Raw genomic sequence first — 288,358 nt, 5'->3', positions numbered from 1 at the left:
CTCACCTGAGTCCTTTCATCTTCTTCGGTTTTATTGAAGTATAGCAGACACACAATAAAGCACACACATTTTAAGTGAATGAGCGAATTTTCACATATGTAACATTCCCATCACCCCAGAAGCCTCCCCATGCCTCTTCCTGGTCCATCTCCCTCCCCAGAGGTAACCAGAGCTCTGAAGTCTATCACCATAGACCAGCTTTGCTGTTCTTGAACTTCATATAAATGGCATCGTACGGTATGGGTGTCTGTTTTCTTTTGCTGCACATTACATCTGTGAGATTCATTCATGTTGCATATAAGCAGTTTATTCTTTTATGTTGCCATGCCCTAGTCCATGTACGAGTATACTGACTTATCCATTTGAGCAGTTTCCAGTATTACACTGTTATGAATGAAGCTGCTATGGACATTCTTGTACATGTGTTTTGGTGGACATAGGCACTCACTTCCCTTGGTGAAAGACCTGGGAATGGAACTGCCGGGTGATAGGAGAGGCATGTCTACCTCTGGAAAGTTTGTCAAGTGATTTTCTAAAGTGACTGTACCAGTTCATGCTTCTCTCAGTCACATATGAGAGTTCTACTTGACCCACATCCTTGTCGACTCTTGGTATTATCAGTCTTGTTCATTTTAGCCATCCTACTGGGTGGGTAGTAATATCTCACTGTGGTTTTAATTTGCCTTTTTCATCTAGTACTACTTCTCATCTAGGACTGATCTAGGTGCCCAAAATGTGGTCATCTCTCTGCTTCGCCCCAGACGCAGAGATTTGAAGCTTCCCCTTCGGGCATTTATACACAGAGACAGCCCGGGAGACAGGAGACAAATAAGGACTGCAATTAGCAAGCCTCTACCACGGAAGCTTAAGAGAAATGCCAGCCACACGACTCCAACACATCCCTGGCCCAGCAGCCACTCTGTCCAAGAGCCTCTCCTTGAGGTGGAACTTCCAGATGTTTCTCCAGATCAAACTCTAGCCAAGTGCATGTCTCACCCAGAGGAGCTAAGGAAGCCAAAATACCCACTGAGCTTGGAAAAGGGAGGCTGTGAAGATGGAATGGAACAGAAAACAAGGCCCAGAGCATACAGTATGCAGATCTATGTAAATCAAATATAAAAGCCAGAATGCAAACCTTCAAGCAATAATGCTCTCCAGCTGTCATACATGACAATCTCCATTCCAGAGACCACTGGGGCACTGGGGAACCAGCAGGCAGCATAGTTCGGCAAGGAGGGTATGGTTTTCCTCTTTCCTTTAATCTGGGAGCATGAGTTCACTGGGTCCCTGGGGATCCATAAAATATGGAAGTCTGTTGTTTTGTTAACCGGTTGTCCATTTTTATTCAAGTAAATGAAGCACAGCGTCTTCCGGTGGGTCTTCAGCTTCAGAGTCAAATGTCACCTTCCATGGCGTTTGCTGCCGACATAGGAAGGGCAGCGGTGGCTGTCGTGAGAATCTGCCTGAGCTGGTACAGTGAGTATTTGACTCAATCAGCAGCCTGACTTGAGTCTCTATGGCTACTTATCTGATGAGCTCGAGCAAGTCACTTCCTCTCTGTGAGCCTCGATTTTCCCATCTGCTGCAGGAGCAGATTGGACTAGGGTCACTTCTAAGATCTCTTTCAAGGTCTAGAGCTGTCTGAGCCTGTGATCCTCCGTGAGGACCCTTCAATCTAATTGTCAATCAGCGTGAGTCACCCGCCAAACACAAACGAACCCATTCCCATGTAGAGCAATTAGAGTGAGGCCATTTCTGCCACACATCCAAGATGATAGAAAGCCCGACCCAGATTCCGCGCTGTATAATTGAGCATTAAGACACAACAAGGGCTCCGTGGCGGCATAATAATGCATGCCTGGCTGATTTATTAAGCATCCGACTTAGAAGTGCATTGTCCCGGAATGCCTGGTACTTTAGGCAGCGCTCCATGAAAAACACTTGTGGTGCGGGCAGTTGTGTTCAGATCCTGTTACATCCCACAACTTCCAACTTCCCCATCCCTCCGCTGCAGCCTTCACCTCCCTTTCCAGCCTGTTCAGAAGCTTGGCGGCCCCTGTCTGGATCACACCTCACTGTACAGCCAGTTCTGCGCAGTCTGTGGCGCCCCCTGTCAGCACCGGGATTTTGTCAGACGCAACAGCTTTGCGGCGTCAGGCTCCACGCTAAGCAAAGGGAGTTAAGGGCACCGTAACTCCAGAACTAGCCATGATGCCAGGCAGAAGACGAGCACCGAGAGAGAAACAAAGGCATGTCCCTTTGACCTGCCCCCTTGCCCGGCCTAATTTCCTGCAGAGCACTTATCTTTCCACCTGCCACATTTATATTTATTTTCACTACATTCACTGTCTTCCCCAGCTAGACTTAAAGTCCAGGAATAGAAGGCTTTTGTCTGTTTTGTTATCTACAGACTCCCAGCACCTAGGGTGTTGCCTGGCACTAAGGAGGCACTCGGTAATATTTGCCAAAGAAATCATTTATTGGTTCAATAAATAAATACACAGGTGGTAGCAAGAGCTATTGAGGAAAATAAAGCAGAGTAAAAAGTGTGAGGTGCTAAGAAAATGAGAAGGTTGCTATTTCAGACACAGTGGCCAGGGAGGGCTCTCTGGCAATGACATGGAAGCAGAAACCTGAAGGAAATGAGAAAAGGAGGCACTCAGATACACAAGGGAAGAATGTTCTGGGTAGAATAGCCAGGGCAAAGCCCCAAAGAGAGCTTGGAGTATTTGTAGATAGCAGTGGGGCTGAAGCAGGGGACAAGACAAGATCGTAAGAGCCGAGAGGTACCAGAGGTCAGTCGCCTGGAGCAGAGGTCACCATAAAAGGGGCCAACCTATTGCCTGTTTCTGGGAACAAAGTTTTGTGGGGACATAGCCACACACGTTCATTTACATACTGTCGGTGGTTGCTTTCATGCTCACAGAGTTGAGTAACGGCCACGGAGACCAATGGCCCACAAAGCCAAAACTATTTATTATCTGTCCCTTTGCAGAGGAAGCATGCTGGCCCCTGCCCTTGATCATTAGAGGGCACTGTAAGGACTTTGGCTTTTCTCTGAGGAGAATGACAAGCCATTAGGGGACTTGGAGCAGAAGAGTGACATGATCAAACTTCCAATTTAAAAAGGATCAGGGTGGCTGCTGAGTAAAGAGTAAATTGTAGGGGCGGAAGCAGGGAAATCAATTAGAAGGTGAGAAATAAAGAGGGTTTGGGCTGGAAACGTAATCAGATTAGAAAATGCACGAAGTCTAGCGTTCTCACAGCAGAGGGTGAGTAGGGTGTGTTCTGCTTTGGTCCATTTTGGCCCTCAACATCTGGGTTTATGTAGGGGTGTTGGGGAGTCGTCAGGAAAAAGAGGCAATTTTTTCCAAGGCAGGAGAGGAACCACAGCAATGATGCTAAAGGTTGCAATGAGCTAATACCCTTTCCCAGTGATCTCCTGTTGGCTGTACATTCTGAGCTTGGGCTGGAGTCCAGGCAAGACCCTGGTTCACTTCCTGATGGTAGAAGCTGCCTGTACTGGGACTATTCTCTTATGGGCTGTGCCTGGCTTACCTCACTAAGGCGAACCTCAAATGGTTTGGGGGGGGATGGGGGTTATAGGTGAGAAGGGCCCAGCCAGATGACTGACAGTCCTTAGAGCCACAGCTGTTGACCAAAGACTCAGGAAGTCAACTGCTAGAAAAGGTGTGATGCCAGCAAGAGATGCTCAAAAAGAAGATGTGAGGGTCTTACAATCAAATCAGCCCACCAACCACCAAGACTTGGACTAGGGTTTCACTTCCCACCATCTCCCTCTGCACACCAAACACACAGGCTGCCCTTTAAATGAAGAATGTTCTTTTAATTAGCCTTCTACCACACATGGGAGTCTGCGAGTGCATCAGTGAGATTATGCGGAAGACCAAGAGGTCTTTCTCAGTGAGAAAAAGAATAAGAGGGGTGTGGGAGTCTTGACAGGGCTTGAACTTCTAACTATAACATTAGCTGTGTGACCTAAGGCAAGTTACTTAACCCCTCTGTGCAATACAGGGTAAAGAAGGCAGAGCTGTTATGAGGATTGCAGATAACATATAAGAAACCTCTGATCCATATCAGCAACTGTTATTGACAAGAAAGAATTACGTGATGGAAAAAGTAAGCTTTGTTCACCAGCTGTGTCATCCTGAGGAAGATAAATAACCCATCTGAGCTTCATAGTTTCCTTATCTATGAAATGAAGAGAGCACCACCTATATCACAGGAGTCAGGACGAAATTCACTCAGAGCAAATAGCAGCTATAAGGCACTTAGAAGACTTTTGGCCTAGTGTGCACAGTCCAGGCAGCCCAGATACCTCTGTTCTTTCTGAAACATCCTGAAGCTCTGAAGTCAAGACCTTCAACAAAAGTGGAGGAGGGAAACTGATAAAGCAACCTAGAGACCTCAGATCCACAGCAGGCTGAGGCCAAAGATGAGCAAAGACCAAGGAGCCAAGACTGGTGGAGAGGTAAGGGTGCCCACCCAGCACAGGGTGGCCATGCCCTGGTGAATCAAGGTCAACCCAGGACTTGATTGGCTCCAATGGGCTTAGGTCCTGGATTGGTTCTTCTTTCCCCTGCAAAATCCGGGGTTTGGGGAAAGGTGGAGTACAAGGATTCTCTGGGGTGGGAGGGCGAAGGGAAGATTCTCATTCCTTGTTCGCCCCTCCTACCTCAGGCCTCCTCACAACACTGACAGGTAAGTATTGGCAAGCTCCGGGCGCTTCAAGGAACAACATAACACTAAGTGTTTGTGAATGGGAAAGTATTATGGAATCTGAAGAAGAGAAAGCACCTGTGAGGTCAGCTGGGATTCTAGTAAAACAGTGTTCTAGTAGAACAGCTTACCCTCTCTGAGTCTGTTTCTTCATCTGTAAAATGGGGATAAATAATCTCCATTGGCCTCACAGGTTTCACTTGTGAGTTTAGTTCAGGCTTGAGAATAAGGAATTAATTAATCAAGACCTTCTCCGTCCAGTGCATCACAGGTCCCATCTCAGAGACAGGAAAAGAGAGAGGGAGTGGGAAGAGGAGTATCATTACATAGCCTCCCCCAGCTTCCATTTGGCCATGGAATCAGTGCAGCAACCCAGGCCCCTGACCGCCAGCTCTAGTATTGGATCTTGTGGCCCCTCTGTCACAGGGAACTTACTCAAGTGATGGACTATCACCAGATGGTCCCCAACTAGGTCAACCTGTAGCCCTCTGGGGCATGTTCCAGTGCCACCTGAAAGAGTGGTCTGGCTGGACCTAATGGGTGCTCTAAGGAGATGTGGGAGGAGACTGCATACGGCTCACGAAGGACATGGGGGTGAAGAGCAAGCTCAGGCTTCCTGACTCTGCCCTCACCACCAACTCCCTGCCAAGCTCTGAACCCCAGATGGGCCTAAAATTACCCCAGAGTCTGCTGAGCCCTCCAGTCCTTTCAGGCTGCCCCAAGGGCACTCACCATAGTGCTTATGGAGCACCTAACAGGGGCTCCATAAATGTCTGCTTGTTAAATGAGTCAATGAACGAAGGAGTGAAGAAAGAAATGTTGAAGTTCCAAATCTTTATGGTTAATTCCTACAGCTCAGCTAATGCCCTTGTCATGAACATGACGCTTTGCCATCCAAGCTTTAGACTATACGGCCAAAGGGATAGACGTCACCTGGGATCAACCCAACCTGTTCTCGTCTCCGTAAAGTGATAACGGCAATGGCTTCTCAGTTTACTTCACAGGGTAATCGAGAGAGTCCAAAGAGGACTGGCATACACATGCTGTACAGGTGCAAGGAAGTACATAAGAAGCTGAGCATCACAACGATCCGAAATTCTAAGAAGCTTCCATGGGCCCATTTAAGGTCAAAGGAGAGGACACTGCTTGCTGGAGTGGAGGAGAAGAAGCTGTGATTCTCACGCCAGCAAGGTCTTGAATAGTGCACAGCCTGTTCGATGCATTCCTCGCCAGAGCCCCCATCCCTGCTAAGCCTGGGAGGATAGTATAATAGACGTAGCAGTGACAGCAGCAGAAAGAGTAGCTCACGTTTAATGAAGACTTACTATGTGTATAGCTCCATGCTGAATGCCTCTCATCATCCTCATTATGTCTCCAAAACATCTCTTTCAGCTGGGAACAGTCATTATAATATTGTTCAGTAAATATTTCCTTCCCACCTCCTCCATAGCAGGAATATATATCCCACTCTGCGGATGTGATACTTGGCCATGTAACTTGCTTTGACCAATGGAGTGACAGCAAAAGCGACAGTGCCTAAGTTACAAGCCGAAGGAGGATCACAGGTTTCTGCTCACCAGCCTAGAAGCCTCTAAACTCCACCATGAGAAGAACATGCTCCTGGCAACCACTGTCCTCCCGCCTGGGCTCAGAATAACCTGCATGAAGCAGATTACAACCGGGTCAGAGGCTCACGCTTCTGGAAAAGCACTGCCCTAGTCGACCGACAGTATGTGAGTGAGAAATTATTGTTGGCTGCCACTGAGATTTTTGTGGTCATTTCCTATGCAGCAATAATAGTTACCCTGAATAATTAATTTTATAGATGGCGAAGCCAAGGCTCAGAGAAGCTGAGTAACTTACCTGAGGTCAGCCAGCATATAAATGGCAGAACTAGGGCAGAACCCGGATCTTTCAGATGAACTGAGACCAGGTTCTGGATTAGTAGACTGTCCTGCCTCCTACTTGCTATCTGAGGAGGTGCATTTTGTGTCAAGCTATATGACGAGAACAGCCAGAGCAATGAAAAGTAAACAAGAAGTCTCTGGGCCTACTTAGATATCGAGAGTGAGCAAATCCAGAGAGGTCTGCCCTGCTCTCCTCATGTGGAGGTCTGTCCCTCTGCAGCCCGGGGGTGCTGCCCACAATAGCTGTCTTTCTCTAGGTCAGGGCCCATGGCCATGAGGTGATTCCCCTCAGAGGCCCCCCAAAGCCCGGGGCAAGCACAGATCTCCCCACCATGGTAGTAATACAACTAGACCTCCCCCCCACCCCAGCTAACACTCTGAGCCCCACGTCCAGCAGAATAATTTCAAGAGACTCCAGTAGACTCCCAGTCTTCAGATTACAGTGGTAAAGAATGACTAGAATATTCTAAAACAAAATTTTTAAAAGTATGTCAGGAAAAGAGATGATCCAATACAACTACATTTCTGGTTTTTGCGAGTATTTTTGTCCTTACTCAGAATGACTTCTTCTGAGTCTACAAAATGACATTTTCAATTCATAAAAATATGTCCTTCCCCTTCCCCCAATCCACTTAGAAGTATACCGTGCTCTCCTAATGGGCACTAGGATATCATTACCCCAGTCAGAGCTTCCTTTTTCTCTCAAGAATGGAAAATTAGTGGAAATGAACAAAGCAGTTGTTCATTAAATGCAATTCCCCAAAAGGCCCTGGAAACCCAGGGAATCCCTCTGACAAGTTACCCAGAACACCAATAAAGCCCTAAGCCATAGAGTGAACTGAGAACATAAGAGGCTCAGTTCTCACACACACGCAGCGAATGCCAGGGCTCTGCTCTGCCAGGCTTCCCTCCCTGGCTCCTATTTCCTTTTGGCTCCAGAAAACTCTTCAACCTAAGACATAGAAACACACTGGGCTCTTAGAAATCCACTCTATCACCCGAGGATCAAGTGTGGCTGCACATAACAGAAAACCCACTTAACAGTGATGCGGATAAATGGGGATTCTTTTTCCCCATGAAAGAAGAACACCAGAAGTAGACATTTCCTGGCATTGGTTTGGTAGCTAAGTGCATCAGGGGCAAAGTCTCTGCAATTCTCTTGGCTTCTTCCGAATGGTAACAAAATGGCTACTCCAGCTTGATATATTTCATGGGCTGGAAGGGAGAAAATGGGGCCGGAAGGAGGGAAGAACAATGCCTATATTAAGAAAACAAAGTTTTCCCAGAAATACCCCTCAGACTTCTCCTTACATGTCATCAGCAGGAACTGCGTCACATGGCCACTTTGCTGCAGGGAAACTAGGAAATCTGGCTTTGTGGATGACCACACTGGGGGCCCCAACAAATCAGCACTTGAGGAAGAGGGGGTGAAAAGTGATTCTGAGGCAGCTGGGAATCGCTGACAAACTCACCAGCAGAATTTTCAGGGCTGACCTCAGACTTGGTTGTGCCATCCAGAGCCAGTCTGAGGGACAGCTTCAAATTCACCTAATAATCAAGATCTCTTTTTCCTTCTTCGACTCAGAGGCATTATTCCCCAAATACTAAAGAGGTAGGGGGGAGAGAAGACAATTAATGCAAAGCAGCACTTCTGATTTGAACATCCAGACTCTGCTATTGATGGGGAGATCAGAAGGAAAGGCAGCCTTGGGATTTTCCTTTTAAGATGACATTTGTTTTTAATAGCAAATGACTTTCATGTCCGGAGTAAGCCACTAATAGAATTAACGAAATGAAAGCAACAAAAAATAAAAGTCTAAGCATATGACCCTAGCATCTGTCAGAAAAAGGTAATCAGACAAATTGGGGTCCCCATGTGACAGATTTTTCTGGATTATCTGAAGGAGGTTTTCAGAAGCCAAGGGAATTGCCTGGTGCAGCTGCCTTACACCCCCCATTAATACTTCGATGCAGCAGGATAAGGATTTCAAAATGTAAATGACTGTAAATGGATAATGACTAACGCACCCAAGAAAAGGACGTGCTACTCTGAGCCCTGAAGGAGCAGAAGGTAGTAAGTAATTCGCTGGGCGGCAACGTCACTTTCTCCTGTGCAGGAAACCCAGCATTTGGAGCACAATAGAATTAGAAGAAGAAAGGAGGGAATGTCAGCTCTGAGGGTATCTGTCTTCACTCTTAGAAGATGATTTCGCAGACAGAAGATATAGATGTTTGTCACGCCCCAAATAAGATGAACTTACAGAGAATTCTTTGGTGAATGTTAACTTCCCCACGAAGACCACATTTCTACATTTTTACCAACCCTGAAGAAGATCCGCCCTGGTAGACTTGCTCTGCTGCGTCAGGTCTGAGCCAGAGCAGCCCAAAAGGGAACGGGGTGGCCTTGGTGCCTCCTTTGTTGATGGAAAGAAATGTGAGACCGGGCTGTACTTCTGTTATCTACACACACTCAGCTCCTGGTTAGCCATGCAGCTCTTTCTGTTCAGTGGCTTCTTTTTAGGGGATGGATGAGGTTGTTTTTAAATCCCTATCAGCTTCTCTACTACGCATCTTATTTAGGTATAACGTAGGTGGAATATTACTGCCGACAGAAGTAAACGAGCAAGATGCCTGGTTTCCTAGGGCTACCATAACAAAGTCCCACAAATTGGTGGCTTGAAACAACAGAAACTTATTCTTTCACAGTTGCAAAGGTTAGAGGTTGGAAATCAATGCTGGCCCATATTCTCTTTGAAGGCTCAAGGGAAGAATCCTTTCTTGCCTCTTCCTAGTTTCTGGTGGTTCCCAGTAATCCTTCGCATTCCTTGATTTGTGGCAGCATAATCCTAATCTCTGCCTCTATCATCATATGGCTATCTTCCCTCTGGGTGTCTCTATGTGAAAATCTCTCTCTCCTTCAAGGACACTCTTCATTGGATTTAGGGCCTGCTCTAACCTAGTATGGCCTCATCTTAACCTGACTACATGAGCAAAGATTGTTTCCAGATGAGGTTACATTCACTGGTACTGAGAGTTAAGATTTCAATATATCTTTGGGGCTGAAGGGGATACAATTCAATCCAGAGCACAGATAATCCAAAAAATAATTTTTTAATGACTTTTTTCAATTAACTTGAATTGTTAACTTGAATTCTGCTACTTTCATGAGAGGATACAGACAAACTGATGATATAATGTCTCCCTAAAACCTTACTCATCATTTTTTTTTTTAAATGGTTAAACACACCAACCTTGAAGAAGGCAGCAAATTGCTCTGGAAATAGCACACATGAGACCTGAACTCTAGATCACCTCTGTCACTAGCTAACTATGAAGTCTGAGTAAAGTCATGTCACCTCTCTGGACCTTCAGCTGTTAAACCTAAAAGGTGAAACTTAGACTGAATCAGAGTTTCCTGAAGTGTGGGATGTACATCGTTAGTTGTAGACCAGATGGCTGAACTCAAATTCAACACTGAAAAATCTGTACTGGAAAATTTTGTGCTATCAGTTGCATGGCCCAAATCTTACGTTGGGATCTAAGTTCATTTTTTGCTCAATAACAAACCACCCTGAAATGCTTGAGTGGCACAAGACAACAATCATTCATGAGTGTTCTCACACCTATGGGTCCACCGGCTCTGCTGATCTGGGCCAGGATCAGCTGACCCAGGCTGAGCCCACTACTGCGGTTGGAGCCAGCAGATTGACTAGGGTTGGCTGATCACACACCCAGTCATTAGCCCAGTCATTAGTCGGGTGTTGGCTGTGGTGATGGGGTGACTGGGTCATGTGACTCTCACCATCCATCAGGCCAGCCTGGGCTTGTTCATGTGCTGGTCAAAAGTTCCAAGAATAGTAAGAGAGGGAAAGCCCCAGCATGCAAGTACTTTTCAAGTCACTGGTAGAATGACATTTGCTATTGTTTGAAGGCCAAAGCAAATGACATGGCCAAAACCAGACTCGGTGTGGGAGGGGACTATGCAAGGGTGTAGATACAAGGCACAAATTTTAAGAATGTCTCTTGTTTAAGCCATCCAGTGCATGACATTTTGTTTTAGAAGCCCAAGCTGACTAATACAGATGTATTTATTAGACCCTTTGTACTTGACACTTTGGGAAACCATCACTTAGTTCTGGGAAAATGACATCATCTAAAGGATTTCCAGAAGTTCACTTGACAATAGCCTTTGGGTTCCATCTGCAAATCAATTTTGTTACATTATATGTCTTAGTGTTTTTATACCATTTGATCACCCACTTTAACCTTTGAATTGCTTCTAAATGATTTTTGGCAATTGGGAATAAAGCACAAAGGTTGGTCACCACTGGACCTCGGACTCTGAACAACCCCCCCATAAAAGGAATTATAGCAAAGTTTAAGTCATAATATTGGCAATAGCTTAGGAGTAACATATAGGTTCTCAGCGTGATCATTTGAAGGACATGGCATTCATTTGGATCATTTCCCTATGTTCCCTCAAAACAAATCCAGGTCACGCCATGTCCATTCACAAACATATGCAACAAATCAGATCTACAAGGTCACCTATACAAATGCCCACACATAAATTCTATCCCAAAGATAGTATCTTTTGTTTCCCAAATGTTCTAAAGTTCAACTAAGAGATAAGACACTTAACCCCAACCCAGAGAGCAAAAAAGAAACCTATTCCTGGACCCAGAATGCTAATTCTCAGAACAGAAAGCACATCTATCATAGTCCAGGTAGACACCTCCCAGTAATGCACTCCATACACAGGTACCCGCACATGGAGAATTTTTAAGATAACTTTAAAATATATATCCTATATATACTTCAATTCATAAATCATACATACAACCTCTGTTCCCAATGTACAGATTCCTTAATAATATTAGTTTCTCCCTTCCATGTATTATGTGGAGTTGCACTTGGAGAAGAAAATGTCAATTCAATAGTACCAAAGAATAGTACCCTTTCTAAATATAAGAGAAAACAATGACAACAGAAGTCTAGCCAACCACCAGCCATTGTAGCTTAGACCTATGACAATAAAATAGTAACTATTTAAGCATGCAGTCCTAGACAAATAAAAGATGGGAAAATAAAGTCAGAGGTGCCTTTGATTTCAAGTCAACAAAGTGCCCGGATAACCCCAAATCCACAGAATGAGACCCAACACAATCAAATAGAAATCACTTTTAGGTCTGGGATTTAATTTTACCCTATACACACGCCAATAAGTTAGCTGGTTACTTTTTCATGGGTACCGGCAGAAGATATGAGACTCCTGGTCAGAGACAAAAGACTTTATTATTTATGGCACAGCAAGAAGCATGAGCATCAGCATGTGTGCCAGACCCCCTTGCCCCAAAGCCCCATTGGAGTAATGCTCTTAGGCCAGACAGATGTTGCGCATGCAATGGGTTTGTAACACAGATGAGGAACACTGCGCTTAGGGCCCATGCTGTTTTCTGGTAAGCAGTAAGCAAACCTGTTCATTATCCCAAAGCGAGACATTACTGCACCCCTGAGTTCTGTTCATAGTAAACATAACCCTGAGAAACAGCCCAGGTGAAGAACAGTCAAAGCTTTGCATTCTTGGCATGTCCACCAAAAAAGTACAGAGCCCATGGCAGATTGCTTCTCTCAACAATAAGGAGTTCTTGATTGTTAAGTGAGAAGTGAGCTGGCTGTGTGCAGTAAGAACAAGCCTATAGCAGGTGTAGTCATCCTGAGACATAGTGGAGTTTCTACCCACCTTAATGAAGAATCTAAACCCAGCTGAGCATATGTGTGTTCATTTATACTTCTCTCAGATGTGTTTCTGAAAACTCATGAGCAAACCATATTTGTAAATCAAGTCATCTTTTCAATATTCTGGAAGAAACCCCCATAAATGAATCCTTTTACAATGGAAATATACATCCCTTAGTTCATCTGTTCATAAATTTGCGGGGTTATAAATACCGGATTTTCTTAAAGTAAGCCATACCCATACTGGAACAACCCTGCCATTTGTAATAAGTTGTGGTGAATTATAAAAAGCAGATCTTTCAAGCGTGTCTGATTTGACCACACCCATATAAACAGTCATTGACAAAATAGATTCCATCCCAATTTTAAAACCACATCTGTTTTCTTCTTTAAAACTTCCCCATAAGTATTTTTATACGCCTCAATTCCTGGGTCACGCCAGAGGCTGCTGCTTTGGGTGGATAATCTTATTTGCTGGGATTCCAAGCTGGGCTACTCAAGCAACCTCCATTAACACAATCCTTCTAATGCTCCACTCAGGCTCAAATTAGCAGGGTTGTAGTGAAAGACCTCCAGATCTGGATTTTTCTTTTTAGTCTCTCTTCTTACATATTATTGACAGAGACTTCTTCCCCCTAGTTCCCCTCCTCTCACCAAGAATATGTTGCTCCCTCATTGATAGGAATTTGGAAATTCAACTACTACTGCTCAGAGCAATGTGGCAAATCTACAGGACTTTTCAGGAAGAAAAATGTCTACTTTTCCCTTTACTAGATTACATTTCAGAAATGTATGAACTGCAGTCAGCAGCAGTGAAGTCAGGTCCAAGTGACATAAAATATGATTTCTCTGCCACACAAGAAAACACTACTAAGAAAGAATTTGTAGTACCGGCCAATGCTTCTTAATAGTTCTCTAGGAATCCACACGACAGAGCTGCGCACATGGATGGTACCCAAGAAAAAATGTTGCTGAAATTAAGAACATACCCTATTTGGTATAATCTAATGCCAAGTCTTATACTGGCATAGCACTTTCTGACATAAAATATTTCACATGCGTGCTTTCATTAGATGCTCGCCACTATCCTCTGAGGAAGGATAGACAAAACACTTGGGTCAAAAATAAGTCAAAAAACTGATTTTCTTTCATGGTACCTAAACTGACCCTTAGTCCTTTGTTCTTTCTAATACCTCTGGCTCCCTACTTGGGCACTGGAAGGTGGCAAGCATTTGTTGTTACCCCCTATGTCTGGAGATGGAACCAAAGTGACCAATATATAGGACACACTGTCCTCTCTACGGGAGATACACAGATGATCATTCAAGTGGCTAGCACCAAAGCAGAAGAAAGTCAAAGTTGCAGGCACATCCTGCCTGACAGGACTCAAGACACGTTGGCTAACAGGAACCTGCCCCATTGCTCATTGCCTCACCCAGTAGGGTTCTAGAGCCACCATGCCTACAATTTTGCTTTAAGTTTCAATCTAGTATTTTCTTTCAACATCCTAACTTGTTGGCTTTTATGACATTTTGATAAACAAAACTCTGGGGGAGGCTTCCCAAACTCTACTAGATGCCTGAAAACTATAACTTCCATAAAGAGGTACAGATTTTGAGCTATGGTTATTGAGGTCACAATGGCTTCCAGTTTATAGGAAAAGGTGGGAGGAATGGGGGCAGGACCAGGTGATTCTGGGAACACAATGTGATGTTATATAGAAAGAGTGGGCTTAGGCATTAAATAGAATTGTTTAAGTAACTATGGGTAATTTACTGAGCATCTCCGAACCTCAGTTTTGTCATCTGAAAAGCTGACCTAGTAATATTTACCTCAGATGACTGTCAGGAGTATCAATAGCGATTGATGCACTTAATATATAATAGGATTTGTTGTTGTTGTTGTTGTTATGGTTTTGGTGTGCGTGTCATCCTCGAGGGAATAAACTATATCTTACTCATTGCTGCATCTTCAACATTTAGCGCCGTGTACAGAGCATGGATAGCTCTTTACATTAAGTGCCGTGTAAGATTTGGTCAAGTGAACATGGTGGGCAGTGTGGGGTGAGGGTAAACTCAGTCTCCTGAAAGACCCAGCAAAACATGAGGACCCCAAGCTCAAAGCTGCTCTCCTGACTCTAGTAGAGGGATCAGCAAACCCTTCCTGTAAAAGGCCAGATAATAAATATGTTAAGCTTTATAGGCCATCCGGGCTCGGTCACAACTACCCGACTCTGCCGTTGCAGAACGAAGGCAGTCACAGACAATAAGCACAGGAATGAACGTGGCTGCTTTCCAATAAGGCTCTGACCACAGGCACTAAATTCTGAATTTAATATCATTTTCACATGTCACAAAATATTATCCTACTTTTAATTTTTTAACCAATAAAAAATATAAAAACCACTCTTAGTTCACAGGTTGTACAGAATCAGGTGGCAGGCTGGGTCACCATGGGCTATGTTGGCTGACTCCCGTGCTAGTGAACTGACCCAAGGATATTGTGAATGCACACTCACCCTCCCTAGCTGAATCCTCAAAAAGCCCCCATCTTTGCTCCCTCTAATAGTTTCCTGTGGCTCCTGCGACAAATTATCACAAACTTAGTGACTTAAAACAACACAACTTGTCCTCTTGAAGATCTGGTAGTCAAAAGTCATAGGAGGCTAAAAATCAAGGTGTCCGCAGGTATGGTTACTTCTGGCAGATCTGGGTGAAAATCCTTTCCTTGCTTCTTCCCACCTTCAGAGGTGGCTGGCATTTGCGGCCACATCACTCCAACTTTGCTTCCACTTCACATATCCTTCTCTCACTGAGCCTTCTGCCTCCCTCTTCTCAAGACCCTTGCAATTACATTGGGCCCACTGGATAATCCAAGATCATCTCTCCATCTCAAAATCCATACCTAATCATATCTGCAAAGTCCCTTCTGCCATGCAAGGTAACATAGTCACAGGTTCTTGGAATCAGGATGCAGACATCTCGCAGGGCTCCCACTCAGCCTACCACAATCTTGTTCAGGCTCCCCAGTGTCAATGCATAAAAGAGAAGATGCCACCACTCAGCACACAGACCTTGTGTCCACACAAACAGTGCGATTTCCCTTCCCTCCTCCCCACCCAGGACAAGGAGAAAACTGGGGTCAATATTTTTTCAACTTCTCCCCTCTAACTTCATCCTATGAATCATGCCCATTAAATTAGACACTGCCCCAGTAAGAAATGTAAATGAAAATAATTCCTATATCTTAGAAAACCCTCTCAATACTGGCCCTGTTTTCCTCTGAGTTATTTTTAAAGTTACACAAATTTTTCTCAAAGGCATACCAGAGACTTGCTTTCAGCTTCTTATCTATGCATAGCACAGACAATTGCATTATACCTAAGAGAATTAATGTGATTTAATTATATTATATTTGGTGGTAGTTTAATATCAAACTTCTTCTGTACAAGAAATTATTTCTTGGTGAAGTTAAGCTCACTTATTATGCTCATTCTTTATTCATTAAACTCATTAAGATCAGTGGGAATTGCTTATAAATAACTATACTGTTGATTTGAAACATCGCAGATAAGTGAGGATATTCTAAGAGTGTGAGCACACAAGGCTTCTTAGTTATTTTCTTGGGAATTCATGTATTGGGAATCTATGTGTAGCATACTTTCCCAAGAATAGATGGCACATCATTTAAAAGTTCTCTTTTCTCTTGCAAGAGGAAGATGGACAATAAATGAACAACTGTCTTTCTTAAGAAGCTCTTAAAAGGACCTAAAGCCAAAGCCACCATATATGATTATACAGGTTGTTTACTGCACAAAGGGATCCACCAAAGAAGGAAGTGGGGCTGAAGTCTGGCCCATGCTCTGCTACCAAACCACACATCCTGGCACAGGGTTATCAGAACAGGGAGGGAACCTTTTCTTACTTCACACAAAGTGACTGTATGCCCACAAACCTATGCAGACCCACTTAAGAGGGGGTGCCTTTTTCTACTTGGCAAAGACACCTCATAGACCAGTAGAGACCTTGGCTGAAATCCACTTGGGTTAGCTTAATCAAGAAAGGGATATTTATTGTAAGGTTACAGGTATATTTCTTGTGACCCAAGAGCAAGAGGTACAGTAGCTATTATGTGGGATTAGAACAAAAAAACAGAAAGCTGTCAGAAGAGAGAGGCAATAACTAAATAAATCAATATCTACTAGCACACGTAGCCCTCACAACAACCTTGCTAGAGCAGAATAATTAATCTCATTCTATAGATGCAGCCTCTTGCCAAAGGTCACCCAGCCAGTAAGTGACAGAACTTTCAAATCTAGGCACATCTGTCCGCAATGTCCTTGTGCTGTCCGCCACTTCACACAGTCTCTCTCACCCTCAGCGTGTGGTTGGTGTTCTTACAGCTACTCGCTGATAGCTCCTCCTCTCTTGCTTTCAAGCACACAGGAGAAATGCACTCCCCCCTGAAGTTAAATGTGCACGTGGGATTTGCTTTGGCCAATGAAATATAAGAAGTGACATGTGTCACTTCCAGTTGGAAGCCTGAGAGAGCCAGTGTGTGATTTGCCTTCCCCTCTCCCCACCAAGATGACCATAGACATTTTAGGTGAAGATGTCTCTGTCAGCCTGCGTCCGTGAGAAAGGACAATGTGGAACAGAGTCTTCAGCCAATCTGCAATGAACTTATAACTCAAGTGAAAATTAAGCTTTGACTCATTTAGCCACTAAGATTTGGGCTTATTTGTTATTGGAGCACAACCTCGTCTATCCTGCCTGGCACAGCTGTAAAGGCTGTAAATTTCCTCCACCCAGGGAACCACACAAGTTCTTTCCTTTTCCTACTTGCCCAAAACCCTGCCATCTTTCACAGGTCAGCTAAAATCTCACCCACCGAAAAAGCTTTCCTTAACTCCTCCAGCTAACATTAATCCTTACTCTTTATAATCGGTATTATACTCACTATCAGCATCATATATACTAGAATCCAGCTACATTGCACATAACACATTATGTCTCATGTATGCTGTTGTAACCTCTTTTTCCTTTAGGACAATGTCTTAACTCTCCAACTAAATGATCAGTCTTTTGTGGGCAGAAATCATGTTATACATTTCTGCATGCCCCCCATGGTGTGGCCAGAACCCTGGCGAGTAGAGCATAGAAACCCAAAAAATAGTTATGACATTACACTGTCCCAAAAGAAGTACATTGAGGAGGGTGGGGGAGGACAAGACAAAGAGAGCAGCAGGTCTAACCATTTCTTCCTCTGTGTTCCTACAGATTTGAACAGTAGAACATTCCTCCATATGGAGGGAGGAAAGAGTTAAATTTTAGTAGACTGTATCCCAAGACAGCTAACATCTTTGGAGGTTATATTTCTCATTAATATAAAAGAGTTAATTAAACATCTTAGAAATTCTATTCACGCCAAATCTTCTTTTAGGGTTAAGTCATGCATGATCCATTTATATTCAGGCATTAGCCCTGACAGCGTCTTGTTCTGTTGGACCACCTTATGCACCTGCCCTAAGGATTCACAGGGGCTTTAGGAAGCTGTTCTCGTAGTGGAACATTTTACCGAGAAGATGACCTACACTGCAAAATACTTTATATAACCAAAGGCAGGGCATAAATATTTTATAGCGTAGAGTCCATGAAAACACATCTTCATTTCTGTAATGCGCCATCTCAGAATATACCACTGGGGGAACAGGACTTGCCTGAAAGATTCAACAACTCCAATTTGCCATAGCTCATTAGGGTGCCCTAGAGAACAAGCACAACAAATAATTCTAGATCCCTTCTGCTCATGGGCTAGTTAATGTGGACTGACCACACAACAGCAAACCTTGTCACCTCATGAAAAAGTCGCCTTGTGTGTACAAAGTGCATTTAACAGGGAATCAGACAATGTCGGCTGGAAGGAGCCCTCGAGACATTTTTTTTCTACAGGTGGGGAAAGAAGGTTCAGAGCAATGACGTGAGTTGGATTTAGACTCAAACTTAATCCTTCACTGTTCCTGTCATAACCACAAAACAAAAACCCCTGGGTAAAGTGAACACAGAGAGCACATCCACTGATTAGACCTACATTGCCAGCTTTGAAGTAAAGTATCATGTCACCATTCGGGCTTTTCAGTAAGTGGTGCTGTGTGTGCATATCTGTGAGTAACTTCAAATTTCTTATTAATAATATGTTTCCATAAATACCAAACCTCACTGGAATCCCTCCACTGGCACTCATAAGTTAAAATCTCCCACCACTAATTCTTCAATAAGAAAATTATTTCCTGGTAAGTGATGAATTAGAGGCTGCTGCAGCTTAAATTCAGCTTTCACATTATTTTTTCCTCCTTTGCTGATCGCCCACTTTTTCAAAATTGGTTATACCCACCCAGATCTCTTGAGCCAAGACATCAGTACACTGTGTAATTAAATTCTGCAATAAATAGCAAGGCCTTGATGCAGAAGTGACCTTTTTGATTCAGAAAGTCCTTCAAAATTTCAACAGGACAAACAGAAAATTCTTAGTGTTGAGTTGCTCACAGGGCCAACAATAGCTTTGTAATCCCTTTGTCAGCCCAAGCATACAAGGAAAGGATTCACTTTTTTTACTTACTATCAGAGGTTTCTTTTATGCTTCTTCACCAAGCACTGCAGATTTGAGGAAATCACTGTATAACCCTGTTTTTAAATGTTCCTTTCAAATGTGGTTTGAATTGTTCAGAGAGAAGAGAAAAGGGTGGCCCCTTTAGAGGCAAGCCTAGGCAGAAGCCCATTAAAAGGAAAGCTGAAATCACGGAGCATCTCAGCAATACTATTGCGGGCTTTGGAAGGAGGAGTGATCTGGTGATAAACAAGTAGCTGCCCGAGAAAGCCTAATTTAGAAAAAATAAGTCAAGCATTCAGCTGAAAATACTGTTGAGCCAGTAATCACCCACCCGGTGCAGCCTCTCCTAACTTCCCCCTGAAAGACTTAAATGGCACGGGGAAACGCCAAAATTCCCAGCAGTCAAAACTAACCTAAAGGCCAATCTAATTTCAGAATCCAGAAAGAAACTCCAGTATGTATTAAACTAGACTAAACCAGACACCCAGACTTCTCTTCGTCCCATATGCAGAATTCATCTCCATGAAACAAGAGTCTTCAGAGATTAGAGGAAAGGGTCTGCCTGAAAACGTATAGGATTATACTTCCTACTTTATTTTGTCCCCATGATGGAAATCAAGGGTGTGTATCAACCAGAAAACCGTGTAGGTGCTGCTCTGTCACGGAGTCACATTGTGGCCTTCCTACAGCTTTCTATATTCTCCTCAAAAACACTGACTTTCTATATCCCCTTCAAAAACAGCGACTTTCTCATCCTCATAGTAACACCTAAGAAGTATCCGTGGAGCGTTGCATCCTGGGAAGTGTAGTCTCCACAGGTAACATAGTCCTTTATGGGAGGGGAGGGCAGAGACAAAAGGATCCTCTGTGGAGCATTCTGGGAATTGTAGTTTTCTTTGTGCCCTCCATTGTTTAAAAATACCAGTGAACCTGGCAGTGAACTGAGAATCTCTGGAGCTGAGTACCCTGCTAGATGGATTCGCGCTCAGAGTTGTGCCCTTCAGCTTCCCTTTACTCTGAAGAAGTGAAAAGCGTTAACCATCTGCCAGATGAACAAAGAAAAGGGCCAAAAGCAGGTAAATCAACTAACATCATGTGGCAAACTGAGCTGATATAGATCTTGCCTCATTCCAGGAGGAAAGGCAATAAATATCATAGGGTCTATGGGGAAATACAGCCAGACAAGAGAAAGGGATAACATCTTGAAAACTAAGAGATAGAATGTACTTCTGAAAATATTTTTTCCCAGGGAGATAGAAGAAAAAAAAAATGAAATTCGAAAGGATACAAGACAAAGCCTCTATTAAGAAAGACAACGTGCCAAGAAGACAGCAGAATGGTATGAAGAGAAAGACAAACAAGATAAAGAAAAACGGCAAGAAATCAAAGACAATAATATATTCACAGTGACAGTGATTAAGAGCAGAAACAATAAAATAAATGAAGTCAAGTTGGTGAATCATGGGGTTAACTTGAGATGCTTTCCCAGAATGCAATGGACAGAGATGGAAAGAATGAGTTAATATGAAAGAAAAAATAGAAACGGGAAAATTAAGAATGAAAAGTAAAGATAGGGCTGGTGTTTCTGAAGAAAACGCTGAAGTAAAACAAAAGCAATAATAAAAGATAAAGGGACTTTCTACTCACAGGTTCTGTCCCCGTGCTTTAATAAAACATTTTTTGCCCTGGAAAAAAAAAAAGATAAAGGGAAACTGTCTTAGGCTAAAGAAATATAAATATGCTGTATTCCATTTGAAAGGATTCATCATGAACCAGGTTAAAAAAAAAATCAGTGAAAAACTTTCACCTAAATTAATTTGTGCAATTTTTTAAAAGTATGAGTAAAGAAAACATCTTCCAAAAATTCAAATAGGAAACAATAAGTTAACTCTGAAAGAAAAAACAACTGAGTCAGTCTCAGACATCTCTTCTGTAACACTAATTGCCAAAAATAATTAAGTGGGATCTGCAGAAAACCCATTTGTCTTTTATGTACAAATACAACATAAAATTATTCTCAGATATGCAAAATCTGAATCTATATATAATGCATCAAACTTTCCTTTTAAAAAGTCACCATGTAATTCAATCAACAAAGTGATTAAACAAAATTAAGATTTCAGGAATGAAGAGGTCAAGATATAAAAGAACTGGTGATACACACTAAAACAAGCTAACTAGAGACAAATCTAAAATAATTGTAAACTGGCTAAAAGCCAAATACAAATGTCAAAATTTATTCTTGAATGCAAAATTATCTAATGTTTAAAAATGCATTTAATTACTGGGATTTAAAACCCTGATCATATAAACAAAGTTGGAGAAAAAAGGGAAGAGAATGTGAAACTGTGCTAACGCTCAAATCTTATTTAGGAGTAATTCAAAGATACTGGTTTGGCTGGATTTTTACAATTAGAGAAATATGGGTGAAAAAATGTTCCTGAAGAACTTAAAATTAAATCACTAATAGAAAGTGAAAGGGGGGGGAGGGTGCCTGGGTGGCTCAGTCAGTAAAGCATCTGCCTTCGGCTAGTTCATGATCCTGGGATCCAGCCCTGCATCTGGCTTCCTACTCAGCAAGGGCCTGCTTCTCTCTCTCCCACTCCCCCTGCTTGTGCTCTCTCTTTCTCCCTCTCAAATAAACAAAACATTTTTTTTAAAGTGAAAGAGGATACATTCTTGGGAAAGATAAAATAATGCACTTAGTATGCAGCAATAACTGAAAGCAATCAAAATACTTATCCATTGGCTGTTAAGTAAATTATTATTATAGAACTATAGAAGGGAATAAAATGTAGCCATTAAAAGTCACATTATATAATATTTTGTCTTAGAAAAAAATGCAGAAAATATTGGAAGTAGAGGATAAATTTCAACAAGCTTGTGCCCTGTGATCCCAATTTTGAAAACATAATATTTTATACATTATGTATTTTGGAGCATTAAAAAATACAGGCATTAAAAAAAAGGACCAGAAAGTTACACACCATCAGGTTAACAGTGATTATCTCTGGGTCGATAATAAGATTTTTATTTTCTTCCATTTGCTTTTCCATATATGCGTAGAGTTTATACCAAAAGACACCTAAATATAAACACCATAAATATAAATCAAGCTCAGGCTACATCAGGGGTCAGCGATTTTTTTTCTGTAAAGGGCCAAATAGTAATAATTGAGGCTTTGCAGGTCATACCATCTCTGTCACAACAACTCAACTCTGACATTGTACTCCAAAAGCAGCCAGATGATATGTAAACAAATGAGCATGACTATGTCCCAATAAAACTTTATTTACAAAAACAGGCTGGATTTGGGTCCATAGTTTCCCAATCCCTATGATATAGCAACACTTGACATGGAAGATTTAGAAATTATTTAAGCTCATTATTTTTCTGTATTCTGTAATTGTTTAGGACAAACAAGTCTAGACCAGTACTGTCCAACAGAAGTTTCTGTGATGATGGAAATATTCTAAGTCATTTCATATGGTAGTCACTAGTCACAAAGTCACTAGTCCTTAAGCCTTCAGGATATTTGTACAGTCTCTTCCCCTTGCCAGGCACAATCATCCCAGCCCAGTCTCTGCCTAGGCCAAAACAGCACTTCCTCAGAGACCTTCTCCTGAACGCCCTGCTTAAGAAGGTCAATGCCAGGGGTGCCTGGGTGGCACAGCGGTTAAGCGTCTGCCTTCGGCTCAGGGCGTGATCCCGGCGTTATGGGATCGAGCCCCACATCAGGCTCCTCTGCTGTGAGCCTGCTTCTTCCTTTCCCACTCCCCCTGCTTGTGTTCCCTCTCTCACTGGCTGTCTCTATCTCTGTCAAATAAATAAATAAAATCTTAAAAAAAAAAAAAGGTCAATGCCATCTCATTTCTATTACTCACTAAGTCTTGTTAGTTAGGACTATTATTCACTAACTCTTGAAATTCACTAACTCTTCACTCTTTAAATGTGGCTGGTGCAAATGAGGGACTTGATTTTTCAAATTTTATTTTATTTTAATTAATTTAAACTTAAAGAGCCACACGTGAACCATATTGGACAGGACAGGTCTAGTGCACATGTGATTGGCTGTGTTTTCCATCATCCACAGCTAGGAAGGGTACATCTGTTTACCTTATCTAATTTCTTACCAGACAATATAATCTCAGACTCGCTGCTTCTCAATTCTTATCAGAACTCCTTTGTAAGGGATGAGCATTGTGAGGATTGTCTGAAGGGCACTTATTTCTCTTTGGACTTACTCATATTCACAAATGTTCACTCAGCTCCTACTATGTACAGACACTATCCAGACTCTGGGCAGTGGCGAGCAGAACAGACAAGGTCTTCCCTCAGTTTATTCTACAAATCATTTAAAGATGCTAAAAAATATAATACATTACAAATGAACAAAAATGAGTAAGAAAGCCAAACATACACTGCTTATAGGGAAACAACTTAAATATAAGAATGTAAAAGGTTGAACACGAAAGAATGAACAAGGGGCCCAATGAAGAAAGGGAATGATGGGGTCTGTGAACTGGACCAGTATTGCCTGGTAAGGGCTAGTCAAAGTCAAATACATATTTTTAACACTCTGCAGGCCAAGCAAAACCTGTCTGCAGACAAGAGCCAGCCCACCAGCAGCCAGGTAGTAACCACTCAAGTCACCTTATTTAGAACCCAGAGGAGAAACTTCCATCCTGAAAAGCTGTTTCAGCTGATTGACAGAAACATATTTTTATCCTAAGGAAATGGAATTTTTTCTTAAATATAATTTACATGATAATTAAGTATAAAAAATGCAAATATTTAAAAAGAATAGTTTGATGAGTTTTACAGATGGATATCCCCACGTAACCACCACCCCAAGTGGGATTCAGACCAGGAGTTGGCAAACTCTGGCCTGTGGGCCACATCTGGCTTGGTGCCTGTTCTTGAATGGCCAACAAGCGAAGAATGGTTTTTATATTTTCATGTGATTGAAAAAAATTTTTTTGAAAGAATAATATTTCTTGACATGCAAAATACATATGAAATTCAAATTTCAGTGTCCACAAATAAAATTTTATTGGAACACAGCCATGTCGTTCATTTACATAACATCTATGGCTGCTTTTGTGCTACAGTGGCAGAGCTGAAGAGCTGTAACCCAGACCAGATGATGGGAAAGCCTAAAATATTTACTATCTGACCCTTAGCAGAAAAAGTTTGCTGACCCCTGATGTAGAACATTACTGTCACACCAGAAAATTCTCTCAGGCCCCCGTGCAGTACATTCTCCACACTCTCTACTCATTCCGGGCAGCAACTGATCTGATTTCTATCACTATAGATTAAATTTACCTGTTCTAGAACTTCATACAAATGAAATCATATGAAATACTTTTTTTTCCTTTTGTCTGGCTTCTATCTCTAAATACAATGTCTGTAAAACATAGCCACATGGCAATCGTCTGCAGTTTGTTCATTTTTATTGCTGTGTAGTATTCCGTCGTGTGAATCTATACCACACTAGGTTTACCTGCTCACCCACCGACACCAGTTCTGAGCGTTCATGAATACAGTTGCTACCGTTCACGTACAAGTCTTTTGCGTGCAAGTCAGGTACAAGTCTTTTCGCTGAACACTTAGTGATATTAGCGGGTTGTAAGATACATGTATGTTTAACCTCATCAAAAACTGCCAAACTTTATGACTCTCTTCCCAGCAATATATCTGAGTTCCCACTGTATTATATCCCTACTAGCAGTTTTTAATTTAAACCAACCTAGTGAGTATAACTTGATATCTTAATGTGGTTTTGATTAGCATTTCCCTGGTGACTGATGACATGGAGTATCTTTCAATATGCTTATTAGCCACTGATGCATTTTCTTTTGTGAAATATCTGGACTTGTCGAACATTAACAACTATTCCTATTTTTCAGTTTGCTTTGGCTACTCGGAAGCTTAGAGCTCAAGGAGAGGCCAAAATATAACAACTACACAAAACATCCTGACATTTTGGGGGTTCTAACCTCGATCTTGGTTTCATCATCCGTTGTCCCCCTTATATCCTCTCTCTCCCATTTTCTTCACCTACTTCATTTTGATCCTGTGTTTCTCAATTTCTTTAGCATGACTCAAATCCTATTTTGGAATGAGGCAGGTGACAGACAAAAAGAAGAAGTATGAAACTGGTTGTCTTGCCTCTTCTCTACCAAGAACTATGCTGGGCACTGGGAATACAGAGAGAAATATGTCCTCATCCTCCAGGAACTCATGGGAAAATAAACCAGTAACTAGAAGACAAGGCAACAAGTGTAGCAAGAGAGGGCTGCCCTGAAGGACAGTGGGCAACGTGGGAGGTAAGGGAATATATCTTGCAGATAGATCTTGATTCAGTGTGGACTGAAGAATGAGTCAGTATGGCTCAGAAGGAAAGAGGAGCCCTAGGGATGTGGTGGGGGTGTGTATGCAAGAAAGAGTATTTTAAAACTAAGGAATATTTCATGCAAGATTTCATGATGCATTCTGAGAACTCAAAGGATTTAGCACCGCAAGTAATAAGGCAGGTCAGAGAAGTGAAGGGCAGTCATTTCACACCTTCTAAAGTCTCAATGACCAAAGCAAGTCACATGGCCAAACCCAAAGTCAAGGGCAGGGAAACATCACTCATCTTTGGTAGTCAGCACCTACAAAGTCACATGGTAAAGGATGTAGCCATTGAGAGTGTGAAGAATTGGGGCAATCGATGCAATCCACCACAGCAGCATTCCATAGAAGAAGTGATAAGCGCCTAAAGGGAAAATCTGGACAAACAGTTGGATCAGATGGAATGGATTTCTGAACTACATTTGGGTATGAACAGCAGCCTGGGTGCTGTGCTTTCATACCTCTGAAATACTTCAGGGAAATACAGAACAGCACAGAAGATTTAGACCGCCCAGAAATCCATCTCTGAACAGCTACAACTCAGGTACCACCAACCACAGAGCAACAGTTAAGTGAACTGGAGCCTCATCTAACAACCTGAAATGTACCAAAAACGGCAGCTATCACACTATTCTCTATATTAGATGTTTGCATTTAGAACTAAAACAGAGGTTCTGTCTTAAAAATCCATGTCAGCAGTGATTCCATTGCCCAATTATCACTAAGTGTGTGATTATAACCACTGGCTAATTAAACTATAATGGCACTAATGCAATTGCATTGTTAAAAAATATTCCTGAGGACCGGGCTCACCCCAGTACTAGTTAACTGCTATGCTAATGTCTTGGCACATGTGACTAATAATGAAATGAGTTATAACTGTGTGTTTGGATCACATTACATTGCTTCAAGTGTATCATAATATTTTATAACTTAATGGAGAATCTGGCTTATAGCAATACAGGAAAAATAAATCTCGGCCAATCATCATCCATTTAAAAAAAAAATCTATATTCAGCAGCCGACAAGATTTTAACCATCAATAACAATTACCCTGAAACCTTTCTGACACAATAGGTAGATATTTAATATCAATAACATAAAATACGCCCTCACTAATGGAGATATATTAAGATATTGATCAGTTATGCAAGAAAGTTTATGCTTATTCCAGTCCCACTAGTTATTATGAGCAGGCTATTGACTACTCCTTGAACCACATCTTTTAGTCCGTTTCCCTTTCGCTACCCAAGAGTACACTTGGCTGGCAGATAATCAGAACAAACAGACATTCCTAGAAAATGTGAACCATATGTGCAACCCGGCGCAGCAGGCTTTTACTGAATGCCTACTAGGTGCACTTTACCGTGTTGCCAAGACCACAGAGCTATAAAGGCACAGCCCCTTTGCTTGAGGTGCTTACAGTCTAGCGGGCGAGAGGGACAGGACCACAGAACACGTAATGGGGAAAGATGCGCTCGGGAGCATGCCGAGAAGCAGCTGAGGTGGGGACTTGGACAAGCAACTAATGACTGTAACATAAGGCAGAGGAAGCAGCAGCAGGGCTGGGAGGAAGAGGGGAGCTGGAAGGCTGCCTTCGAGAGTGGGGCCTTTTCAACATTTTTCTTAAGTTAATACGTAGACATGACATTTGCTAGGACTCAGGGGCGGGGAGGAATATTAAAGGAAGTAATGTGAAAGCAGGACCCAGAGATGTAGACAAAGAAAGACTGGAGGCTGCCCAGCAGGTCCACTACCTGACCACAGGGCAGCTCCTGCCCCAGACCAGCTCCCCACAAGGACCCTAGGGCCTGGCTCCTCCTCCCAAGGCCAAGGAGATAGTTCTTTCAAGACAGTGGGGAGGAACTGGTGGTGAGACGTCAAGAGACTCTGGAAGAGTGGCATTTGGAAACTAAACTTTAAAATGCTGCAAGAAACAAATGTACTTCTTTCCGTGTTTAAATTGCTCGCTCTCTCTCTCTCTCTCTCACCCTCACCCCATTGCCTGCCTCTTAGTTTCCATGCCTCTATCTAGAGGGAATGGTCCTCGTCCCCACCCTAGACCCTGAATCCTTGTTTCCTACATTGGCGGTGAGCATAGTGGTCTTGAGGGGCCTCGGGAACGACCAGAGAGCTAGAGCCCTGGCTTTGCAGCCCCAAGCAACCTATCAAGCAGCTATTCTGGACTCAGTGAATTGCTGTATCCCTTTGGGCATAAGGAAACCAAAGGGTGAGGGTGCCACCCCTCGGCTGGGCTGCTAGGTCTTCCAAGAATGAAGCTCATTAGCAATGCAAAGCAACAGGAAGAGAACATTCTTTCGGCCTTGAAGACAAGCGCCAATTCTCCAAGCGTAGACTGATGTTTTGATTTTTTTTAGAAACATTTTTTAAAAAATAGAAGACTCCCATTTTTTCACGTTCCCTTGAATGGTACAGAGGTAAATGGAGTGAGAGAGAGAAGACACTTTTTAAATAGGATCTGTTTTCTCGTGTGCTGGCTGTATAGAATGCCAATGCCTGTAGGCTATAGGGGAATTCAGGTGAGAGAATTTCTTCCTTCCAAATTAGAAAACAAAAGAACTAGACCTCAAGGCTATTTCTGCCTTGAAACTCTTCCTGAACATGATGTTTCACAATTACAATACAATGATTAACAAAGAATGATTTTCTTTTAACTAGAAGTAGAAATGAAACACAGACACCCTGCCGGTCACTCAAGGTGGCAAAGTTGCTGCAAAGCAACTAACAAAGCATCAGGACTGACTACGGTTTTCTTATCAGAGCCAGCCAACAAGAAGTTTATATACAATGGTTTATACAAAACCTTATTTTCCACCTCCATGTGCAGGGAGGGGACCCTCTGCCTCACTACAGGGGTTAGTAGAGCCTTCCTTACACACAGAAGGTGATGCCAATTAGGAAAAGGTAACCAAATCTTTTAAAGCTCATCAGAGCCCCTTAAGAGACTCTACCTAAAATTGTCATAACTGGAGTTAAATGTTAATGAATCTCCCACCTAAAGTTTCACAAAGCCCTACCAACGCACATCCACAACCTTGGGGTATCAGTCTTCTTCGACTAGTTGGGGAGCTCCTAGAAGTTGGGCATATCCCATTCATCGTTCCATTCTCACCTCCTGCTGCAAACCCTGCCTACTGGTCAGCAACTAATATGTGTTTATTAAATAAATGATGTAGGATTTGACGCCCAGGGAGTTTGTCACTTGCCCAAGATCCCACTGTTGATTAGTAACAAAACCAATCCAAGTCTCCCAGTGCCCAACCACCTGTGTTCCTTCACAATGCCTCGAAAGGGATTAAGTGGATTAATAATGGCTTCCATCTATTGAGGATTTGTGCGTCATGTCCCCCAGCCCAGTACGATGTGTACATTGTTAATTTAATCTTTGTTACAACCCTAGAAGATAGATAGTCCCCATTTTATAAATGCCTAACCAAAGGGCCCACCTGTCTGAAGTCACGATGCAAGGAAATGGCAAAGCTGGCTGGCCTAAGTACCTACACCAGCCGGGCCCCACATCTCATGCTTTCCCCACCCTGGGATCGCCTCCTCCCTAATCAAAAGACACCAAACACATTTGCCAGCATGAATCCTGAATGGCAGGAGACCATGAAATGACGAAATAAGTTGTTGATGCATTTTTGGAAGGTGTAAAAATCTGTTTCCTCTTGGTGAGAATTTTATGAAAAAATCAGAATCAAGTTAAAAGTAAGATGGGAGAAGGAAGAAAAGGGGGGGGGGAGTGTGGAGATGCTGTATGCCTGTTCAAATCCTATTAAGGCACAAACTGAAGTCCTTTAGGGACACAGACAAGGAGAAGTGCACTGGGAAAACCCAAAGGATTCTGGGAGCGGTTTCCTGCTATGTGCCTTCATTCTGTGAGATTAGTTCTTTAAGAGGCTCATAAAAATAAGTAAACAAACTTCCAAAAGGCTGGACCTACATCTTCCTTCAAAAAGCCAACAAGGAGCTCCTGCTAAGAAATTGTCGCAAACATACAAAGAATCATGTTACTACCACAGGAGTCTTTTACCTACAGCCTGGAAATGTGATCTTTTCTGTTCAAATATGGTTGAAATTTGTTGGGGCTGGAAAATAGATTATTCTTTCCTTAAAAGGGCAAACCGACTGCTTTGTGGCTAGCGCAAACAGGTTTTATCTCGGCTGATTTAAACTCTACTTACGTCGGGTTGTACCCAAACAATGTGTCTGCTCGACTCCCTGTATCTTATCTAGACAGCTGGATCATGTGGGCTTTTGTGATTGGAGCACCAGGACGCCCAACACTGGTCTTGAGGTTCAAGAACCACCAGCAAGAAAAAGAACCACAAGCAAATTAGAATCTTACGGACTCCAACATACCGGGACTGTCTGAGCAAAACAAAACTGGGGATGATTCAGCCCAATCTCCTCATGTTGGGGAGGAAACCGAGGCCCAGAGGGAAGTGGTGTGTGGACTTATAAACCATTCAAGGTAAGGGGTTGCTTTATGCCAATGTCTTGATCCCACAAGGTGCCAACCCAGCAGAAGTGCTCTGGTGTTTATTGTTTTTGTGGTCATTTCAAATTGCAATTAGTTGCAAATATTTAAAAATTAGGAGGTTCGGGGGCTCCTGGGGGGCTCAGTCCGTGGAGCATCTGACTCTTGGTTTCAGCTCAGGTCATGATCTCAGGGTCATGAGATCAAGCCCCGTATCTGGCTCCTCGCTCAGCAAGGAGTCTGCTGGAGATTCTCTCTCCCTCATCCTCTGCCCCTCCCCCCATGCTCTCTCTCACTACAATAAATACATAAATCTTTAAAACAATAAAATTAGGAGTTGCAGTACGGTGGTTCTTAAACATAGAATTACCATATGGCCCAGTAATTTCACTTCTGGGTATATACATGTGAAATGGAAAATGTATGTATTCTTCTCTGTCCCTGGGTCCTGGCAGAGAGCTCTTAAAACCATCGTAATTTCCTAAGTGATAAGAGCAATAGGAGCATCTTTTGTTCCAATACGTGGTCTTTGACTCAGTTCCTGACACAGAGCTCCTAAATCCCTTGGAATTTCCGGGGTGATAGGAATGTCTTCAGTTCTAAAGAGGCGACTCTTAGTGGGCTCCTGGATTGCTTCAGGATGGGAGCTGGCCACCTGAAAGCCCATGATTAGAAGCTTGGAACTTTAAGCTCCACAACCCCTACATCCTCTGGGAAGGGGAGAGGGGCTGGAGATTGAGTTAATGATCATTCAAGACTTCTTGATGAAGCCTCCAAGATTTCCAAGACTATGGGATTTAGAGAGCTTCAGGGTCGGTAAGCACATCCACATGCCACCCCAACTCCATGGGGACAGAAGCCCCTGCGCTCAGGATGCCTCTGGACCTTTCCCTATGTATCTTTACATTTGGCTATTCATCTGTATCGTGTTTCCCATCCTTTATAAGGAACCAGTAAATATAAGTGTTTCCCTGAGTTCTGTGAGTTTTTCTAGAAAATGATCAAACCTGGGAGGAGTTCATGAGAACCTCTGATTTATAGCTGGTTGATCAGAAGTACAGGTGACAATGTGAAATTTGCAACTCTGTCTGGGGGGAAGGGGTAGGGCAGTCTTGGGAGACTGAGCCCTTAACCTGCAGGGTCTGTGCTAACTCCAGGTGACGTCAGAAAATTTCCTTGAATTACAGGACACCCAGCTGGTGTCACAGAGAATTGCTTGGTGTAGGGGAAAAAACCCAGACAACTGGTGTCAGAGGTGAAGTGAAGTAATGTGCATGTGGTAGCAGGGTGAGAGTAAAGGAAAACAGTAGTGAGTTTTCCTAGATGATACCCAACAGAATTGAGAGCATGTCACTCATATACACATACACCCATCTTTACAGGACCATCATTCACACTAGCTGAACGGTAGAGGCAACCCAAATGTCCCTCACTAGATGAACAGATAAACAAAATGTGCCCTATACATACAATGGAACATTATTCAGCATTAAAAAGAAAGAGAACTCTGACACATGCTACAACATGAATAAACCTTGAAGACCTTATGCTAAGTGAAATGAGCCAATCGCAAAAGGACAAATTGTGCATGATTCCACTTATATGAGGACCTAAGGGTAGTCAAATTTATAGAGACAAAAAAGTAGAATGATGGTTACCAGGGGCGGGGGTGGAAGGGAAATGGGGAATTAGTGTTTGATGGGTGTGGAGTTTCAGTGTGGAAAGATGAAAACAGCTCTATGGATGGATGGTGGTGATGGCTGTATCACGGCATGAATGTACTTTATGTCACCACACCATACACTTAAAAATGGTTAAGATGGTAAACTTTATCTTATGTGTATTTTACCACAGTAAAAAAAAAAACCAAAAAACGAAAAACAGAAGTGTGCACATAAATATACAGACTTGCGGTGTCTTTTGGAAAATAGAAGATCTAGCAACGCTGGGCCCACATTCCTGCAGGGATCTGAGCAGCAGCGGCACCCATCAGAGGGAGCAGACGCTCCCATCTTACGTGGCCACCTCCTCTCCCACTGCACCCATCTACCTTACCAACTGGGCTTGTGAGGCCACTGGTTCCCAAACTGGGCTGCACATGGGAATCAAATGGAGAACTTTCAAAAAATACCCCATCCCCAAGTTCCGCCCCAGATAACTGAATCAGAATCTCTGAAAGGTAAGGCCAAAGCATTTTTAAGAGCTTCCCAGGTGATTCTAATGTGCATCCAGAACTCCTCAGCACCACCAGCCCAGAATGCTGGTTCCCAGGCTTGGCCGCACATTGGCATCATCTGAAGGGGCCTTAGAAACTACTGGTGTCTCTTCCTGTAGGTTCTGACTTCATTGTTGTGGGATGTGACTGAATATTAGGATTTTTTAAAGTTCTTTCGGTGGTTGACTCTACAGCAAAGATTAAGAACCGCTCTCACAGACATCTGAGTTCATATCCCCATAGAAACACAGCACTTGCTTTACCTTTAACCCTTCACTTCGCCACATTAAATACATAAATAATTCATATATTATTCTATGTTATATATGTATATGTATATATATTGCCTACATAAATACATTTAAAAACATAAACATGTATATATATATACGAGTTCTGTGAGATTAGTAATTAAGGGGCTCTTAAAATAAGCAAAAAAGTCACAGTTCATGTCACACTCCATCATCATGTTACCCTCCATGACTGACTCCAGATTCCCCCCATAAACCAAAGAAAACCATCAGTGAGACCTAGAGAACGGTGCTCACACTAAAGTTTAGTGATGAATGATTTGAGTAGCTGTAGCCTCTTTGGAATTGGAGACAAAAATAACTATTTTTTGAGCACTCATGGCACCTGTGTGTTTTCCTTAACTATCTCATTTACTCTTCCCAGGCACACTGAGGGAGACACTGCCATCCCCATTCCCGATGAGGTAAGCGTGAAGACCTACACAGTGAATACTTTGAAGGGAATACCACTCCTTTGAATTTGTAAGTTCTGGAATTTTTCTTAAAATCAGCCATAATCTTTTACAATCACACCTTGTATGTTCCCAAAATGTTCTGTTAAATAGGATTTTTGTAATGTGCTTCTCATTTTAAAGGCACTAAGGGAATTTGGTATTCGTAGGGAACACTTCAGAGAACCTTTTTGTAAAACAAATAACCCTTTAGTACCATGAACACTAAGCTCTTAATGTAGCTGTTTTGTGAGTTAGGTGTTACAACTGCAGAGCTGGTTTTCTTACAGGATACTGAATCTGTTTCCAATGTATATTCCAAACAGTATGTGTGTAAATCAGAGAATGTTTAAGAAAGTAAGTGTTCTGGGTAGAAGCAATAAGCTTCCAAATTCTGCCCTCCAAAATAATAACAGAAATGTTGATTGATTTGAGAGAGAGAAAGAGAGTGGGGAAGGGGTACAGGGAAAGAATCTCAAGCAGACTTCCCACTGTCAGTCTCACAAACCATGAGATCATAACCTGAGCTGAAACCAAGAGTTGGACGCTTAACCGACTGAGCCACCCAATAATGCTAAAGAAGTCTTAAGTTCCTTTCTTCTCCCAGGTTTCCAGTTGCAAAATTTGTTATGCCTTCCTCTCAAAGGAATGTCTGAATTGAACAGAATTGAAGACCACATCTCTCCATCCTACCTAAATGGTCTTTCTATAATCAACTTTCTGTCATCATGGCAGATGGGCTGTCCGTCTGCTGAGAGGCTGGAGTGATTTGGTAGGCTAACATAACAGCAAGGATGATCCCAAACTCAACTGATTGTCCTGTGCTCCACTGTTAGTATCACAAGAAAACCTATATAGAACTGAAAATGGTCTGGTTGGTTGTACCATAGGCAGAGAAATGGACAGAGGCCCAGAACTTTAGAACAGAATGTTCCTTTAAAAAAAGAACCGAAAAGTAAGTTATCCTACAAGTTAGCAACCTACTACAGCTGTTACAGCCTCAGGCCCTAACAGAGAGAACCTCTCAGGAGCTCCTGGTGAAAGAAGGGGATGGAATACAGAATCAACCCCTGCCACCACGCTAAAACTTAGAAGTTGCATTTTAAAGTATGGGCAGTCTTCATTCAGAGGCTGACTTCAAAATGTTCAGAACTCATAATTTTACAGGTGGTGGTTACATTCCCCAGATAGCCTGCAAGTGTTTATTTAATCCTTAATGCCCTTGAAGAGGAGCACAGATCCAGCTTTATGAAGATCTAGGATGAGGAAGATGACACATGATTCTGGGGCAGAAGGAGGAAGTGAAGAAGGTAGACATAGTGAAGATTTAGGAGGTTCAGGTGGAAAGGGATATGTTGGCCTGCACCAAAATTCTGCAATAATAAACTAGTATATTTGGCATTTCTCTACATTAGTTTCTGAACTGCATTCCTATTTTTTCCCCAAGCTACCGCTCAGACCTACCATCCTCCACACCAAGGTCTAAAATCTCACCTCGATTTGCTTAAATCCCAGCTCCACTGGGAATAGAGGAGAAGTTCATACCAGACTAACTCTTCCATAGATAACAACTACAGGCTCTTGACAAAATATATAAACTAACCATAAGGCCCTCGAGAGAAACCAAAGCAGGGAGAAAAAGGAGGAGTTGCGGGGGGAGTATCTCTTAGAAGAGCCTTGAATGCTTTGATAGTTTTCTGCCTCAGGACCCAGTCACAGTTAAGCCAGGCAGCTAAAACTGGGATTGAAAATTGGTAGTCCACCAGCCTGAAGAATGAGTAGGCAGTTTAGAGTGATCACAGCAGCTGGACAGTGAGGGGGAAATCCTGGAAAGGAGGGAGCCAAAGAGAAGCAGCCCTGAAGTTTGTACATCTATCCAAATCTCTGGCTAATTACTGAATTGCATGTGTGTAGGGCAGGCTCCAAGGAGCCCAGCTAAGGCTAGAAGAACTGAATAGGTATTTCAGATCCTGACTACCTCAGAGGAAAAAGAGTTTGGAGTTTGAGTCCACTGAATGCTACTAACACAAAAAATCAATACTCTTCAGAGGAACATAACAGAATTCAGAGCCTCTATAGCCTATTACTTACAAAATGTATCCAGAACACATGATATAGGAAAATGTGACCTACACTGAGCAGAAAAGGGAGGCAATAGTGATAGACCCCAAGATGACCCAAATATTAGAATTAGTAGATAAAGATTTTAAAGCAACTTTTACAACTATGTTCAGTGATGCCAAGGAAAATGGTTTATAATGAATGAACAAGTAGATCATTTCAGTAAAGAAATAGAAACTATTTTTTTTAGAAAAATATAAATTCTAGTACTGAAAAATGCAACATCTGAAATTAAAAATTCACTGGATGTGTTTAACAGAAGATGGGAGCGAATAGGATAAAGAGCCAGTGAACTTGAAGATAAATGAATAGAAATAATCCAATCTGACGAACAGAGGGGGAAAAGTGTTTGGGGGAAAAAAAGAGCCAATATCAAACAAAACCTAACATACATGTAATTGGAGTTCTAAAAGGAAAGGAGAGAAGAAAATGGGGTAAAAAAAAAAAAACCTTTTTGAAACTATAATGACCAAAAAATTCAGAGATTAGGAGAAAGATTTGCAGATTCAAGAAACCCAGTGAAATTAAGCAGGATAAATACAAAGAAAAATGCACCTAGGCACATTACAGTCAAAGTGCTGATGCCAAATATAAAGAAAATACATTGAGTGCAGGCAGAGAAAAACAGCAACTTACCTACAGGGAAACAATAATATGAATTATTCTTGACTTCTGATCAGAAAAAAATGGATGCCAAAAGATGGTGCAACATCTTTAAAGAACAGAAAAGAGGTGCCTGGGTGGTTCAGACAGTTAAGCATCCATCTCTTGATTTTGGCTCCGGTCATGATCTCAAGGTCTTGAGATCAAGCCCAGAGTCAGGCTCCGTGCTGGGTGTGGAGCCTGCTTGAGATTCTCTCTCTCTCTCTTCCTCCCTCTCCCTCTGCCCCTGTTCCCCTCCCTTTGTCCCCACACTCACACACACACACACACGCTCTTTCTCTCTCTAATGAAATAAACAAAGAGCAGAAAGAGAAAAATATGTCTATTCAGAATCTATACAACAGAAATATTCTGCAAAAATGAAGGAAAAATAAAGATGTTTTCAGATATATGAAAACTAAGAAAATCCATTGCCATCAGGTCTGCACTACAGGAATGTTAAAGGAAATTATTCAAACTGAAAAGAAATGTTGCCAAATTGCAACTTGAATCTTCAGAAAGGAATTAATAGTACCCTAAGTGGTAAATATATGGGCAAAACAATATATTTTCCTCTTAATCTGTTTAAGATACATGACTGAGGCAAAAATTATAGCATTCTATTTATCGTGGGGTTTAGAAAGTATACATGCAATACATATGACAACTACAGCATAAATACTGGAGAGGGAAGGTAAAAGGACAAAAACCTTCAAGGTTCTTATTTTTTTTTTCTCAAAATACTACAATTTTAACTCCATATAAAAAGGCCATGAAAAATTAAGGATGTATATTGTAAACCTTAGCATAGCCACACATACACACACACACACACACACACACACACACACACAAAGTGCAAAATGGTATCCATTCTTATTCAAAAAAATAAAATAAAAGCATAAGTCCAGAGAAAAGAGTGCCACAAAACTGTTCACAGCAGCTTCATTCATAACAGCCAAAACTTGGAAATAGTCCAGGTGTACATTCATGGAGCAATAGCTAAGCAACCTGTGATGTGTTCAGACAATGGATACATACAATACTACTGAGCAACAACAGAAGAGAACTGAGACATGCAGCATGGATGAATCTCAAAAACATTATCTGAGTGAGAAGTTCTACAACAGACTAAATTTAACTGGGAAAAAATGAAACATTAGGATAGGACAAGGTTTGTCTGAGAAAGAGAATGAAGGAACTTTCTGGGGAGATAGTAACATTATGTATCTCCACAGCAGTTTGTATTACACCGATGCATGCGTTGGTCAAAACGCATTGATGGCATCTTAAGATTTGCACATTTCACACTGTGTAAATTTACCTCAAGAAATAAATTGTACCATAAACAAATATTGAACTCTAGTTAATGACATGCATGTTGAAGTATGTCGTAGGAGGTACACGGGTGTCTTTAACTTATCTTGAATACATCCACACACAAAAAAGAGAGAGAGAGAGAAAGAGATGAAATGATGGATGGCTATTGGCTAGAGGGGATGAATAGATGGATAAATGTGTGATAAAGCAAAATGCTAATTTCTGAACATAGGGAGTAATTTGTGGTAGGTGAAATAGTGCTGACCCCAAAAGTGTGCACATTCTAATCCCTCCAAGCTGTGAATATGTTATGGCACCTGACAAAGGAGACTTTGCAGATGTGATTAAGAGTCTTGAGGTGGGGGGCACCTGGGTGGCTCAGTCGATTAAGCATCCGACTCTTGAGTTCAGCTCAGGTCATGATCTCAGGGTCCTGAGATGGAGCCCCACATTGGGCTCTGTGCTCAGTGGGGAGCCTGCTTAAGATTCTCAGGGGCACCTGGGTGGCTCAGTCGTTAAGCATCTGCCTTCAGCTCAGAGCGTGATCCCAGAGTCCTGGGATTGAGCCCCACATCAGGCTCCTCCCCTGGGAGCCTGCTTCTTCCTCTCCCACTCCCCCTGCTTGTGTTCCCTCTCTTGCTGGCTGTCTCTCTCTCTGTCAAATAAATAAATAAAATCTTTAAAAAAAAAAAAAAAAGATTCTCTCTCTCCCTCTACCTCTGCCCCTCCCCCTGATTGCACTCTCTCTCTCTCTCTGTTGCTCAAAATAAATAAATAATCTTTAAAAAAATAAATAAAAAAGAATCTTGAGGTGGGAAGATTATCCTGGATCATCCAGGTGGGCCCCCTGTAATCAGAGAGTCCCTAAAGAAGGAGGCAGGAAGGCCAAGGCAGAAAAGGTGATGTGACCACACAAGCAGAGATCATAGCAATGTGGCCACAGCCAAGCAATATACACATCCCCTAGAAGCAGGAAAAAGCAAGGAATAAATCCTCCTCTAGAACTCAACCCTGCAGACACCTTGGTTTTAGCCTTCTAAGACTCATTTCAGACCTCTGACCCCCAGAACTGTAAAATAATACGTCAATGTTCTTTTAAGTCACTAAGTTTGTGGTCATTTGTTAGAGCAGCAACAGGAGACTCATACATAGATATGTGGCTGTTCACTGCACAATTCTTTCAACTTTTCTGTATATTTGGAAAAGTTTATGATATAATGTTGAAATTAAAAAAAAAAGATTCCCATTAGCAAAGGGTAGGAAGTAGGTAAAAGGCAAAGTAACTAAATTACTTTTACAGTAATATCTGATTGGCTAACAACCTCTCAACCCTCCCAAAGTTATTTGAAGGTTTTAAATAAAACCCGTTTGTCATTAAAATTCATAATCATCGTGATTGTTAAAAGTAGATTAAGTTGTGGGGGAGGGATAAAGTAAAAATTTCCGGAAAATGCTGAAGAAATCAAAGTTTTTATTTAAAGAATCTACCACATGGAGGGGTCACCGTGGCCTGGTAGCTTTCCTGGATGCCGTTCCCTACCATGTTAAGCTTGTTTATTTTTTCCTTTACTTGTGAACCCATGGGTTCTCCAGAATAGTTAAGGCTTGTTGTTATTGTTCATTGTTTTTCTTCTTTAGGAGAATCCAGAAATGGAAGAGAGAAAGTAGGACACAGGTAGAGATAGGTAGCAGTTACTTAACTGGAACAATTTTATATATATATATATATATATATATATACATATATATATATATATGTATATATATATATATATATATATGTATATGTATATGTATATGTATATGTATATGTATGTATGTTGAGTTTTTATGAATCAGAGACCCACTGTGTTCAAGAAAACCAGGCTGTTCTTTACTTGACCCAGATAATAATAATGTTTGCTCCTTTTTAGGGATGTTTGATCACCCAAATCTGGAAGTTAGTCTTCCTTGCATCCTTCTAAAAGTGCAAACTGCTTTTGAAAAGAACAGTATAAATTCATACCAAATAGAAAACAAAAAAGCAGACAAACCTTAAAGTTGATTTTAAAATGTATGGTTTCAAAATGGCAAACAAAAGCTTCAACAAAAATTTTAAACCAAGTTTATAGCTCCAGCCACGGATAAAAATAGAGCAGAGTCATGCACAGAAGAACTCCTAACAGCCTCTACAGAGTTCTGTTCTCAGGAAGGGAAAGATCTGATTTCTCAAAATCTGTTTTTCAAGCAAAATGAATAAAATACCTCAAATATTTTATCATAAGTGCCAAACATGGCAGATGGCACTTGCGTGGAGATTATATAATCACACTGAAAACCAACCATCAAGTTCTAAGAATATATGCACAGTGAAAATACCTGCACTTCATATCCTCTCACAGATCAGAGCAGCTCTCCTGCAGGGAAGGCCCACAGCCTCTGAAGGCCAGAGAGGGAAATGCAACGGGGGGGGGGGGNAGGGGGGGGGGGGGGGGGGGGGGCAGAATTCCATTTCTCTGACTCAAGACTCAAACTTGAATCAAGGGTTCAGTCAGTGCCAGGGCTCTCACATTATCACAAATACCCAAAACTCAGTGATTTGAGCCCAAAATACCCATTGAATTCAAGAAAGATCTACTTTATAGATTCTTGCACATTATTTCCATGAACACCCAAACTTTCAATTCAATTTGATATTTTTTGAGCACCAATTAATATCTTCAGCAATCACTTTATGTTTTGATTAGCGCTCGGCTTTAGTAATGTCTCAATATATGTTTTGGATAAATGAATGTATGAATGCATGAAGTTATGTTTTAAGAAATGGTCTTGGGGCGCCTGGGTGGCACAGCGGTTAAGCGTCTGCCTTCGGCTCAGGGCGTGATCCCGGCGTTGCGGGATCGAGCCCCACATCAGGCTCTTCTGCTGTGAGCCTGCTTCTTCCTCTCCCACTCCCCCTGCTTGTGTTCCCTCTCTCGCTGGCTGTCTCTATCTCTGTCAAATANAAAAAAACAAAAAAAATCTTTAAAAAAAAAAAAAAAAAAAAAAGAAATGGTCTTATTTTCTAATGGAACGTGAGGAAAAGTCTTTTTCCCTCAATAAGACCACAAGCTGCTTCTTTTCTAACAAGGATCCAGCCTTCACTCCATTACACCTAAAAAAGTCGCACATTGAGCCACTTTTTAAAATTAAATCAGCTTTATGGGGCTGTAATCTACATAAAGTAAAATTCACCAATTTTAAGAGTAAAATTAAATGAGTTCTAGCAAATGTTTACAATTATTGTAACCACCACTACTATTACGATCAAGAAAGTTGCCATCATCCAAAAGTTTTTTCCTGCTCCTTGCAGTCAGTTCTATCACCCTACTCCCTGGCCCCCAGGAAACCACTGTCTATCTACTGTTTTATCTTTTCTAGAACCGCATATAAATTGAATCATATAGTAGGTAGTCTTTTCTATCTGGTATCTTTCACTTATCATAATGCACTTGAGTTTTATCCGTGTTGTTGTGTATCAGTACTCCTTCCATTTTTATTTTTCAGTGATATCCCATTGTACGGACGTACCACAATTGATGGGCATTTGGGTTGTTTTCAGTTTGCAGGAGTATGAATAAAGGAGCAATGGATCTGCAAGCATAAGGCATTGTATGGACATGTTTTCTATTCTCCTGGCTAAATTTTTAGGAGTGGAATTGCCAGGTCATACACTAAGGGTATATTTGACTTTATAATAAATTGCCAAACTTTCTTCCAAAGAGGCATTCACACACACACACACACACACACACACACACACACACAGAGGCATCCCCAGTGTATAAGAATTCCAGTGTTCCACATCCTTATCCATACTCAGTACAGTTTTTTTAATTTCTGCCACTCTGGTGAGTATCTCATTGTGAGGTTTTAATTTGTATTTCTTTAGTGGCTAATATCATTGAGCACCTGTTCATGTGTTTGACAGATCAATCCTGATCACTAGGTTTTGTACAGTATATTCCTAACAACAGACTCAGAAGGATCAAATATTTTCTCCCTGGACATAGTCCAGAGTCATAAATCCAGAGGCATGCAGATTCTAGAATGGCTCAAGATAAGACCACACCTAGAAAAGAGAACATACCTCAAAAAGACCCACGCTTTAGAAAAATCTTTCAAAGCTAAAGCTGAATAGCTAAAGGCCAAATTAATTGTCTGCTGTTCCTTCCTTAGGGAAGGGAGGAAAAAAATAAGAAAAACAATCATCTCACAAATGGAAAGATCTGGAAATGATACAGCAGTTTCTTCTCTAACAGACACCCCCACATAGTATATCACTAGCTATCAGATGGCCATATGAGATCTGAAGGCTTCAGAACACTAAATTTGCCTCTCAAAAGAACCAAATGTTAAACTACGCCACACATGTCGTTCGTCTCTTGCAGCATTCAATTTTCTCTTCATCTTATTCTTTTTAGGTGGGATTCAAAACACCCACCAGGGATATATTTTTTTAGAGAAAGAGAACGTTGTTTTGGTAGAAAATGTGTTCAACTCTTAATCATTTGTCAAGGTTTGTTTTTTTTTCTTCTTCACATGAGATGTAACTTTCCATCTACTTAAAGTACAGTAAATTACTCATATTTGGGACATCAAAAAAATGTCACCCCTTTACTTAGGAAAAGAATAAAATCAGTCTACACAATTATCCTCTCCATCACTAACAGTCTTTTAAAAAAGTCTTAGGGAACATATCTGTATAATTCTTCCAAATTCTCTACTAGAAACTGGCATCAACCCTGGGAGTCTCTTCTCCCAAGTTTCAATCTTTGTTCCAATTGTATCCTCAGACATCTGCTCTCCAGCCTTGAAGTTGAAGAATCAAGCTCAGTAAATTGGACTTTTTTTCAAAAGCAGAAAGTCTCTTCAGAAGTAATTTATAAAATAATTTTTGTTATCAGAAAGGGGGAACAAAAGATAAAAGACATGAGGCAAAAATCTATTTACAGCCGAGATTCTGGTTCATTTGCTTTGTCCTTCCTTCTGCAAATTTAAGCTGTACTAGTATCTGGTTGGAGATCGGGATTTGAGTTGGCCAGCCCACATTTTGACCCTGCAGGTACAGACATATGGCCATGATGAAATGAATGAGCCTTTCTAACAGGGACACCAGATAGATCCATCCTCTTCTATAAACCATGGTGGACAGTAATTATATCTGCATCCAACTAGATTTTTGTTCCCATCTTTAGGATATGGAGACTACTCCATTTTCATAAATACTCAATACTTGACTTATTTCTTTGACAAGCATATTTTCCAATGCAAGATATGCCACTTTAAATCCAAATATAAATTTAAATGCCTGAGATTTGGCCAAGAAACAGATTGAGTATCAAATGAGAACATCGTGGTATTTCACACACTTATGTGTTAATTACTCCAACTAGGATTGATTCCCCAAAGATGTGTTACTTGACATCCGTCAATCAGTCCTTTTGTGGAAACTGAAGTTATCTAATCAGTTGCAAAACTCAGAATGATTGATAAACACAGTTATGGCTTGCCCCCTCCTCGATTTTTCTCACGGAAGTCCTTTGCTATCATCCATCTCTATATCCAGCCCCAAGATCATTTAACTCTGAATAGTTGCCCCCAGAGTCACCCCCAATATATTCCAAGACCCCAGCCGCCACACCATTTGTGAGCCAACCTTTACTCCCTTCGTTTCTGCAGTCAGCAGCAGAAGAAAAGCAGTCCAATCCACTTCTGTAGATGGACCCTGTGATGAATGAAAGGCCCAGTCTGCCTGAACCCACTTCACAGTGCAATGAGCAGCAGAAGGAACGAGGGGATCTGAAAACAACACTCCTGCAGTTCCTAGCACCATCTTAAGTAGGGGCATTAATACCACCTTTTTTAAAAAATTCACCATACCTAGTAATTATTTAAACCATGTCATTAATGATGTTTTTCCAATATTTTTTTAAGTAGGTCCAAAGCACTGTTATTCCCTTATAAATCCACCTGTGGGTATAGGATGTGGAGAGGGGACAAACTCCTCTCCACTGTACCTCCATGCACCAAGGCTCATGCCACCCTAGAGAGACTCAGATGCAGAATCCAGGAAGATCCACAACCTGGGGCACTCTAGGGGTGAGGGAGTGCCTTAGAATTCTCCAGCCCACAGGTGCCAAGGGCTGCCTTCCCCCCTTGCCTCCCCCCTCCACCACTAGAACAGGGCCAAGACCATGCCCTTTGAGAGCAGCTCTTACACCAATTTGCTGGCAATAAATACTTGCTGCTGGGGCTGCTGATGAAAACAGCAAACCTTCCAGACTCCGGGGGCTCACACAGCTCAAGCCTTCTCCTGCGTGGCCAGGGTTTGCTCACCTCAGAGCCAGGAGAAAAGATTTCTGGGGTCGCCCACCTCCACTCTCCCTGACTGACAAGTGTGACCATGAAGGAGAAATAATTTAAAGGAGAGAAAGAAAAACAGCTCAGAAAAGGACATTTCCAGTAAGACTGCTCGATTGCAGCCGTCGGCGACATTTACTGTTGCATCGTATAGGAGTCCTTCCCTCTACTTGGCTCTTTCTAAATGCACATGGTTCCCACAGCTTAGAAATGAAGAATGCAGGGGCGCCTGGGTGGCACAGTGGTTAAGCGTCTGCCTTCGGCTCAAGGCGTGATCCCAGGGTCCTGGGATCGAGCCCCACATCAGGCTCCTCCGCTATGAGCCTGCTTCTTCCTCTCCCACTCCCCCTGCTTGTGTTCCCTCTCTCACTGGCTGTCTCTATCTCTGTCGAATAAATAAATAAAATCTTTAAAAAAAAAAAAAAAAAGAAATGAAGAATGCAAAAGGTCATGGAATGTGTAATCCCAAGTCATAGATTCTTAGACCAGAGTGACCCAAAAGGTTCTTTAATCCAACCATTTTGTTTTACAGATGAAAACACTAGGGCCAAGAGAGGATAGGCATAATTTACTCAAGATTATAATCTGGTAATCTAAAATCAATTTAAAGCACCCTCCTCCCTTTATCTTTTAAGATAAAGAACTATGAGTTTCCAAACCAACAATGACGATAATGATGATGATGACGACAATGACTTAAGTTTGTTGTATGCTTACTGTTGCTAGGCAATGTGCTGAATGCCTTTCATGGATTATTTCATTTAGACCTTACAAGGAGACTAGAGGCAGATAGATACCCTTATTATCCCCATCTTAGAGATGAAGAAACTGAAATATGTTTTAGCCACTGGCTAGAGGTCACACAGCAACTGGATGAAAGAGCCCATGCCCTTAGCCATACATTCTATACTCACTGAAATTCAATAGTCCTGTTGTGACCCCAAGCACTTCCTGAATCATCACTACATAAATTACTCTCAGTATTCTCATAGATCGCATTTGGTCATAGAAAATCAGGATAACCCATGTCTCCAAAATATCAGAAAACAGATTACAGCTGCCTTCCCACTAGTAGGCCAGACTGACTGTTTTGGTATTCTCTGTACTCCAGGCAAGCTGGATTGTCTACAGAAAGGCCAAGTCCATTTGACATAACCTTGAGAAAACGAATCTTTGTTTGGTATTTAAAGGACTTCTCAATATACTCTGCATACATTTACATTACTTGCAAACACTTTTTACCCTACCACCTGCAGCAGGCATGAGTATACAGCCTGCCTCTCAAAGCCTAACACCAAAACATTCACCCATCTGACAGCATCCCAGAGCCTGGCCCCCATGTGTCAGTAACACCCAGGGTCCATGAGGATCCCAGAGCAGTTTCACTCACATATCAACTTCACTCCATGCACCTAGAGAAAGAAGGCATAAAGACTTGCTCTTGAAGAAGTATGGTCTGGGATATTCTGAAATAGTATAAAGACGTAGCAGAGGCATTTGAAATGAGCTCCCCATACCAGCCATATTCCCCATCTGGGAGCACAGAAGTGGCTGGATGGAAAGACACTCATAGAGGCAATGTGGGGGTCGTGGTTAAAGAAAGTGGGCTCTGTCCTCGGACCTCAGCTTGAATCTTGGATCTTGCCTTTCCACACACAGAATCTTCAGCAAGTTGTTAACCTCTGAGTCTCAATTTCCCCAACAGTGTAAGGGAAAGAACAATAGCAGCTATCTCATGAAACCAGTGTGAAGATTACATGAGATAATATATTGTAAGTGTCAAGCATGGTGCCTAGCACATGGTAATACAAGTTAACTGTCATTTTTGTTTTATTAACTCCAGTAGAGAGAATTCTCCTCAACTTTATTCTAGGAGAGGAAAGAAGGATGAGATGGGGGTGGCGGGGGGGGGGTTCATAAAAATTTAGGCAGAAACTTCTAATGCCAGTGGATCCCAAAGCCAGGAAAATCTAAGGAATGACTCTAACTCTGGGCACAAAAAGAGAATCTAGCCAATTATACCTACTTTCCAGTACTTTCCAAATGTATAAATACTATATATTTATAGCGCATGTTTAGGTGTTTATGCCTTATATATAATTAGCCATTTTTCTTCAGCATAACCCGTAATTATTTTATCAAATGCACATCTGTTTTAATTAGGCATGTACACACTTTACTATACTGTAAAATGTCAAACACACTGTAAAACAGCTCAGAGTACATTAACACATAAAAACAAAAATTCACTTGACATGTCACAAACAGCTGCAAGAAGCTCATAGACTCAACCAGCTGCTGCTCAACAGCTTCCAGCCAACGGCTGTTTCACTGAGTCCTTCGAAGATTGTGCCCATGCTGGAGCTGCAGTGTCTGTTTTCGGTTCTCTTGCCTCAACTTGATTGTCAGACATGTTTGGGGAAGTATGTGTGGCCTGGCTGGAGCCATACGTGCCAACCAGCCCTCAGCTTGCCAAGCTGGAGAATCATAGTGCAGCTGATAATACCAAGTACCTCAAATCCAGAAGGGGCTTCATCTATCAACTAGTAGACTCCCTCATTGCACAGAAGGCGACTCTGGGAACCAGAGGGAAGTGCTAAGTTAGTGAATGCACTGGGGTCATCTCTGGGTCATTCAATGCCCAATCTGGGGTCTCTTCTATTCCAGTGGTTTCTTAATCTGACTGTGCATCAGAATCATCAGGTGCGCTGGCATAAATGCCAATTCCTAGAGCCCACCCTGACCAAGAAGCTCGTATGGGAGCTCTGAGGTGCAGCCCAGGAATATGTATTTTAACAACATTTCTGGCAATTCCAAAGCTCTTTTGCATGTGGAATACATAATGAACTATCACAACTTAATAATAAAAAGGTATATAACCCAAGACTTGAATGAATAGTCTACGAAGGAAGATATAAAAATGGCCAATTAGCACATGAACAGTGTTCCATTTCATAAGTCATCATGAAAGTACAAATTTAAAACCACAATGAGATCTCATTTCACATGCACTCGAATAGCCAGAAATAAAAACACTAACACCGTCAAACGTTGGCAAGAATGTGGAGCAACTAGAACTTTCACACGTTGCTGGTAGGAGTGGAATATAGTACAGCCATTTTGGAAAGCTATTTGGCAGCTTCTTATAAAGTGAAACATATCTCTGTCCTATGACCCAGCAGTTCCATCCCTAGATATTTTCCCAAGACAAAGAAGACATATGTCCAAAAAAAATGTACAAGCATGTTCACAGTAGCTTTACTCATATATTCTCCAGGAAATAAGTCAAATGGCCATCAGCCGAAGGATGGATAAACAAACTGCAGTGTATTCACACAGTGGAATACGACTCAGCAACAAAAGGAACTACTGATACGTGCAAAATCTCACTGATGTTATACTGAGGGAACGAGGTTGGACACAAAAGCGTATACCTGTAGGATTCCTTTTAGATGAAGTTATAGAATGAGTAAAGCTAGCCTATGGAGATAGTCAGAACAATGCTTGCCTATGGAGGAGGGGTTGCTGACTGAACAGGGTTTTCTGAGGTGACAGAAATGCTTTATACCTTAATAGGGGCACAAGTTACATGGATGTATATATTTAGAAAAATTCATCAAACTGTATACTTAAGATCAATGGTTTTCATCATATATACATTACTCCCCAATTTTAAAAGGGGGGAATAAATAAATAAATAAATAAATAAATAAATAAATAAATAAATAAAAAGTGCTATAGGGATCTATTTTTACTAAATATTGCTGTCTTCCCCTCTCTGATTCATTTTTTTACTCCTCTACCAATATGCTCATCACCTCCCAAATAATCTACTTGTATTCAATTTCTTGTCTCAGGCTCTGCTTCTGGGTAATGCCTTCTTCAGCCACATTCTCTGAATACAATGCAATAAAACGAAAAGTTAATACAGAATATTTAAATAAAACCAAAAAGAAACCTTTCTAAATCCTTGGGAATTAAAAAGAAAAGTGTCTATCCTAAATAATAAGGTCAAGGTAAAAATAAAGCACATCACAGCAGATAATGACATACATCTACATTTACAGGACATGCTGAAGCTGCACTTTTTATAATATGAAGCCTTGAGCATTTGGTATTATTTTTTTAAAAAATAAGATAATGAAGTTTTTTCAACTCAAGAAACTAAAGAAAAAATGACAAACTATATCTCAAGCAAGGAAAGAAGATAATGAAGATAAATAAATACATAAATGAATTTTAAAAAACAGAAAAACAAAATTGATAGATGATAGCAAGAACTGGTTCTTTCAAAATCCAATAAAACAAACAAATCCCTGGATAAGCTAATCAATAAAAACAGAAAGTAAAATCATAAATAAATACATTTGGGAATGAAGGATGATAGATGAATGAATACACAGAAGATTTTAAAATTACAAGTGAAAAATTCACCAGGTTGTGTAAATAGATTAGCAAATCCCAATGAAATGGAAAACTTTTGGCAGGGTGGGGGTAGGTAAAGAACAACAAATTGACTCAAGAAGAACTAAGTTCATTTTTAATTACCCTCCCCCACAAAAATTCTGGAGCCATGTGATTTTATAGGTAAGTTCTTATAAATCCTCGAAGAGCAGAAAATTCTCCTTCTGTGTAAACTGTCCCATTACACACACACACACACACACACACACACACAAACACACCAGATAAAGGACTCTGCCCACTCTATTTCATAAAGTTATAAAGTTATCTCTACCGTGATACCAAACGCGGCCAAAATGGCACATGCACACACATACACATACGCACAAACACAGGTGTACAGAGAAGAGTTAACAAGCCTGACTGCTAATCTTAGCAAGATCTACTTACAAAATTGGACTTTGGCTGGCATCTGGGAACTTGGGATTCAGGAGGGTTCCAATGCCCCTAATTGATAAAAGTGGCTCACTGCACCTCAACTGTTTGTGCAAACGGTATGTTTTATGCTGATCACCAGCTTTCCCTCTGGCAGCCTGAAATTTTGGTATCTGCCTAGCACAGGCTGCCTGTGTGATGAGCGTCCAGTAAAAACCCTGGACACTGAGTCTGTAATGAGCTGCTTCCCTGGTAGACAGCATTTCCCATGAGCTGTGACATTCGTTGCTAGGGGAATTACGTGCCTCTAGTGTGACTCCACCAGAAGGGGACTCCTGGAAGCTTGTGCCTGGTTTTCCCCTCACTGATTTTCCATATTCTTTGACTGTACTGAATTATCGCATGAGTACAACTATCTGCATGTTGAGTTTTGTGTATCCTTCTTGTGAATTACCAAGCCTAGGGATGGTCAACACAATAGGTGATAGCCCCTATGCACAGATATTAAAGTTTTAATTAAGGTACTAATAAACATAAAAATCATAATTTTCCAAAGCCAAGTTTGAGTTTAGTAATATAAGTGTTAAAAATCTAGTAACAGACAGAATTTAGTGATACAGTAGCTTAGATAGGGTAGTAAATTTTAAAGCATATTATCTTACCGAAAGAGGGCTGAAAAGATATTCCATAAAATTTAATATTAAATCCAAAAATTACTTAAAACTAAAAATAGGGTACTTCGAGTTTCCTTTCTCCTGAATATGATGAGGATCACCCTCAAATCTTTACTGTCATCCCACTAAATAGTGAAATACAGTCCCTAAAGCCATCCTCATTTAAAATTGAGACCAAAATAAGAATTCCCACCATAGCTGCTTCAATTAACACCGTATGGAAACTCTTCGTGATACAATAAAATCTGAAACCAAAGTGAGAGGCATTAGTATTTTCAGTAGGAAAAGATACTTGTGTGCCTAGAAAATTCGTGTTTTGCAAATTATCTGAACACCAGAAAAGTATTTTAAGAAGCAATTAGCTTTACTTTGCACCATTTATCAGTGATTAAAAATATAGAACAATAGGGGCACCTGGCTGGCTCAGTCAGTAGAACAGGCGACTCCTGATCTTGAGGTCATGAGTTTAAGCCCCACGTTGGGAGTAGAGATTACTTAAAATTTAAAAAAAAAAAAAATTTAATACAGAACAATAAAATAGCCCATGTACAAAAGCTTCAAAAGCTAAACAGTCTAGAAATGACTTTTAAAAGCAACATGAATGTAAGAAGTAAACTCAAAACTCTCCTGAGTAAAGGTAAAAATCAGGAGTTACTTCTCGGATGAGAATACTGAATGGTATCAGGTTACCAATTCTTGAGTTAATTGATAGTTTTAATATGAGAGACTGAATATACTAATGGACAAGGGCCAAGCATTGTGTAAAAGCAGAACTCGGACCCACAACTGCAGTTACTGGTCCAGGAAACCCACCCCTTATCTAAAATAAACAGCCCATGAAGTCAGACTTGTAGGGAGTCTCTCCTAGAGTCTATTAACTCTAGTAACAATCCAGGAAGTTAAACAATAACTTCTGTAACTATTAGCCCAAAATGACCAAGACTTGATTCATATAACCAACAGCTTCCCTAATTTTTGTCACTGTCACCTAATTTCCCCACTAACAACTTAGGACCAACCAGAAAAAGCCAAATATATACCCCTAACCAATCACATAAGATTCCCCCCTTCCAGTCCACCTACCTCCAGCCTCTCTATGCCAACAGGCTCCCATCAGGGCATACCTGAGACCCTCCCTTCTCTCCACTATAAAGTTTTTCCGCTCCTCTGTCTGCCTTTGAGTCTCTGCCAAAACACAAGTGATGGTGGCTAATTCCCTTGCTACAGAAAACTCTAAATAGACAGCCTTTGTTGTTCTCATTTGGTTGGTCTTGATTTCTGTAATAATACTGATGAAAATTCCAACAAGACTTTTGTTTAACCTTGGCAAAATAATTCTAAACCTCATCTTTCAGGATAAATATCTGAGATTAATCAAGAACATTTCTTAAAAACAAAAGTAATGAGAAGGGACTAGCTCTGCCATATTTTAAAACAATTAATACGTACTTAGCCTTGAGCCCAACACTAATATATGTAAATTTGCAGCCCTTAATAATAGAGTCATCACAAATCAGTAGGAAAACGAAGATCATTTCAGCCCATAAAGCTGTGACAATCAGCTGTTTGGGAAGAAAAGTCCATTTAAAAACATCTCAGGGGGCACCTGGGTGGCTCTCAGTTGGTATCTGATGCTTGGTTTTGGCTCTGATCATGATCTCAGGATCATGAGATCGAGCCCCGCAATGGGGTCCACACTCAGCAAGGAGTCTGCTTGAGATTCTCTCTCTCCCTCTCCCTCCCCCTCTGCCCTTCTGCCTGCATGCATGCTCTCTCTCTCACTCTCAAATAAATAAATTAATTAATAATAAACAAAATCTTTTTTTACAAAAATCCCAGAAATATTTCCAAGAAAATTCTAGAGAGATTTAAAAGGTAAATATAAGAAGTTACAATAATTAAAACAGAACTTTAAGAACATATAAGTGAATAGTATCTAATCTCTAAATGCCTAAAAGGAAGTTTTAAATAGGAAACAATCAGAAAATCTATAATTTATGCATTTATTTATTTTTTATAATAATATTTTTATTATATTATGTTATTGACCATACAGTACATCCCTGGTTTTTGATGTAAAGTTCGATGATTCATTAGTTGCATATGACACCCAGTGCACCATGCAATGCATTTAAAAATAAGCAGGACAAAAAACAAAATATTTACAGTAAATACCACACAAAAATTATAAATATCATATATATATATATATGATGCTATATGTATATATAAAGGGCTTTGGTAAATAGATCAACGGATAAGTGGACAAAGTGCATGGAAAAGTCACAAGCAAAAATAGAATGGCAAGCAAGCAAAGAAAAACAGGCAACAGTTCAAGTAATAAGATGCAGCTTTTTAGCTCTTAAATTAGTCATTTTCTTAAAAATAGGATTACCCGGTGCTGATGAGGTAGAGTGAAAAGGGAGCTCACTTCTGGTGGACTGTAAGTGGTATAATCTTTTTGAAAAGTGTTTTGGCAGGCCACATGAAGAGCTCAAAAAATATTCATATCAGCCGAGCCATTCAGGCTAAGAACAGGAAAAACAGAATCATGCACAAAGATGCTAAATGCAGAACTATTTATAATAACAAAGAAGTTGGAAACAACTGAAATGCTTTAGATTGGGAGATTGGATAAGCAAATTATGGTGCATTCAAAAGGAAATGTTATTCACTTATTTAAAATGTTTATAAAGAGTTTTTGGTAATATGGGGAAATGCTTATGTCAAATATTAAGCCAAAAAGCCCAAAAGTATTCATTTGTTCAGTTCCATATGATCTCAATTATGTCCACAATTTAACAACTAGATATATTGTGTATGCGTGTACATATGTGTGTGTGTGTGTGTGTGCGCGCGCATGCCAAAATGTAGCTTGATAGTCTCAGAATGATGGGACAATGGAAGACTTTTTGATTCTTTCTACTTTTTACCACTTTTTTCAGTTTTCAGTATTAAGGGTTTAGGGGGCAAAATCTTGTTTAAAATTTTCAAAAAGTAGTCCAGGTTTCTCATACCAATATTAGATAATATTCGAAGAGATTTTTTGTTTTTTAGAGAAGGGACTTAGAAAAAGAAACAATGTATGTTGGTGTCTGGGGTAAAGGGTTACCTGATTAATTGCAGGCTCCTAAAGGAGGTCTCTAGAAGGAGATTGAACTCCCCTTTCAGGCCAAGGTGACATAATTACCTTGGAAGAGTCCCCACAACCTTCCAGAAACTGCCTGCTTTTCCAATGGGCCAAAAAAACGGGCTATCAATCCTGGGGGGCACTGAAATCTAAAACAGTTGTGAGAAGCTTTTAAGTTTCATATTTTTTTCTGACTTTTTGAAACCAGTTTCAAGGGGTTCCATCCACGATTTGCAACTATAAAGGCTTTTTCAACCCTCTGGTTTTGCCCACATGCTGTAGAAATCAGTATGAAAGTGATAGTCTCTAATGTGATCTCACCAGGGAAAAAGCCCAAGCAATGCCACATAATTCAGAATTGACAGTTCCAATCAATAACCTTGGCATCTTCCTAAATCTTTTTATAGTTGTTCTTGTCTTGCCCTGGAATACATATTTGGTTCATCATCCGTGGGAAGCATGCGGCATGTTTAATCATACTATAACTGGTCAGAACTGCTCCGCATATATCAAGGGGAAAGCCGTTGTCTCAAATCTTCACATGCCTTATTAGCAAGGAGTCTGATTCTCTTCTGAGACTCCTCTTACCCTTTGATAATCCCAGCTGGCTGAGAACATTCCTCCAAGATGGAGATCCCTATGCAGGTGATCACAGATCTTCCTAGGAACATCACCTAGTGTCTCAGTGCTCAGGTCCTCTGAAGTGGCACCCACGTCGGGCCCCAAGATTTAGCGCTCAGTGCTTTGTTTCGCTAATATGGCCACATCTGGCTACTTACTTGGGCCCAGAAAGCAGGTGAAAGTGGGGGCCAGGATCTGGTAACACGGAGTCCCAGGGCCCTTTCCTCCCCTAGGATTCATGCTCAGAGGTCTGGATTTTGCCTTCTGAACCATAAAAATACAAACAATATAACTCGATGGCATCACCCCCAAACAAAGAAGCCTCTCTTCTGTCTTCTAAAGCGGGTTGCAAAGGGGCGCCTGGGTGGCACAGCGGTTACGCGTCTGCCTTCGGCTCAGGGCGTGATCCCGGCGTTATGGGATCGAGCCCCACATCAGGCTCCTCTGCTGTGAGCCTGCTTCTTCCTCTTCCACTCCCCCTGCTTGTGTTCCCTCTCTCGCTAGCTGTCTCTATCTCTGTCGAATAAATAAATAAAATCTTAAAAAAAAAAAAATTTAAGCGGGTTGCAGGGACCTTCCTCTTAACCCTCTGAGACTTCCCAAGTGACTCCAGGTGCCCAGGTACCACCCGCTCTTCTGAAGGCTCCCTTCATGGTTTTTCGGCAGAGGAGAAGGTAAAATACACAAAGGTACCTGCGCTCCAGTAAAGGCCTTCCGTCTGCATGGGACTTCCCACGCCGGGCCGACTGCCTCTTAACCGCGTTCCACACGTTGGGAAGTTGAAGCTCAAAGACTTGCCTAAGGTCACACGGGTCAGCTTCCCTTTGTAGTTTTCTCTCTTCCTACCTAAGCCCTTGTCCTATTTCCTTCTATCTCTTCTCTCCCCAGTCATCGTCCTCTTCCCTAGCTTCTCATTCATCAGCAATATTCACTGAGAACGAATATGAATCCAAATTTTACGAGGACACAAAGACATTTTTCCACACTCTCAAAAAGCTGGTCATGTAGTTATAGAACAGAGACCGGCAAAAGCCACGAAACAATCAGGCACTCATTTTATTTCTACTTCTCATTTTTGTCTTCACCACAAATCCCACTCTCTCCCTTGTGTCTTCTGCTACTAAAAAAAAAAAAAAAAACAAAAACCCAAAACCTTGACTCTTTTTCTTTTACATTTCATTACTGAATACATCATACAAAGGCTGAAATATAACTACGGTTTATAGACCAATAAAATACGCATCTATGTCCTTTCCATTCTATTTAAGCAATACCAGCATTTCCAGGCAAAGTGGCCTCTTAGCAGGTGAGATCATTTATTTCTGGGGGTGGTTCAGAATGGACAAGCTTTGCAAGGCTGAGCATTCTTTCAATTCGAGAAGAGTTGAAAAAAATAAAACGTGCAGTCAGATGGGTGCCTTCTGTTGGCAGCCCTTTGGTCCGGAGACGAAGTATGGACTGGCAGCCAAGTGCTACAGGGCCTTGAACCTAACATACTACAGAGGGCACAAACATATGACCGTGAGCGGCAGTACACACAACAAACCGTGTGGGGAAGCACTTGGGTAGGGCTGCATGAGCCTCAGAGCAGGAGACTGTCCAAAGCAGGCTGCTGTCCAGATGGGGAGGTGGGCAAGGGAATTCTGGGAGAGAGGCAGCCAGAGACGAGCTTATATGTCTCTGTTGTGTCTAGGGTCAGCAGGATGGCAGGGAGTCTCTCTCCAGAGGGCCCTCACAGCTTGGGTCTTATAACCGCAAGGCTCTACTTTATCAATGACCCTAAATGGCTAAAATTATGCTTGTTTGGACTTTTTTTAAAGATTTTATTTATTCATTTTGAGAGAGAGTGCACACACATGAGCAGGGGGAGGGGCAGAGCAAGAGGGACAGAGAAAATTCCAAGCGGACTCTACACTGAGCAGGGTGGGGAGTTGGGGGGGTGAGTACCCCGACGCGGGGTTCAATCCCACTACCCCAAGATCACAACCTGAGCTGAAATCAAGAGTCAGTCGCTTAACCGACTGAGCCACCCAGAGTGATTTTTTAAATAACTGAATATATAAAAATTTGAGTTTGGTACAAGTAGGCTTTTGAGCTATTGGCTCTCAGTCTGCAGTGAAGAACTAAACAACCTAAGGGCCAATCTACAGGGGTCATCTTTGGCCCACTTCTATAACACATACTTGCCCACTCAGTATGCTAAATGGTTGTCATCTCCCTTGGAAGAGACCCTCCATCACCCTAACCCCTTCACCACCACCACTGTCCAATCTGACTTTCAGCCACTGGGTGATGCTGGGGAAAGAGGGGAAGGCTTCCTGGAGAAGGCACTTGAACAGACCCTGGCTGACAGCTGGCAATGCAGCACACCTGCACATCAGCCCCAAGGATGCCCTGTATATACAGAGAGAAAAGACGGGAATCTTTCCTTCTCTCTGGCCATCAGGGTTTGCTGACCACAGGTAAACTAACAGCCTTGCATGTATCTCTAAGAGTCAAAAATGGACTTTTCCTCTTCTCTTTTTAGACACATACACACCCACACACACACATCTGTATGCAGATTCCTTGTAAACTTTAGACCAAAAAAAAAAAAAAAAGTAAGCCCAACATTTGAAAACTAATATTTAACTGTGAGATCCTTCCCACTTTATTCCAAGATTGAAATACAGAAATAATGGTGAACTTCTTCCAAAACTGTATCTTGAAACAAGGCCTTTACATCTCATGTCATCTGATGCTAATTGGTAAGGAAAAATCATTCAGCCACAAAACAATGGGATGCTTAATAATCAACATTTTTTTAAAAATATCTCTCTTTTGACAGAATCAGATGCAAGGATATTAAAAAAGTAAGAAGTATCAGGTCAGCCAGTAGTCCCAATGATGCAAGATTATTCTTATAATGTACCAAGGACTTATTCATCTAATGGACCCTCCATGGCACCCACTGGAAACAACTGCATGGTTTTACAGGTGATACTCTCAAAAAAAACTTATTCTGATAATAGTGTGAAAGGAGCCAACCCCATGGAAAGGGTAGGCCTCTGGGGTTGAAACCATCTCCCTGCACCCAGTGGACAAGAGAATTAGGCAATTATCTTAATAATTCCATCTCAACTTTCCTCCTTCATCTTATCTCAAGAAAAGCTTCAGAGAGCTCAGACAAACATGGGTTTTGTTGATTTTTGCTTTTGTTTTTTCCATTTACTTAAATATACAGATAAATACATTATCCAGCCCTTTACTTGTGGAAAGGCAAAGGATCAAGGAACATCTTCCTATCTTTACCAGCTACTGGCGCAAAAATACTCTGCAGCCCTATACCCGGGCAACGTGACACATTTTTGTCAGTTTTCTTTTTCCCAGTGGGTGAAATTTAACCAATACTTTGTTAGCGAAGGTCTAGTTGCTCCCCAGAGGAAAATTACAGGAGTGAAGATATAACCTCTGTCATGCCACATTTGAGCTTAAAAGGATAGATTTCTAGGTCTAGCCACCGTTTTGAAATTAGGTTTTAAAAGGAATAGGTTTGTTGCTATGGATTTAAGGGGCAGAAGGGCCAACATTCACTTACAGTTCTCAAAAAATAACAGCGAGCAAGAATGTTTCCATTCTATTACAGCTCAGAAGAAGGATTAAAAAAAAGAGAGAGAGAGAAAGAGAAAAGCTCCCTGTTGGACCAAAGTGGAGCACTGATGGCCGCAAATGCTAACAACATTAACTTTGCATTATTGAGATTCACACACTCACTCACTTCATTAGCAAAGCATCCTCCAGATTAAAACAGACATAACTGGTAGCTTGAAACTAATAGCAAAGGGCTGCCTGGCCATCACTCTGTCAATTTCATCTCCAGGACGATCTCCCCTGACAGCTTCTTCCAGTCTATTTCAACCGGCCGTAAAATGCGCCTTCTCCTTCTTTGCTCCCTTTAAAGCAGAAGGCTGCCAGAGGATTTTGGTGCATTGGGACAGACTTTATTAAACAACTTAATCCATCTCTGCCTGCCTAGCATGGCCTAGGGAATCCTCATTACTCAATAAGCATGTATTGAGTGTTCCAGTGTGCATAATAGTCCTGAGTCAGGTGCTGTGGAGCCTTCAAGGATCTAGTTAGGAAAATGGAGCATACCGCATCCTAGAAGGTTTCCTGACAGTATGAGTTAGTACATGGGGAAAAGGATGTAACATGTGTTGAGGGCCTCCTGGGCACAAACACTGTGCTGAATGCTCTATATACATGATTACTTCAGTTTATCTTATTAATTTGCGGGGCTGCCATAAGAAAGTACCAAGGACCGGTGGCTTAAGCAACAAAAATGTATTTCCTCGCAGCTCTGGAGGCTAGAAGTTCAAAACCAAGGTGTTGGCCGAGTTGGTTTTATTCTGCGGCTTCTCTCCTTGGCTCATAGGTGACCATCTTCTCCCCTGTTTCTTCTGTGCTCACTCATATCTGTGTCTAGATTTCCTGTTCCAATGGGGACAGCAGTCATACTGGATTAGGGTCCACTCTAAAAACCTCAATTTAACTTAATTACCTCTTTAAAGCCCTTGTCTCCAAATACGGTTATAGTCCAACATACTGAGATCAGGATTTAAACTAGGAATTGTTGAGGGGGTGGGGGTACAGTTCAGCCCATAACATAATCCTGCCATGGAGGTGAGCAAATACATCAGATAGGACTCCTTCTGTTTAAAAACAAACCAACAAGCAAGAAAACTGAAAACTGGACTCAAACGATGGGTTAGGATTAAGGATATAATTTTCAGTTATAAATAACAGAGGCTAAATGTAATAGAAGTTTATCTCTCACTTTCAAAATGGTAAGAAATAGTCCAAAACTGGAATGGTACTTTATGACAGTAGGGACCTAGGCATCTTCTACAGTTTTTGTCCCCAAAGTCACCTCGTGGCCCAAATGGCTGCTCAGATTTCAACCATTAAGTCTATATTCCACTTCGTTGATTCCGTTCTCAGAAAAACTGCCCCTTCACAGTTGTAAGATGGCTGCAACATACTCAGAACTTAACTTCCCTAAACTCCAAATCCAGCGGAAAAGAGCAAGAGCCTTTCTTCTAGAAATATCAGCAAAATTTTGCTTGTGTCCGTTGATCTTGATTGGGCCACATGCCCATTGTTGTGGCCAGGGAAACGTGATGTCCTGACTGCCTTGGCTCTGGACACTGAGCCACCACTGGCCTGAGTGTGTGGCTGGTGTGAACTCCAGAGGGAAATTCCATTTAATGCTTTACTACATGAAAGACAAATGGATGCTGGGCAGGATGACCACGAATGTTCACAGGGTATTTTCCACAGTTTTCAGATCAGCACAATAACACTTAGAAAGGCGACATTACTTGGCCAGATGCCCACACAACTGATGGAAGGAGGATTCAGACCCTACCCTGTGACAGCAAAGGGCTTCCACGTTTTACTCTGTTGCCTTAATAGACTCAAAGCCCAGGGATATCACCATGGGCTGGAGCAAGGTGGGAAGTGCTCCAGAAAGAAGCGAGTTCATGAACCGTAGGTAAGACTTCGATGCCAGGGAAACCAAAATACAAGTACCACAGGCAAGGAGATCTTCACAGGGAATCAGGGCCTGAAGGCAACCTATGGAATGGTCGTCCTGGCAAAACACCAGACACACTCAGCCACCACCACTGAGGACCAGCTGGCAAATTCCTCAGATCATTAGTAAATATTCCATGGGACAAAAAAAGAACGTGTTTCAGAGCCAAATGGTCTGGGGAAACCTGTCCCCATCCTCTTGGAAGGTCATAGTAAACAAACAAACAAAAAGCGTCTAAGAAGTCCTGAGTTATTGACCAGAAATTCCCAAACAACTTTTATCTGTTTCTCAAAACTTTTGTTTGTTGGTTGCTTTGTTTTGAACACCTATTACTATCTTTTTCATATTCTGAGAAATAAATGTTCTTTGGAATGTACTTCAGGAAGGAGGAATTGCTGATTTAATCCAAAGCCTGATTTTTCAGAAGAGGAAAGCAAGGGTAAAGGAGGTTAAGGGACATCACCAAGGCTGCCTGACAGGTGACAGGCAGCCCTGAGACTAGGAGCCAGGCACCCTCCCTCGACCCAGTACAACCCGTTTGTGTTAACTTGCATGTGGTTGGTGGTTTTCAAAGTACTATTACGTGAAATTATCTTATGTTGACCATGACGAAGGTAAACCTGACATTGTTCTCATTTAACATTTCGGGTCTCACTGATTGACAGTGATAAGATCATCTAAGTAGATGAGCAGTTCCTGCATTTCCAAGAACTGGTGTGTGTGTGTGTGTGTGTGTGTGTGTGTGTGTGTGTGTGTTTCCATGGGCTCTTGTGTGTACCCCACAGCAGAAGCAAAGGCACTCGAAGTTAAATTACTTACCTGCAGCACTTACCCTACTTTACCTACTTCCTCCTCTAGGACTAGGAATTATTTCTGTGTCCTCCCTTTCTTCTGTAGGTTTTGAGTAGATACATCAATCCATCAATCAAGAAATATTTATTGAGTGTTTACTATGCTCTCAGAATTGTTCTAGATCCTGTGGGGCACACAACTATAAATCAACCTGGTGATTACATATTGAATATTTACTATGTGAGAAGCCCTGCTAAATATTGTGGGAGGTACAAAGTTAAACAAGCTGTTGATCCTTTCCCAAGAAGCTTCCCATCCAGTGAAGGATATAAGGTAAGTGTTCAAATGCAACATGTGATCATAGAAGGAAACTGTTGTTTGTCGGTTGGTTGTTAATGGTGGGGGAGGCATTGGAGCTGGAGTTCAAGCGTCTGATCCCACTGCACTGGCTCCTCTCTGCAGGTGAGGAGTGAAGTTGTAAAAGCTGTTGGGCTCCTGATTTTGCAGCTGAATGCAGGAAAGCCTCTAACAGAGGTTCTTAACCCGGACTGCAAATTGGAATCATCTGGGGGAGATTTTAAAACACAGATGTCTGGGGTCCTATCCCTGACTAGCTGAATCCAAATCTTGGGGCTTAGGGCATTAGGATTCTATTTTCTTTTTAAAGCCTCGCCAGGTGACTTTGGTGGGGTCAGGGCTGAAAGCTGCTGGCCTCAAGTTTTGCAGCAAGCCAGATGGGGGGTGTGGAGACTGAGGCAAGCTGGCATGGATGGGAACAGTGAGGAGTAGCTGGACATGAGCACCATGCTGAAAGAAGAATCCAGAGTCCTGATGAGAGGCTAGTACTTGGAGCAGAGAACAGAGCATCAAAGACGACTTTAAGATACAAGTGATGAAGCCTAGAATGGCTACTGTGGAGAGTGTGTTGGGCAACAAGGGTTAAAAAGAAGTGACCAGAACCCATTAGAGTTGAAAAACATGGATCAAGTCTGCCTGGAGTCTTTCTCTCCCAACCAAGAAGAGCACTCCCAACCAGGACATGAGCATTCATCCTGAACTAGTTTGTAAAGCACTTTAAGGGCCATTATTGTGCGGGGATCCCACAACCACTGCTCGGCAGCATCTTCTAACCACAAGCGAGCGTGCCTTGGGATCTTGAAATAACCACAAGATGGGCTGAAGCTAGTGGGTGTTTACTGGGTACCGGAGCTGCACTAAATCGGGCTATCTTATCCTTACTGAGACACCAAGAAGTTAAGGACCGTGCCAGAGGTGCCACATCTTATGAGCAGAAAGACCAAAACGTTGAGGATCAATCAAATGAATGTTTTCGCCCTTCTCAATTTCCTGTGTAAAAACATATTGTATGTAGAGAGTCCATGGCCCAATTTTTGTTGACTGAAATTTTGCTGAATTTCTNAGAGGGAAATTCCATTTAATGCTTTACTACATGAAAGACAAATGGATGCTGGGCAGGATGACCACGAATGTTCACAGGGTATTTTCCACAGTTTTCAGATCAGCACAATAACACTTAGAAAGGCGACATTACTTGGCCAGATGCCCACACAACTGATGGAAGGAGGATTCAGACCCTACCCTGTGACAGCAAAGGGCTTCCACGTTTTACTCTGTTGCCTTAATAGACTCAAAGCCCAGGGATATCACCATGGGCTGGAGCGAGGTGGGAAGTGCTCCAGAAAGAAGCGAGTTCATGAGCCGTAGGTAAGACTTCGATGCCAGGGAAACCAAAATACAAGTACCACAGGCAAGGAGATCTTCACAGGGAATCAGGGCCTGAAGGCAACCTATGGAATGGTCGTCCTGGCAAAACACCAGACACACTCAGCCACCACCACTGAGGACCAGCTGGCAAATTCCTCAGATCATTAGTAAATATTCCATGGGACAAAAAAAGAACGTGTTTCAGAGCCAAATGGTCTGGGGAAACCTGTCCCCATCCTCTTGGAAGGTCATAGTAAACAAACAAACAAAAAGCGTCTAAGAAGTCCTGAGTTATTGACCAGAAATTCCCAAACAACTTTTATCTGTTTCTCAAAACTTTTGTTTGTTGGTTGCTTTGTTTTGAACACCTATTACTATCTTTTTCATATTCTGAGAAATAAATGTTCTTTGGAATGTACTTCAGGAAGGAGGAATTGCTGATTTAATCCAAAGCCTGATTTTTCAGAAGAGGAAAGCAAGGGTAAAGGAGGTTAAGGGACATCACCAAGGCTGCCTGACAGGTGACAGGCAGCCCTGAGACTAGGAGCCAGGCACCCTCCCTCGACCCAGTACAACCCGTTTGTGTTAACTTGCATGTGGTTGGTGGTTTTCAAAGTACTATTACGTGAAATTATCTTATGTTGACCATGACGAAGGTAAACCTGACATTGTTCTCATTTAACATTTCGGGTCTCACTGATTGACAGTGATAAGATCATCTAAGTAGATGAGCAGTTCCTGCATTTCCAAGAACTGGTGTGTGTGTGTGTGTGTGTGTGTGTGTGTGTGTGTGTGTGTTTCCATGGGCTCTTGTGTGTACCCCACAGCAGAAGCAAAGGCACTTGAAGTTAAATTACTTACCTGCAGCACTTACCCTACTTTACCTACTTCCTCCTCTAGGACTAGGAATTATTTCTGTGTCCTCCCTTTCTTCTGTAGGTTTTGAGTAGATACATCAATCCATCAATCAAGAAATATTTATTGAGTGTTTACTATGCTCTCAGAATTGTTCTAGATCCTGTGGGGCACACAACTATAAATCAACCTGGTGATTACATATTGAATATTTACTATGTGAGAAGCCCTGCTAAATATTGTGGGAGGTACAAAGTTAAACAAGCTGTTGATCCTTTCCCAAGAAGCTTCCCATCCAGTGAAGGATATAAGGTAAGTGTTCAAATGCAACATGTGATCATAGAAGGAAACTGTTGTTTGTCGGTTGGTTGTTAATGGTGGGGGAGGCATTGGAGCTGGAGTTCAAGCGTCTGATCCCACTGCACTGGCTCCTCTCTGCAGGTGAGGAGTGAAGTTGTAAAAGCTGTTGGGCTCCTGATTTTGCAGCTGAATGCAGGAAAGCCTCTAACAGAGGTTCTTAACCCGGACTGCAAATTGGAATCATCTGGGGGAGATTTTAAAACACAGATGTCTGGGGTCCTATCCCTGACTAGCTGAATCCAAATCTTGGGGCTTAGGGCATTAGGATTCTATTTTCTTTTTAAAGCCTCGCCAGGTGACTTTGGTGGGGTCAGGGCTGAAAGCTGCTGGCCTCAAGTTTTGCAGCAAGCCAGATGGGGGGTGTGGAGACTGAGGCAAGCTGGCATGGATGGGAACAGTGAGGAGTAGCTGGACATGAGCACCATGCTGAAAGAAGAATCCAGAGTCCTGATGAGAGGCTAGTACTTGGAGCAGAGAACAGAGCATCAAAGACGACTTTAAGATACAAGTGATGAAGCCTAGAATGGCTACTGTGGAGAGTGTGTTGGGCAACAAGGGTTAAAAAGAAGTGACCAGAACCCATTAGAGTTGAAAAACATGGATCAAGTCTGCCTGGAGTCTTTCTCTCCCAACCAAGAAGAGCACTCCCAACCAGGACATGAGCATTCATCCTGAACTAGTTTGTAAAGCACTTTAAGGGCCATTATTGTGCGGGGATCCCACAACCACTGCTCGGCAGCATCTTCTAACCACAAGCGAGCGTGCCTTGGGATCTTGAAATAACCACAAGATGGGCTGAAGCTAGTGGGTGTTTACTGGGTACCGGAGCTGCACTAAATCGGGCTATCTTATCCTTACTGAGACACCAAGAAGTTAAGGACCGTGCCAGAGGTGCCACATCTTATGAGCAGAAAGACCAAAACGTTGAGGATCAATCAAATGAATGTTTTCGCCCTTCTCAATTTCCTGTGTAAAAACATATTGTATGTAGAGAGTCCATGGCCCAATTTTTGTTGACTGAAATTTTGCTGAATTTCTATTAGTGCCAGCAACTGAATTAAGTAGGATCCAAGATGCAGTCAGAGGGAGTCCCAGAGGATTCAGAACAGGGAAACATATATAACTTCGTTTAACTCTCACACGTCTCTGAGAAGATTGACGTTCAGAGAGGTTCAGGATCTTGCCCAAGCACCAAAGTGAAGTTGAGATTTGAACCCCAGTGTATCTGATCTAAAAACCAGTGCTTTTACATCATAACCCTGTCCTGCCCCTGGTGTGTCTAGGACTAATCTAGGACCCTGACCTGATGCCAGCTGTCATGAATCTCCCTGATGGGGAGGGTCTCTCTATGCCCCACCTCCCCACATGCATACGCCCAGCTCCCCTCACTGTGCTCAGGCCATCTTGAGGCCAGCCAGGGAGGGTCCAGTTTGCCACCAACTGCTTCTGTCAAGCCACCCAGCTGCCAGAAGAAGGGTTTGACGAGAGATATTAAGGAATTGAAGGAACTGACACACCAGGAATTGACAGAGCCAGAATTCGGGCCAGGGATTCTACCTCGTTTTGCCCAGTGTTCAAGGGCAGGGGTCCACAGACTTTTCTATAAAGGGTCAGATGGCAAATACTTTAACCTCNAAGGTGGGAAGTGCTCCAGAAAGAAGCGAGTTCATGAACCGTAGGTAAGACTTCGATGCCAGGGAAACCAAAATACAAGTACCACAGGCAAGGAGATCTTCACAGGGAATCAGGGCCTGAAGGCAACCTATGGAATGGTCGTCCTGGCAAAACACCAGACACACTCAGCCACCACCACTGAGGACCAGCTGGCAAATTCCTCAGATCATTAGTAAATATTCCATGGGACAAAAAAAGAACGTGTTTCAGAGCCAAATGGTCTGGGGAAACCTGTCCCCATCCTCTTGGAAGGTCATAGTAAACAAACAAACAAAAAGCGTCTAAGAAGTCCTGAGTTATTGACCAGAAATTCCCAAACAACTTTTATCTGTTTCTCAAAACTTTTGTTTGTTGGTTGCTTTGTTTTGAACACCTATTACTATCTTTTTCATATTCTGAGAAATAAATGTTCTTTGGAATGTACTTCAGGAAGGAGGAATTGCTGATTTAATCCAAAGCCTGATTTTTCAGAAGAGGAAAGCAAGGGTAAAGGAGGTTAAGGGACATCACCAAGGCTGCCTGACAGGTGACAGGCAGCCCTGAGACTAGGAGCCAGGCACCCTCCCTCGACCCAGTACAACCCGTTTGTGTTAACTTGCATGTGGTTGGTGGTTTTCAAAGTACTATTACGTGAAATTATCTTATGTTGACCATGACGAAGGTAAACCTGACATTGTTCTCATTTAACATTTCGGGTCTCACTGATTGACAGTGATAAGATCATCTAAGTAGATGAGCAGTTCCTGCATTTCCAAGAACTGGTGTGTGTGTGTGTGTGTGTGTGTGTGTGTGTGTGTGTGTGTTTCCATGGGCTCTTGTGTGTACCCCACAGCAGAAGCAAAGGCACTTGAAGTTAAATTACTTACCTGCAGCACTTACCCTACTTTACCTACTTCCTCCTCTAGGACTAGGAATTATTTCTGTGTCCTCCCTTTCTTCTGTAGGTTTTGAGTAGATACATCAATCCATCAATCAAGAAATATTTATTGAGTGTTTACTATGCTCTCAGAATTGTTCTAGATCCTGTGGGGCACACAACTATAAATCAACCTGGTGATTACATATTGAATATTTACTATGTGAGAAGCCCTGCTAAATATTGTGGGAGGTACAAAGTTAAACAAGCTGTTGATCCTTTCCCAAGAAGCTTCCCATCCAGTGAAGGATATAAGGTAAGTGTTCAAATGCAACATGTGATCATAGAAGGAAACTGTTGTTTGTCGGTTGGTTGTTAATGGTGGGGGAGGCATTGGAGCTGGAGTTCAAGCGTCTGATCCCACTGCACTGGCTCCTCTCTGCAGGTGAGGAGTGAAGTTGTAAAAGCTGTTGGGCTCCTGATTTTGCAGCTGAATGCAGGAAAGCCTCTAACAGAGGTTCTTAACCCGGACTGCAAATTGGAATCATCTGGGGGAGATTTTAAAACACAGATGTCTGGGGTCCTATCCCTGACTAGCTGAATCCAAATCTTGGGGCTTAGGGCATTAGGATTCTATTTTCTTTTTAAAGCCTCGCCAGGTGACTTTGGTGGGGTCAGGGCTGAAAGCTGCTGGCCTCAAGTTTTGCAGCAAGCCAGATGGGGGGTGTGGAGACTGAGGCAAGCTGGCATGGATGGGAACAGTGAGGAGTAGCTGGACATGAGCACCATGCTGAAAGAAGAATCCAGAGTCCTGATGAGAGGCTAGTACTTGGAGCAGAGAACAGAGCATCAAAGACGACTTTAAGATACAAGTGATGAAGCCTAGAATGGCTACTGTGGAGAGTGTGTTGGGCAACAAGGGTTAAAAAGAAGTGACCAGAACCCATTAGAGTTGAAAAACATGGATCAAGTCTGCCTGGAGTCTTTCTCTCCCAACCAAGAAGAGCACTCCCAACCAGGACATGAGCATTCATCCTGAACTAGTTTGTAAAGCACTTTAAGGGCCATTATTGTGCGGGGATCCCACAACCACTGCTCGGCAGCATCTTCTAACCACAAGCGAGCGTGCCTTGGGATCTTGAAATAACCACAAGATGGGCTGAAGCTAGTGGGTGTTTACTGGGTACCGGAGCTGCACTAAATCGGGCTATCTTATCCTTACTGAGACACCAAGAAGTTAAGGACCGTGCCAGAGGTGCCACATCTTATGAGCAGAAAGACCAAAACGTTGAGGATCAATCAAATGAATGTTTTCGCCCTTCTCAATTTCCTGTGTAAAAACATATTGTATGTAGAGAGTCCATGGCCCAATTTTTGTTGACTGAAATTTTGCTGAATTTCTATTAGTGCCAGCAACTGAATTAAGTAGGATCCAAGATGCAGTCAGAGGGAGTCCCAGAGGATTCAGAACAGGGAAACATATATAACTTCGTTTAACTCTCACACGTCTCTGAGAAGATTGACGTTCAGAGAGGTTCAGGATCTTGCCCAAGCACCAAAGTGAAGTTGAGATTTGAACCCCAGTGTATCTGATCTAAAAACCAGTGCTTTTACATCATAACCCTGTCCTGCCCCTGGTGTGTCTAGGACTAATCTAGGACCCTGACCTGATGCCAGCTGTCATGAATCTCCCTGATGGGGAGGGTCTCTCTATGCCCCACCTCCCCACATGCATACGCCCAGCTCCCCTCACTGTGCTCAGGCCATCTTGAGGCCAGCCAGGGAGGGTCCAGTTTGCCACCAACTGCTTCTGTCAAGCCACCCAGCTGCCAGAAGAAGGGTTTGACGAGAGATATTAAGGAATTGAAGGAACTGACACACCAGGAATTGACAGAGCCAGAATTCGGGCCAGGGATTCTACCTCGTTTTGCCCAGTGTTCAAGGGCAGGGGTCCACAGACTTTTCTATAAAGGGTCAGATGGCAAATACTTTAACCTTTGTGAGCCATTCAGCCTCCATCATGATTATTCAACTCTGCCACTGTAGTAGAAAAGCCATCATAGACGATAAATAAATGGGCATGACTATGTTCTAATAAAACTTTATTTATAAAAAAAAAAGGCAACAGGCCAGATTTCGCCCCCAAGCTGTAGTTTGCCAAGCCTCACATCATAATGCTCAGTCCTTAAGAAGCCAATCTCTACTACGGCAGCCTTCCTATCCTAGTNCCTCAAAACTTCTGTTTGTTGGTTGCTTTGTTTTGAACACCTATTACTATCTTTCATATTCTGAGAAACAAATGTTCTTTGGAATGTACTTCAGGAAGGAGGAATTGCTGATTTAATCCAAAGCCTGATTTTTCAGAAGAGGAAAGCAAGGGTAAAGGAGGTTAAGGGACATCACCAAGGCTGCCTGACAGGTGACAGGCAGCCCTGAGACTAGGAGCCAGGCACCCTCCCTCGACCCAGTACAACCCGTTTGTGTTAACTTGCATGTGGTTGGTGGTTTTCAAAGTACTATTACGTGAAATTATCTTATGTTGACCATGACGAAGGTAAACCTGACATTGTTCTCATTTAACATTTCGGGTCTCACTGATTGACAGTGATAAGATCATCTAAGTAGATGAGCAGTTCCTGCATTTCCAAGAACTGGTGTGTGTGTGTGTGTGTGTGTGTGTGTGTGTGTGTGTGTGTTTCCATGGGCTCTTGTGTGTACCCCACAGCAGAAGCAAAGGCACTTGAAGTTAAATTACTTACCTGCAGCACTTACCCTACTTTACCTACTTCCTCCTCTAGGACTAGGAATTATTTCTGTGTCCTCCCTTTCTTCTGTAGGTTTTGAGTAGATACATCAATCCATCAATCAAGAAATATTTATTGAGTGTTTACTATGCTCTCAGAATTGTTCTAGATCCTGTGGGGCACACAACTATAAATCAACCTGGTGATTACATATTGAATATTTACTATGTGAGAAGCCCTGCTAAATATTGTGGGAGGTACAAAGTTAAACAAGCTGTTGATCCTTTCCCAAGAAGCTTCCCATCCAGTGAAGGATATAAGGTAAGTGTTCAAATGCAACATGTGATCATAGAAGGAAACTGTTGTTTGTCGGTTGGTTGTTAATGGTGGGGGAGGCATTGGAGCTGGAGTTCAAGCGTCTGATCCCACTGCACTGGCTCCTCTCTGCAGGTGAGGAGTGAAGTTGTAAAAGCTGTTGGGCTCCTGATTTTGCAGCTGAATGCAGGAAAGCCTCTAACAGAGGTTCTTAACCCGGACTGCAAATTGGAATCATCTGGGGGAGATTTTAAAACACAGATGTCTGGGGTCCTATCCCTGACTAGCTGAATCCAAATCTTGGGGCTTAGGGCATTAGGATTCTATTTTCTTTTTAAAGCCTCGCCAGGTGACTTTGGTGGGGTCAGGGCTGAAAGCTGCTGGCCTCAAGTTTTGCAGCAAGCCAGATGGGGGGTGTGGAGACTGAGGCAAGCTGGCATGGATGGGAACAGTGAGGAGTAGCTGGACATGAGCACCATGCTGAAAGAAGAATCCAGAGTCCTGATGAGAGGCTAGTACTTGGAGCAGAGAACAGAGCATCAAAGACGACTTTAAGATACAAGTGATGAAGCCTAGAATGGCTACTGTGGAGAGTGTGTTGGGCAACAAGGGTTAAAAAGAAGTGACCAGAACCCATTAGAGTTGAAAAACATGGATCAAGTCTGCCTGGAGTCTTTCTCTCCCAACCAAGAAGAGCACTCCCAACCAGGACATGAGCATTCATCCTGAACTAGTTTGTAAAGCACTTTAAGGGCCATTATTGTGCGGGGATCCCACAACCACTGCTCGGCAGCATCTTCTAACCACAAGCGAGCGTGCCTTGGGATCTTGAAATAACCACAAGATGGGCTGAAGCTAGTGGGTGTTTACTGGGTACCGGAGCTGCACTAAATCGGGCTATCTTATCCTTACTGAGACACCAAGAAGTTAAGGACCGTGCCAGAGGTGCCACATCTTATGAGCAGAAAGACCAAAACGTTGAGGATCAATCAAATGAATGTTTTCGCCCTTCTCAATTTCCTGTGTAAAAACATATTGTATGTAGAGAGTCCATGGCCCAATTTTTGTTGACTGAAATTTTGCTGAATTTCTATTAGTGCCAGCAACTGAATTAAGTAGGATCCAAGATGCAGTCAGAGGGAGTCCCAGAGGATTCAGAACAGGGAAACATATATAACTTCGTTTAACTCTCACACGTCTCTGAGAAGATTGACGTTCAGAGAGGTTCAGGATCTTGCCCAAGCACCAAAGTGAAGTTGAGATTTGAACCCCAGTGTATCTGATCTAAAAACCAGTGCTTTTACATCATAACCCTGTCCTGCCCCTGGTGTGTCTAGGACTAATCTAGGACCCTGACCTGATGCCAGCTGTCATGAATCTCCCTGATGGGGAGGGTCTCTCTATGCCCCACCTCCCCACATGCATACGCCCAGCTCCCCTCACTGTGCTCAGGCCATCTTGAGGCCAGCCAGGGAGGGTCCAGTTTGCCACCAACTGCTTCTGTCAAGCCACCCAGCTGCCAGAAGAAGGGTTTGACGAGAGATATTAAGGAATTGAAGGAACTGACACACCAGGAATTGACAGAGCCAGAATTCGGGCCAGGGATTCTACCTCGTTTTGCCCAGTGTTCAAGGGCAGGGGTCCACAGACTTTTCNGTAAAAGCTGTTGGGCTCCTGATTTTGCAGCTGAATGCAGGAAAGCCTCTAACAGAGGTTCTTAACCCGGACTGCAAATTGGAATCATCTGGGGGAGATTTTAAAACACAGATGTCTGGGGTCCTATCCCTGACTAGCTGAATCCAAATCTTGGGGCTTAGGGCATTAGGATTCTATTTTCTTTTTAAAGCCTCGCCAGGTGACTTTGGTGGGGTCAGGGCTGAAAGCTGCTGGCCTCAAGTTTTGCAGCAAGCCAGATGGGGGGTGTGGAGACTGAGGCAAGCTGGCATGGATGGGAACAGTGAGGAGTAGCTGGACATGAGCACCATGCTGAAAGAAGAATCCAGAGTCCTGATGAGAGGCTAGTACTTGGAGCAGAGAACAGAGCATCAAAGACGACTTTAAGATACAAGTGATGAAGCCTAGAATGGCTACTGTGGAGAGTGTGTTGGGCAACAAGGGTTAAAAAGAAGTGACCAGAACCCATTAGAGTTGAAAAACATGGATCAAGTCTGCCTGGAGTCTTTCTCTCCCAACCAAGAAGAGCACTCCCAACCAGGACATGAGCATTCATCCTGAACTAGTTTGTAAAGCACTTTAAGGGCCATTATTGTGCGGGGATCCCACAACCACTGCTCGGCAGCATCTTCTAACCACAAGCGAGCGTGCCTTGGGATCTTGAAATAACCACAAGATGGGCTGAAGCTAGTGGGTGTTTACTGGGTACCGGAGCTGCACTAAATCGGGCTATCTTATCCTTACTGAGACACCAAGAAGTTAAGGACCGTGCCAGAGGTGCCACATCTTATGAGCAGAAAGACCAAAACGTTGAGGATCAATCAAATGAATGTTTTCGCCCTTCTCAATTTCCTGTGTAAAAACATATTGTATGTAGAGAGTCCATGGCCCAATTTTTGTTGACTGAAATTTTGCTGAATTTCTATTAGTGCCAGCAACTGAATTAAGTAGGATCCAAGATGCAGTCAGAGGGAGTCCCAGAGGATTCAGAACAGGGAAACATATATAACTTCGTTTAACTCTCACACGTCTCTGAGAAGATTGACGTTCAGAGAGGTTCAGGATCTTGCCCAAGCACCAAAGTGAAGTTGAGATTTGAACCCCAGTGTATCTGATCTAAAAACCAGTGCTTTTACATCATAACCCTGTCCTGCCCCTGGTGTGTCTAGGACTAATCTAGGACCCTGACCTGATGCCAGCTGTCATGAATCTCCCTGATGGGGAGGGTCTCTCTATGCCCCACCTCCCCACATGCATACGCCCAGCTCCCCTCACTGTGCTCAGGCCATCTTGAGGCCAGCCAGGGAGGGTCCAGTTTGCCACCAACTGCTTCTGTCAAGCCACCCAGCTGCCAGAAGAAGGGTTTGACGAGAGATATTAAGGAATTGAAGGAACTGACACACCAGGAATTGACAGAGCCAGAATTCGGGCCAGGGATTCTACCTCGTTTTGCCCAGTGTTCAAGGGCAGGGGTCCACAGACTTTTCTATAAAGGGTCAGATGGCAAATACTTTAACCTTTGTGAGCCATTCAGCCTCCATCATGATTATTCAACTCTGCCACTGTAGTAGAAAAGCCATCATAGACAATAAATAAATGGGCATGACTATGTTCTAATAAAACTTTATTTATAAAAAAAAAAGGCAACAGGCCAGATTTCGCCCCCAAGCTGTAGTTTGCCAAGCCTCACATCATAATGCTCAGTCCTTAAGAAGCCAATCTCTACTACGGCAGCCTTCCTATCCTAGTCCAGTCATTGAAGAGAGGAGTGAGTGAGTGGGGCTTCCCCCCCCCCCGAAAGCCCCTCCCAGAATCTCATAGAGCACAGGATATTTGTCTAGGGAAAGAGGCTTTTATCCTGCCCCAAAGGGGTTTTGAACAGAACAAGGTAGACCTCCCCAGGGAGGCTGCATCTGGTTGTGCAGGACATGCCCTGAGGAGGCTGTAAGGGGCTTAAATCCCTCCTACTTACCGTTCACTGAGCTAAGACCCTGGCTCAGGACGCACCAGCTGGAGAGAAGCAAGCCTTTTGCTAATTGCTCTGCCCAGAGGGGACCCTTCCTGCAAGCTCTCTCCCAGAGGGGGGGGCCTTGTCTACTCTACATGAGGGAACTTGGTGCTAGCAGCTAACTCTGGTAACTCCAGGTCCCACTGCAGGCTGAACTCCCCTTCCCGAAAGCATCCTGCAGCGAAGGCCTCCTGCAGCTGCTCCTGGAACACACTCCACACACTCATGTGGCAGGAAGGGCGCACGAGACAAAAGCAAAGAAACCCCAGCAAGCAACGTGGGGCTCAGGAAACAAAGCTAGGGACCATCCTTTAATGTTTGTGTTCCTGTCAATTTTAAACACTGGGGTAGAGTTTCCAGACTTTGCAGATCATTTAAAAGCTTAAGGGATTATCAAACCAGTCATTTAAAATGACATTTTCACTGCGCAAATATTATTCTATTAAAGAGCGCGCATGGCACAGGCCGCCATCAGCATTGGCAGGGTGACAGAGCCTTCCTGCATTGCAAACCCCACTGTTTCTTCATAAAGCTGTCAAGCCCCCACTTAATGAAACATATATAAACGCAATGATGTTAGCCATGTCACAGCAAGCTAATTCATTTTGGCTTTCTCCCGTTGCGCTGCCCCATTAAGGCTTTTATCAATGTGTCCTCTTAGGATCACCCCAGCAGGTTTGCCATTGGTCCAAGGAGATGAAACCCAAGAAAGTGTTTAATGTTCAAATAGGCCTAACATCTTAAAGAAATAAATAACCAACAGACCCGGTTTGAATGTGATGGTCACATGCACAAGGCAGACAAAAGGGATTTCACAGACTCAAGAGATACTGGAAGATTCATCAACAGCCCTGGTCCCTTCCCAAGGTCCTTTGCCCTGATAGAGCCGCTGGCTTCAGTTCTTGGGAGTAGGTTTCCTTCTTTAATTACTAAATGACTAAAAGAGAATCCACTTGGCATGGCCAGGGCTTAGAAGAAACCTCTGGAAGCTATTTCCAGACTGTTTTTCAAGATGTGTATCTGCCTGGCCATTCTGACTGTGCCATGTTTGATCTTTCTCTGGGTTTGCTCGTGCGGTCTGGGAGGAACGGAGAGAGGCCTTGAGGGGTGGCTCTCCCCTCATAGTCCAGTGAGCCCAAAGATGACTTACATGGAAAATGGGGAAGCCTTCACACACCCCGAAACCTCCAGAGTTCCAACCCTTTTAGACAACAGTGAGAGAAGACAGGCGGCATGATCAACCCCACAAGAATTTGCAAAGTCAGGGGGGACGGTTCACCTGATGGTACTAGGGGTGCACGGACGAAAGCCATCCAAAAAGTCCTCTTTCTTTAAGAGGACAGAACTGCTCAGGAAAACAACCATTTCCAGTGACTTTCTTCTTGCCATAAAATTACTTCCCTAAACACGCGTCCCTGAGGAAAATTCACAAATTGGCCCAAATGACTCGATGTCACTATTTTCAGCTGTGGAGATCTGCTTACATCAATGACAGGCTATAAATACTGAGCCACTTGGGAATAATGTTCACAACAGTTCCACCCAGGACTAGGCTTTGACACTTGAGGCCTAGAAGAAAGAGTTCTTGGGGAAATCTGTAAGCCTGGATGTCTCTGAGGGGAGAGGGCAGAGCCGGCCGGACTCTTCTACCTTTCCCTTTCCAACTACCAGCCCAGATGGGTGCACACGCGCACACAGACACGCGCACACCCCAAGGCTATGTGCCACACGTGCTGTGTATGACACCTGACTCAGGCCTCCTCTCCTAGGGACAGCTAGGGAAATGCCTGTTCAACCTTCTTCTTAGGAGAGCCACTCCTGCCCATTTAAAAAAAGCAGTATTTCCCAGGATGCATCAGTGAAACAAAGGGTCAGATAATTGGGGGGTAAAAAAAATGGACCCCTTTCTAGGTGGTTCAAAACAAATTTGTACATTCAAGGCTCTGGAAAGTCCTGCAGTAAAGATACTTGTCAAATTTTGCTTAACCTGGCATTTGGCGATCTTGACTTGATGAGTGAAACTTTTATTCGACTAATATTCATGATCAAGAAACACAATTTAGAAACTCTGAGAGAACACTAGTTAAACATAAACTACCACAAAGAAAGAAGCCCTGATGACGTCAAGTCTGTAATCCTCAAATAGAATATTTTCAAGTCAGCATGGAAACTTCCAGAAAAGGGGGCAATCTGTGTGTGTGTATAATAATTCTGATTTTTCAAAAACCAGCAACCTGCCCTCCCTCCACTATGCTGTTGACCAAAGCAAATACTCCATGGTGTGTGCAGCTGTGGACAACTGACACAAAGGCATTTGCGTGCAGGCCTTCCAAGCCATAGAGGGGAGAGGGAAATTTGTTGCTGGGGAAAAACCTAACTGTGCACTGCCAACACCAATAGTCTTACTCCACAACAGACTTGGTGCCCGTGCCAAAAATCACTCTCGGTTCCCTTTTTAATTCTGCCCTCCTTTATCCACGAAGACTGGGGGAAAATTATTTTGATTGGAATTGGACAGCCACCTGCAGCGAGATCTTTAGCTGTTATTAGGGTTCTGTTTAAGCCCCTTTACAATAAGCTCATTGAAAAAGACAGTGGACTTTTGAAGTTGTCCAGTACTATCTCTAGTGATTTTCTCAAGTTAACAACCTCCATACCAGCCAATTGTGCTGGCTGGGGAAGGTGATAATCTCCTCCCCAGGGTCATGGTCAGGAATTAAGGGGTCTGGGATGAATTACAGAAGCAGTCTCTGCCAAGAGCTCTCTTCTCCTTGATCTTGCCCCATGCTTCCTCACTGTGTTTTTATTTTAACACGATGCTCAGGTGCTTTTCTACCCTCTCTTTCCTACATTCCTCTGATAATTCAGGCCCTCGTGTCTTTCCCAAGCATCACACCTACTCAGAGTGGTCTCATAGGTGCACAACTTCCAATTTGGAGCAACGCCTCTAAACACTGCTTCCTTAAAATGATTTCTACCCAGTTACCTAATATTTCTTTCTAACAGAGAACACAAACAGCTCCCCTTCGATTTAAAACCTCCAACACTCCAACCTCCAACACCCACTACGCTTGTAATAATAAGCCTTTATATCTGCTTATTCATTTACAAAGAAGCTCCATACACAAAGTCCCCATTTACGTTCACATGGTGCTGTCGCCGTGACTTGGGAACATGCTTTTTGGATGCTTATTATCCAGCGATTGAACAGGGAGCCAATTTGTTTCCATTTTTCTGTATCAGTAACTGAAGGAACTCAACCAAGTCTGAGCTGGTCTCCAAGATGAATGACAAAGAGAGAATTCAAAGTTATCTCTCACAGAGCCAAAGTCCTAAGAACTCAGAAGAGCCCTTATTTCTTTGTAATACTTAGGATGAAACTCCATGGGCAGCCACAGAAAACGGTCTTTGATCCTCCAACTTTGTTCTCCCTTCTCCTCCTGCCACAGCTGAGACCCATTCCAGGTACATCCACCTTGTGCTACTTTTCTTGGGGGGCAAAGGGGGATGGTGGGTTTCCGTTCCTTTGCTTTAATTTTTTTTCTAATCAGTGGGTATTCAACCCTCCACTGTTAACACTTTTCTATCCACAGATGAAAGTAGAAGTTAATATCACAAGAATTGAAACAATGGAAAAACCCAAAGGAAACACTCCTGAAATAAGAAATAAATCCACCAGGATTCAAATCCTGGCTTCACCATTTAAGTGCTGGGTCACCTTGGGCAAGATTACTTAACTTCTCTGAGCCTAATAGCCTTATCTGTAAAATGAAGATAATAATACCTCCTTCAGAGGGTCCTTGTAAGGATCAAAGGAGTGAATAGTTTCTAGCACCAATAAGTACCGGATGGTATTTTATTACTCTTCTGTCTGAATCAGCAGAAAAGTAAGACTAATAATAATACATAAGCAATCTATTATTCTCCTTAGCACAATGAGCACCCAGAAAACTTAAGGGCTACTGATGATGTCCTACAGCCCTCCTTTGTCATGAAAAGTCCCTTCCTTCTCTTACAAAGGCTCACTATTAGAAACCCCATAGAAAGTGAAGGCTCCATTCTGAAAAATGGTAATGATGTGTTGGTAAGTTTGTAAGAGCTATGAAGGAAGTCTGGATTCACTTTGCTCAAACGTTAAAGGCAGGGAAACTCATATTTATTGCATGTCTCTGAAGGGGTTGATCCTTTCTGCAACGAAAAGACGATGGCCCTGCCACACCCATCTCAGGATGACATAGGTAGGCTCAGACCACGAAGAACTTGTCCAAGATTCAGTAGCCTTAAGTGGGAAAGGAGGGATTCGAACCCAAATCTTACTGACTCTAAAATCTATCCTTTCTACCATACTCCCACCAAACATCAGAAATAGGAAACTAAGCAAGGAAAATTGTTGCTTTTATCTATTTGAGAGAAAGCAACTATCAGGTGACCTCAGAGACAGATCTCCTAATATTGCTTTTATGCAAACTCATTGTTCCCTGGTACCCCTATTCTCCCCCAAAACATTAAATTAGAAATCATGACAGATAACAGGATTAAGGGAAGAAGACAATCAAATTGGAGGCTATCCCAGATATACCACATCTACCAAAATTGTACCCTATGATGTTCTAGAAGCTTCTAGAACACGGAAGGAGCCAATGGTTCTCAAGAACCAGGACAGTGATAGTGATGAAGGCCAACCTGAAAAACAGCTGGCACAGGGCCTGAGTTTGGTTTTGAATCTGATGCTTTTTTTTGTTTTGTTAACCATGTAAATTGCAGGGAAGTGAGCCTGCTTCCTACACTTAGGAAAACGCTGGGAAAACCTTCACTCAAATGATTTGCAGGTGTGCAGACCACATCATCATCATCGTAGACTAGCACAGTCCCCAGTGAAGGTTTCTGGAAACCTAACTGAGGCTCCTCAGAGGCCAGGACAGGGCCTGAGAGCTGGACACTGAGAAGAAGTGAGTCCTGAGTTCTGTCCACCTGTCCTCACTCGTGTTGGCTTCCGTCCTGCCTCACAGTGGCTACTCACCAGTGAGCTGGCACAGAGACAGCCTGGACAAGCCAGCATGTGAATGGATCTGTAGCTGGTTTCAGGGGTGTCCCCTGCCAGCCCTGCTCTGCACCCCCACCAGGAGCAGACACTAGAACCTGCACACTTGGCCCCTCACCGCTGAGAGCAGTGGGGGAACCAGTGCCCCCAACCCAGCAGATGTGGCCCTGGGTCTGGGCTCAGGCCCATACTGGCTGGGCAGCTTTATTCCACTCCCCCTTGGCTTCTTCATCTGGGAAGCAGGGTAACAATATCTACCACTGGGGCTGTCATAAGAATTAGATGAGTTAAAAGACATTATACTCAGCACAGCACTTGTCATAGTAGCCATAATAATCACTAACGTTTATTGAGAGCTTACAACCAGCCGAGGCTATGCACTGAGGGCTTTATGTATGTCATCTCATGTAATCCTTAGTGTCTGCATGTGTTAGATTCCACTCTTTTCCCCATGTTTACAGAGAAGGATGTTGAGGGGAAAAGCAGCCGAGTCACTGGCTCGAGGTCACACAGACCGTGTCAGCGGGGAACAGAGTGGGGCAGTCTGGCTCCAGAGTCCATGTTCTCACTAACTAGGATACAAACATGGCTTCCTTTCTGCCAAAGCTCCATCTGCAGACTCTCACTATAGATATCCGCCCCACACATCTTCTTTATACCAGACACCATTCCCAGGACACAAAGATGATTAAGACATGGTTTCTCCCCTAGAGGGAGTTAGAGCTCAGCAAGGGAAGAGTGAAGTGGTCAGGTGGCTTTGAAAAAAATGTGGTATGTGCTATACAGCAACGCAAGGAAGAGGAGCTAAAGGTCCACCCCAGGACCCCGGCACCTTCCTTGGGAAGGACTAACATTTGCGTGCTTACAGCACTTCAAGCTCTTCTGGACATGCATCGCTTCCTTCCCACACAACCCTACGAGGAAGGCACCACTACTAAGGTTCTTTCAATGGGTCAGAAAACTGAGGCCCAGAGATTATCATCGCTTGCTGGGGTCATGCAGTCATCAGATGGTAGAATCAGGATTCCTGACTGACCAGACCCTGTGCATGCAGTGCGCTAACCACCATGGGATACTATCTCCCATAGGTGCAATACACCATCCGTCCCACACACTTTCCTCTCTCCTGACCCTCTTATCAACCAGGAGAAGCTTGGAGGGGAGGAGCTATTATTCGATTTGCTCAGATAAGCCAGGAGGTCAAGCCTGAGGTCCCAGAGCAGGTTTGCTGCTAACACTATAGCCTGGGTCTCCCCTGACAATGTTGTCTCCTGACAGGCAGACAGGTGACCCCTGGCAGGCAGGAGGAGAGCTGGCAGCCTTGTTAAGACACCCATTGGGACACATGGGCAGCCGCTGCTGGCACATTCTCTCCAGGGAACCCGGTTAGGTCCTTGCCAAGTCAGAGGCACAAAGCTTTCCTGTTTGAGCCATTCCACCCTCCTGCTAGAGGGCCTGATGTACAGAAAAGATGTGCTAACCCCTCTCTGCCTTGGACCACTCTCCGGTGGTGTCCCCTTCGCCTCGAGAATGCAGTCATTTGCCAAGGGCCAGGATTGAGCGTTGTGGAAGAGAGAGGCGAGGGAACGGGGGCACAGACCTACTTCTGTCTGGATCTGCTTAATGTCAGGGACGAGCAAGAACCTTCCAAGGGGCCCTCAAGGAATCTGCAGGCTCACTGAGGAAACAATAAAACTCGCAGGCAATAGCTGAAAATCACGCAGTGCCAAAATGAGCGCCAGGCGACCGCAAGCATGTCAAGGGTTCTGAGACAAGAAGGAGCCCCACAGCGACCGCTGCGGAGATGTCATGAACACAGGGATGGAGCCACGCCCAGGAGGGTGTACTGCAGCTCAGAATTTTAAACAGAGCCCCCTCGGAGCTCCTTCAACACTGCTCTTCATCCGATGACAAGGCAACTGTTGTTTCTGCTACAAATCTCTTTGCAACATCGCCCTTCATACCTCTGGTCCCAGATTCCATCTCAGACGCTGCCGGGCGGGGGAGCAAGGCATGCGGGTCCTGCATTGGCCTGGCTCCTCTCACCCAGGGAGCCAGTTGCAGGGCATCTAAGCCCTGGCACGGATTTAGAATCAGGTGCCCTCAGGAGTCAGACAAATCGGGCCTTGCCACACCAGGGCCTGGCACTGTTTTACTCCTGTTTCAAATTAACATAAGCATTTCTCAAGGCACCTCTTGTATTAAACAGAAAAATACAATCAAAAGCCCTCTCCCTTATAGCCAATAAAATGTGAGGCTCCCTCTACCAAACTCAGCCTCCTTCTGCCCCCAGTTTGTGTCATAGATAAAGCATCTGAACAGGGCAGACAAACAGATGCTACTATGGGCCTCCCTCTTGAATACTGAGAGTAGCAAGCGTGGGAAGGAAGGCACATCATCGTTCCCCCTTCAGAGCACGGTGACCTCATTTAGAGCTGTTCTCTGGCGGCCGGAATGGGAGCTTGATTTCTGGCTGGGAAAACCGGCAGCATCTTTTCCTTTGTTCACCTGGCAAAGATGCCGGATACTGGAGCCCTTGGGTTTTGCTGCAAGTCTCATCTACAGTGGTTTGCAGGATGAACATAAAGTGAGTGCTGTCCCCACAGGGCCGAAGGTCACGGTACTGGAGACAAAATTTATAGAGTGTTTCCAACAGCTCCATTGGCTCCAATGAAGGAAAGAATGCCTGTGCCCCTATGCAAATTCTAGTTGTTGTTCTTTTTTCCCCTGAAGAGATCTATGAGATGGTGAGCAGACACTGGACACTATGCCAGGATTGGTACGAATGAATAATTCCTTGCTTGTATTGCTTACAACTTCTTAGACTTTAACTGTTCATCACCCTACATTTTATTTTTATGCTCATGACACTCCGACCCCAGCTAGGTAATTTGGGGGAGAATCATATTCTAAAGAATCTATCTAAATGCTCCCAGGGTTTCCACATATTTCTGCATCACTTTTATCACTGGTAGATGGGACCAACATGTGAGCGATCATCCTTATTCATTATCAGCCTGAAATTCAGACAAGCTGAACAGAACATAGTTGAGTTAAAATATTAGCTGTAAAATAAAGCCACGTGTTTCATTGCACGCCCCCAGGCTGATGTTTGAGAAAAGGTAGCACCTAAGTCTAAGTCCCCAGCAATCTCCTTTCTCAAAAGCACTGAGGATGTCCCCACTTCCAAGACCTGTATCTTGGATTGGTTGCTTAATAGGATTCCTCAGGATCTGGGAGTCACAGGATCAGCGACTGTGCGCTTAGGCATATCACTGTATGCATTCAGACACTAACCTACCCAAATTAAAAGTAACTAAAAATAGAAGAATCCATTTGAGGTCTCCCTCATTACACCTCGCTGATCTGTCTTACCGGTGACTGTACAGGCGACCACGTAAAAATCTTGGAAGAGATGGGACTCGGGAAAACCATGTCTTCCCCCAAAGGCCAGCAGAGAGTCTAAAATACATGCAAAGAAGAACATACCAGCAAAGGGAGCTGGGTTACTTCACTGAGATGTGGGGGAAGGAGCTCCCATTTCCTGTGGTCCTACTGAGCCCCAAGCACCTCCTACACATCTTCTCACACAAAATCCCTACAAAGTGGTACCATTATCACCCCTCCCTATTTTGCAAATGAGCAAAAGAGGTTGAGCCGGGCAGAGCAATTGTGAAGGTCACTCACCAGGAGGCGGCAGGGTCTAAGGTCTGCCTGATACTAAACTAGGTGTTGCCTCAGATCTGACACCTGGCAAAGGGGCAATCACACATGAAAGGGTTTTTGTCAGGTGAGAAATGCAATGCAAATATAAACCTGAGCGGTTCTCTCTCTGTCTGTCTCTGTCTCTCTCTGTGTCTCTCTCTTGCAGTAGCTACTATTTCAGTAGTGTAGCTGACTCAGTTTCAGAGCTTCCCTTTTGATAATCTTCTATTTAACATTAAGTGTTGCTGATAATAAATACTGACTAAACTATACAAGAAGTCAGACATGCCTGCAGGAGCAAGCTTTGTGTTTATAAACAGAAAAAAAAAAAAAAAGGTTGGCCTCAGAGCCTTGTTCAGTAGACCCCTGGTCTCACCGCAAGCATGGCTTGGTGGAAGGACGACACACGACCTGGATGCTAGTCTCTGCCCCACCATTATGAAAAACCTCAAGCTAGGCCAGCAGATCATGAACGTCCTGAGGGCAGGAACCGTCCTGAAATTATCCACCTATCTCCAGGAACTAGAAAGTGCCTGGCATGCAGGGGACTCTCAATACCTACAAGATTCTTGATGACTGGATGGATAAATGAATGAGCAAAGAGATTCTGATTCTACAGGAAGTGTTTACGTAGAACAGGAAACAATGAACGAGGAACCCGATGACCGGTGTTCAAGTTCTGCTTCTGCCACGAACCAGCTGAGTGTCTCCAGAAGTCAATGAACTTGCTCTGAGTCTACATCCTCATCAAACAAATAGGGTAAAAAGGCCTCTGCTGTGTCCACTTCAGGGAGATGCCATAGCAAAGGAAGCAGAATTTACAGATGAACTTGGTTTACAGCTATTCAGATATAAGTTAGGCCACTGTGTTATAAAGAGTCAAGGGACTGTAATGCGTCACAGCCCATGCCGTTGCTTTACAGATGGGAAAGCGGCAGCCCAGAAAGAAGGGTCAGGAGCCGGCCTTTTGCTTGCTGCTCTACCTTGCTGATGACTTCCTGACTTAAGCTCCTGGGCCCTTGCCAGGGATGGCAGATGTTCTTCGGGTTACTTCACTGGGTGGACCATAAGCTTTTCTCAAATGAGATACACTTCAGAAGCAGATTTGGACATAAGATCCCTCCTTACATGCCTGCCTCTGTCTTGTGAATGTATTTGGGGCTGTTGGGCAGAGTTTTCCAGAATATGGGAAATACAGTCCAAGCCCAGCTAATAGTTCTTCTTTTTTTTAAAGATTTATCTACCTGTTTTTGAGAAAGAAAGACAAAGAGAGAGTGGGGGGGGGGGCAGAGGGAGAGAGAGTCCCAAGCAGATTCTGCGCTGAGCACAAAACCCAATGCAGGGCTCGATCCCATAACCCGACGCCACGACTTAAGTCAGAACCAAGCCGGCCGCCTGACCAACTGTGCCACCCAGGTGCCCCCCGGCTGACAGTCCTTCTACTGATGCTTGGGCAGCTCCACAGTTTGGCCCCAGTTTCTCTCTCCAGCCTCAATCTCCACCCCTGTCCAAGGAACGCCTCTGTTTCTGCCAGCTGGTGTCCTCACCGTCCTCTGATATACTTCACACATGCCAAACTCCGTGACTCCAGTCACATCATTCTTCCCTGTCTCCCCCCACTTCTCCATCCAAATGCCATACATCCTTGAGAAAGTGTTCAAGTCCACCACAACCAAGATGTGATCCCTGATTGCCCCAATCCATAGTTCTTTCTCTCCTTCCTCCAGCCAGCTCACACACTGATATCTGTTATGGGTGGAACCATGTCTCCCAAAAAGATATGTTGAAGTCTTAACCTCTGATACCTGTGAATATGACTTTATTTGGGAATAAGGACTCTGCAGAAATAATCAAGTTAAGATGAGAACTTACTGGATGAGGGTGGGCCTTACATCTGATGACAGGTGTCCTTTTATGCAGAGATGTGAAGACACAGGGGAGATACAGGGAAGAAGGCCCTGTGAGGACAGAGGCAGAGACTGGAGTTATACTGTCACAAGCCAAGGAATGCCAAGGATCTGGCAGCTCCCAGAAGCTAGAAAAGGCAAGGAAGGATTCTTCCCTAGAGCCTTCAGTGGGAAGAAGCATGGCCGTGCCGACACCTTAATTTTGGACTTCCAGCCTGCTGAACTGTGGGAGAAAAAATTACGGTTGTTTTAAGCCACCCTGTGTGGTACTTTGTATACCAGTCCTAGGTAACTATCACAGCATCTCAGATTATTCCCTTGGCTTGTACACGCCTGGCTCACCATGTACTACTGGTCACCCTGTCGAAGCATATCATAGGCCTGTAAACTGCCTGAGGATAGGAACTGTCTCTCTAATGCCTCAAGCCTAAGGGCCTGATTGATTTAACCTCAAGCATGGTGACTGTCAACATCGCATCAGGAACAGCGGCTGCATTAGAAAGGGCACTTGCTTTCTACTCTGACTCAAGTTCTAGCAATGTGACAAAGTGGAATTTGGGTGACTACTTTTCAGACAATACAACCCTGCTTTCCAGCTGCAATTCAAAAGCTCCGACTTATTTTTTTCTTTTTTTTTCCTGAGAGAGAGAGAGAGAAAGAGAGCAAGTGGGGGGAGGGGCAGAGAGAGAGGGAGAGAGAGAATCTTAAACATGTTCCATGTGCAGTGTGGAGCACAACATGGGGTTCGATCTCACAACCTTGTGATCATGACCTGAGCAGAAATCAAGAGTCGGACACTTAACTGACTGCGCTGCCCAGGTGCCCCCAAACCTTCAACTTATTGAAACAAGCTTACCTAAACTCTTTTCTTATGCCTTATTGTCACCAAACCCTACACCAAATGCCATCCAAATTTCTGCCCCTGCCTCTCTGACCCTGCCTAGCCCTACCTACCTTACTTTCCATCACCACTACCACCACCACTACACACACACACACACACACACACACAAACACACACACTCAACTCACCTATGGCATAATTAAATTGGATTTGACTCTGTGTTGTGGTCCCTCTCAATCTTCAGAATCAAATCCCATGTGAAGTTAACTCTGAGATTCAACAGCCCAGCTCCAGCATAACTAGACGAGAGCTGACAAGTTAAACAGTCCTGGCCACTTTGCCAGCCACCCCACTCTGTGCATGTGGGTATAAGGTTGGAAAGGAGAAATTGCATTCCCCTCAGCAGGTCTTAATTTGAGCAGCCTCTGATGGTTCAAGCATCTCAACACACTCAATATGTATCTAGTGTCTAAAGATATGCATTTTTCAAGCAATGCCACACTGTAAAGTCAAGACACCTACCATACCTATGCTGGACTCAAAAAGCAATAATAAGATAAAATTTGACTGTAGGTGATTTTCACTTAACCTGGGTAGTGTATGACTCATGGGTATTACTTCCCCTCTTCTCTTCCCTGTTCACCCTCTTCTTCACCTGGATCATCCCTTGTCCTCCCTCTCTGTGAATCCAAATCCTACCCAACCTTCGATGTTCAATTCCAATGTGGTCCCCTCCAATAAACTTTCTTTCATTCCCCAAGTAATCACTCCAGTCTCTCGGCTCCCACTGAAACCTCTCTTTTGGCATATGATTATAATTACCTTATTTCATGGGCATTTGGATCTATCTTTTATCTACTAGTTAATCCTAGACTTGAAGGCTCTAGAGAGCAACGATCAGGTCTTATAATTTCAAAGTTTTGGGAATTAAATGAGAAAATGTAATTAAAGGGTCTACATGATGCCTAGTACATAATACGTGCTCAATAAATGTCAAATCCTTTCCTCCTTACATATCTTTGTATCCCCTAGAGCACTTTGCAAAGTCCCCTGAATCTTGTAGCTGCCTAATAAATGTTAGTTGAACGCATGAATCAGTGCATATAAATTGGTAGTATTTCAACAAAGATCACTGAGTACAATTTGGATATTTTCATTTTCCTCCCTCAACTCCTGAATTTGTGGGCCCATAAAGGTTATTTCTGTTACCTTGGAGCAGAAAGTAGTGTTGGGATGCTGGAGGCACACAGTGGAAGGCCAACGTCACCCAGGTGTCAGGCCAGAAGTAAAAATGTCAGATCGCTGCAATAATCTGAGACCTTAACAGTAGGCCGGACAAAACAGGCAGCATCCTAAGCCTACATTTAAGCCAGTTAATTAATTCAGTCCTTGTAAAGAAACAGCATACAATTAATCCTTAGATTTGTACTCATCTCATGTCTTTGGTATTCTTTTATTAATTTCTAATGTTCTCATGTTCATATGACAAATCTACACCTCATCGTACATAGCACCACTTTGCTCAGCAAGTTTAGCTTGCATAGAGTTAGCACCCTTTGGTACTCTAAGTTATTAGAGGCTGCATGAATTCTAGATGTTTCTGAGAGGAAGTAGCAGAGAACAGATATAAGAAGATTCCTCCTTCATCCCTGTTCCTAACTCCATGAGACCCGTGCATTTCTCCTGAAAGGGAGCATGAAGAATCCCAAAACCCTACGGTCGGCTGGTCACTCCAGAGCCTTGCAGCTAAACCTCTGGATGGAGCAGGCTTACCCTCAGCATTGGGTTACCCTGTTTGCGTTAAGAGAAAGAAAAGCCAGCCCAGAGCCCCGGAACCCCCTGGCAGAGCCCTGATTTCACACACATTTTCCCCAGATTCCTATTGGCTTGGCTGGAAACCACATATTAAAACCCACCAATCTTTCCACTTGAGTCTGATGAAAGCTTCAACAGAAACAGCTGCACTTCACATGTGGTTTAAGTTAATATCTTATCCCGATGGTTTAACTCTAGCTGGCTGGCCTGCTTTTTTAATATTCACAATCCTCTTTTGTTTCACATTAAGAATATGTCTTTCATTACTCGCCAAAGCAGAGGAGCACAATGAAGCTGGTAGCACTTCATTTCTGAAATGTCTGAAATAATTGTTTGTATTTTGTGTTATGCAAGGAACACTCCATGTTAGTTATCTCAGAAGCATATGAAAGTGTTAAACAACCCTAACATGAACATTGCCTGACCTACGGGGAACATTTTCCTATTAAAAAAGTAAAGCCATACACTAATGGCTCAGATTTAGTTTCTAAATCCCAGAGAGTGTTGAATCAAGCAACATGATAAGTTCATTGTTTTGTTTCCTCGGATGGCTCTCCAAAACTTCCCATCCCTTCAACAGATAGGGAAGTTTGATCAATATGTAGCTAATTTCACATGCAAGCACACCACATACATATGCGCAACATGCGTGCGCGCACACACACACACATATTTCATATTCGTACTGGGCACAACTGACTTTCAAGTTCATAGAAATCATGCAACTCTGCTTTCCCTGGAAGAATGTGTATCAAGTGCCAAGGTTTACCCATAGCAGCTCCTCCTCACAGGATGTGACGTAATCCAGGTGCATCTCTGCTCCATGATGTCATTCATTGTGCAATGGTGAGCTTGAGGTGCTGGGAGTATTTCGCAGGCTTCTCTTTGTCCTAGTAGCTGCCTAAAAAGGCTCAAAACTGGAAAGACTTCAACAAGATCTTTTTGTACTCATTAGTCATTAAAGATACGGCTACATTTTTGGAAAGATCTTGAATTTTTTCCATGTTTTATTTCTGTTTCATCCCTGATTTTGAAGAAGAAGACGACTCAAGAAGAAGAAAAAGAACTGCTAACTATTAATGAGTTCTTTAATATGTGCCCGGCCCTGTTCCACATGCAATCTAATTTAAGCCTTATACCAACCAACCCAAAGAGCGAGGTATTTTTATTATCCTTGTTTTATAAGAGAAGCTGAAGCACAGAAATTAAGTAACTTACCAAGATAGCATAGTTAGTAAGTTACTATGGCAAACACTGCTATGTAGATCCCAGTATCTTTTTTCTCATTCTTCTCTAATCATAGAACTGTAGAAATCAGAGATGGATTGATTTCTATTGGCTGGCTATATGACCACCCAAATAAAGATGATGTGGTAATCAAAATTCTAGGACAGTCCCCAGGATGTCCACCCCCTCAGAGACATGCCCTATATAATCCTCTCCTCTTGAGTGTAGGTGGGACCTGTGAATATGATGGAACGGTGACTCCCTTGATTAGGTTACCTTGTGTGACAATAACAAAGGGATTTTACATATGTAACTAAGGTTCTAAATCAGTTGACTTTGAGTCAATGAAAAAAGAGTTTACCTTGAGTGGGACTTTCCTAATCTGATGAGTGCTTTAAAGGAACAGGGCGTTTGCTAAAGCAAGGGATTCAAAGTCAGAAAGATGCTCCTATTGATATTGGAGAAGCATGTTGCAGAGCAGGCCACATGGTAGGGAATAGCAGGTAGCTTCTAGGAGTTGAGAATGGACCCTAGCTGACATCCAGCCAGAAAGTGGGACCTCAGTCCTATAACCACAAGGAAGCAGTGAGCTTGGCAAAGCACCCCCAGCCTCAGTGGAGATCACAGCCCTGGCTGACACTTTGAGTTCAGCCCAATGAGACCCTGAGCAAAGGACTCTGCTAACACATGTCAGCACCCCTGACCCATAGAAACTGTGAAGTCCTAAATTTGTTGTGATAATTTATTATACAGCAATAGAACACGAATACAGACTACAATTCCCAAACTCCTTTGCAGCTGAGTGTTGCCATGTGACTAAGTCCTGGCCAATAACTGAAGTAGTGTGAGCAATTTCCCTTCCGTGCCCCATGCCCTTTCCTTTCCCTCTCCTTTCTGGCTGGAGCATAGATGTTGTGGTGAGCCATCTTAAAGCATAAGGATTAGAGCAACTCCCTGAAAACGGTGGAGCAAAATAATGAGGAGTCTGGATTCCTCAAATTACAGGGTTGCCTTACCAGCCCTGAACTATTTAAACCCATATTGTTATGAGAATGCGAAGTAAACTTCCATTTTACTTGTTGAAGTTGCTGTTATTTTGTCCTGTGTTGTGCAAACTGAAGCCATACCCTACCTAACAGTGACAGAGCTCAAACTGAATCTGGGCATCTGACCCCAAGCCCATTCACCTAACGCTTGCACTATCCTGTCTCCTTGGCAATATATGGCATCACGGTAGGATTAGAATAGAACACCATTAGATAAATGAGATTGCACTGGTTAGGTCAGTCAAACTAGTTAAGCAGACAAGGAAAAGGTCCTCAGACTACCTTGGATGATGGGGATTTACTGCAAGGCTACATGGGAAAATGGGGTGCCAGAGGAAGTTGCTTCATTAACTTTGCCTCCCAGTTTGGAGATATACATCAACTTCGTGGCGACTCAGATCCAACTCAACATCTTTGGGTGGAATCAAGCTCAAGTGACCTGTCAGGTTTCTTGACATTCTCTTTGAAAAAAGACAATTTGATTTGGCCAGATTTCCACCAATCAACTGAGCGCCTTGGCTACGCAGACTCTGCACCTGGCACCTCAGAGTCATCTGACATCCCTTGTGCCAAAGGTAGACATGGCTTCAGTATGTCTGCCCATCCAATCAGCTGTAGCCAGAATAAAAGTTGGTTTCTCTTAGCCCCATGTCCTGAGCCATACATGAGATACAAGAGGAAGTGGTCTGAGATCTGTATCCCACAGAAGTGATGTTTGCTCCCATGTGCCACTCCAGTACTGAGACACAGCTGGTCTCCCATTTCAGGGAGGAAGATCCCAGAAAGGGAAAGAGACTTGCCCTAGTAAAGAGGACAGTTACTTTCCCACTCTCCAGGACTGCATCCCATTGGTCTGCATCCCCCTACCAGACACTACTTGTAGCCATGGATTTTCTGCTTCTGGAAGCCACCCCTCAGGTTGCCTAAATGTAGACCTTTATGGTATCTCCAGGACAACACTTTGTCTTCTGCTTGTTTGCGACAACACTTTTCCAATTCTTGTCACCTCCTGCAGGACACCATTTCAGAACTCAATAGACACATTAAATCATGCAAAATGAAATGAAGAACTGAGGCAATTAACAGGTAAATTCATTTCTGACATGAGTAGCTAGATGACTCATCAAGTCTTCATTTCACGTGTGTTGTTTTGATGTAAATTTGACCCTAGTGTATTTACTTTTTAATAAGTCCAAAATTCAAAACAACCCAACAGAGAAACCCCTCCTGGGATTTCACAGCCTTGGTGATGAAGCTCCCATACTGAAACTCACTTAAATCTCTCTGGAGCTGGCTTAAGTCCTTCTGCGCCATCCTCAGAAAACACCGAACAGCCGGTGTGTGGGGTGGAGGGGGCGGGCATAGTAGGATAATGAAATAGGTACACAGACCTTGATATTAACATTTTCTGATTCTTCAGACTGTCCAGGTGCTCGCTTTTTGAAATTGCACATGGCTTATACTGCTATTCTTGCAGTTTAAGGGAAAAAAGTAAGTAAAAGCATCAAGGAAAGCCAGCAGCATTTAAAGAGATTTCACTTCTACTTGATGCTTGTATCCATTTTCTGGGAACCAGGAGAAGGTATTATATTATACAGGGTCTCTGGAAACACTTAAAGTTCAGCAAGACCTACAACCTCTATCCAAGCAGAGCGGGGAAGGTGTAAAAGCAAAATGCTGACCTTATTTTCTTTCACATCACATTGGGGTAAATGGTTTGCCCCCTCCAGGCCTAGCCTCTACCAGACTCTATGCCTGGGAGGCCAAACCACCTTCACAGCATCAGGGGGTTCCCACATCCTCTGGCTTCTGATGGACATGGACCAATGGGCAGTGTGGTAGTTAACTTCATGTGTCAACTTGGCTGCCCATGGTAACTAGATATTTAGTTAAACAGTATTCTAGATATTTCTGTGAATGAGATATTTCTTTGGATGAGATTAGAATTTAAATCAGGGGACTTTGAGTAAAGCAGTTTACCCTACAGAGGATGGGTGGGCCTCATTCAATCCGATGAAGGCCTAACTAGGACAGAGACTCCCCTCCCCACAGAGAGAAGAAATTCTATCAGCAGACCACCTTTGGACTCAAACTACAACTCTTCCCTGTATCTCTAGCATGCTGGCCTATACCATCAGGATTTGGGGCTTGCCAAATCATGTGAGCCAATCCCTTAAATCATTCTGTGTGTGTGTGTGTGTGTGTGTGTGTGTCTGTGTGTGTCTACATATCCTGTTGGTTCTGTTTCTCTAGAGAACCCTAATACAGGGAGCCATGGTAAAAAAAATCAGAGGCAGGAAGGGGAACAAGTATCTATTCGCAGCTCCTGCCCTGTGGAATCACCACAAAGGTCTTCTTCACTCCTGACAGGCACTGTCACCACATAGCCCTGGCCACCTCTGGGTAAAGTAACCACACCCTCCCTTGCACATCAGGCCTGCAGATGATGACCAAGTCTCTCTTCCTAAGCCCAGGGGGACTGCACTAACCCTTAATGCTTTCTCTATACTCTGCTCACCCCTCCATGAATAACCCTTTTATTAAACTCTCGTCAAATTAATTCTACCATGAGTGTGCTCAGACCTCAACAGACACAAGTGTCACCAGAATGTGGGCGTCATTGCAAAGTTGGTGTGGCATTCAGGGCCTTCCATTGTCTGACCCCCAACTTTCCCTTCCAGTATTTTTCCACCATGTCCATTCACCCCAAAAGACACGAGACCTCACCCACAAAACACTCAACATTTCCACACACTACCTGCTGTTCCTGCCCCAGCAGCTTCACGCTGACACCTCTAGCCAGCCCTGTGGGTGTCAGCAGCCCACATTATGTAGCCCCATCCACTTTACTTGATAAAACAGAAGAGTAACTGGGAAACTCATAAAAGCTGGGAGCCTCTGTCCATTTTGGCTCTGCCTTATTTCATCATAGCCCCCAACTTCCATTCTATAATCTTCTAGCTTCCATCTCACCAACCAGTCAAGTTGTTTCAGTGCGTTGATTGTTGTCTTTTTTCAATTCAAGTCTCCCAAGTCCCTGCTCCCTCCTATAGTCATGTTGGTAGCCAAGTGGTTATGGTATCTAGGTAGGTAAAGAAATCTGTTAGAGCAAGTGACTGCTTCACTTTTTTTCACGCCATTTGCTCAAGAATATTTGAGCACGTGTGGCACTTCTGTTTTGTTTTGTTTTGATATTTTTTAAGACTCTCCAGAGGCTTTGTTTTTTAAAAATAATAATAATAATAACAATAAATGCCATAGGGGAAAGTGAAGAACGATACAGATTTCAGAAAAAATTACACTTACTTCTCTTCTTCTGGATTTTCCTAGATTGTGTTAAAAATAGTAATACATGTTTTTTCAGCCTACCACTGTGTCTACCACAGAAATAATGAAAAGCAATGAAAAACGGAAATGAGCCACATGACAAAATCAGACCCCCTGAGGTTTCGGCTAAAAAAGCAAAATGGAACAAACAGAACCAAGGCTGTAGCAATACCTACAATTAGCATAATCAGCATCAATGAGGTGTCAAAATATCAGAATTAATGAGCCCAGGTCAGCCACCCAGGTAGGGCCACCTAGTCCAAGCACACTAAAAGGGACTCGTGAGGGAGGCCTGTGGTCAGACAAGATATTCTGAAATTCTAAAAGGAGAAGACAGAAAGCAAGGTAATGAGCCACCCAAAAAGGCAAACTGTCCATATATGTGTTCGAATAGTTAACACTAGGTAACTGGATTTTTGAAAACCAACACGTGTTCCTAATCTGGACTAGCCTGAAGAAAGCCTGGAAACTTACCGCAGATGGCAAAAGAAAGGAAAAGGAAGAATCATTCCCTTGCCTCCTCCCACTTGGGCAACCCAGGCTGACACCCCCACTCCACTGGGGTCTGTGGAAGGTGCCACAAAGCCCTGCTCTCAGCAAAGGACTAATTTAAGACATAATAGCTCCTAATGGTATACATCTCACAATCCATACTCTTCACGGCAGAGGAGGCTGACCCTGATCCCTCGTGTCCCGAGTTCCTCCAAGAGGGATCCTACATACTCATGGACATTTTATGTGGCACATCATACTACATCTGGGTTAATTTTAATATGAAAGGACTGCTGTGCATTCCTTACCAGGTTTCTGGGGCAGGTTCTGAACCTTATGTTTATCCTGTGGGCTTCTCCATTTCTTTCTTTTTTTTTTTTAAGAGAGAGAAAGCAGAGGGATGGGGGTCAGAGGGAGAAAGAGACTCTCAACCCTGAGATCATGACCTGAGCTGAAATTCAGAGTCGGACACTTAATGGACTAAGCCACCCGGGGGTCCCTGTCTTCTCCATTTGTGTTGATATCACCGCACATGGCAATTGGACAGAAACAGATTTAAAATATCAACCCTTTGGAAAGTAGTTGAATTTCAGTAGAAGTCTCTCGAAGCTGGGAAAGCTGGAAGAGTTGAAGGAATGCATGTCTAATGGTGGAAAGACAGGCAGTTGGGCTAATACTTTTTGCCCTGTCCACTCCTCTCCACCGCCTGCAGCGATGTGGCCCCTGGGCAAGCCCTGGCCCTAGCCTGTGTTTCTAAACTGAGTATCTATTTCCTTCTTTCAAGCTCAGGAGGAGTAAGCAATGAGTTGCCCTTCTTCATGTATGAGAAGACAGAAGCCCTCCCCTGGATCTTCCCTGAGTTTTTGCGGCCTGACACCGATACAGAAGCCGACAGAGACTGCCTCAAGACATCTCCTTACAACACGAACATCAGCAGCCATCTCCCTTGTATTGGTCTGAAGCTATCTGTCTGCCTCATACCTCAACATGACCAGAACACACAATCAACAAAAGGACTGGAGACCTGGGGGCAGGACTCGTCTCTTAGAAGCATAGACCGGCCCTTGCAGCACAATGACTAGCAGGGCAGCTCTAAAGCCAACTTATTTGCCCATACCCTCGTTCTAGCATCTTCTTCCAATCAGGAGGACATCAAACTACACCCACCCATGCATCGTGCCATTACTTAATTTCCCTATTTGCTCTCTTTAAGATGGCAAAAATAAAAACTTTTAAAAGAGGAAAGTATTGTGGATGAGCCTACAATTCCTAGCTTAACCCTAAAGAGTTGGTTATGCCGTAAATAGATCCCCCAATAAGCAAACAAGCAAATGAATAAATAAATAAACCTCAACTTTTAAAGTTGATTCACAGCAGAGTCTAAGGGAGGCTCTGTACCCCTACTGTCTTCTCTTCCCTGAACTATGGGCAGGAAAGACTCCGGCCCAAGGCCTGGCAGCAGAAATTAAATAAACATGGCCAGTTACCCCAAACAGGAACTCAGTGAATGGTGGCTTTTTTTTTTAAGATTTATTTATTTATTTGAGAGAGAAGGAGCACATGCACACATGAGTAGGGGGAGAGGAAAAGGAGAGAATCTCCAGCAGACTCCCTACTGAGAGTGGAGCCCCACTGGGGTTCAACCCATGCCCATGAGATCATGACCTGAGCTGAAACCAAGAGTCACATGCTTAACTGACTGAGCCACCCAGGCTCCAGATGGTGCCTTTTTAAAAGCTTCATTCCAACCACTAGGGTCATCTCCAGGTGCTGTTACAGGATCGTCCTGAGGCTCTTCCATGGTCAGCCTGTGAAAATGCATCAATCTCAACCAAGCCCTGGGTCTGGTCCCTCTCCAGAAGGGGAGTTCACCAGGATGGCTGCTCCCTGGCCCCTGTGGGTCAGGTCCCAATCCATGTCAACCTTATTCCCCAGCAACGTCTTCACTACTACCACTACAACCTTTGGGGTCTCAGAATCAGCTTTTAAAGAGTTCCATCATCTCTTTGCCTCTGGCGTAAGAGATCCACCTCTAACGTAGGCAAGGCCTATCACAGGGTCCTCAGACAGGAACTCTGGTCCTTCTTCCACATGAGGTGTTGAACACAGTTACTGGCTTAGTTTGGTTTGGGTTTATTTGTTCAAAGGTTTGATGTTAAAAAGTATGTATTTGTTAAATGCAAACACTGAAATGTACTACAATTTTGCTAACTCTGTCTTGGCTTTATTTCATTTTCCAATAGGTCATAATGCCCGTAACTGGAAGTACCCTGACCACTTAATCTTCTAAAGAGCCCTTTTTTTTTTTAACAGAACCACATCTGCCATGATCGAAGCAGCATAGTACCTGGCTGGTAGCAGGTGATCAGTAAATATTCCTGATTCAACTTCTCTCAGATGGCAATCAAGTCCCCATTATTTCTGAGCTCAGGTGCCAACTAGTAGGTTCTTCCTTCATTAATTTGCTCCAACAGTCTCTATCCTAAATGAACTCTCTTCTTCTCAGTGAAAATCTGCTTTCACTCACCCTCCATGCTGATCTCCTGATCAATACACACTACTGGCATTCTCCCACCTTCCGCCATGGTAGTCTTCTCCTCCGACCTCACAAAGCTACCATGGCCAAAAGGCAATTTTTCAAGCACCAGAGGGTGAAAAACATAAAAATCCCACACATCAGAATACAATCCGCATTTAAGTACTGAACACTTTTCAGATATAAGATAAATTCAAGACTATCCTTATACCTAAAGAAGAGGGGGTGCCTACAAATCCACAAATCCTTCCCAACTTACCGAGTGTGATCACTGCCTCCAAAGACGACCATCAGCAACCTCTCCCCCCGCACACCGTCACCAATCAGGAAGTGAAGTCTATACCTCTACTCCTCTCAGTCTGGGCAGCTCTGACCAATTGAACAAAACTAGAGTGACACCTCGCCAGTCCTAGACATAGTCTTTCAAAGGACTGACAGTTTTTGCTTTCCCCCCTCTCAGAGCCCCAAGCCACTGTTTAAAAAGACCAGATCATGCTGCTGGGGAGAGAAAGGTCATAGGGGGACATCGCTAATATGCCAGATGGGTGAGTCAAGAAACCACCTGGGATATCCCAGCTCCGTCCCTTCAAGTCATCCCTTCTGAGGCCCCAGACCTCCTGGAGCAGAGATGAGCTGTCCCTGCTGTGCCCCATCCAAGCTTCTGCCCCACAGACACATGGAAAATAATAAAACTGTGGTCGTTGGAAGTCACCAAGTCTTGAGACGGTTTGTTATGCAGCAACAGATAAGCAGAAAACCAAGAAAGAATCCATGTCAATGAAAGATTTCAATTTTGGAGTTAGGAATTGCATTTGTATGCAAATAACAAAGGCTAGGAAACACTGCTGTAAGCATATTAGGGCTTTATTTTCTCTCATAGAGCAAGGAGGTACAGCCTCCCAGCATCACTTTGGCAGTTCAGAGCCCAGGTCTCTGCAAATCTCTGTTCTTTCCCTCATGCAACCAGGATGTCTGTTCTGGCTCCAGCTACCAGCATTCCAGGCCTCAGGAAGGAAGGGATGGTGCCTTTATTGGAAAAGCAAAACTTTTCTAGAATTCCCCCGCAGGGATCGCTGTTTCTCTCTCATTGGCCAGAGCAATGTTGCATAGCCACCCCAGACAAGGGCGACTGAGAAATGTAGGTGTGTAACTGGCAATGGCCGCCCCAAACAAGACTGGGGTTTGGTTAGTAAGGAAAGAGGAAAGAAGGACATTGGAGAGGCAACAAGCTGTTTGTGCGACAATCAGGAAATCAGTTACATTAGCCAAAGTCCAGAAACATAGCAGGCTTCTGGGTCAAGTCAGTGATGTCATCAAAGACCCAAGAATTTCCCATGTCTCCATTCTGCTACTCATAGCATGGCCTCCACTTTGTGGGAAAGCTGCCAATAGCAATCAGGCTGCCTGCCTCCTGGTTCATATCCAGCAAGAGTCTGGCTTCCGGTCCATCTTTCTTAAGAGCAAGGAAATAGGGGTTACTTTTAAGCATGGACATTAAACTATGCTCAACACACATTGAATACCTTTCCCTATTCCAGAGCCAAAAGGAATCTCATTGCCAACAAAGGCTTTCAGTCACAAGTTTTGGTTAGGCTAAGAGTGAGGGCTCTGTAGTCGTCTGCCTGGGTTTATATCCCTCCTGTCACTTTTCTAACTGTGTGTCCTTGAATAAGTTACTGAGCCTCTCGGAGCCTCAGTATCCTTGTGTGCAGAAATGGGTTAACTAACAGTATCTCCTGGTATAGGTTTAATGTAAGGGATAAATAATAAAATACATGTAAAGTACTTAGCATGGTGCCTAGAAACCAGCAAGCATTAAATAGATGTTGGCGATTATGATTATGCAGAACAGTTTCACACAGGCCCTGTTTGAGTTTTGCAAACACAGAAATAAATTAAATCAGTGAAGCACCAACCCTCCCTTCTCCTTTCTTTGCAGTTTTAATGATATCAACTTTCACACCCCGGAAGACCAAAGATACTTGTTTTTATAAGACCCTCTTCAGAAATGACCTGTCCCATCCCTCATGCCGCTACAGGTAAACTTGAAATTCTAACCACATCTAACATGCAGACTTATCTGAAAAGATATCTGCAAATTTACTACTAAACAATCCATTGAAGGACCCCATAATTAATCCAATTCAGTCATTATCACATCTCTACTAAACATATCATTAAACAGCTGAAACAGTACTTTCAGGGTTGGGTTTTTTTCCACAATTTATTTCAACAAGAATCTAAGTACCTAATAACCAAATCAGATTGTCTATGCAGTGATTTCATTGTAGCACAGTCAGCACTTACAATTACCCCAAAAAAGTAAATCTACAATATTATTTCAGTTTGACTGAATAATACAGACAGAACATAAAACATGTTCTATAATAAAAACCAATTGCTAATGGTTATGAACAATAACAGTTGTCATTAGTACTTAATATACTGGCCACCAGGCATCAAGCTAAGTGCTTAAATGACATTACAGAGAGTTACTATTATTATCCCCATTTTATAGATGAGGAAACTGAAAACCTAAGAAGTTAAGTGACTTCATGTATGATCAGAGCTCCTAAGAAGCAGAATCAGGGTTCAAAAATCCAGGTCTGTTCTGACCGCAGAACACGAGTCCTTAAATAGCAAGCACACCAACCGATGCAATATCACCTCTTCAGAGAAACAGGCAGATCCTGACAGCTCCTATCTCCACTGAATGCACAGTAAGTGCAGAAATCATAAGTCTGAAGTGAAACCAGAATCTGCTTTCACTCTGTCTTCATTCGCTGCATAAACTTTCTGAGCCTCAGTTTCCCCATCTCAAAGTCTGAGGCAAGGAGACAGCAGGTGCAAACATGCTCAAGTGGTCTACTGTCCTGTATGACATGGGCCCTCAGTAAGCCTTGGCTTCACTTTCCCTCATTTCCTTTCCTCTTCCTGTCTAATCTTCATACTGTCCTTTGAGGAAAAGCAATAATCAAGCAAGAGTTATCACTGTCATTTTCACCTTCGTCACATTCTAAAAATACAGAGTACTCGAAATTTTGTTGAATTAATGAACGTTGACCGATAGTTCATATTTATACAAATCGACACATTTCTTCTAAACAATGCCTTATTAAGAACTCTCATTTTAATTATTCAATAATTATATCCAACATCAGACTCAGTCCTGCCTAGCATCTGTGGTACCTCCACTCAGGGTTACATTGTCCCAAAGCCAGGCTCAGTCCCCTTCTGGCCATGCACCTGTGAGACTGGAACCAGGAGGGAATCCTCCTGGGAGGTCAGTGGCTGGGAAGGGCCTGGGAATAAGAATGGGAAATGTAGGGGCGCCTGGGTGGCACGGGGGTTAAGCGTCTGCCTTCAGCTCAGGGCGTGATCCCGGCGTTATGGGATCGAGCCCCACATCAGGCTCCTCCGCTATGAGCCTGCTTCTTCCTCTCCCACTCCCCCTGCTTGTGTTCCCTCTCTCGCTGGCTGTCTCTATCTCTGTCGCATAAATAAATAAAATCTTAAAAAAAAAAAAAAAGAATGGGAAATGTAATCACCCTTCTCAGGAACAAGCCAAGTGGAGTAGACAATTTGCCACTCTGAGCCATCTAGCACCTTTGAACACCTCTTCAGTATCTGAAGAACTCCCCACCTTATGAATTCTCATCTACCATTGTAGAAGTCAGGTACTTCCTGAGTCAGATTATTAGCAAAATGGCCACAATAATCCTCATATGTCCGTTTGCCCTTCCCTTTGCATTCTGACTTTGCTGCTCCTTTCGTCAGGAAACAGGATCTATTTCCCCACCGCTTAAGCCTGGGCATAAGTGATACCTTGGCACTTTGGAACCTATGTCTCAAGAGACCTTGTGACTTCCGTTGTCACCCTCTTGAACTCATGCTGCCATGTGAAGAATTCTAGGCTCATCTCCTTGAGGATGAATGACCACGCAGAAGAAAGAAACACTCAGCCAGCAAAAGTAACCACTAGTAATGCGAGGCCGTGGTAGACCACTGAGGCCCAGCTGAGCTGACAGATGGAACAACCACAGGAGTGACCATAGGTAAGAACAGTAAAAAAAAAAAATAAAGCCATCTAGCTAAACACAGTCCAATCTGCTAGTTATATAATCATGAGCAAATAAAATAGCTGTTTTAAGCCACTAAGTTTTGAGGTAGTTTATTACACAACAATAAATAACTGAAACACTTACTTTCCAACATTCCTTGTAGCTAGAAAGAAAACATGGAATCTAGGGTCCACCATTAAGACACACACACTCACCCCAGGCTTTACTCAGGAGTTAGTGGCTTGAAGAAGCATTCTGTCAAGAGTAGAGGTAACAATGTCTGGCTTCCAAGAGGCAACGGCCAAGCTTCTAGCAGTAATGTTCAATGCCAAGATCAACAGCAACACGTCTGTGGCCCAATGAAGAGGGACTTGAAGCATCATTTCTAGTTATTTGGTCTCCCAGCCTGGTTTTCTGGCTCTCCTAGGGACTCCCTGAGCTTCCTGTCTTAGTTTGAGTTCTCCCAAAAATAGAGCCTAAGGCAAAGACGTGGGTGCAGGTAGCTTACAGGGGAGATCATCCCAGAATCAGGAGTGAACGAGAGGGGAGAGTAAGATAGAGAAGGAGAAAAAGTCAGTAAGTATGAGTAACTGGGGCTCAGTCCTACTGGAGACCCACCGAGGAATTATGCAGAGTGTACTGCAGAATTGTCTCTCTCTCCAAAGGATGAATGTCTGAGGCATCTATCCTCTGGCTTCCAGCCCCCATTGGTTGAGTTTGCACCTGGAGGCACTGACTCCCCCATATATCCAGGCTGCCCTGTGTAAGAGCTGGGCGAATTTCACAGCTTCAGGGGAGGCCCTGAAGAAAAGAGGATAAAGACGAAGCGTACTTGAGGTGGGATGCACTCTGTGTGCGGGGGATCTGACTGATAGAGTTATAACTGAAATCAGAAGTGGACCAAGGAGATGAGACATGAGTCCTGGAAGAATTTGTTATGCTACTTAATCAGCATCCAGCCAGGTGCCGGTAAATGTTTAACAACTGGCTCTCCAGAGGAAAGATGGGGCAGGGGCCTCCGGATTATATTGTTTGCCAGCTTCCCTAGTGCCAATTTCCATGGTGTAAATACTCCTACCGTGTCCGATTTTGTGCTACCAATGTGACATCAACCAGCTCACAAAACTTAACAACTGGCTCTCAGGAACCATTATGAGCTGGGTCCAGCTCACCACCGCTTAAGATCTCTTAAACAATTCTTTTTATGCTTAAGCTAATTTTAATGTTTTCAACTAAAAACCTGAGCAACTAAAATCAATGACAAGAGGGAAGTTTTCACAGGGTGGGAATGGGGGGATGGGCAAAGACCAACAGTCTGGCATCCTTGGTATGACTTTGGGCTCTCTACTCTGACCAAAATGGCACAAAGCCCTCCCCCCCCCCCCCGCTCAGGTCATAATTCCTGATCCTCCAACTAAGCGATGGAGATCGCCCCGGACTGTCACTGCAGTCTGGCCAAGAAATTTGGAGGAAAGGACTGGGTGGACGTTAATAGAAACTCTTTTAAAGATAAACTCTGCTCAATGTCAGGAAATTCTTCTTTTCCAGAAAATCAAATCCCCCATGTAGTAGTTTAACATCTTTCCACCAGTTTTATTCTTAGTGGAGACAAAACAATTATTCCCAACCTTCTGTGGAGTGGTCTTTCACATACTTGAAGGCTTTTCTTCTCCAGAGGAAACAGTCCAAGTTAGGTTGGCCTTTTGTCAGAAATTCAATTTTCATGCTTTAACCTTCTCTGGGGGTTTCTTTCTAACCTTGTCCAAGCTCTACATGGCCTTATTAGCTGTAGAACCCAGGCCCTGAGCCAGGCTTCTTGCTGAGCTTTGACTACAGAGAAAATAAGGAAGAAATGGGCCTCTTAAAGTCCATGCATCCCATGGTTATTTATAGATTCCACATCATCGAGTGCTTTCCAATCCAGCCAACGGCCAAATTGGGGCAAGGGGACAATTGGAGGAATCGAAGCAGTCACCTTTGTGATTGTGATGGCCTCCCCTTTACAGACGGAGCAGAAGGCCTCCTGACCAGAAGTGACAGCCTGGTCATTTTTTACAGCTCCCCAGGAGAAGCCCTTGCCGACACAGTCTGCCCTACCACCACAAGGGTGTGCTCTGGAGCCTACTTCCTCAAGCACCAGGACATTAGAACATTCTTAAAGTTCCAAAACGCAAACCCAGGTAAGAGAATATAGTAAATCTTAGAAGAGAAACTAAACGCAAGAACAAGTCACAAAAATCTAAGGCATTTTTGCCTATCTCACTAATTCTCCCTCACTAATTCATGGATGCCCAAATTCAGACCCAAAGGATGGTCTAAAACAGCACTATCCAACGGAAATATAATACAGGCCACAAACATGAGTCACGGGTGTAATTTTACATTTCCTAGTAAACACAGTTTTGCAAAAGGGGAAGTAATAATTTTAATAACATATTTTATTTAGTCCAATATATGCAAAATACCACCACTGCAACATGTAATCAATATTTTAAAATTCCTAGTGGGATAGTGTACATTCCTTTTTCATACTATGTCTACAAATTCTGGTGTGTATTTATACTTAAAACACACCTCAATTCAGACTAGCCACAGTTCAAGCCTGAGTGGCCACCATATTAGTTAGCTCAGCTTTAAATTATTGATTCCCCAAGTGTGGTCCCCAGACAAGCAGCATCAGCATCACCTGGGAACTTGGTAGAAATGCAAAATTTCAGGTCCAGCCCAGAACTACTGAGTCAGAAACTCGGAGCACAGCCCAGTAGTTTGTGTTTTAACAAGTCCTCCAGGTGAGTCTCATGAGTTTGAGAAACACTGTCCACATGCCTCGAAATCAGAAATGCTTAATCTGCTTTTAATTCATACTATCACTAATGTCTAATGGGGGATATGAGTCTTCAAGAAACTAACTCTCCCCGTTTTCCTGTTGCTAAGGAGCCTAAAATAGCACATTTGGTTCCCATGAGATATATTTTTAATTTTTATTTTTGTGCCAATTAAACAAGTTTTCCATTGGCAATGTCCTATTTTTCAAACGATCCTTCCTTCCTCTTTGTCCTTAGATTTGGTTAACCTTCATCTTCTTGGCTCCTTACAGTGACCCCAAGCACACTCATCTTTTCATATATTTCAACGGTTGCCAGATTTAGCAAATAAAAATACAGGACGTCTAGTTACATATGAATTTCAGATAAACAATGTAGAATCCTTTAGTATAAGTATACCCCAGAAATTGCAACATTTCCCAGAAACTGCAAGAGACATACTTACACTAGAAATTATCCACTGTTAATTTGAAATTCAAATTTAACTGGGCATTTGTATTTCCTCTGGCCAATCTATTCATATCCCCCTACATCCTTCTCACTCCAAAGTCCTCCAGTGACTAGACCACGAAGTCTCCCAGGTCAACGGAGTGGGAGCTACAGAGGAACGGCACTGACTCTGAGAACTGCAGGCCTGTGTCTCACTCCCCAACAAAAAATCATTCTGGATAAAACCAGCTGCCCAAATGTATTCTTTGGCTTTTCAAGGATGGGTCCTCTGGCTTCCAGTGAATGCCAGCTGCCTCTCAGGATCAAGCTCTCATTAAAAAAAAAAAAAAAAAAAAAAATCAAATCAAACAAAGAGTGCACTGTCAGTCAATCAGAGCTGCACAAATGCACCCACTTAGCTCACAGCTCAAAATGGGCCTCCAGATTTGTGCTATTGAAAAGGAAATTGGCCTCACTTGCTTCGAAACAGCCCCAAAGTGGGGAAATTAATACAGAAGACGCCAACTCATAATGGAATCTGGCAAAGCCAGTGGGTTGTGTGGTATCATCCAATTACAGCAAACATAGACACTGCCCAGGGGGAGAAGCAGGTCTGGACACTGAGCAAAATTAGGACCCTATGCTGTCATTACCAGCAGAGGGGAAATTTGTTGGAATGTTTCAAAAAATTAGAAAGTTTGGTAAATGCAAACAGCCCAACAAATGCACGAGATCACGACTTCCCGGAAATAGCTCCAAAAGAAATGTTCTCAATACAAACCAGACTCGGAGCTCCTCCTATTCACAAAGCCCCTAGAAAGCCAGATCTCGGCTTTCTTATCACCTCTTCCCTGAGCCCACCACGATCCAGCTATGAACCCACATCTTTAGTGAATGTGTGTGTGCCTAGAGATGGTGTTCTTTCCCCTCTGCAGCCAGATAGACTCGAGGAGCCCTAGCCACCAGGATGGAGCCAGGAACAACACCCCAAAGGCCTCAAACTCGTCTGGTAAACCAGGATGACACCAAGACCCTGGGTGGGAGTGAACTTGGAAGTATGCATGAAGGAAACAGAGAAGCAAGAGAGGGAGACCAGAGAGAGGAGTGACTCCGAATTCTGCTCAGCCAAGATCAAGCCATTGAACTGAAACCCCAGCTGATGGTGAAAGCAAAGAGATACTGTCCCCCATGTCTGGACCCCACATAGGTTCATAATCAGGTAGCATCATCGTATTTCCCACTGCAATCTCTTCCACCCTGGGGGGAGCATAATAGAGGGCTGCAAATGAATAAAAAGGGCTATGAAACCTGACTGTATCCATTCATGATTTCATCTTGGAGCTATCTTTAAGGTGAACAGGATGATTTTGTGGTGCCTGGCTGGCTCAGTCAGAAGAGCACGTGACTCTTGATCTCAGGGTCATGAGTTCGAACTCCACATTTGGTGTAGAGATTACTTAAATAATCAACTTTTTAAAAAAAAGGTGAACAGTGTGATTTTCAACCTAATATTAACAGAAAAGTGACTGTATGCCTTTGTCTTGTTAAAGATAGGACAGTTCGTTTGATTTTTAAAAGAAAAACACAGTAAAGCCCAAAGAAGAATTAAATACCAAATGAATAAAATGAGAAGTTTATACCATCAAGTCACCTGATTTCCAAAAGCCAACAGAAAATAAAATTAAAATGTAGCATGGATATGGGTCTTGTATAGATGATGTAACAGGAAAGAAGAAAACTGTTATTTTTATAAGCAAAGTGCATTTTGAGCCAGGAAACTGAGGAGGAACACAGAATTTCTCCTTGAGAAAAACCTTTTCTTTTGGTTAGAAGAGCATCAAAATATTTAATTATGGAAGATGGAACTCCTGGAAAAGGTTTAGATAGAAAGAAGGTAGATTGTTCTAGCCAGATAAATAACAGGATTTGGTGAGTTCAGGGGTGGCTGCTTACTTGTGACTGAAGGAAATAATTTGGGGAACATAAAAAGGAGAAGAAAGTTTCACAAGGCGGGGGGCTGACAGAAATGAGGGAGTCTGGGGACCTAAGAAGGAAGGTTAGAGAGAAATTCCCATAAAGGAAAGGGCCAGGAAATTTGGGAGCAGGCGTACACAACATTCAATAACACGTCTGTAGTTCTGCAATGTGATCCCAAACGTTGGATAACATCTGCTGTAGGCAAGAGCTTTGAGTTGAAGGAACTTTGTGAAAAGGTATGGGGAATGTGTGCTATGTTCAAGATGATGTAGGGCAGATAAAACAGATAGAGGAACCAAGACTTGCACGAGAGCAAGAATTTCAGCAGGAACAGGAAATCAGCTGGAGAAGCAACCCCAAAAACATAAGCCCTCAGGGAATTTGCAGAACCACTGGGTAGAGTGCCAGACTTCCAGCAGGACCTCTGATGGAGGTTTGAAATGAGGTTTATTCTATTTTAGATCAAGCTAACCCCAAGAACTAAAGATAACTGGTTTATACCTCCAGATTTAAAACAACTAAATACTGGGAAGGAAGGAAGGAAGGAAGGAAGGAAGGAAGGAAGGAAGGAAGGAANTTGTCCTGAAGGATGTACATAATTTAGACATCATGGATAGAACAAGTGAAACTGGTATTGATGAAGGGAGAAAGTAAAATGTAAAATAAAGCAGGGGAAATAAATACAAATAAACTTTGTTAATCACCATGTACAGAAGCAATATGTCTTCAACAGGTTAAGAAGGGGCTCTCAAGTCAGACTGCCCAGGTTCAATTTCCAGCAATTACACTAGCCCTCTCTGAGCGCTGTCCTCACCTGGAGAAGGAAGAGAATACTACTTTCCTTATAAAATGGTGAGGAATAATTGAAATAACAATGTATGCCTATTACAGTTCCACTTCAGACCAACATTCCCGCTAAGATGAGTCAGAAAAACTGAATAATTCTTTTTTACATTAGGAATAAGACCCCACAGATCTTTGGGGTCTCATCCTGACCCCAGACCCAATGCCTCCCCTGCTCCAGCTCTTCCTTGAGTTCAACCACCAGGAAAGGGCAAAAAAATAAATCAGTGCATTCCCTACCTTCCCTATGTGAAACTCTGGCACAGCTTTAACCTCCAAAAAAATACTCCTTTCCATAATTTCACTGCAGGGAGAAATATGTGCGCAGTTCATCTCTAGATGTCATGGTTGTTCTTATTTTTTCTTTATAAGAACTCTAATTTGCTTGAAACCTGTTTATTTATACCCAGAGAGTACTTTTGAGTAATAATAGCCCTGGCAGGTATCACTTGCTTAATGCATAACTTAATGGTGTTTCACCATAAATAAATAAATAAATAAATAAATAAATAAATAAATAAATAAATAAATAAAGTTAGTTAAGGTCAAGGAAGGAAGGAAGGCAAAAAGAAAGGTGGGGAAGGGGGTTGGGAGAGGTGAAGGGAGAAAGAGGAAGTATGAAAGAGAAGCAAGAGAAAAAGTAAAAGGAGAAGCAGGGCAAAGAGAAAAAAATGAACCCTTGGGCAAAAGCCGAAGGGCCGGTGCCACCCACCTGCCCAGGACAAGAGATAAGGACACACCCACCCAGGGACATGGTACAGAAGACACCAGGTACATCAACATAACTTTGGGATTTGGTCAGAATTCTTGTGAACACCCAGATCCTCAAACAACCCATATTTCTTTGCCAATATAACAAATACACGTTGAATATTTAGTATTAACAGTGCCACTCCAAAGGAAAACCCAGGGTTTTCTGAACTTGTTTTCACATTCAGTGTTTTTTGTTTTCAACCAGGGATACAAAACCGAGGTTCTGGCAGATTTCATTCATCCTCACAATGACCCTTGGAGAAATATGAAACTCATGTAATTGTTCACATTTTCTGGTCTCACACTGAAACTTGCATGGAAAATAAGAGGGCTGTCCAATAAACATGATCCCAATGTAGAGTGTATCACTGTAACCACAAGATAACCCTGTTTATCATAGTGTGTGGTTAGAGGGAAAATTTGTTTGTGTGTGTGTGTGAGTGTGTGTGTGTCTTAAAAAACTGAATGATTCTACATAAACCTTCTGATCTGTTCCCTACCGATTTCTTCCAGAGCTCTAAGTGGAATATCAAGGTGCTTCACTGGATAAATGACTTTCTGATCTTTACAGCTAAAGTGATCTGGTTTCGTCTAGGGAAAAGTAGGAATTTTGCAGTGACAGTGCTCCAACCCTGAAACCTGGGGACCTGAAGCTAAGAATTTGAAGCTCAGAGCCTACAGTGAGGAGTGAAGTCACAGCTGGTTCCCTCGAGGCTTGATAAGATCAAGGGAAGAGGTGTAAAGCGGGGAAGTCCCATTCCCAGTGCCACTCTTTTCAACAGGCAAGGTCTAATTAAGGAGATTTCCCACCTCTTCATCTGTTTTTCATGAGTTTTGTGCCTACTGCTATTAACTTCTTCTAAAAACCCGTGGCCTTTATTGTTCCTCACGAAAACAGAGAATATGCAAGATGGAGGACAAAGGGGTTATCTTGTTAGAGGATAAGCTCCTTGTGGAAGAAACATATTCCATGGTCTAGGTGACCACTTAGGAATGCTTGCTTAACAATGTGTTTTGTTCCCGGTTCTTAATCTATGGAGACGAACATGATCAAGTATTTGTCTTAAAGCACTCTTCCGGACATCTGGGGAGACGCTAAAACCTAAGACATAGTATCCCTCCTCAAAGACCGTAAAGTCAAGTTGGGAAGGCAAGAAATAAAGATAGGAAAAGTTAATTAAACAACAACACAGGTTAATTAATAAGACAACAACAAAGGACAAGTCATGAAGCAATGCATTTTTAATTTCCGTATGAATTGCACAGCGAATAAATACCTCAAGAGTACATAGAGATTACTTCAAGCTGTGGTGGAAATGAAAACTTTCATGAAGGAGGCCGGACTCAAGCTGGGCCTTAAAATTTGCATCAGATTTGGATAATAACAGAGCTTATGAGGTGTACATGCTGTGTGATTCAAATACAGTGGCTCATTTAATAGTCCCCCAAAACAGGATAGGGTTGATATCCTTGTCCCCATTTTGCAGAAAAGGAAAGTAAGGCTCCCTAAGGTTATATAACGTCACCCAGCCCAATTCAAACCCAAGTCTCGCTCTGAAACCCACATTTCCAGAACACGTTGCTTGGCTATTTGATACCTTGAAAAGATTTAAGCAAAACTCAGAGATGGAAATGCATAATGGCCAGGGTGCACTGAATATACTGGTCTAACACAGGTGAGAAGTCAGTTAGAAGCCTCGAGATCGAGATTCCTGGAAAACAGAGTGACAGAGCTGAACAGGTAGGCTAAGTAAGATTTACCTACACTCACCAAATTGTAAACAGTGGTTATTATTGTGGAAGCAAATTATGAAGGACTGAACTGTTTAACTCAGAATATTTCTACTTCTTGTGCTCTATGTGATTCTGCAATACTAAATTCCTTTTAAGAAAACTGCCAGACCTCCGGAACTTTTCATTCTGAACCTAGGATAATCTACATATGATTTTGCATAAGTTTGCATATCAAGTTCAAGAACTCCTCCTCCCCTTGGCTACATGATGTTAATTAATTGACTACTGCAACCTCCAGCAGTTTCCCCTTCCCTGCCTCCTCTGCTTGCTGCCCACCAAGGTGCAAGTGTTTCACTCCAGGGAGAATCCAGGGCCATTCTGGCAGAAAGCAGTTGGCGCAGCTGCTTATCAGCCCCAGCTCCAAGGCCCTGGAAGAGAGAACCTGCCCCACCTTGTCGGGAAGAATGACAGGGAGCACTTGCCCTTGTGATCCCTGCCTGCCCTCCCTGCAGCTCAGAGGCAGAGAGGAGGTGTCCAGAAGCCCTTGGTCTTTAAATAACAACCTGGGAGAGGAAGAGGTTGGGGGAGAAGAGTTAGCCTTGGATTACCTGCAGAGAAGAAAGGAGAGCTAAAGACAGAAAAGAAAATAAGAAAATCACAGCCAGATGGGGCCTTTGGTGAGATTTCAACTTTTTCCTCCTCTTTTGTCTTCAGACGGTAGAAAATTATGGAACTCAGAGTCCCACAATATCATGATAAATGGATAACACCCCTTATCTGAAAGGAGACTATAAGCCCCCCTCACTACAGTTCAGAAGAATAGTCACCAAGGCCTTCAAGACAGCCACAGTCTCCTTCTGAATGCCTTGGCTGAAGTCTCTCTTACGATGTATAGGAAACACCACCCAATTCCCTCCTCTTACCTGCTGCAGAGGAGAAAAACTAATTTCCCTCTACCCTTCTAGGTTCTTGGCTGAGACACCCCCCCCCCGCCCCCGCCATCTAAATTAGAAAGATTAATAGGAGAAAAACAAATAGAAGTCTGATACCCAGGGAAACAGTAACTCCCTAAAATGGCCCAAGCTACCACATTAAATACCATCTCCAGCTAAAAACAAAAGAGGGGGGCAGGTTGGGGAGCCAGTTATAGGCAGTTATCAGGCAAAGCACAGTCAACAAGGGTAGGGTTGTTATTTATGTCATTCATTGCCTTTCCAGTTGATTAGAGTTTTTAGAGATTTGGTCATCCTCCTCTTCCAGGTACAGCAAGGGAAATGGTAAATGTAAATGTATGTGTCTTTAAAAAAAAAAAAAAAGGTTATTTATTTTAGAGATGGGGAGGGGCAGAGGGAAAGGGGAAAATCTCAAGCACACTCTCCACTGAGCCCAGAGCCTGACACAGGGCTCGATCCCACAGCCCATGAGATCACAACCTTAGCCAAACCAAGAGTCAGTCACCCAACCAACTGAGCCAACAAGGTGCCCCAAATGTAAATGTCTTATAATAAATTTCCCTCATAAATGTAAGTGTCTCTTATAAAAGGGTAACTTCTCCCCTTTTCAGAGCTTCTCCTGTGTCTGCTGTTTCTTAAAAATAACCAACTCCAGATAATCCTTATGCCAAAGAGACATATTTGGGGTAGCATGTTCTGCTCCACTTCACTGCCCACCACCTTGATCCAACCATCTGCACAACCCAGTGTGGCAGTCAGGTCCCTTCATGCCTGTTTTTCAGAATCAGCAAAATCCCAGATTCTCAGTTCCTGGAAAGCCAGGCACGAGTCCCCCTCTAAACCCTTTTAGCACCTAAAATGCCTCCCCACTCAGCTTTTCTTTGGAGATGTGAGAATGACTTCAATCAAAGTGTTATCTCTCCTTGAGCTCAGAAAATGGAATGCTCAGAAGAGTGAAATAATTTTAGCAAATAGTGAATTTTAGCCAATGGGGGGGTGGCAATGCAGGGGACAGAAGGACCTTCTTTTTGCCCCCAAAATCATATCACACTTGTGAGTCACCATAAGGCTGATCTTGAAGGCAAGCCAGCTTTAATTATTTTAAGATATTCTCAAAGAAAAAAAAAATGTTTGCTCGAAAATCTACAGCCCTGAGTCATAAAGGATTAGTAGAAGAATGATTGAAACTAGTATTTCTGAGGAATCAGATTTAAGTACTTGTCTTTTGACAAGTCTGTGTCAGTGAGTAATGTTTGGTTTTGGGTCCCTCCCCTTAGAATTAAACTATATGCATGGTGTCAGGCAAAGAGCCAACAGTATGACCATTGTTTTTAAAATACTGAAGAACTTGCAAAGCCAGAAGAGAACAACTATAAAAATACAGTTTCTTCTTAAAAATAAATAATAAGCACAATCATTTGCATAAACCATTACCATTTATTGCCTAATTAATATACAACAAAACAATAATCATGCATATTGCCAGGTTAACTTTTAACATTATTTATTACAACCCTGAAATGTTTATGTAAATGTATTCGTAGCCTTTCTCTCCCATTCCACAAAAGCATATTCTAACCTCCCTGACTCAATTTCTTCTCCTCTCTTTTTGAGAAGGGCTCTGCCATCACCAGGTTTGCTCTGTGGCACTTTTGTGAAGCAGAATTGGGGGCAGGGAGACAGACAGAAAGGGGCAGAAAGAACAAACACACCACCAAGTCTAGACCTGAGGGGAGTGAGTTCTCAGAAAGTTTAGAGGGAATGTGAGAGCATTAACCAAATAGAAAAGGCAAAAGCAAATTCTCAAATTATTACTGGGGACTTTGCACCCAAGTCACGATGTCTGAAAAATTGCAAAAACCAGAGATATTACAAAATTGCCTTTTGGTTCCTGGGCTATTTCTTTGACTGTAACTTTGAGAGTGCACCCCATGTGGTCACAGCTTCAATAGGGTTGCATGGGCTAATCTTTCTTAGCTTGTACTTAAAAAGAAACTGGAAGGGAAATTGCTCTATAGCTGCAAACTCTACCCCTCACCTCCACCTCCATCAACCAAAAGCCTTACCATGCTAGTATGTTCTTCCTTATGTAGACATTGAGTTGAGTATCGTGTTTGCACATAGGACTTGTTAAAGCTGTCTCATTAGCGCAAACAAGTTAATGGCAATAGATCAATGCTCCCAGGGTGATTTGGGTTTTCAGCTTCCCTCCCAAAGCGGCTAGGAAGATTAAGTGAAATAACGCAGAGTGCTTATAGACTGCAAAAAACCATACTAACGTGACATCTCTGCAAGTGATCCTGGACAGCAAACTCTGCAAAAGATGCAGAGGTTTGAAGCAACAATCATAATTGCTGAATTGATCGTTCAAATTCCTATCAGAACTTCAAGAAAATGAAAGCAAATATATTCTGCCTAGATAAACGCCTGCGGTCCCATTTCTTTCCAATATGAGAGGAAGCCTGACTTAAGCCCCATCCTACATATCAAAAGTTTTTTAGTTGATCCCCAGTGGTCTTAGATGGTCACCCCTCATTCAGATTTTCTGTTCCTAGTGATCTCTCAAATTGTCACATGTCGCCTTCTGTGGTCACTCTCTTTCTGTCCTGTTCCAAGCTGAATATGAGTGCAGCCCTTTTCCTGTTAACTCTCCAAAGCCCCAGCCACACTAAAGTTGTTGCATATTGCAGATAGACTTTTTACTAAAAGTCAGGAATTCCAGAAGGAATTCTATCACAACACGACAAACAACTTAAAACCAGAACTCCTGGGCCATTTCCACCGGCATCTCCCTGGCCAGACAACTGTCTCCTGCAGCATCCCCTCCCCATCCAGTGGCTTCTGTCTACATCACTCCCTCCTCCCATCCACTTTTCTGTGCCCTCTCCCCTTTATTATATAGTCATTCTGACCTCCCTCTGCCTCACCCTTTTCCAAATCAACCTCTGGAGGAGGAGGGAAGGCTTCATCCTTCACACCAAAAAGGCCATTAAGGTACTTTAGCTAGACAAAGAGTCATCTTCCCTAATGTGAAATGTGCAACTGGTCTAATACGGCAAACCGAATACACCTGCAGTCAGTTCTTGTTCTCAACAGAGATTTTCTTTCTTCCTGCTCTATGTGCACGCACTGATGGAGAGGGAGGGGCTTCAGGAGATTTTCTTGAATTATCCAGACTATGCCTCTCCCTTAGTGCTTGATTTTTACATGGCTAGAGAAAGCCAGAGCGTGCTTCAGTTTTCCTGCTGTTTTTCATGTCTGTGTAATGAGGGAACAGCTGATCCCTGTTTTTAAAAAATCCAGCAAAGTAGCCAATAGCTTAAATGTGCAAATCAAAGTTATTACACTGGCCCAAATTGGGCCACTGGCCAATCAAATGGCTCTGCAGAGGCATATTCATACTCGTGTTAGATCCTCAGCTGAGAAAACAGCTGGAGGAGCGTAAATGAGCATCAGCCACAAAACTCCAGCTGAACTGTTTCTTGCCAATTCATGCGAAAGACTTATGGTCCTTGCTTTGGATTTTTTAGTGATTACAGAGAATCTTGGTGTGGGGGAAGAGTGACAGCAGATCTGAGTTCAAATCTGCACACTGCCTCTTCCTAGCATTGATATTTTGGATACTTCATCTGGAAACTACCTTAAATCATTTCTGGAGCAAAATTAAGATGGATGGATGGATGGATGGATGGATGGATGGATGGATGGATGGATGGGGCATTCATCTGAAAGGGACACAATAATGTCCACCCAGCCTATTTTTCAGGGGTTACTGAATACTTTGCTACTATTGTGGACTTTTTTTTCTTCTTCTACAGCCAGAAGAGACACTAACGTTAATTTTTTCTGGAAATGCAGATATCAATGAATTTCTAAGGGGCCACTACTAAAGGAAGTTCTGTAGTTACAGAGGACACACCTTCGGAGCAAGGCAAGGGACAATAAACAAGCTCGCTCCCCGATTCCCCTGCTAGTTCCCACCCCTTCCACTCTCCCCTCCCATACTCCACATTTGCCATCTATCATTTCCCACCCTGTCCTTTTTTATCCTAAAGCAGTACTTGTTAGAGGCTGTGTGACCACTCCAGCTATTTCCTTTGAGGATGATAACGCTGCAGCAGAAGCTTCATTATTATGCTAATCGAGCTTGGTCTGAGCTGCTTTCATAACTGCCACATTAAAGCAGCCCATGAAGGAGAGGCCTCCAGAGCCATTTGCAAGGCGCTGGGTGAATATTAATGAAGGATGCATCCAGAGGAGTTGTTTTTGAACCCCAGCCATCAGGTAAAGGGGCCCAGCTTTCACCGCCATAAATAAATAAATAAAGAAGCAACCAAACAAACAAGCAGACCATAAAACACGAATGAGAGAGAGCAAAGCTTCAGAGGAAAGAAAAGAGAAGGAGACTATGGCACCGCACGAACGCCGTCCTACATGGTGCGCACTGCTCCTTCAAGGCGAGCATAATTATCCGTATTTTAGAGATGAAGAAACTAATCTTCATAATTATAAAAAGACTTATCCTGGACCCTCCAGGTCCTCGGTGACAAGGCTTTGCCCCCCTTCCACATGGAAGCCAGCCAGTGACAAAACTGGGAAGCCAAGTTAGGTCAAACTGCTGAAGGTAAAAAATGAGAAGGTGATAAATCCAAATCAGGTTGGATGCCTTCAAGATTTGAACCCCAGGAAAAGAAGTGCACGGCTGCACATCCTGATGAAAAGATATTACCAACAACCCCTCTGCTTACCTCGGCTACTTTTCAGCGGCATCTTTTGGAAAAGGAAAGAAGGGATAAGACTGTAAGTCCCAGGGGCACTTCTGGACGGCTGGGTGAACATGGGAGAGGAAAGGCCCCTGTACCGGCAGCATCAGGCTTTGGGAGAGGCGTCTCCCTTCCCTCCCGGCTGTACACCAGGAAGCTGGGCTAGAGAGGAAGTCTGTGCTGCTCCCCTCCCTATACTCCAGCGTCCTGCCACAGAAGCCAACCTCCATGACTCATACATGCTGCAGGGTTTCCACTCCTCTCTACTCCTAGCCCAAAGAAGAAGAAATCCTGAAGGCAGCATCGGGGCCGCTACTCTCATGAAGCAGCCATGACCACACGTTCTACATCTTTCTCACTGAGAAGTCGGTAGCCCCTAAGTCTTACAGGCAAATGGAAACACTCCTCATTTATACTAGGTGCTCAGCTTAAATCTTCCAACTAGAGAAATAATGACTCCTATGTTGTAGGCTACCCAACACTATTCCCAACCTCCTTCTTCCTGGCTGGCAGATACCTGCAGATTCTCCAGATGTTTTCAGCAACCCTTTCCTTTTCTCCCCTTTGTCTTTGTTCAAGGGCACTCCACTCCCATCCAGGGGTAAAGGTTAAATGCTGATTCGTTTAAGGCAGTCATGTTGATCCTGTTCACGCACCAGTAATAGATTTAGACCCAGGCACAGGATGTAACCCTGGCCCATAAGACATAAGAACAACACTCTCATAGGTCATTGGGGAGGTTTCCAGTGTTCTAAAAAAGGGACACAAGCCAGAGACTTTGCCCTCTTCCTGCATTTGAATGTGGCAGTGCTTTGAGCTGTGGCAGCCATAGAGAAACCAAGCATATCCATAAAGCCAAGAGAATCAGGGAGAGACCAACATCCCTGAGCTGGCAAATCTATGAACTCTGGAACCACCTACGGCTGGTCTTCTTGTTACATAAGATAGTGAAATTTCTCTTACTGTTTAGGTCATTTTTATTTGGATGTCCTTATACTTGCAAACAAAAATTGTCCTACCACTGGAACAGAATCCCAACTTTGTTTGGATAACCTGTATCCCTACATAAACTATGTGATTAGCTCATCTAATGGTGGTAGTCATATTTCCTTACCAGGGATTGGTTTAGGGTGCAAATGTGACCCAAATCTGCCAATCAAGTTGAGGAAAGGTCTTCTGGGAGCTTCCAAGGAAAGGAAGTTTTTCTTGCTTTAGGAAAAAAAGACACAAGAAAAAGATTTCTCTTATCCTGCTTGATATCCTGCTGCTTGGATGGCCCATTCATGGAGCTATAGCAGTCATCTTGCAACCATGAGAGACACTGGTCCGAGGACAAGTCAATGTGTTGAGAGTGGTGAATCCTTACTTTTAAAAGAATTTCAAGCTGGGCTCTCTATTATGGGGCCGTGCCATGAAGAGCTTTAGCTCTGCAGTTTAAGGACAGATTACTTATGGTTGTCTAGCCAGTCACTTGCCTTACAAATGCTCTCTCGAGTGGAGAGGAAGGGATGGTATAGCAGCTAGCTAAAAGGAATTTGTAGACACTCCTATCCTGCCCCATATAGGCCACAGGAGTAGTGAGTTAGGGATGTATCATTAATATTTATGGCAATTACAGATCACTGTGGTGCTTGTGAGTTTTTATTTTATTATGACTTCCGTTTTCTTTTTAATTTAATCATCACTAAATTTTTTATAAGGAAGAAGGAAGGCAAGGATAGATTAAGAAAGCCTGTAAAAGGCATTACAGCTTTAAAAGATGGATTTTATTACTCACATGCTTGAAAAATGTTTTCATGAATATCAAGGTCCCTCATACCCTCCCCCACCAAAAAAAAGAAAGAAAGAAAGAAAAGAAAAGGAAAGGAGAAAAAGGAGATGGTTGCGGTGCTATTTGCTTTGCTTGTCTGCAAAATGGTTTGGATTCTTTGAAAACCTGGGTGGGCTCATTACCGTATATCTGGCATATGATCACCATCTAAGGTGTGTGTCAGGGCAGAATGTGACTGAGAACCATTGCTCTGGCCTGTGATCACTGACTTTGCATGCTTCTCATTGGGGTCTATCAAACGCTTCTGGCCAAGCAGTCAAAGATGAAGTTGGGGAATTATCATTTTAATTTACAAAAGCTGCCACTGGACATCAACAAATACAATCATGCCAAATAGATACAAGCAGCTCAGCAAAAAAAAAAATTTATATATATGTATGTATTTTGTGATCCCTTATCCTATTTTCCAAGTTGAGAGAAATATTGCCTGCACAAATCAGTAGTCGGTTGGACTAGACTGACTGACGTGGTTTAGGCTAGTAGAAGCCTGCATGGTCAATGCCAGGTCAAAAGGGGACTCTCATGGAGAAAAAAAAAAAGATACATATGACCAATGACTTAGAAGACAAGAGTACATTCATTTGAGAGACGGTATAGTGAATGCAAAGAGCATTTGTCTAGGACCAAAAGATCTGAGTTGCAGCTCTGATTTTATCAATAAGTAAATGTACATCTTTGGCACGCCATTTTGCCTCTCTGGATCTCACTGCCCAGTCTTACATCCACCAAAAAGATACGCCCAAGTCCTATTCCTCGGTGCCTGTAAATGTGACCTTATTTGGAAATAGGGTCTTGCAGGTATAATTAACGATCTCAGGATGAGATCATCCTGGATTTAGGAAGGACTCCAAATTCAGTGACTGGTGTCCTTCTAAGAGAAAGCAGGAAATTGAGATGTTGACACAGAGACACAGAGAAGGAGGCCATGTAAGGACAAACAAAGACCAGAGGGACGCCTCCACAAGCTGAGGAACCCAAGGACTGCCAGCAGCCTCCAGAAACGAGGGAGACACAGAACAGATTTTCCTTCAGAGCCTCCAGAAGGGACCAACACTGCCAACACCTTGATTTTGGACTTGCAGCCTCAGAACAGCGAGTGAACAAATGTCTGTTGTGTTAAGCCCCCCAGCGCGTGGCACTGTGTTACGGCAGCCCTAGAAACGACTACGGACTGTCCAGTTCAGAGATCACACCTGAGAGCATCGGTTTGATTACCAGCAGATCGTTCCCTTCTGTAATTTACGGTAAAGGTGCAGGGAAATTAAAGTTACGTTTAAAAATGAAGACATCTGAATCCTTTGTTTTGGGGTCCGTGGGAAGAATGGTGCTCAGATTTTCAAATTATTTTTCTTTTCTTCCCCCATCTAGACAAGGCACTAGAACACTCAAGAAAGGACTATTTTTAAAATATTCTCAGCTTGTCAAAAATAAAAGCAACACAAATCTAACTAAGTGGAAGATGTATGATTCGACCAGGACAATCACATTTACATTGTGATTAGATTCGAATAAAACTCCATCTTGTCAGGACATGAAGAATGAAAAAAGCAAAGGGGTGTTTATTTCAGCAAGAGTGTTCTATGTTAAAAGTTTCTCCTAAAACATAAAGTTTGTAACTCAGGAATGAATCTTGTATTCAAGTTGATGCTTAGCTGGAGACAAATATGCCACGGCATCCATTCACTTACTCATTCAACAAGCATACATGGCACCTTCATCGTGCACCAGGAGCTGAGCTTGGAGCTGACAATACAGTGGAAAACAGAGAAGACAAGACCCTGGCCTGATGGAGGACCAGGAGATGGGAGGAAGTAAGAGGAGACAGAAAATAAGAAAGAGCACAAAGGTATAATTACAAATTGTTATCAGTTCTATAAAGAGTGCAGGGTCAGACAGGTGATCTGAGACATGGGAGGGCCTCTCCATAGATACAGTGCATAAGCCTATAATATTTAAATTCTGAAGACAGAAAGGAGCTAGCAAGGCAAAGCGTGAGGCAGAGGGGAGTGTTCTAGGCAGAGCAAACCACATGTAAACATCCAACATGAAAGAAGCCAGTGTGTCCGAGGGACTGAAAGGTGGCCAGTGTGGAGGGAGGGTAAGATTGGGAGAAAGAGAAGTATCAGATGACCTGGGAGAAACAGGCAGTGGTCATATCTCACAGGGCCTCGAGGGACATGATAATATTACTGGGTTTATCAAATGTGCAATAGGAAACTGCTAGAATGTTTTTAGCAATTTGTGTTCACAAGAACAGGAATAAATGCAGGGAGACCATTAGGAGGTTCTGGCTGTAATCTGGGACAGAAATGGCAGGGCTTGGATGACATGGTGACAGTGCAGGTGGAAAGTAGTGGATGGATTGAGAGACATCTCCACTAAGAGGCAGCTAGGAATGGTCTCCTTCAATCCCACTGGCCTTCATTTGTAGAGACCTTGGACTATCCTCTGGGTGAAATCGTCAAAGAGAGAGGCCCAAGCATTAGCCCTTGACATGCTTGTAATCCAGAGAGCCAGAGAGCAAAAGAAATGTTCACACAAGTCAACACTTGGAATATGAACTTGGACCTATTTGGGAATCTCATGGGAAATCTCAATTTACTGCCTTTGTATTTTTTTTTAAGATTTTATTTATTTATTGGTCAGAGAGAGAGCACAAGCAGGGCGAGTGGCAGGCAGAGGGAGAAGCAGGCTCCCCACTGAGCAAGGAGCCCGACGTGGGACTCAACCCCAGGACCCTGGGATCATGACCTGAGCCGAAGGCAGATGCTTAACCGACTGAGCCACCCAGATGCCCCTACTGCCTTTGTATTTTGAGATTATTGCTCCATTTCAGCAACTGGGGTTCAAGAACTGCTAAAGAAGCCAAGTCAAACTTAATCAGCATTCAGAGAACTAGGGTGGTGGTGCTGTCCTGCCAGGACATTCCAAGAAGGACCATCAGATATGAGAGTGTGGAAAACCAGGGCATGTCAGAGGAGCTCTAGCAGAAATGGGGTGCTTGGCCTGCAAATGAGAAGGCTCAGGGGGACACTTCCACAAAGAAGAGTCCAGCTGTTCCATGTAGCCACCAAGCACCCAGCCGGGTACACTGTTAGAAGCTGCAAGAGGCAACAGAACGGAGGAACTTCCAAACTGTCAGAGCAGCCAGTGCGCTGGGCTGCCTTGTGGGAAGTTCCTCATCTCTAGGGCTGTTGAGGCAGACAGGAGAAGACTGCCTACCAGGAATTTTGGAGAAGGATTCATATATCTGGTATGGGCTGGGTGGTCCCCAAGGGCCTATTAATCTTCCTTTTAGCAGCTGTTCGTGTGTATGATCACAGGCAACCATAGGTTGGAAAAAGATCCATCCCTCCGAAACATTCTCCAGCCTTTTGAAAGAAGACGGTCCAAGACCAAATTCTTTCTTTCCTCTCCTGAGCATTGCACCAGCTGATACTACAGCCCCCATAATAAACAAAATTTCTGCCGAGGAACTCGGCAATCTCTCCCTCTCTCAATCATTCCTTTCAACCGCTTCCCCACCCAGCAGAATCAGGGCTCTCACTAGCGGCCGCAGAGCTGCCTCGCTAACCTTGCCATGTGAGGAACCACATCAAAAATTGTCATGTTACAATGTCTTTCCCCAAATGATGCTAAGTTGGGCCGCGCTCCTGGTGCACATGTGAGGCATCATTAAATCTCATGACAGGATGTGAGTGAAACATCAGGGGCCTTTGGGGATCAAAGAAGTGCAACACAGTTGAAAAGCAGCTCTTTAATAGGAGGGTAGGAGCAGGAAGTCTCCCTTTGTTCAACAGCAGTTCTAATGACTTCTCTCTGCTTTCCTCATAAAGGCTGCCTAATTATGTCACATATGTCTGCACCTCACATTCGAGGCCCCCTCGGTGTCTGGGTCCCCTACTGTCAACCTCGCAGCCCTGGAGGTCATAAAAGCCAGGGGGAGACTGCTGTTGGAGAGCTGGTTTTTCTGGCTTCCGACAGACAAACAAACGCTCATTATATTTTAGCAGTGAAACCGGGGAATGAAGACGAACAGTTCTCCCTCCAATGAATCCCGGCTTGTTTCATCTTCTTTCAATCCTGCAGAACCATCACACAAGTGTTTAGGACGAAAGGTGGCATCTCATTTTCAAACAGAGAGCTAAAGAGATCCACACTGGATCTCAGCAGTGGGTAGACCATGTAGCCAATTTGTCAGCTCAGCCTGTATTAAGACTACAACTAATTGGACCCCTGGCAGTCTCTCAGATGCCACGGCGGTCCCTGAAGACTGCCTAAATGGCCAGACCAGCCTCACCAGATCCTGAAAGTCCTCTCCCTGCAAAGTCTCTGCAAATACCCAGTATCTAGAGCCCCCACTTTGATACTTTAGACACCTCATCGCCCAATGGTTGGTCTATTCTTACGTGCATCTCTCTCTCCAACTTGGATGAAAGCCACTTAGGAGGGTTTGTTTGGTTTGGTTTGGATACACCTCTATAGGCCCGAATAGGGGGTAAGGTAAATAGCAGGTGATGGATGGATGGATGGATGGATGGATGGATGGATGAAAAAAGACACTACCATGTTTCATACCATTAAATACCATTTTAAGATGTGAATCCACAACTTCCTAAGTGGGTTATAGAACCGCGCTGATCACATCTGTAATATCTGAACCTCAATTCAGAAGAGCCCTTGCCTTAAGCTTAATTCTGTCACAAGAAGCTTTTCTCCCCAGTCCCGTACACTGCAGTGACTCATGAATATTCCAGTATCATAAATCCGAACTCTGGCCTTTGGAAAAGACACATGAAAACCTCCCTGGTAGAATTTTTTTAACTCTTTCATAACCTATTTCTGTGGCCCGTTGCCACCCACATAACTGCCATGCAGGGCTCACCCACCTGGTGTCAGGGGCAGTGCTCCTGAGGGACAGTAAAGTATGACGGACGCCCCCCTTTGAGTTGGATGAGTCCGAGTTTAAGACCTGACTCCGCTGCTTTCTAGCCATGGGGCTCTGCATGGAACACATGACGACCTCTCTGAGCCTCAGCTTCCTGTAAATTCACCTGCACTCTTGTCGGAAAGGTTTAAGGCGATAACGGCCATACAGGCCTGGCACGCAGCAATCTGCTCACTGAGCAGTCACTATTCTTACCATGCCCTGGTAGAAGCGCTTGTTCTTCAGGACTCATGGTAACTAAACCGGGTGCCCACCTACAAAAGACACAACGATCGCACAAATACATCACACTGAAAAATATCTACATATGATGCAAACCAGCTAGCAAGCACCAGGTTTCCATGAAAACGCCCAAGAAGTGTCCAGACGCAAAATCCCATCAGGGTTTGACCCCTGCTGTAAAACGGTTCTGATTTACAGCACCTTCATCAGGAAAACAAAACACAGTCATGAACGCTGATCATTCCTCCTTGGTAACAAGGCAACCACTCTGCTCTGAGAAGCAGGAAGAGATGCTATAACTCGCCGCTGAAGGTGGTTACTGCTCCTCCTCTGCCTCAGTTTTCTTACCTGTGAAATGGGACTATGGACACCTTGCTTAGTTGTATAATTCAGAACTGGCACAACTGCTGATACAAAGAAGGCATTCAACTAATGTTTGTTGAACTATTGGTAATCTCAGGCACTAAAGGCATTTTTGCTGGTATTATATAGAATTTTAAGTCTTAAGTTTGATTCAACACTTGAAAAGATTTAAACTGCAGCTTCTGGGGCTCCTGGGCGGCTCAGTTGGTTAAGCGACTGCCTTGGGCTCAGGTCATGATCCCAGGGTTCTGGGATTGAGCCCCATATTGGGCTCCCTGTTCAGCAGGGAGCCAGCTTCTCCCTCTGCCCCTCCCCCCACTCAGGTTCTTTCTCCCTCTCTCTCTCTCTCTGTCTCAAATAAATAAAATCTTTAAAAAAATTTTTTTTAAACCCTGCAGCTTTTTTACAGTAGAGTTGTAAGTAGATTAGTTGAGTGAAGGGTGTAAAAATGAAGAGGCAAGAGTATAGAAACATCTGACGTTCGAATTTGCTTCTAAGAAGAAACTCTTTTTGGATTTTGCTTGTTGTGCTTGACAGGTTACTGCTGTTAGGGCAATCACAAAAGCTCCCCGCTATGTGGTCCATTTGGGAACAATAAAAGAAATACAAGGGCCAGAACCAGCTCCAAGAAGAACATTTTTAGTTTCTTCTTTGAAGCCAACATTACATTGTTGGCACTGGAACTAAAGGCTGTCTCAATCTGGAGCTATGTTTTATCTCGAGATGCAAATTCGTCATGCAAACACACATATAGCTCCTTCACGTTGGTGCAACTCTGAGCTGCACCATCACGGCGCTCTAGGAGACCCATCTTGCTGCTGACTCCAGCAGGAAAGAGAGAAAAGTCTCCTTCTGGAGCCCTGCCTGCCTCCTCAGTCACCCATGAGGGAGTTTGGTGTCGCTTGGGTAACCTGATCCAGTTCTGGCATCCGGCTATGCCAGTATCACCAAGTCAGTGCTGAACTCTACAGGCATAAATCCAATTTCTCTCCCAATGCAAGAAATCCTTTCACTGTCACTCTGACTGGTGGTCCTACAGTCCCCAAATGAACTTCTCTGTTGATGGGGAGCTCACTCCTTTGCAACCAAGACCATTCAATGTTGAACACCTCCAACTATGGAAATGTTTCTCATAGTGAGCTGAAATCTGCCACCATATAATTCCTACTTATTGCTCTTCGTTCTGCTCATTGGAATGTTAAAAGTAAAATAAATTAATATCTGAGAGGATCAAATGATACTGAGCTTACCATGAACACAAAAATTTTTCATTTTGAGTATTAAAAAAAGTTGTAAAATCCATATGGCTTTCCCCTTCCTTCTTTCTGCTTTAAAAAAAATATTTATCAGCTTCCTCCCTTCTTTCCTCTCTCCCTACCTCCCACCTTCCCTCCCTTCCTCCTTCCTTTTTACCTTCCTTCATCAAAAATGCCATTAGGCAGGCCCAAATGAGACAGGAGACCTGGGGGAGGCAGGCCCAAGCAATGCCAGAGTTCACAAACAAAATGGGGGTCACAGGATCTGGAGATTAACCACATAGGGTGGGAAAAATAAGAGGAGCCTGGTTTCTCACAAGCAAATATAGAAAGGGCAAAAACTAGAATATTCTCTGTGATGTTGGACTTTAATTAGAAGCACTGATATGAACTCACGGTTTTTAATACAGATGTACATTCGTGTGTGTCATATACTGGGAAAGGAGCTCTGTTCATGGATGGAGCCTGAGAGCTGTGCCAGCCCACTCGCCATGAGCACACCTCTGGCCCAAGTCTTGGTATGCAAATACTATTCTCCACTATAAGGAGCCAGAGCTTCTTGGAGACATGGCTGATTCTAGGGCAAGGGAAGGGAGAGTAGATGTGCTGCCAGAAAGTAAGGAAGGGCTTTAAAAATGATGGAAATTTTTCAAAACAATATAGGAGCCAGTCTGAATGGGTCCCTACTGGCCAAATCTGCAAAAATTAGAGCATCAGAATAAACAGTGATAGTAACAGATTGTAGCCATTGAATAAAATCGGAACCCATAAATCCACAGAGATAGGAAATTGTAATGAATAAGTGAATGGGAAGAAGAAAAGCTTTTCCTTGGATTAGAAAGGCAGCCACCAAATGAAGATGCAGTCACAGTATTTGAAATTCACCATTTGGGGGGCACCTGGGTGGCTCAGTTGTTAAGCATCTGCCTTCAGCCCAGGGCGTGATCCCGAGGTCCAGGGAACGAGCCCCGCATCGGGCTCCCTGCTCGGCTGGGAGCCTGCTTCTTCCTGTCCCACTCCCCCTGCTTATGTTCCCTCTCTCGCTAGCTGTCTCTATCAAATAAATAAATAAAATCTTAAAAAAAAAAAGAAGAAGAAGAAGAAAGAAAGAAAGAAAAAAGAAATTCACCATTTGGCAAACACCATAGCAACAATTAATTCAGGCAAGAAGCATCAAGAGACGCTACAGCCGGTGGGCGAAGACGGAGTGAGGAATGGATTCTACACGGTGTCAAAGTCCCTCCCCACAAAACATTCATGAAAGAGGAAAAGGGAGAAAGGATCTGTTTAGGTGGAGAAAACTGCAGACACCACCCTAAGCAAGGGATCAAAGTTAACGCCACCACTTACAGGACCAACAGACATCACACACCGACCGCTGGAGAGGTTTCCATGAACGACCACAGCATTTATGATACTCTGGCTAAAAACACAGAGCCTGAGACGAAACAACGTACAAACACAAACCAAGAGACATTCTACAAAATAACAAGCCTGTACACCTCAAAATTTTCCAAGTCATGCAAATCAAAGGAAAAGAAGGAATGGCCCCAGGTTGAAAGAGCTGAGAAGGACAAGACAACCAAGCACTACGTGTGATCCTGGATTGGAGCCAGTACTCTAACTGATGTTACCGAGACAGAGCAAAACCTGAGCGTGGTCAGAGTAAAAGGTACACAGGGAGTCTATGTACTGTTTTTATAAAGCTTTGTAAGTTGGACACGGTTTTAAAATAAAATATATATTTTTAATTCATGCAGACAGGAATCCAGAGCTTTTTGAAGTTTCCTCCTTAAGAAAAGCCTCTCTCCTGATGATACCTAAAATTCCATCGATATGGCTTCTACCTAGAAATGCCCCTTTCTTACTGAGACTTAAAACTTTGAACTTTGTTAAAATGCAAATATCCCTGGGAGAAGTAATATTTTAAGCCAACGCTCATTTTCAAGGGTGTTTCCCCAAGCCTCTTGCAGTATATTAGGTCTATGAGACCCTTGTTAGTTGCTATTAAGGAAAAGGAGGGGGGTTTTGTTAAAGAAATTTAGAAAACACAAAGATTCTTTACTGCAGGACTCCTCAGAGCCTTTAAGAAGTTGATGTGTGTTTTATTTAAATTGGCCTGAGAGGGAAAGGTGCATTTGGAATTATCTGATCATTGCACCATCAGTTCCAGAAAACATATTTTAGAAAATGCTGGCTGGCAGATTCCAATCAGCAGGCAATAAAGCATTGAGTTCAGCCTCTGGTGTGAGATGGGCTGGGTTCGAATCCTGCTGCCCACTTAGTAACTATATGGCCTTAGGCAAGTCAAGTAAATTCCCATGTAAAATGGTGGTAATAAGCGTTCTACCTCAGTGTTGGCATAACTAGCCATGATAGTAAAGACAGCATGTAGCACGGTGCTTGGCACTTATAGGACTCAGTACATGTTTGCATTGCGTGTTACTGTTACTCCTGTTATTATTGTTCTCTCTTGGGAGTCTATCTGGACTGCAACAGAGCCTGAGGGTGTTAGGAGTGAGTTGGACAGTTAGGTGGCCAGGGTCCCCAACAAGAAAATATGGAGTCAGGACAGCTAAGAGAAAACACCACTGACATCCTGTTTTGCAGCTAAGAAAGGACCGCACGAACATTCTGCTTTGCAGTCTTTGCAGAAATGACTTCTGCAAAACATCCTAAAAGAAGGCAATTAACCACAAAGCGTTTGTCACTATCACGGGCAAGGGGCCGTTAAGACATAAACCTCAGGATGTCAGCGAAAAAAGACCATCAGCACATTGACATTAACCTAATAGGTAGACAGACACATGATCAAAACCCTGATTGGCAGGACTCAGCACACCCTTATTGCTTAAGACAGTTCCACAAAAGAGCTCATAACAACCCCTAAACTTAGAAACTCCAGGGGCAACCTTCTCGGGCCCCCCTCCCTCTCTGGGAGCTTTACACTATTACTCAATAAACTTTGCTTTGCTGCCCAATGCTCTACGTCTGGTCTACCTCTTCATTCTGCGAAGCGGTGTGACCAAGAACCGCGGGCACTAAAGGCAGAGAATTCCTGCAACAAGGAGGTGGAGACATTACAGAATGCCACCAAGGTCAGGAGAAAAGGAAATGGGGCAGCAAGAACTAAGAAGCTGAAGGTACTGAACACAACCACCCTCACAGCCCACCTTTGACAGTATTGGTAAAGCTTCCCCCCTGCCTATGCAGCCATCTAGATTCCCCCAAGAGCCTTAGTGTGCCCTGGGAGTCAAAGACCCAGACAGGCCAGACTGCCCCATCCTTCACCCCCACCAGGATACCCATCTTCCCCAGGGAAGAGCAAGAAAACATGGTTCCCCTTTGCAAATAATCTTTGCCACTGTCCTCTCTGTAAGTGTATTCAACGGGTCCACCGGGTTAGCAGCCCACCGCCTGCCCCTGGCCCCTTGGCCATTCTCTCCTGTTGCAGCAGAAAGGAAGAGAGGTTGGGAGGCTGGCTGCCTGCCAAATGGGGTGTCCAAGCCATACCCCCATGCCCCAGAGTCACCGCTGAGTTGCTGACCCATGGGGCTGTCAGCTCGCCACAGACAGGCTTCACCAGCGCTTCAGAAAATGAAAAGCTTTATTAAACTTTCAAGTCCAGAACAGATGTGTCCAGACATAAATATTCAAAAGATCCCATCTGTTAGGTAAATCGTCTTTCGATGTAGTAACGGAGGGACCGTACGTTCATGAGACCCCATAGCTCTGAGAGCCCAGGAGTGTCGGAAATCCTGCCAGCAGATGCTCCTGGAATCAAAATAAAAGAAGCCCGAGTAACAAAGAAAAGTCAAGGCAAGACTGGGCAGTGGGGAATTTCACGGCCTTCCCTATCAAGGGCCCTGCCGGGTCAGGAGTCCCCGGAGAGATGAGGCCAATGATGGACCCCTCCCCCAAGGAGTGCTGGGCCGGTGGTGGTCAAGGAAAAATAACCAGGGGACAATCACACACACCCACAAGCCAGATCTGGCTGGAAATGTGGAGGTTCTCCGGGCAACGGCTGCCGTGTGCTGCTTCTGCCCCAGTCAGTCCGTGCCTCGGGCAAGACACAACTACGTGCACCCGGACTTCCACGTTTGGAAAACTGGATTACTAAGCACCGGCTTCAGGCCACAGTCTACATTAAAGAAAGCATCGTGGAATGGAAAGAATAATAACAAAAATAATAATAAGTTGCTTACATTTCAATAGCTTTACTCGGTGTCTGGCTCTCAACTACTCTCAACACCGGAATGTTCCCTGATTCATTTCAACTTCCTAGCAACCCTCTGAGGTAGATACCAATGTTATTCCCATTTTACAGATGAGGGAACTGAGGCACAAAGAGAGTGAGTGACTGGCTCAAGGGGCCATGGATGCTAAGTGCGGGGCCAGGACTCACACCCAGGCAGACCATGTCACCACAGGCTGAGCGCAGGACCACCAGGCTGCAATGAGAGGAAACCACGAGGCAGAAGTGCTCCCTGCCAGGAAGAGGTTCACACTCTCATGTAGAAAAGTGAAAGGCACATCGGAAGACTGAAGGAAACATATCCTCTACTGCTTAGGAATCCCGCTCCAGAGGGTGCTCCAGTAATGGGGCCACTGGGGAGAGAGGTACTGACCCCCACCTCCCAGGTCTGGAACCCCAAAGCCCGGGATGTCAGCTCCCAGATCAGTCTGCCTGCTATGTCCTTCTTCCCTAAGCGAAACAGCCAGGCTGATCTACTCCCTTCGTCCTGACCACACTGTGCATTGCCCTCTGTCCACATTGTTCACCACCCACCTGCAGCCCCAATCCCCTCCTCCTCCTTGGCCATGGTCTCCCCACAGGCCCCCAAAGGCTCCACAGTCTCCCCACAGGCTCCTACAGGCTCCAGCCCTCAATGTAGCCACCCAGGAAGCCCCCGCCCTCCCCTGGAGTCCTGCAGCACCTATCACATGCCCCATGATTTACATGTTTTCAGTTTTGTGTAGTTACATATTCAAGTGCCAAAGTGGGCTCAGTTCCACAAACACACACACACACACCCTATACTCAAGCAACACTGAGCCTTTCACCCTCCTCTTGTTATCATCACAATTTCTGTCTGGGTCAGAGCAGACTTTTCATTGTAAAATAGAGAATTCCAACCAAAGCCAGTTTAAGCCAAAAAAAAAAAAATCAAAAAAAGGGAATGTATTGGTTCCAGTAACTGAGATGTCGGGGCGTGCTGAAAGCCTCTGCATAAACAGGAACAGGTGGGTCCAAACGCTCAAACAGCGTCCATTTCCTCCCTGCTGGCCCCACTCTCAGGTGCTCAGGATGCCTCAGCAAGATGCCCATCCCTGGCTTCAAGCTTACACGCCACCAGCCCAGTAGTCCCAGCAGAGAGACAGGTCCTCCTTACAGTTCCAACTGGCTGGGGTCAGGCACCAGGCACCATCTCTGAACGAGTCACTATGCAGCAGGATTCAGTGGTCTCACTGGCCCAGCCTAGGCTATTTGCCCACGTCTGGGTCCCACAGGAGGGGCAGAGGGAACAGCCACGCCAATATGGACTGACAGCAGGAGAGGTGTCATCAAGGGGAATTCTGAGTGCTGTTACCAGAAAGAAGAGAATGAACACCAAAGCGGGCAGACACCACATCAACAACCACCACCAAAACTGATATTCACTAAAGAGACCCATTCATTAAGCGTTTACTCTGTGCCGAGGATCGAATGAACAAGACCTACAAGTGAAGATTATATAACATATTTCAAGCACTTCGCCCAGGCTGAGTGCATACTAAATGCTTAGCAAACAGCAGTAAAATATAGGTGACAAGGTGGGTTCTGTTATTATCTGTAATTCACAGAAGGGGCAACTTGGCTGAAAGAGATGAAGCCATTTGTCTCAGGCCACATAGTTTTGAAGGGCCAGAGATGCCAGTTTTCAAAGCCTCCTAAAACCGATCACCCCTCCCTCCCTACTCTTCCCGGCAAACCAGTCGAGAGCTAGCTCACGTAGTCAAGCGCTCCTTCCCTGCATGTTGTCCATCCCTCTACTATAGCCACCTAAAGCTCCGTATTACAACACTTTATTTTCTCCATTGTAAGACGTGTGTTGTTTGCACATTTCAAAGTTTCCAAAATTAAAGCTCAACACACATTGTGTATAACTAAAGGGGTAGCAGTACTTTTATACCTAAAATCTCTTTTTAAATTATAATTGCGCCTTACAATCAATCAGAGACTCAAGGAAATATCTATTATTTCTCTATAGGTCTACACTAGACTGTGAGTTCCTCAGGCAGAAGCTTCCTCATTTCGTGTCCTAAATACTTCGCACAAAGTCTTTCCTGTCTGTGTTGATTAACCCAAGTAGTGCTGTTCAAGGAAAGATATCTCTAACTTTCATTCATTCAATAAGTATTTATTGAGCACCTACTATGTGGCAGGCATGGCATAGGAGGTGGGGCTACAATGTCAGGCAAGCCTGGTGGGGCCCTGCTCACACATCTCTGTGATGTCAGTAGGAACAGACAGGAATCTGAGGGACAAGGGCAGAGTCATGCCCCAAAGCTAACAATTTATGTACATTGTGTCAGGCCAGCGCGAAGATGAGAAGCCAGGAGGTTGCAGGAGATGAGGGCAGTTAAACGTGTGAGTTTGCAAAGGTCTTAAAACACATGCTGGGGAGTTTAGATTAAAGGTGGGAAGCAAATGGGAGCTCCTGCCGATTTCTGAATGGGCAAGTGACAAAATCAAAATAGCACTCGGAGAAAATTAGCCTAGCAGTTGGGTATAGAATGCGCTGGGAGGCATGGGACTGCAGGTGGGAAGGGCTCACTAGGAAGGGGCTGCTGCCAAAATCAGCGTGTGAGACCATCAGAGCCTGCGTGCCAAGAGAGGCTTGGCTGTGCCAATGGATTGAGAAGGTCAGATCCCAGAGATAGAACTGCCAGCCCATTCTGAGAGGGACAGCACAAAAGAGAAAGCAATCGAAGGTGAAAGTGTGAAGGCTTGGGTGGCCAAGATACCCCAATGCCTGTGGGCGGAGGACAAAGCAAGATGATAGGAGGCCAGGTTTTTGATGCCCTTGGGAGACCCAGTCAAAGAGACAGGGTGAAGGTCAGGGCTGAAGAGGAAGAGAGAAGATGAACCACATCCACTAAGGCATGGGTGCCACGTGTGGGTGCACCTGTCCAGAAACCAGGGGAAACTCTTCCCCTCTCTGGGCCTCAAAAGGCAGCTCCGTCTCCCCTTCCTGGCCCGAGAGAGTGAGAGAGAGAGAGAGAGAGAGACCAGAGTAAACTCACTACTTGGCTATTTGTCTTAATTTAAGTCAACAATTATGCAGAAGACCCAGGCTCTGAAGGGCTAATTGACATGACCTTGAGTTACCGCAGGATTCGTTAAGCAGTAAAACGAAAGGCGAAAGGCACAGAGCCCAGGGCCACAGAGAGCCCGGGCTCAGCCTCCAAATCTTCAGGGAAGCTCATTGTCCCCCTACGGCCACAAGCTCATTAAAAGCCCTGATGCTTACTCCAACTTCTTGCTGGGGGAGCGGGGTAAACTACAGTGGTAATTTGGAATGTGGTGATTCTTAGCCTTCCAGATGTTAATGGACCCTAGGACTAATGAGCAAATGAACAGAAAGTTCCTAAAAGGCCTGGCGCACAGTGAGTGCTGGACAAATGCCGTATCCTGAAGATTCATTTGGCTCTTAGGGGCCTGGGAGAGATAGGAGGGAAACACAGACTCTGATACCTGCTCTGAAAGAGATTCGTGAAATCAAGAGACCTCGCCTTAAATTGCTACAAACTCTCCTTCAACCTGATTTCTAATACAGGAACAAAGACCCACATCTCCGCTCCTGTACCTTTGGAATGGTGACTGTCTGTTTCCTGGTAAATGCTGAGTTCGGTCCAGTTACTGATGAGAATCGACACCTTCCCAGAGTTATTTACATTTCCAGCTTCCTGGCATCTGAGATCAGACAGATTCAACCGCCCTTTCTTCTCTGATGGTTCAGCCGGGGGCAAAGCCCACAGGCGCATCTCCTGCCCACACATCCTCTCGGAGCTAGGAGACCAACCAGAAATGGCTTCTTAAGGAGAGAGGCACCGAACTCCCAGGAGTTGGTGGTAGGGATGTGAAATGGTACAACCGTATGGCATAGAGACATAGAATTACCACAGGATCCAACAATTTTGATTCTATGTATAAACTCAGAATAATAAGAAGTAGGACTCCAACACATATTTGTACTTCCGTGTTCCCAGGAGAACTATTCACAACTGCCAAAAGGTAGAAACCACCCAAAGGTCCATCAATGGAGGAATGGATGAACAAAACACGCTTTACACATACAACATGTATTTCTTAAAAAGGAATGGAATTTTGACACATGCTACAGTACGGATGAACCTTGAAGATGTAATGCTAAGTGAAATAAGCCAGACGTAAATGGACGAACAGTGTATGACTCTGCTTCTATGCAGTGCCTCCACAGTCAATCGCACGGACATAGAAATGAGAGTGGTGGTTGTCAGGGGCTGGGGGAGGGGGACATGGGGAGTTATTGTTTAATGGGTGTGGAGTTCAGTTTGGGAAGATAAAAAAGTTCTGGAGATGGATGGTAGCTATAGCCATACAGCAATGCGAACGCACTTAATGCCACCCAAAAGGTACACGTAAAAATGATTAAAACAGCAAATTTTATGTTATGTGTATTTTATCAAGTAAAAAAAAAAGACATTCGAAAACTATAAAAAGAGTAGGGGCACTTAACGCTGCCTTGTCCTCTATTTCAGGTTTGCGAGGCAATTTCAGAGCCACTGCAAACCTCCGGGGTCCCCTGCTCCAACCTGGACCAAGTCCATCAGTCACCTTGTGAGCTCTCTTCCCCAGAGTGGCTGCCCAGCCTCTGAATGCACGCGTCCAAGCCAGGACGCTCACTCCGCCTGTCAAATGGCTTGGCTCTCGTCGGTGACAGCTCTGGGTGGCCGTTCGCTTTTCTTTCCCACACTGGCCAGCCTTCCCTTAATCAGATTCCTGGGAGGAAACTAATTAGTCCAACCCCCCTCTGCTGTTTTCCCACAAAAAATAAAGACTCCAGCCGTTTTATATGGGATGTGACTAGACCAGCGGGCACCTGTTTTTCTTTACATTGTCTTAAAACAGGGAAGCACGCCGATCTTACATTTTAGCCAGACTGCGAAAGCTGTCAGAAGGCGAGGTGCAGGAATTTGCCTCTGGCTTGTGGATCAGTGGCACCGTGGATTCCAGTCTGTGAAACAGCCGTGACGAGAAACTTAAATGGCTTGCAGGGAATACCCACAGAGTTAGCAGAGCACTCCTGAAACACAAGCCTACCTGTGGCAACCAAACGACAGCACCAGGAAGCCAGCCAAGAGAAAAATGAAAGCATGTGACCACAGAAAGGCTCTGAGAGTCTAAAGCTGCTTTGATCAGACATTTAAGGAGAAAAACAACAGAGGGGAGAGGTACCCACCAGGGCACCCTCTCCCCCAGGATGCTGACAAGGACACTAACCAACTCTCCTGTCCTAGGGCAGCAGAAGCCAGCAGGCTGGACTCACACCCCTCCCCTTTCGGGACAGGCCCACAGCTCCAGCACCCTCCCAATACCTGATCTGTGGTCAGGACACTAGGGTCACTTTCATGTTTCTCGAACTTGAAAGGTCATGGCACTTTGCAGAATTATTTGTTTTGGGGTCAGGAGAGACAATCTGGCTTTGCTGTAAGTAAAACCCTAGTACCCCTGGCCATCTACTTTGGTTCCTACTTGACCGCCTCAATCAAGCAAATGTGAGCAATCAGAAGATTCATATAGGCTGGAAGTGGAAGAGACCCCCCCAGGGCAACTACTCCCACCCCATTGTTTTGTAGGTGCTGCCCAGAGAAGGGGTGCCCCAGCCCAGTCAGTAAGGAGCAGAGCAGGACTAAGCCTGAAGCCTGACCAGGCAGATTACCCCCCAACCCTGGGCCACAGAACTTATCTACAAACACTCCGAATGGCTCTATAAAGTCTTTCACATCTGTTAGTTCTTTAAGGATAAAGACTGAGGATTAACCTTGTTCCCTACTCCCGGACATGTCCAGCCCAGCACTGAATGGGTGGTCGGAGCTCAGTAAATTCTTTCTGAATGACAGAATCCCCGGACAGGCCCAGGAAGGATGTGAGGCCAGGATTAGTGTTCCCACTTACAGAGAGGAGGGTGAAGCTCACAGAAGTCCCCCCAGCATCAGCCAGGAGAGGAGGGGTCAGGAGAGCCTCCCTTCGTTCCCCTGCCATGACACAAAAGCCGATAATGTCATGTCTCCTGTACATGCCACCTAGCCTCATGTGCTCTCATTAACCCCAGGCACCGTCTCTAGAGCCAGGCTCAAATCCCTCGCCACCCTACCGTAACACCCAAAACCCCCCATCCACGCATGCCCTCTCCCCATGGAACAATCCACATCTCAGGTGCAACAGCTTGCCCGGCAATATTATCTGACCCTTTCCCCCTAATTCATGAAGCAAGGCCGAGTTCCTCATCTCTCCCTTTGTGTCCCCTCCTCCTCCCATCCTCCCAAGCTTTGCTGGTGCCTGTTGCAACGAGAAATGACATGTCGTCATGTTTATAGGTGGCAAAAGAGAAGCAGTACGTTGATCCGATACACAGTTGTCCAGAAGGCCACCGTCTACTGACTGCTCTGACATGAAACCACCTTTCTCAGCCACAATCTCGTTCCCAAAAAGGATCAGCAAATGGCCAGCCTGGTGGCTACACGCGGCCCCAGCACAGAGGCAAACCCAGAAGTCTAATTCTTTGAGGAGCTGGGCTTTAACGAGGCAGATTTTCCATTTCATCTTTACTTACACTTTCGTCCTGAAACATGTGTGTCTCTGTAGTACTGATCTCTTTCTTCTCCAAAGGTCTATGGACCTCAGAGGAGAGATTTCACTGTTTCCCTTCTCCTGTCTGCCCAGCTATGCGTCAGCCCCCCGCCTCCCCGATTTTGTCTTTAACACCCTCTCTGGTCCCTATAAAAGGGTGGAACCTTTTTACTTCTAAGAGTCACCACCGCCACAGACCTGATCAAGGACCACACAGAACAATCCCGTTTGGCTGACTTGATTGCTTAGCTGGTTTTGGAGAAAAGAGAAAATTTTCAACTTGCTCTGTTTTAAAATTATGAATAGGGGATGTGAAACTTTATTTTCAGTAAATCGAGCCTGCCTCTAGCAATCCTGTAAGATGTGGAGGTATACATTTTGTTTTCTAATTTGACATCATTTCTCTACTTAACCCCTCCATTACAATTTCTTCAGCAATTTACATGATTCTGTGACATGTGCTTGGGTGAGATAGCTCCATTTTTTTAAGTCAGGATGTAAAAAAAATACATAAATAAATTCAATTCAGGGGTGCCTGGGTGGCTCAGTTGGTTGAGTGTCTGACTCTAGATTTCAGCTCTGGTCATGACCTCAGGGTCATGGGACCAAGCCCCACACTGGGCTCCGCCCTCAGCAGAGAAGCAGGGAGTCTGCTTGTCCCTCTCCCTCTGCTCCCCCCACCCTGACTCACTCTCGTTCTCTAAATAAATAAATAAATAAAATCTTCAAGCAAATTAATTAATTTACTTAAATTCATGTCACAAAAAAATAAGAAAATGCTACAATTTTGTAACATATATACATATACATGTACATGTTACATACATACATATATGTGTTACATATTCACGTGTATATATGTGTTACAAAATGTAGCAATTTTGTAAGGCAAAAGCAAGCAGAGGAGGGAACAGGAAGAGAGGAGGAAAGATAGAAAATAAAGAGTAAGTCAAGGAGCAAAGGAGGAAGGAAAAGGAGAGAAAGGTTGGGATGATGGGAATAAGTCTCAGTAGCCTGTGCCTCCCTGATAGCTAGCATGGGAATCCATGCGTGCGCGCGCGCGCACACACACACACACACACACGCACGCACCCACCCACCCACTGGGTAGAATTCTCCTCTCACCAACTGGTCCTCTGGACCTAACAACAAGAACTGCTACTAATTACTGAAGGCCCGCTGAGTGACAGGTGCTATGCATTTATTATTTACAGTCTTCGAAACAGCTATGAAGTAGGAATTTTACACTTGAAGAAAGGAGTCTCAAAGCAGTGACATCATTGCTAAGGTTGTATTGTAACAGACGTGGGCTGTTTCTGTTAGTTCAACATCCATATGCTTTTGCTCCTCATTGACAAGAAAGTCTCAGTTTCCCTCTGGGAAACGTTCTCTTGGCCAACAGTGTACTCTGTCCCCCACCCACCCAACCCAACACAACCACCACCACCACCACCAAGACTGATTCAGCGGCAAACACAGGACCCCATCCAGGCCAATGAGATTCAACTCTGAGAATCTGATTCAAAACATTCAGTAAAAGGATTTCTTTGCATTGGGGTAGAAAATAAAGCCATGTAGGAACAAGAGGAGGTAAGGATGTTAAGACAGAGAAAGAAACCAAGAGGCAATTCTTTACAAGTCCCTTGAGCTCTTGCAACTGTGACCACACTTCCAGTTTTGGAAGCCAGTAAGTACCTCATCCCCTCCACCACCACCACCTGCTTTTTATTTTTGTCAAGCTAAATCAAATTCTGCCACTTGCAACCCAAGGAGTCTTGACTAGCATTCTTTGTGTAGGAGCAACTGACTCAGACCAGACCCATCTGACCCCAAAGTCTGTGCCCCCCTCTCCCACTGCACCGCTCCCCTGGAGCACGGCAGGTCTGGCAAGATGGGTGTCTTAACCCATTCCCTCACTAGGGAAATCTGAGCTCCTGGCTGCTGCCTCCCCCCAATCCAACATCCACCATGCCCACTTACGCCCTGGAATATGCAGTATCCGAGCAAAATGAAGTCATCCAGCAAGGGCTGGACTGTGTGGCGGACACATTAGTAGAGTTAGAGCAAGCTCAGAGTTCAAGGTTCCCCATCCCTGGCAAAGAGACTTCTAAGGAAGGGAAATACTGACAGGAGTCCGCCCTGACACTACGGCAGAGTTTACGGGACACAAATCTAAATCTAGGATCTTGGACACAGTGGGAGCTTATAAATCACCTGGCCCACCATCACCCAGAACCAGAACTTTCTCCCAATATCCCTGAGTGCTGATTCTCCAGACTTCGTCTGAATTATCCCCGCGACAGGAGAATCCCTGCCTAACGGAGTAATCCATTTCATTGCTGAATAGCTCTGCTCATTAGCAACTTCTTTCTCAAATGATGAAAATAAAAATGATTAATGTGTGAGTGTTCCTCCTCCTTCACTATTTTTAAGGAGAATTCCGTCTTTGCAATCTCAGTTTCTGGGACGATGGGGAGAAAAAGGACAGAACTGGAAATGCGAAAATGGGATATATGTATCAGAAATTGGCATGGAAACAATCAAGGCAGAAGGAAAGGGGGAAGAGGAAGAAAATACGGGACTTGCTAAAGCGGAGTGATAGGAAAATGCTTGGTTTAGAATCGGAGTGAAGGAGAGAGTTTGGTGGGGTGGGGAATGGAAGATGTGGAATATACCAGAGATGGGAAAAGTTTAACGAGTCTTGCTGTACATTAAAAATATATTTACTTCCCTCGACATTCTTCCCAGAGATACCAGTAAAGTTTTAATTTAACTTAATTGCTTTTGGTTGTTGGATGGTGTTCCTTAGAGTGCAATTCTCTGCCAAGGCTAGCCCACATGAGGCCCAGTTTGGGGTGGAATTACAATTATATTAATTTCAAATCTACTTCCTTATAAATCCCACCCAGGTTATAAGGGAAGAGATGCAGGGATGAGGGCATAGAACCAACTACAGACATGGGGTACAAGATGGAGACTTGATTATAAAAGAGATAAAAGTGAAGTTACTACAAGAGAGCCTGTGGTCAGAAGGCAAGTAGGTAGAAGAATGACCAATTTGACAATGAATTACCTAAGTAAATTTTCCAAGAACGCCATTGGTGGTAGCAACCACACATGTAAGTCAAGTTTGGAGAGAGGCAAGCCACAAAGTTGGGGACCCATGCAGGTCATCATAGCAGGGGTCTGTCAGAGTCCTTCACTGAGAACAACAGAAGCTCCTCTTCCAAACACCAAGGAGTACAGGATGATCAGCAGCCCAGAAGTGAACTTTGACCAACAAAAAATGGGAGGAAGAAGGGGGCTAACTATTAAACTCCCCAACCATAATCTCTTCTGGGGACAACTATGAGGTATGGTTTCTCCTTCAAGTATAGTTTTTCTTTCCAGTCCTTCTACAAAGTCCCACATGCCAAGCAAATACACCTGCTGAGTGACCTGCTATGTTTCATTGAGGTTCCCTGGGAAATGATGACCAGTGTCATCATATATTGCATCCCAGTGTTTCACATGCATCCTTGCCTCACTTCCACTTTTTCCTCATAGCCCTAAGCTTGCACCTCCCAAATAAAATGTTAGCACTTTAACCCTTGCTTCAGGCTCTGCTTTTTAGAGACTGTTAGAAAACTCTAGAGAACTCTAAGCTAAGACTTCCATTATCTTGACTCCCAGCTTTATGCTTTTCTACCACCTTCCAATATCAAACGTGGCCCTCTCCCCTCCAAATACATAAATGTGTGTGTGTGTGTGTGTGTGTGTGTGTGTGTGTGTGTGTGTGTGTTTTCTCCCTGATCCTGAAACCCAGTGCTACCCAGTGCTTTAACCTAGTTCTTGACTGCCTCCAAGGAAAGTTGATCTAATTCCCCTTGGGGTCTCATCCTCCTCCCACAGAAGCCACATTAGTAAATCTTAAGTGGGAGTTATGAAGTCCTCTTTCTTGACTTGTTTGACACTATGATTCCTTGTCCTTGAACTCCATGGATATCTACATTAAGGTAGTCAACTCCAAGCCCTACTCTCCATCTCCTTTCACTCAACCCAGTTTCTCCTACTCACTCCCTTATCAAGTAATTTCTGCATTACAGACTTAAAGCTTCCTCTGATGCCATTTTCTTTTATTTTCCTAAGCCTTCTAAGCCCGTCTGCCCAGCTTTTCAAACATCTCTTAAAATTCCCGCTCTCTAAAAATATATTTCTTAAAAAAGAACAGGTGGTGTCTGGTTATCTCCACCACTCAATTCCAGAATTAATAGGCTATGACGCTCACCCTGTACGAATAACCCATACCCAGTAGATCTGGTGGTCCTACAGCTCCCCAGAGATACTTGTTAGAGCACTTACAACAAGAACTATAATTGCTTACGTATCTGCCTTCCCAAGGAAACCGTGGGCATCTTGATTGTAAGGGGCAGGTCTTATGTATTTTTGTACTTCTAATATACATTAATACTCCTTGAACGATTGGTGAGTAGATGAATAAATGGATAGATACATTTACTTATATGGGTTAACTGCTGTTGCACCAAGTTCCAAGAAATCCATTTGGATTTGTTGGTACTCTGGAATACTTTGATATCAAATACTACTTAAAAGATTCCAGTTAGGAAAAAAAATTTTATGACCCAATGGAAAAATAGGAAAAGACAGAGCCGCAACAAAATATAAACAGACGTGACCAATAAGCATGAAAAGATACTCAACCTCACTAGTAACCAGAGAAGTGTAAATTAAAACAATAAGCATCATTGGTGAATACAAATGAAATCGGCATAGATTTTTGAAAGGGCAATTGGACAGTATTTATCAATATCTCTTTGTTTTGTTGAGACGATTCCAATTCTCAGGACCTACGCTATTGAAAGGCCAAGAAAGGTATATGTATAAAGGTGATGACTACAGCACTGTTTGTAATGATGAAAAAACATAGGTGATTTTAAATCTTTGTTAAATAGGGGAACAGTTAACAAAATTGTGGATATTTATATTGTAAAATATTAAATAAGAGTTTAAAAGGATATGGTAGAGTTATGTATTCATAGAAAGTCTGCTGACACAGAGAGATGACTTACATGTGTATATAGGAAAGGGAGGGGGACAGGACCATAAGGGGAGATGGCTGAATGGGAACTCGAACTTTTCATTCTATGTGCTCCCATGTTCCTGGAAGTGTTCACGCTGAGCATATGTTCATGTACTACTTTTGCGAGTTAAAAAGATGGCTGGTGTTATGCAGACATCACTCCTGTGTCAATCCTTAGAACCACTGAATGTGTGAACTGCAAGAAAACTTAGCATCTTCTACTCCGGGAGTTTGTAAATTGCTTTCCCTAGGGCTCCATGGGTTTACCCAAATGTGGCAGAAGCCACACTTAAATCCATTGCACATTAACTTGTGCTTGGAGAAGCTCATGTTCATGCAGTCCTCACACCAAACCTTCTCTGTTTAACCAAAAACCTTCTGAGACTGCAAGGTTCACTATCAAAAACAATTACATGTCCAACTACTTATGCATATGAAACTTGACGTTCTCATTGAGGCACATCCAATACAATATGCAGAATTCAATGTGATACTTAAGCCTCAGTGGCAAATGCCACCCATAATCCTGATTTCAAATGTTTATATTCTTCAGAAGAGCCCCATTGTTCTCAGTAACTGAATTTATAATAGGCAAACCTACAAAAGAAATCCATGCTAATAAAATACTATTTCTTTATTTTATGTTGAGGTCTATAAATGATTTTATTTTTTATATTTCCTGAAGGGAAAAAAAAAAGTTTGAAAATCACAGCTCTAATCCAACCTGCTCGTTTTTCAGATGAGGAAACTGAGCAGAAGTAAAGGTGAGTGACTGGCCAAGAACCCTCAGTTCACTGCTCAGAGCTGGGCCGCCCAACCCTGAGCCACAGCTTGAGGCTCAGCTCTTTTCACACATGCTGTCTAATCTAATGTCACAGCAACCCAGTGGAGTAGTGATTGTGACACTCTCAGTGGGATAAGCAAGGCTCTGACATATCAAATAACTTTCTCTAAATCACACAGCCAACAGGTGGCACGGCTCAGCCTCCAAAGAGAGACCCCTTCTGTCTACATGGCTGGATCAGATCACTACAGAGGGTGGGGAGGTGGGGTGCTTTGTCTCTAGTCTAGATCATAAGCAACTTGTGCCAGGCACACTCCCTAACATTGCCATCTCCACAAAGCTGCTGATAGAACATAAGAGCATATGAGAAAAGATGCTCACTAATTAAGCCTTCCAATCCACAAAGATCTACTTGTCATTTGCTCTGTGCCTAAGCAGTTCTCAAGGTAATGGACATTTTTGAAAAGAAGCCACCACCACCATTAGGAAAATGTACTCAAGTGCTGTCCCAGGCAGGGTTCCTGGTTGTATAAAATATAAACTAATTTTGTTTAACTTCAATGGAATCTCACATTGCAGGAATTGCTAGTAAGACCAGAGAGTGAAGCTCTGAAAACAAGAACTCACTGAAGGCCAAACAGGCAGAATGACATCCAAAATCATGCCACAGCAAAGACCGGGCCACAGATGCCACACAACACCCAACCCACCCTTATGTGTGGCCCACCAAGCTGGCCAGGCCCAGGGTACAGAAGCACACTGCTTATTCTCAACAAAAGACACCCTTTGCTGATATTGCTGCTCCTGAAGGAATCAGTTCTACCCTGGACTCTGCTTCATTATAACTCCCTTCAGATTCAAGGTCTTAAACACAAGCATCTGATTGACCCAGTGCAGGTTACAAGCCCAGGTGTAGGCATCCGATTGGCTCAGTTGAGGTCATGTGGAAATTTCCACCCCCCACTCTGGCTTCCATTGCGGGAACTAACTAGGGCATGCCTCCCTTTGTGTATTAGTTATCTATTGCTGTGTAACAAATCATCTCAAAACTTAGCAGCTGAAAACAAGAAACATGTTATCTTCCACAGTTTCTGAGAGTCAGGAATCTAGAAGCACTTGGGTAGTTAGGGCTCAGCGTCTCTCGTGAAATTGCAGATAAGATACCGGCCAGGGCTATGGTCTGAAAGCTTGATCAAGGCTAAAGGATGCACTTCCAAAGTGGTTCACTCACATGGCCAGCTAGTTATAGGCAGGAGGCTTCAGTTCCTCACCACAAATTCTCCATCAAGCTGTTTGAGTGTGCTTGTAACATGACAGCTGGCTTCCCCCCCAGAGCAAGGGATCCAAGAAAGAGCAAAGCAGAATCCACCATGTGTTTCATGACCTAGCCTCATGATCATATGCAGTCACTTCTACAGTATGCTACTGACCACACAGACCAACCCTAACATAATGTGGGAGGGGATGACACGACGGCATGAAGATGGGAGACAGGAATCATTGCTGGCTGTATTCAAGGCTGGCTAGCATATTTGGGTTTTGCAAAAACAAGGAAAGATGTTAAGAGACTGGGTAGCCCATGATAGTTAAGGTCCATTGCAAGTACCTCCCAGGCACAAAGCCCATCTTCTAGGTTGTTGGCACTGTGGTGAAAGAAAATACTAACAACATACAAGATAATGTTATCTCAGTTTAATATAAATAAGTGTCAAATTGTATCTGCTCTGGGTGACATAATACACTACTTTGAATTAGGTCATAAGAAAATGGAGGTGGGATGGCCTTGAAGACAACTTTATAATTCTACTTGGACTTAGTCCTAGGCATAACCATTTGCACATTCAAAGCTGAGATCCAATAGAAAAATAAATATTTCCATTTTGAGTGTGTTCCTAGGTGTTCTTTGTTCCCCGGGCAGCAATAATCCCAGTAATTGGGGTTATCCATGACCTGCCCAGGGGTTCCAAATCTTCAGAATCAAGCTCATTAGAGCTCTGTTTTCATGATGGACTTTTCTATATCTGATTGCAAATTAGAGGAAACAAATATCTTGACAAGCTGGCCGGGCCCAGGGTACAGAAGCATAAAGCATATTCTCCTTCCTTTTTCCAAATCACTTGTTTCTCAAGCATGAAAATACCCAGCCGAGCCTCTCTTGGACTTGACCCATTAGCTTGACTTGCATCCATTTTATCCCTTCCCTCCACTCTTAAATTTGCATTCCAGTACTTTCTTTATATTCCCTTTATTCAAGATGAGATTGCCTCCATGTACTCCCAGAGAAGAAAATACTAAATGGGGCTGGGGGGACTTCTTATCTGTTTTGTTTTCCTGTTCCAGACAACGAACATCATTCTCAGAATTCTGAGACAAGTGCCTAAGAGAGAATGGAGTCGGTTTTAAAAATCAGGGCATCTTGGGTCCCTGGTGACCTAGAGCCCACTACATTCCTAGACTACTCGAAGCAAGAAACAAAACATATCTTTAAGTTTCTCGGCAAACTAATGTGCATGTGACAAGAGCTGTAATCAATAAGTAACTTGATAAAGTGGATAAAAATTGACCCAGGAGAGGAGTGTAACATCCTATTAAAGCAAATTCAGCCCAGACCACTTTCAATCAGGCATACCACACTGCAAAACTCAGAGACCGAAGTCTCTGTGGGAGAAACCAGATCAATATTTTAAGCCCAGGCTCCTTAACTTTATACTAACAACAAACCAGGGAAAAAAAATTATTCCCTCTAAATTTAAAGACAGAAAAAAGGATGGGGAAAGCAGGGGAGGGGCAAGAAATATGTAGGTTGTAAGTTACACACAACTCCCAAGGAATAAATCTGTCTTTCCTGAACTAGACAAACACTTAAATCCACCAGCCCGGCCGCAAATGATTCTTCATGAATACTGAAAGAGGAGAGGGAAATATTCAGGTCACAAATTCATCTGATTGAAAATCAGGAACTAAGTGAAGCCTGCAAAAGTTTGATTTCTTTTTCATTAATTTTGGGGGAAGAAAGAAAATACTCTGAGATGCTGGGGCACACAGGAAAGGGAAGCATCACAGCCTGCAATTTTTTTTCCCAAATTGCATGAATACCGTCATATAAATATTTTCATTTGTGCGGGAAGGGTGAGTCTGTGTAAAAGAGTTCTCATGAATAAGTACCAGGCATTCAAAGCAGACCTCCATTGGAATTCCAGAAGCATTTCTGCCGCCCTACCTGAGCACCAGCCTCTTCTTACCTGGCCACAATAGCCAATCAAGAAACCAATTCTCAAAATTACAGTCTGCTGAGAGAGGAATATCAGAAGCTGAGGTTTGCAGCGCTTTGATTGGATTCTAACTCATGGGGGCCATCAAGCGTCTACTCACATAAGGTCCAAACAAAGAGATGAAAAGTGAAAAACAATGCCAGTAGGGCCAAGGTAAATTATTTTATAGCCATTACTCCCCCACCTAATCAAAACTGCTTCTAATTGTTCCCTTTGCAACTTAATGTACTGTGGGTACTTGAGAACCTACTATGTGTTAAGCACTGCAAGGTATACAGAAGGAAAAAAGTGCCTAAAACAGGTCCCTCCCTCAGGTTGCTCCAGACTGCCCAGCATTTGGGGGAAGAGGAGGTAGCTGGTAAAAGATGGCAAATGGAGTCAGCTGGCAAGTGGGGGCTGCCATTCGCACCAGAGGTGTTTGTAAAAGTGGCTGAATGGAAGCAACAAGGGCTTCTGAATCAAGCAATGAGGGTCCAGGAGTGCCTGGGAGGCTCAGTCGATTAACCACGTGACTCTTGGTTTCAGCTCAGGTCATGAGCCCAGGATGGTGAGATCAAGCCAGCTCTACACTGGGTATGGAAACTGCTTGGGATTCTCTCTCTCCCTCCGCCCCTTCCCACCTCTCTCTCAAAAAAAGGGGGGTGGCACGTCCTGGCTGTGTCACTGAATTTGAGCAAGGAACTTAATTTATTCGGGCCTCAGTGTCCCTCTCTGCAAAATGGAGAGAAAATGCCTGCATTGTTTGGTTTCATAGAAGATTAAACGAGAGAACATACATTACCCCTAGGAAAGTATTTAAAACTAAGTAGGTAATTGAGTAAACATCACTTACTTCCCCTGGAGGCAGCAAGGAAGATGAACTGCCAGCCCGCGCTGGCCCTGTCAGCTCACCTGCTCACTGCTGCAGAGCTGAGTAGGAAAAGAATCTGAGTGGGGAGAAATTGGAACCAACCCTGGGAAAGATGATTGAGGCATTCTGAAAATTGAAGTGGTAATGTGAACGGTTTTCAAAGCCATTCCTCCTCTCTTGTAACTGAACTAGACAGTCTGCTGACCCTTGGAGGAGGGGAGTTGTCTCTGGAAGGAGACCCTGGAGCACCGAGATTCAGTGAGCAAAGAATTGAGCTGGACACCTGCATGGATACGGGGGCAGTCAAGACAATGCCCTGGCTGCCAACAAGCCTACAAGTGAAAGAAAAAAAAAAAGACAGAAATGGATTAAAAGTTGGATGTCAATTACCGTGTCTGCCATGGCCACTCCCCATCTAAGGGACACCCCCACCCCATCCCCACCCACACTCTTCGTACTATGTGATTCCCTCCATCTGTAGCCATGGGAGATGCAACCAACAGTAGTTGAACAAGGGAGCCAATTGATAGGTTTGTCAGGCATATATGATATGGCCCAGATATAAGAACAGACTCTGAGCCCATCTGATACTCGCTCAAAAATGTTAACTCCTTAGCAGTGGGAACTAAAGCTGAAGAGTTATAACCTAGAGAATAGCAATGAGATGGACCATGGGTCTATCCCAGGGTCAAGTTGGGAAGTTGTAAGAAGTATGAACGAGAAGTCAAGGGGGGAAAAAATTAGGCAGCTCTGGTTCTGTCAACCCACCTATCAAGGTCCTGGCAGGGAAAGGACCATCCATTCAAATTGAGTGATCTGAGAAATGTTGGATAAAGAGATTATGTTCCAGGCTAGGGGCAGGGTTTAGGGAATTAACAAGGGGTAATGCAGAACCTGAGGGCTGCCCACCCTGAGGCCTGATGTCATCACACCAGGAGAGGGGAGCTGAGTGGAGGTGACTGCCCTGGGCAGAGGTTGTGGCCAGCCCAGAAGGAAAGGAGCCAGGGAATGTCTTCAGCTTCAACTCCACCCACTCCTACCCTGTTCTCCTGTGCTGCCTCTGTAAGCCCAACCAAACGTGAGCCAGTGGATCTCCCATTCAGGTGTAGAGGGAAAGTGTCCTCCTTGCAGCACACTTTGCCTCCAGTGCTGTCAAAACAAGTTGTGTCATGTTGTGGCTGGTCCCGATGAGCTGGAATTGTTCACCCACTGTGCCTCTTGAGTGACTCCAGAAGTCCAGCCCCTCAGTGGACCTTACTGCTGGCTCCTTCCTCACCAAGGAACCATGGGACCTGTTTGAATGAATTGGGCTCAGACCAATGGAGAGTACTAATCTTGATCTTTCACTGGCATGACCATTCTGACACCCTCTTGCTAAGTCTTCCAAAAACCACCCTTACTTTTCTGAGAGCAACTCAGTGGATTTATTCACTGGTGTGTGTTCATTTGCCTGGTAGGTTCACACTCAGTTTGTTTTAGCTCTAATGGTCATTGTTTTACATGGTTCAGCCTCCCAGGGCATAGAACAGGGTTGGGAGGGATGAAAGGCCGATCTGGAGGGGTAGACATAGCTATTCAAAGTAGATGTTGGGCGGAAAGGTCAGCAGAAAAAGAAACTGAAAAAGTAGACAAGCAGGGAGGAGCAGAGTCCCTGAAATGATGGGACATACTTCCATGGCCAAGTTCATAAGCCCTTACGTTCCCCAAAGCCACCTTTGGGGCTTTAGGTCCAATCTCCAACAGCACTTTTCCTAAGGCTGGCTCTTTGGCTCTGTCTGGATTCCCATGCAATTGTTCCCTTAAGTACCGAGATATCAATTAACACTGGCCATCCTATATCTCCTGACTTTCCTATCCAGGAGCTATTCTCCTCACCTGCTGTCTTTCTCCAACTCCTTCCGGGGACCCAGCGGGCTACCATTTAAGGGGTTAAATGTAGGTCCTTCAACAGTTAGGATGCCCCCACAGAAGTCATCAAGGAGGTGGGGTGGAGCAGCCCCCTACCCCTTTACACTGTCTGCAGTCTCCCAGAAACTTCCATACCAGGCTGAACAGGTATTTCAGAAGTTTTTATTGAAGAGTTAGGACAAATCCCAAAAGGGAATGATAACATAGCAGAGGACCCGCTAAAGGTCTTAATAACTTAATCTTTCCCCAATGTCATCCAAATAGAAATGCAGTGTGGTTTCTTCTCAGCTCCACCTTGGGAGCCAAACGCGAGAGGAAAGAAGCCTACTTCTCTTTTACTGATTGCCCCTTGGTTCCTATAATAGATCAGTCTGGAAAGGTCAAGATTATATGTTGTTGTCCTCCTGCCAGGGAGAGGGATGGGGAGCAGAGAGTGTGTAGTCAGCCTCCTCTGATTACACTTGTAAAAAGGTCCAGAATGTGTGGGTGACCCAAGAGAAGTTTGGCTCTTACAACCAAAAACCAGGGAGAGATCAGTCTGGGCTAGTGGGGTCCAGCCAAAGACCGCACTAAATATGTCCTCCTAAATCAGCATCAGCCTCCAGGCACCAAGGCCGGAGGGGTAAGGGGGGTGGTCAGTAACACAGTACAGTCAACTCAGGACTGAGGGCGAGGAGGAGTTAATTTAAGTAGACACATGCACTATTTAATCTGCAATTGGAAATTTCTACAGCCAAAACATGTGGAAAGCAGCTCTGTGAGCAATATTTTACAGTTTTCATCAAAGAAACTCTGCTGCCTGCCTCTCTTGGGCTCATTTCCCAGGAGAGGAGAAAGGAAAAGCATTCAGGGATGCCCTCTGTGTCCTTGACTCGGGTGTGTGTGTGTGTGTGTGTGTGTGTGTGTGCACGCGTGCACGTGTGTTTTTTTGGGGGGGGTGGTGGAGGAGTGAGAATCCCTCCAAAGAAGACAGCGCCAAGAGAGGATGCATCCAAACCATGCTGGAGAAGGAAGGGAGAGCTGGCAGTGGGGTGAGCTGTACAACCTGCTCCTTGGGGGACTTCTCCAAGATGCTATAACCCCACTATGAGCAGTAACATCACCTACTCAAAGCCAACATCATTTAAGATGGCCACTGGGTGGGTCTCACACATCGACAAAGCAGGGAGGCCTCTAGAGGCCTAAAAAAGGATCCAGTTGCTCCCCTAAATTTCACCTCCTCCACTGACTTCCATCATGCCCCCAAATCCCCACTGGGAGAGTCACCTCTGTCCACAGAGGCTCGTCTGCTCCAAGGCGAATATCGCTTCTACAAGTCTGTATGGGTGATTCTCAAACTTCGGCATGAATCTGCTAGAGGGCCTGTGGAATCGTGAGGTGCTGGGCCCCAACCGCACAGTTTCTGACTCCACAGATCTGGAGTGGTGCCTGGGAATTCGCCTTTCTACGAGCTCCTGGGAGATGCTGCCACTGCTGGTCCAGAGACCACTTGCTGGGAACCACCGGCCCGCGCCGAGAGACACCGCTGGTTTCACTGAACCCGCTTCTGTTATTTGGCAAGAAGCAGATACGGAAGAAGGGACAGGATGCAGGAGCTGTGACATTTGGCAGTGGGAGGCAGGAACGGTGTCCTGGGGGGCAGTGCAGCACCCATCAGTGAGCCCCCTCCCACTGGACGACCAGCCTGTGCCGGCAAATCCTGGGGGGCTGGAAGAAGGTGGTGGGAGATCAGATGGGATGGGAGGGGGCCTTCGCTTCTTTCCTTTGGGGGGGCCACGGCCAGGCCCCTGCGAAGCAGGAGGGCAAGCTACAGTTGCCACCTGAAGTCTCCACCTTGGCAGGAGTGGAGCAGCCCCACGGTGGGGCTCGAGGGCCCCTGGCTCCTTTCATGTTTACTGTTCACGTCCAAAGCTGCTTCTCCACATTCAGCCCTGTTTACCCGAACACTGCAAATGAGGGGCCCTGCATGTGACTTTGAGACATCTGTTTTCTCTTTGCATGTTCTCATTCTGATTCCTCTCTCCCCCCGCCCCTTGTCTTTCTCTATCACAATGCAGTTTCCCAGAAATAGAATTCTGACAAGCTCCAGGAAAATCCGAAGGGTCCACTTGGTTTAAACTACAATTGAAAATCTTCCTCCTTCCACTCTGAAGAGGAGAGCACGTGTTTTTCGGAATTGTAGACAAAAGGGCCACCCCCTCCCCCCAGCCACACAGTTCTGCAGGATTGTTTCGGGACTGCAATTAGAAAGAGCTCTTTGGATTTTAAAAATGGATTTCTAAATAATACATGTGGTATTTTATTTATTTATTTTTTGCAGAGAGAATAGCTTTCAAAGGTCCAGCTAGCTACCCCTTTGCATATTAAGGAATGCCTTTTATCTATCAAAAGTATTCTGTGGATCAGGCCAGAAGCAAGGACAGAAACCTAAAAGATCGGGAATAATCAGCTGACCAACGAAAGATATTAATCATGGTTTGATACCTCTACAAAGGCAGCGTTGCTCTAAGTAATGATGCTAAAATGTCTAATGCAAAAGTCTGTGGCCTAATGGAGTAGTGGAATGGCCTGGAACAGACATGGCCAAAGATATCCCCGCTTTAGACAGCGGCTTCTGGGATGCAGTTTTGTCTGAGACAGTTCTTTAAGGAGAATAAGCTGAAACTGAAGTCCACACTCCCCGGCCCCCATCCCCACACCCCGCCGAGCTCCTCTGTGACCCGATGGCCCACTTGGCCCTACTTAAGCATCCTCAGGGATTTCCCTTGACAGCTCTGCCGCCCCCCCCACCCCCGACCCACCAGGTTAGTCTTGATCATAGCAGTGTGAGCACACACGCACGCACACGCACATACACACACACACACACACACACCAGCTATCTTTCCCCATCCTCGCTAAGCTGCAGGCATCATGAGATGTGTTCAAATAACAAAATCACTGTTCTGTGTATTTCTTGGCATTTACAGCAACACCTTGTCAGGTTTCCCCAAACCCATAAATACTCCGTCACAAAGGTCCCCCTTTATAGCCCAGTGTGGAGGAACTCAGCCATCTGCTTTCGGCTTTCAACCGTTTTCACTTATCTTCCACTTTGTTTTATGGGAAGGGATTAGGCCTGGATTTCCGTAGGTGCCGGGGTTTCATTCCACTGACTGTCAGTTCTCCCATCTCCGGCCACATGTGTCGGCTGATAAGCGGAGCTCAGACACTCATCCTGCCTAACCAGTAGGTCCTTGTCTAGGACCCTGAACCTCCTCAGTGTCGCCCATATTATGAAGCACACTTTCACCCTCCTGGGGATAAGCTAAAAGAAAGAAAAAAAGAAAAAGAAAGAGAAAAGGAAAAAACCCTGCCCTGGAATGATGTAGTCTAATGTGGCAGTTCAAGAAAGCACAACAGCTGCAGACTCCATCAGCATGAAAGGACACTCCACCCATGGAAGGTTCTTGGGTTCTGAGCGAACACGGTAGCTGCACATGCTTTCGGAAAGACAAGGAGATTCTGAAACAGACTGGAATCGTGTCTTTGAAGGAGGAGGAGGAGGAGTTCAAATCTACCACGTGGGTGCAAGGCAGGTGTGCTTGTGGGAAGGGAGAGTTCTACAAGGGCCTACATAGTGGTTCTCGAAGTGTGGAACCCGGAGCAGTGTCAGCAAACAAATGCTCAGCCCCACCCTAGACCTGAGCACCAGAAACTGCATTTCCTACACTCTCCTGGTGAATGGGACGCACATCAGATTTGGAGAAGCACTGGCTTAGTGGTCAGCATGAGGGTGGCGCACGTTGGCCCTGTGTAGGCAGCCTGCGTGGCGTAACAGGGCAGAGGCCTGCCTGGTTCTAGACCAGCTGGCCATCTGTGTCGACTCACTACTGCTTGGGACAGCTGTAGAAGATCCCTGGTTTTCCGGATTCCAGATGGAATCATCTCCAGATTCCAGACAGAATCTTCTAGAAAATCATCAGGCCCCACCCCCCACCAACCCCAAGATTCTGATATAATGAGTATAAAGGGCAGGCTGGGCATCAGGATTTTTAAAAGTTTCCCCAGGTGATTACGGTATGAAGCTAAGGTTGAAAACCAGAGCACTTGATGGCCCTTAAGGTCTTGCTAGCTCTAAAACCCAATTATTTGGCCAATTCCACGGCTCTAGATAAGTACTAGAAGTTAAAAAAAAAATTAAATTAAAACAAATTTAAACCTAAAGCGAGGATACGCCCCAGTCTTGATTTGTTTTACTATATCCCTGATTTAAGTAGGTTTAAAAATAATAATTATTGAAAGCTCTAATTTGTTTCCAGTTAATTGAAGCCTTACTCTAATATATTTCTTTTAGTGTATTTCTTACTTCATATGGGAAGTTTTATGGCATGAACTCTGTTTCTCAAAAGATCTCCACTCTTAAATTTTATTTAAGCATGTGGATAACTTGCCTATCTATTTTTTTTTTGTTTTGAAGTTAAGGTATAAATGTATAGTGAGTTCTGTCCTCTAATACCAACCTAGGATCTTTTTCAAAACCACATGTTCACTGAAGTTAGAGGAAGATATTTAAAAATAAAGATGAACTGTTTTCAGTCTCCCTTCTGAACCACTGCATCGCATTTCATCCCTTCCTATGTGGATTTCTTGCTGTTTTATTTGGGGAAAGATGCTGTGGTTTGGGTTTCCACGGACTGACCTATTTAGCTTTCCCACTTTGGTTAAGTTTGGCTAGGTGAATCAATTTATATAGTCTCCTCTGAATTGTCACCCTTAGTGACAAGCGAAAAATTAAAATTTGCAAGCCATTAGCTGTTAAGATGGTACACGAGATTTTAAGATTTGTTAGGAGGAAGAAAGGAAAGAAAAACTCAACTGGTCAGATAAGGAGTTCTTTTTTTTTTTTTTTTAAAGTTCTATAAATACGTGGTGTATTTTTAAGAGGGTTTTAATAAATTCAATAGGAGAGAATGCATCTTAGCCTTAGGCAAAACTGAAAACTTGTCTGTGGAGCCATCAGGAACCAGTAGCCCCTCCCAGTTTCTCTCTCAGACACCCCCGGTTTTAGGGGGCTGCTCTCTCTGAATACTTGCTTCATCCTTCTCTGTCCAAGGACCAGATTTTTCTTATTCTCCACACTCATGACCCACAAGAGAGGATGTGATGGCACAGCACAAGTTGTGTCCACACCCATTTCAGTCTGTGGCCAACAATGGGTAGAAGGATATTCACTACAAACATGGCTGCCATCACTCGCCATATTGGAGAACAGGAATTAAAGCTCAGAGAAAGGGGAACACCAGGAACTGGGCAGATTCCCCAAAAGGAGTTTTCAACCATTACCCCCTTATTTGAATAATAGAGTTTCATCTGCATGTTCTCTGAGCCCCACCATTATTGCTTCAAGTTGGGCTTTTGTCAGGACTCTGGGAGACATCACCCCCCACCCAATCTTTCCCACACTTCACTGAGCAGTGATGGAAGCAACAGATGACCCTGTGATCTATATCATCTCAAGCGTGACTCACGTGACAGAGACTCATGGCTATCCCCAATACCTATTCCTTCTGCTCCTGTAAAATTAGAACTCGTGGTTAGGCAGATGGCCAGCCAGAATAAAGATTACACTTCTTAGTCTCCCTTACATCTAGGTATGACCATTTCACTAAGTTTTGGCCAAAAGATTCTGAGCAAAAATGATTAAATGCAACTTTTAAGCCATGCTCATAGAGGGAAGGGGCTTTCTCTCTCCTCTTCCTTCTTCCCCCACCCTGCTGCTGAGAAGAACATGGCGGCCAGATACCTTGGATCGTGAAGATCAAGGAACGCTGGCAGAGCAACAACACAGAATGAGCCCGGGACCCTGATGATGGCAGACAGCAGGGCCACAATATCAGCTGACCATTTACACGACAGATACAAACAGGTCTACCTGGTTTTAACCACTTTTATTTTTTATGTCTGTCGCACACAGCAGAAACTACATCCTAACTGCTACTGCTTGTACAGTTGAAAACTTCCAGGACTTCAGTGTGATAATGTAATTTAGAAATTATCCAGCCCAACCCTTCGTCGTATAAATGAGGAAGGATTTAGTGACTAAGAAGAGAGAGTGAATGCCTCATTGCACATCTGGGACTCGACTTTGGTCTTGGGACCCCTTCCGAGCCCCCTTCCAGCCACAGAACTTTCTATCTGACTACAATGATCTTCTCCACTAAGAAGGTAGTGAATATTCAACCACATAGGATCAAATTTGGCTTTTAAAAACCTTTCCTACATACAAGATGATGTGTATATGAAACAACATTAATTCCCCTTTTATACAAGGAACAAAGAGTTCTGTTCTGGGTCTGCCCACTTTTATTTCTTTACAGCTCATACTTTGAATCCTCACTGTATCTACACTCCTTCAAAGCCAGATCTAGCATAAGGTGGGTGCCCTGGGACATACGGGAATCTGGGTGGGTGCCCTGGGACATACGCTGAATCTCCCTAGGCCTCCCATTCCTCCCTTGAAAAATAAAATTAGACAAATCCGTTCACCTCTGAAATTTTAAAGTTCTGTTAAGGTTGTGTAGGCTCTCCAGTCTGATCATGACAAAAATGTCATTTCCTTAGAAACAATTTCCCACTTCCAAAGGACAAAACTAAGCTTTCGAACACAAAGGCTTCAAGCACCACGCGTCCCATGCTCCCCCCCGCCCACGCCTCAAGAAGACCCTGCTGGGTGTGCAGGAGTTGGCATGTGGTAGGGGAAGTGCCATGACCAACTGTTCACAATCAGCTCTCGTGCTAACCCGTTATTTGCCCTTTCCCTTTTGTGGAATGGACGGAGACAGCTGGATTCCCCGTGCCCCAGAGCGCATCTTGGAAACTGGGATCTACAGGAGCAAAGGCAGACAGGGAAGATCAATGGTGACATTCCTCTTGCACTTAACTTCACTGAGCCCTTCTTGGTGTTTATGAGCCAGGAACCTGGGTTTGAACTCCCATCTTCACCCATTTTGTGGGGAAGGAAAGCACATATAGAACCCCCAAACACCCACAATCTGCTCATACCTGCCCCCGGGACCCAACACTTGCTTTTAGAAAGAAAAAACTAAAAACATGGGGAGATAAAATCGGAAGAAAGTAGAAAAGGTCCCAAAAAGTTGTTTGCCTCAACTAAGTGAGGAAAGAGCAAAGAGTAGAGAAGGAAAATCAAACCAGAACACAACAGTATATATATAGTTCTCTACTTCTTGCCTTTAAAATACTAATTTAAGGGGTGCCTGGGTGGCTCAGTCACTTGGGTGTCTGCCTTCGACTCAGGCCATGATCACAGAGTCCCAGGATGGAGTCCCACATCGGGGTCCCTGCTCAGCGGGGAATCTGCTTCTTCCTCTGCCCCTCACCCCGCTCGTGCTCTTTCTCTCTCACTCTTTCTCTCAAATAAGTAAATAAAATCTTTAAATAAATAAAATAATAATTTAAAATTACGCCATTATTAATCCAAAATTAAATTTTGCCTCTCTTTTACTTCGTTGCTGCTCACACTTTAGCTCCTCGCTGGAGTGTCATGTCACTCACTCCAAAGTAAGACGGAGCCTCCACGACCCCCCTGCAAGGGGGTGAAGCTCAAGCACCAGTAGTCTAGGACAGATGCTGACCACACCTCCCCCAGGGAGAATCTATGGAGCCTTTCAAGGGGTTTCCTAAGCCCTCAGTGGGAACTGGAGGACAGGAGGAACAACTCGTGAGGCTTGCAGGAGTGTTCTTTCTCTGGCTCTGGTGCAGAAGCAGCACCCGGATTAAGCCACATCAGATCCTTACCATAGAGAGCTACCCGGGAGCTCGTAATGTCCTGTGTACTTCTGGCCTCAGAATATTTCACCCTTCCCCATTTGTCTCCTAGGCCCTAGGGAAACATGAATATTTGTCTGCTGGACGCAGAGGATGAGCCTAAGGGCCAAGATGCTACCCAAAGCCCAAGCCCAAGGCTCTCCTTGGAGTCACAAGACACCAGGCTCTGCCAAAGGGAAAAGAGAAGGGCCTTTCAGGCCAAACATCTCCAAGTTGAAGATGAGGGTCTCCAAGGCAGGCTGATTTCTCCTACCTGTCTTGAGCATGACCCCCTTTCTCCTCCTAAATGACAGTTTGGCTGGTTGTGCTCCAAGAGGCTGAAGCGAGCAGAGAATCAAGCCTGGGGCACTAACCACACGTTATCTCATTTAACTCTCACAACCTCTTGAGAGCTTTGCATGATCCTCATTCCCCACTTTGCAGATTCAGAGAGAGTAAGTGAATTGTCCAAGGTCATAGGATCAGTCAGTGGTGAAGTCAAGCTTCCAACCCAGACCTGAGCTCGGCACTAAATCATAAGGCCTGCTGGAGCATATGTCCACTGGTGAAGCCGCTCTGTGGGCCCAGGCACCGGTGGGGACCGCCATCCCCTGCTTCCTGAAGGAAGGGCCCATGACAATGTCCCCTCAGAGGACAGCTGCCACTGCCTGTTACCTTCCACTTAGGAGTTGCTTTCCTTCCAAAATTTTTGCTGCCCTGTGGTTCACATTCTGGGAAATTCATAATCAGGATAATAAATTTTCTTTCTAGGTCCTGTGTTTGAACGCTCTCGGTTTTAAAGAACACGGGTTCCCGTTCTAGGAACTACTGATTGTTTCTATCACTGGGTTTTTCTACGTATTTCTGAAAAGCTTTAAAAATCCAAAGTGGAACCGAAGACATTGTCTTTTTCTTTTGCCACACAGAGTTTCTCTAAAATGAGCCATCATTTCTACGCCACGTAGGTACTTGGGCTTTCCCTTAAAAAAATAAATGCAAGACCTCCTTTCCAAAGGGCAGCTCAAGTTCGAAACATGGGCCAGGGAGATTTTTATGTTCGCACTCTGGATCAAGACTTCGGTCTACTGAGCCAGTCCGAGCCTGCATTTACACTAGCAGGTGGGGGCGGGTGCAGCCCCCCACCCCACAGCTTCTGCTCCAAACCCCGGCCCCCACTCCACCAGCTGACACCAACTACAAATAACCGTGAATTATAATCTTTCTGACATAAGAAACTGTCTTTAAGGGGCGCCTGGGTGGCACAGCGGTTAAGCGTCTGCCTTCGGCTCAGGGCGTGATCCCGGCCTTGTGGGATCGAGCCCCACATCAGGCTCCTCTGCTATGAGCCTGCTTCTTCCTCTCCCACTCCCNCCACAGCTTCTGCTCCAAACCCCGGCCCCCACTCCACCAGCTGACACCAACTGCAAATAACCGTGAATTATAATCTTTCTGACATAAGAAACTGTCTTTAAGAAAAACAATTACTCTTTAGCCACTTGAGATAGCCACTTCAAATTTCAAAAGTTAATGGGTTAAAGAATGCTAAGGAGGCAAAAACAATCAGCAGACAATGGTAATTAAACCAGAATCAAATTACTAATTAAGAATAGACCCAGGAAAACAAAACTTGCTTCAGCCAAATTGAAATCTAGATGAGTTACAAGTTGAACTCACGGCATTTGGCCTTTCGACGTCAGTCATGATAGAATTTCAGGAAAAGAGCCTGCTGAAGACAAGCAGCTCCCAGGATGCCGTCCCCTGCAGCCAGATGCTCACCCCTCCATCAGGGCAATACTGTAAACTGCGTGGAGAACGGATTCAAACAGCCTCCACTTCCATAAATTCAACCCTGCCAGTATTTGCGAACACTGAATTCTGAAAATCATGTTATAAATAAAAATTTTGCAATGAAACACGAGAGACTATGGACTATGAGAAGCAAACTGAAGACTTCAGAGGGGAGGGGGTGGGGGAAGGGGATAGACTGGTGATGGGTAGTAAGGAGGGCACGTATTGCATGGTGCACTGGGTGCTATACGCAAATAATGAAGCATCGAACTTTGCATCGGAATCCGGGGATGTACTGTATGGTGACTAACATAATATAATAATAAAATAAATAAATAAATAAAGATTTTGCAAGCCGCGACCTCTCCCTTAAACTCGGCCATGGACCATAAAAAAAATTATGAAGTTACATCTCTCCAAAACGGGCCTCGTCTCCGGGGCCACCGGAGCCTCAGCACATGAACCCTGAAGGCCCAGGCAGCCTCTCCCTCGACTGGGGAGATACCTCCACATCTTGTAATTCCTGAAGCTTTGCCCCTACAGTGAAAACTTAGAGGCCTGCCTCACCTTCCCAACGATGCTGCTTGAAGTCCCAATGTAGAAGTCATCCGAGAACCGGATGATACCATAAAAACAAGCGCATATCACTTTGTTATGCCATATATCTAATTCTCTCATTTGATTCCACAAACTCGGTTTGTAAAGTTGGAAACAGGTTCAGAGAGATTACCTCCAGCATTACAGGGCTAGCGCACACAGAAGCAGAACTCACTCTGGGGCCTTCTGGCTCTGAGTCTGTACTCTTACCACTAAACGATGCTCTGGTCTCATCACAGAAACCTCAGAATGTTGTGTCCTGGGTTAAGTAAGAGAGCTGAAATAGGGCAGCTCTGCTAACATATGTTCAGTGCTGTGGGCATAAGTTTAAGGTAAGTTTCTTGCTATCCCAGAATTGGACCAGTCAAGGCCTGGATCCTTGAGTCAAGGAAATATGAAAATATAATATTTTTACATTTACGAGAAAAAGCCCTCGAACATGTATTGGGACACGGATGTGGCCTCCATAACATCCTTGCTTTTGTGCCTTCTAAAAATCAGCACACCATTCCTGAAGATCTCTTACACATCTATTTACAAGTAGCTAGGAATGCAAATCAGGTGGCAATCTCAGATCCAGCTGTTGCTTCTGCAGCTCACAAAAATCTCTACCAACCCCCCAGGGTGCTGAATTACTACCTCCATCCTCTTCGTTTAACCTCAAACTGGGTCACCTTCTAATCAAGAAAAATTAATGACTAGCAACATATTTTTCTCTTCCTCTTAATTAGAGTAATTCTACCCTGGCAGTAACTCTCAGACTGAAACGATGCTAATGACAAAGTTTTAATTCAGAGAAAAGCGACAAGCCATCAAAAGTAACCAGCCCAGGCTATGCCTGGTTAAGGGCTAGTCAAGAGACCAGGACCGCACCCCATTTACCGTGAAGCGAATGAGGCTTCAGCTACGGGGACCCTCACATAGCCGCCCCCCACCCATCAAGGCCCGGAGCTGTAGTGCACATGGTCACACGTGTTTGTAAAATTTTCAGAAGTAAGACATTTTAACCACAATTGGTTAAGATTCATCTCTTTCCACTCTAAGTTTCCCGCAGCCATACCCGCCTCGGAGTAGGCGGTACTAGAGTGACTGCTGGCATTGTTGGAATCCAGACAAGGGGCAGCGTGGAATTCACTTAGTTTGGGTTTAGAGCCCCGCTTGTCTGTAGCTCGCAGTCATTTCTGTGTATGGGCAGGTTAGCGCCGGCCGTCCTGGTATAGAGAAGGCTTTCATGAATACTGCTCCTACCCATGGGGCCCGCTCACCGGAGCCACAGAGGGGAGGACCAGAGATCACACTGCACTCCATCGCCATGTCGGACAGGGCACTTTAACCCCTCAGACCCTCAGTGCCTCACCTGTAAAATGAACATATAACATTGCCTATCTCAAAGACTGACATGATTTATTCCAATCGATTATTATCAGGATGCCTGATGGCTCAGATGGTTAGGCATCTGCCTTTGGCTCAGGTCATGATGTCCGGGTCCTGGGCTCGGACCCCAAGTCTGGCTCCCAGCTCAGTGAGGAGTCTGCTTTTCCCTCTCCCTTTGCCCCTCCCCCCTACCCATGCGCTCTCTGTCTCTAATGAATAAATTTTTTTAAATCTCAATCAATCTATCAATCAATAAAATTCTTATTAACACTAGCATTACTCTGTATCAGGCACGGTGTTAGGTACTTAACAGACATTACCTCAGTTAAGCCCGGGCTTAGAAAAATTAGGCAATTTATTTAAGGTCACACAGCTGGTAAACTGAGGAACCAAGACATGAATATGAGCGGTCTTTGAATCACCATGCTACACAGGGGCTCAGCCTAGATGCTCTGTGTTAGCATTAGTGCCTAAAATTTACGGGAATGTGGGCCAAGCCAAGGCCGGGCACTCACAGGAGAGTGATGGCAGCCAAGGTCGTGCCCGGGGTGGGGGTTATACAGGACAGACAGAAGGTCTAGGCTATAGTCCAAGGAATAGGATAGGGGTCATAACCTGTACGGAAACATCAGCAAAAACAACTACCATGTGCCAACCTGCATGCTAGGCATATCCCGTGTATTTAAATTAGGATCCTTTCACATATATTAAAACAGCACAAAAAAAAAGTTCGAAAATAAAATAATAATATTCAATGCTGGCAACATTTTGCCCACTTGCTACATTCATTTATTCATGTCAGGTGTGTAAATTGTTACACCCCTGGAAAGCAATTTAACAAGATATATCAGAAACCGTGAAGATATTCATACCTTTTGACACATTAATCCCACTGCTGGAAATGTCTCCTAAAGAGATCTTTGAAAGAAAGCAAAAGATCTATTTACAAGATCCTCACTATGATGATATTTCTGATCCTGAAACTCTGCAAGCCTCTGAAATGACCAGAGGGGAAGTGATAGGTAAGTGATAGCACTCCACCTTGATGAGCCTGTTAAAACGATTCACGGGGTCTAAGCAGAACACGGACAAGCACACCACACGTGCAAAAGGACGTCACAGCAATTATGCTATTTTTGCAACTATAGATCTGTACAGACAATGGCAGGAAGCAAAATCAAACAATTACCTTAGGGTGAGGTATTGTGGGACATCTCATTCTCCTTGCAGCTTGGAATGTTCTTCTGGTGGTGGTAAAGCTGGAGAAAAGCAGAGCCACCAAAGGCCCGCACAGGAGGCAGCAGGGGTCACGGGGCTAGAGGACAGAGCCAATCGAGGACGATGGACAGCAAAGAGCTCAGCCTTGGTCCACCAGCCAACTCTGGCCACTCCACCCTCCCCATCAGCAGCACCCAAATTACTCTGAGTCTCAGTTTCCTTCATTGTGCTATTGTACTTCAAGGTACAATTACCTTTTGGTGGACAATCTCACAGGGTTATAAACAGATAATGCTGTTTCACTTCATTTAAGAACATCATTCTGGCAAGTGTCCAAAGACATCAGAGAGTTGGGGTACCTGGGGGCTCAGTCAGTTAAGCATCTGACTTGATTTCTGCTCAGGTTATGATCTCAGGGTCATGAGATCGAGCCCCATGTCAGGCTCTAAGCTCAGCCAGAGTCTGCTGGAGATTCTCTCCCTCTGCCCTTCTCCCCATGCATGTGCTCTTTCTCTCTTTCTCTCTCTATCCCTCAAATAAATAAATAAATCTTAAAAAAAAGAAGAAGAAGACACCCAAGAGGCAATGGTACAGCTCCAGCCTTCCATTCCAGATCTTGGGGTGGAACAAATTTACTAGCTAGCATCTAAGTCTCTAGCTCTAAGTGCTCGCATGTGATGGTCTGGCTGTCTCACGAGTGCTGCAAAGCACAGGCTCGAGTTAAGTCACTGATTGTGGGGGTTATCTTCCTGCTCTTGCTGTCTCCAGCGTTATCTTCCCTGGCATCCTGGACATCCACCCACTTCAGGGCCAAGAGAACAAAGTCCTCAATTCCCCCTCTTGAGCCACCATCAAAAGGAGCAAACACCATTCTCCTACCCGTGACTTGCACCATGGCAGGTGTGGGAACTACCTGGAGCCAGCTCTGAAGCCATGCAGGAACACCATCACTGGGAGCTGAACCCTGCGAACCCAGAGCCTCATCTCTTCTCGGTATGGCCCCTCACTGTCCCCAAAGCCAGAGGTGGAGTGAAGGCTTTGAGCAGAATGGCCTTCCCTAGTAGTTGCCTGGTAGATTCCAGCCCTGTTTAAGGCCCAGCTCAGACAGAGCCTAGAGGACTGCTTTTCACCCCTGCCACTCTTAACATCTGGAGCCACATAAATGTTCCTTATAACAGGCTGTCCTGTGCATTGTACGACGGTTAGCAGCATCCCTCTACCCGTTAAATGCTAGTAGTATCCCCAACATCCAATTTTGTTCATCAAAGATGTCTCCAGACATTGCCAAATACCCCCCAGCGGACAAATCACACACTGCCTCCTCCACCCACTGGAGAGAGATTTCCTTTCCCATCTATTCATTTATTCATTCTATCCATTTATATCCATAAATATATTATATATTTATTTATATTTCTATAAATAACATGTACAAGGATGTATTACATGGCATGTATTACATATATGTGTGATATACATACATATGAAATACATATGAATATCTCCCTTTCACCCTTATTATTTCATCCTGTTTCATCCTTTCTCTACCTGTCTCTCTCCTGGGGCAGATCTTATTTTCTCCAAGGCAAGGCTGTATCCTGAGCAGTGTTACATCCCCAGCATCTCACACAGAGCTTGGCACAGTGCAGGTGCGTAACAAGTCCAGTGAGTTCAGTGATGGCTTACTGGCTCCCAGGACATTTCAGAGACAAATGGAGATGACCCTGACCTAGAGTTGTAACACTTCATTCCCTCCCAAAGTGGGGTGGAAATCTGGATGGTATGTGCCTATATTGGTGAGGGGGAAAAAAGCTAGACTTTATTCTTTTGCTGACAGAGACGTTCAAGAAAGTTTAGAGTTGTGTTGGGGATTACTTTCAATAAGTTTCTAGTTTGAGATCTTGCTAAACCATACCCATGGGGTCTAAACTGCATATTCCAAGAGAAAAGACAAGAAGGAATACTCCCAAAGCCTCAAGGCATTGATTTACACTTGGTGAAACTCTCCCTAAATCTCATCTGACTTTACTTACCATAAGATGTCCCGTGACTCCCCAATGGATAGACTAACAAGCGAAAACGTGCTTACCCTGAGCCGTGAGGGATTTGGATGAGCCACGGGTTAGAGGCCACTGTAATCAAGGACAGGAGGCACCGGAGCTTAGAGTCAGGTTCCAAAAAGATGGATGCTGTGTTGTCTCCAATGCTCTAGAGAAGAAGAAAAAAAAAAAAAAGAAAGAAAAAGGAAAACAGGAGACAAGTGGATTTACTTTCTGTTGGATAAGCAATACCCTTCCCTCCAGCAAAATCTATGTAAATAACCTTGATTTAGAACACCTCTGAAAGAAACTGACCTTCTAAAAGATAAATGGAGCCTTTGAGGAATTTTAAGGCTTTAAATGAGCTTGGAGAGTCTGTAGGAAACATCTCCGCCCTGCCCTCTCTAGATTAATGAGTGTACGTGCGCGCGTGCCTGCCTACGTGCGTGCCTGCGTGCGTGCCTACGTGGTGCGTACGTGCGTGCGTGTGTGTGCGTGCGCATATGCGCACGTGGACTCTACCTCTTTTCTTTGGTGGTCGTTCGGTTTGCCCTGCCTTCGTGCTTGGGACTCAAGGAAGAGGAGGGGGTGATTTCAGTGGGACCAGAGCCAATGGTGGAATTCAAGAGCTCTATTTCCGCAGGTGTCCTCTGTACACTTAGGGGCCCTACACCGCATCCCACCAAGCTCTGGGGCAGCTGAGGAGCCCAGGCCCCACCCCCTCCCACTCGGCCTGGCAAAACAACGTCCTGCACAGACCTGTTAGCCCCAGAGCTTCTTGGCTCCTTTCTCCAGTGGAGCTAAAAACAGCGTTCAAGTGAGGAGTGGGGGTAGGCAGGGCGTGGGGCCTGAGCTGCATCCAAGGACTCCCAGGAGACTCGGTAAAGTTAAACCTGCCTGTAAAGATGAGAGCAGGGCTGGTCAGTAAAGGCCCTCAGCTCCCAAACAAATACCTTCCCTCAGTCCACTGAGCCCAGAAATCCCCCGTGAGAGCTAAGGCTGAGAGTGAATACACCAGGGGAAGTAATAAATCACCCTCCAAACATTCACTGTAAAGTACAAACCACTCCTCTCTGAGGTCATCTGTCCCCTTCCCCCACTCCTTGACCTCCCTTCTTCAGTAATGGTATCTTCTTATCCTTATGGCTGGAGGTTAAATGCCTTCCCGGCAGAAAGGCCTTCCATGTCACTCTGCCCTAAGTAAGTCCCTCCTGGGAATCATGATCATGGCTCCCTGTGCAGGTCCTTCTTAACTGCTCCCCACCATGCCAGGGTTATGTCTGTGGTGTAAGTATCTATCTCCCCCACTCAACTCTAAACTCGCTAAAGAAGAAGGTCATGCCCATCTTGCTCACCTGAGCTATGCCCATTCCGCATTCCCAGCAGTGCCTGGGACATAGCAAGCTCTTTATGAATACTGTGAAATTCGCTCATTCATTCATTAACCAATAAAGATTCTTCTCCAGAGACGGTATTGATCAGGAGGTAGAAGGAGGAAAGACCATATGGGCTGCCAAGCCAGGGGTGCTGGGCTTAGTCTTCCTGGCTTTATACCACAACAGGTATGCCACAACAACCAAGCATGCCCACAGACCAAACATGTGATTCCTACTTACAATATAGTCTGTGGCCAATACAAAAGTATGGCCCTCTTAATATGGTGTGACGTTGTACCCAGAGCTATAACAAATCCCAGGTAACATGGTTTGCTAAAGACAGCTGTTGCAACCAAATAATAAGACTAGAATTTCAGAGGAAATTCTATTAATTCTAGAAAATATGGATGAGAGCCCAGGTATCTAGGAAAGACCAGTCTCAGGGCTTCTGCTGACTCGTAGGATCTCCACCTGAATGGGATCTTAACCAAAAGTGTCACCTGAGCACCTCTCTCATGCTGGAGCTTAACCTGATATCAGCTCATATCTTTTGGGGAGACTTCTATCCTCTAAGTTCAAGGCTATAAAATGTAATTTGCACATGATACATAGAAGTGTACGTGCTTTTTTTTTTTAAGATTTATTTATTTGAGAGAGAGAGAATGAGTGCACGTGCATGAGAGAGAGAGAGTGGAGGGGAGGGACAGAGGGAGAGAATCTTCAAACAGACTCTGCACTGAGCTCAGAGTTCAATACGAGGCTCGATCTCATGACCCTAAGGTCATGACCTGAGCCAAAACCAAGAGTCGGAGGCTTAACTGACTGAGCCATCCAGGTGTCCTTATGAGTGAACATTCTTAATGTCAAACCTCTGTTAGACTAACCCAGACTCCACTGAGCATGGAAAGAAGGGAAGAAGACATGAAAGATTAAAGGGAAAAGACACCAATATGTTCTTGAAAGTGTCAGAGACAATCTTGACCAAATTTGCCTGTTGCCTGGGATGGGACCTGCACCCCCAGCTGCCTTGGGGGGGCTAAGGAACAACAGAATAACAGAACTCTGCATTCCCATCCCCATTTCACTGCTCCATGGTCCTATGTCTTGCCTTTGGTCCCTGCTTTGGACTAATATGCAAGAAGACTGGTCTGAAACATGGGTAAAACCACAGTATAACCTGGAAATTGAAGAACAGAGCTTAATACATCAATCTGAGACAACCCCTAAGTCATAACTCAGGGACCTAACTAAGGCCAAGTACTAGATCTGCAGGGACCCTTCCCCTTGGAAGATGTGTTAAATCAGCCAGATGTTGAGAGGCTATCTAGGGTAGCAGCCAGGTAGTACATAGTCATAACCACGTCTCCAGTGGGAGAACGATTCTAAATAAATCTTAAAGCATGTGAAGTTTGAGCCCATCAAATACTAAAGCTCCACAGCTTTCATTAATTTCCTGAAATATACTTGCTTATGCAAAATCAAACATAAATTCTGTTTGGGTGATAATCTCTTTGAATCCCTAAATCCCACTTTTGATTTTCAATCTCAGACAAGTGAAAGAAGAAAACCAAATTCCTCGGCTTTGAACCCCAAACATCTTGGCAGCTTTGGGCCCCTGAAGACTTCAGGTGGGATCCTCACTTGCCTTCCTCCAAATCTCCAAGTTCCATGGAAGGTTTCTGGATGAGAAACTAAATACAGCACAAACTCCAGTGAGTACGACTCAGTGGGGTCTTGGCCAAGAATTTTTAAAAACAGTCACGTCAGACTCTATTCAAGAATTTAAGGATTTTTCTTTCCTTTCCTTTTTTTTCTTTAATGTAGCATTGGTATGCAACCTTCTTTGGGTAGATCTAACCAATTGCAAATAACCAAAAGGTATTTTATTTATTTTTTTTTAAGATTATTTATTTATTTGACAGAGAGCATGAGCGGGGGTGGTGAGGGCGCAGAGGGAGAGAATCCCAAGCAGATTCTGTGCAGAGCACTGAGCCTGATGCTGGGCTTGACCCCACAACCCTGAGATCATGACCTGAGCCAAAATCAAGAGTCAGATACTCAACCAACTGAGCCACCCAGGTGCCCCAAATGGCATTTTAAATCTTATTAACGGAGCTTCTTTTCTTACTGACAATATAAGAAAGTAATGGCCTCTAAATTTAACCCATTAACGAACCTTTCCAGCTTCAAATATATATGAAATGTCACAAAGAATTTAGATAAGAAAACATCTAGCACAAACACAGAGGGACCAGTGAGGCAACTTTGAAGAGTTTCATTGGAAATTTATCTTCTCTCCACTCAGACCTCAACACAAAATACCTTTGACAAAGTAAAGCAACATATTACTATTAACTGAGGTTTTGGCCCTAAACTCCCAAGTTGTAGGGGGCACTATTTTCCTAAACTAACTAGACTTAACTAACTTTCAATCAAAACAACATAAGGCTGATTCTCTCTATCCCCCCTAAAAATCTTCAACCAAGACTCAGATTTTATCCTCTGCATGACAAATACCCCAAAACTTAATGGTTAAAAACAGTCATTTTGGGGGCACCCGGGCGGCTCAGTCAGTTAAGCAACTTGATTTTGGCTCAAGTCATGATCTCAGGGTTGGGGATCAAGCCCCACATCGGTCTCCACACCCAGCATGAAGATTTTCCCTCTTCCTCTCCCCCTGACCCTCCTGCCCCCCAAAACAACAACAACAATCATTGGCTTTGGTTCATGATTTGGTCCATCCTGAATTGGAGAAGGGATCAACGGGGTCTCACTCAGGACTCCTTATGCGGTGGCAGGTGGCAGTCAGGACCAGCCGCCCTGGTGCTCATCCCCGTGTCAGACTTCCAGCTTCCCCTGCCACATACTCTCTAGTCCCTCGCTGTCCTGTCACACTTACTGCTGTGTGTATGGTGAGAGGAAGGATAGGGACCATATACCCGCGGCTCTGCAGCCAGTGGAAGAAGCACAAAGTGCTGACGGAGTGCAGAGGGGCAGATGCCTCAGGCTGAGGAGGTAAAGAAAGGGTCCCCATGAAGATAGCCTCTGGATGGGCACAGGGGGCCCCTCTGATCTGAGTTAGTGAAGAAGAGAGAGGAGGAGTCATTCCTGGCAAAAGGAACAACAGGGTAAAGGCACAAAAGGGCAGATATAACCAAGTGATGGACTAGAGGTGCCTCTGGCTAGAACCCAGGTTAGCACAGGGAAAAGGGGACATCAGGCAAGAAAGAGAAGTGAGGCAAGCCACCAGCTTCTGTGCACAAGCGCCCTCTCCTGAGGTGGCTGTGTCTGACCAGGTCCCTCCAAGGTGTCCTGTGACCCTCCCCAGCCTCCACCCCTGCCACAGCTGCAGAGGACGTCCCCCTGGGCCCCTGCAACCACTCGGAGCCCTGGGAGCACCCAGGAGTGACAGCGGGAGCCAAAGCCTGCCTGCTGAAGAGTCAGGTCACCCAACAGGTTGGAACATCACCTAGAATCTCACCCCTGCTCAGCTTCCTCTCCTCCCCGTCCTGTTCCCCCACTCCCCTACTTGACTCCTCCGGGGGAATTTCCATAGTCATTATAGTCACCTCCCATGAACACACGTGAAGGAACCCAACCTGAGACATGAGGGGACCGCCAATGACCATTCCTGGTTTGATTCTAACCTAATCAGGCCTAAGTAACCTCCAACAAAATAACAAAAGCTTGACCCCTATGTATCCCTCCGACCTCCACCCCCACCACATAAAAAATATATTTTTTTTAATTTTAAAAGCCAGACTTAGACTAACCACGTTGCAGCATAGAACTCCCAGAAGTGTTGGCCCCATTCCCATTACGGCACGGTGAAGGACCACCGTCAGCATCCTCTTCACTCTGGAGACTCAAAGAACCTCCCAGCCACAGACAAGAGGCATCGGTCACCCCATTTTGTCTTAAGCAGGGGTAACAGTCAAAATATTTAACAACAGCTTGGCACAGGCACCAACCCATCAGAACAGATGGCAGATGTAAAGAATCGGCATCCCTTGCTTCTCTAATTCTTCTTGGCCATAAAGAAGACGGCTCTCGATAACCCAAAGATGACATTTTGAACTTCTTTATCACTTCCCCAGTGCCGGGTCTGTCATCTACTATCTGGGAGTCCTCAGACAAACTGTTTCAGCTCTTGAGCCTTTGTTTTTTCTTCTATAAAACAGAATAATAATGGTGCCCTTAATAGAGTGGCTGTGAGCATGAAATGAGAGCATGCACAGAAACATTAGTAGGGATAAGCTGAAGGGATACAACAAATAGACCCTGAAATGCACAATGGCCCAAACACAAAAGATTTCTTGTTCACGTGATAAACCCAGAAGGATGAACCTGGTTCACCTTGGCCGTACTCCACATAGCCAGTCAACAGCCAGACTCACTCCATCTGTGGCGGTAGGACCATGTCATCATTTGCATCCAGCCGGCAAAGGGAGGGAGCCAGGAGTATATACACCCATTCTTTAAAAGGGCTCCACCTGGAAATGTCACACATCACTTCTCCTCACAGTGCCATGGAGGTACTTGGCCATACCTCCCCACGAGGGAGCCTGGGAAATACAATTTGGCCATGTGCCTGGTTACACCACATTCCTCAAGGGGGTGCAGAGACTGGATTCTGATAGCGGTTTGCCTTCTCTGCCCCGGAGAATAAATGTAAGCAACGGCCGGTGGTTACTGCTCTTTTTGTTTGGTAAGCCAGTAGGTATTTGCCAATCCCTTGGTTTGGTGAAAAAAAGAAAGAAAAAAGCAGGTAAATGGATGTGGCAGCATGGAAACAAGAAGAAATGGGAGTAGAGATGAGTTGAGAGCAGAATGTGTAGGAGGCTGGTACACATAATGCAAGCGTAGAGGGAGCAGCTCATGCCCACTGCATCAAGAAATGCTACGAGGGGTGCCTGGGTGGCTCAGTGGGTTAAGCGGCTGCCTTCCACTCAGGTCATGATTCCAGGGTCCTGGGATCAAGTCCCACATCCAGCTCCCTGCTCAGCGGGGAGCCTGCTTCTCCCTCTGCCTGCCACTCCCCCTGCTTATGCTCTCTCTCTCTCTCTCTCTCTCTCTCTCTCTCTCTCTCTCGCTCTCTCTGGCTCTCTCTCTTTCTCCCCCTCTCTCATTCTCTGAAAAATAAATAAAATCTTAAAAAAAAAAAAGAAAAGGAAAAGAAAAGAAAAGAAAAGAAAAAAAAGAAAAGAAAGAAAAGAAAAGAAAAGAAAAAAGCAAAGCAAAGCAAAGCAAAGCAAAGCTAGGGCCAGAGTCTTCCTGGCACTCGTCACCAAGACCCCACAACAGGTGCCGGTCTTCCAAGTCACAGCATCCAAACAGGCTGAGAGTCCCCTTTTGAACATCACACTCACTGATTGGCAGAAAAACCCGCTCTTGCCTTAAACTTCAGGTTGTTTTAAGTCTTCGGGCTGAACTAATTTGCATTTTCAGCTTTGAGTGGGTTAAGGGCCGGAGGAAAAAGCCAGCCACTCTAAGGGCATCGGAGGAGTGTGCTCAATTCTCGCGGATGGTAATTAGCACCCAGCTTCTTTACTCTGCCCGTACAGTATTTTCAAATCAATTGCTCAGCATTAGTGATTCTGCTGGGATTGATTTAATAGTCTAATATGAAGTCTCAGCCCTTCTGTACAGGTTAATTACATGTGGTCTTATACATTCTAATTTAAAATACTGCCTTTGCAATTATCATCAGCACTAAAACGGAGCACTAGTAATGAAGCTGGGCTCGAATTTTTTTTAGAAGTAATGAATTGAAAAACCGAAATGACTTTTAATTTCTTTGGCGCTTACCATTTCAATCTCTCTTCTCTTCTGCAGGAAATATAAATCAGGGTCTCCTCCTCATTGCAGATTGTTATGAAAACAGGCAAGATTGCCCTAAGGAAAGCAGAAGGCTTAGACTTGGAAAAAGCCAAGTCTTGATTATGTGAATTTTTGACCAGACCAAAGGACACTTCCTTGACCCTAATCCTCAAGTTAGGTATGTATTTCCATGTGAATTTATGTTTAACAGACACTTACATGGTGTTTGTGTGGCGGGTATTGTTCTGGAGCTTTATAAATATTAACAACTCTGTGAGGTACTGTATTAGTTATGGAACAGATTATCCCAGATGTATCAACTTAAGACAACAAACATTTAGGGGGGCCTGGGTGGCTCAGTTGGTTTAGCATCCGACTCTTGGTTTCCACTCAGGTCATGACCTCAGGGTCGTGAGCTCCAGCCCCACACCAGGCTCCATGCTCAGCGGGAAGTCTGCTTGAGATTCTCCCCCTCTGCCCCTCCCCACCACATGCTCATTCCTTCTCGCTCTCTCTTTCTCTCTCTCAAATAAATAAAATAAATCTTTTTAGAAAATAAATAAGTAAATCAATAACACATTCAGTATCTCACAGTTTCTGTGGGTCGGGGTTTGGGGAGCAGCTTAGCTGGGCAGTGGTGGCTCAGGGTCTCTCCCAAGGATGGAACTTTGGCCAGCGCTCCTGGCATCTGGGGCCCGAGGATCCACTTCCAAGAGCACGCGTGTGGCTGCTGACAGGCCCAAGTTCCTCCCCAAGTGGGCCTCTCTACAGACTGCCTGAGTGTCCTTGCTTCATGGCATCTGGCTTCATCTTGAGCAAGTAACCTGAGAAGAGGAGAGGCAGAAAGACAGTAGAGGTAAGAGAAGAAAGACAGGGAACAAAGCTGAGGCCCCGGTATCTTTATAACCTGAAAGCCAAGTGATCCATGTCACCAGGACGACCTTGGTACAACGGAGGAGGAGACACACAAGGGTGTAAATGCTGGTAGATGGGGACCCTGGGGGCCGGCTGGCTGCCGCAAGCAGGTATTATTATTCCTCCTGATTTACAGGTGAGGCACAGACGGACGAAGTCACTTGTCTGAGGTCACCATTCATAAATGGCAGAGCCAGGATTTGAATCTGGCTCATTCTTCTGCCTCTAGAATCCAAGCTCTGAACAACTACTCATGCACAGAATGGTGAACACTCACTTAACACAAGGTTCGAAAGCAGCTTCTAGGCCAGTCAATAGTGTTTGTTCTAAATTAGTAGTTGATGGAAACCCTTCGCTGAGGTTACAAGGTCTAAATGACTTGTCATCAAAACACACTCCTTCGTGTCCCCTGGCCGCTGTTGTGTGAAGTTAAATATCCCTATTTCCTGGGAATTCCTTATTTTCTTGGAAAATCCATCAAACAGGCATCACTATCCATAGATTCTTTCTCAGTATTGTACCTCCCATTGCACAATAACCCATTTCTTCCTGTTCAACCCTTTGAGGAGACAAAGCCAGCTCTATGTAAGTGATTAGGGAACAGAAGGCAAGCTGAGGACAAAGCAGAAACTGACACCCTGCAACCCAGCCCCCCATGGGATGTACATAAGGAAATGTAAATACAATTGAATGTCTTTGTAACCTGCAGCCCATAGACAGATACTTGAAGCCCACAGGTCCTGTCCCCGTGCTTTAATAAACCACCATTTTGCACCAAAGACGCCTCAAGAATTCTTTCTTGGTCATTGGCTCTGGACTCCACCCCACTGAACCTCACCTATATTCCCCAGCCTCATCATAAGGACACTGCTTGTGCTAAAACCCATTATTAATCACACTCATCCTTCACATCCAAGGGGCACACCACCCAGACCCTCCAGAGGTCCTCAATACCAGCTCTGGCTGCAGATTCCTGTTTGAACATCCGTGGATCATCCTGGCTCAGAGACCTGAGTCCAAGAAGGATTGAACAAAAGAGTGTCTTCCACTGGAGTGTGAAAGGGATTTTGCTAGCCAATATTCTAGGCACTTCATGTATATGACTTCAGTTAATTTTCCTGTATCCTATAAATATAATAATGATAATCATAAATCACAGCCAGGAGAGATTGAAGGCTCACCATGTGCCAGGCTCTACGTTAACTGCTTTATGTAAATTCGTTTTATTATCAGACAAACCTGAGAATTAAATTGGACTACTGTTCCCATATGACAAAGAATGAAAACTCAGAAAGGTTAAATGACTGGCCCAAAGTCATACAGAGGTAGGATTCAAACCTGAATATGTTTTGCTGTAAGAGTGGTCTTCTTTCTAAACGCACAAGGAAGCCTAGGGATGTCCTCCATTTATATACAAAGCAGCTGAGGGCTACTCCCCACCTGCCCTGGGGCCTGTCCTTTCATATCCAAATGGTCCATCTGAGGATTTTTCTGAACAAAGACAATTCCTTTTCTAGAAGAGATTCTGGGGCCAGGTGTTAAGATGGCTTTTTAACTTTTTAACTCTTCTTCACTAGAAATAAAACAATATATCTGGGGGTTAGCAGGCCTTCTTAAAGGACCAGATAATAAATATTTCCAGCTTTATTTCTGGGCCATATGGCCTCTATCACAAATATTCAACTCTGCCATTGTAGCAAAAGCAGCCATGAACAATATGTACATTAATAAGCATGGCTGTGTTCCAATAAAACTTTATTTATGGATACGGAAACGTGAATTTCATATAATTTTCTCAAGTAATGAAACATTCTTCTTTTGATTGTCTTTCAACCATTTAAAAATGTAAAATCCATTCTTAGCCCCCAGGCCTTACAAAAACAGATGGTCATGGTTTCTTGGCCCCCACAATTTACAACAGAGGAAGTCAAATTCTCCCAAAGAGTTGAGTGACTTGGAGTTTATCAAATCAACAAAAAGACAATTCTTGGGAAACGTATTGTCTAGAGGGGTTGTTTTGAACATAAATGTACAGGGATAAAATCAAATGGAAGTAATTTCTCACTTTTCTTCCTTTCCACACGGTTCCCAAAAGATTGGCTGGGGAAAGTCAATGATGGATGTCAGATGCATTCAGCAAATCGTGCCTTTGTGACAGAGACCTAGATTTCACCTTCTCTCTCCTGTTAGATCATAACGAGGCTGAGCCCGAGTCACCTGTATGTCCCCACACTGTCCCATTCCAGCCTCTTCCAGAACCTTAAACACACCCAGAAGCTATACTGCCCAAACCAGAGAGAAAAGCCCAAGGCCTAGCAAGATGTTTTTTTTTTTTTTGGGGGGGGGTCCCATTTTGTGGGTTCTGTATTGAAACCAAATCACATTTAGTTAAATATTTCATAAAACATTTTATTGAAAAGAATAAAATTATATAAAATTGGGTCTATACTGGAACGTCTTAGATACAGAACACCATGTATGCAGCAGGTTTTCAATAAATGTTAAATTAAAAAAGAAAAAAAGAAGAGAGGGAGGAGTGGGTGGAGAGGGAGGGAAAGGGATAGAGGAAGAGGGAAAGAAGGAAGGAAGGAAGGAAGGAAGGAAGGAAGGAAGGAAGGAAGGAAGGAAGGAAGGAAGGAAAGAGTAAAGACAGAAGATAGACTATTTCTTATTAGGCTCTTCCCTAATGTGTTCAATAATTTATTTAATAGGCAACAACTATCTAATAAAGTCAATGATTCACTCCAGATCATTTTTGAGTAATGTACTATTTTCCAGAAATATCATCCTCACTTCCTGTTCAACAACCTCTTACAATAACAAGGGAAATTATTTACATTAGTGTGTATGTCCAGAACCATACCTTTTAAAATTTTAAGAATATCGAGATTATGTTCAGTCTTTTCGTGCACTACATTCAACTGCCCCCTGGAACAGAGGATAAGATAACACAGCTCCCCACAATACACAGTACAAGCTTCTGTGACAATGGGACCAACCCCACTAGACACCAGGGTTGGGAGAGCAGGGACTGTCTTATTATTTCAGTACTCTGGGGACCTGGCACTAAGAAGCATTTGATAAATGTTTGTTGAATGAATGAAAAAGCAAATAAGGGAAATGTTTCACCTTAAGAGCATTAAAGCCTATTTTCTAACGACGCAACAGCACTTGAACAAGGCAAGTGTTCCTGGGAGATAAGAGACACCCAGGAGAATCAAACAGCAAGAAACAAAGGTGAGTGTTGCAAATGTCAGGGAGAGCAAAAGGGGGGGGGGGGTGTTCCTGTGCTTAGAATAAATGCTCCGTAGAAGAAATGATTCCATGGTAATCCATCTAAACGCACCTCTTTGCCTAAAATGAGAAAATTTGTCTTAAATTGCCCCATGCTTACACAGAGTTAAGTTAGAATCAACATTTTCTCGTATAAGGAGAAAAGCAAGGGAGTTCAAACACCACTGCTAGATCAAAGCTGGAGCAACTGTCAAAGTTGTGTTTTATTTTGCAAAGACGACCAACATTAAAAATAGCAATAATCACTGTTTGTGTGCGTCTGAGCTAATATTCCATTCACTTCAGCCAGAATGATCTAATGCTTTTCTGACCTCCTGACCTCTGAGACTGAGTCTCAGTCAGTTGCCACCAAACAAATACCAGTCAGAAATGGAAAGTGTCATTAGTTTCCCCATGTGTGGAAATCAGGGCGATTTTGCGATCGAGGCACCCACAGGGCAGGGGAAGGGACACACTCCCTGGGCAGTTGTCTATCGGAACACTGGTGTGAAACCTCCCTTCACGCAGCTCAGCCAAATCGTTACCTTGACAGGTGGGGTGACCCCGCACACGAGCCCGTGGGGCTGGCTCCGTTCTCCTCCGGGCCTAGCTTTGGGAGAGGAAAAACAAATGGGGCTGTTACTTTTCACATTCACACTTCTCTACAGCCGTCTTTGGGTTTTTTGTTTTGTTTTGTTTTACTTTGTTTTTTTTACAAGCACAAGTTTCCTTTTATAAGATATAAAGTGTAAGCACCTTTCTATCTAAACTGACCACGGAAGAGAAATCATTGCTGTTTCTCATGCAACCTCTTCTAACAGGGTAGTTAAGCGATATGGCCAAGACTGGCTGGCTAATCCCCAAATCGGCTTCCTCTTCTTCCTGGTGTGCAGCCAGACTTCCCAGCGTCCTTCACAGTAGTTGTGCCCGTGAACAGAGTTCTAACCAAGGACTGCGAGTGGGAGTGTTATCCACCACTGCTTCCAGATGTCACCCATAAAACCATTCCCCCTCTACCATCTTCCTGTAGACAAGCACACTGACTCTGGGAACCACGTGTTGGAAGATGGCGGAGCCACAAGACGCGAAAGGCCTAAGTTCCTGATGACTCCTTGGATGACAGCCACCTACCCATCATGAACACTATCGCTGATGTTCTATTAGTTTGCCAGGGCTGCTGTGACAAAGAACCACAAACTGGGTGGCTTCAACAACAGAAATTATTGTCTCACAGTTCTGGAGGCTAGAGGTCCAAGATCAAGGTGTTGGCAGGGTTGGTTTCTCCGGAGGCTTTCCTCCTCGGCCTTCTCCCTGTGTCTTCACTAGGTCTTCCTTCTGTGCCCGTCTATGTCTTCATCTCCTTTTCTTATAAGAACATCAGTCATATTGGATTAGTACCCATCTTCCTAACCTCATTTTAACTTAATCACCTCGTTAAAGACCTTATCCCCAAATACAGTCACTTTCTGAGATATGGGGGATTAGGACTTCAACATATGAATTTCAGGAGGGACACAATTCAGCCCATAACTCACAGCCAAGCCCAACATCAACGAGACAAGGAAACAGACTCCACCTGCCATAGTGAAGGGGGAAAGGAAGCAAGATATGAGCCAGATAACACAATCTGCCACCAGCAAAAATGATGATACAGTGTAGTAAGTGCCGAGAGGAAGTTTAACACACTTGGATAAAATTCAGGAATATCTGGCATTCAAACCCCTCCAAATCTGACCCCTGATTATCTGTCCTTCCTGACCTCAGCTTTACTATAGAATCCCTGTACAAAAGGGCAATGACAAGTACAACGTGTTGTAGTAGAAAGAGGAACCCCAGATTTCTAAGACCTGTTACTTTCTACATGAGATCCTAGTTTCTCTTCCAGTGTGAGCCAAAAACCATCCGTGTGATCCTGGGAAAATCGTTCGCTCTCTCAGGTTCTATAACCTGATTTCTAAGATGAGGAAACAGACTCTAAAGTCCCTAAGATTCTTTGACCCGGCTTCTTTTCTTTGCAATGTGTGTTCCATAGAACATTAGTCCCAAGTGATGCATGCAAATAAATGTTTCCATGAGCAAATCACTTAGAAAATGCTGCATACAATATCCCTTTCCTAAAACACCAAAGGTTATGAAAAGTCCTGCAATAAAAAAATAAAAATAAAAATAAATCCTGTTTTACTTCAACTGTTTCCCGGATATATTTGGCCTAAGGATTTCTCCTTCTGCCCCTTGTAATGCGGCTCAGAAGCAATGAACTAACTCCCTAAGTACACACAGGCTTGGAGAGTTTGTTAACACCCGTGTCCAGCCTCTCCTCCCTGCCCTCCGAGGGCATGGTGCTCAGTGAATCCTTGCTTCTAAGCCAAGAAGTCTCACAGACTAAGATGGGGTTCCCTCTCACAGGCCCTCTCAGGCCACAGCCCAATCTCCCCTGTTGTCTAAAAGCACCAGGCAGCCCACGCACCCCTTGGCATATGGGGACTCTGTGCCCTTATTCCCAATGTCACTCAAAAGACTTCTTGCCTCTCCTTTCTGGAGATTCTCTTCAGACTATAGCATATTTTCAAAATCTCTTCGGTAATAGCATCTCTTTGTCCTTTGCAGGAGAGATCTGAGTATTGGAAACAATAAACGTCCCCTGGAGCCAAGTCTGGTGAATACCTTGAACGCTGAAGCTGAGAAAGAATGTTCCTGCACCAGAAATGGAGAGTACGATCCACCTCATCTTTCAGTCAGCCTCATGCTCATCTGGCTCCCAGGCTTCTGGAACAAGAAGAGTCATTCCAAATGAGATCTCCTGTGCATTCCAGAATCTCCACACACCATATGCTGAGCGGTCTGTGGCTCCCTTGAATGGCAAACAATTATATCCACTTGTTTGTTTTGTTCCTTTATTTGGCCCCTTGTCTGAACAGAGACACGGAATCCGGTGTCTCCTGCATCGTGAGTTCTCAGGGGGCCATTCATGTTTCTGTTGATTGTTCTGAATTCGGGAGACTAGCCCCAGTTGAACCAGAGCACCTCCCCGTCCTAACACTTTCCTGTCTTCCCCTCTCCCCTTATCCCCTGCTCACCCTCTCCCTGCCTCTCTTGGGTTTAGATCCCAGGGTAAGGACTGTTTTGTTAACACCATTCCCCTTATTCAGTAGTCAGCTTGCATTTTTTTTTCTTTCCTTCAGATAACATTTAATTGCTTTAACACAACTTTTTCAAGGAGGCAGAGGACTGTTCTTTGAAGACCCAAATTATCCTCAAAGCTGGTCTCTCCACGTTGCAAAGATTCGTGCTGACTTTTAATAACCAGAACATGAAACAAAAGAAAGTTTTATACCACCTTCTCTGAGAGCATTTGAACTGGGGCTATAGAACCAAAAATTGTCAGAGCCGGAAGGTCATGCTGGGGTCATGGATCCTTAGTGGGTTCCAAACTTCTTTAACTATGGGGCTCATTTCCGGCAGAAGCTTCCAGAATCCCAGTTATTAAACAAAAGCAGTGAGGGGTTCTCAGGATAGTTTTAATCTTCAGAGGGGCTTCAAATACTCCCTTGTTTACAGGTCCAAAGTATCTGAAGATTCCTTTGCTCCTGGATTTTGATAACAGCTTAAAAACACAGGCATTTTCCTGAGGTCAAAAGTGAGGTCCAAAGAGACTCGACTGGCCCCGGACAGAGCAAGAAACAGAACCTTCAGCTCCTGGTTCCGACAGCAGGTGTAGCCGCAAAGCCGGCTGGGCATCGATCTGAAGGTCTGGGGAGCTGGTTAGAAGCTCAAGTTTGGCGGCTCCAGCCGCGGAGGGTTCTGCTGTAGTAGGTCGAGAGTGAGAACCTGGAATCAGCACTTCCTACAAGTTCCCCATGAGGCTCATGGAAAATCCAAGCTAGGAACCACTGCAGTATCCAGTCCTCCAAGTACTGGTCCCAAAGGCCAATTGATTCTTCTTAGGAAAAGCAAACCAACCCACAGTCAAGAACCTCGATTTGCTCGTGCAGTGACCATCAGTACACATGACAGAATGAATTGGGACGGCTTTAACTAGGGGTAAAAATTAATGAGTGGGTTCAAGGGGTTTTTTGCCAAGTACCATTCAGCAGGAATTTGGCCAATGTTTTGTGTTCCTAGGTAATTGTGTGGCATTTTATGGCATTTTATTTAATCTCCAAACAGCAGTACCTGAAGATTGATCATGCTTTCTTTTACAAAGTGGCTTTCCATGCATTCTCTTTCTCAGGCTGTTCAACAACCCAAAATATGGGTAAGGCAAGTCTTACTTTCCCTATTTCACGGACAATATGACTGAGATTCACAGAAAAGAAATGGCACGCTGAGAAAAAAGAGTTAGAAGGGCTTGATCTAAAACCAAAATCTTGGATTCTGAATCCAGTATGCCTCCTTAATGCATCCAGAAATAATAATAATAATAATAATAATAATAATAATAATCCATAGTAACCACAGCCTCCTCTTCTCTGCTCGCTCCAGCGTAATCACAAATGGTATTATAAAATGGAAACCTCGATAACTCTAATAGCTATTAAAAAAACACTATTGATGCTCACAGCCAGGACCTCATGATGTTTATTCTAATGTCCTCATTTACTACTAAGCTATCATTGTAAAATGAAAACCATTCAGCAGAATTGTATCCTTCGACTTCCAGAAATCAATTTCTACTTAGGCTAGGAAGTACAGTAGTAGGTTAGAACTCAAAAATGGGAAGACTCTACATCAGAAATTGTTCATCAACAACAACAATAAAAAATCAATATTTATTTCAATCTTAAGAGGAAATAGAACTTGTTAGGAATCAAAATAAAAGGTAAAGCTACTTAAGAAATGTGAGCATATCAAACTCAGATTACATTCAAGGGAACCAGGTTAGCCAGGACCTGAGTAATTTGATGATTTTTCTTCTCATCATGACCAACTTTGCATCAATGGACTACACGGAGAATGCTGCAATTTAATTGATTATTACCCTGGCTAAAGTCATCGCTCCGCCCTGGGGACTTCTCATTTCAGTCACATGGATGTTGCTGTTGTCACCCAGACATGAGTGAGAGCAGAGCCGATGGCTCTGACGGAACCCGAGGATACCCCAGCAACGCCCCCTCCTGGGGAGTTGGGAGAAATCCCTGGGCGCCACAGTCTTTACCAATCAGAAGGGAGTTTTCCTATCCTCTCCCCTTTCCCCTCTCCCCAGTAAATCCCTCTGCTTCCCCCTTCTCCTGATCTTTGCTCTCTATCTCTGTTTCACCGATCCTCTTAAAACCAGTTCTGGGGGCTCCTGGGTGGCTCAGATGGTTAAGCATCTGCCTTCAGCTCGGGTCGTGATCCCAGGGTCCTGGAATCAAGTCCTGCATCAGGTTCCTTGCTCAGCAGGGAAGCTGCTTCTCCCCCTGCCTTTCCCCCTGGCTTGTGCTCTCACTCACTCTCACTGTCTCAAAAAAATACATTTTAAAAATCTTTAAAACAAAAAAACCACAACAACAAAAAACCAGTTCTGAAAGTCTTGCCCTGGGGCACCAGGGAGGCTCAGCTGGACTCTGGGTTTCAGCTCAGGTCATGATCTCAGAGCGGTGGCATCAAGCCTTGCTTTGGGCTCCAAGTTCACTGGGAGTCTGCTTGGGATTCTCTCCCTCTGCTCCTCTCCCCACTTTCATGTGAGCACACACATGCATGTGTACACACTCTTTCTCTCTAAAATAAATAAATCTTTAAAAATAAAAATTAAATAAATAAAAGTCTTGCCCTGCCCAGTATTAAAAATATACTATAAAGCTACAAGAGTAAAACAACATAGCGAAGGTTCAGGAATAAACAAATGGATCTCAGTATCCACTTTGTTTCTTTGTTAGCAAAATTTTTTCTCTCTCCCTCCCTCTCCTTCTACCTCCTCCTCTCTCTCCCTCTCTCTACTCTCTCTCTCTCTCTCCCCCTCTCTCTCACCACCCCCCTCTTTCTCTCTAAGTGGATTTGTGGGAGTATGAGGTCTCTTTGGCTTCCTCTGAACACCTAAAACTGAGAACAGAATTGAAAGACAGCTTGGGGGGGCGCCTGGGTGGCTCAGTTGTTAAGCGTCTGCCTTCGGCTCAGGGCGTGATCCTGGCATTCTGGGATCGAGCCCCACATCGGGCTCCTCTGCTGTGAGCCTGCTTCTTCCTCTCCCACTCCCCCTGCTTGTGTTCCCTCCTCTCTCGCTGGCTCTCTCTCTGTCAAATAAATAAATAAAATCAAGAAAGGAAAGAAGAAAGAAGAAAAGAAAGAAGAAAGAAAGAAAGAAAGAAAGAAAGAAAGAAAGAAAGAAAGAAGAAAGAAAGAAAGAAAGAAAGAGAAAGGAAGAAAGAGAGAAAGAAAGAAAGAAAGAGAAACAAAGAAAGAGAAGAAAGAAAGAAAGAAAGAAAGAAAGAAAGAAAGAAAGAAAGAAAGAAAGAAGAAGGAAAAGAGAAAGAAAAAGAAAAAAAGACAGCTTGGCANGAAGAAAGAGAGAAAGAAAGAAAGAAAGAAAGAAAGAGAAACAAAGAAAGAGAAGAAAGAAAGAAAGAAAGAAAGAAAGAAAGAAAGAAAGAAAGAAAGAAAGAAGAAGGAAAAGAGAAAGAAAAAGAAAAAAAGACAGCTTGGCACCCAAGTTCCAAAAGGAAGAGGACACATTACACACTCTTGGCCTGATAAAGGAGATAAAGGGGCTAAAGACAGTAACCAGGGAGAGGAAAGGGTGGGGGGGAACAGAAGGCAAATCGGAAGGAAAATGCCAGATAGGGGTTGTTGGCTGCTGTTGTTGTTATTTTAATAGGAATGATCCCTCCATTGTCTCACTAACCTTTAGTGAAACCACAGTTTAACAAAACACATGCAAATATGCCACAGTAAATAACTATGAGGAGGAGGGACTGGGGTTGGAGAAGCATTTTCTCTGCATTTTTATAGCAGAGATATTCTTGTTCCTAAGAGGGTATCTTTGACCCAGGGAACTAAGATTCATTTCATGAAAATAATTGGCCAAATTTTAAAAAGATGTAAAAATGATATTTATCTCCAAGTTATTTATAACAGTGAAAAATAGGAAATAAGCTCCAAGCGCTGCAACAGAGGCCTGGTTGAGTAAATTAATGTGTTCCCGTACAACAAGGCTCTATGCAGCCATTGAAGAACTAGAGAGTAGATTGTTATGGAAACATAGTTGCAGAATATTGTTAAGTGAAAAAAAGCAGCTAATAATAGTGTGCATAATAGGAGATGCCTTTTGAAAAACATAGATACTTGCATAGGAAAATGGTCTAGGAGAATATTAATAGCGGTTAGTTCTAGAAGGTGGCATTTTCCCCCATCTCAACCTCTCCTGGCAATTACTTACTTTTAGAGAAACTACAGTTCCTTTTTCCAGAACATACAGCAAAATACACTATAATACATTTTCACAAAGAAAAATATAGTTATTTCTCTACCTTGCCATCCAACTTTCTACATACAGAATTTTATTTCTTCCCACCAACTCGAAAAGACGTGCCTCGTCTACTGTAAGTGTTGGCATCATAGGAGAATTCAAATACAAGCTCAGATTCAGTCGATTTTAAGACCAGGAAATAATTGCCCCATTCTGTTGAATGCTCCCTGCCTGCAGATATCCAAAGGTAATATTTTAAACATTTAGATTAAAGGTCAGCAATGTAATTGATGGAGAAAGTCACATCTTGGAAGAATGGAGCAACTAAGTCACTAACTTGAGAATAGCCAGTGTGAGTCAAGGAAAATTCCCCTGTACTCAGCAGGGGATGGAGCCCCCAGGAGAAAACAGAAAAGACGTGTACAGCTTCTTGCACCGTCCAAATCATCGCCACTACCAGGGTCGTCACAACATCACAGCCACGTCTTCTGCTTCCACGTGGGCTGTAACCAAGGGAGCAATTCCCCCTCCCACCCCACCACCCCATAAAAGCACAGGGAGAAGGGAAGTGGAGAAGGGAGTTCAGGAATTTTCTCCTCTGTGTTCCCATGAATAGCATCACCAGGACCCACTCTCCTGGGTTCAAAGGAGAGAACAGATTCCCAGAAAAAAGGGAGGGAGGGACGATATTCACTCTTCCCTCCAAGAGACGACATCATGGCTGAACCTGTGTCCAGAGCAGGAATTGGTTTCACAAACACGACAGATCTGAGAAACAACATTGTCATCAGCTCATATGTCCCACCGATTTGATGTGGTTATAAAAGTAGAAGAGCCTCGGGATAAAAACCTGGTTTCTGAGACCATGGGCCCTATTATAATAAAATTTCCCTGTAACAATGTACATTCAGGTACATGGAAAACACTTCACTTGCATAGTTTTTCCCAAGTGTATTAAAATGTTTATTTCATCCACAATAAAGCCTGTTTTCTCCCCGAAAGAGACATGAGAGGTTTAATAAGGGAGTGGCTCTGCAGTGGTTTCTGACGCTGTTTATGGAGGCCAGTTTTCTTGATGCACACCAGGGACCAGGGACTCCTGCAGACACAGAGAAGGTCACTCTCCATGAGTTTCCCATGATTAATCCTAGGACTGAGCCTAGGGACAGGCTTGGCACAAAGTTCTGACCGCAAAGTTATCCTCTTTCACGCGCTGCCTGCTCCAGGCCTTGGTCCCCTGTTATTCTAACAAAGGCTTAGTAAGGTCTGAAACCCAAGAATTCTGGAAATGCCCAGAAAACAGGGTCTTGTTAAGCCTCTCCTTTCTAGGCTCTTTTTCTTACTCTCTAGGCACTCAGGTTGCTTTCCCTATCAAAATTTCCTCTCAGGGAAATGATCTCATGTCAGTCATTCACACTTTAGAGTGAATTCAAGTATCTCCTCTTCTAAAGCATTTTAATTTATGCTCTTTCTAATTACAAGAAAGAGTATCTTATTTCTTAGAAAAATCTCAGGCATGTTGGATTACTCTTTGGGGGAATGTAAGTGAGAAGGAAGGGGCACCTGGGTGGCTAAGTTGGTTAAGCATCTGCCTTCAGCTCAGGCCATGATCCCAGGGTCCTGGGATGGAGCTCTGCATCGAGGTCGCTGCTCAGTGGGGGACCTACTTCTCCCTCCCCCTGCCCCCCACTTATGCTCTCTCTCACTATCTGTCTCTCAAATAAACAAATAAAATCTTTATTAAAAAAGTGAGAAGGAAGACTTTTCTAGCTCCTTGAAATCTCACCTTTTTCTGGGTGGATACTTAAAGTAAAAAGGCCACAAAAGCAGAGTTGCCCTTCGGAGGATGGGTTCACGGTCACATCTGAGAGAAATCTATTTTTGAGCCATCTTTTAAATGGTTGCCTCCCACACAGACCAACCCCATGTCTGTTCCCTTACAACACTACTCATTTCCCCCACACTGATTGAGCACCCTGCTGGAATGGGTTCCACCCTCGAGGAAATAGTCTCACTGGCTGGAGAGTAAATATGGCCTAGTACAGTCACCTGTAACTTTCAGTGATGGGTTGCATATTTACAATTATTTTAATTACACTTGAAAGGACAAAGATCAGGAACAGATGTCAGACATATGAATTGAAATTAATGATCATTTGTTAATGGAGTGAAGAGCCATTCATCATTTTATTAGAACTAATTCTTGAGGCCATGTGGAACCTTTTACCATGGAGCAAATCTTTATTCTCTTTAGAATATTAAGATTTTGGTTAATAAAACACAAGGTACAGGGCTGCCCAAGTAAAATTTTCTTGTATTAAATGTAGTAGTTTCCAGTTAGTCTGACAAACTGGATCTGTTCCAGTAATGGAAGTATACAAATGGTGACCAGGGTGTGCTCTCCCTACCTTCCTTCCTTTGTCTATTTATACAGCAAATGTTTATTGAGTATCAAGTACCAGGCTAGGTGTAGAGAGATGTAATAGTGAACAAAAGCAGAGATGGTCCTGCCTGCCTGGATCTAACAGTAGAAAGGAAACAGATATTAATGAGACAATTACACTCACAAATGGAAAATCGCAACTATAACAGGTGATAAGCATGTGCAAAGGCCCTGTGACAGAGGGTATCCTAGAGCATGAAATGAAAGAATCAGAAAGCTGGAGTGACTGGAAAAATAAACCTGAGGAGAGACCTGGTGTGAAAAGAGGTTAAAGAGGCAAGAGCTTATAGACACAACTGGAGTTTTATCTTTTTCCTAAGTACAAGAGGAAGCCAGCAAGGGGTTTTTTGTTTTTTTTTTTTAAGATTCATTTATTCATTTTAGAGAGAGAGAGAGCATGAGCAGTGAGGAATCTCCAGCAGACTCTTTGCTGAGTGCGGAGCCCCACGCAGTGTTTGATCTTACGAGCCTGAAAACATGACCTGAGCCAAAATTAAGAGTTGGAGGCTTAACTGACTGAGCCACCCAGGCGCCCCAGGAAGCCAGCAAGGGGATTTTAAAGGGAGAGTGGCAGGGTCAGATTTGAATTTTGAGATCCCCTGCCTACAGTGTGGAGTCTAAATGGGAGAGAGGGAGGCAGAGTGGCTGTAGGGATAGCAGGCGTATTAGGTAAGTACTTTACCAAGGTCCAGGTACGAGGAGATGAAAGCAGAAGGAGGAGGACGCTGGCAGAGTACTGATGGTCGGGCTGCGGTGGAGGTGGCAAGGACGGAAGTGGTTGGGTTCAAGAGATCTTCTGAAGCTATCTAGGACCAAGGAGTGAGTGGATTAGATGGGGACAGTGGTGAAGGCAAGCCAGCCGTCAATGGACAGCTCTTGGGTTTCTGGCTTGCGGAACTGAATGAGGGTAATGACATTCACTGAGAGCAAAAATGGTGGATGAGGCCCAGTTAAAAAGGGAAGGTTCTGGACCTCTGGGTGATAGCTGCATGCCTGCGCTTCCTGCCACCCCTGCAGCAACCACGGCTTTAGATGGTGGGATAAAAAGCAGCAGTTAGTGTGGCCATCTCGACTTGATCAAGTGCTCTGTCATCCTCCCCTGGAGATATTAGCACTGGAAAGGACTGGGGAGATTACCCAGCCCCTCTTCCCTACTTGACAGGCACATGGAGAGATCTTGCCTGATGTCACAGAGCAAAGGAGCAAGAGAGTGGGGAGAGCCCAGAGGTTACCTCAAGGAGAAGCCCCCAGACAGCCCCCACCCAGCAGTCACGCAGGAAACATGGCTCTAGCCACCTGCGTGCCCAGCACCTTGCCAGGTGCCATGGATCAAAGATGAGCAAGTCACAGGCCCTAGGATGACCCGCCAGGAAGGACGAGTCAGGGATGTGTTCCTAGGGTCACACCTGAGCTCAGCTTTGAAGAATGATGGGGGTGGGGTGGAGGAGAGGGGGTGAGTGCTTCCAGGGAGAAGCAGCATCAGGACAGAACGTACGTAGGCTGTAAGCAGGCTAAACCCTTGGTGTCCCTCCCTTCCTTTTCCTCCTCCACCCCTCAACATCCTTCCTCAAATTATCCCCTTAAGAAGTTCAAGCTTTGGACAACACAGCTAAGAACATTTTGCTCCTTGGCAGGTAACTCCCACTTTCCGCCCAGGAAACACAGACCTCTCCTGGGGTTGGCCGAGCAGAGTCTGGCGACTTTCATCAGAGGTGGGCATGGGGTAGGAGTCCGTGTGAGGGGGGAAATACAGCAAGAATAAAACACCAATGGACATCTCAATACATTATCCTTCCCCAAATGTTCTAGAAAGTTCATCCAGACCACAGTATGGAGAATGTGTCGGGGAGAGGAGTACGGGGTTGTTTAGGAGACAGAGGAGCTGGCACAAGACGGAAGGGAGTTCAAGCATCCTGAGGTGGGCCGCCTGCAGGTGTTCGAGCAGGCCGGCCGCAGCCAACCAGCCTATGAAGTTTGCCACCATCTTTCCCTCCCCCGGGAACAACACCCACCCAAATAAGGCCCCAGATTAGAGCAGGGTGAGCACAAAGGCAAGGGGAGAAGTAGACTGGCTTCTGCTCCAACAGAAGCTGAGGACACGAAGGGGTTTCTCCCTCCTCTCCCAGTTCTGAAAACCCAGACCTCAGGCCCCGGTGGGTACCTGGGGTGGAACCCGCTCAGCCAACCTCTCCGCTCCCTCACCTGAGGGGACGGACAGGGGTATCAGTTTAGCAAGAGCAGCAGGTTTTGTTCTGAACTAAAGGCAACACTTGAAGGGGGTACGGAGGAGGGACGCAGCCTTGCCCTCAGCTGACCAGAAAGCTGTTGGCTGTCTCCACTCCACAACCAGTGTCCCTGCTACGTACAATCCCTCCCTGCTCTCTCTCCTCACCCCCTTACACACACACAAGCACATACTCACACACATACTCATTTAGGGAGGTGAAGGAGGGTGCTATCCCCATCCCCCCCAAAGCCTTTGCCCCCAACAGACACCAAATGCCCCTCCCCCTGCCCACCCTCCTTCCCTTCCTAAGGTCTCTCACCCCATAAGGAAAACTTAAGATCTCTTCATAAAAAGATGTGGACACCCACTTTAGCAGATCAGGGGTGACCTTGTAGGAGAACTGCTTAGGGGGTGGGCCAGCCACTCCACAAAGCTGACAAAAAAGCACCAGTCCCTCTTGGGTCCCTGGCCCCAGGGATAGATTTGCTCCCAGGACTCGACACTAGGATGCTTTGAAGATTGAGCACCTTCCCTTTCCCATCCTTGCTTTTCAGGACCCCGCTCCAGAGGACCATTTGGAACACAATCTGTGAAGTTCTTTCTTTTCAAATACAAGGCAAAAATGAGTTGCTGGAGATTGCGCTGTGGAGCCCGCTGGATGCATTCCTGGGGGCGAATACTCCAGGGCCCTGGCGATCAATGCCCCGTCACCAAGGCTGGCCGGCCTTTTGCAGGCTCAAGTGTAATTTGGGGCTGTGCTTATTACAGGCTCAGACCTTGTTTGATGCACTGGAGTGGAAAAAAGTTCCCTCTCTGCATGTGGCCGTGTCCTATGTGTCTGTCGTATCTTTAACAATGTAAACATCAGAAACAGATGGGGAAATCCAAGCCAGCGCCAGGCCAAACAGCGCTCGCCGCACACAATGAGCCATGGTGCCAAGACAAATACGCTCTGTGGATATCACTAATTTCTAGCGCACTGGAACCGAGCAAAACAAATAACAATTAAAGCCCAGAAATCTTAAAATGAATAACCTTTCTGTACACAAACTCAATGCCACTATTAAAAGGCCATCAAGGGCGACGAATGTATGAAACATAACAATGAAATCCTTCTTATGCGAATAATTACTGAATAATTACCAGGAAAGGGGGCCTTTCTCTAGTTCGAGGAGTCTGTGGATTTTGCACGCGGAGTTTGGCTTCGGCTGAACACACAGACACTTTCAAAATGCCTTCACGGACTTCATGTCACCATAATAACCCTGCAAGGGGTGGGAGTTGGGGATGGCAGGCCCTCACATCTCCATTTTCCAGATGGGACCACCATGGCATGGACGGAGGAAGAGAATGACCCAGTCACAGTGCTCTCATGGACAAAATAGCATCTAAATGGACAAAACTTTTAGTCCAGAGTTCCTTCTACCAGTATGCATAAGCCTCCCTTAGCCACACCTGTAACCCCCACTATATATCTTTTTTTTTAATTTTTTTTATTATATTATGTTAGTCACCATACAGTACATCCCCGGTTTCCGACATAAAGTTCGATGATTCATTAGTTGTGTATAACACCCAGTGCACCATGCAATACGTGCCCTCCTTACTACCCATCACCAGTCTATCCCATTCCCCCACCCCCCTCCCCTCTGAGGCCCCCAGTTTGTTTCTCATAGTCCATATTATATATCTTAACCCGCAAAGCAGGTGCCAGAATGGGCAGAGCAGAAGTAGAACAGGGACACAGCCGTTGCAATGCCCAGGTATCCTTCCAAGTCTTTGCCCACCATCTCTTCACCAGCCAAGGCAGGTGCCTTAATGGGGTGAAGATTACCAATGCAGTCACAAGCTAGGAGGCAACTAGCTTCAGCCGAATGGCTTCATATTTCAAGCAGGTATAAGCCTGCCTTAGGGGTCACGATTCAGTGCAGGGATTGGAAAGAAGAATCTGCCTGATTCTTCAGATTCAGAAGAAAGGAAGTAGGGAAGAGGGAGCGAGGCCCCTCTCTGCTTGCAGCATCCATCTGATGGACCACTCACTTTATCGGGCCACAGCCCAGCAGCAATGCTGCCCATCTCATGGGGTCCATACCCTGGGGACCTGGATCCCACAGGAGAAGGGTCCCCCTAGATTGCACAGCCACACAGTGCTTAAGAGTCACTGGCAAGCACAATCCTTCCCTTCTTTCTGCATCTGATTCGCAGAACGCTTGAAACACAGATCATTTTAACTGTGGTGATGCTTAGGGAAATGGGTACAATTATAAACCATCAGGAGGAGGGTAAATTGATACAGTATGTTTAAAGGCGATTGGGCAATTTCAATGAAAACATATTAGGTCAAACCAGATGAGACTGCCAATATTCAAGGATCTTGAACCTATAAAAAATTTTATGGTTCAGCCAAACATAGTGTGCACACCCTTCAACTGTGCATATCCACTTCACTGCGGCTATCCTAGAGGAACGCTGGCACATTTGCACAAAACTCCTACACTAAGATGTTCACTGGAACATCAGTACTGGAATGGCAAAGTAAACCATGATGAACCCCTTCTGGAAAATACTATGCAGCAGGCAAAAAGAGCTTTCAAGAAGTAAATTTCAAAGAAGGAGATTGAGGGGAGGGAGGGAGAGAGGGAAGGGAAAATTACAGGGTAAAAAAATGTAAAAGATATATTGACCAATTGCAATGTGTGGATCTGAACAGAATCCAGATTCAAATACGTTTTTCAACTAGATAAAGTTTGATATTAAGGAATTATACATTGTTAAGTGTGACAGTGGTATTGTGTTTATATTTTTTAATAATCCTTATATCTTTTAGAGACACATAATAAAATATTTATGGTTGGAGTGCTATATCTGGGATTTGCTTTGAAATACTAAAGCAGAAGAAAGGAAGTGGGGTTAGATGTTCCGGACTGGGTGAGGTGATAGTTGCTGAAGCTGGAGAGTGAGTACATAAGGGCTCATTACATGATTCTGTCTACCTTTGCATGTATTTAAATTTTTCCATAATAAGGGGCACCTGGCTGGCTCAGTGGGTGGAAGGTGTGACTCTTGATCTCAGGGTTATGGGTTCAAGACCCACACTGGGTGTAAAGATTACTTAAAAACAAAATCTTGAGGCGCCTGGATGGCTCAGTCATTAAGCGTCTGCCTTCAGCTCAGGGCGTGATCCCACAGTCCTGGGATGGAGCCCCGCATCGGGCTCCTCCACTGGGAGCCTGCTTCTTCCTCTCCCACTCCCTCTGCTTGTGTTCCCTCTCTCACTGGCTGTCTTTCTCTCTGTCAAATAAATAAATAAAACCTTTTAAATAAATTAATTAATTTAATTTAATTAAATCTCAAGGGGCACCTGGGTGGCTCAGTTAGTTAAGCGGCTGCCTTCAGCCCAGGTCATGAGCCTGGGGTCCTGGGATNACTCTGTCAAATAAATAAATAAAACCTTTTAAATAAATTAATTAATTTAATTTAATTAAATCTTGAGGGGCACCTGGGTGGCTCAGTTAGTTAAGCGGCTGCCTTCAGCCCAGGTCATGAGCCTGGGGTCCTGGGATTGAGTCTTGTATTGGGCTCCCTACTCAGCAGGGCGTCTGCTTCTCCCTTTCCCTCCACCCCTCCCCTAACTCATGCGCGCGCATGCTCTCTCTCTCAAATAAATAAATAAAATATTTTTTAAAAATTAAAATAAGATAAAATCTTAAGGGGCGCCTGAGTGTCTCAGTTGGGTAAGCGACCAACTCTTGATTTCAGCTCAGGTCACAATCTCAGGGTGGTGGGATCGAGCCCCAGGGTGGGCTTCACGCTGAGCGGGGAGTCTGCTTGAGATTCTCTCTCTCCCTCCCTCTCTGCCCTTCCCCTTGATCATGGCATGTGCACAAACACACACACACTCTCTCTCTCTCCAAATAGATAGATAGATAAATGTTTAAAAAAAATAAAATAAAACAAAATCTTAAAATAATAAATAAATACTTTCATAATAAAACACTAACAATATAGAAAGCAGCCATTCCTAAACAAAAGATACAGTACCATATGTACAGTCAAGGAAAGAATATATTAAATGAAATAGCAAATTGCAGAATTATACACCATGATACCAGTTACTTAAAAAATGAAAATGCAAAGCAAAACCATACATATTATGTAAATGGGTCTTTTAAAATTTAAAAGGTTACGTTCCAGACTAACCTGTTGATCGTAGTTGCTGCTAAGAAAGAAACTGGTATTGGAGAGGGTGGTTGAGGACTTCCCCTTTCACCATTGTTTGTGTTTTTGCAAAAATATATTCAGGTACTACTTGTGTCATTAAAAATATATATTAGACGTCATTAGCCCAAAACTGTTAAGTGGCATTGGGGGAGTGCTATAGCCATTTCCAAAACCCTTCCCCAGCAGTGGAGAAGCCAAAGAGTGGGACAAGCCGGGTGTGGGTGGACGCAGGTGACGGTGTGCTGGGTCGTTTCTGGTTTATCAGTCACAACGCCCATGTGCGTGGAGAGAGAGAGAAGAAACTGCCCCTTCATCACTAAGCACCTACTAGATGCCAGGCATGGTCCCATCCATGATTTCCATAATCCTCATGATCACTGTGGACCAACCCTAATGGTCCAAAGGTGAGGGACTTGTCCATTCAGCGGATCCAGGTCTGACTCCAGGGTCCCTGCTCCTTCTGCCAGGACATGTTGGGGATGGTCAGGTTCTTCCTGTTTGGGGGTCCCCCCAGAGCCAAGCATGGCAGGAATGCCATTGTAGTGTCAGTAGGAGGAGAGGGAAAAGACTGGTCACCTGTGACAGGTTACAGGAGGAAGAGGACAAGGACAGGCAGAAGGGGTACAGGAGAGATGGGGCATGGCCGGGAATGCTGGCAGCCGGCCTGGAGACTGAACATCACCGTAACCATGACAGCAAGTGTGGTGTTGCTGGTAAAGCCACCAGGCTGGCGGTTAACGAGAGTCCCGGTGAAGGCGGCTGATGAGACACCAGAGCCTCTTTCTCATCAGCCTAGCCAGGCGCCCCGAGGCGAAGCAGGTGCAGGAGGCAGTAGCAAAGGTGCTGATGGGCTCGGAGCTGAAGCCAGTGAGGTGCCAGTGGGCAGGAGGAGTGACAGCGGGAGTGAGAGAGAGTCCCCCCAACAAGGAGAGGAGAGGGAAGAGAAGGAAAGAGGAGAAGAGTAAGAGTCACTGCCAAGCTCTTGAGAGTGCCAGGCAAGCAGTTCTTTATAGACATTCCATAAATAAAAATATATGAAGCCAGTTCCTCAAATCAGTCATTTTCTGCGAGCATTGGTTCCTTGGCTTGGAACATCCCCTGTCTCCACCCTCACAGGGGCTCCACAACCTTCCAGACTCAGCTAAAATACCCCCACCCACCCAGAGAAGCCATCCTGTTTGCTCTGAGATGCCACCCCAGCCTCTCCCCCTCCCTCCTACTTATCTCTTGGGGGAGGGGAGAGGGGAGAGCACATTTTTAAATTATTCATTCCTTTGTCCACTTGTTCATTACCATCGCTGCGGTTCCTAAACTTCACGTTGGGGTGGAGGGGCAGGCAGATCAAGTTGGTTTGTTTATCACTATGCCCAGCACCCAGCAAAGCGTCAGGCACAAAGGTGCTGCTCAATTACTGTTTGAAGGGTAGGCGGATGAAGACAGAAAGAAGGGAGGGAGGGAGGAGAAGGAGGAAGAGGAAGGAGCGGGGAAGGAAGGGAGGGAGGGAAGTAGGGGAGAGGAAGGGAGGGAAGGAGGGAAGGCAGGAGAAAGGAGTTATGATATTTCAGTTCGGTTCTCTGCTACCCAAGGCCACAGGGGTACCCAGCGGGCGAAGAAAATGTCCCTGAGCATTTCTTCCAGTAGCACTTACTCCGAAGGAACGGTCTCAGCCTGGAAGCCTGGGCTGTAACCCTGCACTAAGCTGATCGTCCCGGCTCTATCCACACCCAGTCTCCCCTCCGTTACTCAGGACAGCAAAGAACTGGCTGAAATTTGCATGTTGGATTCTGCACGCGTCTCTGAGATATTATTCCGTTGTCTGGGAGCCGCTAGACTACACTCTAAGCTGGCTTCAGAGAATATTTATAACTGCCAAAACAACTTACTTCAAAAATAAACATGGTATTTTTAGCCCAGTGTTGCCGATAACCTGCTTTGCCAAGTCATACGCTCGGCTCAGAATCAGCACTATGTCTCTGGTCAGCCCTGGTTGCCCAGAGTCACCTTCAGTCACCGGATGGCCAGCTCACCAGGTGATGGGACCAAGGCCTGGCTCTCACCTCGAGATTGTCCACCAGCCCGTGAAGGGCCGAGGAGTCTGGTTAGCCCTCCTTGGAACGCCGGGCTCACCCTCCCCTCCCCTCCCCTCCCTCTCATGTTTTTGAAACCCCTCTGCAGGCAGCCGAAACTGGAGGGAGAGAGAGATGGCCACGGTGGGCATGGAAGAAGGGAAAGAAGTGTGTACGTGAAAGGGGGTGGGGGTGACCCAAATGCCAAGGGCAGATGCCAAGGGCAGCCCAAGAGCAGAGGGAGGAAAGGAGGGTGAGAAGACAGAGGGAAAGGAAGCCCAACAGAAAGCACCAGCATGGCCAGAGCTGGGTGGCACACCCACCTTAGCGTGTAGAGGACGCCACGGGGCCCTGACCTTGGAGCTAAAGGCCGCACACCTGAGACCGAGGTTTCTGGGAAGGGAAGCAAGAACACAGGGAGCCTCGGTCTCCAGTTCTCTTCAGCTTTTACCAACATTTTCCTTTCCCGCTGCTGCTGCTGCTGCTCTGTGATGGAGATTTTGGAGAAGCAAGTGCGGTGGAGAGAAAGTGCAAAAGCACCAGCAGTGGACAGACAGGGGCTTCAGCCCCAGCTCTGCCACCTAATAAGCTGTGTGACCTTGGGCAGGTTACTCAGCCTCTCTTGGTCTCCGGTTCCTCGACTATGCAATATGGAAAACGGTACCTGACTTCCAGGGAGGCGGGAAGAACGAACACTCATGTTTACAGAGCACTTGCCACATCATAGGAATAAATGGGTACTCTCGTTTTCATGATGCTTTAGCCTCCTATCCCCAGGCTCTGTTATTGTAAGTTCAGGGGCAGGTGGTTAAAGTCTGGACAAAGACCACAGGAGGGAGCCTGAGCCCAAGAACCGTTGTTGCGGGGAGCTCAACAGGGCTGATGATGACAATAGCAGTAAGTGCCTGAGGCCATGGGTTCAAATCCCACCTCTACCCTCTCCTAACTACGTGGCCTTGGCACGTGTACTGGTTTCCTCTGGCGGCCATAACAAATTGCCACAGATCCAGTGGCCTAACGCCACGCAAACATATTCTCTTACAGTTCTAGAACTCAGAAGTCCAAAATCAGCTCGCTGGCTAAAATCAAGATGTTGGCAGGGCTCGTGCCCTCTGAGGGCTCAAAGGAAACCCATTTCCTTGTCTTTTTCAGCTTTCCAGTGGACACCTGGAGCCCTTGGCTTGTGACCTCATCTTCCATCTTCAAAGAACATCATTCCAATCTCTCCCCTGGCTCATGTGACATCGTCCTCTGACTCTGACCCTCCTGCGTCCCTCTCCTAAGGCCCCTGGTGATTGCCCCGGGCCCACCTGGACAATCCAGGATGATCTCAGCATCTCAAGATCTTTCATTAATCACATCTACAAAGTCCCTTTTGCCAGGTAAGGCAACATTCACAGGTTCTGGAGATTAGGACATGGACATATGGGGGTGGTGGCATTATTCAGCCTCCCACTGCCAGTGAATTAATTTCTCCGAGACTTGTTGTCCTCACCTGGAAAAAGGAAATCATACCTATTATGAGGGTCCATGTTATGTGTCAACCTGGTATTTGGTCAAACACAGTCTAAATGTCACTGTGAAGGTATTTTTTTTTTCAAGGATATTAACATTTCAATCAGCAGACTTTGGGTAAAGCAAATAACCCTCCATAATCGGAGTGAGATTCATCCAATCAGTCAAAAACCTCAGGAGAAAAAAGACTGATGTCCCCTGACAAAGAAGGAATTCTGTCTCCAGACTGTCTTTGGACTGTAGCTGCCACATGGACTATTCCCTGGGTCTCCAGCCTGCCAGCCTGTCCTACGGCTCTTGGACTTGCTAGCCTCCACAACTGTAGGAGCCAGTTCCTTCGCAAATAAATTATATATGTATATATGTGTGTGTGCATATGTACACATATACATACACGCGTGTGTGTGGACACACCCTATTGGTTCTGCTTCTCTGGAGAACCCTGCCTAATACACCTACCTTTGAGGCATTCTTGTCCAATTTAAATGACATGAAGCACGCACAATGGTCAGCACAGTGCTCAGCACATAAATGTTAGTAGACATTAACTGCGGTAGTTGTGCCTTTAAAAAAAAATATTGATTGATTTGAGAGAGAGAGAGAGAGAGAGAGCGCGCACCAGCTGGGAGAGGGGCCAAAGGAGAGGGAGAGAGAAGCAGACTCCGTGCCGGGCATGGAGCTCGATCTCACGACCCTGAGATCGTGACCCGAGCTGAAATCAAGAGTCGGACACTTGACCAACTGGTTGTGCCTTTTTTTTAAGAGGAAGAGAAGTGCTTCTCACTGTGTATTATGATTATGCCACCCTGGACATGGAGTTAGGTGTGGAGGGAAGAGAAGGACCCAGATCAACTCTACTGACTCCTTCGAAACTTCCCTAGAACCTGGTATGGAAACTCCTCAGGGCACTTCCCATGGTCCCCTGTTGGTCCTAAATTAGGGTTGTGCCCTCAGGGAGCCATTTCCTGTGGAAAAAAAAGATGAGTTGAGAGCTCTGAACAAGCCACCACTCTTGGATATGGCTTGCAGCCCTCAGGGTTGTTGCTGCTGTCCTGGGAATGGAGACAAGAAGCCAACAAAGTCAGAGACATTTGCCCTTAAGGAAATATTCTGAGGTCATACCTCTCTTCAGAGGCAGGGGGCAGCACAATGTACCAAGCCTGCCAACCTCAGAGTTGAAGGAGACCTCCCACATGAGCAGTCATTCCTGACTCAGTGAGTAAGACAAGGAGGGAAGGAGGAAAAGGGAAAAGAAAGACCCAGCATCCTCATGTCCGCAATGCTTCAGTTGGCAAACCTGTGTCTCAAGACCTACTCAGATCATCCTGCTACCACGCTGGTCAGAGTCATCCTACCGCTGGCATTAAAGAGGAAACTCGCTCAGAAGTCCGCAGGGACACACCTTCAGGCTCACTCTCTTCGGGCTGTCATATTTTAGCAGCCGTGCGAGCTCGCTGGAGTCAAGCGTATGGCGCTGTTTGGGTGGTTCCGCGGCTCAGCTTGCAAGGTACTTGCAAGTCTCCCCTTCAGTGGGAGTCCCAGAAGCTCAAGTTCACTGAGCTGCGGCAGGCAAAGGTGTCTAAAGTTCAAACACTACGGCAATTTGCATGGTAATTTACACGGCAACCCTCTGTCCCCCTGTCATCCCCAAGAAGCCCGCCCAAAAGTTGAAGGAAAGCAGCTCAGATGTTTACAGCCCACTGTGGTTTCACCCCTCCCCTTGCCAGACAGAAGGGGAGGGGACAGAGGATGTGGGCTTCAGTGCAGAGACTGGCCTTCTTTGACACTGTTCGGTGGAAAGACTGGAATAAAGACAAAATCTTACATTTGCGTTGTAAGGAAACCTACCATCGGAAACTATTTGTGATTAGCTAGATGTTAACCTTTCAAGTAACAATAAAGACGATGTGTTCCGTGGATATAACGCTCTTCACTTTTCAAAATACGTTTCCATTTATTGTCTCTGACAGAGAAAAGAAAGTTCCATATTAGAAGTGCTATGGGCCGAATATTTGCGTCCCTCCCAAACTTCACATGTAGAAGCCTTCACCCCCAGTGTGATGGTATTTGGGGAGGCGATTAGGTCTAGACAAGGTGATGACGGTGAGGTCCTCGTGATGGGATGATTGCCCTTGTAAGTGGAGACCAGAGTCCTTGCTCACTATCTCCCTCGCTCTACTCCATGTGAGGATATGGCAAGAAAGCCATCTGCGAGCCAGGAAGAGAGCTCCCGTCAAGAGCTAGACTATGCTGGTGCCCTGACCTTGGACTTCCAGTCACTAGAAGTGCGAAAAATAAATGTCTTGTTTAAGCCACACAGTTTGCAGTAGCTCCAAAGCCCCCGGTTCTAAATTCAAATTTTAACACATCCAATTATTTTATTTAGCCCAAATAAGCAGATTTTTAGCTATTTAGAGCCTGCTTGCTCTGCATAGCCAACATCTGCTAGCCATAGATAAGATAAGCCCCAAAGCTATAAAGACCCCCAGCTGGTTCTGCTTTTCGGAGCTCCCTGACCCAGGCCAGGCCGCTGAGCCACACATCATCTAGACTCCTAAACCACCCCCAAGCCCCCTCTCCCCTGGAGCTCCCTTGTCCCCCTCCCTTTCTGAGCAGTGACTCCCATGACGTAGCCTCTGGACCGTCTCATGCTGGGAGGGACTCACCCCGCATGCAAACCTGTCCAAGCATCACCCAAATAAAGCCTGAGCTGTATTTCATCCCTCAAACTCCCCACAACCAGTGTCTCCAGGAGTGAAGTCAATACAGGTTACAGCCCAAACCCACAATGACATGAGACTAGGAAGCAGCAAACTCTCAGAATCCAATAGACAGCAGCCACAGGCTCAGAAGACCACTCCATAGCTAGGTCCTTCCCAATGACGATACCATGGGAGCCTCCAACCTCCCTAGAGAGGGGGCTGGCAAATGCCAGGCTAAATGTCAGGACCCCGGCCAAGTAGAGAACTGGGCAAGGAGGGAAAACAAAGAAGAATCCCTACATCTCAGTTGGGAGAACGTGAGGCTTACAGAGGTACAGAGGCTCCAGCCAATCCTAGGGCAGAGCAGGGGCCTGAGATCTGCCTCACTGGCAGATACTGCTACATATCAGGGACCCAGAGAGAGTCTCTGGGAAGGCAGGAGGTCGCCGCCGCCGCCGCCGGTGGTGGTGGTGGTGATCATGCCGATAATGATCACGATCATGACGAAGATGATAACGTTAGCTAACAGGAATCAAGCAGCCCTTGACTTCCCAGGCATTGTGTTGAAGCACTTCACATGTATTATTTGATTTAATCCTCATGGCCGCCCTATCAGGTTGTTTTCCTCCCATTTCCCATATGAGAAAACTGAGTCTCAGAGAGGCTGAGAAAATCGTGCCCCAAAAATGTTTTGTTTTTGAATCAGATCTCGATCCCAGGCAGCATTCCCCAGTTCCATACTCTCATCCCATCCCATCGCAGAAAACCAGAAAAGGCAAAATTTGATCCTATCGCAGAAAAGCAGGAAAGGCAAAATGTGTTCCATGGCCCCATTTAGACAGTTTTCAAAACCACACAGTCTCCTGAGAAAGAAAAAGAAACACTGAATGTGTAGCACATGGAGGTGCTTCCAACATTAGAGCGGCTTAAAGCTCAGAACCTGTATCTCGGTGACCCCTGCACATCCGGGTGCCAAAGGACCATCCCAGCCACGTGTGCAGATGTGCAAGCTCTTGGAAGGCAGGACTGCTGCTTCCACACTGTGGGCAACACACCCAGAACAGGGCTCTATAAAGAGCATAGCCTAGAGTGCATCTCAAAGAGGAGCATTCAGAATTAATCTACCCAGGGATAACAAGTGAAAAACACGCACTTTGAAAAGGCACACGCAGCCCGCAACAGCATCAACCAACCTGTCAGAAGTATAAGTGGATAGAAAATTCTAGCTTTCCATTAATGGTGAGGTACTTTGTTTTACTTTCAAATGCCTTAAAAAACCACCTGCTCCAGGTGGGTGGGGAGCTATGTTTCATACCCTCTGGGAAACTGTCAGGAGAGACACTCGTGGCTTCACGGGAACAGCTCCCAGGGAGAACCACGTAAGGATGCAGAGGCCAACAAAACCCAGCTCTGAACCATGGCTGACCAGAGGTTTGTGCCTCTCTCTGTGATGCAGAAAGATGGAAAGGCCTCCTTTACGAAAAGCCCGGTACCATTAGAGGAAGTTGGCATCAACCTGCAATGTAATTAACACATAGTTCTATTCATTGCTCTCATCATCCAATCGTTTCTTCATGTCCATCTTATCTCCACTAGAATAGAAGCTCCTGGAACCCAGGGATTATATGGCTCGTGGCCCTAATTTCCCCCCTAGCAACCAGTGCAGAAGCGATGCAGGCTGGCCACAATTGTTCTAGAAATGAAAATCTCATGCCCACGCTGGAGATTCCTCAATTCACTTGGAGCCAAAGATGATCACTATGGAGTCTATCCCTTTTTCTCATATTGGACAGCAGATAACTGCAAACTGAATCATAATTTTCCTTAGCAACCATCTCGTGATTGGGAGTTCTGTTGCTAATCAAGAATTCAGCATCAAATCAATCATAAATAGGACGCCAATCCTTTCAATAGAATCCACAATCACTTTAAAAAGTAAAAATATTCTCCAAGTTGGAGAACTTTCGAGCTGGAAAGGACCTGACAGGCGCTTCAGTCACCTCCCTTTGCTCCACACAGAGCCACCCACTAGTGAGGGGCAGAGTCAGGACCTGACTTCCAGCCTGTGGGGTTTTCTTCACAACACCCTATCGTGCCCCCTTGGCAGTCTTATAAGATGGACATGCGTGTATCATCTTCGTTCATTTTCTGGGAGGCCCCAAAGTGCCCATTTCAAAAGTCCAACATGACTCTATCTATCATAATCAAAATCCCCCAAAGTGGTTTTCCTAATACTCATCCCACCAAAGGATAATATATGCTGTGCCAGAGACTCACTCATGTGGTTCCAGCCTTCACTCCGCCCTTCTGCGCTGGATTATGGGCAAGCTGGGACCCCACCAACTTCATCTGTCAGATCCCCTTGCCAGTGGGCTTCCAGTTTGATTCTGCAAATGTGAGGGAATGGCAGGTGATTCAAAGATGGGAGGATGTATTAGTTTTCTATTGTTGCCGTAACAATTTACCACAAATTCAGTGGTTTAAAACAACACTCATTGATTATCTCATGGCTCTGTAGGTCAGAAAAACCAGTGGGCTTCTCTGGGTTCTCTGTTTAGGGACTCTCAAGTCTAAGAGTGCTGGCCAGCCGGGGCTCTCCTCTGGAAGCTCTGCTAGAAACTCGACTTCCAGGCTCATTCAGGTCAGTAGCAGAGTTCAGTCTCCTGAGGCTGTAGGACTGAGGTCCCTGAGGTTTCCTCGCAGGGTGTAACCTCGCACACCCTGACTCAGGCCCCCTTCATCTTCAAAGGCAGTGATGACAAACTGAATCCTCCACTGCTTCGACCTTCTCTGACTTCTCATTCTGGCTTCCTCTTCTACTTTCAAGGGCTCATGAGACCACCCACGGTCCAAGCCAGGTAATCCAGGATAAGCTCCCAGTCATAGGTCAGCTGATCAGAAACTTAGTTATAACTGCAAAGTCCCTTTCACCATGTGGCGTGACATACGCACGGGCTTAACACCAAGAGGTAGAGATCTTGGGGACCAGAATTCCGCCCATCCCAGAGGGCAACATCCTCCAGGAAACAGCTGTGGGTTCCAGGGTCCATCCACAGATCCATTTGTCACAGCTCAAGCCACTTCTGTCATCCCGCCACCAGAGGTTAGTACCTCCCCGGCGCTCCCACCACCTGCTGTGTCCCGCCATGCCCTGTGCCCCCTTGCTGGCCTCAACACCCAGTAGTTTACCCCCAGGGCTGCAGAAGCAAGTATGTCCCACATGGTGATGGCACCCAAGTCTACACTTTGGGGTTGCAGCTATGTTCTGCAGCTGTGAATCTCCAGGTCACAATACCAGCTCTCCCAACACTTCATAAGCTAGAACTAGGCAGTCAGTCCTCTCTGAACTATCTAGCTTATTTTCAGTTCCCTGAGTGGACTCTGACTGGTGGAGGTGCCAGATCACAAAATGGCCCTACGGCCGTGGGACACACAAACTACATTTCCCAGACCCCCTTGCCAACGGGCTCACCCAGAGGTCAGCAGTTTTCCTTCCTGCAGCACTTCTCAGAGCACTGACTATATTCACAGGCATTGTGAATACCCAACAAGGGATCTAGCATGCAGGACCACTGTTTCTCAAACAGTTTTTGCCATGGGACCCTTGTTTTACAGAGCATTTTTTGTGCCTAGAGCTTGTAGAACTCTAAGAAACACTGAAGTAGTTGAGATTTTCTCGTTATCACGTTAGCGCTAATCAGCACTAAATATTTGATTAATAGAAGTTATATTTTTAGAATTTACACTAGCATTTGGAGTTGATTTTTGATACCTTAACATTGATACATTGTCTGTTTTCTCAGTCAGTTTCCTGTAGACCACCATTCCTCCAGACATTGAAAGTCACTCCCAGGGCCACCTGGATGGCTCAGTCGGTTAAGCGTCTGTCTTCGGCTCAGGTCATGACCTCAGGGTCCTGAGATCGAGCCCTGTGTGGGGCTCCCTGCTCAGCCAGGAGTCCGCTTCTCCCTCTCCCTCTGCCCCTCCCCCTGCTTATGCACTCTCTCACTCTCTCAAATAAATAAATTCTTAAAAAGAATCTTAATAAAATCTTAAAAAGAAAGAAAGAAAAAGAAAGTCACTCCCAAAATGTAAATGAAAAAGTCATTCTCAAAAACAGCCATTGGTGAAGGGGCTTCACAGGCCAAGGACCGGCTTCCCTCCTCCTCTTGGCATTAGGAGTCTTAATTGTGAGTGTACGTAAAGCAGGCTTCCTTTCCTTCCTGTTCTTGCTTCTCCTGATGTTGCTCCTCTCCTGCCCCAGCTCACCACCCGCTCTGCTACTCCCCTCCCCTGCCTCCCGCACCCCGAGGACAGACGAGGGACACGACATCAAGGACACTCCTGAAGGAGAAGCCGAACACGGAAGGAGTTGCAAAAGGCCCCACAACAGAACAAGGGTTAAGTGATCTACTCCCCCCTTGATGAATTCTCACACAGTCATTAAAAATGATAATTACGATGACTTTGCAACAACATGGAAAAAATGCTCATGATATAATTAATGCTAAGTGGAAAAATGCAGAACACAAAGTGATCGCTACACTATGATTATGATTATTTAAATTATATGCTCGTGGGGACAAAAACTGGAAGGGATCACGGAAAAAGCAAAAATCGTTTAATTTCTCAGGGATGACAGTGGTATCGTGGGTGAAATTTTCTCTTTATATTTGGCTAATGGCTCTGTAATGCCGAGCAAGTTTTGAAAAACTAAAATAAAAACCAGACTTAAGAATGTGCGGAAGGGAGACAGGATAGGCCATCATTCTTGTTTGCCTGAGGGTGGGAAAGGAGGAATAGTCTGGATAGGAATAGTCAACCTGTTTTTTATATCAAAATGCAACTTGTTTTCCTGCTGCTTGGAAAACAGAGCACTGGGTTCCTAAGCCACCACGTACGCCTGCTTGGGAAAGCCAACTCCATGTTACTAAGGACTGGGGGGCTCTAATCTAAAGGGTGAACTCCATCCTCCCTAATTGGGCCTTCGAGGTCATTGTGGCAGGAAAATAACAAGAAGAGAACAGGCTTTCCACCAGGTAGAGTTGGGCACTGAGAACAGGGAAGAAGGACTAGCAGGAAGGAGCCTGAATGGGTCCCAGTCATGCAAGCTCATATTTCAGAAGGTTGTCAGAGAGGGTCTGTAGCAGGGAGATGTCAAGGGAAGGACTGTGCCAGCAGCCATGGGTCTCGAGAATCTCACCAGCCGATGACCCCGAATTCATGTTGAGGGTCCCGCTGTGGTGAGAGTGTTGCAGTGTCCTTCCTGAGCTTGGGGTCTTAGGACAGTGGACTAGCAAGGCAGTGTGGCTAGGCAGTGGTTCAGGGCCCCTAGGCCACAATGAACACATAGAACATTCGGAGAGCTGGGCAGAGGGGAGCACAGGCTGGGCAAGGTAAAGAAAGAGTGACAGCTGGGGGCACTTCTGGTCTGGGAGGCAGGGTGACAGTGAGCAGTGCTCCTCTAACTACACTTTGGAGAACAAGGCAGCCTTAAAGAACCCATCTAGGGATTCACCCTGTGGGGGTGGGGAGGGGTGACTGCTCAGAAGCCAGACAGTGGGAAGGGAGCAACAAGAGAGGCGGACTCGCTCCAGGCCTGTGGGAGCCTAGCCAAGGGGACAGGGGTGCTGGCAGGCCCTAGGAGAAAGAATTCCATGACCACCAGCAAAGCACAAACCAGAACCCGGGAATATGCCACCTGGCGTGGCCAGAGGGACTTTCAGATGTGGTTAAGGTTAGAGACACTGAAATGGGGAAATTATCTGATGGGCCCAATGTAATCACAAGCGTCCTTATCACAGTGAGGCAGGAGGGTCAGAGTCAGAGGATGAGTGACAACAGAAGCAAAAGTCAGAGGGACAGGAGGCCACAGGCCAAGGAATTCGGGCAGCCTCTAGAAGCTGGGGAAGGCAAGGAAACGGGCTCTCCCCTAGAGCCTTCAGAAGGAAGGCAGCCCTGCTATTATATTGAGTTTAGCCCAGCAAGACAGGTTTTGGACTTCTGACCTCTAGAACTCTAAGGCAGTACATTTGTGTTGCGTTATGCCACTGCGTTCGTGGGATTTTGTTACAGCGGCTATAGGAGACTATAGACGCAGCGGTTAAAAGCCAAAGCCCCAGAAAGGAGCAGGAGAGGTCTTTGAACTCTAGCTGCTGCTAATCCCGGGGGGGGGGGGGACCACTTGGGACTGTTAGATAATAATTTACACAGAGAGCATGGACTTCTAAATAATGGGAGAAAGACTTCCACGCAGCGCTGATCTTCTCAGACGTTTGTTTCCACCTGATGCGACTTAAAACACATTGAGTACTTGGCATGATGTGCCTGACAGATCCTATCTCATTTAATTCTCAGAACAACTCAGCGGTGTGGGTTCAGTTGGCATCACCATTTTATAGATGTGGAAACTGAAGCTCGGGTAGGTGAGGGCGTGGACCCAAACAGGGGAGCTGGGATTTGAACCTGGGCCGCCTGAATCCAGCACCTGGGCCGCCTGATCACTGAGCCGCTGTAGGATGCCATGTCTCGAAAAGAAAAGGACGTTAACTCCACTGTGTCCCACACACCAGGAGCAGTCTGCTCACAGTGGGAGCAGAGAACATGTCTGACCTTGACTACCTGGGGATGTCTGTACAGTAGCAAGGGCACACGCAAAGGGCTGCCTTTCCAGAACCACAAACCATGAACTCCATACAGCCAAGACAAGATGCTCCCTGGGCTTTAAAGACTAACCTTAATGATCTAAATGTCCCAGAATGTAAGGGATCGATTGATTAAATCATGGTTCATCAATACAATACTAGGCAGCTTTTTTAAACGATGATGTAGATGACACCGATCTCTATGTACTGACATGGAGAGAGGGTCCTAATGCATCATGAAGTCACTAAACAGTACACGCAGCCCGAGCACACACACACACACACACACACACAGAGTCTAGAAATACGTGTACAGATGCCAGTAGCAGTGAGTAGCTCTGTGTGTAAGGCATAAGAATACAGGTGATTTAGGTCTTTCTTCCTGCTTATCTTTTTTGTAAATTTCCCACAATAAAAAGAAGCTGTTGGCATCACGTTTAAAGATGGGGAAACTGAACTTCAGTAACTGCGAGGAAAAATGCGCAGTGATGACGCCGTTACAAAGTACCTATGACCCAGCGACCAAGTCCTGATACATTTCCATCGATTTCATCCTCCCTACCACCCAGTGGGGTAAGGACTGCAGTCCCCATTGTTTCTGTTTTTTTTTTTTAATTGAGGCTCAGAGAGATTAAGTAACTTGCCCCCAGAATCACCCAAACTGAAGGCATCAGACTGGGATTTAACCCAGACCTGCCCGGCTCCAAAACGGATGTTCTCGCCACTACATGACTCTGTAATCTTTTCCCTCCAGTACCGTGAGGGTTCCAGACAAACTGGGACGCAGAAGGAATCCAAAGGGACCAGAGGGCAGGGAGGGAAGAAAAGACGCAGATGGGGCAGGGCAAGAGTGCACTACCCGCACGGCTCCTGTACCTTGGAGTACAGGACACACGGACACTTGGGGCACAGTAATTCTTTGTGGAGGGAGGAGTGGGGAACAGTCTGTGTGGTATAGAGAAGTCAGCAGCATCCCCGGCCTTTACCCACGAGATGCAGCAAGTTGTGACGACAAAAATGTCTCCAGACACTGCCAAATACCCCCAGAAGGCCAACTCACCCTTGGTGAAGAACCACTGCCCCGGAAAATGGCGACCACCAGAATGATATGGGGGTGGGCTCAGCACAACGTTGGTTATTTGCCATATATGTTCACGCTTCAGTCAACCATTCGGTTCACACCACTAATCTGTCCTCCCCAACGTATCCTTCAGTCCTTCCATATCCTGAGATACGACAGCTCCTTCGCGCATTGTTAAAGACAAACGTCCTAATTGGTGAGTCCCAAGTGACATTCGTGGCTATTATTCCGATCTCCAGAAGGAACAGAAAGTTCAGACGCACCCCTTCAAGAACGGCTCCACAATGGGCCTTCTGCTACCCTTTTGTGGCGGGTTCACCCATGCCCCCGCATTCCCTGAATCAAAAGTTAAGGGAAGCTGTTTTTTCTTGTAAATGCCAAGCTGTGCAGTCATTACAAGCTTGCTTGGAGATAATCAGGGCTGACACTCGCTGTACGTGCAGGCCTTATTGGAGACCACCCACAAAGTTGCCTCAACGCAACTAAGTAATCTAATCCCAAAATGTAGATTTCATTCCAACAAATTGCACACAAGTGGTCTCCTGCTGGTTTAACTGTTGCCTGGAAAGGCAAGCCCAACTGCACTGGTGGCAAGTATGTTAGCACAGAGTATCCAAACCATAAACAGAGAATGCAAATGCCATGTCTGGGACCATAAACATTGACTATTGCAGAGAGAAATGAAGTCCTCTTATACCGAATTAAAATATAATTAAAAGATGGGGTAGAATACATCACTTTTGTCCTAATTCATTTTCCCTTTGAATCAAAGAACAAAAATAAAACAAAAAGATGAAGACATTCGGTATTTTCCCCCTTGCCTCAAAGACTCTTGCAAACCATTTCCTGCAGGGCCATATGTTCTGAGATGAACCAAAATTTGAAGGAACTAGCACCCTGACTTTATCCCCATTAAGCAAGTGTGTATCTGCAGCTCAGAAACAGAGTCCCTAACCGCCAAAAGAAAGGTAGTTTACCCCACACTGCCCCCCCAAAAAGTTAAATATATAATAAAAAATTGATGAGAACTAAGATTTTTTTAAGTTTCAGAGAATGGAATTTGACCATAAGGTCAGCGTGAAACAACAATTTACCAAGGTTGCCTGAAAGGTTGGTACTCTCTTAGGATGCATTAATAGAGTTTACTGATTAGGGGACGCCTGGGTGGCTCTGTGGGTTAAGCATCTGACTCTTGATTTCCTCTCAGGTCATGATCTCAGGGTCTTAGGCTCAAGCCGCACTTAGGCTCCACGCTCTGCAGGGAGTCTGCTTGAGATACTCTCTCTCCCTCTCCCTCTGCCCCCCCTTCCGCTCCTCTTTCTCTAAAATAAGAAATAAATATTTTTTTAAAATAGAATTTACTGCTCAGAGTAAAGGAGTTGACAGTCCTGGGGTAGGGTGATCCAACTACGTGTGGAGAACAGGTGTTCTCAGATTGACATTAAGGTGGACAAATGTGATACTTGACCCTCTGGCATCCACCCAATGGTTTAGGTAGTGACACACCACAATACGGTGCCCTCTTTGAGTAGTGAACGGACCAGGTGCTGAGGGAGGGACAGCTGACTGCATCCTCTCCAACACATCATCTGAAGACAAGAACTATGTCTTATCCCTCTTCTGTTCCCCCCCCTACATTAAGCACTAATTAGGCACCTCATGGGTATTCAACAAATGCCTGATGGATTTTCTGAGAAATCCTTACTGAGGCTATATCTCTATGTTAAAAAGCCAAGTAGGAAAAAAATATATATATATATGAAAATTTTATTTATATATAAATATATATATAAATACATACAAATAAATAAATAAAATCTAGATTTTATTTATTTGTCAGAGAGAAAGAGAGAGAGAGACAGTGAGAGCACAAACAGGGGGAGCAGCAGGCAGAGGGAGAGGGTGAAGCAGGACCCTAGCATCATGACCTGGGCTTAAGGCAATTGCTTAACCAACTGAGCCACCCAGGCACCCCTAAATAAAATCTTTTTTTTAAAAAAATGAGTATGCCATTTAAATCAGTAGTTTTCAAACTATGCGTCACAACCCATCAAGAGTTCGTTAAATCAGTTTCATAAGTCTATAACCAGTATTTTTTTTTAATGGAAAAGAATAGAAATCTTCAGGGTGCCCCGCTCCTGCTCTGTAGAACTCCACTGGCAATTCCTAAAATCCAGCTCTCTCCCCCTGCTCTGTACTACACCCCACAACTGAACGTGGCTGGAGAAAATCATACAGTCAACACCCACTAGTCTTAATGTAATTCATTTCCATGACCTCACCTGGGGCCTCATGCTGCCTGGCCATCACACTTCATTCCGTCGTCCAGGCACCTGCCGCGCTCCTGGATGACCATCCTCTGTCCTTGACCTCTAGCACCTCCCCTCCCTCCAGGCTCTAAGCTGCTAACCTCACTTCCTAGCTCTCAGAGAAAATAGAAAAGTTCAGAAGAGAACTGCCACTGTTTCCCGTCTCCACTTCCAGGCGCCCACCAGCATCCGCCCCGTAAGCTCTGCCTTCCTCCCCTTACTATGGCTGGATCATGCTTGCTCAAAGACAAGGCCAGCCCCTCCACTTGCCCACTGGATCCCACTCAAGGATATGGCCTCAACAACGCTCCCCTCTCTCTCTCCTACAACATCACTATTTTCCTTCTCTACTGGATTATTCCCATTGGCATGTTATTGCTATCTTTGGGAAGAAAAACAAAAAAAACCCTACACAATGTTACTTTCAGTTATACCTTGCCAAAGCTGAAAAAATTAATTTAAAAAACCTTCTCTCACTCTATTTGTCCTCTACCTACCACCCCATTTCTCTGCTCCTTGTCTAATAACACTATAAAATGAAACTCCTTGTAAGAATCACCAGTGCTCCTTCACCAAATCCTCTCCTCTCATTCTCTTTTATGTTCCCTCCAGTCAGAGGGTGACCCCCATCAACCCACAAGACCGCCCTCGTCAAAGACACCAGTGACATCCATGCGGCTAAATCCAAATGTCAGTGTCCAGGGCGCCTTCGACACATCACTGCATATGCGGCTCCCTTCCTCCTCCTTGGAACACGCTGCTCACTTGGTTTCCAGGCCACAACTCTCTTCCAGTTTTCCTCCATCCTGTGGTCATTCCTTCTCACTCTCCCTCCAGGGCTCCTCCTCATCTTCCCCAACCTCCTCAGACTGGGGGTCCTGGGGACGCTTCCCTACGTGCCCTACTCCCCCGGTGATCCCATTCAGTCACAGCCTCTGCAGGATTCTGGGAGAATCCGTCAACCCGGCCCCCTCCCACGTGAGGGCTCCAGGGAGGCCACTGGCTTGTGGCTCCTTGAATAGACATCATTGATATGGACAATCTGTTTATTAGGAACTGTTACAGCCAGCTAATCATTTCATTCATAAACGACCAACTCACCCTCATCCTGGAATCCTTTTGACTAATTCAAGTCAGGTGTGATCCCATGACCTCCAGGTGAGCAGCGGGGTATCCAATTTGCCACCCCGGAGCCATCCATCCCTCTGGCTTTAGAGCCCCGATGTTGCATGATACGCCCTTCCCTGACAAATCCCCTGTCACCCAACTCCGTGCAGGTGTGCGTCTCAAACCTGTAGCCGCAGCAGCTCCTGCTGGTATCCGGGCAGCTGTTCCCCTTCACCAGCCTCTTTTGTGCAGTGACATAGCTGGGGGGAAAAGAAGAGGGGGGCATATTGAATGTCAGGAGATGGACCAGCTGGTGTAAGACAGACGAGGAAGAAAAAGATGACACGGTCCCTGGGACACCTTTTCCTGAGAATATAGATCGAGGAATCCGGGTCCACACGGGGTACTGCACGGTGTTAATCCTGCCCCTGAGATACGGATTCGGGAGATTCCTGCCCATAAGGACGCCTGCTTTTCAAATATCCCTCCAAGCCTGGAACGGAGAGACAGCTCAGGAGCTCAGAGTCTGAACACGGTCACTAGAGCCTGCTCTGGTTTCAAATTCACTTTGCTGGCTTTCCCGAATTTTTTATTTTTTCCAGGTGTGGAGATTGGTTAAGTGGCCACAACATACTCTTACTTAACAACATCAGTGCTGACTCGGGGCTCCGCTAAATTGGCACTGGGGCCAACATGTGACTTTCTGACCTTGTAATTGCAAATATGGACCTGTTTGTTTTCTCAGAAGTGTCTAAAACATGTGGGACAGGTATAAAGTTTCCACATAAGCCAGCCTCTCTGTTTTGGTCTGATCTAAACAAACTGCTGCCTGCAGCTGGGCCAAGAATATTCCTTCCAATCCCATCTTCTTGAGCGGGCCCAAGCTTGGAGACTTCCAAAATGGAATTCTGCCATGTCTCATCTGTGGCAAAATCTTAAACCAACACTTCTCGGTGCCAGAAAAATAGCAACGTAGCCCCGGAAGAAATCAAAGCCGCATTTCTATTAAACAAAATTATTAACAGGATAGAAAAGAGACCATTTTGTTAATGATCACATATACAGGCTTCGGCCAATGAAAGCTTTGAAGCAAACAGCCATGGATAGAATCCCTCACTGAAGCTAGTCATTACAGCAAATGACATTTGAAATCTTTTTTTTCCCTCCTAACTATAAGAATGAAAAGTTAAAACAAGTTGCCAGCACAGCGTGCGATCTAAGTTCAAAGTGCATTTGCTCCAAATTGCAGAGCCTTTGACTCAAACGGGACAATACCCTTTTCTGCTCAAATTAGCTAAAGAGAATTTGCAGTGAAACTCCCTAATGTCTGCTAGCAAGAAAAACTGAGTCCTGGTAACGCTACAGGGAAGGCAGATCCGTGCTGGAATAAAGCAAGCTCCACAAACAACCAACCTCACTGCCTGTCATTCCCTCGTCCAGCTGGCCCAGTGAGTTAAGGAGAACTAACCAAGAGAGCAAGGCCTCTGTGGGCCGGTTAGCTCTGCTCCGGTTCTCAATCCAAGATTGCGCTGCTCGCTTGGTCATTCATCTTAAAATGCAAGCCCCTTCTCTCCGTAGGGCAACCAGCCCATGGAGGGCGAAGGGGAAAATTCCCCACCTTTGCTAAACCGGCTCAGAGGTTTTCACTACTGATTGGGAGCTCGGCATCATCAAATAGTGGAAGAAGAGAGTGCTACCATGGATTCTAGATTGGTTAAATAAAATACAGAGTGAGCATCCCATTCGAGAGAGACCCCATTTTTCATATTTTAATGCAAGAGGTATGCATTTTGTACCTAACCATGATTCGTGTTTAAGGTCACGATGATAAGCCCTTGCATTTGTAAAGGGCTTTACAATCTATAAATCACTTTCATACATGTTAATGCTTTTGAATCCTATTAGATGGCAAGGCAGACATTATTACCCCACCTCACAGATTTAAAAAAGAAGAAACTGGAGCTCAAAGAAATCAAATCATTTGCCCAAAGTCATGCTATGAAGTGATCAGAGAAACATCGAGGTCCAATCCCAGGTGCTTACCTCTACACACAGTTTCCTAGATGAGTGGATTTTGACACCTGCCCCCAGAAAAAAAATCTAAAAGTTCAAAGTCGTAACTCCGATCAATCTCACGTGTGCAGATGAAATGAAGGAGAAGAAATGTGGATTTTTCTCTCCCTGGTCCCACCCCCACCAACCACAACTGTGTCCCTGGCCCCACCCCTCCCAAGCACAACTATGTCCACACGACCATGACCTAAAGCACTAAGTCCATGGCACTGGTCCTTCTCACCAGCCATTTCCCTTATTACGAAGAAATAACTTTTGCTTACTTGTCCTTCCTCACTCCACTGCCACATATATTCCCTAGAGTAGAAGTTCCTGGAGGGTCGGGACTGGGTCATACCTGCCTTGTGATGGTCTGCTGTGCCTAACTGAGCACATTTCACTTATCAACTGCTTATTACATATCCGCTCCTTATCAGTCTGGAAAAATACAAGTTTATCCCCAGGTAGGGCAAGGAGCATGGCCTGAACCACCTTGCATCCCCCCTAATCACCACCCACTAGATTCCCAGGCTGTTCATGTCCTCTGAGAGAACATAAGAGATAGGACCCACGACCACATGACAAAGACAGTAGTCTACAGCCAGGCACAGCCTCTAAGCCTTGAAACTATTATTTTCTGCCTAAAGGGTTTCATACATGCAATACCCTTTGCTACTGAAACTAACAGTATATCAAGAGAACAAGTCTTGGACTCCACTCCAGGGTGTAAATGAAAAGAAGTTTTTCATCTCTAAGGCAGTCCCATGGTGTGGACCAGCAGCATAGCACCTGTTCAGAACTCTGAAAGATTATGGGTGAACTGCAAACCAGGGGTGGATGGAATAAGGAATATTAGGAGAGGCCATCAAAGTAGGAGTGGGAACTATGCAGCACAGGCCGGCTCTTCTTCGACCTATTTATAGCAGACGCCATCCGTGAACACAGCACCTTTCAACCCTGCCAGGACCCGACCCTCCTAAACACCACACTTCACGTGGTCATGACCATTCAGGTGGGATCGGCAAGCAAGATGTCATCACCTATTTGCCATCCTTGTGCTTAAGACCTTGCTGGAAGTAAGCATTTCACACCTTAGGCCTCAGTCGTGGTGCTTCCTCATGCTCCTCTGATTCCAAGATTCCTGCTATCGGATTAACAATCCAATTCTGATCTCCTGGATTCCTGACCTCAACTCTTGGTTGGTCTTTGCCCCTCCACCATGACGCGGCCGCTATACTCAGCCTCAGCCCAAGACCTCTGACCCAGGCCTAGTGACCTGCCCCTACTCTGGATTCCTGCTTGGCCTGGCACCTTCTTCTCATCCCTTCTCCTAAGTCGAATACGCCCACTCCCCATTGAGGCCCAGCAGAGGGGACCCTGACCAGGTCTTGACTCCCTTTCCTGGCCACATAACAACAGCCTAAAATCACTGAAGAACTGAGAGAGGGGCATGGCAAAAGCGGGAAGATTCCAGCCTAACAGAGGCGAAGGGGAGAAGCTAGCCTACGGTTTACAAAATCTCCCCCAGTTATGGAGTTTATCTGGAGGTTGGGCCCCATCTTTATCCCGTCAGAGAAAGTGAAAGATTCCAGTCCTGGCTTTTTCTGCTTTATGGTCAAGTTTCTGCCTTCGAGGTAAGGAGCAGATGTTTCCTAAGCTCCCAGGGATTTATCGGCCTTGTTCACACCTTCAGCAGACAGTTCGTTGCAGGTTTAATTTATACGGTTCTATTTCAGCAGTGGGACACTAACTCGCGCTGCATCTTGAGTCACAAAATGGCGGCGTCCAGAAATGCTGGGCTGGCCTCGCCCCGCCTAGCTCTACGCCTCTTGCTGCTCCCTTCCACCATATTCCCTGTATTCTCTGCATCCAAACAATACAGCCAATGCTGCCAGGAGAGCTGGGAGAGCATCGGTCAGGAAGCCAGCCTGCGGGCTTCAAAGCCCACGTCTGCCTGCAAAGCACCAGCCACATGGGTTCCCTTCGCTGGGCCTCAGTTTATGCATCTGTTACCAGAGGTGGGGTTGGGCTTAATGACATTCGATTAAACTCGAGTTTATCTCTGAAGGGAGGCTTTCGACTTCCGCTGGGGTTGTGCCCTCAGACTTCCCACAATGCCCCACTGCTACTCCCCCACCATTTAGGCTTAACCAACAGAGGGAGAATCATTCCCAGCTGCTGGCAGCCTAATCCAGCTGCCATGAGGGGAGTTTTGTTATGCCTATTTCACAGTGGGTCGTGTCAAGTCAACATGTATTTCTTAAGTGCCTCTGACAAGCCCAGAAATAGGGTGGAGCCCTCTGGGGCCTCAGTGACTTCATCTGTGAAATGAAAGACTTACACTTGCTGAGCTTCTGAGGTGCCTCCCAGCTCTTAGGTCCTGCGAGTCAGGATTCCACGGGGGGAGGCAGGTCCCACCCTAGGGTTGCCGACCACCAGCCCCACCCCTGACGTGGCCCAGGTCCAGCTCCTTTCAAGCCTAGTGCACCTGGGACCACACGTGGGCAGAGAAACCCCAAATCCAGCTAATAACCCATTCAGAGGTGAGGGAGAGGTTTGTGTGTCTGTGTCTGTGTCTATGTGAGCATGCCACACACACAGCCATCCCCCAACTCGCCTCCTTGGCCGAGTCTCGGCCCTGCCCCCTCCCCCCAGCCCCCAGCTCTCTGGGCTACCCTCTAATGCCAAGGGGATAGAAGCAGATGCTTGTCTTGATGGTGTGATTTGAGGAAAGTCCCACCACCCCCACAAAATATTTCTCACAGACCTGCCTGAAACCATCATAGGCACTCGGTTTCTTTGCATTCAAGCATCTTGCTTCCAGAAGTTTCCTGTTAAATGCGAATATGCACAGAAGAATAGCCTTGGACTCAGCCTTGGGCTTCTTTTCCCAATGCCACCCTCCTGCCAGCTCCCATCCACCAGCTCCCATCGCCACTCTCCAGCCCCCTAACAACGTTGGATAAACACAAGAACTTACCCCACAAAGTGAGAGGCACGAAACCTAACTTTCTGAAGGAAAAACTAAATAGGAATGAGGAATAAAGAGGCATGGTGTCTGGCTTCCTCCCTGATTTATTTTATGTCCTCCACATCTAGCAGAAGAAACAGGATTGGAGAAGGAATTAGTTGAAGAAGAGAACGATAAGGGATAATGTAATAGTGATTGTGAAACCCACTGTGTTATTAGGGTTTTTAAGGAATTAAAGTTCTCACTTTGGAGAGTCTCAAAGCCCCATCACTGTTTGACTTGGCTCTGTTTGCCTCTTCTTAGATTACTGCACATGTTTATTATTTAAATCTAAATGAATAAAAATTAATTTTGAGTGGATAAAATTTGAGGGATAAGTGTAGATACACAGATAGAAACCACAGATATACCGAATTAGGATTCGCTCTCTTTCCTCCCCATGGAAGCCAGAAGAAACAATGGCTTCACCCTGCTTGGAGCGGGATTTAAGCCACGTGGGAGACTTTCCTGAAGAGAGTTGTTGAATCTGTAAGAGGGAGTTCAAGGAGATTGTGAGGGCATTTCTTTTTTCTCTAAGTGTTTTTAAAACAGAACCAGTTCCCATTTATTATGGATAGAATTGTGTCCCCCTCCCCCAGGGTTCAGATGTTGAGGCCCTATCCCTCAATGGCCTGTAAGGAAGTAATAAGATTAAATGAGCTCATACGGTGGGGCCCTAATCTTAATAAGGTGTCCTTATAAGAAGAGAAAGGAACATCAGAAATGTCTCAGTGAGAAGGCGGCCATCTATAAGCCAGGAAGAGAGGTCTCACTGGAAACCAAATTTTCCAGAACCTTGATCTTGGGTGCCTAGCCTCCAGAAGTGTGAGAAAAATAGATGTCTCTTGTTTAAGCCCCCCAGTCTGTGGGGCTTGTAATGGCAGCCTGAGTTGACTAATATGTTTCTGCCTGAGGGAGGGAGATAAAACAGGTCAGTCAACAAATGAGGATTGACTACTTTTCTAGGCGCTGGGTTTATGGCAGCAGGGGTGGGGCAGCCTCGTCACAATACCTCTAGCCCGGGGTTCTCGAATCCACATGCCTTTTTCTAACAGGCAGCCTCTAGACCCATGCAGCTGTACCTTCCCCAGCGTGGGTAGGAGCAGAGCTCATTGTCTGGGCAAGGCAGGCAGTGAATGAAGGACTCTGCTCTCCCTCCCGAATGTTGCCTCAGCCATGCCGGGAGTCCAGGTGCAACACCATAGAGTCCAGATTTGACCTGTCAAGAAATAAGAGGACGATCCTGTGGGGAAATCAGAAACAGCCATCGTTCCGCACACACAAACCAGAGGAGAGCAGACAGCCCAGGTGGCCCTGCCGACCTACAATGACTTCTTGAGCCAACAAGGACCAGTGAAGAGTCTGATGCCCTGGGGAAGGGAAATGTCAGGGGACGGTTACCCTCAGGAAGCCAGAGGAGGCAGGAAGAGGAAAATGGGGGATTTTAAAAGGAAACTGGGCTAGTGTGGGCTTAAAGAAAAGGAATCAGACTGCTTGAAAGCTGGGACAACTTGCCTGTCTTTTGAACAAACTCTGGTTAAAATTAAGAGCAAAAATCTGTACTTCATAAAAACTTTCATCTCAAAGCTTTTGAAGAAGGAGGAGAAGGAAGTTAGGCTACTTTTTTCCTTTTTTCCCTGGTAAATATTTGCATCAAAAAATTCCAAAGAGTGCCATTGCTTAAAAAAATTTTTTAAATGATGTGAACATGTTTCAACTGGTACTTGGAAGGGCAAGTAAGCTGTGATATAGGGTACGCCAGCAGGGGGCGGGCTTGATTCGTAGTGTCTGCCAATTTCTGTGTTGTCAATATTCCCACCAAAGCTGATCTCAAGCTACCAGTGGTTTAAAAATCAGCTTGCAAAATTCCTGCCTTTTTAGCCACAGCGCCGGCTGGCTCTTGGATGCTTCTACAAGGCACATCGAGCAGGGAGCAGATGTCCTTGTGCAGAACCAGCTGGAAGGGCCAGAAGCCCAGCAAGCAGAAAGAGGAGGACCCCAGAGCATGATTTCAAGAACACAGGCAGATTTTCCTCTCTGGGGTGTGTCACCTCACATGCATTAATGGTGGTCCACTGTCATGGTCATTCAGCTGTCCTGCTCCCCAGAAGGGACAAGTACAGTTCTGTTAAGGGAAGGAATCCCTCATTCCCTGTGCACTACAGTTGTGCTACCTGGAGCTCAAGGGCAGAACAGCAGCCACAGAGAATCCCCCCAAACCCACCATATTTGTAAACTTCTAAAATGCCAACTAAAACTTTGATTTACAGAAAAAAAGAAAGGAAAGGAAGGGAGGGAGGGAGGAAATTTAGAAAAGATCTTCACCATCCATTGTAAAACCAATAAGCCCAATTTTCCCAGGGACCCCAAGAGAATGCCTCTTATTTCCTCCATAAAGGGAGGAAGAGAAAAGGAATTCCCATTTTTTGATTTGGCCAGACACGTGTTATCCCCCCACCCCACTCAGCACAAGGCAACAGAATGGAGGCAATTCCATTGCTCACCTACTCCTGACCTTCTGTAGATGATACTTATGGGCTGACCCCTTCTCGGGACACTCATAAATAATCCTCCTAGAACTACATTCTGCAGTCCAATGTTAGTCTTCAAATGAACTACAAATATATGCTTTTGTTTCCAAAAGAAAACCACAAGCAAAAGCCAGGACTGGGGTCTATTCCTCTTTAACTTACCTTCCGGTACCTGGTGCTGGGCTCCACACTTGGTCAATCCTCACCCAACTTAATTCTTCCACTTGCCCCTGCAGAAACTCACCAGGGGATTCTCCCTGAGGACTCGTCACCTCCGGGGGGTTATGAGAACCTCCTCTTTGGTCCATGAGTCAGAGAACTGGGCAGAACTAGCTGGTGCAAGTAAGCAGTGAATAACAGTTGATGACAGGGATGAACCAAAGAGTATGATTATTGTATTTATTGTATTGTATGCAAGTTATCTATTTAAAAGTCCAGGTAGATAATATGTTTCAACAGTGCTTGTGCAAGAAGATACAGCCAGTGTGAATGATGCATATATTTCCACCAGCCCTCTGGCTGTGCTTCCAGCAGAAAGCTCCTGTCTCTCCCTGGACTAAGGAATCACAGCGGAGAAACCATTTATTGGGAACGTTAAAGGAGAAAGGGTGACCTCTGCTGGTGAAATGAGGGTTTTTTTTTTAATCTGGGTTTTTTCCCAACTCTGCAAAGAAAAAAGTGAGCAGAGTGGGGGAGGTAAGAGTGTGACAACGTCCTCCCTGAACAAATGATCGTTTTTTTCCACACTAGTAATTTTTACACACTCTTCAGCTAAAGGTCATCGTTTGGCCCAGAAACTCTTTAATGATGTGTAGAAATGAGATTTGATGAGTTTTGTATTGTGTTTCATAATTACTCTCCAGAAAAAAATAAATGCCTTCAGCCGGAACTCAATAATTTGTTTTATTTTCTTTCTCTCTTTTTTTTTCCTTGATATTTCATTCATGAAATGAAGAATTCACCACCAATCTTGAAAGTAGAGACTAATTAGAATAAATGAAAATGCAGCCCCCCAAATGTCTCATTAAGGTTTACAGTTGTTAGATGAATGCACATTTGAGGAATTAAAAACTAAGTGCTTTCAAAAAGCGTCTCCACAATTGACAATTCAATGTTTAATGAAAAACTTGAAATAAATTACTGTGCTTTAAAACTCAGCAATGCTCAAAACAAAATCATTTCCATGGCGCTCTCATTATGTTGCTTGATTTGGGCCCTCTGCGTATCTTTCATCACCTTTGACAAGCAAAAAGCATGTGTGGCGCTACTGGCCCCATAATGGTATTCGATTATTAGACTTTCCCTGATCACAGACATCACTTTGGTCTTTAGCTTCGCCAAGTTTAAAGCAAAATACTTCAAGTTTTCCAGAGAAAAGCTGGACAAGATCTTTTAAAAGTCTAATTTTTTTAATTGTCTCAAGCTACCGCACATGTAGCGATTATGTGTGTGTAATCAGGCTTGTTGAGGGGAGGAAAGAAAAAAGAGGACACATGGGAAAGCAGACCCCCCATCTAGAGTTCTGTCAACTGGATTATGTTTTTTGGGGGAAACACCTTTTTGGGAAATGTGGCCATCAAAGACATCAGTCTCCAGCATAATGGAACCCACGCTCTACCTTTACTGATAAAATGTAATATTCATATTATGTAAAGTGTTTATTTAAATGCATGTATTATGTGCCTTACATGATAAAAGTTGGGTTTTTTGTCAGGTGCTTTTGTTAAGCCAGTGCACACTTCCCTCTCCCTTCTCTTGGTCTGAGAAGAGGCGAGACTCTTTCACAATCAGCACCTCTTTAAAAATCTGGCAGAGAGGACCCAGAAGGGGAGGAGTGAACTCGGTATTACATGGTTGGGCTGCAGTCCTGGGCCGCAGCTGGAGGAGGAAAGGAGAGAAAGGGTAGTAGAAACAGTTCAAATAGGATTCATTCCTGGCACATGCCATGACCCCCGCACCCTCCTTGCTTTTTTTGTGTCATTGAATGTGTGTGTTCTTTCCTAAGAATACCAAGGAGATATGAAAGTCCCTAGAGGTGACATTTTTTGTCTTGTCTTATGAAAAACAATGTAGACGCAGAATTAAGAAATTTGTAAATACTGGGGCACCTGGCTGGCTCAGTCAGAAGAGCAGAATGGCATAGGACTCTTGATCTCAGGGTCATGAGTTTGAGCCCTGCGTTGGGTGTAGAAATTACTAAAAATAAACAAACTTTAAAAAAAAAGAAATTAGTCAATACTAAATGTTAGCATTTATTTAAATGCCAGTATGCATTCAAGTTCTTTAAAAAATAAACATAAGACTTAAAACTTCAAGTAGCCAGATTTAATAGTAATGATGAGAAATAGTATCAGAAGAAATATTCCCTATATATATATATACATATTAACAGAAGAACTCTTCACAAGTATAATCATTAATATGAATACTCAATAGACAACCATCAATTAAATAGATCTCTACAAGTGCTCAAGTCATTTCTCTCATTGGACTGATATTTATTAAGCACCTGCTGTATGCCACGCACTACGCTGGACATTAGGGAGAGGATGGCTGATGAAGTCAGACAGCTTCCTCGGCTTTCTGCAGCTTACAATACCATGTGGGAGCCAGACATCAATCAGCTCCTGACGCCAGTAAATAGGAAACTACAACAGCAGTGAGTGCTAAAACCTAGAGGTAGATGGTGCTGCTAGAGCGTTGTTTTTCTGAAACGAAAGAATTCTGTTCTAAAAATCTATCTGCATGGTAGGCAAACCCAACATTGTTGAATTCTGGCCTAGGGCAGAGAAAACTCAAGTCAAAGAACCAAAATCCACATTTTGCAGGCACAACATGGCCAAGCAAACTCGGAGGTTCTTGGTCAAAAAGGTGCCTGATTCGATTTAAATATTCAGCATCTCTGCTGGGTAAGGCACAAACTTTCATGTGCAGGAGAATTACCTGGGGATCTTGTTCAAATACGGCTCTGAATCTGTAGGTCCAGGGTGGGACTGAAAGCATGCATTCCTAACACACTGGGGGGCGGGGTGGGGGGATGCCGATACTTCTGGTCCATTGATCTCACCTCCAGTAGCTCCAGTTCAAGCCAAGATGCTGGCCTAGCATGACCACTGGCTCCTCACCCCCACTCCTCCAGCCCCACCCACACCACGAGAATAAAAAAGCAAAGAGTAAGTTGTGAGAAGCTCCGGAGTTTACAGGGCCTGTTTTGGATTGGTGTTTGTGGAGTGCTGGCTTTGTCTGAGGCAGGACCCAGCCCAGCAGGGTTGCAAGAAGACAGAACAGAACAATTGCTGGAATTCTGCTCCTGTCACCCCCAGCCCTCCCCTCATCACTTGGTGGCAAACAGTACAAGTGCCCCCCCTGCTAAGACCTAGAGATTGGTGGAGGTGTCCTCAGAAAAACGAAAAACATGGGGGATCTAACTGACCCCTGGAAGTCATTTCCATAGCCCCCAGAATTACAACCTCGACATGATGACGGGCCTCAAACTTGGCTGCACGTGGATATCAACTTATTTAAAAAAAAAAAAAGTATTTATTTGAGAGAGTGAGTGAGAGAGGGAGAGAGCATGAGCTAGGGGGAGAGGCACAGGGAGAAGAAGCCGACTCCCCGCTGAGCAGGGAGCCAGACTCAGGGCTGGATCCCACGATGCTAAGATCATGACCTGAGCTGAAAGCTGACGCTTAACCAACTGAGCCACCCAAGCATCCCTCATTTTTTAAATTCTGATATGTGCTATTTACAAGAGACATACTTCAAACATGAGGATATGCAAAAATTGGAGGTAAAAGAATGGAATATTAGGCAAATATTAACCAAAAGAAAGCTGACTTAGCTATACTCATTCCAGAAAATACAGTCTTTAAGTAAAGAGCATTATTAGGAATAGAAGAGTTCCCTCAGACTCAGCAATTCCACTCCCACCTGTAAACCCAAGGGAAAACTGCACCCCTGTGGAACGAGTGATGCCAACAGACTGTGAAGTGGCCCCGCCATCCCTGCTTCCTGATACGTATGCCCCCGGCCAATCGCCTCCCTTCCAGTATGAGCAGGACCCACACTTGCTTTGAACCAACAGAAGATGGCAAAGGTGATGGGATGTCGCCTCTGTGATCTTGTGACATAAGACTGTAACGTTTGTCATGCTAGTGGGCTCTCCCCTCTTGCTGGCTTTCACGGAAGTGATCGTGCTAGAGAGCAGTTGAGGGTAACGTCTGACTGACAGCCAGCAAGAAACGGAGGCCCGCAGTCTGACCACCTGCATGGACCCGAATCCTGCCAGCAACCACCTGAGCCTGAAAGAATCCTTCCCCCATCAAGCCCTGACACTAGCTCACGGTCCTGCATAAGTCCTTGACTGCTGGCTTAGGAGGACTTAAAGCAGAAGAGAAACCATACCTAGACTTCCAGCACACAGAAACCGCAAGGTAACAAATGCGTGTTATCCTAAACCACTAAGCGTGGGGTAATATTGCTACACAGTGATAGTAACATAAGAGACATATATAAGACTGTCAGTAGTAAAACCAAACTATAGAAAAATCCAGAAACAGCCAAATGCCTATCAATAGAATGTGCTAGAATATTACATTCACAGCCAGACATCACAATAGGAATAAATCTTAAAACTATGAAACTAAGTGAAAAAAATCCCCCAAAAGATTACCTCAGCACGATACCCTTTCATAAAGTTAAAAAACAATTGAATCAATGCATTTTGATGTAATTGTTTAAATCGAAAACAAATAAAATCAAAAATATTATTTATAAAGTTAAATATTTAAAGTTCTGATACAATTAAACAAAGTTCTTATAAAGTTATACATAAACTCGCCAGATGATCCAACAATACCACTCCTGGGTATTTATTCAAAAGAAATGAAAACATGTATCTACACAAAAGCCTATACGTAAATGTTCATGGCAGCTTTATTCATAATTGCCAAGAACTGGAAACACCCCCAGTGTCCTCTAAGTGGTGAATGAAGAAACATACACCCACCCTGGAATGTTCAACGACAACTAACACATGCAACAACGCAGGTGAATCTCGAATACATTACACCAAGTAGAAGCAGCCAGATTCAGAAAACTCCGTACCATGTGGTTCCATGTGTGACTTGCTGGAGGAGGCAGAACCATAGAGATAAGAAACTGCTCAGTGGCTGTCGGGAGCCCGAGGTCAAAAGAGGAAGGAACTGACAACAGAGAGGCAAAAAGAAACTTTTGGGGGAGAAGGAGCTGCTATATATATATTGATCTCAGTGGTTGTTATATAGCCGTATTCATTTGTTAAACTCATAAAATTATACACTAAAAAGGGTGAATCTTGCTGTATGCAAATTATTCCTCATATATATAATATTTAAATATATATAATAAATATATTTAAGTTTCTGTAGTTAAGTGCCCTTTTGACAATCCCTTGACTCAAATCCTCCACCCTGCTGTGCCCTCCATCCCTACCTACATCTTATAAGAACACAATGAGAAGTTGTGCCATTGGAAATGTCGTGGTTAAAATTACCCTAGGGGCGCCTGGATGGCTCAGTTGGATGACTGCAGGACTCTTGATTTCGGTTCAGGTCATGATCTCAGGGTTGTGAGATCGAGCCCAGCCGGCTCCAAGCTCAGCAGGGAATCTGCTTGGGATTCTTTCCCCCCTCTGCTCCTCCCCTCCCACCCACGTTCGCTGGCGTGCTCTCTCAAATAAATAAATAAAATTGTTTAAATTACCCTGGAGAACGGCCTTGAAAGGGGATGGGGGGGGAAGAAGGGAAAGTTTCGACAATTGAAGTGATATATACAAAAAGGAATCAGGACAATGAAGGTGAACGTTGCTTTTTTTGTCTTGTTGATGGGGGAGGTTTCTGATCGTACAATGATAAGCTTCATTCGGCTCAAGGCAGGGAGGTACTGAGTCATTTGTCCAACCACCTGCAATACAGAGTGACCCCTGCCCAGACTAGCAGCCCTATTTGGCCCGGACTCGCTTTGCCTTGGAATGCCCCCCATAAATGATCCATTAGCAGCGGACGAAGAGATTAAGAAACAATTCCATTTAAGAGAATGCACAGTTTAACAAAACGATCCTTGAATCAGAATGTTCTGCTTCTGCTATCTTTCATGAACTAAAGGAGCAGGGGTTTTGAGGTCACGGTCAGCCCGACCATATTTTGTTCTTATCTCCCTCTTTTCTACTCCATAATGAAATTTAAATAGCTTGCTATCGCTAAGTAAATAATTGGCGCCGTAACAGCCTTCTGGAAGCTTTTAATTGTGTCAAACCGGCGCTTCAATTCTAAACATTCCTTACAACTGAGGGATACTGAGAGCTTTGGGTGTCTTCTCAGCAGATGCAGATAGGAACACAAAATGGGATAAGGCCGGAACTTCCCATTCATCTTCGTAGGACTCCTCTATGCAAAGATCATAACATGCCTGAGGCAATGCCTTTAAGTTGGTGGGGGGACGAGAGGAGGGTCTGAATGAGAAGCAGAAAGTCTGAATTACAGTCCCTTTCGGGCTCATGCCCCACTTTGTGATTTGAGACAAGGCAGTCAACAACCTCTTTGGACCTCATTTTCCTCCTGTGAATACCTGACTCTGTAGGCAGGGTACCCTCTCCTCCCGGTCCCAGGTCAGGTGCTCTAGCAGGCAACAGGCTTACCCCCAAAGTTCGAGGATGGGAACTCCCCATTCACCTGCATATACAGCAACACGTCCAAAGGTCAGCTTGGGTCTCACGAGTGTTCCAGGGACATTGGGCGGGGGTGGAAATGTGCCCACGGGTGATGCAAGAAAAGACTCCAGCTCCCTGTAACCCAAGATAAAGGGCCACCGCCCGAGACAAAGGTTTCCATGGTCCAGTACGATTGGTAACACCAGGTGAAACAAATCAGATTTTTTTTTTACTTTGGGACTTCCAAGAGCCTTTACTTGCTCATGTGCTTTCAGACTTTCCTAGACGGAGGGACAGAAGTATGTGACCCAGGAATCTGCTTTCCAAAGATCAATACTCAGGGCTGGCGTGCCGTAAAAACACAGGTCCACATGTATGCTGCTATTTATTTTTCATTCATTATCCTCTACTCGGGGTGCACCCAGGCCTGGCTTCAGAAGGGCATCACCTGAGCCTGTTACCTGGCTTTAATTGGTCTGAAGGGTGGGGCCTGGGCCCAGGTTTTATTTCCAGTCCCCCCGCGAGTCTAACCTGAAGCCAGCGTGAAGAATCACTCAGGGAGCATGGGGAAGGTGCCTCCTCTTCTTACGCCTATTGTAGAGCACGAAAGGGGGAGCACATCCCCCACCCCTAGGTCAGTACCGGGAAGCAAACCCAGAGAAAAGCTCATCTCTCCACCCTGAGTCAAAACCACAAGATCCCGAGGCCCTGCCTGCCAGGATGATCTCCTTGGAAAATCATGAATGAGCAACGCAGCAGTTTCTAGCAGTCGCTTACTCAATTGGGATTCTAGCCCTAATCATCTCTCTTAAAACCCTGTGGATTTTTCCTTTCAAAGTGGGAATAACTTTACTGATTTTCTGGTTGTAAATTTAAGGCCTGCTCATTGTGGGGGGAAAAAAACACATAAAAGTGTAAAGCAAAAAATAAATAATTGTTCTTAATCCCCTCCACTGTGAGCATGTTCTGTTCACTTCCAGTCCTTCCTATGTTTGTAATGTTGTTCTGTAATCTGGTCTTTTTACTTATCAGTATCCCTTGAATGTCTTTCCAACCCAATATTTAAAAAATGAAATAAAATAAAACTACATCATCAATTTTAATGTTCCTATCATATTCTGGGTATCCCACGAATTATTTAACCGATCCCTCTGTTTAGCTGCTGTAGTGTTTACCATCAATGAAAGGGTAGATATCCTTGCATGGGTATCTGATCTGTTCCTGAGAATAAATTCCTGGAAGTGGAATTGCTCAGTCCAAAACCCCAGCCGACTGTTCGTCCCCTTGCCTAGGCCTCCATTTCCACTTACCCATCAGGGGTGGGGGGGGGGCTACTCTCCCCTCTCATTTCCCCATCCCTGTCCTACCAGCGGTCTCCACTCCCTGGCCTGTTTCATGAAGTATTTTCTCCCTGCTGTTAGTCCAGTTTCCTCCACCTTCTCTCAAGTCTCCTTCAAGCTTTACCTTCTAAAGCCAATATTACTGTAGAAAGCCTTCTTGGCTTGGGGCACCTGGGTGGCTCAGATGGTTAAGCATACAACTCTTGGTTTCAGCTTAGGTCATGATCTCGGGGTCTGCGCTCAGCAGGGATTCTGCTTGAGATTCTCTCTCCCTCTCCCTCTGCCCCTCCCCCTGCTCGTGGGCTCTTTCTCTCTCCTTCTCTCAAATAAATAAATATTTTTAAAAGGAAGGAAAGAAGAAAAGGAGGGAGGGAGGGAGGGAGGAAAAAGAAGAGAAGAGAGAAAAGAAAAGGGAAAAAAGGAAAAAAGAGAAGAAACCCTTCCTGGCTCTGTGCGAATCTCCCCTCTCCTTGCACCAGCTGGCTCAGTTCAGACCCGAGGTCTCGTCCCCCAGCAGAGGTCACCAAATCCTCTTGCAAGGAGGCAGCAGGCTAAGGTGGACCCTTCTGGAAAGCCTCCCCACATACCCCCCCTTCCCCCGCTTCCCCTTTGCCCTCCCCGAGGAGCACCCACACTTCCCTCTGTGACAGCACTTGTCACTGTGTGTTATCATTGTTGACATGTCAGCCTCCTCTCCGGACACTGAGTCACTTGTCCCCTTCATCCCTGTGCCTCCCAACCCCAGCACTATATCAGGCTGAGAAGGCGCCTTCCTGGCTTACTGAACGTCTGCTATTAAAAGGCCACATTTTTCCAGAAAGAACTCTCAGCCACGTTAGGTATTACCTAATACTGAAAAGGAGTAGCTAATATTGAAAGTACTAACAATGACCCACATCTTCACCTTATGCCAGAGAAGCCCACACTCGAGCCGACTCTCTCTCAACTTCACCCCTAAAATGTCAGAGAGCACCTGGGATCAAAGGGGGCCCCACTTTTCTTCTTGGAGGTTCTCTCCCTTGCCCTCCCCCGCCCCCCCNCGCCCCCCCCCCCGACCCAGCCTGGAGGCTGCAGGGGCAGGAAGGCTGTGGACAGAAACCCCTCTCCTTGCCAGCCTGGCTCCTGGCTGCAAACAGGCCCGTGTGTTTTGTCCCTACCACCTTCATTTAGGGACTTTGTGAGGTTCCCAAGCTCATCTCTGCCACAAGAATTTGTGATGGGCACTGCAGAACCAGACAGACAGAGGCCGGCCTTCAAAGAGGTTACATTTCACAAACAAGTAAACGAACACATAAAATCATGATAAATGTTGATGAACACTTTGAAGGAAATTTAAAGGAGGCTAAAAGGAAGGATAAGAAGAATCCTATTATCCATCACCCTCCCAGAGAGGGCCTGCAGGAGCCGGCCCTGTGCCTGCGGGGGCTGGGAGCCTCCCCCCTCCCCCGAGAGGGAACAGTACCCAGAGGTGACCCTTAGGTAGGAGGGGCAAAGGGCCTGGGGCCTGGTGAAGGAGGAAGCAAAGAGCCGGGAGGGAGTTTGGGGGACCAGGCGGGGGTATAACTGTGTAACTCCGTATAGGAGCTTAAAGTATCTGTCCGAGTTCAGGGTCCAGCTGGTTATGATAGTCATCTGGATTCAAAATTGTTAACATACCCCGGGATTTTGTTTACCTCTCTCAAAAACAATAAAATTATTCTCTTGGACTCCTGCAAGTATCTCATACCACAGTCACGTCAAGACAACCCACCTGCTAGAACAAAATTGGGACAGTAGGTTGAAGAAGAATCACATGAAAATTCTCTGAAGTTCAAATTCTAATGGGCTTCAATGTCTTTTAATTAAAGAAATAAAGCGTATCAATCCATGTCATTTATTCTTTCTAGTTCCAACTTTTTAATTAAAAGATCTTCAGATTCCTTCAGCGAAGGGGGAGGGATGCAGGAGAAAGTGAAGCAGGGAAGAGCCATTTTGCACGATTTGGGAAACAGGCATGTGGGTGGGTCCTCCTTCCCCCTGAAAGCAAGCACTCGCAATTGCCCGCACCTATTTCTGCTCCTATCTGGGGACCCTCTTCCGCCCACGACATCTCTGGGTGGAGGTACTTCTGTCTCTGGACTCCTGTTTATTGGTCTGGCCCAGAGTTAGAAATAGCCGGGAGAACGTCAGTGTAAACAGGGTCTGCCGGGAAAGGGGAAGGTAAATGGGGAGCTGTGTTCTGCTTCAGGGAAGGGAGGGTGCACTGCCTAATGCAAACATGTGTTCTTGGGAAATACGACAACATTCACACAAAGTCTTCCTTATTCCCGGCTGTTTGTGAATAAAATGCGCATTGAACCCTGCTGAGTGCTGCCTTTAATTCCCTGCCTCCCAGTAAGAACACCCCCAGCCTCTGGCTTGGGCAGATGTCCTTGCGGATGGCAAAACAAACCCAAATCCGAATACCTGGAGGAGGAGGGAAAGACATCACTCGGTAGAGAAGACGCAGTTCTTTCCAGAATCGCCTGGATACACATCGCTCAGCCAGCCTTTCATTCTTACCTTGAAAAAGAAGTCCAAACACAGATCTTCTTAAAACAATTCATTCTGCAAACACATACTGGGATCTTAGTTTGCAAAACTACCAGGAACTGTGAGAAAACAAAGAAAAGCAAGACATAATAATTGGTCTTCAAGAAGGTTTACTGATTGAAGGTTTGTGGAAAGGTTCTTATCAACTCATGAGGGGAGGGGTGGATGAGGGGGACATCAGTGGGAAGGCTGCTGAGCAGCACTAGCTGCCTAACCTACCCACCTAACTACCCACCTAACCTACGAGGTATAAAACGCTCAGAGATTAAAGGCAGGGAATTCTCTACCCGTCTGTGAAGATCGGGGTGTAGCTTTACTGCAAAATCGTGTCTAAATTCTGTGTGACTTCTTACGCCTCAGTATTGAGGAAGCGTCCAGGAGAGGCTGGGCTTTGCCAGGGTCAACGTTTCTTGCCACTTAAATTACAAGAAAACATCACTGAGTTTGCACTGTACAAAAAATTTCAGGGTCCTGAAATCTTAAAAAGAAAGACCAGGGTTCTAAAATTTCCAGATGGACATGCCAGCCCATTGAACTCATACCGATGCAGGAGATTTTCATGACTGCCTTTTACCATCCCCTCCACGAGGAGTTTGTGGTGGTGAGTGCCGTGGGTGTACAGGAAAAACACCTCAAAGCTTCAGGGAAGTTTCTCCAGTTCTTCCCATATCTAATCTGGGGCTCTAAACCCAAGGTTCCTGATTAGTAAGGAAGCAGGGCTCATGGCCAATGGGGAAGCTTGCTCTTTTCAACCAAACAGAGCGCCTGGGAGTTCCTTTTAGGCCAGGAGCATGGCACATATCGCATACATCTGGATAACTTCCCCTTTCCATACCCTAAGCAGACATCAGAAATGGTCCGTGGCACTCATTCTCACCAAGCCCAGATGCTGTCCCAGAATCCCTCTCACCGTATGACTCCAGAAGGTCATTACCAATTAACAGAAATTGTCACAAGAAATGAAATCTCTGTCCTCAGCTTTGCTCCATTTACTGTAGGCGACACTTGTCTTCTCGTGAAAAGAACAATGGGACAAGTAGCAATTCGGGTCTTGGGCCCTTCAAAAAGCCAGAGACTTGAGGCACATCATGAAAATGACCTTGTCTTCTTAAAGCATATTTGCAATATACAATCTTTCAAGGCTTGCTGAATAAATAATGCTCTCAAATTTTGGTTGACTCAGGTTTGAGTTTTAAAACAGATGTAAATATATGGAAGTTTCCACTTTTCCAGCAGTTAACTTACAGGGGTGCTAAGTCACTTTACAAGGGGATTTGCCAAAGATTTCTTTAAATGCCAAGTTCCCCTCCACCAAATGCGTTAAAGACGCTTAACTACCTGAAAGCAAAGGAAAAGGAAAAGGATGGCTGGATAAACATAAACCCCACCTGCGAGGCACCACAGCCATTGGAAAACGAACTCTGCACAACCAGGAAGCAGCTGTGAGAAGATGTGATGCTATTGACAAGTCTTACCTATACTCACTTCTTCAGAAACAACTCAATTCTTTGCAAAAGTCTCGCACTGGACTTGACATAGAGGGCCTTGCCGCTTACTATCTGTCAAGTATGAATCACAGGCCAGGACAGAAAACCTCACGGAGAGGCCGGAAAGGACCTGGTCATTTATCACCGAAAGCACACATTAGGACAGGTTCAAAAAGCACAAGTCAACTGCTCTTAAGTAACCCTGACATTTTCACTCCATCACAGGACGGTCATTCTCCATCAGTGGTTACTGAGGTAGGTCAGCTGGACCAGGCCCGGGTCTTACTTAAGAGCAGTGGTTGGCAGTGGTTGACAAACTCCTTTCCCTGGAGGAGCCTCAGGGCTGCCCTCCTGGGAGGGGAGGTGGAGAAGTCAGGACTCTAAAACTGCCCCCAACAAGTACACAGAAGCTTCAGTCAGACAGAACAGCCCCTTCTTTCGCCTCCTCTATGACCTGACCTTCCACATAAGATGACATTTGCACAGAAAGGGCTTCCCTACCCCCCCACCAAAAAAGTGGGCTTTTTCCTTAATTACTGACGTTATATATTCTAACAAGGGGTCAGACACCAACATGGTCCCCAGAACAAAAACCAATGAACAGAATCATAGGGAGATAAATGTCCCTGCACCAAATATGCAAGACTGAATTTTTTTTTAACTTTTTATTTGGAAATAACTTTAAACTTAGAGAAAAGTTACAGGAATGAAAATTGTAAAAGAATGCCTGATTTTTTTTTACCTGGATCAGACTCTCTCCTCCACCCCCTGCCTCTGTGTGTGTGTGTGTGTGTGTGTGTATTTTTCCCCTTAAATCTTTTTAGGGAAATTTACATACATCATGGCCATTTATTGTATTTCCTATGAACAGAGACATTGTCTTACTTACATAACTATAAGATGGTTATCATCTTCAGTAAATTTAACATTGTAACACACTTCAATCTACGGCCCATACCCCATTTTTGTCAACTGATCTAATAATGTCCTTACAGCATTTTCCCTCCATATGGAATCCAGTCTAGGGTCGGGGATTGCATTTAGATCTCATGTCTCTTAATCCTTCTTTAGTCTGGAACACTTCCAGGGTCTTGATCATCCACAACCACATTTTTTTAAGTATAGAGCCCCCCTCTCCCCCAGTTTTAATAGACTGCTTCTCATTTGGAGTTTGTCTAATGTCTCCTCATGATTCAGGTCACACGTTCTTGGCCAGGATACTGCACAGGTTCTGTACCCTTCTCAAGGTGTCATATTTAGAGACCCATGATGTCCATCTGCTCTCATGGCTGATGGAAATTTTCATCAGTCAAGACGTCGAATTTCTCCGCTGAAGAATTGCTATTTTTTTCCCGTGGAACTAGAAATCGGTCTGTGGGAGATACTTCAAGATCATACAGACCTCCTTCTCCTAATCTAAATTCCCCCTAAATTTAGCATGCGTTGATGATTCTTGCTTGATCCAATCTTTCTCATAATGGTTACAAAATGTTAATTTCCAACTTTGGCACCTTCTCCCAATTTACCAGTTGGCATTCAGCATTTCATTATAAGGAAGAGCCCTCTTTTCTCTCCATATATTTATTATTCGTGTATCCATTTGTTATTTGTATGGACTCAGGAATTCCTATTTTTAATGGTTTATGACTCATTATTGTACTTCATTATTTTGGTGTTCAAGTTGTCCCAGATTTAACCAGTAGGAGTCCTTTCAAGCTGGGTTGTGCATGCTAATGACGTGCTTCCATCTCTTTTGAGCACTTTCTTAATTTCCAGCATAACAAAATGTTCCAGGTTCATTTTGCACTTATTCTGCCCCAGCCCTGGAATCAGCTGGTTCCCCCAGGACTCCTGGCTCCTTTTAGTGGGGAACGATATTAGAGACCAATATCTGGGCCCTACGTGTGCTCAGTGTAATTGAGGTATTATTGCTTCTTAGCCCTTTCAGCAGACAAAGTTAGGTAATATACATATTACACTCATTTATACATATAAATATACATTCGCGGGGCACCTGGGTGGCTCAGTTGGTTAAGCATCTGTCTCTCGATTTCAGCTCAGGTCATGATCTCAGGGTTGTGGGATTGGGCCCCGCGTCCAGCTCCACGCTCAGTACAGAGTCTGCTTGTCCCTCTCCCTCTGCTACTGCCCCCCTCCACTTGCTATCTCTCTCTCTTTCTCAAATAAGTAAATAAAACCTTTAAAAACAAAACAAATTATATATATATTACATATATATATTATATATATATAATGCGTACATACACATGCATGAACACATACATACCTATGTTTTAGAAATATGGTAAACACCAACAGACTTAATTTCAATCCATTCCAATACGGCTCTTTTTCCCTCCCCTGTTCCATATTATGTCCCTTCTTTCCAAGTAAGAACCCTGGCTTTCAACAATAATACTTTTACTCATTGGCTCAATCCCATTACACATATAAACCTGTTTCAGAACTGCTTTTCCCTACCACTATAAAAAACAAGCCTACTAAAAAGAATTCAGGAATTGCGTCATCTCCCCACCTGCCTCTATCAAAGACAGGGTATACAGTCAGATACTGTGTTCATAAGTAACTCGGATTAGTCATTTTTTTTTCTCTCTCTTCAGTATGATTATGGTATTCATCTGAAATACAATTGGGTGATTCGTTTGTTTGCTCTCAGTTTTAGGGATTTTTTCCCCTTCCCGTCCTTGTTAGTTTTACTTTTGAATAGAGAACATTAACATGCTTCTGAAGGTCAAAACCATGCAAAGAGATAACAGAGAAGTATTGCTCCCTCCATCTCTATTCTGCACTATTCCCCCTACCTCGTGTAGGTAAAAAACTTTAAAGTTTCCTGATTTATCTTTCCTGGGTTTCTTTCATACAGATAAGTAAATGTATATGTTTTCTGATTTTCCTTTTTTTTTTTTTTACACAGAAGGCAGCATACCATATATGTTATGTGTATATGTTATGTTATATACACACTGTACACGTTTTCTTTCGCACTTTGCTTTCTTCAACGAACAAAATCTCCTAGAAATCACTCCACATCAGTTCATAAAGATTTTCCTCATTCTTGTTTACAGCTACATAGCACTCCACTGTGTGTGAGTACCATAGCTTTTTCAATTCTCTATGTTTGGACATTGCGGTAGTGTCCAATGTCTTTGTGATTACAAATACTATATATATCGATATTTGTATTTTGTGTAATATTTGTAAAATAGAAATATAATAATATTAAAAATACAAGTATGTATATTTATAAGTGAATAAACTTATGTACTTGTATTTTCATATTGCTGGAACTATATCAGGATAAATTCTTGGAAGTTGGATTGTTGGAGCAAAGGATAAATGCACATAGAGTTTTGGTACATGTCACTAAATTTCCCCCCATAGGAATAGTACCATCTTTCCTTCCTACCAAAAATGTATGAAAATACTTATTTCCTCACAGCCTTGCCAACAAAGCTTGTATTTTCAGGCTTTCAGGTTTTTCCAAATCTGATAGGGCAAGGTTGGATTTTAAAGAAATGAACACAGCTACGCACATTAAAGATTTATAATGAAAAAATAGAAAAGCATATACAAAGATCATTGGAGAGAATGGGGCAGCAGGGATGACCTAATGTGTTTTGCATTATAAATACATAAATGAGGGATTAAGAAGTACAAGGAGATGAAAGAAGGAAGAGACTGAACTAATAAAAATCCAATTACTTCTCAATCTCTGAAATTAAAAGGATTGTTAAATTAACATTATACTCAGGCAAGGAGAGTCAGTTTTACTGAGTGATGAATGAGTTCTGCGGTTACATATTTAGGTGGGGATAATGCCAAAATGCATTTTCTTCCTATTAAAATGCCAAGATGCATTTGTTTCTTCCTGATGAAATGCCACCTCTCTATGCCCTATATATTTATTTAATGGCATTTGTCTCACCATATTACAATCATTTATTTTCGAGTGTGTCTTCTCTCCTAGATGGTGAGCTTACTGAGGATGAAACTACATCTTCTTCCTCTGTATTCTTAGAACAGAGTAACCACAGATGAGTGTGATCCCCTGCAATGAGATCTTGGTTGCAGGAAAAGAAGGAAACATGGACTAGAAGATGGAAGCATTCAGTAACAACGTAAAATGGAGGCACTATGTATCAAAACATCGAGGTTCATTCCAGTGTGAAATTTTTTTTCAAAGAAAGCACTTTTACCACAGTCAACATATTGCAGCTTTTCCACAAGATATTTTCTAAACATATATTTAAATACAAATTCCCATCAGGATAAGAGAAGGATGTCACATCCCGGGGATGACGGCTAATATTAGCCCAGCGAACAGGAAAAAAATTAGAAACTTCATGAATTTTGTCAAGATTAATCTTTGGGTACCTGAGTAAATCTCCAGGCTTTGATTACAGGTGTCAGTGCAGAACAGCACCTCGGTGAGAAATGGAAGTCAGTGCAATTCAATGAAGCATGAAATTTAAGCAGAGAATCATTTACTAGCAGGCATTAATGACTAATAAGGCATCGTTATCACTAACGTAATAAATAAACTTGAGATCTTGCCAACACTTTCACATATTAATTCTGTGGATCCTGATAGTCTCAGGAAATAAGTTTTTTTGTGATAATATTTTTACAGAAGGGGAAACCAGGTCTTACTTATTTTATCCAGGATCAGTGGGCCCTGATTTTCTGAACTCTATGACTGCATGTTATAAGCCAAAGGAGCCGAGGTAAAATCAAGCCAGTGATTAGAACTGACTGGAGAAATAGGAACCCAACTCTAATTAAGGAATTTGCTAATTGCCCTTCTCTCTGCAGACATTACTCCATTCTTGGTCTATAGCCCTGGCACAGACTTGACTTCAATCATGCTTTCTGCAAAGCAGCAATGGGAGACAGAGAATACTGTATCCAAGTTATATTTGACCACAAAACAAATCCCCTCTGTCCTTTCTAGAGCTATATCCCCCAGCCCTTGGAGCACAGAGCTGCCCATTGCCCCCCAGACACCATTCTAAAGGCTCCCTGTTTTGAATCTGTCCAGAGGCCACCTTCCTGACTCAGCATTCAGGCTTTCCCAGGCATGAGCTACCCGAGGCTCTGGGCCCCACCAGCTTCCCACTTGGCTTTCCCTCTCCCTCTTGCCCCATTTGAACCTGGTAACATAGGCTCTGGGCAGTCTACTTCCGGACCGACTGGGAAATCTTCTGGGATACAGCCCCCAGAACCACCTCCAGGCCCCACAAGACAGGGCCAGTGCTCAGGGCCACCCCTGGCCAAGGCTTGAAATCGTCAATGACCAAAACAAGGACAGGTTGTCAGCATTTCTAGCATTCTTCCAAGCCTACAGGTGAAATTAATTCAACACATTTACTTTACCATCTACCACTGAACGCCACAGAAGTTAAATATACTCAAGGGAAAGGGGAAACAATGTGGAGAAAAGACACACTGTAAGCAGATGAATCTAGGCCTTCCTGTGTCTCTTCTCTCTATTCTTTGCCACCACAAGCAGAGTGGTTAAGGGCACAGGTTCTGGAACCAGCTGCCTGGGTTCCAATTCTGGTTCTGCTACCCCCAGTATCACTATGGGCAAGCAACTTACCTTCCCTGTGCCCCATTTTCTTCATCTGCAAAATAGAGATAATACTAGGACCTATCTCGCCGGGTTGTTATGAGGAATCAATGTAAAATCCATGTGAAAGCACTTAGAACAGTGCCTGGCTCATCTTAACTCTCATTTCCACTGCTTCTCTTTACTCGGGCTCCAAATGTCTCTTATTTTCATGCCATTTCTAATCAGTTGTCAAGCGCAGTCATTATGTCACTAAGTGTCTCACACATTCTCCAGTTCCTCTCCATTCCCTCTGCCACTACTTAAATCTAGGCTCTGAGGCAGAGTCTACCAATTGCCTTCTCCCACCTTCCTTCCCCCCTTTCTCCTTAATAAAAGAACCCTCAGTGTTAGCCAGGCGGACGGCCACCCAGCTAAAAACTCCACTTCCCAGACTCCTCTGCGATTAGGTGTGGCCATGTGACAAGTTCTAACCAATGAGAAGTGAGTAAAAGTGTTGTGTGGAACTTCTGGAAAGTTTCCTTGAAAAGGCATGTTCTTGTATACCTTTCCTCTGTTTTGCAGCTGGATTGGTGTTGGTGACAAGGGCAGCCCTCTAGGGATGACAAGCAGCTACAGAACACTGGATCCCTGATAACTACAGAGCCTACATATCAGTTCTTGACTGTTTACCACCACTTCTTTTATATAAGAGAAAAGCAAGCTTTTAACCTGTGAAAGTTATTGATGCCAGCAGAGGAAATCAACCCGGAGTGATACAGACCCCATTACCTCAGTCTCTCCTAGATCACAGCAACAGCTTCCTGATTTCTCTCTCCATCAACCTCTCTTTCCACATGGCAGCCAGATCATTCATTCTCCCTAAAGCACAGTTCTACACCCTCCCAGAGCCTTCAGTGACCCTCCTCCATTGCCCGGTCTCCTTCGCTACTGCAATCTGGCCCCCACTTATGTTTCCATGCTTACCTCCACTCCTTCCCCTCTTGCCCAACCAAACCCAGTGACTTCTTGTGTTACATCCTCTCCACATTCTTCCCTGCCCTTTGTCTTTACTCATTCTCTTCCTTAAAATTTATGTGCCTGACCTGGATTTTCTTTCAGGGCTCAAGTGACATTCAGTCTCTTCCATGGGGCCAACCTGCCTCGATCCCTTAAGCCAGGAGTAATTCTCTGACCCCACAACCTCCCTATCACTCACTCCTGCTTGTGTTGGGGGCCCCAGAAGCCTTCGTATGCTGAGACCAGGTCACATTCCTGCCCACCTGGTGCCAGGCCTTACCTGCTCACCTTCTCTCTTGGTCCTCTTCCTACCCAGCAGACTCCCACACTTCTCCCTTTCCTGGCCCAGCCTCCTCAGGCCCTCCTTCCTCCCTGCTCCTAGAGACAAAGACACTAGTGAGCCCACTCACTAAAGAGCTTTATCCTCAATCCCGAAATCCCAAGAAAGAAATCTTGAGGGGGAGGAGGAGGTAACAAACATAATAAATGTGAGACAAGTCATAGGCTTATGGAAGCTCACCAGCCTCTTTGACTGGCCAGCTGCACCCCGGCCCCCATCCCGGCTCACTGGTTCTTACATCTTCTTGAGCTGGATGCCATAAGCACCATTGGACTCCTGCCTTCCCCTTTCATTCCTACAGGTAAGGTTCACCAAAATCCCCGCCCCATTTTAAGCCTGCTGCCAACATCTGCCTTGAATGCCCTCTTCCCATCAACTGGGAAATAAATACAAATAGAAATCCCAAGCAGTCTTCTCCTGGCTGAAATGAACATGATGTATCCCAAGGAACCCTCAAACAGGAGAGAATGTTTTCAGGAGGGAGGGAGTCCTTTGGGGGATTTTCCCATATCCTCTTTCCTTGCATTGTATCACTTTCTACTTTAGCGTACCATATAATAACTGCCTATTTATTTGTGTCCCCGCCCACCCCCTGCTATACTGACTTCTCTCTTGGTAGACTACAAACTCTTCAGGGAAGAATCGAAATTTGATTCATCTTTGCATCCCCACAGAACATATCTAGACCAATACCTTGCATGAGTAGCTACTCATTCCATATTAAATTAAAATGTATGACATTAACTAATTAACAGAATCAATGAAGACTGGGTTTGGCAGAAAGAATCCATGGAGAAGATATGGCTCCAAACCATCATAGAAAGAATGAATAGAATTCTAACTTGCTGAGAACAGAGAGAAAAGCTGTTGATCAGGGGTTGCTAAAACCCTCAAAGTTCTAAAAGAATTCTTTGTCTGCCTCTCTCACGAGCACATATCGTGCCCCTAGACTTCATGGAGAGGGGCCTTCAGCTCTAAGCAGCCTTACTCGGAAACTCAAAAATTTCTGAAGTAAGCTATCTTAGGACCTTTGCATTCGAGGTACACTTGGAATAACTGGACTTCTGGAAAACCAATGACAGTTTCAAGAGAAACCTCAGACCCAGGTCCTGTACCTTGCACAGTTTTCCCACCTCCAAAACCCCCATCCAGTTTTGGAATTTAGTAATAATGATAATAATAAAGGCTGCATGTGTGTGTGTGTGTGTGTGTGTGTGTGTGTGTGTGTGTGAAGGAGATGGAGAGGAAGGTTGAGGTGAAACTTATTGAATAAATGTGGTGTTCCATATTCTCTAATTTGAAAAATTCATCTTAAACAGGAAGAGCAGTTAGAACCATGTCAGGTTCATCTCTGTCATCTCTTAAGTGTAATTGTTTGGACTACAACCAAGGCAAGAAATCCTACCTCTGGAAGGCAAACATTTATTTTATAAGATGGGCTATCAATCCCGAAATGATTAGTGATGGTTAAGAAGGATTTAAACCAATTAGATTTTGTGTTTAAGTTGATTCCATCCCATTTTTCAATGCCCCTGTGAAGTCTTTATATAACCCAGGGCCAGTCCCTCCTAACCACAAGAGGTCACAGATGAGAGAGACAGCGTGACCCAGGCTTCATGCAGAGCAGATGTCCTTGCTTCATGCCAATTAGGAGGCAGGAACTGTGCTCTCCAGCTCTGGCCTCTGATTATCTGTTTATGTGAAGTTATATGTAACTAGAACCTCTCTTTGAAAGCTGAGCAGTGTGGAGCCATTTAAAATTATTTCACTTCTAATTATAAGCCAGATAAAGCTATTTTCATGCAAAGGGAGGACACTGCAGAGACTGTCAAGGTTCAGAATATTCCATGGATGACAGGTGGTCTGAATATTTGAAGAACTTTCTGTGTCCAAGATAACCTTGACTGGAGAGTGAGCAGGAGAATTTTAAAGGAAATATGAACTTTGCATACAAAGTTGGAGCACATGAAACACTTACCCAGATCTCATTTTAGAAAATGCATTGGCCAAATGGGACCGTTAGGTTTCTTTGGGAGGTCATATGGTGGCAAGGATGGACTGTGGGCTTTGGTGCCAGACAGAGCTAGGCTAAGTAAACTAGGGCACATTAGTAAATCTCTCAGAGCCCCAGGCTATTTATCTGTAAGAGGTGAGAAATAATTCCTACTTACAGGGCTGTTGTTCTAAAAATTAAATGAAATAATGTATGTGAAACCATTAGCCCTGGGGCTGGCACATGGCCGCTGCTCCACTATGTGACAGATTTTATCCCACTTATTATGAACAGAAGTCATAATTACATGCTTGGAATAGTAGGTCAGGACAGGTCTACAACATAGGACTGACTTCACTCAGGCAAGAAGAATTCACACTGGCCCAGGAAAATTGGACCAGAGAAGGGCAATCTCCACCTTCACCACTGTTATATGAATCCCAATGCTTTTTTACCCTCTCCCACCTTCTTCCCCATTCTTGGCCCTTCCAGGCAGAGTCATATGTCTCAGAAATTCAGCATAGGGTACAACATTCAGAACTAAGAACTCCAGAGGAATTGAGAGATCGATTTTCGTGATCTTACATGAAGGCACGTGCCCAGCTCCCCAAAAGCTGACCCATCAGAGAGTCATGGAGGAGGAGGGTCTGGTTGGACCAGCTAAGCATGAGTACAACACTGGATCCCAGGGAAAAACGGCCACATGTCAGAAATGTTATTGACCCATGGTCCCAGGTATTACCAACGCCAGTTTGGAAGTTTGCCCATTAGAAATTTAATGGACTGTAAAGAAAACAATTATCTCAACAGTATTCAGTTGCCTCATCTGACAAAGCCTGGAGGTAGCTTCTTATAAATCCATTGCACTTCCTCAGTTGCCCATAAATTTTAGACATGTCAGCTGACACTTAGTTTTAAGGCTGGACAAGATATCTTGGCTCACATCTTGGCAATCCAAACTGTATGTGAAAAAAGGTAAAGATATAAGTCAGAGGCAATATTCGAAATATTTTAAGAGCCGGTGTGACACGACTACGAACCAATCAGACATGAGTCAGTCCTGAAACAGAAAGGACACCATCCTTTTTCACAACCCTGGTCCAATAGTACCAGTGCATGCAGGCTGAGTACCCTGAATGGAATTAATTTTTTTTCACACTGGTGGTCAGAATGCACATTAACCAGGTAGCACCAGCTTTATACAAAAACCTGAATGCCAAGTTTAATCCCGCGTGATTGAAAAAAGCTGAGTTCCACATCCCCCCCAAACTGGGCTTAAATGCAGAACTCAACAGGCTTGTAATTACATGCAACACCACGATCGAGCATGACTATAATACCATTTTACTACACAAAGGAGAATTATTGAGTTATATTCACAAGAGAAAGTACTACAAAGATTCCTCTCTCAGTGGGGAAAAAAAGAGCACGTCACAGCATTTATTTTTCCCATAATTAATTTTTATGAAACCAAGCATAAAGGATAATGCACCTGATTTCCGATTTTTTAATGTGCCCTGGGGGAGTTCTAGCAAACCAGGAGAAGTAAGAACAATGATGGGACCCATCCAGATTCCAGCAGATGAGTAAGCAGTAATCTCAGTGTGAGAAGTAAATTTATTTTGGTATCCTTGACTGCTCTTCCTCCCCCAACCCCTATCCCCTATTCCCCACCCAAAATGGGACTACCCAAAATCCAGCCCAAATAGATGAGACTTTCCTATGTCAAAGGCCCCTGGGGAAGTCTACTGGTCTTTATCTCAATGACTAACACCAACCATTGTCAGAAAACCCTGAGCCACAAGGAAGCCTTACATTAAGGAGATGGCCAGCCTTTCTGACTCACCCACATTTCCAAGGGGCACATTCATGTTTCATCTTCCCTTCAAACTATGGTGGTCACTTGAGCCCTCCTCCCCAACTGAGTTAGTGGGTATCACTCCCTGCAAGGATTCCGAGAGCCCAGGGAGCAGAGCCCTAGCAGGTGGGAGGGACAAGCCAAGAACACAGTGCCAGGTGGCGGGATGCCCATCATCACAGCACTCCCTTTCTGCTTCCATCCTCCCCCACTTCCCGGTCTGAAAACCAGCCCGAGAATTCAGACCAGATGGGTTCAGCTTTCACTGCCTCATAGACCCAGAGCCCCAGGCACCTTCCCTTCCTCAAGCCTCCTCCCAGTACGTTATTCATTTTTCCTCCCAGACCCTGGCCCCAAAATGTCTGGTCAAACTTCTTTTCTGGAAAATTGAACTACCCATCACCTTTCTCAACGTCTATATTTGTCCCAGATCTCATGGGGGTGGGGTGAGGGGGTATTTTTAGTGATTCTCCTTGGGACAAGATTTATTCTCCTTAAGACAACTAAGGTATCTTTCTGACCCTCTCTTGCTAAAACAGAGAGAAAATACAGATTTAATCTCCCGTATAGCATACTGCTATAGTATTTTTTAATTCTCTGCATAGTGGACGTAGAGTAAAATTGATGAGTCTTCCCCCACGTAATTCTTGAAAATTATTGTAGAAAACCTCCCCGTTATTCTTTTTTCTCAACTTATAACCTAGTTCCTTTCCTTCGCATGCCAGATCATTCAAATAAAACCCCATTAGAGCAAATACAATTAAGTAAACATTCTGCATAAAGCAATTTGTTTTTCATTATAAAATGCCAATTTGAAAACAGTAAATTTTTATGTCAGCAGCTTTATATTCAAACCAGCTATGGATGCATGTCTCATTTAGAATTGGTAGCAATTTACTAATTAATTAATTGCATTAAAGAGTTTACAAGGTTGCTCACTGCTATTCCTGATCATTGTTAGTCTTTAATTTGGGGTATTCGAAAGCACACTTAAAGGATGTGGATTTGCACCAAATAGATTTACTCTAATCCAACAAGAGGGGTTCTTTTCAGTGCAGAGAATTATCAAATTTAGTGCAAAACCCTATAACCTAGATATACTTTTGATTCCCCAAATCACACCATCGCCCTTCTCTCCCTACTGAAAACTTCTTTCACAGGCTGTCAACTTTAAGATTGAGATTCCAAATGGGAAATAAAATACCCAAGCGGTAGCTGTAAACACAAGACCTGCCCACAGTTCCCCGGATCTAGATGCAAACACTGCACTCTTATTTTCCAATTTGCAATTGTTCTTCACCCCTGACCTTGGCGTCTACATTTCTCCTTGGAAGCTGAACCCTGTGCACAGTGGAGCCCTTCAAATAGCAGCTCAGAAGCAGACACACAAGCTTAGAGAAACCAAATTGTGGTTTTAAGCTGCATTAGGCTCATGACTGGTGCATCTCAGACCTACTGCATCAGAATTTCTGGAGCCCAAACCCAGCAATCCACATGTAACAGGCAGCTCAGGCTAAAGTGGGAGCACACTGAGGGGCAGGACAGGGGATCACAATGCCGCGGGTAAAGGGCCTCCTGTAAATGTCTCTGCAGGAGATCATTGGGTGATTCTGATTAGATTTCCTTGTTGACCACAGTGTGAGGCCACGCTGCTGTGAGGGGCAGTGCGGGGTCTACTCTAAAGGACAGGCCCTTCACAAAGCCACTGGTCCTAGAACAGGACCTTAAAACTCAGTAGATAGGCTTGAAATAAAAGGCGGGTTTCCCTCCCTATGTAGCTCTCTTAGGCTAGATTCTAAGTCATGTAGAGATTCTGGAGTCTCCTGGCTATGAGAGAGGGAAATTGTCTTTGACTAGGGCCACCAGCTGGGGACGACAAAGAGGGGCACCAGAGGCAGAACTGCTCCAGCCGCAGCCACAGCTGGCCACCCCCAAAAAGGAGCTCTCTGCATGTAACCCAACAAATGCATGATAGTGTCTGAATCCCATGCCAATCTGGTCTCAGCTGTGCTTTAGGAAGAGAGCTGTGTCTTCTCTTGGTAATCAGAGAACAGAGCCCAGGGGCTAGTGGGTGATGACGCAGTGACAGTCCCCCAAGAGGGAGACCAACCTCGAGAGACAAGAGTTGGAACTGGGAAGTCCAGCAGTTCCTCCCTCCAGAGGGAGTGCCGTCTTCTGATAAACTTGGGGTGTGACTGTATTAAGAGACAAGCTAGAAGAAAAAGAAAAAAAGACAGCAGAGGATAGGGTCTTGAACTAGAAGACTTGTGTGGCCATGTGAAACACTCCCTCCTCAAGGAAAGATCATCTAAAAGCACCGAGAATAAGTGAGAGCTCACCTTCCACAGAGAAGTTCCAGAAGGAAAGGAAGGAGAAAGATTGAGAGTTAGCAGAGCAAATGGAAGATAACTACGGTGAGACTGAAGATCAAACAAGGCATGGAGCACCGGCTTCCCACCAGTGAGCAACCATGAGACAGCACGTAGGTTGACTGGGCCTGCTCCCACAGCATGAGCACCAGGGCTGATCTGCTTCCCCCCAACACTGGGGTATACATAACTGCAGCTGAACAGTTGATCTTACACATAATTATCATACCAACGAGTTTAGCTGGTGCCGGGGGAAGAGAAGGGAGAACAGAGTTATCAGGGTCCTGACCAGTCCTAGGTGGGGCTACCCAGAAAGGAGCTCCTAGGTGTGGTGTCCTGGGCAGAAAGGAAAAGGATGAGGGCCCGGTGGGGTAGCTGGAAGTTACAGATGGAGAAGGTGTCACAGGTGCTCCTTTTCACCCATCAGCTTAACCAAATGATCGCAGTGTTTTCCCAACCGGTCTCTCTGCTTCCTTCTCCTCCCTGCAACCTTCTCCTTCATTCACCCTGCCTGCTAGAGTTGTTCTTCTTCATAAATCTGACCATATTGCTCTGTGTGCTAAAAACTCTTCAGTGGCTCCCCACCGCCTTCAGGATGACGTCTGACCTCCTCGGCACAGCACTCAAGGCCCTCCGCAATCCTGCTCCGACACCACAGCCCTCTCCCTGTGCCTGGCTCTCACCAGCAGAATGAGTCGCGTCTGTCTCAGAGAATTAACATGGCGCCTTCAACAACAGGAAGGCAAGGAGGGCCGGGGGCAAAAGCAGCGGCAGGCCCTACGCAATGAATGGCCTTGTGGGCAACAAGTCCTAGCAGTGAACCACAGATGCCTACCAAAGAGTATCCCTGAGTCAGGAAGCATCCACAGCCCAGCAGAAGGCAGACCCCGAGGCAGATATTTGTCAGTGGCATTTGGCTTAGCTCTGCCTGTTGGCTCTGTGGCAGCCATGAGAAGGACCCTCACAGACCTCTAACCCAAAATGTGCAATTCGCCAAGGACTCCAGCTGCAGTGCTCAGAAATACAGTGCCCCCTTTGCACCAAGGCCACACTTCCCACAGGCTGCTCCCTGCCAGTGACTGAACGTAACCAGGATGACAAGGCAGGTCCTTCCTAGCATGGTGGCTGACTGGGCTCTAAGACTCCCCAGCATCCTTGCTGAAACTCCTTTTGTCTGCTCAGCAGGCTAGGGTGTTACCACCCACCTTTCTAGCTCCCACTCCTTTACCCAGGAGAGAGTTGCATCACTGCCTTCCCAGACTGCCCAGCTCTCTCTCGCCATTTCTTCCCACACAGGCGTTTCCCTTAATGAAATCTTCGCTTGTTTAATCCTGTCTCAGCGCCTGCTTCCCCCAGGACCCAGGGGAGCACGACTCTCAAGAAAGGAGACAACGGAGGTGTGTTTGGAACCTGGGACGCTCGGCCCCTCCTTCTTTCATGCTTACTATGCACCCGGCACTGTTTGGGATTGGGGGGCACAATGGCAGCGCTCCCAGCAGGGGGGAAGTGGGTAAAATGTGCTCAAAGTCAGATCTGAATCCATCTTCTCTGACCAGAAAACCCTGACCACTGCCAAGAACTCAGCAAGGCTCTACCACAGACCCTCACAGGAGGAATGACAGAAAACCATTCCTGATACCATCCCTTTGGAGGAATATTCTGCACCGTAGGTAGCATGGCACGCCTGCCGAGAACACCTCGCCCAGTTTGACAACAGGACCCAGGCACAGGTAAGGCAGGAGAGGAGGCTGAAGGATTGGAACCCATCCAGGAAAGAGATCCCAGCATAAACCCAAATGTAAAATCAAGCCAGAACCATTGAAATAGTTTTACTTGTAACAGACCTTTATCGAGAAAACCCATAAAGTCACTGTCAATCAGGTGCTCTCGATGGAATTTTTTTTTTAATCAATTTAGACTTTAATGAAAATGAATCCTGTGGAATGAGAAAATGTTGTTAACCATCAATGTCGCCTAATCATGGCTAACGAGGATTCTCATGCTTACACTTGACTGAGGATTAAGATGCTGACGGAAGTTTATTAAATGAAATCATTGTAATAACACACTCAGCTAACCCTGAAAAGCTCTGCTTTGTGGTTCATGGTGGGTACCGTTTAACTTAGAGCATGGAGCCAATGGGCCTTGATAATCAGGTTCCTCAGCTTCTGCGGTAGGACCGGGGTGTGACCGAAAGGAACTTCTGTATGATCTGAAGACACGCTGGATCAGGTGAGTGGCAGCAGAAGAGTCTCTATGCGATCAAGAAAATCAAGGGGCCTAGAAGTTGTTAAATCTCCACATCCGTCACGAGGTGGTTACGCACCCCAAAGAACTTTCACAAAGACAGACTAGGAAGAGAACTAGCAGAGGAAAATGTGGGGCTCAGGCCAAGCTCATCAAGCAGACTTCGTGCTGCAGTGCAGTTGGCTTAACCAGATGTTGGAAGCCAAAGGAATTTTTAAAGGTCTTCTTCAAGGCGGGGGATTATTGCTAACAGAGCCAGCTCCAGGCAAACCATGAATAAGGCAACCTGCTCTCGGCAGCTCCCTCCCTTCCCTTTTCATGTCCTGAGATGCCCTCCTCCATCTCTGTTCTAACATTCCAGGACCTCACAAGAGGGAGAGGGAAAAAGGGTAGCTGTTTCGTATGGTCATCCTCCTCCCCGTTATCACCTACCCACCACAGGGGGTAAATGTATTAGTGATAAATTTCTAAGAACAGTGAGGTCTGTACTGAACTCGTCCCCTGCCCTGCACCATTATCACCCCTGATACCTGCAAACACATCATGCAGATCTACTCCACCTGGCCTTTTTCACCGATACATTGAAGCAAGGAAGGATGAAGGGTGGTTTCCAGCAGAGGGTGCAGCCAATGAGGGAGACGTGGCAGTCCCAGGAGCTAGCATGAAGATGAAGAGAGAACAGGGAAGATAAAAGGAGGTGTCGAGGAAGGTGACCTCTACTCTATACCTAAGATACTTCTAATACATGCAGAAGAAGAAGGCAGACACTTGGGTAACATGTAGACATTTAATTTTGTATCTTTTTTTTTTTAAGATTTTATTTATTTATTTGACAGAGATAGAGACAGCCAGCGAGAGAGGGTACACAAGCAGGGGGAGTGGGAGAGGAAGAAGCAGGCTCATAGCCGAAGAGCCTGATGTGGGGCTCGATCCCAGAACGCCGGGACCACGCCCTGAGCCGGAGGCAGATGCTTAACCGCTGTGCCACCCAGGCGTCCCTGTATCTTTTTTTTTAATGTAATGCTATAGCATACATAATTGAAATGAGGGCTGATATTTTTCTTACATTTTGGTTTATACATTCCAAAAACGTCTGGCCTTCCCAGATATGCCCAATATCTAAATTACGTAATGCTTGCTAAAAATCCAAAACACAAAATTCAGACAACCTGATGGTAGAGCAAAGTTTTCAAAAGAAACTTCTTAATCTTAAAAGTAGAAAGCTTGAGGCATCTGGGGGGCTCAGTTGGTTAAGCATCTGCCTTCCACTCAGGTCATGAGCCCAGGGTCCTGGGATTGAGTCCCGCATCAGACTCCCTGCTCAGGGGAGTCTGCTTCTCCCTCTCCCTCTGCCCCTCCCCCTGCTCATGCTCTCACTCTCTCTCTCTCTCAAATAAACAAAATCTTAAAAAAACAAAAAAAGCCACAATAAAGGGACCAAGGCTCAGAGAGTGAGTCTTGTCAAAGTTCACACAGTGGAGAAGAGGTGCTAGGAGCCAGGTCTCCACCCATTAAGTGCTGGATTCTTTCCACTATAATCTGGCCTGAGGGTGTGTCCTTGCTTGTCCTCTGGGGGGAAGAAAAAAGACTCCCTTTCAAGTTCTCAATATTTTGACAGAAGGTCCAGAGGACAGTAAAGCCTTGTGTAATATTTTTTTAACCACGCTGTTTTCTCTCAGGAGTCAATGCTGGTCTTCTCCCTTGCCCCCCTCACCCTCGGACTTGATGCAAGCCTCTGGGTTTATTGAGTGGTGGTCGGGGTGGAGAGAGAGGGGAGGAGACGGTGTCCTAGCCGCTCTAATAAGCATTAGCGGGCGGGCAGCCAAATCCTTTTCAAGAATTGGAGATTTGCTGTCTCACTGCTTTTCAGTCAAATTACAGGGAATGATGTTTGGAATGATTAGGTCTGTGATGAAACTGGTTATAGAAGCTATATCAGAACCCACAGTGGCTCCCACTTAAATCAGAAGACGGAGACCTGCCAAAGATAGTCTATCTAAAACTATTTCAACTCGTTACGGCTTTCTGCACATGTCAATATTCTCTCCTTCACGAGGGTGATCAATAGCTAAAGAGACAAAAAGCAAATCTTGGTGAAGAAATATATTTGGCAATCTTTGGCTCTATAAAATTCTTGCTTCCGTTCTGCAACCTTCCATGGCATCTATGGGCCCTAATTAGTTGGGCTTTGTTCTACGGGTAAGCTGTCCTCTGAGCTATTTTTGTTCTCTAACTGTGTTTACTTTTGAAATTGAATTTTTTCATTCCCGAGCGGGCCAAGGGTGCCACTGCAGACAATCCAAGCTCACGCAGCGTAAAGCGGAATTAAGATTTGATAACAATCTTATTTACTTTGATCATCAGAGAACATTACATCAGTTCTTTTAGGCCCAGATACCCATTTTCAGGTCTGAGAGATCCTGCGTAGCCCTGAAAATCAGTCATGTTAACTGGATAATAGCCACCCTCCCGATGCCCTGTGTGCCGCGGGGACCTCACCTAATTGTTGCTAGCAGGCATGAGCTATTACAAATGAGTCGCCATGTGCTTTTGGATTAATTCCTACCTTACTCTATGCAGAATTTTCCAGAGCAAACCTTACAAGCTGTGATGTTGATCACATCAGCAAAAGAAAATAATTGAGTCGGATGGTGTTTTCCTCCATCATAATGAAAGCTGAAACAGGTACAGTATTAGCAAACGGTCGGGAGCTCTCTCCATAATCCTTGAGGCAACTGCTTATTGCCTCTGTACTCCCATCCTGTTCCCCATACCCTTCCCCCCCCCCCAGGGACAGAAACAGATTCAAAGACAACCACATCATACTTGCTTTGGCAAGTGGGATTACTCTTTCCACTCGAACCGTTAATAACCCCTTCAGGGGTTTTGTTTCCTGCCCTGAATTCACTGCAGATTGGGTGTAATGAAGAGTGTAGGAAATAGCAAGTAAACACCTTTAATGCCATGTCCGAGGGGCAGTAACATCCTGGAGAGGAAGGAGCTAGCTGGCGTCTGAAGCTGTGATAGGGATTCCCCCTCTCTAGCTACACATGAATTGCTAGAAACAGAGAACTGTCGAGAGGTAGGAAATTAGCTAATAAATGTAGATGTGCTCTGTAAATGAGAAAGCCTAGACCTGCTTGTTGTTATTGTTACTTTGATAAATATAAATACAAAAACTCTAAAATACTCCTATGGGACAGACAAGACATTCTACTTGCAGGAGATCCAAGAACGCTAACTCTGTCCTCTCTCTGTTACAGTTCTTCCTGGCAAAGACCTCAGATGGTAGGAAAGTTGGGCTTTTTTGGCCTTTTGGACTTCCTCAGCTGGTTGACTTTGATGACTTCCAGGGCTTCCTGTGAGTGAGCAAGCCAAAGAGAAGAGGAGAGTTGGTATTCTCAAGCACTCAGACTACAGAGGACAATCTCCCCAACTTCTTACATGCGACAGGTACGAGAGCGGTGGGAACATGCCTATGGCACGCTGGTAAGTATTTAACTACTTCTCTCATATGACTATACCACATATATGAGTTTAATATAAGTTCTACTGACATACAGGCTATATAGCACTCAATGAGCAATAATAAAAAAAATATATACAGTATTCTTTATTATAAATTCTATATATAGAATTATATATAGACTCACTATATATGGACTCACACAATGTTTTTTTCTTTTTTTTATTTTTAGAGAGAGAGAGTGAGTGTGGGAGAGGATCAGAGGGGGAGGGAGAGGGCAAATCCCAAGCAGGTTCCACACCGAACGCAGAGCCCGACGCAGGGCTCCATCGCACGACCCTGAGATCACGACCTGAGCCGAAGTCAAGAGTTAGACATTTAACCAACTGAGCCACCCAGGTGCCCCGCACAATGTTTTATAGATTTTTGCCCAATTCTTGTATCCATAATCAATGTATGGTCACAGAATACTGCCCAGATCCTTAATCTAGGTTTGACAGATCTACCTACCACTTGCTTCCATGGTTTAGAAGAAACATGAATATCAGAATAAATATAAGTCCAAACCCGTCTTACTTGGTGGGCTTGGGAGATGGCATGACTCTTCGATAAGACCCAAGTCACCCTTGGGTGAGGAGGTCCAGTCTCACACAGTTTAGGAAATCTTCCTGAGCAAGTGTCCTACAATTTCACAAAACTCTCAATGTCTAAACACCCAACAAAAGGCAAGTTGTACTCATCGTCCAAAGTCTGCTAAACTTAAGGCCCCAGAGCCGGAAAGAGTAGGGTTAAAATCTCTGCTCTCCCACTTACTAGCTGTGTGACCTTGGGTGAGTGATTTGGTATCTCCGAGCCTCTGTTTCCTCATGAGTAACGTGGGGATAATAATTTTACCCACCTTTTAGGGTTGTCTGAAGACTAAATGTTTTAATCTAAAACAATTAGCCTATAGTAAGTATCCAATATATTAGCTTTTTTAAAAATGTAACAAGGGGTACCTGGGTAGCTCATCAGTGGAACATCTGCCTTCTGCTCGGGTCATGATTTCAGGGTCCTGGGATGGAGCCCAGCGGCAGGCTCCCTGCTCAGCGGGGAGTCTGCTTGTCCCTCTCCTTCTGCCCTCCCCCACCCTTGCCACACTCCTGCTCGCTCTCTCTCAAATAAGTAAATACAATCTTTTTTAAAAAAATGTAACAAGAGGAAGCATCTATAATTAAGGGGAAAGTGCATAAAATACAACTTTATTTCTATTTCTGCAATATATTGAAAAAATGGCCACAATATTCTGTAGGTCCTCTCATCAAGATACAGATCATTGCTTCCCCTTTCAGTACAGGCTCGGCAAGCAACTGGCTTAGGTCAAGGCACCATTAGCAAACGCGACACAAGCAAAGGCTTGATAAGACTTTGCCCAAGTTGTTGAGAGTGACCTCCCCTCTGGCTGATGGGAATCCTTCTGCCATCATGTGAATTGTCTACTGGAAAATGAGAGATAAGAAACCATCATCCCCAGGTCATATCAACCGCCAGACTTGTGAGTGAAGCCATCCTAGACCCATCTGACCCACAGAATCATGAGCAGAGAAAATGCTTGTTTTTTTAAGCTACAAAATTCTAGGGTTATTTGTTATACAACAAAGGCTAACTGATAAAGTTCTAATTACAGCTATCTAAAAACATTCACGCATTAATTTTTTTAATTTAAAAATCAATTAATTAACATACAGTGTATTATTAGTTTCAGAGGTAGACTTTAGGGATTCATCAGTTGTCTAGAACGCCCAGTGCTCATTCCATCAACGGTCTCCTAATGCCCATACATTCATGCATTTAAACAAGATGTAGGGTTACTAAGACAAAAGACTCTTGCCCTCAATTGCTCATCATTTTTTTTGAAGATTATATTTATTTATTTGAGAGAGAGAGCGTGAGCTGGAGGCAGAGGGAGAGAGAATCTGAAGCAGGCTCTTCGCAGAGCACAGAGCCTGACAAGGGACTCGATCCCACGACCGCAAGCTCGTGACCTGAGCGGAAACCACGAGTTAGCTGCTCAACCAACTGAGCCACCCAGGCACCCCTGCTCATCATCTCTTAAGTGAGAGAGACAAGACACAGAAATAGATATTACAAGGCAGTATAGTAATTGCCAATGTGTTAGCGTGATGTTAACTATGAGTAATTTTTTTAAATTTTATTTTATTATGTTAATCACCATACAGTACATCCCCAGATTCCGATGAACTATGAGTAATTTTTTAAATGTCGTCTTATATTATGATCAGTCTGTTACTATAATTGTTTTAATTAAACTTAAAAGGAGTGACTTAAAATGGTTGATTCCTCATCTGCCCAGACTAGAAGCTCTAGGAGACAGGAACAGGGAAAGTCTTCCCACATGAACACCACCCCCCCTCCCCCGCCCCAAGCTGCCGGAATCTGAAGAAAGCCAGCCTCGCCAAACTGCTTTCATTACCTTGAACAACCCCGTATCAAAGTCAGGATTTGTGGATTTACCCCAAGTTAGCTGCATTATCATTTCAATTAAACATATGGCTGAGGAATCTAATGAAGAAGGCCTGAGTGATAGCCATGGAATCAATAAAGTCTTTCTGGACTTATCGATTTAGCATTCTCCGTGCAGTAGAATTGATTTATGTGTTCAGATTTATTTTGATAACTCAATGATAACTCCACTATTCCTAAATTAATGTCATCTTTTCTTCAGGCCAAAATTTTTTCTAGGCAAGGACAATATCTTACATCAAGCCAAGCTGATTTTGCTAAGTAATTCCATGGTTAACACGATGCCATAGATCAAAGAGAACCATGTATTACTATAATTGCAAATCACCGTTGGCATGGGAAAGTACAATGGCATTTATTTGTCAGAATTGTGATTGCATCACACAGGGTCTCTCCCCCGTCAAAATTAATATCTTCCAATATAAACTCTATTGTACAATTTCCTAAGTGCAACAGATTGTTTTAAGACTACATTAATTTCTGTCTCCCACATCTTAAGTCTCCAGAATGTGTGAGATAGGTAAGTCCCAATTCTTAATTAGCCTGATCTTAGTGAATGAGATAAACCATCCTTTTCGGGCAAGGAATATTCATCACAGGCATACACGAGCAAGGCAATTAGTCAATGCCACGTATGGGGGAATATTTGCAAATGCTTTTCGAAAAGAAAAAAAGAAAAAAACAAACAGCACTTCCCAACCAGATCTATAAACCAAAAGGAAAAACAGAGAAATTTTTCAGTAAAGCGATATCCAAATGAGACAGTCAAATCGATCACCAAGTCCTGCCAAGTTCACCTCCCACATATATCCAATACCCACCCAGTTGTCTCCATCTAGTCTAGGAAGACATCACTGCTCACCAGACTATTGAAACAGCTGCCCAGCTTCCTGCCCCACTGTCACTTCTGCTTTTCCCAGCTCATTTTCACACTGCAGTTAGAGGGATTTTTTGTTTTCTAAAAATGTAAAGAAAAATAAAATAAAATAAATAAAAATGCAAAGCTAATTATGATATTACTGCCTACTCCCTTCCCGTGGCTCTAAGAATAAAGAAATATAAGTTATCACAGTGGTCTACAAGACCCTGCCTTCCTCTCCCACCTCCTCTGCCCCTGCCCATGCCCCTGCTCCAGACAGGCTGGGCTTTTCTCAACACTCGCTTCACCCCTCCAGTCCCCCTGACACGCGCTGGCCCCTCTGTTACCCTATCTTTGCCAAGCTGATCCCCACCATGCTATTGCTCTGGGCTCAAATAGGAAGCCTCTAAATGGGTTAGACCTTATGACACGTTCCCTTCGGCAGCCTGCACATCCCCGTGACACCCTGTTGTGATTCTCTGTTTGGTTTCTGTCTTCCCTGTTAGACTGTAGCTCTTTAAGGATGGGGACACGTCTGCTTGCTCTCCACTCCCCTGCCCCCGCCAGCACCCAGCACATACTGGCGTTCAGCCCATGTTTGATGATTCTTAGCTGAGAAGGCACAGACCAGGGGGACGGGGAGCAGAAGAGCAGGAGAGGGCACGGGGGCAGGGCGGACACCCCAAGGAGCACTGTGGGGAAGGCGGGGCCAGGCCAGCAGTCTATAGATGTCTCACGTGCTAGGATTACCATTGATCCACCATCTTAATTAATTAAACGATTCATTCACAAAGAACTTCAGACCAACGTAAAGTTGCAAAAATATTACAAATGATCTCCCATAAGCTCTTTACCTAGGTTCATCCTTTATCACCTTCCATTTACCTAACTCATCATTAACTTTTTGCCATTTCTGCTTTATCTTTCTACATACATGTGTGTGCTTATGCAGGCCCTATTATACACATTACATATATATATGTATGTACACATGTATGTATGTACATATATATGTATATATATTACATATGTATGCAATATGTATAATATATGTTATATATATAATATAATATAATATAATATATAATATATACACACACGTTCCCAAATGTAAAATATATATACATATTTTCTGAACCATTTGAAATAAGGTGCCAACATCATGACCCTTCACTCCTAGATCCCCCAGCATGAACTCCCAAGTACAAACAAGGACACGCCCGTCCATAATCAGGGTGGCAATTATCAGATTCAGGAAATGTATCACAGATGCAATATCATTATCTAATTACCACAATATCTAATTAATCCATATTCAAGTTCTACCAATTTCATTTGTGTATTTAAGCATCTGAAGTAATCACCAAATGAGAGCGGCTAAACAGTCTAGTTCACGGGGCAGAACCTTGTCTCAGAAGTTCTCCAGAGTGGCAAATTCTGAAAACCCAAGAAGACCCCAAAGCTTGAAAAGTTTTAGGTAAAGCAAAATCCCTGAGTTTTCTCTGAACAGAAGCAAACCGACTCTGAGCACAATTCCGGGATCAGTTTGGCCTCTCAAAAATCCTCCAGAGACAACTTCCTTGGGCTTGAAACACTGACAGTCCTCTCAAATCCATCACTAACTCATTGCTAGGGAGGTTGGTGGCAGAGCACTGGCCCGTTCCCAAAGGTAAGCCCTGCTGTCCTGACTGGACCAAAGTAAGACGTGGAAAGTGAGTTTAAAAGGGCAGTGACAATGTCTGGTCATGGGACAAGCACAGCCAGGGGACACCTGGTAAATTAAATGGCCCAAGGGAGGCAGTTCACCCTCGAAAGAGCAATTTAAACTATTTATGATCGCTGATGGGGCCTGAATTAGTTATAACTTCCTAAGGAAAAGATCTTGAAATTATCACAAAGAGCGTCCTGAAGATGGCTGCTCAGTGTTCACCAGAGGTCAGGAAGGAGAATGAGCTATTAGTCTGTATTAAGGAGGCACGAACACCACGGTAATGGGGTGCTAGTATGTCATACAAATGCGGGCGGCTTGACCTTGACTGCCATTCAGTGCTGGGTACTTCATCTCGAAAGGAAATAGAAGAGGCCACAGGAGGGCCACAGGGTGATTAGACAGCAGTGAGGGCTCCCAGCCTCTAAATGGGGAAACATTTAATTAGATAGTCGGCTAATTAGGAAGAAGAAAGAAGGAGATGAACGGACGTGTGGACATGGGAAGAGAAGGATCCGGAGGTGACAGAGTAAGGGCCCCGAAGGTTTTTAATTAGACTTTTATAAAACATCCGTGAGGTTGCTTTTCAAACAGAACTTTCCGTAGATCAGCCAGTTCTTTGGAGGAAATTAAAAGCCGACTCAGTCAAGCAGTTCAAAACACCTACGTAGGGCGCCTGGGTGGCACAGCGGTTAAGCGTCTACCTTCGGCTCAGGGCGTGATCCCGGCGTTACAGGATTGAGCCCCCCGTCAGGCTCCTCTGCTGGGAGCCTGCTTCTTCCTCTCCCACTCCCCCTGCTTGTGTTCCCTCTCTCACTGGCTGTCTCTATCTCTGTCAAATAAATAAATAAAATTAAAAAAAAAAAAAACCTACGTAAATATGTGCCTATTTGGAATTGACAACAAATTTTATTTTATTTTATTTTATTTTTAAAAGATTTTATTTATTTATTTGACAGAGACAGAGACAGCCAGCGAGAGAGGGAACAAAAGCAGGGGGAGTGGGAGAGGAAGAAGCAGGCTCATAGCAGAAGAGCCTGATGTGGGGCTCGATCCCGTAACTCCGGGATCACGCCCTGAGCCGAAGGCAGACGCTTAACCGCTGTGCCACCCAGGCGCCCCTGACAACAAATTTTAACCACCTTAACCATGAATTGTATTTTATCCAGACAACCGGAGAGAACAGAGTCCTGAATCCAGTCCTTTATGGTTGTCAAAAAAATTGCCAACAGCCAGAAAGGGGTGAAGGATTACTCACCCTAAACCGAGGGTCAGCAAACTATGGCCCGCGGGCCTATTCCAGCCTGTTTCCTGTTTTGACGCCATCCACTAAAAACGATTTTCACATTCTAAAATGGTTGGGGGAAAAAAATCAAAAGAGAAATAACATTTCATGACACATGGAAATTAGATGAAATTCAGTTTTTGTGAGCAGGAAATTTTATTGAAACATAGCCACCCCCACCCCTTTGTATACCGCCTGTGGCTGCCTTCGCACCCTCGCAGAAGAACTGAGGCGTCATGACAGAGACCATCCCGCCCACGAACCTAGAATATTTACTTTCTGGCTGTTTTCAGAAAAAATCTGCCACCCCTGCTCTAGTGTGTTGTGTCACCTATTTTCCGTGTGGTCGTCAGGGTGTGGCAATGCCTGGCCTGCAGCTGGAGGACCATTATGTCCCCTGCCAGAGTCCACGGCCTGGGCCCCGGGGTTGCGGGGCCGGGGGTGTTGGGGGCAGGGGGGGAGCACCGGGTGGAGATGCCCAAAGGAATGAAGGTAAAGGGGAGGAAGGAAGCCCAAGCAGCAGCAGAGGACCACACACAGCAGCCGACCCCCATCGGGGCCGCCCAACCACCTGCCAGACTCCTGTAGACGCCCCCCAATCTGGAACCAGATGCTCGAATCCTTGACTTCAGGGCAGCATTTGGTGAGCGCACAAAGCTGTCCGTGCACCGCGGCTGGGGAAATACCTTATTTGTCAACATGTGAAATGCCCCAGCGTGTGAGACATATCTCGATTTTACAGAAAGTTTTTTGAAAAAAATGCATAAATGGTAGGGGGGAAAATATCTTCTTTATGTAAATATAGCATGCGGTATGCGGTATGGCGACTCAAACAAAACAAAACAAAAATACAGTTTTGATATGCAGTGATAGTCTATTGTCTCTAAAAGGAAGACTAAAATCACAGAGGTCAAAAAGAAACATCTTGGTATCAGCGGATACAAGTTGCAGCAAAAATACATGTAACTCTATAACATAAAGGAAATAACCCAAATTCTATGTTCATCTGTGTGGTCTCTAGCTTTTTAGTTTTTGGTAGGAGGATATAAAACTTTCCCGTGCTGAGATGAGTGTTGCCAAGCTCTGCCACTAGGGGGTAGCATGACCCACTATTTTACATCTTTTTTTTTTTTTTTTTTCAGCTTTCGGAGTATCCTTAAAACCAATGTGTTAGATTCACAGGAAAGCTTGTACATAAAGTATTGCATGTATTATATATAAGATATAACATTATAAATTGTGTAAAATATAATCAGCGATATTATGCACATATAATATAAAATTTGGGAGAAAGTGAGATATGTATCCTATGAGCAGTAAAAAAAGTCTTCCTGGAGCACAGAGAATTCAGTTGGAATTCACAGTTTTAAATTAAAAGACGGAGAGTGGTCCTGCTTAATGTTAAGGGAAGAATAGCTCTATGAGAGCTTTCCCACCAGAAAGTTCCAGAAAGGGCTTGGACCACCTAAAAGGCAGAGTAGCCACTGACAGGCTTGTGGAAGGACACACAGGACAAGACTTCAGGGGATGTACAGTCAGTAGTAAAGGAATCTGAGAGATGCCAAATCCAAATCAGAAACCAAGAAACCATGGGGGGTGGGGGGATGGGGTAACTGGGTGGTGGACATTGGGGAGGGTATGTGTTGTAATGACCACTGGGTATTATGTAAGGCTGATGAATCACAAATAATACATTATATATTAATTTTTTTAAAAAAAGAAAGAAAGAAAAGAAAAAAAGAAACCAAGAAACCGTGACACACAAAACCAGAGGCCAAAAAACCCAGAGACATGAGAGCGCCTTAGGGTCTTCCAGTGAGTTCCAAGCTTCAGGCAAAGCCAGGTCAAGAGCCCAGGGTTATAAACAGCGGCAAATGGATGCCCCAAATAGCTCGGGTAGGGATGGAGGGAGGTGTCACACATTCAGAATCTCAAAAATGTGACTTTAAATCCATTTCCAAAATAAGGCTGGGAGTGGCGGGAGAGAGATTGAAGTTCCAGCCTGCTCAGACACTGGGCAACATAAAACCCTGAATGTTTGAGGCAATTAATTCAGAAAACATCCCAGGCAGCTTCTAACATCTGCCTTTGGGGCAAAAAGCAGGAAATGCTGGAAATGAAGAGCCTTCCCGGATCTTGAGATCTAGGCTTGAAGGACGGATCCCCGCATGCTCGTTAACATCCCTCTGCCACAGTCAGCACAAGGTGACCTTCCGCAGAGCATATGAACGAGAAACACGGGCATCGTGCTTTTTTAAGTCATTTCATTTAATTTCCGTGAAAGACTTATGGAGAGAGTTGTTACTATCAGACCCATTGTACCGATGAAGAGACAGGCTCAGAGAACTTCAGTAACTTGCCCACGGTCATGACAGTGAGTGATGGCTCCAGGACTTGAATCTGAAACTTTTCTCACTCCAGCATTGCGCGTTCTTTCTGCTACATTTGCTCCCGCCAAATACAAGTATTTCTCCAAGAGCCAAGAGCAACCTACGCCGAGAGTAAGAGATTTGTATATATTAAAGAGAAAAAGAAACAAACATCTGCAATGAACTTTTTTCCAAAGGCTAATGGGGAGCCAGAGGTCTTGGAGAGGAAAAGAACAGGAATTTGGGGACAAGGAAAAGATCGAATTCAGTGGCAGGACAAAGGGACAAGATGGGCAGTAAACTCAGAAGTGTCACTCCAAAGCAGGGAAAACGGGTGCCCACTGCACTTGGTGGCCAAAAGTTCTGGGGGAGTCTCTGCTTGGCCAAGGAATGGAACCAGGAAAAGTGCTGAGACATAATGAGAATCCAGTAAATAGTTGTGGAATGAATGGATTTGTTCTGTGAGAACAGAGAGCTCCCTATTTATCGAAGATGCTGAAAGTCAGGTATTCTCCCTGCAGCTGAATGTCATCCTGATGGACACAGAGAAGTTCAGATGACAGGGCAGGAGGCTGTCAAGGTGGGAGAGGTGAGTTGGCAAAGAAGGGGAACAGAAAAGGCTTCACGGAGGAGATGGTGATGGCCTTTGAATTGAGACCTAAAAGCCTTTCGGGTTCAATAGGTAGAGATGGGGGGGGGGGGCAAGCAGAGCCAGACCCGGGAGCGGGAAATAGCTGGAAGGAGTGGTGAATTATGTTGTTTCTGCAAGTTGCAGAAACCACACCCAGACCAGACTGAACAACAGAGGATGAAATTTTACTTCCATGATTGGGAAGCCCAAGAATAGATACCCTCCAAGTCTGTCTGGATCCAGGAACAGAAATTACATCGTTGGGGGGCGCCTGGGTGGCTCAGGTGTTAAGCATCTGCCTTTGGCTCAGGGCGTGATCCCAATGTCCTGGGATCGAGCCCTGCATCAGGCTTGCAGGGAGCCTGCTTCTTCCTCTCCCACTCCCCCTGCTTGTGTTCCCTCTCTTGCTGGCTGTCTCTCTCTGTGTCAAATAAATAAATAAAATCTTGAAAGAAAGAAAGAAAGAAAGAAAGAAAGAAAGAAAGAAAGAAAGAAAGAAAGAAAGAAAAAGAAAGAAAGAAAGAAAGAAAGAAAGAAAGAAAGAAAGAAAGAAAGAAAGAAAGAAAGAAAGAAAGAAATTACATCGTTGTGTGTTTGTGTCTTGTCTTTTTTGCTTCTTTTCTGCCTTTGTTCTTGGAGAGCTGTCTTTGAATAGACAAGATGACCAGACAAGATGACCAGCAGCAGGGTCAGACTCACCTTCTCCCAGCTTAGAAACCTCCAGAGAAAGGGAGGGAATTTTGGACTCTTAGCACGCATATATCAGGCCTGGGCGAGCACACCATGGGCCTTGCTTGGGGCGTTCCTGATCAAAGCAGCACAGAGGGGGAATCTTAAGGCAGGATTTCTCCGGAAGGTCGGCCTGAGCAGGACCCCACCTGCAATGTCCCCCCATGTACAGGAAGAAGGCAGATTTCTTGACCAATTTAAAGGCAAAGGACGGCTGTGGGAGTAGTGGGTTCCAGGAACTGAGCAGAGACAAAGAAGTCTGGAACACGCAAATCAAGTTTCTGTCCTGAGGTCCACAAAGCTCCATCCTTTGCCTAATGAACTTGGCCAGGGAGTCTCTGCCCTGAAAGATTTCCAGCTGCTCACAGAGCACTCAGTTTGCTTCTGCTGGTGATGCCTTAGTCCAGGGAGGGGCTACAGGCAATTCTAGAGGCCAGGCCCCCAGGGCAGGGTTCCTCAAGGCTTCCAGGGAGACGAGCACTGACAGGGCCCCCACCCTGCACACTGGACCACACGGAACACTGGAGGCTACACTTCCCAGGCCACGTTTGGTTCCATTTCCACCCAGAGATAATGACACCAGCCTGGGATTAGCTGCTTTGTCCAGCTCTCCTGCTACTTTCTTTGCCTCAATGAGAGAGAGACAGAAACCTGTGTCTTTAACAGTAGGAAAATGGTCATGCATCCAACTGGGAGGCAGATGAAGAAAGGAAAAAAGATAAGTGTGAGCGAAAGTTCTGGCACAGGCTGGCCTCTGAGGCATCCCCTGGAAGGGCTGCTGGTGCACAGGGTGGCAAGCCCTGCCGTAGTCCATGTTCTTCACAATTTCAGCCAAGCAGGGAAGGCAGGTGCCACAAATCAGGTTGCCCTGAAACACTTGTTTGAGAAGAGATCTGTATCCTGCTCCTCCCCAATCTACTTGTACCCAAGCAAACCGCTTATTGAGGTCTACGGTCACTGTGGGGTTTGTCTACCCGCCATCTTCTGGTTCCTTGGGGAACTCGTCCCTCACCCCCTGTGGTCCCGCTGGGGCTGTCACACATGGCAGGATGGCCCAGGTAGGGCCCTGCTCAGGTGTTCCTTGCGCAGAGATCCCTCCTTTCAGACTCCCTTCTGTGCTGCAGCAATCAGGAAAGGCGCAAGCAAGGGCAATGATGCTCTTGCTGAGGCCGGATATAGGCATATGAAAGGTCTCAAGAAAGGCAACTCCCGACTTAGATCTGAAGGTCTCACAATATCAGGGATAGCATCTCTACAGGGCCTTTGTCTTAGACTTGTTGCCTCATGCTTGCAAGATGGCTGCTGAACATCCAGACATCATATTTGCTTCCAGGAAAATCATTATTTGCTTTCCAGCTGTTTTCACCTCTTTTCTCAGGTGAACAAATTTTTCCTGAAACCCACCTGCAGACTTCTTTGTGACAATTCATGCCCCAAACCGCATCACCAACCTCTTCTGGCTGCAACAGAGGCTAGGAAATGAGAATGGAACTCCCCCAGTCTCTAGAGTAGAGGATGGAAAAGAGAAAGGCGTTAATTCTGCTCTGCTGCATTGGAGGGCCCTTGTCACAGTAGTATCTTCCATTATACTTTGTCACATGCTAAACCCTGAATTCCTCCGGGAAGGGACTGAGATCTCAGTCTCTGTGCCGCTCCCGGGCCCCAGCACACAACGCGTTGATAAATATGTGCTCGGTGGGTGTTGTGCTGCTTCCAGCTCTTGGGGCCTTCTGGCAGGTGGAGCAGGTGTGTGGCTTCGCTGGGGTAATTAACCGTGCGTCCTGCTTTGATCTCTGAGCAATCCTGTTTGAGATTCAGAGTGCAAAGATATCAGGTATGTGTGTCCCTGTGCCTTGTCTAATCATCAGAATGGGTGAAATCATTTCTATTTCAGGTCTCCAATGATCAAGAAAGGCTCCCTGGCAGGAGTGTCTAGGTGGTGCCTTCAAGGCAAGCAATCGTGGGAATTAAGAATTACTGCTCTCTCTGACTATCCCCTTGATACGGTTAAAATAAAAGCAGAGGTGACATTGCCAACGACCCAGATGTTGAAGAGACCTTGGATTAAGCCACAGAGACCCTTGCCTCCAAATCCTATAATATTGCATTAACATGGGCTCAACCTGCAGAATTGGATTTAAATCCAGCCCTTGAATGCTCACCCTGCCTCTCCCCGTCCCTGCACCTAATCTCATTTTGTCCTCGGGGGTTGAAAATAACGGTCATGCAGCTGCCGCAGAAAGTGACTGTGTGAGCATTTTTTACAGTAGAAAGACTCTTAATAAAGTAAAAGTGCTTTAAGTACAGCATTCTCCTCCCTCCCATTCCTCCTGCCTGGATAATAAATGGCATGTGACATTTCGGAACTTCTGTGGCCCCGCTGTGATAAAGGGGCTGAGACCGCCAAGCTGCCTTTCCCCGAGCACCACACAGCACAAGTGCGTCCGTGTGCGCTGGGTCGTTGGAGCCAAGTCTGCACAGAAACACAGCTCAGGAGTCAAAACGGGGACATTTTTATGGCCCAAACCCTCTCCTCCACCTTCACTCATACATGTCATTAAAATAATTAATAATAATAATAATAATGGCAGTTACCATTGAGTGTTTAAGATATGCTAGGAGTGGGGCGCCTGGGTGGCACAGCGGTTGAGTTTCTGCCTTCGGCTCAGGGCGTGATCCTGGCATTATGGGATCGAGCCCCACATCAGGCTCCTCCGCTATGAGCCTGCTTCTTCCTCTCCCGCTCCCCCTGCTTGTGTTCCCTCTCTCACTGGCTGTCTCTATCTCTGTCGAATAAATAAATTAAATCTTTAAAAAAAAAAAAAAAGATATGCTAGCAGCATCATACACATGGTCTCATTCAATCCTCTTGAACTTCCTAGAGACTGGTACTATCATCACCCCCATTCTACAGAGGAGGGACTGGAGGCTCAAAAAGGTTAAACCACTTTACCCAGGGCCCCACAGCTAGCCGGTGGGGGATCCCGCACCCAGACACATGAATGGCCCCGTGCCGCCTGGGCTCCCTCCCTGTGAGTGTTGGACCGTGGTTCTCAGCCAGAGGCGGTGGGAATTTTAGGGACTCCAGTCCGGGCTAATTAGATCTGAATGTCTGGGTTTGAGGCCAATGCATCTGGCATTTTAGGTCCCAGCTGCGCTGCAGGTGAAGTGGAAAAGGAACCTTCTCCACAGTCAGACCTCCAGAGTCACGCATTCCAGCACAACACCTAACTAGCTATTTAACTTTAGGGTGTGATCAGCCCACCTGCCAACCTCATGAACAGGGAAGCCACTGCGTGAATTCTGAAGGGCTCTGTATAATACACAACAACACAGACAAGACCTGGGCTTAGGGCAGCAAGGTCCAAGGCTGAGAAGTGCACCCAGAGCCGTGATCCCATTCATTCAGTAAACATTCAACAAGTAAGTAGGAATTATGTGCAAGGCTGTCAACTGGACAGGGAGGAAGATAAACGTTTCCTTCCATCCGGAGGAATTCTCTCGCAGTTCCCTGCCCTTAATCATTTATGATCTAACTGAGGAGAGCAGCTAACATGAGAAAAATGACAGCAACATAATATCCAGTGCCAGATGAGTGGTCCGGACCAGGAAGCCTTCAAAAGTTCTAACAAGGGAGGGATCCCCAAGGTCAGGAGGCTTCATGCAAGAGGAGGGACCTGAGTGGAGCTTCACCGGGCTGCAGAAGCTCTATGTACCAGCTGGCAGAGCAGAATCCACCCCATCCCATATTCGTTCCAGCCCAAACAGGGCTGGTAGCTCATGCTGGAGTCCATGGCCCAGTACCCACCATGGGCAGGAGAGCACTGATGGTGGGGAGGGACACCCAATCAGAAAGGCTGATGGTCCTCGGCAGGTGGAGATCGCAAGGCAGCAGGCATCTCCTGCCCCATTTGAACCCCTTCAGCAGAAGTGAAGACCCGTTTTTTTTCACCTGATAAACCAGGGCAACAGTACCTCTCTCCCAGAGCCATTAGGAAAACTAACCATTACAAGGACCACCAGCTCCAATCCCATTGACGGAGCTCCCTCCATGAACCAGGCACTCCATTCACCACTTCACCCACTTCCTGATCTCAGTGAATCCACCCAATGGCAATGGGAAGGGCCCTGTTATCACACCCCATTTTCCAGAGAAGGAAACTGATATTCAGGAAGTCTAAGCAGGGGCTTCTGGGTGGCTCAGTCGGTTGAGCGTCCGACTCTTGGTTTCAGCTCAGGTCATGATCTCAGGGTCCTAAGATTGAGCCCCACGTTGGGCTCCCCCCCCCTCTCTCCTTCTGCCCCTCCCGTAGTATACTTTCTCTGTATCTCTAAAATAAATAAATAAATCTTTTAAATAGAGAGAGAGAGAGTCTAAGCAATTCTGTCAAGGTCACATAACTAATCAGTAGCAAAGCAGACTCAAGCCGAGCCCTGTCTGATTCCAAAACCCATACCCTGAACCAGGGCACAGTGCACAGCAGGAGTCACGTGGAGTCAGAGACTGCCAAGGGATCCGTGGATAGCATTCAGAAGTCTGTGAACCTGGCTGGGGGAAAAAATTATAGAGCATACCAGGGTTGAGGGGCAGTGGGAATCTTTGGCCCCTGGAGGGATGTATTTTATCACAGACATTGTTTAAAATTGATGATGCATGGTGATAATAAAAGCAAAACCCACTTCAATTTTGTTATTGTTTTTAAATTTGTTACAGACCATGTACCCTTTTTGCCCACAACTAACCTCTAACTAAAATTTAGCATTCCCTCAACTACAAATGTGGGCGCCCCACCCCCAGAAATATTAACAGTACGTGGGAATTCTATCACCAATAGAAATCACAGGTGTTTTGTACCATGCTACAGTTGTTGCATGTATCTCCCGGGCCCCGGGAGATAGTTCATACTTATCACTTCTTCAAAATTATGGCGGTTATAAGACCAATGTTAGATCTCGTGGCTTAATGGGTTAGTTAATACAGAAGATTAGCTGTGACTACATTCACAAATTGGTTTTGGCTTTTAGTGTTTGGATGCCCATTTCGATGTGTTTGGTTTCCTTTGTAATCCTATGTACTATACAAGGGGACCCTGGGGGCGCCTGGGTGGCTCAATCCGTTAAACATCTGACTCTTGATTTCTGCTCAGGTCCTGATCTCAGAGTCATGGGCTCAAGCCCCACATCAGGCTCTGCGCTCAGTGTGGAGTCTGCTTGTCCCTCTCCCTCTGCTCTTCCCCTTACCCTGCTCATGCGCTCTCTCTTTCTCTCTCTCTCTCTCTCTAAAATTAATAAATAAACTGAATGGGACATCATCAGAGAGGGAGAAAAACCATGAAAGACTCTTAACTCTAGGAAACAAACAGGGTTGCTGGAGGGGAAGTGGATGGGGGGATGGGCATTAAGAAGGGCTCTTGTAATGAGCACTGGGTGTTACACGCAGCTGATGGATTCTTGAGCACTACATCTGAAATGAATGATGTACTATATGTCAGCTAATTGAATTTAAATAAATAATAAAATAAATAAAATCTTTTTTAAAGGGGGGGGGTCCCTTAGGCTCCACAGACTCCCAAAGAAGAGTGCCTGCTACCCACTCTCCTAGGCGAACATGCTATTTAAATGCTGGAAATATTATAATCTTCGGGCTATTTTACTTTCCACATTTGTGTCTTATTTCCCCCAAATAAATGACCAGCTCTTGAGCGTCATAATGTTCTTGATTGTTTCCACAGGCCCTTACAAAGAGTGGTTATTCTACGAGTTTGTTCATTGACTGGCTGATAGAACTCCTTCAAGCTTCAGTGGTCTAAACCTGTTACCACATTCATTGACTATGAGACAAACAATGTGACAGGAGGAGGAAATGTATTGAGATCAAATCTTCCACATAACTGGCAAACCCTGGGGATGGGGTGCTGGAGCTTGCTTCTTAGAAACTAAATATAACTGTAGGAGGAAAAGGTCCACTGGAATTTTCCATCTAGGCTGAAAGAGTAAGGCAGAGTACCCAAATGTCATGGAAACCAAAGCAGATTCCAAGCTGGGAAAACACTCCTGGGCAAGATGGCATCCTTTTGGTACCTACTGGAGGGCTTATAGAATAATGCCAGACAGCCTGGGATCCTAGTTTTGGCAAAGAACTCTGCTCTGCCCAGAACATCATACAACTAGTAACTCTCTGCCACCCAGGAGCTGGAGAGGGTTCTGGCATCCTCGGTTGTAGTTGATATGAAGAGTTTCTGACTCTTCCATTTAGCTTTGTTTTGTAATAAACACCCAAAGCTGCGTGGCATAAACCAACCACCATCTTCTTTTGCTCACCGATTCTGTGGGTCAAGAATTCAGGCACCGTTGGGGGTGGCTCTTAACTTCTTTGTGACATCTGGGGCTTCCAAGCTGGCTTCTGCACACATCTGCTGCCTGAGCCTGGATGGCTAAGGACAGGCCATAGCACCTACATGTGGCCTCTCCCTGAGGGTTGAGTTTCTCACAATGTGGTCGCGTCCCCAGAGGGAGTCTCTGGAAAGTAAGCATTGTAGAAAGGACCAAGGGGAAGCCACATCACATAGCCTTCTCTAACCCTTCTGCCTTATTCCATCGGTCAAGGCTGTCACGACCTGCCCAGAATCAACAGGAAGGGACACAGACCCCACCCCTTGATAGGACGGGAGCCAAAGAACTTTGGAGTCACATTTTACAAGCACCACACGGACCAAGCTAACGTTACTGCTCCTGAGCTTAGAGAGAATACCTCCTCGTACCACAAATGGGCCGGACATGGGCGGTCACTCATCTGGGTGGGAGAAGAGGGGATAGTGGGTGGCCCCAGCAAAACCCCTAGGGTTGTCTCTCAAGCGTGAGTCCACCCTGCCCCAAGACGGGCGCCCCAACAGAGCTCCAGCTGCCAGCAACACTTGACAAATGAAAAGAATCCTCTCATCTCCGTAACCCACCACCCCACCTTGATTACCATTCCTCCTACACACCCTTAAACCTCCAAATCACCCTCTGGCGGAAAACCTGCTCCCACAGAGGGAGTTCTGCAAGCTGGAGCGTCTCATTGTTCTTCTATTAAGACACATCATTCACAAACACTACTTTCTTAAAAGATGCCGTCAGCGGTCACTTACGTAACAGAACTTGGCAAAACAGATGGACCGCTCCAGCGGTGTCTTTGCCTGGGGCGGTATATGCTAATATCTTGGCACGGGCGCCTTGAACTACGTCGCTTCCCAGCAAAGTTAAATCAGCTGGAAAGTTCGAGGGGGCGCACAAGATCATGGAAGAGTGAGTGGAAGAAGTTTTTCCCTTTCCCGCCGAGGAAACAGAACGGCCTTCTCATCAGTCAAATGATTGAAGTCTGTAGAACTACCGCCCAAAATCAGCAGGAAGGGAGGAAGCTTGATCGCTGTCTAAAGAAAGGTACTGCACCGCGAAGGGGCCTGTTGGGGCTTCTGGGTGGCTCAGTCAGTCTGCATTCGGCTCAGGTCATGATCCCAGGATCTTGGGATCACCGGCAGGCGTCCCCCCAATGAGGTCCCTGCTCAGCGGGGTTCTGCTTCTCCCTCTCCCTCCCCCCCCCCAGCTCCTGCTACCTCTCTCTCGGTGCTCTCGCTCCCTGTCAAACAAATAAAATCTTTTATGAAAAAATTAAATAAAATAAAAAGAAGGGGTCTGCTACCCAAAACTTAGGAGAAAAGGACATTTCAGAGTGAGAGAATGGCCTGCAGAGATGGGAGGCAGGAATGCGCCATGCTTGTTCCCAGAGCATCAAGACAGCTGGCCTACCTGGAGGACACGGTTTGGAGTGGGGAGCTGTAGGGTTAACATTTCTTCCTCACTAATCATTTCATCTGCCCAAAACGCCACCCCCACCTTCGTGGGAAGACCCCACCTTCCTCCCGGGTTTGGTTCTCTATGGCCCTGGATTGGGCCTGTGACCCAGTCCTGGCTAATCCTAGAAACCGGGCCCTTTGATTGGTCCAGGGATAAGCAAAGGACGGAGGCCAGGCCAATCAGAGCCCGCGCTCAGGAATGTTTCCAGCTGGACTTCCCGGGAGGAGCTCGCTTTTCTCTCGCTTTTCTCTCGGCTCTGAAGCAGGGAGGGTGGGCTTAGGAGCTCAGTAGGAACTGAAGTATTTCAATCAGAATAACTCTGAATCCCAGTCCCACCTCATTAACTGGCTTTGTGAGCTTGGGCCAGTTCTCCACGAAGGCGCAGGAGTGCCTGATCACCACCCCCACCTCACAGGGTCGAGCAGAGGGTGACCTGAGAAGGTATGCCTCTCACTTAAAGTTGCTCCTGACACTAAGACCTCAATAGGTTAGTTAGTAAAGACAACACCTCCAGGACTGCCTCCACCCGGGTACCTGTTTCAGTGGTAACTCAGCCCTCAAGGAGGCAGGAATGAGCAACCCAGCCTTCCTGCAGTTTGGTTCTCGGAATCAAGAAATTCTTCTGTAATGTAAGCTGGTTTGATTTTGATGTCTGTCACTGGCAACTGAAAAGTGCTCCAGGGGTAAGAAAAAAAATGTGGGTAAAAAAGGCAAAATATCCTTAGAAATACATCCATAGGGACGCCTGGGTGGCTCAGTCAGTGAAGCATCTGCTTTAGGCTCAGGTCATAATGCCAGGGTCCTGGGATCGAGTCCCACATCCGGCTCCTTGCTCAGCGAGGGAGCCTGCTTCTTCTCCCTCTGCCTGCACCTCCCCCTGCTTGTGCTCTCTCGCGCTCTCTCGATCTCTCTCTGAAAAATAAATAAAATCCTTTAAAAAGAAATAAAGAAATACATCCATAATTCGGTTGCCTAATGACACAATCAGTCCACTGAAATGATTTTAGTTTATTATGACTATTTTTTTAATCATTCCTTTCCCCTACAATTGCTTTCTGAGCCCCAGAGAACACAAGTCAAGGTGGAGGAGGTTCCAAGAAAAAGCCGGGATGTAGACGGGGATATGCATTGCAGATTTGCAGGTTAAGTGGTCCATCAGCCTTGTGAGTTGGAAGCCCTGAGAACCCCTTAACCCCTAACACCCCTGACTCCCACTCCCCAAAGCAATGAGTGCCCAGGGTGCTAGGTCAGAACTCGGGTTCAGTATCCGGGACCCTAAGTGGATTCTGAGAGGCAGAATCCTCATGAGAAACCAAGCCAAAAAGCTGAGTTAACAGAAGAATGCCCACTCTCACGTTGTTATGAGAGAATAAAGTCATAAGCATAGATGAGAAAAAATTGTTATTATTTTTGGCTGGTGTCAACTCTATACCTGGAAACCAAAGAGAATCAAGTGGGGGGGGGGAGAGAGAACTGTTAAAATCGATAGGAGAATTCAATAAGGTGACTAGCTATAGAAATTTATATATGAAAATCAATGGCCTGCAACATACACACAACTAATTTGAAAATATAATGAAAGAAAAATCCCGCTTAAAAGGCAGCAACCAAAAAAAAGTCAAAAAGTCAAAACAAAGCAAACAAAAAGCTGAGGTTAAACCTAATAAGGAATGAGCGGAACCTGTATGAACACAAACTTTAAAATTCTAATGAGGGCCTTGCATAAATGTTTAAAAGCTGGGCAGGGGATAAAGCAGATTGGGAGAATACATGAATGGTGCCGAGGAATAGAAACCAGAGAGACCAGATGGAAGAGAAGATGGAAGAGAGGTGGAAAGCTAGAGCCTGGAATTTTTCGTGGGCCATTGGGGGTGTGTGGAAGGAGGTGCCTTGCTGGGGGATCCGTGGCTCTGGGCATGGCCGGGAGAGGGTGACCAGCGTGCCCAGCACTCATCTCAAGGTAACCCCTCCTTCCCTGGGGACACGTTGCACTCCAGGCTCCCAAGATTTAGGGGCAGACCTGGGGATGGAGTAGGCCAGTGAAGGAGGCCAGGTGGACACCGGGCAGCAGAGGCATTGCTATCCGCAGAGGCGGCATCCCATCCTAGCTAAATGAAAATCAGACCCTCTCTTTCCAAATACGGGTTCTATTATTATTCAGACACAGGGAGCCAACAGATCAGAAGACAGCTGCCATTGATGGGGCGCCTGGGTAGTGCAGTCCTTAAGCATCTGCCTTCAGCTCAGGGTGTGATCCGGGGGATCAAGTTCCACATCGTCCCACATTGGGCTCCTCCGCTGGGAGCCTGCTTCTTCCTCTCCCACTCCCCTGCTGTGTTCCCTCTCTCACTGGCTGTCTCTCTGTCACATAAATAAATAAATAAATAAAATCTTTTAAAAAAAAAAAAAGACAGCTGCCATTGAAAAGAGAGCTTGTGTCTTAAAAAAAAATGGTGCAGGAACAATTGGACATCCATGTGCAAAAGAATGAATTTGGACTCAGACGTTATGCCCTTCACAAAAATTAACTCGAATTGTATCACAGACCTAAATGTAAAAGATGAAACTTCAAAACTCCCAGAAAAGAACACAGGAGAAAACCTCGATGACCTTGGGTAGGGCTGTAACTTTTTAGATACAACAGCATAGGCACGGTCCACGAGAGAAATAATCGATAAGCGGGACTTCATTAGAATTAAAGACTTCTGCTCTGGGAAAGACAATATCAAAAGAAAGAAAAGACGAGCCACAGACAGGGAGAAACTATTTGCAAAGGGCATATTGGACTGATACCCAAAACGTGCAAAGAGCACTTCAAACTCAACAGTAAGAAGCGACCTGATTTTAAAATGGGCCAAAAACCTTGACAGCTCCCTAAAGAAAATTTACAGATGGCAAATAAGCCATCAGGAAAATGCAAATTCAAACACAATGAGATACCACTCCACACCTATCAGAATGGCCAAAATCCAGAACGCTGACAGCACCAAATGCTGGCGAGGGTGTGGAGCAACAGTTGAAACGCTCGTTCATTGCTGGTGGGGATCCCAAATAGAACAGCCACTTTGGAAGACAGTTTGGAGGCTTCTTACGAAACTCAACATTCTCCTACCACACGATCCAGCAATCGTGCCCCTTGGTTCTCCCAACGGGGTTGAGAACTTATGGCCACACAAACACCTGCACACAGATTTTTATAGCAGCTTTGTTCCTAACTGCAAAAACTTGAAAGCAACGGGAAATCTTTCAGCAGGTGGAAGAATAAACTGTGGTACATCCAGGCAATGGAATAAAAAAGAAATGAGCTATCAAGCCATGAAAAGACACGGAAGAAACTTACATTCATGTCACTAAGTGAAAGAATCCAGTCCGAGAAGCTTCCATGCTGCCCAATTTCAACTAGTGACATCCTGGAAGAGGCAAGACTACAGAGACAATGAAAAGATCTGCAGTTACCAGGGCTTGGGGTGGATGGATAGATGGAGAGCAGAGGAGTTTTAGGGCAGTGAAAATACCCTATACGATACCATAATAGTGGATACATGTCATTAGACATTTGTCCAAAAGTACAGAACGTACAACACACCAAGAGTGAACGCTAGTGCAAACTACGGACTTGGGATGATTATGATGGTTCATCAGTTGTAACAGATGTATCACAGTGGTGGGGGATAGTGGGGAGGCTATGAATGTGTGGGAGCAGGGAGCATGTGTATCTTTCCCTCGATTTTGCTGTGGACTCTAAGCTGCTCTAAAAAAATAAAATCTTAATTCAAAAAATAATTAATTTTTAAAAGACGGTTTGTGGTACTCACAGATCCCAAGAGAAGAGGGCATGCCGCACCATGGAGGGCCACACAGGGAACTCCAGGGGCCCATCAGGAGGCAGGGGGAGTGAGGAGAAAACGGGCAAGAGCCCTCCTTGTGGTCTGTGCGCAAATAAACAGGTGAGAGAGGGTGAGCCGGTTAGTTTGAGTAATTTCAGAGGTCTCTCAGACAGGGGCTGTCCCTAGTTGTTTGGAACAAGGCCCTGGGGGCGATGAGGACAGGAGAACAGTGGCCTAGGGCTAAGAGGTTGCTAAAGGGGTTGGGTTGAGGGTATGAGCTCTGTTGGTGAGTTTGCAGGTGAGTTGTTTGCTCTCTCTAGGAATTTGCTAACCCAGGCAGGGCCAGTGTCTCCAGGGTCAGCAAGGCCCCAGGATATCAGAGCATTAAAAATACAGAAAAAAAGGCATGATTAAGACACCCTGCTAACACATCTTCCGGGTTCACAGAGCACTTTCACTTTCATGAGCCTATATCTTTTTTTTTTTTTAATTTTTTATTTATTTATTCGACAGAGATAGAGACAGCCAGCGAGAGAGGGAACACAAGCAGGGGGAGTGGGAGAGGAAGAAGCAGGCTCATATCAGAGGAGCCTGATGTGGGGTTCGATCCCATAACGCGAGGATCACGCCCTGAGCTGAAGGCAGACGCTTAACCGCTATGCCACCCAGGCGCCCCTCATGAGCCTATATCTTGTTCAGGACTTCACTGAGAGCAAAGAAACCTTCCATAAACCAAGCGACCCAGCGTCGCACGAGGCTCTTTGGTGGCAGATGTAGGATGAGAATCTGGATCTTCCAACTACCAGACCAAGGCAGTTAGCTTTTCCCCTACAACACTTAATAGACAACTTCATAAATACCTGTCTACTTGTTTGATATAAAAGACGAGGCGGGGGAGGGGTGCGAGGAATCACCCGTCCCGATTCAGTTGCCTGAAACTCCCCGGGAGCTAAGGGTTAAAGGTATTGAAGGTCTCCTTAAAAAAGGCAAATATCATCCAGGTAAGTTGACACATAAATCACTGTCTTTCGTTAACCCCACAGGCCAGAGCAGTTTCTCCATCACTGACTGTTCTCCATGCCACTGGGAGAGCGCTCACACGGAAGAAGTCTGGACCAGACGCCGACCAGAGTGGGGAGTGCGTCTGGCAGGACACCTGGGTTCTGGCCTCGGTGTTTTCATCTGTAAACCAAGCAGGGCTGGATTTGATTATCTATAAAATCCTGCGGTCAATGCCCCCCTCCCATCGGAGGGTGGGCTCGACTGTCCAAGTCTTGGGAATCCCAGAATCGAGTCCTGCCCGGCCCCATCTCTACTGGACATTTTCATCCAAATCTCTTTGTTCTAGTAGGCAGCTGTTTAGGGCTTTTTACTCATTTAACAAGTGGATCTTTTTGAAATTCTCATTTAAAATAATTTGATATTCAAGCAGTATGTGTGTGGTTCAAAGTCATAAAATTATTCATTTGCATGACTTCTTTTTTCTCAGATACCAATTGAAGTGTGTAACAGTTCCCCGGAGCAAAGCTCGCTGCCTGGAAAGTCCTTTTTCAGCAATGCTTTGCCACCATCACTAAATTGAGTTATTCCAACAGGCTTTGATGCTCTGGGTTTTTTTTTTTTTTCCTAAGTGTGCATATGAAAGCTGAACAGCAACATAATTTAATTCTTCAAGATTTACTTTTTAATCACCAAGGTGGCTCTTCTGGGGTACAGAGAGTTGACCCCATTTTCTCAAGTTGAAATTGATTTAGGTCAAATAATTCTTAGAATTTGAATTAGGTATTTCTCTCCTTATCAGGTTGAACTTCAAGCTTCATTTTCCAGCAGCTGGGAACATCTGTGCTACCCGTGAATCACAGATGATTTGAGGAAACCAAATGTGGGCAAAGAAGGTATTCACAACTCACTGAACTCTATCAGTAAAATTCTTCATGACAACCTGAATTGGTGTCAAGGTACAATTGTGTTAGGCATCTGAATTCCTTTTACAAAGAGAAAATGAGACAATTACCAGGGACTAAAAATGTAATCAAAATAACACGACCACGTTGCTGCAGAATGAGAAATCTTTCTGTAAACACTTGGCATATTATGCTGGCATAAAAAACATTGGCCACGAGGGAATTCCATTGAAAAAATGTGTAATGGAAAGTTAAGTGCTGTCTTTCTCTTAATTCCAGTGTGTATCCCCTGCCTTAAAGTCTGATTATTCAATGAGCAAGAGACAAATCTATCTACCTATAATAAAACATCCTGCTTCCATCAACAAGATGTTTCTCCACACAGGGATTGAGTTAGAGTATATAAATATTTCCGTATGGTTTGTCAGTTACTTTTAGTAGTAAAAATGTTAACTTAGGTTCTCCCCAACCCCACCGGAAAAGTATTCTCCAAAAACTGATTAACCAGTGAAATCAGGGGGCGGGGTAATATAAAGATCAAGGACCTAAGGCAGAGCATCCCTGGTGACATTCACCTGCCGCTCCACCCCCAGCCACCAGCAGATTCACTCCTTCATTTATATGACCATCTGGGCACCCAGGGAATTAAAACCTCATGGCTGTCCAGCTGTCCTTTCATACTCCCAGGTTAGGATTTTTTAGGAGGACAGAGAAGGTTTGAGCTGGATCCCTGGACCTGACTCCTCCCCCCCCCCGCCCCCAGGAGGATGTCAGTTTCAGGGACATCCCAGGGATTCGAACGGAACCAGGGTCTCATGAGAGCTTTTGTCTCCCCACCAGGCCACAAAAACTTCTCCAGCAGGAGAGAGAACATCGAGATATCTTTATGTCAATTCAATAAATAATTCCTGAGCACCAGTTATGGGCATGGCACTGCGAGCAAGGATTCAGGTATAAGCCGACACAGATCATGTTCCAGCACACATTAAGCACTTGGTGTTTACTGCGTGAAATTGGCTGAAGAAGATAGCGGTGGACACAAAGACATTGAGCCTGTAGTCATCACACAGAAAACATTTGAGGAGCTGATGAGTGGGAGAAATGGAGGAGAAGGGAAATAAAACTATGGTCCAAAGCTTTCAAACCTTGGGGCCTATGGGACAGGAATATCACAGTTCCAAATAGGGTATTTGGAGGAAAGAAGTCAAGGGTAATCTCGTTTACGGTAATAGAAGGACATTCTAGTGGAGGTAAGTAGCCTATCTCTCCTTGCACAGGACTGGTCCAGGGCTGGCACAAACTGCCCTAGCATGGATCGCCAAGGCAGCCCTAAGGTGGGGGTTCTGGAGGTCCAGGGTATGGAGTTCTAGAAACAAATTCTCACAGTTGTGTGTTTCATAAAAGGCCTTTATTTCAACCACCTCTATGACCCACTCGTGTATGGCTTATGTTACCCAGATTTCCCTTAGCTCGGCCCCAAATCTGCCTCTCTAATAACTCAAGTAAATCGTGTCATTTCCAGAATGTTGCAGTTCCAACTTTTTAAATCTATAGGTCCTTGGCATCTAAAAACATACATTCTTCAGGTCCTTCTGCCTCCTTTCAATGGTGTCCAGTCTTCTCCCTCTCTGGACATCATTATGTTCATTCACTTTGCTCTCCTAAGACGTGGCAGATCTGCTCTCTCTAATTTAGAAGAAGTGAGGAATCTGATGTCAGAAGCCATGGATTCAGGCTTCACCAAACCATATCAGTTATTCACAATTAATCAAAATGATCAGTTTTTCACAATTCCACTGTCCAGTGCACTGTGACCTCCCCCCTCTCCCCAGTGGCCTGCACCGATGGTCACAGTCTGCCTGCTTTCCCTGGAAGCTTCCATCCCAGTGGTGAGAGGGCAGGGTCATGGATAGGGGGAGGGCACAGGAGGAGGCAGTGCCCCCACCGACCCAGTGACTCAGCTCTGGGGCCACTCACAAATGGAAAGGCAGAAGGAAGCCATGAAGAAGCCAGAGAAAGCTTCCTGCTGAAACACCTTCACCTGACTATAAAAATGCCCAGAGTGTCATCAGTCTTGAGATTTTTTTGTGCAGGAAGGTTCTTTTAGACCAAGATTGCCTGGCCTCCTACTCTGTCAGTCATGTCCCACCTTTATAATTTTGCCTTGTTCATTTTCCACTTGTATCTGCCATTTTCTTAATATTTTCTGTTCAAACAACTCACATTTTCTTTAAATAAAGCTACCTTTAAAAATGTTTATGTCACTGTTGGGGCAACTGCGTGGCTCAGTCGTTTAAGCATCCAGCTCTTGGTTTTAGCTCAAGTTCTGATCTCAAGGTCGTGGGATCGAACCCCGGTCCAACTCTGAGCTCAATGTAGAGTCTGCTCTGAGCTCAATGTAGAGTCTGCTTGAGATTCTCTCTCCCTCTCCCTCTGCCCCTAACCCTGCACTCTCTCTTTCTCTCAAATAAATAAATAAATAAGTCTTTTTAAAAGAATTTTTATGTCACTATTAAGAGAAAACCAGTTTCACTTGCCATGTAAATATGAGGTAACCATAAAAGTAATAAAATGAAAAACAGTATGATTGCATTCTAGCTAACTCAGAAACTAAGGCCTGCTCTCTCTTAAAGCGAGATTAGCAATCACAGAGAGGTTGTCAGAGACGGATCACCACCAAAGAGACCTTCTCTTTAATCATAATTATGGAAAACGAATTTATCATCATAAATTGTTATATTTATGTAGCACTACGTGCCAGGGACGGTTCTCACAACAACCCCAAAAGGCAGGTATCAATTCTATGAGTTCAAGAAAGTGGAAACAGGCATGGGCTGATTATGTGGCTTGCCCAAGGTCATTTACCTAGAAAGTGGTGAAGCCAGGATTCCAATCCAGCCGGTGTCACTCCAGACAGAACCCTGTTCTCATGATGTTATTTAATGTTAGGCATTCATCAGCTAAAATCCCCACCCCTTAGCAACAACCGATCAAAAGCAGCCTGAATCAGAAGGGAGACATGCCGGCCCCCGTTCATGCATTGAGAGTCAGGGTGAGTATTCACTGCACGGTGACCTTGATAAAAACAAATCCTGCTCTCAAGGTCAGTCTGCCTTATTAACTTGTTGCCTTTGACAAGTGTTTCTTTTCCAACTCGCTGGTCATTTCAGCTTCTGGGTGAACTCTGCCTGTTGTTCGGATTCCTGTTCAAGAAACATAATCCTTCTTAAAAGGAATGTGTATGTTTCAAGACATTTGAACATTTGGCACTTAATTTTAGCTTTACCATCTTCAGGCTTGGCACCTGATCACGCGATTCCTGGAGGGATGAAAGGGGGGAAAAAAAGAAAAGAAAACAACTTCCCTCTCCATTCTTTCAGGGAAAATATGAAGGAGGCAGAAAAAAAAGGAGACTCTCAGCCTCCCCAAGCTTGAGACCTGATTAAAGAGGCAACAGCAGTTCCAGCCATTTTGGAATGACTGACAACAAAGGCAAGGTGTCTTGGTAATTGCTGGAGGCCAGGGTTGGTGACTTAATATACTAGTGTTTGGATTAGTTAATAGTTCAGTTCCAAGAGGTTATGATTGTAAATCCCAGGACTGCTGGGTTGGCTCTAACATGCAGCCCAGCGCTGTCTCTGAAGCTGCCATTTCCAGTCGATTTCCTCAGAGAGAAGGGGAAAGAGAGGGAAGAAAATGAAAAGAGGGAATATTTGAATATCAAGTGAGCGCTTTCCATGGCCTGCGTTAGTCCCGGGAGAACCACGGTGAAGCTGACAGCACGCTCCGAGAGCACACGTCAGCCACTCTGAAGTTGGCGTATCAGCTCATTAGAATTAATGGGTTATGATGGGGGGAAACGTATGAGCTTGACCTCCATCCCCGCCCGACTCCCGGCTTCAGCGCTCACCCCTCGGGGGCCTCCCCCACCCCGGCTCCTCTCCGCCTCTCTGGCCAGAATCCGGCCCAAACCTCTCAATTATGCCTCTACGGCCACCTTGATGGTGTCCCTATTTTAAGGGCAGACCGGAACCAGTTTCCAGCATAGCCATCGGCCCAAATTGGAATTTCCCGTGGGCACCGGGAAAAGCCTTGTCTACAGAAGCTACTCCCTTGCTTTGCTACCTGCTACATCCCTTATAGAAAAAGCCAGGTCCTTGCTGAGGCTAGAGCCAGGTCACACCCTGACCGGACCGTGTTTATGAAAGGTGTGTGGAAACAGGCTGAAATAAGCAGGAAGCCAGCGAAGGGGAAGGATTGGGCTCGTTTACTGCAGCCGGTGGCAGCCTGTGCCTGGGACCCCAGCCAAGAGAAAGCCAGCTCCTTTTTAGGAGGCAAGCCAGCTATGTGTCCCAGCTAACCGCAGTGGAGTCCCCCACCTACCACCTTACCCTTTAATACGCCACTATTCCCCTAAATGAGGCAGGATAGAGTTTTCTTGCTCTCTCCCAAGCTAGAAGGATAAAAAGATCACCCCAAGGCTTTGCTGAGGTGAGAAAAGGAGATTCCAGAAGCATGATATGCTTGACTTTTACTCTAAGAGGAGAAGGATATTAGCAAGGGAAAGACGTTCGTCTAATAGACCTTCCACTCCCGCACGGCTGAACAAAACAGGCCCAGACCCAGCGGCAGGTTTTCTGAGAAGCTAATGGGGCCCCTTCCAAGCCCTGGGTGTGGGGAGGGGATTTGTCAGAACTCATTAGGTCAATGGTTTTATAAAATTTGCAGAAGCAAGGCATTTGTGTATTCTTTTCCTTAAAGAAGCCCCCCAAGAGAGTGTAAACTTTGCACCCCATAAAATTCTATTCCCCCCTGCGCAGACCTGGGGTGAGGTCCATAGCTCCCTCCTTCTACTTGCACCATCCGTCCCACCCACTCATGCAACACACTGACCACAAAAACCAGAGGGTAGAGGACAGAGTCAGAGAGGAGGACAAAGGATCCAGAAAAAAACATTCTAAAGCACCGACCACCAGCACGCCCAAGAGGGCCTCCAGAGGGACTGGCGTCCAGAAGGCAGTGAACTATTTCCCAAGGTCCTTTGTACTCAGAGCGTAGTAGTGGTGGCCGGACTGCCTGGGCTCAAAACAGGCTTCACCACTTAGTAGCTGGGTGATTTTAGGCAAGTTACTTGACCTCTCTGGGCCACAGTCCCTCATTGGTCAAATAAGAAAGTAGCTACTCACTGGATTGTGAGGATTGAATGACCATATGGGTGTAAAATGCTTAGGACAGTGTGTGGCATATAGAAAATGCTAGATGGTGACGGTACAGCCTTCTCTTTTAAACACTAAATGCACAGGTAAGGTGTTCTGTAAGTAATGCCAAGACCACCATACATGGTTACTCTAATCGCCTTGCAAATGCAACACTACCTCCCTAAAATCGCCTGGAGACCAGCTCGCCATACCTACTGCGCAATTTCCCTTTCTTAAAGATTGTATTTATTTATTTCTTTGAGAGGGAGAGCATGCAAGAGAGAGAGCAAGAGCACAAGCAGGGGGAGCGGCAGGCAGAGGGAGAGGGAGAAGCAAGCTCCCCACTGAGCAGAGAGCCTGATGCCGTGTGGGACTCGATCCCGAGGGATCCCTGGGATCATGTCCTGAGCCAAGGCAGAGGCTTCACCAACTGAGCCACCCAGGTGTCCTACTGCACAATTTCTACAGCGACAGTAGAGAGACCTGTCCACTCTCCAGGACCGTCCCCTCCTCACATGCACACTGCCCTTTCCAGCCCGTGGCCTCCTGTTCTCCCCCAAGACCCAGCCGTGCTCCCCTCAGCCTCAAGCCTTCGCTTTCCCCAGAGGAATGCCTTCTCCCTTCCTCTCTAAATCCACCTCCCTGAATTCCTGTGACGCTTGGGTCTTCCCTTCTCTTTTATTCTTCCACTTAATGATTGTCATCTGGCTCAATAAAGAAAGAAAGCATCGCTTTGTATTCTGAACTGCATATTACCGGAGCTTTTGCCAAGGAACAGGCACCGTTCACACAAGCACTACACAGATCCCCTCGTTCACTCATTCATTCATTCAAGCAATGGTCAGCGGGTGCCCACCGGTGTGGAACTCTACAGGGAACAGTGTCAAAGAACAGGGAATGTCAGGATCACCTGACGGGCACATTACAACACAGATTCCCAAGTCTGGGGGTGGCCGCAGGAATTCGCATTTCTAACTGGATCCCAGATGATTCAGATGTTGCTGGGGCAAGACCACACATGGAGTAACACTGCCAGGGAAGGCTGCCCCCCCTCGATGCCCGAACTGTGATGACTGATCGTTCGGTTCTCTCCCACGCACTACTGACTCGTCCTTCCGTGGATGACGGCCTCTGCACAGCCATTTTCCTCTGGATTACACTTCAGCCCCTTCCTCCAACTGCCCCCCTCCACCCTTCTTTACAAAGCTGTTTTGTCCTCAACAAAAAGTCTCCCCACCCTGATACACACACACACACACACACACACTCACACACACACACACACTATTCTCTACTTTCTACTATTTCTCTCTTTCATAGAACTCTTCAGAATTTGTATTGGGGGGCACCTGGGTGGCTCAGTCAGTGAAGCATCTGCCTTCGGCTCAGGTCGTGATCCCGGGGTCCCTGCTCAGCGAGAAGCCTGCTTCTCCCTCTCCTGCTCCCCCTGCTTGTGCACTCTCTCTCTTTCTCTCTCTAATAAATAAGTAAAATATTTTTTTAAAAAAGAATTTGTATTAGGTATTTGCTTGTTTGCTTATCTCTATGACAGCAGGAACAATGGCTCTTTCGTTCTTCTATGTATCCCCAGCGCCTACCACAGAGCCTGAAACACAGCAGGTGCTCAGTAAATACGCTGACCCATTGACTAATTCCTTCAACCAATATTCAGTGAGTACCTACTCTGTGCTGTGCTAGGTACTGTACTTGGTACCTAGATGCCAAGGACACAGTGCTGGCAAAAACCCTATTCATTTTCACCGGCGGGGGTGGGGAGGAGACTAACGATAATCAATGAGTATAATAGATAACTGAGTTCTTTAATATGCAATATGGTGTTAGGTGCTATAGAAAAAAACAGAGTGAGGGGAGCGGAATGATTGGTGGGGGAACCGGGCTGTGGGTTGAGATTTTAAGCTGGGTGGTCAGAGGGGGCCTCTTGAAAAAGATGACATTTGAGCAAAGGCTCAGGAGTTGAGGCAGTTTGCCATGTGGACATCTTTGGAAAGAGCTTTCCAGCCAATATAAAGTCCTTAAGGCAGCACGGTCCAGCGGAACCTTCTGTGATGTTGGAAATGTTCTATCCGTGCACTGTCCAACACGATCATCCCTAGCCACACGTGGCTAATGGGAAGGGCACTGTGCAGTGCAGCCTGCAAGTTTGCAAATGTGAGGGACATTGAGTGCAGGTGCAGGGGAGGGAAAGGGGCAAAGGAGGAGCAGATGAGCTCAGGGAAGCAAGACCAGATCCGGTACCTGACTGGTCATCTCAAGGACTCAGCTTTCATTCCGAGTGAGATGGGAGCCATTAGAGAGCTCAGAGAAGGGCAGTGATATGATATGATTTACGTTTCAAAAGATTCCTCTTGGGGCACCTCAGTGGCTCAGTCAGTTAAACGTCTGCCTTCAGCTCAGATCATGATCCCGGAGACCCAGGATCGAGCCCCACATCGGGCTCCCTGCTCAGCGGGGAGTCTGGTTCTCCCTCTGACCCTCCTCCTCCTTCACGTGCTCGTTCACTCTTTCTCTCTCTCATATCAATAAAAAAAATCTTTAAAAAATATATTCCTCTGGATGCTGTGTTCAGAATTAACTGTAGGGGCTGAGGGTAGATGCAGGGGGGACAAGTGGGGAGACTGGGCAAGGCGGGCAGGTCAAACACGATGGCAGATCGGAGCAGGATTATACAGTTAAGGATGTGCTGGGCGGCAGGTTCTAGATATATTTTGAAGATTGAGCCCAAAGGATTTCCTGACAGGTGCTGATTAAAACATATATTAAGCTTTGAACATACGCCAGGCACTAGCTATGAACTTCTAAGCCAGATTTGCCAAAGAAACGTCACCCACGTTTTGACGGGTACCAGCTTTTCCTAAGACAGATTGCTCTTGGGGGCATTTCTCACTTTCAGTGTCCTACAATTTGGTCTTCAAACATTGCCTCTGCAGATCAGAACCAATAGAGCCTGCTGGCACCATGAAATTTGTTGTTATTACTCACTCAGCAACACTCCATGGTATGCACATTAAGAAAATAGATGACTCGAGTCCTGCATAAATCCTTCATTCTCCTGTTTTATTCCCCTGTCCATCACCTCCTCATTTATTCTTAATATTTGGGTTTTGCATTCAAGGCCGGGTCAGTTCTCCAGAGGATTTCCATCTTCTTCCCCTCGCATCTGCCGGGTCCTCTCCGGGGACTTGCACAGCCTGAGGATGGGAAATGGAGTCATCCGTCTTCTGTAACCATATGGATAAGATGCAGTCATTACCGTTGTCGGCATTGCTGTGCTTTGGAAGCTAATTAAGACAATTAGCTATTAAATACCAAAAACAATTAAGCTAATTGAAATAAACCATATGCAGTGTACTCCCTTGGATAGACGAAACCTTCACATGGGGCTAGACAGTGGCGCTCCCGACGTCCCGATGCCAAAATAAATCAGGGAATATGGGAGCCGAAGACGGAGGTGTCTCAGCACCCAATCAGTTTACTGCCACAAAACGCTTCTCGAAAACATTTGGCTTGATGTGGGGAGGTTTCTTCTATATTGGAAAAAACAAAACACAAAAACGTGTATTCCTGCCCAAATGTTTCTTTCAGTCTATAAAACAGCAGAATCATGCTGTTACCCTGTCCCTGACTCAACTCAGTGGCTGGTGGCAGCATGAGACACTGAGGGGACCTCTGGAGACTGCAAGTTAACCAGATGTCTAGGTGGAAAGGGGTTTCCCAGGGTTTTAGGCCGTGCCTGGAGGCTTTGGACAGCGCATACATATTCCAAATAGAGGGGAGAGGGATCGAGAGTCAGAGGAAGGAGCAGAAGCCACGGAGATCAGGGCGAGGCTATATAAGGTGTGTGTGTTTATCTGGAATGCTCTTGGCTGCACGTGCCACCAAAAACTCAACTCGATTTTGCTTCAGCCAAAAAGGGAATTCAGCTAAGAAGAAGAACAAGCTTTGGGGAACAGGACCTCAGGAGCTCCCAGGGACTCAGCCCAAATTGGACTCCGTCTGTCTGTCTGTGTGTCTGTCTGTCTCTCATCTCTGCCTAGCTCTGTGTTGGCCACACTCTGGCTTCGGAGAAGCCGTCTCTGTGTGGCGAGGAGCATGGAGGCTGCCAGGGCCAGTTTAGCAAGCCCAAGGATGAAGAGAACTCCTTTTACCCAGAGTCCGTGTATCCCCTTGTCTGCGCCTGCCCACTTTTGGACCGGTCGCCACAGCCGTCCCACCACATGGCATAGGATGATTCATCAGATGCCTATCACAGGCCCACCGCCCCCCATGCCCGTCCTACCTATGGCCCAATGGAGAAGCATGAAAAGGAGACATTTGCTGAAGAGCCAAACCAATAGCTATGTGGTCCCTAGACCAGGATGCTAAAGAAAGGATCAGAATTTTATGGAGAGAGAAACCCTAGAGAGAATATTGCCTGGAGAAAAATGCAAAGATATCTGAGCATTCATAAGGCTCCATTTTTTTTGTAGTTCTACCATCCTGCCATTTCTCTGCTGAATATTCAAAAAAACAAGATTATCAACAGCCAGCATTCCATTCCCCTCCAGCACCCATGGCGTCCACAGTCCACAACTGCCTTGTAGAAAATGCGGGTAGAAATGAAGTGGAAGGGGATAGCCTTAAGAAGAGCCCAGCTTTGGGGCACCCGGCTGGCTCAGTTGGTGGAACATTTGACTCTTGATCTCGGGGTTTTGAGTTTCAGCCCCATGTTGGGTGTACAAATTACTTTAAAATCTTTAAAAATAAAAAAATAGTGCCCAGCTTCTTCCTCTCAAAACTGATCCAAATCATTATCCATTTTTTGATGGACATATGTTAATTGCGGAGGGGGTGTTTCCTGAGTATCTAAACCCACTTCTTATGTTTTGGAAATCTGTTACGTTATAAGCAGTGGTGTCCTGATATAAGTTTATCAATCTGCTGTGATTTCTGTCTGCTTATTTCTCTGGTGTAGATACTCCCACTAGGGCTGATCGAGCTATCAACGTGATGCCACTGAATGCAGAATTGGGCAGAGAGGCGCATTGTTACATGTTTCCACCACACAGGCTCCACAAGCATAAATAACTTCAAGAACATAGATAATAGTAAAAGTAATAAAATAATTAAGGAGTGACAAATTTCCAGTATTTAATACCTTTGCTTTTAATATGTTGTATTTCATTGAGTTTACATAATTTACTTTTCCAAATTCAGCTTTTTATTCTGAGATCAATATCACAACTCAGATATTGACATTGACACAGCCAAGATACAGGACATTGCCTGCAACAATGACCACTCAGGCCGTCCTTTTATAGCCACCTACTTCCCTCCTACCGTCATCTCCTCCTTAACTCCAGAAAGCACTAACCTGTTCTCTATTTCTGTGATTTTGTCACTTTAACAATATTATATAAACAGAATCATTCAGTGCATAACCTTTGGGGATTGGCTTTTTTCACACAACGTTATTCTCTAGGGATATAGACAGGCTGTTGTCTGTACCAAAAGTTCATTCTTTTCATTGCTGACTAGTATTCCAATTTGTTTAACCATTCACGCATTGAAGGACATCTGGATTGTCTATTGCAAATAAAACTGCTGTAAATATTTGTGTACAAGTTTTTGTATAAACATAAGTCTTCCTTTCTCTGAGATAAATACCCAGGAGTGCAATTGCTGGGTCATGTAGTTCTTGCATGTTTAGGTTTTTAAGAAACTGCCCACCTGTTTTCCAGAGTGGCCATCCCATTTTACCTTCCCACCAGCAATGCATGAGTGAAGCAGTTTCTCCACATCTTCACTGGACTTCAATGTTATCACTACTTTTTTATTTTAGCCATTCTGATAGGTGTGCAGTGATATCTCATTGCAATTTTAATTTGCATTTCCCTGATAAGGCTACTATAGTTGAACATCTTTTGTGTGCTTATTTGCCATCTATATATCTCTTCAGTGAAATGGTTCTTCATATGCTTTGCCTGTTTTTCAAACTGGATTATTTGTTTTTTGCTATTGATTTAGAAATTCTTTATATTATTCTAGATATTTGTTCTCTGCCAGATATATGGTTTGCAAATATTCTCTCCTACTCTTTTCATCTTCTTGGGGTCTTTTTTTTTTAAGATTTATTTATCAGAGAGAGAGAGAGCACAAGCAGGCTGAGTGGAAGGCAGAGGGAGAAGCAGGCTCCCCACTGAGCAAGGAGCCTGATGCAGGACTCGATCCCAGGACCCTGGGATCATGACCTGAGCTGAAGGCAGATGCTTAACAAACTGAACCACGCAGGCCTCTTCTTGGGGTCTTTTGAAGAGCAAAGTTTAAAGTTTTTGATGAAGTCCAAATTTATCAATTTTTCCTAATATGGAGCATGCTTTTATTGCCAAGTCTAAGAATTTCTAAATTCTGAATCTAAAGATTTTCTTTTTTGCCAACACTTTTTTAGTTTTAACTTCTACATTTAAGTCTGTGTTTTATTTTGAGCTAATTTTTATACAAGGTGTGAGACTTAGGTCTCACACAATTGCTCCATCACCATTTTTGAAAAGTCTGTCTTTCCTCCATTGAATTGCCTTTGCACTTTTTGTCAAAATTTGGTTGCACGTATTTGTGGGGGTCTATACCCAAGGTCTCCATTCTGTTCCAATAATCTATGTGTCTATCCCTCCATCAATACCACGCAGTCTTGATTACTGTAGCAATGTAATTAGTCTTGAAATCAGGTAGACTGATTCATCCCATTTTATTCTTCTTTTTCAATCTTGTTTTAGCTGTTAGTTTTTATACCTTTCCATATAAATTTTGGAATAATCTTGTATCTATCTACCAAAAAGTCTTGCATAGATTTTAATAAAATTTGCATTAAAACTATACATCAACTTAGGGACACTTGACATCTGTGATGCTGAGTGTTCCGATCCATGAACATAGTATACCCCTCCATTTATTTGGATCATCTTTGACTCCTTTCTTAAGTGTGTTGTTTGGTTTCCAGGTGTTTGTAAATTTTCCCATTATTTTTCTTTTATTGGTTTTCTAGTTTGATTCCACTGTGGTCAGACAACAAACTCCTATGATTTCCATTTTTTTAAACATGCTGCAATTTGCTTTACAGCTCAGAATATGGCCTATCTTGGTACATGTTCCATGAGCACTCGAAAACAGGACATATTCTAATGTTGTTGGGTTACTATTCTGTAAATGGCAATCTGATCCTGTTGGTGATCATGTTGTTGAGCTCTTCTATCTCCTTGCTGATTTTCTATCAACTGTTCTATCGATCATTGAGAGGACTGTTGATGCCTCCAGCAGTAAGTATGATTTGTCTGTCTCTCCTTTCAGTTCAATCAAGCTCTACTTTGCAGATTCCATAGCTCTGTTGAAGTTTTCTTAGAGGGTTAAGTTTTTATCATTATATAATATTCTAATCTGTCTCCTACTGCTGGGCAATTGTTCTGACTCTCCACCAGGCCTCCTCTGATACCATCCCCTAGGGTGGGGGAGAATGTGCCTCCTTACTCATAAATGAAGATGGAAGTGTAGGCCCCCTACTTGACCTTCTGTGACACCATCCCAGCAGGGTGTTGAGGTCTCTCGAGTTTGGAAGTCTAGGCTCCCCACTTATACTTTGTTGGCATTTGTGGGGATGGGACCACAGTTTTCTCTGGTGTTTGGCAGTTGTTGTTTAGAAGATTTCTATCTTGCTATGTTGCTCCTTTCCTGGCCATTGGCTGGAAAGAGCAGACTTTTGTGGGAGCTTTTTTTGTCTGTACCCATTGGCAATTTCTGGGTTGCCAGCTTCTTTATAGCTCCATATTTAGGAAATATGAGGCAAAAAGAAATCCCAAGGAAATCACTGATATGTCAAGGTCTCAAGGTCCCCAGCTGGTCCACCTTCTTCTTTTCAGAGTCTTCCTCATGTTTCTTTTAATGACCAGGGGTTTTAGTTGTAGTTTGCAGGAAAATTAGGGGAAAGTACCATTACTATAATTTATTTTTTAATAATGGCTGTGTTTAACAACCAGCTCACAAGTCCCTGAAATTTTAACAACTGGCTTTTGTAAACTAGCTTCAACACACCAGTGTTATGAGTGTCAGAGGAAATCAGAACCCATCTTGCACCACAGAAACTAGAAATGGCACCTACGCTCATTCCCAGCCATCCCCGCAGTGTGGACACAGGCATGTGATGTCAGCTCAGAGAGTCAGATGCATCCACCTGAGACCGTGGGCCGGGTGCTGGCCACACAGAGAAGCAGGGTAATGGGGGATCCTCCTGGTGGCCATTCCAGGGCCAGCTGTGGCAGCAATACCAGGTAGGGCATCCACAAGCGGAGGCTCGAACTGCGACAGATATGCTCCATCATAGCAGCAACTTTCTCACCTAACTTTTGATTGATTTATAATCTCCACACCCAATGTGGGTCTCGAACTTAAAATCCAGAGGAGCCACATGCTCTTCCAACTGAGCCAGCCAGGTTCCCCTCACCCAACTTTTTCTATGGCATGTCTTTGACAGCAGCTCTGGCCAATATGGCATCTGAGTTGGTTTCTCCTACCTTCCCAATGGCTCTACCATTGGCTTTTTGACAGCTCCGTTTCTGCTTAAATTGGCTGGAACTGGCTTCTGTGAGGTGCAAACAAGCATTCTGCATGATGCATATTCACTGGCCCTGGGCAGCAAACCCCTCTGGCAAATAAAAATGTCAGCCTCTCCCAGGAACAGCATTACTCCTGCTGGGGGGAAATGAGGAATAACTTAACAGCTAAGAGAGCAGTGGGACTGCACCTAGAAGGGCTTGCTGAAAGGGATGGCGAGGGACCCAAAGCCACCCTGACCTCCCGCTTAGTTGCCAAACACCCTCGTCCTCGACTCTGACCTGGCACACAGTACTTACTTAGTCTCCTATTTAGTGTCTTCCTGCGACCTGAGCAATTTGGCACTGGGTGGAATAAACCAACTAGCCTGACCCCAGGGACGAGACAATTCTAATGACACTGAATTCTTATTTCCCTTTCTCTCCCTTCCACTCACCCTGCTCCCTCCTGCACTGCTGAAGACCCACTCACTGCTTAGAGGAGTTTTTTATTCCTTGAGGGTGGCTTTGGTGTGCAGAAAAGACTGTGCATAGCTCTATTTGGCTGTTGAAAATTAGTATTTAATTTATTAAAAATAGAGATTCAGAAATGCATTGCCCTTCCTTCAGCTTTTAAAATCAGCTTATGAAGCTTATTATCTTATTTATAAGTCTAGCAAATATTAACAATCACTCTGAAAGGGCTTTTGATTAATGTTTGGTCCCATTTATACACTTAGTTAATTAAACCTCTTTAACATTTTAAGCAGCATTTGTACATTTAATATATTCCATTCCTCTTTAAGTACTTCATCTGACTGACAAACCTTCCCAAGCACTGAAGTGACTCTCGTAAGATTTAATAAATTACGCATGCAAAAAACAGTCAAGCTTATATGCTCTTAGATTTTCCAACTATATGTAAATTTAGAAAGATTTCAACTTAGGGGCGCCTGGGTGGCTCAGCTGGTTGGGCGTCTGGCTCTGGATTTCGGCTCAGGTCCTGATCTCAGGGTCCCGGGATGGGGCCTGCATTGGGCTCCACCCTCAGCGGGGAGTCTGCTCAAGATTCTCTCTTTCCCTCTTCCTCAGCTCCTCCCCTTACTTGCACTCTCTCTTTCTCAAATCAATAAATCTTTAGAAAATAAAATAAAATTGCATGTACATGAAGCCTCCTCACTACGGGCTGAATGTTAATGTCCCCCAAAATTTCATACATTAAAATCATAGCCCCCAGGTGAAGGTATTTAGGAGGTAAAGCCTTTGGGAAATGATCAGATCATGAAGGTGCAGTCCCTAAAAATGGGATTAGCACCCTTATAAGTGACCCCGGAGAGCTCTCCCGCCCTTTCTGCCCTGTGAGGACACAGTGCGGAGACAGACAGCTATCTAGGAACCAGGACGTGGGTTCTCACGGATGCCAAATCTGTAGCAACTTGATCTTGGAATTCCCAGCCTCCAGAACCATGAGTACTACATTTCTGTTGTTTATAAGCCCCCAGTCCATGGTCTTCTGTTATAGCCGCCCAAACAGACTAAGACAATAATATAGGCACAAATTCCTTTAACTTGAAAATATTAAAACTACAGCTTTAATTCCCTTAAACATTTGTGTGCTGAATTTTGTGCTTTCCCTGGACTACTAAAATGTCTATGCGTAATAGAGATAATTTCCTTCTTTTAACGAAGGTTGTTCATCAGTGAGAACTTTGGGGTGGATGCCGAGTGGATCCTCACTGGTGGACCAGTCAAGCCCTATTTCCTCCAGACTTTAATTTTCTAAGTTAAAGATAGGGATAGCTAAGGAGACCACTCCCTTAGAGACTGGTGATTGATTACTAGTTTTCAAACTGGAGTCCAGTCCCTAACCCCTATCCAGGGCCCACACCTGATTTTGCATTTATTTGACCCTTAAGGTATTATGTAACTATCAATTTTCCCATCCAACTCTAAAGAATCTTGCATTCTAGGAGTGCCTGGCTGACTCAGTCAATGGACCGTATGACTCTTGATCGCAGGGTTGTATGTTCGAGCCCCACGTTGGGTGTAGAGACTACTTGAAAAATAAAATCTTTTTTAAAAAAATCCCACATTCTTTTCATATGCTTTTTATGCCTGGGGACTGCACAATCCTCATGGGTAGTAAACTTTCATCTAATTGAATTCCGGTTATCTGTCAGAGCTTTGTCTGATTATTCAGTCATGACTCCCAAAGTCATCCCCCAAGATCATCACTGAACCCCGCTCCTCACCCTACCTCACACCCTGAGTTTCTCATTCCCCTGGGAATGGAAAAGCGGACTCCCCCAGGATCTACATTCCCGGCAAGGCTAAGGAAAATGTTCTTAAGTTTAGTAACTTAGCCCAGAGGTTGTTTGGGGGCTGTGGGGTTACAATGACACTACCGCCTCCTGCTTCCCACCCTTCCTGAGGCAGCCACTGCAGTAGGCAAGGTCTGTTGGGAGAACGACAGGGCTACAGAGGAGGCATTGAAGCCAAATCCCTAATTTCCCAGAAGGATGAGGGAACATAACCGAAACCATCACCTAATGCGTGAGCCGAGCTAGAACCCAGGACTCCCGACTCCCAGCTTCAGGCCCTGGCCATGGAAACCCAATGCCCCCCAACAACAGCAAGGCCAGCTGAGCCAGGGAGGGCCTCACGGATCACAGCCCCCAGCCAATCAGCCCAAACATGAGAATACACTACATACGGCCGTCCAGGCTGCTTGGTACACAGAATAGAAATAGGCATGGTCCTGCCCTTTCTAAAATAAATAAACATACTGTGTATTTGTCTTTCCACACTAAGGAGAAGCAATAACGAGGAATGATTTTCAGCTATAGTGGGAATGGGGGTGAGGGCTGGGCCTCAGACAGCAGAAGCTGGAGGAAAGGAAACAGAGCCTGAGGACAGCCTCCAGGAGTCCTGACCTTGGGGTAAGTTCTAGATATGGTGGGCCCTCCACAACCAGCATGAAGAAGGTCCCCTGTCCCTCTGTCGTTAGCATTTTGAAGAACCCGCTCGTGGAGCAGGAACAGGACGGCTAAGCCGGAACGTGAAGCTTCCTGCTGACTCGAGCCCCAGGGCCATCTCTCCCACTCCCCGTCTAGCCCCCATTTGGCTCCTACAGCTCCCGGGGCCCCGATGGCACTTTCTCTTTCCCACTTGCCACTGTCTGCTCATCAGCCTAGTATGCAGCATCCCCAACACCCCTCCCTCCCACTGGCTCAGAAGGAAACCCACCATGCCTCTTTGGACTTGAGGAAATCATCACTAACGGACACCGAGAAAGTGACCGCTAGAAATGAAATTAACAAACATGAAAAACAAAATATTTTCAGAATTTTTTTTAACAGTTCTACTGGTGCCACCCGTAGATCCGAAATGGGGCAGCCTGCTTGACCCTTTGGCCCTTCTTTCCCTGCCACCGGCTCACCCGAAGCCCTCCATGCACCCCTGTGACCAGGCACTGTGTGTTGTTGTTGTGAGGGGCACAAAAAAGGCTCAGGCCGGTCTCTGCCCATCTTATGGCCCAGAGGGAAGACAGACAAACACAAGCCACACAGGTGCAGTGGGAGAGGTGTCGTGGCCAGTGCGCCAAGGTGAAAGCCTCCTTGTACACGTTCCTCAACGCCTCAAGTGAAAGTCTCCTTGTACACGTTCCTCAACGCCCTCCCTCTTCCCCTCAACACTGTCGTCCAGCAGCTTCCAGGTCTGCTCTCTCTCCAGCTGGACCACCTCCTCTCTGTCCCTCATCTCCCATGATCCTGGCAGCCCTGTCCCAAGAGCTCCCTGCTGCTCCTCCAGCCCCGCCCGCATCCAAGCAGGCCCTTCCCCCTACCCCTGGAGAACATCCCAAAGGCTGTCTGCTTGGTCAGCACTTGAAAAAGGATTGTTCAAAAAAGAAACATTTCCAACTAGATTAAAAATAATCCCAGCAGAGGTCTCAAATATGAAATCTTCCTTCCAGAATGTTAGCCCTACAAATCTTGGAGTTTGCTCCTTGTACAATGGGAAGCCACACAACCAATCCAGTCCTCTCTCTCAGACAGTTATAGAATTTATTTATCTGGAAACCAAACTCCTCACTCTGGGTTTCCCGTTTGCCACAGCGGATTCCATCCACAGTTCAGTGCCTCGCCAGGACCTGTTTTATTGTTGTTTTCAGCAATGGCTTCATTGCCTGCCATACGGGCAGTGCTCGGCACACGCGTCCTTGAGTCCTGCTTTGCCTTTCCACTGCTACTCAGAATTCCCTTTAGAAGCTCTAAGTGTCAGCAGGCATGTTTATTATTTGAGTCACCTGATACCAGAAGAGATGTCACACAGGCTGCCAAATGGGGCGCATTATTGCCAGGTTCTGTGCCCCGAAGGAGGGGCTCAGGGCAGTCCAAGCAGATGGTCTATGAGCGCTGACAGCCAGAAGCTTGCACGAGGGCATAGACACCTTGAGTGAGCTGAATATTCAGCACGGAACGAGGACGTGCCCGCCGCCCTCTCTGCTCAAAGTAAAAGAATGAGTTAGCACTTCTCTGGGCCTGACATGGGCTTGAACTTGCCCAAGAATGAAAGCTTTGGGCAGCTCCCCAGAATGTGACCCTAATCCCACGCAGAAAGCGGCAAGGGAAGGGCAACATGGCAGTCGGCCCACAGTTCTCCTTATTAGAAGGGTCCTGTCCCACCTTGCGCATGCCCACTTACAAAGCTGTTTCCAGTCCAAAGCAGGTACCAGTGGGGCCTGTCATTCCAAACACCTCTAACCCCATCAGAGTTCCCCAGAGCTGTGCCGCCACCTGGGACCCGATGGGGCTCCTCTCTGTTGGTTTCCTCTCCTTCCTGTGGAAGGAGATGTCCTCAGTCGAGCTGCCTAATGCCCCAGGAGGATGAGGGTAGACCTCAGTAAAGAGAAAGTCAGAGGAAACAGGCTATGAAGGATTCAGGACAAACTCTGAATGCCCCCCAATGAAATGAGGCCTAATGGTCCAGGCCCCAAGCCAAGCCAGCTCCATTATCCCTTGCCTTTCTCTCTTCCACCCCTAACTGGGCCCCCACTATGACTTCTTCCTCTTCCCCCCTCAAGGTACCCATCCCTGGCAAGCTTTCAGGTCGCTGCAAATTCCTCGGGCCTCTCGGAGCCTCCGCAGGCCCCCACCTTCCTCACCCTGACCAGCATCTCAGCATACGAGTTGGCCAACTCTGGTCATCAGTCCTTAACTAAACTGCACCTGCCTTCCCTTCGTGGGGGGCAGGGAAAGGGGGGTGGGAATGGCAGTTGTCTTCAGGGCTCCAGACTCAGGCCTTATTCATGTCCTTCCACGTTGGGCAACAGAGTCACTAACCAGAGGTCCTATCGGCTCTACCTTTTCACCTACTGTTCTGAGGCCTCTGCGCCTGGTTTTACTGAAGGCCACCCTGACACGCCAGCCAGAACCAAGACATATTCCTTTAGAAAAGCCCCCACCCTCCCATTTCTCATTTTCCGGTTGAGGAATTCCCCCCAAATTTCAGCTATTTGCCAGAGATGATGGACACAACCTGCGTCCAATGAAGAGCCATGCTTTCCTGGCTTTGGTCACCACTTCCCCTCCGGGGCTCAGGAAGGAGCTGGTTCTGTCCTGTGGGGTCCTGGCATCCCCCAGACCAAATGGGGAAACGCACCCACACCAAGGCCCAGTGTGGAGCCAGGCTACCTGATCAGAGCTCGGGAAAGGGACAGAGTCCTGCATACGAAGCTTCTCAGCCAAGGCCATCAGAGTGTGTGGCCCCTGACATCTCCTTTATCATCTGCTCTGCACTGGTCTGTGGTCTAGGTTTTTGCGCTTAACCTTGACTTTGCTCCTGGCACAGTTCTTCCGAAACTCCACCTGGGCTTGGCCAATCTAAAGGAAAAGGGATTTTGTCTTCACAGAGGCCCAGGGAACCTGTCAAAGGCCAGATGAAGTTAGAGAACATCGTGTTGTCAGAGACCAAAGGGAATGAAATGCTCACACCTGAATGACAATCCGGGACATCTAGAAGGGCGCACCTCTTCCCTATGAACACAACACACAGCCTCGTGGTGGTCTGTCCCCTCTGCTGACCAGCTTCAGGGCTCTAGCAGGTGGCTTGAACACCGGGGAGGAAACTGGGAAAAGGATAAGGAAGCAGGGCCAGCTAAGGTGGGGCTGAGGGATCCCGGCTCTGGATGCTCAGGGCCACCCAGGGCTGTGGAACTCCAGGGAACCTCTCTGTAACCCCACCGCCACCCCCAGCCCGTCTCCCCCAGGCAGGTACGGAATTTGCTTGAACGGAGTCTCCGACCAAGAGATCCAGTGGGTCCACCAGATGGCAGTGCTACTCCTGCCCGGAAAGGGCAGAGCCTGCAGTGTGCGAGAGTGGCCACCAGGGGGCAACAGAGGGACAACCGGCTTCGCTTGGCTACTGGTTGCCCAGCAACTGTGACGCAATGGGCTCCCAGTTTGCACCCTCTTCAAGGCCTCCCAGTTATTTCTGGCAGAACAGACTGTTGCACAAGGAGTGGCCTCAGGAATCCCCAAACTGCTACTCTTAAGCCGTGAGAATCTAAAATGGTCCAGGGACCCCAAATGCAGCGCCACCCTGGCGTCTAGGGGATTGGGCTACTGTCCCTGCTCCTCAGAATGCCAGGGATCAAGAAAAGAAAACATTTTCCATTTCCTTCTACAGCCCCACAGCCGCTGGGGTCAATCTGATTTCTCTAATGGCTAAAGAGAAGCCACCTCCTCTCTCACCCCTCCCCCACGCTCTCCCTTCCAAGCAGGGGCTAGATTAGCCAGCCGTATGTGACCTTGAGCCAGACCTTGAGCCTCCTGCGTCCTGGCTGTACTTTCGAGGGCTCAAGAGTGTGATGATAAGGTCCAGCTCTGACCTTCTGTGGTCTTGATTCTCTCCCTTTCCCCCGAGAATTCTGTCCTTGCCTCAAACCTCTCCCTGGTTTTGATGACCCTGAAAAGAGAATTCTTCCAATTCCAGTTGGATAAGCATGACCAGACAGACCAGAGGTGGAACCAAGAAAGTGAGGCAGACACAAGACAAGGAGTGTGGTTATAATGAGCTCAAAGCCTGTGCCGTTCTGGTCTGTGAAGGGGCCTGGGTGAGCCAAGGTCGGTGCCCGGGGCAGAGTCAGCAGGCACTCTGGCCGCGGCGTGAGTGGTTCCAGCACGTCTCTGGGTTGGGAGGAGCCCACTGGCCCCAGGGGCTGGGCTCTGCCTGGGGCCCAGGTGTGGATCACTAAGGTGTCAGGGTCTCTGAGCGCCACCACGGCCAAGGGTCACACAGGCATGTGCAGCTCGTTGTACTCATCCTGGCCGTCCTCGTCAAAGTTCGGCTCAGCATCTTCGGAGTCCAGCTGCAGAGAGGAGAAGGTCGGGGAGGGGTGGGGAGGCGGCGCTCGCCCTCCCGCTCCCCCAGCAACTTCTCAGACCTCACGGTCTGCGGGGACCGTCAGGGACCGCAGCCCAAAGCACACGTCCCTCCAGCCAAAACCCTCAGGTCACCGCCCCAGTGACACCTCCTGATAATAGTAAAAACGAGAGCAACTCCCACTGCCCAGCTGTCCGCAGCAGTCCTATGCTTTACTTCACACCAAACCATCACGCTCAGCGCTTTACGGGCACTAGGTTTCAATCCTCGCCATAAGTCTATAAGGTAGACTCCATTATCAGTCCATTTAAGCAGACGGAAGTAAGATTCCAGGTGCTTACAGAACTTGTCTCCGGTCACACAGCTGGCAGGAGGCACAGCAGAGACTGGAAGCCAGGCCTCCCTGGTTCCAGGGCCCCTTGGGCGAACAGGGCCCCCAGCAGCTTCCCTTACCGCCTGCAGCTCCCTGTCCTGGAAAAGCCGGGGCAGAAGGCAACGCCTCAGAGGCACCGTGAGCAGCAGCAGGAAGGGAAAGGCGAGGGAGGCGGCCGTGGACTTGACCACCCAGAGCAGGGCGATGCAGCTCAGCTGGATACAGGTGAACAGGTGCATTCGCCACGTCTTCACCTGCAGAGCGGGTCTCAAGTGTCACGGAGCAGCGCCCAGCCCGCTCCCACCCCCACCTTTGGGGCCGGAGTTCCCCAGGTCCCCAGACTTACCCTCCACAGTCACTCTGTCCATCTCCAGCCCCGGCACCCCTCGCACCCCCTCCCCATCAGGCCATCTGCCCACCTCCACGCTGCCTGGCCCTACCTTGGTCACATAGGGTTGCTCGGGATGGTGTTTTGCCGGCATGAGGATAAGCAACAGACGCTGGGACAGCTGGATACCGGACAGGGACGTGACCCCCATGTACAGGAAAATCCCAAAGAGCACGGCCAACGGGATCCGGCGCAGCACAGCCCCCATGACGATGGACAGGCCTGGAGGAGATGACACAGACCTGCCTGACCCTTCGGACAGCCCCCATGACGATGGACGGGCCTGGTGAAGTGGGGACCGGCTGGGCCTCATTGCTACACACAAGAGAGGATGGAGCCGGACGGAGAACCCAGAAAGGGCTCAGGGTAAAAAGGCTCAGAGTGTCACAAGGCAGGTTGGGGTGAGAGCAGTGCTAGACACGATGTGTCAGGAGACACGGAGGGGCCCTGGGGCAAGCCTGGGAGAGAGAGCGGACGGAAGGCCACAGGGTCCATGAAGGCAGGTGTGCAGGGTGGGGGCTGGGGCCTTGCGAGGTGCAAGGCGGGTGCTCTCACCCACGAGACTGGCGATAAGCACTCCGGTGACCCGCTGCTCCCGCACCTCCTGGATCTGGGGCTTGTCGCCAGGCGCAATGGCAGTGCGCATAACCGTCAGGGCATTCACGTGCGTGACCGAGCGGACGGTGGCGGCCGTGAGCCAGGGCAACCCAAACAGCCCGCAGAGCCCACCCAGGGAGCCAATCAGCAGCAGGTCCAGGTGGAAGCCGGAGCCCTTGAGCAGCCTCCGGGCCTTCTGGCTGACGATGAGCCTGCAGGCACAGGACGGAAGTGCGGCTGAGTGGCAGGGATGGCAGGCTGGCCGCAGGACAGCATAGTGGGGAAGGACCAGTGCGGACTGAAGAACCCTCCCCGGGATCTGCCAGCTTCCTCTTCTAAGTTCCCAAAGTGATGTTCTCACCTCGAAGCACATTTGAGCTAAAACCTCATACTGTGGATATTTAAAACGCCACAAAAGCCAGATGCCAGATCTCACCACATTGTGGTTTAACCAAAATGAGACACATGTGAGCATCACTGGGTGAGAGAACACAGTGCCAGACTGTTGTGAGGACTGCCAAGTGCCACCCTGCACATGGTGGTGGGGACAGATGGAGCTCCTGTCACAGCACTGGAGGGAAACCGTGCCCCGGGCCATGTGCCCCCCCCCGCCCTTGCCACCCATCCCGCTGCCTTCCACTCCTCCCCAGCCTCCCCCACCCAGGGTCCCCCAGCCCTCTCACGCAGTGATTTGTGTCTCCATGAAGATCAGGATGAGGACCAGCAGGGCAGGGACAGCAGCTGCCACCATCATCCAGGGAGGGAAAGGACGGGTACTGCCCAGGGGTGGGATGAACCACGTGCGCTTATGGGGGGACGTCACTGAGAGCCCAGTGGGCACCGTCAGCTTCTGCATGGCAGGAAGGAAGACGGGGTTCGGGGACATAGCCTCCCCACGTA

The 288,358-nt window shown here is 45.0% G+C and overlaps 1 protein-coding gene and 1 long non-coding RNA gene across 4 annotated transcripts in view; both read right to left on the bottom strand.

The window, feature by feature from the left end:
- Positions 1-155,523: 155,523 nt before the first annotated feature.
- On the bottom strand, positions 155,524-158,020 carry LOC109490489. The gene is made up of 3 exons (XR_002143821.2): positions 157,964-158,020; positions 157,699-157,817; positions 155,524-155,706 (listed from the first exon to the last, which is right to left on the bottom strand). It is a non-coding gene; the product is annotated as an uncharacterized LOC109490489 (long non-coding RNA).
- Positions 158,021-285,770: 127,750 nt separating this feature from the next.
- Positions 285,771-288,358, bottom strand: part of SLC4A3 (solute carrier family 4 member 3) — a 20,618-nt gene continuing 18,030 nt past the window's right edge. For all 3 annotated transcript variants that reach the window (XM_034655253.1, XM_002924803.4, XM_034655254.1), the window contains 5 exons: positions 288,142-288,308; positions 287,417-287,670; positions 286,914-287,083; positions 286,554-286,727; positions 285,771-286,086 (listed from right to left, as the gene is read on the bottom strand). In XM_034655253.1, the coding sequence (XP_034511144.1) occupies positions 286,009-286,086; positions 286,554-286,727; positions 286,914-287,083; positions 287,417-287,670; positions 288,142-288,308 (843 nt within the window). In that variant the 3' untranslated portion in view covers positions 285,771-286,008. The remainder of the gene's footprint in view (positions 286,087-286,553; positions 286,728-286,913; positions 287,084-287,416; positions 287,671-288,141; positions 288,309-288,358) is intronic.

This window comes from Ailuropoda melanoleuca, chromosome 2 (assembly GCF_002007445.2).
Source record: "Ailuropoda melanoleuca isolate Jingjing chromosome 2, ASM200744v2, whole genome shotgun sequence".
Classification (NCBI taxonomy): Eukaryota; Metazoa; Chordata; class Mammalia; order Carnivora; family Ursidae; genus Ailuropoda; species Ailuropoda melanoleuca.
This window is presented reverse-complemented; position numbering and strand designations above follow the sequence as displayed.